The sequence below is a fragment of the Pygocentrus nattereri genome, chromosome 3, assembly GCF_015220715.1.
Source record: "Pygocentrus nattereri isolate fPygNat1 chromosome 3, fPygNat1.pri, whole genome shotgun sequence".
NCBI lineage: Eukaryota > Metazoa > Chordata > Actinopteri > Characiformes > Serrasalmidae > Pygocentrus > Pygocentrus nattereri.
This window is the reverse complement of record NC_051213.1, coordinates 41,279,348-41,485,563: the sequence shown is the minus strand read 5'-3', so window position 1 is coordinate 41,485,563 and position 206,216 is coordinate 41,279,348. Positions and strand designations below refer to the sequence as shown.

Sequence of the window (206,216 nt, the reverse complement as noted above, 5' to 3'; positions counted from 1 at the left end):
ACTTTGTAACAACAGAAGAACATGTTTTGGTGCTATGTAGAACCATTTTCAAAAGGGTTCTTTATAGTTCCACCAACAGCACTCTGCAATCCAAAGAATGTTTTCATAATGCAAAGAGCCCTTTAACCATAGAGAGCATGACACTAAAGAACCCTTGAAGAACCATCTTTTTAAAGAGTGTGGAACCATTTCTGTTTCGAACCATATACAGCTCAATGTCTATCGATCTGAAGAACCATGTTGCCATACAAAGAACCATTCAGGCATGAAATGGGTCCATATAGAACACACGATTCTAAGTAGAGCCATTCCCTTTACTGGAGAACCCTTGAAGAACCGTCTTTTTAAGAGTGTTTTAACAATAGAACAACCCTTTTTGGCACTACATAGAAATGTTTTCAAGGTGCTACATAGAACTATATACAACACATTCTCCATCAAAAAACATTTCACCATGCAGAGAACCATTTAAGCATGAAATGGTTCTATATAGGACTTGTGGTTCCAAACAGAGCTTTTGCATTCATTAAGGAACACTTGAGGAATCATCATTTTGAGCGTCGACTTTGCTGATCTTTAACCAACTCTTAAACTACCTAGATCTGTACTGCTGTTTTCCAATAAAAGTTAGGAATAGCTGTGTTCTCCTGAATGAATGCACCGCGTCTCAGTACAGGGCTGTTTCCCGGACGCACACATAGAACTAAATTGAGCCATTCATTGTAATTTCTCATTCAGAATTCCGCTTCTAGTCTACTTGGCTCAATCAGCGTCCTAGAAACCGGCTGCCTTTTACAGCTTCCATATTATCTCATGGCAATCATTCAGTCAGTGTGGGAACTGGAGGTTGGTTGCCTGGCTTCAAAGCCACAAGTAAATTTGCAGTGCATTACAGAGAACTGTGCTTCTCTGAAGCTGAATCAGGTGTGCTGGTGCACACCTTATCACCAGTAGGTGGTGCCATTTGCTTAAAGAATGTCCTTAACTTATGAAGCAATTGCTTTTTGTGATCAGTGCCCAAAACACTTTCACGACTAAAACCAGGATTAGAAAAAGAGGAACTACTTAAGTGAAAGTATGGGTATCATTTATTTATTACCCAGAATGACCAGTGAATCTAAATGTGCCCTCTGGGTTATTATAATGTGTACAATGGTAAAATAGTATAGTTCTTAGTGGACTGTTTTGCCTTACAATGCCCTGCATGTGGCACTCCAGTATTAATAGATTAAAACTAGCCAAGTCAAGTCAAAGTTTATGTATATAGCGCTTTTTACAACAGGTGTTGTCACAAAGCAGCTGTATAGAAAAATCCGGGTCCGAGCCCCAATGAGCGTCGCCAATTATAAAGTGGCATATAGTATAGTATATATAGTGGCAAGGAAAAGCTCCCTAAGAGCAAAAGAAACCTTGAGAGGAACCAAGACTCATAAAAGGGAACCCATCCTCCTCTGATCGACACCAGATAGCAAACAGCATTGGTATAAAATATTATACTACAAAACGGGGACAACAGTTTTCCTAAAACATTTTAGGCCAAACTCTCAAATCTCAAAACTGCTATTAAAATGTCTCAGGCATCAGACAGTGAGTTAATAATAATTTCATATAATAGCTTTCTGGGAAGTAGCGCATTAAGCGCTTCAGATGTCTGGTTCCTATCCCCACCACTGTGAAAAACTTGACTGTAAGTTTGGTATATTTCACATCAAACCACTCTCTTTGTTTACGTTTTTAACAGTTTAATTATGCAGACATTTTTGAAAAATCCTCTAAAAGTGGACTTGAGTGACGGTCAAAATGCGTCTATATTAAACATAGACATGGACATGTATAGTTCATTGTCTTCATTTACAGACTGCATGGCCACCTTATCTGCTTGTCTGCTGGTGTCTCGAGTTAAATGTACCACCATGGCTGTGGAAAACTTTATTTTGTTCCGCGTTTTTAGCAGCAACGAAAAATCATAACTTGGCTTGACTTGATAACACATGGTACCAGTGGTCCAAAGACCTATATTATTATTTTTTAAATGCCACTTTTCTCAAAAATTCTCTGATCTGACTAAAATGGATTGAATCATTTTCCTTCAAAATCTGATTTTTCATTAACATGTGTGTCCTGAAGAAGAATGCAGTAATAAAGTGCCAGAGTAAAACTGTATTTCCCAACAACATTACCAGTGCTTTTTAAGATTACATAAATAAAGTGACAGTATGCAGTCAACTGTATTTTCAAGCCGTAAGTATTATAGCCAGATTGTCAGAAATCCTGTTGAAAATGTATAAAATGTGGTGCCCGTGGTCCAAAGGCCTATTTTTTCAATAAAAAGGCCACTTTTCTCATAGATTAATGTGTCCAAAGTATGAATAGATTGATAAATCATTAGTGCAAAACTGTATTATCCCAGTTCCCTCTTATTCAAAGTCCAGTGGTTCTGTGCTTTGCACCACTCTAGCTGATACAAGGTATTGCCAAAGCATCTAATTCTTTGAACTTTGGGCGAACAGTTTTTGTGCTGCCATTGCTTCCAGAGGCAGGTTAGAACTCGACAGTAAGTGTTGCAACACAAAACAGACAATTTTACACGCTACGCATTTCAGCACTCAACAGTTCCGTTCTGTGACCTTGTGTGTCCTACTGATCCATGGCTGAGCTGTTATTCCTAGATGTTTCCAGTTTACAAAAACAACACTTACTATTGGCCAGGGTAGCTCTAGAATGTGATATACTGACAGGTTGCAACCTATTTTACTGCCTGTGAGTAGAAGGGGTGTCCACTTTTGACTATGACATATATTTTTTTCAAAATGCCACTTTTCTCAAAACCCTTTAGAACCCTTATTAAGATGTTACTAATAAAGTGCCAGTGCAATACTGTATAACCCAGCACCCTGGTTTGAGTATAGGTAATATTTGTGTTTTTTCTAATCTCCTACTTTAGTGTAATGTTGTCCCACTGCCATTGTGCCATTTTTCCCTCAAATTTTCTTCGGCAGAAACCTGTTTTAATTTAATTGTCTAATAAAACATACAGTGCCGGTAGTACACATATCTACACTGTAAAAAATGGCTCATGAGATCAACCTCAAAAATTACTTCATGTAGTAACAAGTAATTAAATTTAAAACTAGTTTTAATTTAACTCAAAAATAATCTTTCACTCAAAGTATTTTTTAGGTAAAAAAAAACTCGTACATTTATTTGTTACTACATGCTGCCTTGTACAAAATACATTGTAAAACAATGGCTCATCAGTTCAACCTGAAAATATTATGTAATGTATTTAAATAATTTAATCAACCTAAATAAGTGCTTTGAACCAGTGACTCTTTCAATAAAAGTCATTTTTAAGTTGAATAAAAGTAGTTCAGTTGCACTTTTTAGGTTGAACTGACGAGCCGTTTTTCACAGTGGTGCCAGTGATTCAAAGATGTTTTTCTTCAAAATACCACTTTTCTCAAAGATTTATGTCTTTATTAAGATTATGCGAATTCAGTGAAAGCACAAAACTGTACATCATCATTTACTCAAAGATGCATGTGTCGTGATAATAAAAATAATCAATAAGGTGGCAGTGCAAATGTGTCCAAGCAGCACTTCTTTGAGAACAGGCTCTACAGCAAACATATCACAAATTGGTTTTTAATCATCTTATACAACACACAGTGTCAAAATAACTGTTCTATAGTTTTGGCTCAGGGAAAGACACAGGGGAAGCCATGATTCCACCACAAAAATGGCTCTTTCCAGGGTCGGAAGGCACTAAATTCATGGGGAACGTACACACTAGCCATACACTTCACCTTCACCATGACCAAACCCCAATACACAGAACAGATCACCACAATAAACACATACACATAGCTTTACATTAACAGCAAAGAGCATGAACTAGAAGTCCTTTTTCAGGAAGGTGCACTCCTACCATGAGCCTTCGAGTGTGGCCATCTCCATAGCCTTGCCTCCAGAGCACCAATTAATAGTAAGAAGTTTTCATAGGTGTCCAATCTGATCCACAAAGGGCCGGTGTGGCTGCAGGTTTTCCCTTTAAAAAGCTGGAGCACACCTGATTCTACTTGTTTTATCGATTGGTTTCAGTCTTCAAACTGCTGAACAGGTGATCTCCTGCTTTATTGGAATGAAAACCTCCAGCTATAGCGGCCCTCTGTGGATAAGATTGGACACCCCTCATCTAAATCTGGATAAAGAGGGGTTTTAACATTTTTAAATTTTATTCTAAGTCTAGTAATGCAATATCAGGTACACAAAGTATAATGTGAAATAAATCTCTTATCAATTACACAGCCATTTCTAGTACTATGTATCTGAAAGATTTAAGTTTGATGGAACACTATTTACAAATATATTGTCAGTGTTTGCTTTGTTGTTTAGTTTACGTATTGTTGTTGACCGTCTTTATTTGATTCTTAGTATGGATGTCTGTGATTGTAATTGCATAATAATAATAATAAGATTGAGACCCTTATTAGTCCCACAATGGGGAAATTTCACCTCCGCATTTAACCAATCTGGGCAGTGAAACACCACATACATACTAGGGGGCAGCGAGCACACTTGCCTGAGCGGTGGGCAGCCCTATCCGCAGCACCCGGGGAGCAGTTGGGGGTTAGGTGTCTTGCTCAAGGACACCTCAGTCATGTGCTGTCGGCTCTGGGGATCGAACCGGCAACCTTCCGGTCACGAGGCTGGTTCCCTAACCTCCAGCCCACGACTGCCCTAATCGTAACCCTCAGTCAAGGTGTAATATTTTGTCCAGCATTGTTTTCCTTCCTTGGGTTTGTGATGTATGTTGGATTGTGTGGATTATGCTGCCAGGTTAGCTTCCGTATGGCATGTTTTTTGGTGATATTGTTGGTTGTGTTGATTTACAAGGATTCCTCCCTGCTCCCAGTTATGAGGTACTCGAGAAGCACAAGAAGCATAATTAAAGGATAATTAGCACAGCTGCACTTCAGATTCCTGATTTCAAGGTCTTTGCTAAAACCAGAGATCTGTGATTGTTTGTTGGAGCCGTTAGTCACATTATGTTAATCACATAATTTACATGCCTGTATCACAGAAGGGAGCCCTCAGGGCCTTCTAGTACTTGAGAGAAGGCCTAACGATTTATGGGAACCAAAATATGAGAAAAATGTTTTTCTCTGCGCTATCTAGCAAGCTCTCCTGTCGGTTAGGACTTCAAGAGCTGAAGAGAAGTATTAACACGTTAGATTAAGCATCAGCTTAGTTATGAAGAGACAAAGGCATCAACCAATCACCCTTTCATTTCCAAAGAGAGGGACCAATATTGCGAGACAAATGTCACTCAGAGCCTCCTGGAAGTCCTAAATACATTACTGACTGAATGTGAGTGGCGGTCTAATCAATGAGTTGATAGAAACTGAAAACTCACTAAAAGGTAAACTAGACGTTAATATGTTGGTCAAAAGCGTTAAGGAAAATATGTAATATCATTTAGAAGTTTCACATATCTGTGTTTAATCTGCAGATGTCTTTTGAAAATTTTCCTGTCCCTTCTTACATGGTGCAACATTTACATTCCGCTACCAGCTAATCTTCCACTTCACCTTAAACGTTGCAGCAGTTACACTCTGGTGCCAGAATGTCACTACTGTACTGTTTAAGGAGGAACTTTTCTAGCAATGCTAGAAAGTAGTTAGCATTATCATTGAGTTGCGATGCTAGCAAGTAGGTAGCATTATCATTGAGTTGGGATGCTAGCAAGTAGGTAGCATTATCATTGAGTTGGGATGCTAGCAAGTAGTTAGCATTATCATTGAGTTGGGATGCTAGAAAGTAGTTAGCATTATCATTGAGTTGCAATGCTAGCAAGTAGTTAGCATTATCACTGAGTTGCGATGCTAGAAAGTAGTTAGAATTATCATTGAGTTGGGATGCTAGCAAGTAGTTAGCATTATCATTGAGTTGGGATGCTAGAAAGTAGTTAGAATTATCATTGAGTTGGGATGCTAGCAAGTAGTTAGCATTATCATTGAGTTGGGATGCTAGCAAGTAGTTAGAATTATCATTGAGTTGGGATGCTAGAAAGTAGTTAGCATTATCATTGAGTTGCAATGCTAGCAAGTAGTTAGCATTATCACTGAGTTGCGATGCTAGCAAGTAGTTAGAATTATCATTGAGTTGGGATGCTAGCAAGTAGTTAGCATTATCATTGAGTTGGGATGCTAGCAAGTAGTTAGAATTATCATTGAGTTGGGATGCTAGCAAGTAGTTAGCATTATCATTGAGTTGCGATGCTAGAAAGTAGTTAGCATTATCATTGAGTTGGGATGCTAGCAAGTAGTTAGCATTATCATTGAGTTGGGATGCTAGCAAGTAGTTAGCACTATCACTGAGTTGCGATGCTAGAAAGTAGTTAGAATTATCATTGAGTTGGGATGCTAGCAAGTAGTTAGCATTATCATTGAGTTGGGATGCTAGCAAGTAGTTAGCATTATCATTGAGTTGGGATGCTAGCAAGTAGTTAGAATTATCATTGAGTTGGGATGCTAGCAAGTAGTTAGCATTATCATTGAGTTGCGATGCTAGAAAGTAGTTAGCATTATCATTGAGTTGGGATGCTAGCAAGTAGTTAGCATTATCATTGAGTTGGGATGCTAGCAAGTAGTTAGCACTATCACTGAGTTGTGATGCTAGAAAGTACTTAGCATTATCATTGAGTTGCGATGCTAGCAAGTAGTTAGCATTATCATTGAGTTGCGATGCTAGCAAGTAGTTAGAATTATCATTGAGTTGGGATGCTAACAAGTAGTTAGCATTATCATTGAGTTGCGATGCTAGAAAGTAGTTAGCATTATCAGTGAGTTGCGATGCTAGAAAGTAGTTAGCATTATCATTGAGTTGGGATGCTAGCAAGTAGTTAGCATTATCATTGAGTTGCGATGCTAGAAAGTAGTTAGCATTATCATTGAGTTGGGATGCTAGCAAGTAGTTAGCATTATCATTGAGTTGGGATGCTAGCAAGTAGTTAGCATTATCATTGAGTTGGGATGCTAGCAAGTAGTTAGCACTATCACTGAGTTGCGATGCTAGAAAGTACTTAGCATTATCATTGAGTTGCGATGCTAGCAAGTAGTTAGCATTATCATTGAGTTGCGATGCTAGCAAGTAGTTAGAATTATCATTGAGTTGGGATGCTAACAAGTAGTTAGCATTATCATTGAGTTGCGATGCTAGAAAGTAGTTAGCATTATCAGTGAGTTGCGATGCTAGAAAGTACTTAGCATTATCATTGAGTTGGGATGCTAGCAAGTAGTTAGCATTATCATTGAGTTGCGATGCTAGAAAGTAGTTAGCATTATCATTGAGTTGGGATGCTAGCAAGTAGTTAGCATTATCATTGAGTTGGGATGCTAACAAGTAGTTAGCATTATCATTGAGTTGCGATGCTAGAAAGTAGTTAGCATTATCATTGAGTTGCGATGCTAGAAAGTAGTTAGCATTATCATTGAGTTGCGATGCTAGAAAGTAGTTAGCATTATCACTGAGTTGCAATGCTAGAAAGTAGTTAGCATTATCACTGAGTTGCGATGCTAGAAAGTAGTTAGCATTATCATTGAGGTGGGTTTTTTCCTCATGTTGTGACATTCATGGCTCAGATTGAAGGCCTAGCATTAATAGTCACTGTTTGCCGCTGCCTAGCTATCATGGACTTTCTGGAAAACTTGCTGTAAGGTCATCCTAAATAGATTTGCCATTAAATAGGCAGGTTCATGTGCCATCCTGACATGAAGGCAGAAACAAATGTGCATTGCATGGCACTACATACACTTTAAGTGCTCTTATTGTAAAGTGGAAATGTATAAGAGCAACAGCAGCTCAAATGTGAAGCTGTAGGCCAGAGCTGAATGATGAAGTGCATAGTGTGTGAAATTGTTAGCTGGGAGCTTCCTGGATTGGGTTTGCAAGTCAAGGGTGCTAAAGTAGGAGAAACCTTGCAAGCACTGGTATGTGTAGCCCCCCCTTTCAGTGCTCAGTCACATGCAAAAGAGCTGACACGTCAAATCTTCTGATACAAGCATTATGATACATTTTAAATAGACTTATCATTACAAACTCTGGTGATGCAGCATCTAGCCGCTTTCACCTCTTTTTCTCCCTCCATTTTTCTAATGTTTTTGCACTGCGCATGAAGGATTGTGGGTGAATTAAGGTCTCAAACAATACCCCACCTGCGTTCTTCAAATCTTTAGAAATGAAAGGTGCATTTCTCAGCTTTACCTAAAGGATCCTACAAAATGAGACAGCCTTCAATGTTGCAACTGCAGAGAAAAGCCTTTAGATCTGGGCTCTGTTTAGGCCTGTGAAGTCCACACCAAACTCGGCAACCCATTTCTTTATGGACCATGCTTAGCTGCCGTGCTGAATAAAGAAAAGGTCTTCCTCACACTACTGCTGCAAAATTAGAAGCAAACACTTAGCTAGAGTGTTGTTGTGCACTTCACAATAACAGCACTTACAGTTGGCCAGGGCATCTCTTGCAGGGAAACTGCAGGAAAGGTAGTGTTTTCTGCTTTGAAAGCCACATATACTATTGCAAAAGTTTCCCCCTTGAGATTGCATGACTGTATGATATTTATGCATCTCTTTGCCTTGGCTGGGGCTGAAATATCCAAACACTTAGACAAAGTAGACATTACAAGCAACTTCCAGAAAGCAGAAACAATACAATTGCAAGTGTCATATAAGGAATAGGCCGCAATATGCAAATCTTCAACCTGCTTCAAAAACAGATAATTTTTTTCTTTAGATGTTGTAACAGAAGATAACTAAACCAGTGCAATCACTTCAGAATTGTACAGAAACACTGCTTTGCTTAGTTAAAAGAAAATTCCACCTAACTCGCTGAGCCATGATTTACTTTGCACTAAGACAATAACTTAAAACATACTGCTGAGGTAACCAAGGAGCTCTTTGTTAGGTGAAAAGTTTCACAGAGCTGGACTTGCCAAGACAAGCTCCTAATCGGTATTATATCAAGCAGCCATTTTACTTGCTGAAAAAGAAATCTGAACTTTTCTGCACAAAAAAATACCTGAAAATGGCTTGTGCAAAAGCTTGCAAACAGCAGAAGAGGAATTTGGGCAGATGGTGATGTTTTCAGTTCATTGGCATTCAATCTTATAACACTAGCTGTACTTTCTTCTTTTTACCATGTTTAATCCTTAAGCAAACCTGCTCCTTTTGGGACAAAAATCAACTTGTTTTACCTTCACAAGGCTTTTGTCTACCTTGTCTGTGCATGCAGCATTCTGTAAACGTCTGTAATTAATACTTAAAACATGTTCCTGAATAAAATATATTAATCTGCAATCTGTTGTATCCCATGATATATAGCACACTACACAATGCAGTACTACAAAAATCTAGCCTGGTCTAGTATAGTATAGATGGTTTATTCTACTGTAATGCCCTAAAGTTATTTGCATTAATGTCAATGTTTTTTATAGTTTATACCATAGGAATGCTGCAAGACTGTTGATGTGCCAAAAGGGAAGCTTATCTAGTGCAGACATTGAACAGTTTTTTTTTTTTTTTGTTTGTTTTTTTTTCACTTGGCTGGGCAATAGCTCACTCTGTGCAGTTGCTATGGAAACATTCAAACTTTGCCTGAGGGATATGAGTCAATTGTAGGTCCCCCAGTGCACATAAACCTGCCACACTTCAAAGAGGTAGGTGTAGGTAGAGGACGAGGTTTTTCATTTAGATTTGAATGAGCTCATCTGAAATGTGTTTGATGTAGTTGGTGTCAAAGGAACTTTACAGAAAAAAAGCTGACAAAGCCATAGAACCCTGTTTCTCTGAGGAGTCCCTTTCTAATGCTGATTCAGCCGTTTTTTTGGCCCACTGGACATTCAAGAAGCTGGCATGTCACAAAAGGAGGCTCAAGCAATGGCCGAAGAAGAACTGAATTCACCTGCCATGGAAAACAATACAGAAGGGGAAAGTTCTGAATTAGCCCCAGAGACGGGCACTGGGCCTGGACCTCAAGAAGCAGAGAATCCCCTGGATAGTAACCACAGCTCTAAGGAGATAGAAGACAGCATGGCGGTAACAAAAGAGATGGGTGGTCAGGATGGCACAAATCCAGATCAATCTTTCGATCAGAATCTGGAGGAAGTAAAGCCACCGCTCATCAACACACATCCAGGTATGTATATGTTATCATCTATAAAAACAGCAAGTATGATTCATTTACTGAAGAGTGCAGCAGGACTGTAGTGCCCATAAGCACTACATAAGTTCTAACAAGTTGTCTTGCCCATCGAGTAGTCTTACTGTGCACATGCATATCATTAGCATAATACACTATAGTATAGTAACTTTAACTAGTATAGTCATTTTTTCTTGTATTTTATTAGGCTTTAATGTTAACTTAGCCTTATGTCTTTATAACAAGCATATTCAGTATAATATTACTACTTATACTCTGATAAAGTTATCATTTAGCCTATCAAAATACCTTACCTATAGCTTTAATGATGGCAGCATTTTTTGGTATGCCCTATCCATGATAGCGCAGTAAAGTTTTTATACTGGACAATCGTTGGGTATTTCTCTTCTTGATTTCTCATGGAATAAATGTCATTTTACATGAACAACCAAATATATTTCAGAGAACATTGTTGAATTTTGCTGCACATAATGACTTTGGAAGAAATCACAAATGTTTTAGTGACTTTAGTGATTAAGGGACTGTCTAAAAAGTGCATATCATGGAAAAGTTTCTTTTTTTATGTATTTAAATGGAGGCAAAGTCACATCAAACCATTAGCAATAAAGAGAGTGGCTTCCCTTAACTATGATGTGTAGGAACTTTTGCCCTACGAAATGGGACCACCCCAAAAAAAAAAAAAACCCAAAACATTACTTCATTAACAGCTACTAGCGGTGCTCTGTAGGCGACCCGGCCTGACTTCAGTGATAGGAGACAAGGGTAAGACCTCACTGCTGGGCTTTAGTTACATTTAGGGTAACATATGCAAGAGGGGGTATAAGACAGTTATTCATTATCGCCTACTGCTGATTCATTGGTGATGCAAAGCTGAAGTCAGCTATTCTTGTTTGAATGTTCCCGTTCCACCTTAAATACTGTAGCAATTTCTACACTACAGCAGTTACATTCACTTCAGTGCTATTCAAAGTGGAACGGAAAAATTAGCTAGCTAGCTACTGAGACATTAGCTTACTTTCAGCAATTTTTTATGCTTGTTACAAAGAAAACGACCATAATACGTCGAAACGACATTAAACTAAGATAATACAATGGTTATTGTAATTTTTTAACGGAGATAAAATTACGATACAATATTTGTGGGTTTCTTTGGTCACTCGTGTAGCTCGTCATCTTGCCGGCTTTTCTTTTTATTCTCATAACATTCCGTTTGGAGTGAGCCTCCGAAAAACCTCAGTTTGGAGGGCTATATAGCCCAAACACTTCACCCTACCCCTCCATCTCAACAAAAATTGGGACACCCTAACCCTAGACGTGAACGCACAAAACAGAGGGCTGAGGGCTAAGTGGCAGGGGCAAGGGGTGAAAAGGGTTTGGGCCTTTGAGTTTACATGGCCTCCCCTTTTGTGGCTAAACTGTTGTTGCTACTAGACACCACTTCACAATAATAGCACTTACAGTTGACTGGGGCAGATATAGCATAGCTGAAATTTCACAAACTCATAATCTGACTTTAAGCACCCATGAGCATAACTGATTTTGCATAGTCTAACACAAAATTTGGTATAAGGACCACTTGCACAAAGTGTTTAATATGTTTAGAATTTGCATACATTTCTGTGCTTATATCTGAAATATTTGAGTAAAAGGCCCTAAAATGAATAACCTGAGGACACAGGCCTTGAACACAAGAGGACAGACTATCTTGGGGAGATTTTTATTATTGCCTACTCAGGCTGAACACCTAGCCCATAAGAATGCTTAGCATGTCAGCTTCAGTGCAAATACTCACCAAACACCCATCTGAGATACATACGGTCACTTTACATGGTTAGCAGTTCTCAGGACACTCCTTAAAAATCAAGGCATCGTGTTCTGCATCTCAACAAGATTGTACTGTTCAACTTTTGAGCGTTGGCTGTCCCAGGCAAACCACAGTCACACTGATCAGGCCTAACATTATGACCTCCTCATTGTTTCTGCGCTCATTGTGCATTTTATCAGCTCCACTTACTATATAGGTGCACAGACTGTAGTCCATCTGTTTCTCTGCATACTTTTTTAGCCCCACTTTACCCTGTTCTTCAGTGGTCAGGACTCCCATGGACCCTCACAGAGCAGGTACTATTTGGGTGGTGGATCATTCTCAAAACTGTAGTGTAATTGTAGAACTACAAAGGGCACCTATATAGTCAGTAATGATGTGCCTGATCAGTGTCCATCAATCTTCAATGTCCATGTAGCTCCTCCCTCTACTCAAACTCCTTATTTCCAGTGTTCTTTTCCTTTCTCCAAAATGAAGGCTTTCAAACACTCCTCTCTCAGATCTTCAGCAAACAGCAAACGTCTGGCCTACCTTTTCAAACAAATTAGACGCCACCTAGAAATCCATGCAAATTTCAGGAAAATCATGTAATTATAGTGGCACAAATGATCTATAAGTGTAAAGCTGTGCTTTTTATCCTGGCAATCACATTTGTTCTGCAACAACCAATAGGTGTGAGTGGACACAGAAGAATAGGGGCTCAAAAGGTTATGTACACCACTCAAACATCAGCATCAGCCATCTCTTCCCCACCGGCTACAACAGCAGTAAGTGTAAACTGCGCAGTTCCAGTGTTTATAATACCATCACATTCATAATTAATTTCTGAATTCAATATGGATTTAGTGATGTGAAGTAAATGCATAATAATATACAATACAGTGAATCTCTCACCCAGGTGGCTGGGAAACGCTCTGTGGTACTGTCTAATGAAGCAAGGAAGGAGATGGCAAAGCAAGCCAGAGCTCTGAAGGATGAGCGCAGAGCCTTACTAGACAGCAGACACAAGTACCTCATTGCCAAGATTGCCAATGGTGTCAGTTTGGGGGAGGTGGAGGTAGAAGAAGCTCTCATTTCAGATGATAAGGTGGGCCAAACATGGTGCATCTCTATAATACTGAGATTCATTTACATGAAATATATCACTTAAGACAAGTTTGACTCATTGTCCATTTGATATATGATTACATTAATTCATTCATTTATTAACATTATTAGTTTACTATTTAGTCATTTCTTTTTTTGCAGTATTTTCTTTAGTGCTTTATTGTAAAAATGTTTTGCATCTTTACAGTTCAGCATGATTGAAGATTTCTTCTCGGCCCATGGATCAAAGAGATTACTTTTCTACTATCAAGTTGTGCAGCTGGTAAATCACATTCCTTAAGCTGAACTGACAGTTCACAGGCTGAGTACACTACATGGCCAAAAGTATGTGGACAACGATTACATCTATTGAACATCTCATTCTAAAACTACGCTATATCTGCCTTAACACGCAAATGAACTTGAGTGACATCCCATTCTTAATCAATAGGGTTTAATATGATGTCGGCCCACCCTTTGCAGTTATAATAGCTTCAACTCTTCTGGGAAGGCTTTCCACAAGGTTTAGGAGTGTGTTTATGGGAATTTTTGACCATTCTTCCAGAAGCACGTTTGTGAGGTCAGACAATGATGTTGGACGAGAAGGCCTGGCTCGCAATCTCCACTCTAATTCATCCCGAAAGTGTTCTGTCAGGTTGAGGTCAGGACTGTGCAGGCCAGTCAAGTTCTTCCACACCAAACTTGCTCATTCGTGTCTTTATGGACCTTGCTTTGTGCACTGGTGCGCAGTCATGTTGGAACAGGAATAGGCCGTCCCCAAACTGTTCCCACAAAGTTGGGAGCATGAAATTATCCACAATCTCTTGGTCTGCTGAAGCATTAAGAGTTCCTTTCACTGGAACTAAGGGGCCGAGCCCAACTCCTGAAAAACAACCCCACACTATAATCCCCCCTCCACCAAACTTTACACTTGGCACAATCCAGTCAGACAAATACTTGAAAAATTCTCCTGGGAACACCAAAGCTAGACTCATCCATCAGATTGCTAGATGGAGATGTGTGATTCGTCACTCCAGAGTCTCCACTGCTCTAGAGTCCAGTGACGGCTGTTTACACAACTGCATTCAACGTTTTGCATGCAGCTCTCTATACTGTTGTTGAGCTAATCTGAAGGCCACATAAAGTTTGGAGGTCTGTAGTGACTGACTCTGCAGAAAGTTGGCGACCTCTGCGCACTATGCGCCTCAGCATCCGCTGTCCCCGCTCTGTCATTTTACGTGGCCTACCACTTCGTGGCTGAGTAGCTGTCGTTCCCAATCACTTCCACTTTGTTATAATACCACTTATAGTTGACTGTGGAATATTTAGTAGCATTTAGTAGTAGTAGTAGGAATTTTCATGACTGGACCTGCACAGGTGGCATCCTATCATGGTACCACGCTGGAATTCACTGAGCTCCTGAGAGCGATCCATTCTTTCATTAATGCTTGTAGAAGCAGTCTGCAGGCCTTGGTGCTTGGTTTTGTACATCTGTGGCCATAGTGATTGGAACACCTGAATTCAATGATTTGGATGAGTGACTGAATGCGTACGGCAATGTAGTTTATGAGAATTAATAAGAAGTTAGTCCTTCATTGGCTTCTTCAATCTTCTAGGAAGGATTTCGACTAGATTTCAGGGCTATCGAAGCAAAACCAAGAGTCAGCTGCTTGAATGTAGTTAAGCAGTTCAGCATTCTCAGAGGAGAATACTACCAATTCTGTTCGGTCAGCTAAGTGATGTTCACATTGGCTAATATCATACTAAGTGATTGGAGGGAAGGAGGGTCATCCTGCCCACCCAGAGAGGGTGAGACCAATTGTGCTCTCTAGGACTCTCAGTCATGGATGTCATACACCTGTAATTGGTGTGGCCAAAATAGCCAATCCCACTCATCGGAAGCGGAGTCCATAACATTTGGCCATGTAGTGTATTTTTATATTTTTGAACAGATAAGAAGGTAATGTTTTCCTCACTCCAAGCAGGCCCATGGAAACTTACCCTCCTGGTCAGAGTCTATCAGTGCAACCTGTGGGCAGAAGAAACTGTTCATCACAACGGGCACCACAGAGGTAGAAATACAGATTCTTCACACTTGCAGCACTTCATCATGTCACATCCCAAGCATAAGAATTCAGGCTTACTATTTTCAATTAGACAATAGCTATTGTGCCGCTGTTGAACTTGTATGTTGCTATGGGAAAAACGCACCACCCCTAATTATGAATTTAAATCTGCTGCAGAGCCTTAGCGGCTATTGTTTGTTTTTCCTGCGCAACACGGACAAGGCCATAACGACCAGTAATGTAGCACAGGTCAGTGGGGGCTCCTACTGTGGTTTAATTGATACCTTTGAAATTTCATATTGTTTCCCTGCCATTTAACATGTGGTTTGCTCTGCAGGAGGTGAATTTTGGAATGCTTGACTGCACAGATGCCAATATTTTGCAGAGTCTAGAGAAGCTTTTCACTGATGTCATGTATCCTGCGCTCCGGTCTCAGGAGGTATTAAATGCACAGATTTTGATGAAATGATTTAGTAGGCTTGGTACCCCTTTGGTTTCCTGAAATTAAATGTCATTAAATGACTGTAAAGATGTAAATGATTTTAACACAATGCTTTTAGGAAACAGAATCTTGGCCTACATGCTTGTAACTGGATTCACCCTCTTTTCCAGGACTGGGGGGTCATGAAGGAGGGCCAGAGGGACTCTCATGTTCAGGATTTTCTACTCTCAGTAGATAAGTTCATCTGCAGTCTCTCCTCAGCTAGGAAGAACATGGAGGACAAGTTTCAGCTTCATAACATGGTGCCTTCTCCAGACCTCAGCCACCTTCAGGAACCAGTGGACTACATCAATGCTGGTAAAAATCTGGTTAGAGACAAATTCATAGATGCATTTAGAAACTGACCTGAAGGTTAAATATTTTCTAAACATTGACATAATAAATCACAATTTTCAAATATGCAATAGACTACTGGACTGAAGTATTGTCTTAGGAGATGAACTACATAAGTTACCAAATCTATAGCGGAGCATCTTAGCTGCCATGCACCCATGATCAACTATGCAGGGAAGCCACTAGAAATATACAGTATTACTTGTAACATAGTAACATATCATAGGTGGCCTTATGTTGTTTGCTAACATGAAAGTAGAAAAACAGAAAGTTGAGATGCTTAAAATCTGTCACAATCAAAGCAATAATAAAAAACCTTACTTAATATCTGCTTATTACACTGTCGTTTGATGCTTGGCCAAAATCAAATGCGTTGCTTTGCTATTATTTTATTGCTTGTCTGGTGTTATTAGCAGCAGCTCATGCTGCTACATGAACTATATGAGATTATCTGTCAACAAGAGTGGTGGACAGAGTGGTAACTAAGTAAATGTATTTAGTTACTGTACTTAAATAGTTTTTTCATATTGGAAGTTTTTCCATTTTGGGTGACTTTTTACTTTCACTCCACTACATTTCAATGTCAAATATCTTACTTTTTACTCCACTACATTATGTAAAATCTGTTGTTCCTTTTGGTTTGTGTATAAAATTTAACATGTCAAAATGAAAGAAGCGCAAAGCCAGAACACCAATCAGGGCACAATGCATTTGTTTTGACCTGTTGGTCATACCAACCCAGTGCAGCACACGGTTCAATGTCAGCGCAGCAGCATAAAATTTTGGGAGAGTCTATTCAACATAAATGATGGAACTAACCTAACTTTGTGTAAATAGACCAGAATATAGAAATATGTACACATACACTCTCAGAAAAAAAGTTACGACACTGTCACTGGGGCAGTACCCCTCTTGTCACTGTGGTGGTACCCTCAGGGGTACATCCCAGTACCTTTAGTCAGGGAACATAACTGTACCAGAATCCCTTGAAATTATATTTTCTAAACTCTATTGACTGCACACACCCCGTCTCGTCTCCAGGCTTTTTATTTTATTGTTCTGATTTAAAACATTCGGTTATGAATGAAGGTACAAATGTCTACTTTTTCCACTAGGAAAAACTCATGTAAGTTACACCATTGGACCTTAAAACCTTTGAAGGTACACTTACATTGTTTATACCTTGATGAATGAATCATGTACCTGCATAGTACGTTTATTTCTAACAGTGTATGCAGTCTTGACTGACATGTCTTTTTTCTGAATTTATACAAACACTTTCATTTTATATTAAATTTGTTTCTGCTAGTTTATGTTTATGAACAGATCAATATAGTAAAGGAAAACTCATTTTTGAATCGGTGTTTAAAGCAAGTTTTTTTCTTAAACTTAACTTTGAAAAAAGTTGCAAATAAATCTTAAACCAAAACTTTGCTTGTTTGCAAAAAGTGATTTCAGAGCCACTCGGTTCTACCTCATATAAACTGTTTGCCTTCAGTGTTTTGTGCTTATGATCATTTTAATAGACATCAGCATCACTAATTAATGACATTCTATTAAAATATTGGTTTACCAAGAGTGACACTGGAGTATTTTCATGAGTTCATGAAGCGAGTCTTGTTACAAAAATGATAATACAGAGCCAAAGATTAGATGGTGGAAGCTGAAGGAGGAGGATGGTTGCAGGCAGTTCAGGGAAAAATTGCAACAGGCCCTTGGGGGCAGTGAGGAGCTACCTGAGGACTGGGAAACTACAGCTAAGTTGGTGAGAGAAACTGGCAAGAATGTGTTGGGTGTTTCGTCTGGTCAGAGGAAAGAAGACCAGGAAAGTTGGTGGTGGAATGAGGAAGTCCAGGAGAGTATTCAGAAGAAGAAAGCAGCTAAGAAAAAGTGGGATAACCAGAGAGAGGAAGGAAGTAGGCAGGAGTACTGTGAGGCTAGTCGCATAGCAAAAAGAATGGTGGCAAAGGCAAAGGCTCAGGCCTATGATGAGCTGTATGAGAGGCTGGACAGTAAAGAAGGAGTAAAGGACTTGTATCGTTTGGCTAAACAGAGAGACAGAGCTGGAAAGGATGTACAGCAGGTTAGGCTGATAAAGGATAGAGAGGGAAATGTACTAGTGAGTGAACAGAGAGTGTTGAGTAGATGGAAGGAGTACTTTGAAGAACTAATGAATGAGGAAAACGAGAGAGAAGAATGAAGAATGGAAAGGCAGTTGGTCCAGATGACATTCCTGTGGAGGTATGGAGATGTTTAGGAGAGAAGGCAGTGGACTTTCTAACCAGGTTGTTTAACAAAATCCTGGAGAGTGAGAGGATGCGGGATGAGTGGAGAAGCAGTGTACTGGTCCCCATTTTTACGAACAAGGGTGATGTGCAGATCTGCAGTAACTACAGAGGAATAAAGTTGATGAGCCACACCATGAAGGTATGGGAAAGAGTTGTTGAAGCAAGGCTAAGGTGAGAGGTTCAGATCAGTGAGCAGCAGTTTGGTTTCATGCCCAGAAAGAGTACCACAGATGCAATTTTTTGCGTTGAGAATGTTGGTAGAGAAGTACAGAGAAGGTCAGAAGGAGCTACATTGTGTCTTTGTGGATCTAGAGAAGGCATATGATAGGGTGCCAAGACAGGAACTGTAGTACTGTATGAGGAAGTCGGGTGTAGCTGAAAAGTATGTTTGGGTGGTGCAGGACATGTATGAGGATAGTGAGACAGTGGTGAGGTGTGCAGTTGGAGTGACAAATGGTTTCAAGGTGAAGGTGGGGTTACATCAGGGATCAGCTTTGAGCCCCTTCTTGTTTGCAATGGTGATGGACAGGTTGACAGATGAGGTCAGGCAGGAGGCTCCATGGACCATGATGTTTGCAGATGACATTGTAATCTGTGGTGAGAGTAGAGAGCAGGTGGAAGAGAATCTGGAGAGGTGGAGGTTTGCACTGGAGAGGAGAGGAATGAAGGTCAGTAGAGACAAGACGGAATACATGTGTGTGAATGAGAGGGAGGCAGGTGGAAAGGTGAAGATGCAAGGAGTAGAGGTCGTAAAGGTGGATGACTTCAAATATCTTGGATCAACCATCCAGAGCAATGGACAGTGTAGAAAAGAGGTGAAGAAGAGGGTGCAGGCAGGATGGAGTGGGTGGAGATGGGTGTCAGGGCTGATGTGTGACAGAAGGATAGCAGCAAGAGTGAAAGGGAAGGTTTACAAGACAGTACTGCGTCCTGCTATGATGTATGGTTTGGAGACTGTGGCTCTGTCTAAAAGACAGGAGGCTGAGCTGGAAGTGGCGGAGATGAAGATGCCGAGATTTGTGTTGGGAGTGACAAGGATGGACAAGATTAGAAATGAGCAGATCAGAGGGACAGTGAAGGTGGAGCAGTTTGGAGATAAAGCCAGAGAGGCCAGGTTGAGATGGTTTGCAGATGATCCGCTCCTAAAGGGAGCAGCTGAAAAAAGAAGAAGTCATAATTTATCTTTTAGTACTTTTACTTTTGATACTTAAGTACATTTGAAGGCAAATACTTTTGTACTTTTACTCAAGTGGAGGTCTAAAAGGAGGAATTTCTACTTTTGCTGGAGTAATATTATACATTGGGTATCTCTACTTTAACTGAAGTACATGATTTGTGTACTTTGTCCACCACTAGTCAACAGTCAAATGTTATTATAGGCAGATTATGGGAACAATACAACACTGATGTGCTTACTGAAGATGAGAAAATATGTAGGCCTGAAATGTATGAATAACCGTGTTTGTGAAACCTTAATGTCATCAAAAGAGGGTGGGCCTTTGATCATCCCCCACCTATTACCCAGTACATTTGGTAACATAGTGTCTGAAACAACTGTTCAGAAATATGAAGCTGTAAAGGCAAAGTGTTTTAAACAAAAATGGTAAACTAGTATTTAACACTTAGATCTCATGATTCTCTCATCCCTAGCAAATAACTCTGAGCTGGTGGAAAGTCTGGAGTTGGTGCTGTTGCAGTGGGCCAAGCAGATAGAGCAGGTCCTTGCTGAGAGTGAGCAGATGAGGAAAGAGGCAGATGACATTGGCCCCTCGGTAGAACTTGAGTACTGGAAAAGCCGAATGAGCACCTTCAACAGGTACAGTTTCCCTTTGTTTTGTGTCTGTGTTTGTTTGATTTTATACTTGTTATTCAAGGCCAGCGACACATTACACTGGGACAGATTTTAATGTTTAGCTGAGGGGTGTAACTGTGTTTGCGTGTGTGATTGTTGACAGCCTTTTGGACGAAATAAAGCAACCCCAGGTCAAGACAGTTATTGGAGTGCTACAAGTAGCGAAGTCTAAGACCCTGAGTAAATGGAAAGAACTGGTTAGTTTATCATCTATTTACATGATTATCACATTTTTATGTATTTGAAAAGTTACTTTAGTAAAATTATATTTTTTTCACAGGATGGAAACATCACAATTGTAGCCAACGAGGCCAAAGATAACGTCAAGTATCTGTACACATTAGAAAAGTTTTTCAAGGTACTCGGGAAATGCAACCCGGTAAGATTCCAAGTCGTGCATTCACATCAGCAATGTTGTGAGAATTGTATGTTTAAATTAGAGACATTTTAAACCCTTGGTGTTTGGAGTAATATGTCACCATTATGTTATATAAACTTATTTTAAAATATAATACAACGTGGTTTAGGCATCAAATTCAAAATGAGTGAATATTTGCAAAAAACAATCAAGTTTATCCGTTTGAACATTAAATATCATGTCTTTGTAGTGTATTCAATTGAATATTGGTTGAAAAGGATTTGCAAATCATTGTATTCTGTTTTTATTTATGCTTTACACAACGTCCCAATTTCATTGGAATTGGGGTTGTATATTAATATCGCTATACCTTTCATATAGGCATATAGATTGGTTGGTGTAGTGGGTAACCTCTTTTCTACACTGTAGACTGGGGTTCAATCCCCAGCCTGGGCAAGCACCCTACACTATACCAATAAGAAAAGTTGTTATAAATTATTAAAGTGTTTATTCTTTTACATAAATGATTGCAACTGTAATAACTGTAATTTCCCTCTGGGATCAATTAAGTATTTTGATTGTGATTCTGAAGAGTCCTTGGGCAAGACTCCTAACGCTACCATCGCCTACCTGTGTAAAAATGGTGAAACTGTAAGTTGCTCTGCTTAAGAGCATCTGCCAAATGCTATAAATGTAGATTGATAGTTACACATATGTCTTGACTTCCGATTTCCAGTAGAATATTTCATTCTTTATGTATGAGAAAGCTGTGGTATGTTGACTATAGCATATGTTTCTGCTGCTCTTCTGTAGACCAGTATGTTGGAGCATATCCCCAGCCTTCTGAACAGCATTCGACTGATTCAGAATGTGTCCCGATACTACAATTCTTCTGAGCACATGACTTCCCTCTTCGTGAAGGTTACTAATCAAATGGTCACTACCTGCAAGGTATACCTTTGCCAGGGAGTGAGCAAAATCTGGGACTTGGACAGGTGAGCTTTGTGTCAAATTGGAAAAGTACTTTTCTTGCCTTTTTACGTCCTGATCTCCTTCTACTTATCATTGTTACACAGAGCTCCACCTGCAGCTGACCTATAGCCCCTAAACATAACCTCAATATTGCTTATGCCTTGTCAGGTTACTTGCTTTTTCTGCTTCTACATACTACAGAAATAAATTTTCCTAGATGTTTTATGTTTGGATGTATGATTTTAGGAGGAGCTTTTAACCAGTATAGAACCTTTACTTTCAGTGACACTAAAGGTCCTCAAACTACTTCCTGAAATTTCATTTTACAAATTAAAGGCTTAAGTAAGTATTAAAGTAAAATTAGAATTTGCATGGTCTTAGTTTTGGATTTTTTGATTTTTCAAAGAAAATATGTTATATCACATTACATAAGTGGTGGTCGAAGTACACAAACCATGCACAACTATGAGAGAATCATGAGATCTAAGTGTTAAAGACTAGTTTACAAACTCTTTGGGTAAAACACTTTGCCTTTACAGCTTCATATTTCTAAACAGCTGTTTCAGACACTATGTTACCAAACGTACTGGGTAATAGGTGGGGGATGATCAAAGGCCCACCCTCTTTTGATGACATTAAGGTTTCACAAACACGGTTATTCATACATTTCAGGCCTACATATTTTCTCATCTTCAGTAAGCCCATCACTGTTGTACTGTTCCCATAATCTGCCTGTAATAACGTTTGACTGTTGACCAGTGGTGGACGAAATACACAAACCATGTACTTGACTTAAAGTAGAGATAAAGAGGTAAAATATTACTCCAGTAAAAGTAGAAGTAAAAGTAAAAGTTGAGTAAAAGTACAAAAGTATTTGCCTTCAAATGTACTTAAGTATCGAAAGTAAAAGTACTAAAAGATTAATTATGGCTCTAATGTTCTGTTACCATTTTGTAACAAGACTCTTGCTTCATGCACTCATTTTAGGTGAAAATACTCGAGCGTCTCTCTTGGTAAACCAATATTTTAATAGAATGTGATTAACTAGTCTGTCATTGAAGTGATGTCTATTGAAATGATCATAAGCACAAAACACTGAAGACAAACAATTTCCATCAGGTAGAACCGAGTGGCTCTGAAATAACTTTTTACAAATAAGCAAAGTTTCAGGTTAAGATTTATTTACAACTTAGGTACAAGTTGAAGTTTAATAAAAACTTACTTTAAACTCAGGATCACAAATGAGTTTTCCTTTACTATATTAAATCTGTAGGACTCTGTTCATAAACACAAACTAGCCAAAACTAATTAAATTAAAATGAACTATAAAAACAAGCAAAAAAAAAGTTTAAGAAAGGTCTTGTGGTCATGACATAGTTGACAACAGTGAGTTATTTCCTACTGTAGTAATAATCTGTGCTGTACTAAGCATTTAAAAAAAATATTTGTGCTGCTCCTTTGATTTATTTCAATGGTAGATCTATTCAGGAGTATAACATACATTTTGCCTGGTTTGTAGTTGTAAGAACAACAAAAATGATCACTCCTTCAAATGACCAGATCCTTCAAAGCTTTGTTTACTGTTTAGGAAGGAACTGTTGAAGAGGATCCAGGAATGCCTGCAGCTGAACCAGGAATACCAGCAGTGCTTCCAGAGAGTGTGGGATGAACTACAGCAAAGCCCCCTTGACCGCCAGTTTGAATTCAGGTACATGTAACAAGGGGAAAATAAGATAAGCAAGATTTTTTGGAAATATACAAGATGATCTGATTGTGCTTAAAGCATCTTTTGTTCTGAACTTGGCAGTGAGAATTACATCTTTGGAAAGTTTGATGCCTTCTGTAAACGTCTTGAGAACATCGCAGACATGGCTACAACTCTAGAAGCCCTCTCAGCCTTGCAGTTAATAAAAGTGGAGGGCATTGAGAAGATCATCGTACGCTGTCAAACCATTGTAACCAGCATAAAATCCAAGACTTACAATGTGCTGGACCACCGCAAAAAGGAGGTATACCTCAGATGTCATGGTCTCGATGTTATTTATATTTTTCCTAAAATGCCATGTTCCTTAACGTCGAGTCACACCAGCTTTTCTCTTTGAAGTTTACTGTTTAACGCTTGATTAATATGAGAAATTATTTGACCATGAAAGCTAAAGAGACTTGAAAGCTAAAGAAACTTTTTACTCCACTACATTATGCAAAATCTGTCGTTCCTTTTGGTTTATGTGTGTGTTAAAAGGTAAAATGTCAAAAACAAACGAAGCACAAAATAAGAACACCAATCAGGGCACACTGCGCACTTAGTTTTGAGCTTGTTTTGACTTGTTGGACATACTGACCCAGTGAGCACATGGATTAACGTCAGTGCAGCAGCGTAAAAGTCTATTCAACACAAATGATGAACTAACCTAACTTTGTGTAAAATAGACCACAATATAGAAATATGTCCACACATGCAGTCGTGACTGACGCGTCTTTTTCCTGAATTTATACAAACACTTTCATTTTATAGTAAATTAGTTTTTGCTAGAGCAATAGAGTAAAGGAAAACTCATTTGTGATCCTGAGTTTAAAGTAAGTTTTTAGTAAATTTAAACTTGTAACTAAGTTGCAAATAAATCTTAAACTGAAACTTTGCTTGTTCACAAAAAAGTGATTTCAGAGCCACTCGGTTCTCCCTGATGGAAACTGTTTACCTTCAGTGTTTTGTGCTTATGATCATGTTAATAGGCATCAGCGTCACTAATGACATTCTATTAAAAGATTGGTTTACCAAGAGAGACACTGGAGTATTTTCACCTAAAACTAGTTCATAAAGCAAAAGTCTTTTTACGAAAATGATAATAGGACATTAAAGTAATGATTCAACTTTTAGTACTTTTACTTTTGGTACTTAAGTACATTTGAAGGCAAATACTTTAGTACTTTTACTCAAGTGGAGGTCTAAAGGGAGGAAATTCTACTTTTACTGGAGTAATATTTTACCCTGGGTATCTCTACTTTAACTCAAGTACATAATTTGTGTCCATCACTGGAAATAGACCCAGGCACTTGACCAAGATGTAAGTGTTTCTGGGTTCAGATTTGTATCCGTACTGTGTTATTGAGTACTGTCTGATAGGAAAATGCCATTGGTGAACTGTGACATGCAAATTTCTATCCTTCTTTTATTAAAATTAGTGCTTTGGTGGTGTGGACTAAAGGGGCAGGCCTTTTTTACAGCAGCACTGAAGTAAAAATATGAGGGAAAGCTATTTTTAGCAGTTTTTATATATTAACTTTTAACACTTTTTTCACTTGCTACAAATAAACATAAAAGATAGGCTAAACAATTCATAGATGTTTGGAAGATTATTAGATAGTAGAACTATTTTCACCATTGGGTTAGTTTACTATTTATGGTAACTGAATTAGCCAGCTTGCTCACTTCTAGGTTAGCTGCTTGACTAAGCGCTGTTGCACTCAAGCCATGCCTCTGCTTGCAACTATGCTTTTGCTAACTGCACCAAAATCTTTTTTGCTACAAATCTCCTGTTCCAGCCGTGGTCGCATGTATTTCGCAAAGCAGTGTGAACTGTAAATTTCTAGCATGGCTCTGGCTTTAACGCATGCCATAGAATGTGATACGATACTTCTTTCTTAGTTTGACAGTGACTACACGGAGTTCAAAGGTCAAATACAGGCACTGTATCAGTCTCTTCAGATGCTACTGGACACCTTGTTTCAACAGCCAGTTTCTGTAAGGATTTATCTCTTTATCTCTTAAACTTTGGGTCATAATATTGATCTGTCAGTCCATTCTTTCCAATTTGTCAGTGATCTATATTTGACCAGCACAATGACCTTCAAATTCAGATTACTATTGAATGTATTTTAATAGTTGTCAATGTGGTAATAATTAGATTAAATAAACCCATAAACTGTAAGTAATTGTGGATAGTATGGGAGTATAATTAGCATAGCACAATGCTAGTGTTGATGGTTAAAACAGACCTATGAATTAAGAATAATTGTTTTTTTAATGTCTTCAGACTGAACAGCTGCTGGATCTGTTGTCAAAGTTTGAGAAAGGAGTGGGCAATCAAATGGACCTCAGTCAAAAATATGAAACTGTTCTTCAACATTTTGCTCATGACTTGGAACAGGTGCGCAAGCTCTACCAAAAGCACAAAGACCACCCTCCCATACCGCGCAACATGCCTCCTGTAAGTGTTCACAGATTAGTTGTATGCCTGAATTGTTTTGTTCGCAGTGCTAATATTTCTGTTTCTACAAATTCCTCAGAGGAACTTTGTTCACTTTTGTTTTCTAAAGGTTGCTGGAAGGATCATGTGGGCACGACAGCTGTTCAGAAAAATTGAATTACCAATGGAAATACTCAAGGATAAACTGGACATTTTATGGGTATTTAAACATTTTGAGAAATTATGTAATGTTTTAAGGCCTAAATACAAGATACATATACATCTAATGGACAAGCCTAATATTTTTCAACAAAAAAACATATTTCTGTGAATTTTTTTGTGAAAAACAAACATTATCTCATATTCTGTCAATAAGCATAGAATGTATTTCACAAAAGAGCTTTTAAATAAAAAGTTCTGAAAACTACTAGACTATTTTTTACAAAAAACAGCTGTCTAAACCAGCGGCAGGATATTTTGGCTACATTTACACAGCAGGTAAAAGTGGCCCAAATGTGATTTTCACACCAAATCCGATTTTATTGTTTAGCTGTTCACATTATATTTTAAATGTGATCTGTATGCGACATCAGTCTGAACAGATCACGCTCCTAAACCGACCCACGTGGGCAAAAGAACAATACTTCACGTGACTCATCCAGAGGTAAACAATCACGAAGACTAGCGAACACTAGTCGCTCCCGGTTTTGTCTTCACCAGCATCACAGGAGCAATTATGAAGTTCCAGTGGTTGACAGCTGAGCTTATCACCTATAATGTGTTCAAGTTTGCCATAAAAAGGCCCTGTGGCCAGGAGGTTGCCGGTTCAATCCCCAGAGCTGACAATACATGACTGAGGTGTCCTTGAGCAAGACACCTAACCCCCAACTGCCTCCCCGGCTGCTTATAGGATAGGGCTGCCCACTGCTCCGGGCAAGTGTGCTCACTGCCCCGTGGTGTGTGTTCACTAGTGTGTATGTGGTGTTTCAGTTCATGGATGGACTAAATGTGGAGGTTGAAATTCCCCTGTTGTGGGACTAATAAGGGTCACTTAACTAACTAACAGTAAAATGTCATTTCTGGGCGCTTAATTAAATTCAGAATTGAAAGTAGATTCCGAAAGTAGTGAAATTGCAGTTGTTACAGTTGCAAACATTTATTTCAAAGAATAAACACTTTAATAATTTAAGACAAAAAAGAAAAATTTGAAATATGTACAAGTTTAAATTCTTACAAATACAGTAAGTGGCAGTGGCTGGGATAATAACTATGAAACATACTGTATAAAACAGTTCAGATTATTGCACCTCTGAGTTATTGTACATTGAGGGAGGAGTTATAGAGTTTAATGGCTACAGGTAAGAATGACTTCCTGTGGCGCTCTGTGGTGCATTTCAGTAGAATGAGTCTTGCACTGACTGAGCTCCTGTGTCTCATCACCATGTCGTAGAGTGGTTGGGAGCCATTGTCCATAATGGCCTGCAGCTTAGACAGCTTAAAGCTTAATATATATATATATATATATATATATATATATATATATATATATATATATATATATGTATGTATATAATCATCTGTAACAAAAACTCCATACATTATATTGTATACCATACATGATATTTTTGACCAAGTGCAAAAAAAAAAAATACATCTCTTAGTGTTATTACATTATTATTGAATTATTACATTATTGGGTCAAGTGTGATTGAACCTTGTGTTGAAACATAGAACAAGACTGCTTGAAAATCCCTTCTCTGTCTTTTTGGTTAGGCCTCTGAGGTAAAGAAGATAATACGAATGTACAACAAAATGGCTGCGGTTCTAGTGGAGTATGAGGTGCTGTATCACAGAGGCTGGGTCAATGCGGCGGGACTGGGACAGCAAGGCCTCAATGCTTCACTTCTCATCAGACATCCAACGACAAAGGTTCATTTGCTTTTTACTTAAGTATATACTTATTTATTTTTCTGCATTTTACCTTCCAAAATGGCCATAAAATGAATATTTTATTTTTAGTTCTCTTATTCTTTTTTCTGCTGTGTGGGGTGGGAACATACTGCCTCTTTCTTGACACAGCCTCTGTGTCAAGTGTAACAATTTAATCACTGGCTTCAAGCAAAGAGGAACTCTGCACTCTGGCAAAGAGTGGAAATCACATCCCATTAACCCTACTTTCCATTGGGTACTCGGAGTTCTGCTCACCCTGCCTCAGCTGAGTGAAGTAACCTAAATGGGCTATGACATTATAGGAGATGGCTGATATGCTGGAGCTTGACCGTTAAGAACTTAGGGACTGTTTTTACTGATTGACTAGTGAGTTACACGTGTAGTTGACTAGTTGTCAATTATTATTATACAGAAAGAAGACAGCACTCCTGACATCAGTGATAAGCATTTTGTTAGCAGGTTGCTATGAGGAGCTAGCAGAATATGCTGTCTGAAGAAAACCTCGTATCTCCATTATCTACATTTTTGTTATTTTTCAGTTTTTTGACACTCAAAATAGGGGTGCAATGGTTGTTCGATTTAGTCGACTAAAATCGACGACCAAATTAGTTGGCAACAAATGTAATAGTCGATTGGTTGGTGACGTCATTGTGCGCTCACTGGAGAGTTAAAAACAGCGCGATTTCAGTCTCAAGAACAAAGTCCTTAAAAGTGTGTGACCATTTCAGGCTAAACTCCGAAAAAAGGTTGCCAGTCGTGCTGTTTGTAAAGCCGTCCTTGCTGGCATGGGAGCACATCCTTCATACTGTAGCGTCTGAAGAGGAAACACATCCGCTCACCAAATGAAGAGCATTCAGCCGCGTCCCAAATCGCATACTAGCAGACTAAGTAGGGTATAAAAAATACGGCATATACCCTAAGAGGTGCACTCATTACTGTAGTGTGTGAAGTACGGAAGTGTGTGGTTTGGGACGCGGCGATAGTTGTACTGGCGAACTAGTTTGCTAATGTTGATGTTAAAAGTCGTCCTATTTCATGTTGTGACCTGAACTGTAACAACTGTTGGTTCTCTGGAATCGTTAATGTAGTTGGAACAGAGAAGCGAGTAACTATTATTCATAGCGACCCTGTTCACTTCCCAGATAACGTTTAGTTTTAAACATAGCGTCGTCTTAGCGTCGAGGCTACCAGTGTGTTCAAATTCGTTTGGCTCCGCTCACAAACAGCTTCATAAGGTGGTTCTCAGCGGACGTACAAGGCACCTGGCCGAAGGGTTACTGCTGAAATGTATTGTTTACACAAAAAAGTCACTGAACTGTTCATAGAGAATCAGTTTGTCACAAACATTCGCCATTTTCCCCTCAGCTACTTCAGAGCGCGTCTGAGAGGAGAGCGAGACTCTCTCAGGAGCCCGGAGAGACGCTGACTTTCCTCCATATCAGTACCCGTGACTGTAAAATTTTGTTTCAGTAAAGGGTAGACAAACAGCAGAATGCACAAAGCACAGTTTGTATTTAAAGTATAAATTTAGATAGATTTTTAAAACTGATTTAGTTTTGTTCTGTTTTTTGCTGCTATTTTGCACATCCTTGGTTTTAAATTTTGACAGGAAAAATATAGCAGTTTTTTTTACCTTTTGTATTAGCAGGAAAGTTCATTAAAACAGTGAATTTTGGAATAGGTTATTCATCTTAAAGCAAAAAAGCTACATTTTTAAAAAGCTGACAGCTACGTAAGTGTTATTTGCAAATGAAGTGATTCATTATCCGAATAATCGATCATTCAGTAATCGATATTCGACTATCAGATTAGTCGTTTGTTGCAGCCCTGTTGTCCTTTATGTAATTTCATAATGAATGGACCAAAAGAAATGGCTCAAAATTACTTGGAAAACATTCTGGTTCCATTGTCTTACATTAAAAGTAAAGTAGGTTTCTTTTCTGGAGAAATACACTACTCAAAAAAATAAAGGGAACACTCAAATAACACATCCTAGATCTGAATGAATGAAATATTCTCATTGAATACTTTGTTCTGTACAAAGTCGAATGTGCTGACAACAAAATCACACAAAAATCATCAATGGAAATCAAATTTATTAACCAATGGAGGCCTGGATTTGGAGTCACACACAAAATTAAAGTGGAAAAACACACTACAGGCTGATCCAACTTTGATGTAATGTCCTTAAAACAAGTCAAAATGAGGCTCAGTATTGTGTGCGGCCTCCACGTGCCTGTATGACCTCCCTACAACGCCTGGGCATGCTCCTGATGAGGTGGCGGATGGTCTCCTGAGGGATCTCCTCCCAGACCTGGACTAAAGCATCCGCCAACTCCTGGACAGTCTGTAGTGCAACGTGACGTTGGTGGATGGAGCGAGACATGATGTCCCAGATGTGCTCAATCGGATTCAGGTCTGGGGAACGGGCGGGCCAGTCCATAGCTTCAATGCCTTCATCTTGCAGGAACTGCTGACACACTCCAGCCACATGAGGTCTAGCATTGTCCTGCATTAGGAGGAACCCAGGGCCAACCGCACCAGCATATGGTCTCACAAGGGGTCTGAGGATCTCATCTCGGTACCTAATGGCAGTCAGGCTACCTCTGGCGAGCACATGGAGGGCTGTGCGGCCCTCCAAAGAAATGCCACCCCACACCATTACTGACCCACTGCCAAACCAGTCATGCCGAAGGATGCTGCAGGCAGCAGATTGCTCTCCACGGCGTCTCCAGACTCTGTCACATCTGTCACATGTGCTCAGTGTGAACCTGCTTTCATCTGTGAAGAGCACAGGGTGCCAGTGGCGAATTTGCCAATCCTTGTGTTCTCTGGCAAATGCCAAGCGTCCTGCATGGTGTTGGGCGATGAGCACAACCCCCATCTGTGGACGTCAGGCCCTCATACCATCCTCATGGAGTCGGTTTCTAACTGTTTGTGCAGACACATGCACATTTGTGGCCTGCTGGAAGTCATTTTGCAGGGCTCTGGCAGTGCTCCTCCTGTTCCTCCTTGCACAAAGGCGGAGGTAGCGGTCCTGCTGGTGGATTGTTCCCCCCCTACGGCCTCCTCCACGTCTCCTGGTGTACTGGCTGTCTCCTGGTAGTGCCTCCAGCCTCTGGACACTACGCTGACAGACACAGCAAACTTTCTTGCCACAGCTCGCATTGATGTGCCATCCTGGATGAGCTGCACTACCTGAGCCACTTGTGTGGGTTGTAGAGTCCGTCTCATGGTACCACGAGTGTGAAAGCACCACCAACATTCAAAGTGACCAAAACATCAGCCAGAAAGCATAGGTACTGAGAAGTGGTCTGTGGTCCCTGCAGCCCCTTAGTTCCATTAAAAGGAACTCTTAATGCTTCAGCAGATGAAGATTTTGAATCATTTCATGCTCCCAACTTTGTGGGAACAGTTTGGGGACAATCCCTTCCTGTTCCAACATGATTGCGCACCAGTGCACAAAGCAAGGTCCATAAAGGCACTGATGAGTGAGTGTGGAGTGGAAGAACTTGACTGGCCTGCACAGAGTCCTGACCTCAACCCGACAGAATACCTTTGGGATGAATTAGAGTGGAGACTGCGAGCCAGGCCTTCTCGTCCAACATCAGTGTCTGACCTCACAAATGCGCTTCTGGAAGAATAGTCAAAAAACACACTCCTAACCCTTGTGGAAAGCCTTCCCAGAAGAGTTGAAGCTGATATAGCTGCAAAGGGTGGGCCGACATCATATTAAACCCTATGGATTAAGAAGTTGATGTCACTCAAGTTCATATGAGGGTGAAGGCAGATGAGCGAATACTTTTGAAAATATACACTCACTGGCCACTTTATTAGATACGCCTTTCCAGTAAAAGGTTGGACACCTTTTTGCCTTCAGAACTGCCTTAATTCTTCGTGGCATACTTTCAACAAGGTGTTGGAAACATTCCTCAGAGATCTTGGCTGGTTATTTGAGTTACTTTTGCCTTTCTATCATCTTGAACCAGTCTACCCATTCTCCTCTGACCACATCAACAAGGCATTTTCGTCCACACAACTGCCACTCACTGGATATTTTCTCTTTTTCTGACCGTTCTCTGTAAACTCTAGAGATGGTTGTGCGTGAAAATCCCAGTAGAGCAGCAGTTTCTGAAATACTCAGACCAGCCCGTCTGGCACCAACAACCATGCCACGTTCAAAGTCACTTAAATCACTTTTCTTCCCCATTCTGATGCTCGGTCTGCACTTCAGCAAGTTGTCTTGACCACCTCTACATGCCTAAATGCATTGAGTTGCGGCCATGTGATTGGCTGATTAATTATTTGTGTTAACAAGCAACTGAACAACTTCAAATATCTTGGGTCAACCATCCAGAGCAATGGACAGTGCAAAAAAGAGGTGAGGAAGAGGTGCAGGCAGGATGGAGTGGGTGGAGCCGGATGTCAGGGCTGATGTGTGACAGAAGGATAGCAGCAAGAGTGAAAGGGAAGGTTTACAAGACAGTAGTGCGTCCTGCTATGATGTATGGTTTGGAGACTGTGGCTCTGTCTAAAAGACAGGAGGCTGAGCTGGAGGTGGCGGAGATGAAGATACTGAGATTTTCGTTCGGAGTGACAAGGCTGGACAAGATTAGAAATGAGCAGATCAGAGGGACAGTGAAGGTGGAGCAGTTTGGAGATAAAGCCAGAGAGGCCAGGTTGAGATGGTTTGGACATGTGTTGAGGAGGAATAGTGGATATATTGGGCAAAGAATGTTGGAGATGGAGTTGCCGGGTAGAAGGAGAAGAGGTAGACCTCAGAGAAGGTTTATGGATGTAGTGAAGGTGTACATGGAGATGGTTGGTGTGAAAGTAGAGGAGGCAGTGGATAGGGCAAGATGGAGGCAGATGATCCGCTGTGGCGACCCCTAAAGGGAGCAGCCGAAAGAAGAAGAAGTTAACAAGCAACTGAACTGTACCTAATAAAGTGGTCAGTGATTGTAGTGTACATCAAAATTAAAAGGCACAAACAGCATAGTTGTGACTAGGTATGGGAATGCAGTATTAAGTAGTGTTCAAAATACCATCTGATTCAAGGTCAAAATGTGTTGTCAGGCTGTTATAAAATTGAAGTTTATGGTTTTAAAGTTAGTCTCAAATGTTTTTATAATAGTTTTTTATGGTGACTTGTGTTTTTTTTTTTATTTATTTAACCTCTTTAGGAGATCTATGTGAATTTAGACCCTATGGTCCTGGAGATACTGCAAGAAGCCAAGTACATGCACAAATTAGGGGCTCGTGTACCAAAGGTCATCTTAAATATGTATGCCAACAAAATGGAGTTGAACAACCATCACAATAAGTGAGTGTGTTTGTAGTTCCTCATATAATAACTTCATTTTGGCTTTCAGTAGAACTTTTTTCGCATTGACTTCTGCTGGGAATTTTTCTGTTTTTGCAGATTGGTGGAAATGCTGCAAGACTTCGAGACAGCTGTAAACAGGATCCGTCCTCTCCTCCAGCCCCTAATGAGGCCCTTTATCAATCGTGTGGAAACTGCACTTTCTCCTGGACTCACCAGTCTCTCATGGACTTCGCTCAACATCAGCACATGTGAGGCATTGTTATGAAGCATGAAATGCTCTCTGACCGAAAAGATGAGTTGCTTGTTAGGTATTCATATGCCTTGACTCCGCCCTCAAATGTTGCATCTACTTCTTCTGCCTTAGTCATTGACTCTGTATATGAGGCACTGCAAGAGTTAGAGGAGGTGGCGAAGGTGACCACAGACATACTGGAGTGTCGGATAGAGCGAGTTCTGGACTCCATGTCCTCCACTGCTCTTCTAGCTCTTCCTGAGGAGGATCCAGTACTTCCCCAGAGCTTCCTCGTTCATACTGAAAGCACAGTGAGATCAGCAGGATGTACGCTGATGATGTGAGTTGTATTTTTCCCAGACAGACAATAAATAAAACAAAATACAGACTCGCTTATTGTGACATTAATAAGAAGACAAAGAAGAAAAACAATTTGTACCACTTTTCATACAAAGGAATGTAGGTCAAAGAGTTTCATGCCAACACTTGCAATGACAATAAGCATAAAATAAAAGAACAACCAAAAGATAAAAAAGCCTAAGACTTTTGAAAATAATAATTTTATAAAACATATGTATAAATTATCAACATTTTTAAGGAGTGCTGTTGGAATTTGATTCAAAGTACAGGTACAGGACTTACACAAACATCTGTAAGACGTTTAACAAATGCAGAGCTTGACTTTTTAGTATATGGGTGCCAGCAAGAAACCCTTAATTGTCTACACGTTATGGAAATTCTATACTAACTAAATTCATAACATTGTAAATCAGCTACCAGCTATAATGCAATAAGTATTACTGTGTATTAGACTGAATGCACGTTTTTGAAATGTTAGCCTTAAAGTCGGCAACTTGAGTGAGTTGGCTTAAGAAACCCTTTGCTTTATGGTAAACTCAAACTTATTTTTAGCTTTTAGTGAAGGATGAGCAGGCAAAGCAGGAATCAAAAGCTTTTCGTTAAAGTCTGGGTCTGCACTGAAGATCAACGAACAAGTAAAGCACCGAGATATCCAAGTGTAGACAAACACTAGAAAGTGCATGACGTGCCAGGTAACAGAACACAAAGAGCAGACTGGCAGACTACATGAACGAGCAAAAAAACAAGAGACAACAATTCTGCACAAGCAGCGCAGGGAAAGAAAGGATTGTTCATACACACAGAGACAGATGGGAAACAGCTGGGATCGTAGACTATAAAGTGGGTTTGCAAACAACACACAGGTAACATAGATGACAAGAGAGGTGAAGCTAGGGTTACCAGACATGCCCAACACCGTCTGTTAAAGATAGTATACCACCATTAGAAGTGCCAGTTATAAACTTCTGGAAAGGTCCTTGGATACAAAATGTGGGTTTCCATGCATGGTCTGAGGTGCCTTTCTTTATAGTATTAGTATCTTTGGAGTGCATATAATTGGTACATTTTTAAGACACAAACTCAATGATTATTTACTGTGTTTCTTATATTATGGTCCATTATTTGTTACCCCTGTAACAAGTAATAAGTGCCTGGTACATGCCATGTGTTTACAGTTGTGGAAGGGTATTAATGAGAATGCTTTGTCTCTTTCACAGTCACAGTCAACAGGTTGAGCGTTCCATGTATGAGATCATTGAGGAGCTAAAAAGGGTAATGAAGCCCAGTGAGAGGGTGAACCTAGAGGTAAGGTAAAAAAAACGGTTGGGCAATGTCACAAATACATATAGAACAGGGCTGGTTTTAAGCATTAATGTGGGCATCATGTAGTCTTTGAGAAATGTGATAACTGCTGTGATTTTGTGTGATTGCCCGCTCTGTCTAGGACTCATTCCAGTGCCTTCACCCTGATGCTAAACAGAAGACTCGGTGCCAGCTTTGCCTGCCCTGTAGTTTCTACATGATGATGTCCCAGCTGTGTCAAAAGAACACTGAGGCATTGGTCAAAGGTTTGGGACTTTTAGGACACCTAATTATATCACCAGTTTTTTCTGCATCTATTCAGGCTTTTTGCACGTTTCTACATCTTGCTTTGTGTAAGAGTTTCCTCAAGTTTTCTTAAAGATGTCTCATCTTTTCGAAGCTACCAAGTGTTCTCTGGATTCTCTGAGGCGTCGTCTCCATGTTGTAAGCCAGAAGTATCATTCGTTGTCCTCATCAAACCATCCTGCACCTCATGCTCCTCTTTTTAGGGCCTCTATTGAGCTCGCCATCCCTAACATCGTCTTCAGACCCAGCCTAGAGGAGATGCAGGTATAAATATCATTTTTGTACATTTAATCCAACAGTAAAGGGTGAAGGTGTCAAGTTTTGTTTTGTTTAGGAGCTGATTGAATAACATAAAATATTGTTTGGTTTTTCCATTTGTCTGTGTTGTGCAGAGTATTCTGAACAAAGTTGTGGCTACAGTCCTGTCAATGGCAAAGGATATTCCACTCTGGAAATTCTCACATTTACATCACAAGCAACTGCAGGTGTTTAGTTTTATTATGTTGAGATGATGTACTGCACAATATCTTGCTGCATGAAAGAAGCTGTTTTTCATGCAACGACTGTCTGATGTAAAAAAAAAAAAAACATCATTAGACTTCACCAATCAGTTTCCTAGTGCTGTCATTATCAGTTGTTATATTAGATGTAATAAAGTTATCTATGAATTAGTTTTGAGTAAATTGATGTTTAATCAGTTAAAAAACAGGACCTAACTGAACGACCTTAGTGTGATTTACAACCTTGCTTACCTCAAATACTGCAGTTGGAGCAGCTAGCAGCACGAGAGCTGGGAGATGATGGCCCAGTGACCAAACAGCTCATACTGAAACCACTTGACAGGCAGCTTGCTGAGCATAAGGATGTTACTAAAGCTGTCACGCAGCTGAACTCCATCATATCCTCTCTTAAAGTAAATGCAGGGGACATTCTGGTGGACCTTGTTAATTTCTCTGCTCTGTGGGATCAGGTAAGTAATACTCGTACTATATACTTTATCCCTAAAGCTGTAAACAAGAGGCAGGCTTACTAAAAAAGTTTAAACAAGATTTAATTAAGCAGAAGTCAGATTGAACTTGAGAAAGTATGTACTTTTGATTGACCTTCCTTTCTCCTAAGGACCCAGCAGAAGAAGTGAAAGCATTTTTGGACACCAGTCCATCCCTCCCTGAGTTCAGTTCCAAGCTTTCCTGTTATTCTGTAAGTGTGATTTTGAAGTAATATGTTAGACAGTCAACTTAGTGAATGGATTTAGCAGATTTAAACAGTACCATTTGTATAGAAGGGTATATAAATAAACAAATTAACTTGCACAAGTGGTTGCTTCACAACATACACATGGGATGCTGTGCGAAGTGTACATAAAAACAAAATGTAATGATGTGCAAATCATGTAAACCCCATATTTAATTAACAGTGCAATGACAACATATTAAATGTTCAAACTGTTAAAAAATGTTGTTGTTTTTTGAAAAATATATTTGCTTTTTGAATTTGATGCCAGCAACACATGTAAAAAAAAGTTGGGATACGGGCAACAAAAGAATTGTGTAATGTTAAATTAAAAAAAGTTCCTGGGAACTTTGGGATTTTATCATCTATGGTACATAATATCATTAAATTGATCTTCAGGACCTCAGGCACCACTACATTAAAAACAGACACAATTCTGTAGTGGAATTCACTGCCAGGTGTCTTCTGAGAACCATTGCCTGTGAACACGGCTCATTGCTTAATCCACAAATGCAAGTCAAATCTCTAAAAGGCAAAGAAGAAACCATATATAAACAGGATCCAGAAACACTGCCACCTTCTCTGGGCACAAGCGCTTTTAAGATTAACTATGGTGAAGTGGAAAAGTGATTTGATGAATCAAAACTTTAAATTCTTTTTGGAAATGGCGCTGCATCCTCCAAGCTAAAGCACAGAGGGATCTTGGGTCTTGTTAGCAGTGTACAGTTCAAAAGCTAGTATTCATGGTGGTATAGGGGTGCATTAGTGCACATGGCATGGGTGACACATCAACATATGCACATCTGTGAAGGCACCATTAATGCTGGGCAATATGTGCAGGATTTGGAGCAACATATGCTGCCATCCAGCTGACGTCTTTTTCAGAGAAGGTCTTGCTTATTTCCAAATTGCTATCTTAAAATAACGAGTTACTCATCTTGTTATCTCAAGATAGCAATCCAGAAAGTTATAGCAACAGCTCATGGCCTCTCCAGACTTCTGTGTATTGTAAATTTGATACTTGCAACATAGTCCGAAGTGTTGGAACAGGGGCATGTTTAACACTGTGTTACATCACCATTACTTTTAGCAATGTTTAGTGATTGTTTGGGAACTGAAGACATCAAGTGTTGTAGTTACTAAGTTGGGAGTGGATTTTTTCTGAGACCAGCATTTTTGGACAGGCTGTAGCCCGTGTTTTTGGTATGCTTGCCAGTTTAAATAGAGCCTTCATATTTGTCAAAATTAAGGGTAAAAGAATATACTCCATCTATACCCCAGTTCAGTGAGAGACAAATAATAAGGTGAAGAGCGTGTTACTAACAGACTACTAATGTGTTTAAAAAGCTAAAAAAGTCACTAATATAATTAAATGAATTACCTTCTTCAGGCTCTAGAAGCTAAGATTGAGGAACTTCCTTCCCTCTGCACTTTTGGCCCCATCCTTTACGATATCCACTCCCTCAAGCTCTCCCTGACCCAGGAGTGTCGAGCATGGAAGCGGACATACGGGGCAGCCTTAAATCAACGTGCCTCTACAGACATGGGGGAGATAAGCTCTTTTGTGGAAGCGGTGAGCAGACAGCTTCAGAGGCCCATCTCTGATCTTGATGATGTGAGAGTAGCCATGGCTGCTCTAAAGGAGCTACGTGAGGCTGAGATACGGATTGATGCCACTGTTGGGCCAGTTGAGGAGTCTTTTGCCCTCTTGAACAGACATGAGCTGCAGTTCAGTGATGGAAATGCAGAGAGGATGGACAGTGTAACCTATGCCTGGAAAAACCTCAAAGTGTTGGTAAGTTTTTTTTAAAGAGATTAATGCAGTGTGTAATTTCTGATATGTAAATCTGTTCAGTTTTATTGTCGACTGTATAAACATGTTAAAGCCCCAGGGAACCTAAATCTATGTTTCCTTTCTAAGCGGGTTCATCTTGCTTTTGTGGGCACATTATATACATGTACACAGTATGTTCTGTCAGTCGCTTTCCAACACCCACTAAATGACTATAGAGTATACATAAGCATGTACAAGGGTGATTTGGTTTGTCCCACATCACTTATCTTTAACAAAACTGTGCTCCTTAACCATCTCCTTCACTTTGTTTGGTGAAACTTATTGTGCCAAAGCTTACACAAATGCTCTTTCATTCGGTCAACTGGCCGTGCAAGTATTCCTTGCGTACCTAGCTGTCCATGTGATGAGATTCATCAGAACAGACAAGCTTCTTCCATTGTGTCCATTGCACTTGTGTGGCCATTGTCTGCTTTTGACAGTGGACAGGGGTTAGCTTGGGCACTCCCACTGGTCTGTGCAAGGTACAGCACAGCAAGGTACAACGTACCGTGTTATGGCACATTCTCCTCACAATCAAGGGATTGTCCTTGTTGCCCTTGTGCATGCCCAACAACCTGTTGCAGGTTTGTGGTTTGTCCCTCCTTGGACCACCCTTGGTAGCTGCTCCCCGGGAGCACCTCACAAGCCTTGTGAAGGGACGTTACTCAGCATCCTGTCATCTATGTTCTGACAGACATACCAGAGTGAACGTTATCCTTATCAGAAATCTCTATACAGTTTAATTCCTATTTATTATTGACATCATAGAAAGAATTCCAACTGCTATTTTACCCACTGCTATTGTCCTCCCTAGAATTACTGGCATTCCAGATTTTACCATTTGCATTTTTACTGCTACTTGTCAATCCACACCTCTGATGTGTTGCTTCCTTTAGTTAAGTGGCACAGCTGCTTGCTTCAGTCAGTACTGAATCAGTCAGTAATTGAATCAGAAATTGTTTCTTGGTGCCGGTATTCTCTATTTCTAGCGCCCATACTGTATTTAAGCTGCAGTGTCGGTGCAGATACTAATACAGTTTTAGTGCAATATTAGGGCCATTCCCAGACAGTTTTCAGATCTTACAGAGTTCTCAAGTCTGATAAGCAATTTTAAACCTTGTTTTGCCTTTTTTTAAAGCTTTGATGGCTGTTTGATCTAACACTCAATCTTTGTATCATATAAACTTTTTTTAAAACTTGACACAATGTTCGCTTTGACTTTTTTAAATTTAAGGTGGTGCAAACACAGAATACTCTTGAGGCAATTCATCCTACCATGAAGGCGGAGCTTCTGTCTGAAGTTGAAACCTATCAGACTACAGTGCAGAAGTTCTACAGTGACTATGATCAGAGGTAAAGAAGATTCTGGTTACTTTCAGTAATTTTAGAGTGTGTGAGTAGTGGGGAGAATGATTTTGCCTAGAGTGCAGTGCAGCTTTTCAGAAAGTCAGAGTATCTGTGTTCTCTCTCAAGCTGAAATTGCTCCAGTATAGTTGCACCCTCCAAACTTTTATCTTGAGTGCTTCTGCAGGGCATGAGTGACATGACAGTGTGACAGCTATAGCTTGCACATGATGGCCATTCATTGCACTGCAGATCTGTTCAGCAGATGGGAAAAAATCAGACAGGAAAATCTCAAAGTTCCACTCCGTCAACCAAGAACAGAAAGCTGAGACTGCAGTGGGCACAGGCTCACCAAAACTGGACAGTTAAAAACAATTATTCTAAAAGATAATTCCTGATTTCTGCTGGTACACAAAGATTGTAAGGCTGATTTTTGTGCCGAAAGCATTAATCCATGGACCTAACCTGCTTTGTGTCAACAGTCCAGGCTGGTGGAGGTGGTGTAATGGTGTGGGGAATGATTCCAGCATGATTATGCACTGTGCCACAACGCAAGATTCATCTTTAATTGGTTTCATGAACATGACAATGAGTTCAGTGGCCTTTCCAGTCTGATTCCAATAGAACACATTTGAGATGTGGCAGAACAGGAGATTTACAGTATAAAATGGCACCTGAAATATCTGCAGGAATTGCATGGTGCAGTCATTTCAACATGAACCAGAATCTCAAAAGACTTTTTCAGACATCTTGTGGATTCCATGCCATGAAGAATTCAGACTGTTTTGTGAGCAAAGGGAGGCCCCACCCAGTATAAGGCCCAATCCTGTTACTTCTTTTTACCCCTACACCTTGTTTTTGAGTGTCACCTTCACACCTTGGAACTGAGTTACAAGGGGTACTGGTCGAAATCTTGCCCCACGAAATGAGAGCCTCAAATAAAAATTATAATAATAAAAAAAACCCAAAAAAAAACAAACAAAACAGCAACATTACTTTATTAACAGCTACTGCCGGTGCTCTATAGGCGACCTGGCCCATCTTCAGTGGTAGGAGACAAGGAAAAAGTGCAGTAACCTCACTGTTGGGCTTTAGTTACATTTATGGTATCATATGCTTTCAAAGAGAGAGGCAATTATTTATTATAACCCACCGCTAATTCTTTAGTGATATGAAGCTGAAGTCAGTTATTTGCCAAATTTCCCGTTCCACCTTAAATTGTGCAGCAGTTGAAGTTGTGATGTTGTGTAAAACACAAATAAAAACAGAATACGATGATTTGCAAATCCTTTTCAACATATAGTCAATTGTATTCACTACAAAGACAAGATATTTAATGTTCAAACAGATCAACTTTATTGTTTTTTGCAAATATTCACTCTTTTTGAATTTGATGCCTGCAACACATTCCAAAGAAGTTGGGACAGGGGCATGTTTACCACTGTGTTACATCACCTTTCCTTTTAATAACACTCAATAAGCGTTTGGGAACTGAGGACACTAATTGTTGAAGCTTTGTAGGTGGAATTCTTTCCCATTCTTGCTTGATGTACAACTTCAGTTGCTCAACAGTCCGGGGTCTCCGTTGTCGTATTTTGTGCTTCATAATGCGCCACACATTTTCAATGGGAGACAGGTCTGGACTGCATTCAGGCCAGTCTAGTACCCGCATTCTTTTACTATGAAGCCACGCTGATGTAACACATGCAGAATGTGGCTTGGCATCGTCTTGCTGAAAAAGATGTTGCTTGGATGGCAGCATATGTTGCTCCAAAACCTGTATGTACCTTTCAGCATTAATGGGGCCTTCACAGATGTGCAAGTTACCCCCACACCATCAGAGCTGTTGGCTTTTGAACTTTGAACTGATAACAATCCGAACAGTCATTTTCCTCTTTTGCCCGGAGGACACGACGTCCATGATTTCCAAAAACAATTTGAAATGTGGACTCGTCAGACCACAGGACACTTTTCCACTTCGCGTCAGTCCATCTCAGATGAGCTCGGGCCCAGAGAAGCCGGCGGCGTTTCTGGGTATTGTTGATATATGGCTTTCACTTTTTTTAACTTGTTTTAACTTGTTTTTTAACTTGTTTTTTAACTTGCACTTGTAGATGGAGCAACGAACTGTGTTCACTGACAATGGTTTTCTGAAGTGTTCCTGAACCCATGTGGTAATATCTGTTACAGAATGATGTCGGTTTTTAATGCAGTGCCGCCTGAGGGATCAAAGGTCACGGGCATTCAATGTTGGTTTTCTGTCTTGCCGCTTACTTGTAGAGATTTCTCCAGATTCTCTGAATCTTTTGATGATATTCTGGACTGTAGATGATGAAATCCCTAAATTCCTTGCAATTGCACATTGAGAAACGTTGTTCTTAAACTGTTGGACTATTTGCTCACGCAGCTGTTCACAAAGTGGTGAACCTCACCCCATCCTTGCTTGTGAATGACTGAGCCTTTCAGGGAAGCTCCCTTTATACCCAGTCATGACACTCACCTGTTTCCAATTAACCTGTTCACCAGTGGAATGTTCCAAACAGGTTTTTTGAGCATTCCTCAACTTTCCCAGTTTTTTCTTGCCCCTGTCCCAACTTCTTTGGAACGTGTTGCAGGCATCAAATTCAAAATGAGTGAATATTTGCAAAAAACAAAAGTTTGTAGTGTATTCAATTGAATATAGGTTGAAAAGGATTTGCAAATCATTGTATTCTGTTTTTATTTATGCTTTACACAACGTCCCAACTCCATTGGAATTGGGGTTGTACATTCTGGCACTTCAAGCATCAGAAATGCTGGACTATTTAAGGTCGAACAGAAATATTAGCTAGTTAGCTACAGAGACGTTAGCGTGCTGCTAGTGATTTTTTTGGAGAAAACAACCATAATGCATTGAAACAACATTAAACTAAGAAAATACAATAGTTATTGTGATTAAAATAAATACCAATCAACCATCTTATCGGTTTTTCTTTTTTTCCCATAACACTCTGTTTGGAGTGTGCCTCTGAAAAACCTTCACTTGGAGGACCCTGTAGCCAGCCACTTTGCCCAACCCCAATCTCAACAAAAATTGGGAAACCCTACCCCTAGACGTGAATATGCAGAACAGAGGGCTAAGGGCTAAGTGGTAGGGGCGAGGCGTGAAATGGGAGTGGGCCTAAGTTCCTAAAGTGCTTAGTGAGTATGTGTGTGTGTGTGTATATATATATATATATATATATATATATAGACACACACACACACACACACACACACACTCACCGGCCACTTTATTAGGTACTAATTGCACATTCAATTGCACATTAACACAAACAGCTAGTCAATGCATTTAGGCATGTAGAGGTGGTCAAGACAACTTGCTGAAGTGCAGACCGAGCATCAGAACGGGGAAGAAAGGTGATTTAAGTGACTTTGAACGTGGCGTGGTTGTTGGTGCCAGACGGGCTGATCTGAGTATTTCAGAAACTGCTGATCTACTGGGATTTTCACGCACAACCATCTCTAGGGTTTACAGAGAACGGTCTGAAAAAGAGGAAATATCCAGTGAGCAGTCAGTTGTGTGGATGAAAATGCCTTGTTGATGTGAGAGGTCAGAGGAGAATGGGCAGACTGGTTCGAGATGATAGAAAGGCAACAGGAACTCAAATAACCAACCAAAATCTCTGAGGAACGTTTCCAACACCTTGTTGAAAGTATGACACGAAGAATTAAGGCAGTTCTGAAGGCAAAAACAGGTCCAACCATTTACTAGCAAGGTGTACCTAACAAAGTGTATATATAATGAGTGTATATATATTGCAGATGATATAAGGTACCACTTCTTCTGACTAAACCTGACTAAAACATGCTGCTGGAACACATGATTGACTGACAGAAGTCAGCTTTCTCTGACTGACAAAAGACTACTGAGCCATTGACTGACTTACTAACTTTCTTCATATAGTGTCTGTCATGGCTGTAATGTAGTGCTGGAGTGGGTAATTGTGAAAGTCAGGAGAATTTCTGATAGTTTTGGTCCGGGAGCTAACATATAAACTTCTGCATATAAGCACAAGAATACTCAGACAGGCTGTAAATACATCTATGTGTATATCTGTAGTAATGTAGGGGTTAAACCAGTGGCCCACACCTCCTGGCTGAAGAAGCTGCCAAGACACACAACAATTTAATTCTACCACATGCTTTCACATGTTGTGAGAAAAGAGATATATTGCAACGAAATGCATATACATGTTTGTGTGTAATACGATCAGTCATAATTATTCTGTATATGAAGTTATCCATAAACATTCCTTTATACTGATTTTGTACTGAATATGCATTTTTATTGCAGTTTGAAATGATATATATATTTGAGGCCAAACACAGAGGACAGGCGATTAAGGGTGGGTAATTACTGCTGTGATGTCATGTTTGGCATCATCACCACTATAATCTACACTATGAGAGTGAACAGAAAACTACCAAAGGAAGTAGTTTGTCTACAATTATGTTGGTGCTTAGATGTTTAGTTGATAATAGACATCCATTTGCTCTTCCAGGTGGATTTTTTTTGTGGTAAAGTGCTATTAAATAACAAAAAGGCACAAAGAGTTAATTAAAGTTACAATATAATTTCCCATTGCCAAAGTCTTCCTGCCTATGGATAGAGATCTGCAAATATTTAATCCTTGCAAAAAAATAACTGAATTGCTGCTTGTTTGTTTGTCTTGTGCAACATTTTTTCTTCCCTTTATTGCATGTATCAATGTACCAGTGGTGGACAGCAACTAAGTAAATGTAATTTGTTAATTTACTTAAGTAGTTTTTTCATGCATCTGAACTTTACTGAAGTTTTTCCATTTTGGGCTACTTTTTATTTTCACTCCACTACATTTCAAAGTCAAATATCTTACTTCATCTTACTTCATAATGTCTTACTCCACTACATAATGCTGAAATCTGTTGTTCCTTTTGGTTTCTGTGTGTATAAAAACATAACATGTCAAAATGAAAGAAGCACAAAGCAAGAACACCAATCAGGACACAGCGGTCACTTTGTTTTGAGCTTGTTTTGACCTGTTGGTCATACCAACCCAGTGCAAACATACGGTTCAGCGTCAGTGCAGCAGCATATAAATTCAGCCTGCTCCTACATAAACGATGGAACTAACCTAACTTTCTGTAAATAGACCACAATATAGAAATATGTACACATATGCAGTCGTGACTGACGCGTCTTTTTTCTGAATTTATACAAACACTTTCATTTTATAGTAATTTAGTTTTGGCTAGTTTATGTTTATGAACAGAGACCTACAGATCAATATAGTTGTAACAGTGGGGAGCGAGGAGGCGGACACATATGCTGAGATAAGCGACTTAAGGGCAAATCCCAAATCCCAGATGGCCAATACGGAGAGCAGGAGGGACAGACATGACAAAATGAAAACACAGAACTCCAAACAGACCAGAAATAAACAAAACTCTTTAAACAATACATACACTTCGAACAGTACATCCAACAAACATCAAACACGATCAAACAAAGACCAGCACTAGACTAAGGAAAACGCAGGGCTTAAATACAAGAGGGCTAACGAGGGTTCACAAGACACAGGTGGAAACAATCAAGGGCGGAGACAAGAAGCAAGGGGCAGATCCGGGAGGAAACCAAACAAAGAAGCACATGGACGATAAAAAGTAAACAGAAAAGCACATGGAGGCGTGGGAGGAGCCAATCGTGACGATAGTAAAGGAAATTTGTGATCCTGAGTTTAAAGCAAGTTTTTTATAAAACTTATAAATAAGTTGCATTAAGTTATTTAATCTTTTAGTACTTTTACTTTCGCCTCCGAAGGGCGAGACACTAAATCAAAGTCCAGAGAACAGCCCACAAGGTCAGAACACGGAGATATACCAGATAATCCAAAGGGAAATAGCAAAAGAAGTAAACGGTAAACAGGCAAACGGGTCAGAAATGATCAGGCATAGATACAATGGAAACGCTCAGTATGTTGATACACGAAACAATACTTCGCACTGATCCTGTGCTAAGCCTGGGTTTATAAGCCAAAGCTAATTAGCAAAACACAGGTGAACTGCATTAGTATTCTGGAGAGTGAGACCGGTGATTGGAGTGTGCAGGCAGGTCAGAGGTAGCAGGAGACATGTGAATTCCCGGAGGAGTCCAAGTGGGTATCAGAGCCTGAGGGATGCGTGACAACATGATTTGTGTACTTCTGGTATTGATTGAAAAACAAAGCAGAGTTAAACCTACTGGTGTCTAGAGTGTCGTATGATCTTGGCATTCCTAGAAAAATCTAACTTTTCATTTTCAGAAAGGAGTTTAATGAATGCTGTTTACTGTTAATTAAATAAATAAAATCACAAATAATCAATAGGGTCATTCTCTGTTGTCTAAAAGAAGTCAAGAGACGATGCTGTATATCTGAATTATTATTATTTTTTCATATAGCTATAATGTGCTCCAGGCAACAGCGTCAGACTGGAAAACATACTGCAGTTATAACTCTTGCAAAACTATCTTGGCTTAGCAATTTGCAAAAATGTGTTCTTTTGCTGTGCTTTGCTTTAATGATGCTTGATAGTAAATTTGCTATAGGCGTCATGTACTGGCAGCTGATGTAATTACTGGTTTAATATTTTTGTTCTATCTGTAGTGGTCCAGGTGTGGTGGGGTTGAGCCCTCGTGAGGCCAGTGACAGGCTACAGGTTTACCAGGCCCGGTTTGATGAGCTTTGGAGGAAATATGTCACTTTCTCAAGTGGTGAGCAGCTCTTTGGGCTTACAGTTAAAGGTGAGTAGTATATGTAGTACTTGATGTTTGTTGTTCATGAAACTGAATTAATTGTCCCTGAATACAGTCTAGAAAATTAACTTTAACTTTCATTACTACCTGATTCCAAAATTTGTTCTTCAGTCAGTGTTACTGATGGTTTAGTGCAATAGTGTGATTTACAACATTACACCGTATTTTGTTAATAGTTCACAAAACTTCACAAATACTACTTTAAAAGGAAAATGATCCAAATTTGATCTGGGCTATTTTGGTTAATTTGGTAAAATTAACACAGATCCCACATGATATGATTATGCAATGTGAAGCGGCCAGTCAAATCATGCAGGCATTACATTCCCAGGCCTCCTCTGATAGAACTAATCCAGCTCGAATAGGGCTTAAGTTATATAGACTGTAATAGAAAAGTGTTTGTTTTCCCATTAACAAAGATGGATTTAGGGCTTACTTAGCAGTTAGCAACTCTCTTGCGGGCAAAATCAAATGTCCTCACGGACCACACTTTGTGTAACACTGCTTTAGAAAGTGGAAGTGTGTGAAGTGAGTTAAATGGAACTGAGGTTTACGCTTCACTCACAAATAAGTGGAAAAAAATAGACACAATGCATAAAAATGCAAAGGGTTGCAATTTCATAACTTCAACAGTAATTCTGACAACCACATTTTGTTGCAGTTTAGAAGAAGTGCTTGTTCTTTTGACCCATACAGTCTTAAATATAACAGCTTCTTTGTTGTTCTTTTCAGAGTATCCTGATCTTCACAGAATCAAAAGGGAGCTGAGCCTTTTGTCCAAGCTATACAGTCTGTATAACTCTGTCATTGACAGTGTTAGTGGGTACAGTGACATCCTTTGGGCTGACCTGAACATAGAAAAGATCAACAGTGAACTGCAAGATTTTCAGAACAGGCACAGTATATACATACATACACACATACATACATACATACAAACGTACATACATGTAGTGCATAATTATACACTCTGTGTCTCAAAGTCAGTAGATGTCTGCTCATACAGTGCTTCTGAAATCAAGAGTATGAAAATGGAAAAGTTTGTATGCCTTTTGGTGCAGTAGCAGCTTCTTCTCTTCTTTCTGCTATATCTTGAAATATTGCTGTGAGGATTTGATTGCATTTAGTCACAAAAGCACTAATGAGGACAAACACTTAAGAATGCAGCTCATCCCAAAGGTATTCAATGTTGTTGTATCACTCCAGAAGATTTCTCTAGCCATTGCTTGGCATCGTTCCATTTTGTTGCCGGTGCTTTTATTAAGACATTATGCAAACTGTGTGCAGTAATTGAGCACGCGTGTCAGAAACGGGTGCACCTTAAAGTGGCTAAATTCTCTAACTAGAAGGGGTGTTGGAATGATTTTGTATGTATAGTGTGTTTGTATGTGTTTAAGAAAACATACACATGCAATAGAGGTTTGAGAGCTTGTTTACGTTTTGTTATATTCATCTGTATTATTTCCGTAGACGTTTGTCATTATTACTTCTAGGATCCGGAAGCTTCCCAAGGCACTGAAGGAATGGCAAGCCTTTCATGATCTCAAGAAGAGCATCGATGACTTCAGTGAAACCTGTCCTCTGCTTTCCATGATGGCAAACAAAGTACATTTTCAGCAAATCAGTTCATGTTTAAGAGCAACTCCTTTCAAATAAGGATATAACAATTGTGTAATAAAAGCATGTGATGAGTAACTCAAGCTGACTTACGATTTTTCAGATAAAGATTTTTTTTTGTTTGACGTAAAGCACTTTTTCCTAGGCAATGATGTCCCGGCACTGGCAACGCATAGCTGACCTCACAGGCCACAGTTTCGAGGTGGAGTCTGGTCATTTTTGCTTGAAGAATGTCATGGAGGCTCCACTTTTGAAATACAAAGAAGATATTGAGGTAATTTATGAGTAATAGTTTAGTTGCTAGTGATATGAGTAAAAATGTTTGCATTTGTGACTTACTTTGAATTTACTGTTTTGTACAGGATGTGTGTATCAGTGCAGTGAAGGAGCGGGACATTGATGCAAAGCTAAAAGATGTGGTGGCCGAGTGGAGTAGCCACCAGTTCACTTTTGCAGCATTTAGGTAGAAGAATTTACTTCTTTGTTGCTATGTGGTCCATTCAGTACTGCTGTTACTGTGTTGTAGCTGTCACGATTGGCTCCTCCCAGCCATCCATGTGCTTGTGTTCACTCCCCAGTCGTCCATGTGCTTCCTTGTTTTGAGTTCTTTGTTCTGCCCCCTTGTTTTCTTGACTCCTGATTGGTTACACCCGTTTTCCATCTGTGTCGTGTTTTCTGTCATTATCCCTGTTTGTATTTAAGCCCTGTGTTTGCCCTTTGTGTTTGCTGGTCTTTGTTTGATTTGTTTGTACTGTTTGATGTGTTTGATGTTTTGAAGTGTATGTGTTGTTTTCTTTGTTTCTAGTCTGTTTTGTTTGTTTATCCTGGTGTTCATTTTTTGTTATGTCTGTCCCTCCTGCTCTCCGTGTTGGCTCTCTGACCCTGGCCCGTCTCGACCCTGATTTTGGATTTTGGATTTATCTCTGATATGCGTCCACATCCTCATCGCTCCGCACCGTTACAGTAGCTAAATAATCTACCAATATTTGAGCTGTAGGTTTTCCTAGGGGCAAATAAAACTAAGGACACTATTGCATTTAATACAAAATACAGTAGGCATAAAAATGTGACCTGAACTAAAAAGAAGTTTGGGGTGAAAGTTACTCTAAGTAGACGTTTAACTTTTTGAACTTAAACAGTTTGATGTACTATTAACCATACCTTTCATTCCCCAGTCCATACATTTCCCATGCAGCTTTCATTCACCACTCACAGTATATATAAACTAAGCTGCAAAAAACAGCCCCTGAATGTGTATTCATAGAATCTTAAAAATAGTATCTGTTTGTTTAGCTCTACCTCATTTGCATGGATCTTCCACTTCTTATAGGTTCAAGCACATTTCTTCTTTTTAAACCTACCCCTTGTTTTCGAGTGTCACCCTAAGCCTTTGGAGTTATTAAGGGTAGTGGTTGAAATCTTGCCCTATGAAATGGGACAAACCTTCAGACTAAAAAAAGAAAAGAAAAACCCACATTGCTTCATTAACAGGCTACTAGCAGTGCTCTGTAGGCGACCCGGCCCGTTTTCATTGATAGATTGCAGAGAAGGGAAAAGTTCAGCTCCTCGCTGCTGAGCTTCAGTTACATTTTATGCTTTCAAAGAGGGGGGACAATTATTTATCATCAACCACTGCTAATTCTTTAGTGATCCGAAGCTGAAGTCAGCTATTTTTGTTAGAATTTTCCCATTCCACCTTAAATGGTGCAGCAATTACATTCTTGCGCTTCAGGCATCAATACTGATGGACTATTTTGGTATTTTTAAATGGGACACCCTAACCCTAGACGTGAAAGCGCAAAACAGAGGGCTAAGAGCTAAGTGGTAGGGGCAAGCAGTGAAATGGGACTGGGCCTTAAAGCCAACCCTCCCATCCTTACTCAAAGTAAAGCATAGATGAAATACATTAATAAATTGCTTTGTGCTTTTTATTTGACTCATTTGTCATGACAATTGAGATTTTGTAACCAATTTTTCCCCCAATTCAGTCAAAGCCAATTCCTACTCACTAGCTAGGACACTCCCTATCACACATTGTTACCAAGCTGAGAGGGTAAAGACTATCATGTGATTCCTGTATGATACCAGCCATCACATCTTTTCTAGGTGTCTCTCATGTAGGGTTGTTGGACAGCTGATCACACTTTGGGGGAAAGCACTAACTGCCTATTTCTGTTATATGAGATAAACACTTGTGATTGGCTAGCATTACACTGAACAATAGAGGGAGATGAAAATGACTTCCAAAGAGAGCAGACCCAATTATGGATGGCTGTGGATTTGAGCTTAATGACAGTTGTTCAGTGATAACTCTTTTGAATGCTTGCTGACAGCTAGTTAGCTAGTGGCCATATTTTTCTAGCTATAACGTCATCTGTAAAATCTGTAGTTGTTGAAAAATATGTCACCCTCTAAATGTTATCAAAACGTTGAAATCTAAAATCACGTCTTGTTTTATGCCCTGTGCTTAGGAATCGTGGAGAACTGCTGCTGAAAGGCTCAGACACTATGGAGAAAGTGGTGCTGATGGAAGACAGCCTTATGGTTCTCAGCTCGCTCATGAGCAACAGGTACCAGATAGCACCTTTTTGTGCCATGTCTTTTCATTTTCACATGCTGCACATTTTCTACATGCTTCATGTTCTCTGTATATTTTTGGAAGACATTCTCTGTTTTTAAGTGTTTGTAGGCTGTGTGGTACAAAAAATGAGTTTTAAGACATGCATGCTTTATTGTCAATTATGTCCCAGGTTCTTTAACCTGTCACGATTGGCCCCTCCCAGTCCTGTCCATGTGCGTTTGTTTTTGTTTTCTAGTCCTGCCCCCTTGTTTCATGACTCCTCCCCTGATTGTCTCCACCTGTGTTTGCACCTGTCCCTTGTTACCCTTATGTATTTAAGCCCTGTGTTCTCCCTGGTCTGGTTACTGGTCTTTGTTTGAATCTCTGTCTGTGTTGTTGGTGTTATCTGCTGTGTTGGTTGTTCTGGTTACTGTGTGTTGGTTGAACCTACTTATTGTTTGTCTGTCATGTCTGCCCCCCCGTTCAATCCGTATTGGCTCTATGACCCTGGACCGTTCTGACCATGACCCTGGATTTGCCCTTAATAAATCTTTCTTATCTCTGCATATGCATCCACCTCCTTGCTCCCCATTACAAAAATGTGCTTTTAAAATTACTTAGGAATGCAAAAATTTTGGCTATTAAATTATTTATACTGAAAATAGCCGAAAATGAATCAACTGAAACTGCAGAAAACTTTGGCTGAAAGAAAGTTTCACTTTTTTAGGGCTGCACTGAACAGCATTGACTATGGAAAAATGTCCTATCCACACACAGTCATTTCAACAGAAACTACACTACAGGAAACATAGGGGCTGATAAAGCTTCTATGGTTTTGTCACATCATACAGTGATGCTGGGGCAAAGGGAGATGATCCTGAAGGAAGCATAATAGTTTAGCTTGTCTAATGATTGAATGGTAACATTTTTCTGTGAATGTCCCATTTGTAAGCATCTATAAACACATTTATAACATGTTATAATGCATACATAAGGCATTATAAACATGGTTCTAAATATGAATTACACTGAATTACACTTTATAGCCGTGTTTATTATACATTATGAATTGTTAATATAATGCATTATAAGTAACATTAATAACATATACTTTCAGTGCCAAAGAAGTCAGTCCCAGCTTGGAAAGCATGAAGACAATAAGAAAGTTTATTTACGCCCTGAGATTTCCAGTATTTTATTCGAGTGTAAAGTCACTGTGGAGTGAAGGCCTTGAGAGAGTTACTGGACCTAACGTTAAGGACTAGAACCCTTCACTCTGTAACATTACTACACTACAGTACAGTAATGCTGATTTCTACTAGCATTCTATTGGATAAGTTAGTGTTAAGTTAGTGCCAGGCTAACGGTGGTGCACATTGACTTTCCCACATTAGGTAAAACATTGTGTTTTTGTGTATGTTTTAGTGTCTCAGGAAATTTTTCAGTAAATACTTCAACTTGAAGCCTCACTCTTACTACTGGAGAAGGCTTTAGTACAGTAAGCTTCACTTTACTTAGATTGGACAAATACAACTTATGAGCTCTTACAATTTGTTATGAAGAGTACTTGCATTATGTTAACAATTCCTAATGCATAATAAGCATGGCTATAATGTGTAATGCATTTTTATAAATATTTATAGCCATGTTTATGATGCTTTGTGAATGCATTATAATATGTTATGAATGTGTTTATAGATGCTTACAAATGTGACATTCATAGAAAGTCTTACCGATTGAATAATGTTGATAGATTACGTAATCATAACTCATTGTAGGCAAAACCCTGCAACATGATCTATCAAAGGAGTGGCTTTTGAGCAACAAAACATTGTAGTTTTCCATTACATTATAAAGTTTCATTCGAAAGCATACAATGGTCTCCAAAAAACATTGGACTATATTTTGGTTTTTGGTCCAGGTTGTCCTGAGTTTTCAGTTTGGTACATCGCTTAAAAATCATTACATTCCTTTACTTGTTTTTAAAGTTAATTTTATGATCTTTCTAGTTTCTATAGAGTATACAATAATTCTTGTCACTGTTGCATGAAGCACAGCAGTAGCCCTATGGGAACCTTATCCTCATTCATTCCTAACTCAATCTCTGATTTCAGATACAATGCTCCTTTTAAGGCTTCTATTCAGCAGTGGGTGCAGAAGCTGTCAAACAGCTCTGAAGTAATTGAAAAATGGTTGACTGTCCAGAACTTGTGGCTGTATCTAGAGGCTGTGTTTGTTGGAGGAGACATTGCCAAGCAGCTTCCACAGGTCAGTTTAATTTATGTAAATGAAAAAGGTTTTTAGTGAAACTAATCACTTTGCTTTTTTATAGAGACAGCAACTGTTATTGTACTTTATACTGTTTCCAGAATTGATGTTTACGCTCCACAATGACATTTAAATGATCTTCACCAACTGTTGCCTTAATTTGAAAGTTTATATGAAACTGTTGCATAATAATCCCTTTCTCTTCCCTGACTTTTGTCAAACAGGAAGCTAAACGCTTCCAGAACATTGATAAAGCATGGCAAAGGATCATGCAGAGGGCACATGAGGTGCCAGGTGTAGTGCAGTGCTGCGTAGGAGATGAGACTTTGAGCCAGCTACTCCCTCACCTGTTGGAACAGCTGGAAGTATGCCAGAAATCACTCAGTGGATACCTGGAGAAAAAACGGCTCGTCTTTCCACGCTTCTTCTTCGTGTCTGACCCCGTTCTGCTTGAGATACTCGGCCAGGCCTCAGACTCACATACCATACAAGTATGAGACACCGTTCTGTTGTTTTGTGGCTGCCATGTTATAATAGATTAATTAAAAAACATAAATACAAATGTTCAGCTTCAGTTGTGGGCAGAGATTTTGACACACCAAAATTTCATTTTGTGATGATTTTTGAAGTGAAGAGAACTAAACATAAACTCTGCAAAAAATATTTTTCTTCAAACTTTAAGACAGAATAAAGGGTTCATATGATAATGAAAATCAGAGAATGTAGTCATGGAATATACAAATTTGGTTTTCCAGGCCTGGAAAGAAAGAAAATAATAAGTGCTGGAAAAGTCATGGAATTTCCTGGATTTTTTCCATGCCATTCATCATCTCATCACATTCAAAAGAGTCTAGACAGCAAGAAACACAGCAACACCTGAGACTAACATCTCATCACATTCCAAATAGTCTAGACTGCAAAAACACAGCAACACCTGAGACTAACATCTCATCACATTCAAAACAGTCTAGATTGCAGAAAACACAGCAAGACCTGAGACTAACATCTCATCACATTCCAAATAGTCTAGACTGCAAAAACACAGCAACACCTGAGACTAACATCTCATCACATTCAAAACAGTCTAGATTGCAGAAAACACAGCAACACCTGAGACTAACATCTCATCACATTCCAAATAGTCTAGACTGCAAAAACACAGCAACACCTGAGACTAACATCTCATCACATTCAAAACAGTCTAGATTGCAGAAAACACAGCAACACCTGAGACTAACATCTCATCACATTCAAAACAGTCTAGATTGCAGAAAACACAGCAACACCTGAGACTAACATCTCATCACATTCAAAACAGTCTAGACTGCAGAAGACGCAGCAACACCTGAGACTAACATCTCATCACATTCAAAACAGTCTAGACTGCAAAAACACAGCAACACCTGAGACTAACATCTCATCACACGAATAAACAAGCCATTCTGTTACATCAGAACGATACCTGCATGACTAAGTTAGGTTCTTTACTGTGAGTCACACACATTAATAAGTTTTAAATATTAAATAATGTTTCTTCGCAGAACAGCTGTCTATATGGTAAATTAGTGCTGGGTGGCAGTAGTAAAATTTAGGCCCAGTCCAATTTCTTCTTTTTACCCCATGTTTTTGAGTGTCACCCTTAAAATCTTGCCCCACGAAATGGGACAAATCTCAAATAAAAATAAAAATAAAAAAAAACAAGCATTGCTTCATCGACAGCTACTAGCGCTGCTCTGTAGGCGACCCAGTCCATCTTCAGTGATAGAGAAGGGTAAAGTTCAGCAGGCTCACTGCTGAGCTTTAGTTACATTTAGGGCATCATATGCTTTCAAAGAGGGGGTTTAAGATGATTATTTAGGTGGAAATGGAAAGTTAGGTAGCTGGCTAACGAGACATTAGCGATTGTTTATGCTTGTTATGAAGAAAATGACTGTAATACATTGAAACAACTTTAACTAAGATAATACAATGGTATTTTTTAATGACGGAAATACTTAGAAACATTTGTGGGTTTCTTTGGTCGCTCGCACAGCCATCTTACCGGTTTTTCTTTTTTTCTCCATTTGGAGTGTGCCTCTGAAAAACCTTACCCCTAGACATGAGGGCTAAGGGCTGAAGTGGTAGTGAAGTGGTAGGGGTGAGCAGTGAAATGGGATTGGGCCTTAATATCATGGTATTTTCAAATATATCACAGTATCACACTATTAGATGATAGTAAAGTTTAACATTAATAAAGTTGACAAACTCATGTTTACTGACTATCCTTATTTTTATATGACTTCATTAATTCATAATGACTTCATCTTACATTTAACTGTTAAGGCGGGCATACCACAAATAAACATAACAAAATTAAATGCTCCTTATCTGTTAAATGTGTTATGAAAAATAACCATAAAACAGAAAATAATGTAACATGCTATGGCATTTCAATATTACAGTATACTGGCATAGATCATATATAAGAATCATAGAAAAGGCACTAAGTGTATAAACACCCTTGCAGTTGTAAAATCTCATAACTTCCTTGACTCAGTAGGGTTTAATTGAATCAGTAGGCATGGTTAGGCATGTTTAGGCCTAACCCTATTAGGAACTATCAGTTGAAGACAGTTCCAGAACAAATGAAGTTCTCTCTTCAAACCTTGAGCTAAAGCTCAGTAACCATGGGCTCCTCTTAGCAGCTGGGTGAGAATCTGCAAATGAAACTAATGTCAAAACAGAGGAAGAGCACTTCCAGCAGTTTCCACCATCCAAAATGTCATCAAGAAATAGCCGTTAAAGGGAACAGTGGAACTCAAGGCAAGACCTGGAAGACCAAGACAACTCAGCAAGAACTGCTTTCATTTGCTAGTCTAAAAGGCATGCAAAACCCTTGAATGACAGCAAAGGACCTGCAAGAAGGATTGATGAATTAAAAATAGATCTCTTTGTAGTTACTAAGGGTACACATAGAGAAAAAAGGGAGCTGCATTTGATTAAAAAGGGACACTTTGCAAACTGTTAAGTATGGGGGGGTGGACATGTTATGCCTTTGGGGATGTGTTGTAGCCAGTGAAACATTGTATAGGTGGATGGCAGAATGGGTTCCATTAAATGTTCTGGAAGCAAATTCTGGAAGCAAGTGTGACACAGTTATTCAAGAAACTAGCTGAAAAGAAAAGGACAATGATCCTAAACATACTTCAAAATCCACCATGAACTGCTACAAGAAACACATTCTAAAGCCCTTTGAATGTCCCTCACAGTACCCTGACTTCAGTGCCATTAAAAATCCTCAGGTAGAACTTAAATATGCTATGCATGCAAGACAGCCCAGTGAATACTGCAGAACTAGAAGCATTATGGGTGACTGTTAGCAAGCTGTGATATTTGCTGGGTGTTACTGACTTAGTAGGGTTTACAAACTTTTTTTTTCTAGTTTCTGTTTCAAAGTAACTGTGCATCAAAATGTAAAATTTAGTTTAAGTTGATATAAGAAGCAATAATGAGTCAGGAGGAAAAAAATATATATGCTAAAATATATGCGCCCTGTAAAGCCCAAAAGATTGCTTCAGAAGTCAGAGCAGTCATGTCCTATTTGGCAGGAGGTTTTTTAGACCACATCATGTTTTTATGTACTAGCATCACTCACATAGGCTCAAAAAGGAAGTCCAGCTTGATGGGCTTGTTAAAAGGCCTAAAATGCAAATCTAGCATTATACTGAGAAGGATGACGGCAGTAGGTAATTGATTTACATCCAGGAAGGCATTTCATTCACAAAGTTTTGACCGAGTTCCCTTTGATTTGTTCCTTTTGTTTTCATTTTAATTCGTTTTATGCAATTACACATATCCACCTGAGAGGTCTCCAAATTCTCAGACGTATAGTGCAGCATATACAGAAAAAAAGATGTTAAATAATTTGCTGCAAAAGTTATGTTTACTTTTTTTTACATCAGAAATCAACAAAATATGTAATTTGCCCAGCAGTGCCCAAACATTTTGTATACAACTGTATGTGAACACTGTATTGTGTTGAGTACCCATTTAGTCCCTTAAATTACTATAGAATAATTTACAGTAATTACTGAATTACTGGCTGATAGGGTCATTTTACAGAAACGTCCATTTTTGTGTCCCTAGCGTTTATAAATATATTTCACTTGAAAAACACTTGAAATGTTAGGGTTATAATTTGTTTATATTTTAAAATAAAACAAGTCATTTTAACAATGACACCTTCTTGAGCCCCAATTTAGCAATATTGTTTTTTCAATCAATTAAATAGAATTCCAAGCCCCTCAGAAGTGCTCATCCTCACAGTGTTGTGTGAAGAGTCAGTGCCATAATTTGAGGTAAATGCAAATTTACCTGCAATTTAATTACAATAATCTATACATGACTGAAATATATGGAATAGATGATATAAAGAAAACAAATGAAACCAATAAATTGTATATATATATATAAAATTTTTGTATATTGTATATTGTATATATATATTGAATATATAATGAAAGTTGTCGCCAGGAGTCGTGTCACTGGTGTTACCACGTAACAAAAAAATCTCTTATTCGAAATAAAAATCACACAGATGACATTACTTGACTTCCTTTTACCTACTTTCTGAAGATATATGAAGAACAGCACTGTGTCTTTCAGTTCTCCGAAATTTTCTCATTTAGCTCCTGATTTCATATGAAGCTTTTAGTTGACGTCACTGGTGCGACCTACTTTGTTCTTGGATAACTGGGAAAAGAATAGAACACAAATGGATTAAAGTATATATTTTAGTGGATATTCCACGACTGACAACATGTGGTTTGACGCTCTGTCGTTGCCATTTTGCAAAATGCATTTTTTAATTAAAAAGGTTACTGTCTCTGGTGCTACCTTTCTTATGTGTAACTCCAATGAGGATCGGTAACATCAGTGACACCTATGGATCAATAAAAAAGTGGATGTTTCTGTAGAATGACCCTATAACTACATGGTAAACCTACAGATTAAGGGCTTAAGCTTAAGCTTTATGATTTTCATAGAACTTTGTTGTTCATGGCCATGATTATAAAGTAATTACTTATTGTCCATTGATGTGTTTTATCATATTGCATTTTTTGCAATAACATAACATTTACTGGTAGAAAGTTGAGGTGAAATGTATCCATGAAAGTAATGGAAAACATCTTTTTTGCACAAATTAGCGACATTGTGCTGTTAGGAAAATAGTGCAGCACTCTGTCGCTAGCATGCACCTGGCTCTTAAAGGGAATGAGAGGAATTGATTTGACTTGATTTCCCTGTGGTATGTCTAACCACTTCTGTTGATGATGTATTCAATATAACCACACCTGTTTACAACTGCTTTGCTCTAGGGCAGCACCTGGTCTCTTGGTTTTAAAACTTTTTTTGTGTGACAATCATGAAAAAATGTGATCTGTGCCTAATGCAAAAACTTTTCCCAAAATATTTATATGGCTTTACAGTCTCCACCACTTTACCATGAACAACCGCTCAGTCCTCTGAGACTTTCTCATGAAATCTCCTCTGTTTTACTTTGTTTATTTCAGGGTCATTTGCTGAATCTTTTCGATAATGTGAACAGAGTTGTGTTTCATGAGAAGAACTACGACCAGATCTTGAGCTTTCAGTCACAGGAGGGAGAGACTGTAGACCTGAGTGAACCCATCAATGCCCAAGTAAGGTCTATGTTTCATTTTGTACTTGAAAATAGGCATCTACATGCAATATGTACATTCAATACATTTTAAGATCATTTGCAACTATTTGAAATTAGCTGCAAATAATTTTGGCAATGTATGGAAGCACGGACAGTTTCACAAAACTGAGTTGTGTGGGTATTTACATAGTCCACTTAAAAAAAAAACACACATAGAGCTAAACACTATTTTTTACATGTAAAAAAAATAGTGCCAAAATGTAAAATTTAATTTTATTGACATGGCATCTGGCATAATTTTGAATTTAATATTCAACCATATACAAAGGCAATGTACCATGTAACTATGCAACTTGCACATATGTTGGAAATTAGAACTTCTATAAAAAAGTGTGTGTTTTGGTATCCTTTTGGAATGCTGGTGTGGAAGGGGCCAGAGTATAATTCCTAAATGACTTTAAATATATGGTATTCAAGAGCACAAAGATATAGACCAAGCAATATTTATTGTAAAAACTACTGAATTCACTCTGGTTGAAAGCTGCTTCAGTTTTTTTGCCTTTTTGTCAGCTGAATTTGTATTGTTGATGCTAGGATTCGTAATGTATGTGTATACATGTATATGTCAGCTGCACTGTTTTTGTGTAGTTGTGACTAAATGTCATTCAGTAAATTAATTTCCAGGTTAACTGTACATTAATTGCAGGTTTACAGTACTGCTGCCACCGTCAAGTGAAAGGAACAGTTGCAACATATTAGCCATATAAAACCAATCTGCGGGCTGATTTTGGCCTGGGAGTCAGACTTTGGACTCTGTATCAGAGGAACCCCTATAATGGCATTGCATTTGGTGCAGTCTATCGTGTGATACAAGGCTATATTGTGTTCTAACATGGCGTCTTGTCTTGGAATTATTTATAGAGATAATAGGGAGATGGCAAACCATCATCAGCTGTTAACATTGGGTCATGATAAGGTCATGAGGTTTATTGCACAGGCCAGTACTGTCTTTCTGAAGACTATAGGAATTTTGACGCTGTGTGACCCTGAGCTTGCAAGCAAATGATTGCTTGAAACAGCTAATACTGTGGTTAGTTACATGAGAGCACAGCTGGGATAGACTCCAGCACCCCCCGCGACCCTGAGGGAGAAGCGGCTTAGAAGATGTTTGTGTGTGTGTGTTACATGAGAGCATTAATATGCTACAAACCTCGAGTGCTTTTTTCTTGCCTTTCTGCCACTGCTCTCTATCTTCATACGATACCGGCTACATCAGAAAATGTTATGCTTTCTGTAGAACACTACATAACAGGAAAATGATCCCAATAATCAACTAAAGTGACACCTCTGTAGGAACGATGGCCCCAGACTTTTCTACCTTTTTTTGGTATTTTTAGTACCCTTAGTGCAGTCTGGCTGGAATTTCCAGATTTCCTCCACACAAAGAGTCTACTATTCCATCAGTTCAATGTTTAAAAAAAAAGTTTTTTCTCTGAAGCAAATGCCATTTTGTTAAATATGAAGTAACATAAAGGACTTTAAACATTCAAGAAATAATTAAACAATTAAAGTGTTCCATTGTTCGTATATACAAGAGTCTATACAGTAATGCAATGTAATCTGTGCAACCAATTAAAACAGCACATTGTTTCAGTCATTCAAGTTGCTTTTGAGAAGGGATACTGCCACCTTCACATTGATGTTCTTTTTTTTTTTCAGGGAAATGTGGAGGCTTGGCTCGGACTGCTATTGGATGGAGTGAGAAAGACCATCCATAGCATTATCAGGAAAGCCTACATGGCTGTGAGTGACCCAGGCTTGAAGATCATAGAGTTCCAGTCGGTGTTCCCTGCTCAGGTAGGCTTGCTGGGAATACAGCTCATCTGGACCAGAGATGCAGAGGAATCCCTCAGCCTCAGCAAGACAGACAAGAAGGTATGGATAACGCATAAGCTGAACTGCCGTTTACTTTGTTCAGACATTTTACTTGGTAGACAAACTACAAGCTACAGGGCTGGTTCCTTAACCTCCAGTCATGGAGACGGCCCTGTGACCGGAAGGTTGCCGGTTCGATCCCCAGAGCCAACAGTATGTGACTGAAGTGCCCTTGAGCAAGGCACCTAACCCCCAACTGCTCCCAAGCTGCAGATAGGGCAGCTCACCGCTCTGAGCAAGTGTGCTCACTGCTCACTTGTGTATGTGGTGTTTTGCTGCATGGATGGCTCAAATGAGGAGGTGGAATTTCCCCATTGTGGGACTAATATGGGTCTCTTAATCTTAAAACAGGTAAGTCAGAACTGGACCTTGGAACAATGCTTGGCTGGTTTGATTTTCTTTTTACTCTACGTGGACAGCCAGAAGTATGTGTGTCGTTTACCTGGGGAAGTGATGGCACCAGTGATGGCAATGTGGGAAGAAGAGATGCCAGTAGAGGCAGTGTGATCCTTTGGGAAACCCTGGGTCTGTGCATTCATTTGGGATGTCAATTTGACATGTGTCATCTACCTAAACATTGTGGTGGAATAGGTACATCCCTTTATGGCAGTGATATTTCTTGATGACAGCGGCATCTTTCTGCCCTGTCACACTGGATTAATTGGTCAGCAATGGTTTGAGGAATATGACGAAGAGTTCAAGGTGTTGCCCTGGCCTCCAAATTCCCCAGATGTCAATCCAATCGAGCATCTGTGGGATGTGCTGGATCAACAAGTCTTGTTCAAGGCGGTTCCACCTTACAGTGTACAAGACATAAAGGATCTGCTGCTAATGTGTTGGTGCCGCATACCACAGGGTACCTTCAGAGGTCTTGACTCGGCAGGTTGAAAGTGATTTGGCTGTATGTGGAGGACCAGCAGCATATAGGCAGGTGCTCATAATGTTTTTGGTCATCGGGGTGTGTAGTTACTGGCACCAACACTCAGATGGTAATGAACAGCACTTAATGGATGTGTGTCCTCATGCAGGAATATTGCTCTCATTTTAGAAGATTTTTAGCCATGCAGGGAGGCGTGAGACATGCTTTTGTTGCCATGCTCACGGTTCAAGCACTTAAACCGCTTTCTGTCAGCACCACAATGAAAATGTGAAACAGCCAGTAACATAACAAGATGGACATGTACCAATGGACCAAATCATACATACAAGGTTTGCTCGAAGTGATCTCCATTTTAGGAGGGCCCGGGATTGCTTTTCTGGACCATGCTTGGGCTCTGAAACAGCTTTCTTACTTGACCAAATGTACAAAACTTTTGAACCAATGGTTATGTTCAGTGAGATATACAGTATTTCCCAATTTTCCTGTTATGTAGTGTACATTTCATTGTTATTTTTGCAGATCATGCAGACAACAAACCAGAAATTTCTGGACATTTTAAATGAACTGATTGATATGACCACTCATGATCTGACCAAGATGGAGAGAACCAAGTATGAAACTCTGATAACAATACATGTGCACCAGAAGGATATATTTGATGATCTAGTAAGGATATCTTTTATTCATTCCTAATTATTTATTACACAGGCAAGCACTGTGTAAAGCAACATTTCTGAAGACTATAGGATCTTTGCATGACACATATATATGTACTTTGTTTACAGGTAAGAATGAACATCCGGTCCCCATTAGACTTCCAGTGGCAGAAGCAGTCACGTTTCTACTTTGTAGAAGATACAGACAGGTGCATCATACAGATAACTGATGTGGAGTTTGATTACTGTAATGAGTACCTCGGTTGCACTGACAGACTGGTCATAACACCTCTTACTGACAGGTGAGGAGCAAGACAGAGGGGTGATATGTTCAGGTTTTGCCTTAGGAATCAAAGTAATTAAAGCGTTTTCTGAATTTAAAAAAAATTTCTGGGGTGAGCTAAAGCTGATCATTAAAATATTTAGATGTAACAGTGACTGTTATATTTACAGACAGTTCTTACAAACTTTTTGTGCTTGTAGTTAAGACACCAGTTTTTACACCATGTTTTTTCTTAATCTAAATAAATTCACTTACTCAGTAAGCTTCGGTCAATTAAGGTGTTGCTTAATTAATGATTGTAAGTTTCAAAGAAGGACACACATGCAAAAGAAAGTAGATGAAATTCAAATACAAGGAGAAAGCACTGACACTTTAACTTGCATTAAAGTGAAAGCAGTACAAAGACAAGATATTGTGGTAACCCTTTCTATGAATGTCACATTTGTATGCATCTATAAACACATAGCATGTTAATATGTTATAATGCATTCATAAGGCATCATAAACATGGCTATAAATATTTATAAAAATAGATTACATGCTATAGCCATGCTTATTATGCATTATACATTGTTAACATAGTGCATTAATACTGTTCATAACAAGTTATAATAGCTCATAAGTTTTTGTCCGCTCTAAGTGAAGCATTCTGTGCTAAGGCCTCCTCCTGTGTTACGAATTAGGCTTCAAGTTGAAGTATTTACTGAGGAATTTACTGAAACACTAAAACATACGGAATAAAGCACATGAAAGGCTTCAGATTTTACAGTTTAAACTACTTCTGCCATCAATAGTGTTTCACCCGATATTGGAAAGGTAGTGTACACCACCATTAGCTTGGCTTAACACTGCATATCCAATAGAATGCAAGCAGAAATGTGCACTTCTGTGCTGTAGTGTAGTGTTACTGAGTCAAGGTTACAGAGTTGAAGGGCATAAAAAGACTTTGTATGTGTCTTTACTTCACTTTTGGCACTGACAGTATAACATGTTATTAAGCCAGAGAGGCCAGGTTGAGATGGTTTGGACATGTGTTGAGGAGGAATAGTGGATATATTGGGCAAAGAATGTTGGAGATGGAGCTGCCGGGTAGAAGGAGAAGAGGTAGACCTCAGAGAAGGTTTATGGATGTAGTGAAGGTGGACATGGAGATGGTTGGTGTAAAAGTAGAGGAGGCAGTGGATAGGGCAAGATGGAGGCAGATGATCCGCTGTGGCGACCCCTAAAGGGAGCAGCCGAAAGAAGAAGAAGAAGAGTATAACATGTTATTAACATAACTTATAATGCATTATAGTAATAAATCATAATGTGTAATAAACATAGCTGTAAAGTGTAATTCAGTGTAATTCATTTTTATAAATATTTATAACCATGTTTATAATGACTTATGAATGCTAATGTTTATAGATGCTTACAAATATGACATTCATAGAAAGTGTTATGAATATTGTTTTACCAAGATTATATTTCACCTTGTTACCTTCATTGTTTTTTGTAAATATACCCTCGTTCTAAAATTGCTAGCTGCAAAATATATCACAACAAATGAGACAATTTAAGATTTAAGACCTTTGTGAAATGTCTTAAAACATCTTAAATAAGCCAGGCAGTCATGCCTGGTCTGAAGCAGCATCCACAAAGGCCCTAGTCCTTTATGACAATGGATGGGTCAAGGCCACTTTGCGGAAAAAATGTGTCGGTGAATAATTCATCCCTTAAAGAACCGGAGTGCAATGCGTGAGGATTTTAGGTATTTAATCCTCTTACACTGCATAATATCATTAAAAGATTCAGAGAATGTGGAGAAATCTGTGCATAAAGGACAAGGAAACCACAACTGAATGCACATTACCTTTGTTCTCTCAGAGTCCACTGCATTGAAAACGGCATACCACTGTGATTTATTTCAACACATGGGCTTGAGAATACCTTGACAAATGGTCATCACTAAACACTCGTCACTGCATTCACAAATACTAGTTAAGACTGTCCTATTCACGGCAGACGCCATATGACAACAGTGTTCAGAAATGCCAATGACTTCTCTGACTTTGAACTTCCCTGAAATGGACTGATGCACAGTGGGCATATTGTGAGGAGATGGTTGTTTATGGAGATTGTTTATGGAAATAATGGACGTTCTTCAGGCCGAAGAAGAAAAAAAACAGATTGTTGCTAGCATAAAATTAAAAAGGCGCCATTGATGTTGAAAAATATATATTTTGATTATATAACAACATATGCTGCCTTCTAGACGACGTCTTTTTCAAGGGTGCCCTTGCATATTTCAACATGAGTACGGCAAGCCAAATTCTGCACGTGTTACAACAGCATGACTGTGACAGTCAGAGAGTGTGGATGCCAGACTGGGTAAATATGTAAAAAAAAAAATTGTTATGTTACAGATGTTACATCACCCTGTCCCAGGCCTTGGGCATGAGCATGGGTGGAGCACCTGCAGGTCCAGCAGGAACAGGAAAGACTGAGACAACTAAAGATATGGGCCGTTGTCTGGGCAAATATGTGGTGGTCTTCAATTGCTCCGACCAGATGGACTACCGAGGACTGGGGCGCATTTACAAAGGTGAGGTTATTTTTACATTTGAATAGACACTGGTCATTAATTGTTGTTTAAAATTAGAGTTAAGACCTTCTAAAACTTTTTAATGCTGCTAGGATCTAGATGCTAATTTAGGCAGAAATACAGACAAGGCCTAACATCAAGTTACTTTACCAATATCCTGTAACATAATGATATGACCTAAAAAGCATTTATTTGGTTTTCTCCTCTTTTAAAACTTAGTTTTTCAAATGTTCCCACAAACTTACAAACAGATGCATAGAGAACAAAAACAGAATAGGCTAACTACCTCCTGCATTTATATTCCTAATTTTAAGTTTGAGAAAGTCATAACAGTCTGTGAACATAGACTCATTATAATACATAAAGTGGAATAATCCACTTGTATAAATGCAAATTGGTTGTATATAAACAGGGCATTTCTTCATCCCTACTATCAGGATGTTGTTTCTATCCCTTCTGAGCACCTTTGTTTGGTGTTGGGTTCTGTGAGACCCATTTTCAGTGTTTACCAAAAGAAAAAATGATGTGATTGATTATTAATTCAGCCCCAGGTTGAACCCTACGCCGGCCACATGTGATATTTTAAACATCTGGCACTTCTGGTTATTTTTGTGTGTTCCAACTGATCAAACCTTTTCATTTTGTGAAACATATTGTGTACCGCAGAAATGTCTTGAAGTATCATGATCATTATATTTTAACCACCCCTAATAGCAGTTCATGATGCATTATCATCAAAATGTTTATTTGTCTGAAAGGACTGGCTCAATCTGGCGCCTGGGGCTGCTTTGATGAGTTTAACCGCATTGAGCTGCCTGTGCTCTCAGTGGCTGCTCAGCAGATCTACATCGTCCTGCAGTGTAAAAAGAACAAGAAGCCTCAGTTTGTCTTCACTGATGGAGATGTGGTGGATATGGACAAAGAGTTTGGCATCTTCCTGACTATGGTCAGTGCACGGTTTATAATTTGATTTAATATGTGTTTGACATTTTATAGTTACTTTAACAATGTGTTCCAGTACATAAAGTGTGAAGCGTAACATATCGCTGCTGTCGGAAGAAAACCTCATATCTCCAAAATGGTAACTTTAGAGGAGAAGGAAAAACCTACTCTACCATCAGTGTAATTCGATGGAACCAGACTTTTTTCCAACTCAGTTTGGCCCGTTTGTTTTGATCCATTCATCATGAAATTCACACACAATGTAAAGGGCAACGGGCATTTTCACATTATGTCAAAAACTGAAAAACAGCAGAAATGGAGATACAAGGTTCTCTTCTTCCGACAGCAACGACATCAGCTCTGATTATTTGGTTTGATTATTTAGATTTTTTGCAGATTATCTGTCTCATGTACTACTGTCAGGACAGAGTGGCAGTTTTAGCAACTTTGACAAATAGTTATTTTTATGAGGGTTACCTACTGCAGCTTTAAAGTGAGACCAGTTTTGGTTGGTCTACATATCGTGAACATATGCTGAATCTGATCATAAGCTTTCTTGACAGTAAGGTCACATCCCGTTGTCCTCTCATATTACAGAATCCAGGGTATGCTGGACGACAGGAGCTGCCTGAGAACCTGAAGATTCAGTTCCGCACGGTAGCCATGATGGTGCCCGATCGAGCCATCATTATGAGAGTCAAACTTGCTAGTGCTGGCTTCAGAGACAACCAAGTGCTCAGCCGCAAATTTTACACCCTTTACAAACTGTGTGAGGAGCAGCTCTCCAAACAGGTGCGCTACCTGCAGAAACAACTAAACTGCTTCGTGTCTTCTGCTGTTCTCTTCAAAAGTACTGAAATGCATTTTAATGCGTATCCTTGACTTCTTAGCGTGCCATTTGCAATAGCTCAACTGTTGAGATGTAAACAGAGTCATTTGGAGCAGGTTTGATATCGAAGTGGTTCACTGTAGAGAAGCTTACTCATTCTTTAGAGTGTTTTTTTTACAGTGGTGGTAAAAAAAGTTTTTATGTATATCGTTTATAATATCAGACTACTTGGGACAGTGGATAGTACCACCACTGTGAAACGCTACTGAACTGTGTGCTGTGTGTGCTATGCATGGTACCACATTTAACAGCAGCAGCTGCAGTTGAAAAGTCAGTAAGTGCAATAAACAGCAGTGGACGAAGTACACAAACCATGTACTTGAGTTAAAGTACAGATACCCAAGGTAAAAAATTACTCCAGTACAAGTAGAAGTTCCTCCCTTTAGACCTTCACTTGAACAAAAGTACAAAAGTATTTGCCTTCAAATGTACTAAAGTATCGAAAGTAAAAGTACTAAAAGATCAATTATGACTAATGTCCTATTATCATTTTTGTAACAAGACTCTTTCTGCTTTATTATGTAATTTTAGGTGAAAATACTACAGTGTCACTCTTGTAACACCAATATTTTAATAGAATGTTATTAACTAGTCGAAAATGGAAGAACTTCAGTAAAGTTTAGATACATGAAAAAACTCCTACAATACCGTACAATATTGTACAAGTACAATAACGAATTACATTTACTTCATTACTGTGCACCACTGGCGATAAGTATAGTCAGTAGACCATCCAAAATGTATATAGTATACGAACATTAGACACAGGACAATAAAAAGTAAACACAAATAAATCAAAAAGATGAAATGAACAATTTGATTTGTGTATATGTAACAGTAAGTGCACCCTGGTAACAGAGATGTCCTCATTAGGGTCAAGGTGAGGGTTAGGTTTTGGGTATGGTTGGGTAAGGTTAGGGTTAGGATTAGGGTCAAGGTGAGGGTTAGGTTTTGGGTATGGTTGGGTAAGGTTAGGGTTAGGATTAGGGTCAAGGTGAGGGTTAGGTTTTGGGTATGGTTGGGTAAGGTTAGGGTTAGGATTAGGGTCAAGGTGAGGGTTAGGTTTTGGGTGTGGTTGGGTAAGGTTAGGGTTAGGATTAGGGTCAAGGTGAGGGTTAGGTTTTGGGTATGGTTGGGTAAGGTTAGGGTTAGGATTAGGGTCAAGGTGAGGGTTAGGTTTTGGGTATGGTTGGGTAAGGTTAGGGTTAGGATTAGGGTCAAGGTGAGGGTTAGGTTTTGGGTATGGTTGGGTAAGGGTAGGGTTAGGATTAGGGTCAAGGTGAGGGTTAGGTTTTGGGTATGGTTGGGTAAGGTTAGAGTTAGGATTAGGGTCAAGGTGAGGGTTAGGTTTTGGGTATGGTTGGGTAAGGTTAGGGTTAGGATTAGGGTCAAGGTGAGGGTTAGGTTTTGGGTATGGTTGGGTAAGGTTAGGGTTAGGATTAGGGTCAAGGTGAGGGTTAGGTTTTGGGTATGGTTGGGTAAGGTTAGAGTTAGGATTAGGGTCAAGGTGAGGGTTAGGTTTTGGGTGTGGTTGGGTAAGGTTAGGGTTAGGATTAGGGTCAAGGTGAGGGTTAGGTTTTGGGTATGGTTGGGTAAGGTTAGGGTTAGGATTAGGGTCAAGGTGAGGGTTAGGTTTTGGGTATGGTTGGGTAAGGTTAGGGTTAGGATTAGGGTCAGGATGAGGGTTAGGTTTTGGGTATGGTTGGGTAAGGTTAGGGTTAGGATTAGGGTCAAGGTGAGGGTTAGGTTTTGGGTGTGGTTGGGTAAGGTTAGGGTTAGGATTAGGGTCAAGGTGAGGGTTAGGTTTTGGGTATGGTTGGGTAAGGTTAGGGTTAGGATTAGGGTCAAGGTGAGGGTTAGGTTTTGGGTATGGTTGGGTAAGGTTAGAGTTAGGATTAGGGTCAAGGTGAGGGTTAGGTTTTGGGTATGGTTGGGTAAGGGTAGGGTTAGGATTAGGGTCAAGGTGAGGGTTAGGTTTTGGGTATGGTTGGGTAAGGTTAGGGTTAGGATTAGGGTCAGGATGAGGGCTAGGTTTTGGGTATGGTTGGGTAAGGTTAGGGTTAGGATTAGGGTCAAGGTGAGGGTTAGGTTTTGGGTATGGTTGGGTAAGGTTAGGGTTAGGATTAGGGTCAGGATGAGGGTTAGGTTTTGGGTATGGTTGGGTAAGGTTAGGGTTAGGATTAGGGTCAAGGTGAGGGTTAGGTTTTGGGTGTGGTTGGGTAAGGTTAGGGTTAGGATTAGGGTCAAGGTGAGGGTTAGGTTTTGGGTATGGTTGGGTAAGGTTAGGGTTAGGATTAGGGTCAAGGTGAGGGTTAGGTTTTGGGTATGGTTGGGTAAGGTTAGAGTTAGGATTAGGGTCAAGGTGAGGGTTAGGTTTTGGGTATGGTTGGGTAAGGGTAGGGTTAGGATTAGGGTCAAGGTGAGGGTTAGGTTTTGGGTATGGTTGGGTAAGGTTAGGGTTAGGATTAGGGTCAGGATGAGGGCTAGGTTTTGGGTATGGTTGGGTAAGGTTAGGGTTAGGATTAGGGTCAGGATGAGGGTTAGGATTTGGTAAGATTGGTTTTAGTAAGGTAGGTAAGGCCAGGTTTGCATAACAGAAGTAACATTAACAATACATCTACTCAATGTAATTAATGTCATAACAGTACATCTACACAATGTTTACTTTAATGTATTTAGATGCTTCACCACTGCTACTTCACTCATATGTTGCTGATGTGTTACTGATAATCTGTTAGGAGTTTATTAATCATCTACAAAGAACCACAAAACAGTCAATGCTTTCTGATTGCTGTGCATTTAATAATGTGTACATAGGTTCATTATGACTTCGGCCTACGCAACATCCTATCCGTTTTGAGGACCCTGGGAGCAGTGAAGCGATCCAACCCATCAGAGTCAGAGACGACTGTTGTCATGAGGGTGTTGCGTGACATGAACATCTCCAAATTGGTATCAAAATGAATAATCCCTGATTTAATTCATCCAAACTGAGCTTTGTAGCCTGCATTATCCATGTTTACATCTGCCTTCTCACCAACTGACCAGCAACATTTACAGTACAACAAAATTTAATAGGAACCCATTCATATTCTTCTTGTTTCTGTCCCCTTTATTTAGGTGGATGAAGATGAGCCTCTCTTCATGAGTCTGATTAATGATTTATTTCCGGGAATCAGCCTGGATAAGGCTGGTTACCCTGATTTGGAGGCTGCTATATGCAAACAGGCTGAGGAAGCAGGTCTCATCGCCCACCAGCCATGGGTACTCAAACTAGTGCAGCTCTATGAGACACAACGAGTGAGACATGGTGAGTCATGACTGCTACTGTGCTTATTTAGAGCCAACATGAATTGAATTCATGTTACTCATGAAAGCTGACAGCAATATATTAAGGCCATGTCCAAGTGATATAGGCTGTAGTTTTCCGATATGGCAGATTTTTTCACAAATGCAAGTTGAAGCTTCATTTTCATGGTATTAGATGACATTGTTTGAGCAAAGACTTGGATACTGGCATCAATTTTCAGTTGTCAAAAGCATCTGTATGCATATGCCACTTCCCGCTAACTTACTCTTCCCAATTTTGCATTAAAGCATATAATTATGTAATGACAAGTGATCACCCTGAATCCCTACACCTTACCTCTGCCCATCTTAGATCACTCTGCACCTTATAACGTGCTACACTTTGCAGTTAACTCACATCTTCAAGAAGTATTAGACTATATATGATGCTGACTACTATTAGGCCTGTATTAATATTTACTAAATATACCTATTGGCCACAGTTTCTCACTGCCTTGGGAGATCATAGCACACCACTGCTTTTAACTTCAGTTATTAATAACTGACTTTGTCACAGTATTAGAACCATGTAGTTAGAGACACTCCTAACTTTTAGTTATCTAAATGTATTCAGTGTCAGAAACGGGCAAAATCTAGAAAAATGTATACTATGTAAAAAAAAAAATGTATCTATATAAACACTCACCAAACACTTAATTAGGAACACCCCTCCATTTTATTAGCTCCATTTATCATATAGATGCACTTTATAGTTCTACAATTACAAACTGTAGTCCATCTGTTTCTCTGCATACTATGTTAGCCCCTTTCACCCTGTTCCTTAGTGGTGAGGACCCCCACAAGACCACCACAGTGCAAGTATTATTTGGGTGGAGGATCATTCTCAGCACTGTATTGACACTGACATGGTGGAGGCATGTTAGTGTGTGTTGCACTGGTACGAGTGAATCAGACACAGCAGTGCTACTGGAGCTCTTGGAGCTGATGAAATGGACAATAAGTGTAGATTGTGGAGGTTTTACTTATAAATTGCATAGGGAGTGTATTTATACTGACTGGCCACTTCATTAAGTACACCTCCTTGTATCTACACTCATTGTGAATTGTATCTGCTCCACCAAATAGGTGCACATTGTAGTTCTACAAATAGAAACTGTAGTCAAATCTGTTTCTCTGTTTGGTTTGTTGGCCCCCTTAATAGGTGGGAATCTGATTATTTGAGCACAACAATTTTTAAATACTGGCGATTGATGCTCTGATGTCTTTCTCACATGGGGCAATATTTGTTTTGTATGTATAGTGTGCGAACCACAAAAGAATCAGTATACCTATGCTCATGCTTCATCCCCCATAGTCTGATCATATGACACCATAGCCTGATCAGATGACTTTAAGCTAGTAAGCTAAGTCAGAGCATGACAGAATTATTGGCCAGAATTTATGGTAGAGCTATATTATATATATTTGGGGCAGTCGTGGGCTGGAGGTTAGGGATCTGGCCCTGTGACCGGAAGGTTGCCGGTTCAATCCCCAGCGCCGACAGTCCATGACTGAGGTGTCCTTGAGCAGGACACCTAACCCCCAATTGCTCCCCGGGCGCCGTGGATAGGGCTGCCCACCGCTCCGGGCAAGTGTGCTCACTGCCCCCTAGTGTGTGTGTGGTGTTTCACTTGCATGGATGGGTTAAATGCGGAGATGGAATTTCCCCAGTTGTGGGATCAAAACAGTATCACTTATTAGACTAAATTTCCCAAATCCCAGCATAATATGGCTGTATACTTTCAAAACTGCAACAAAATCACATTTTATATTGGTAAATCATGATTGACACCTATATATTAATCTATTTTGGTGCAATTATTCTTAAAAGGCCAGTCTGGAACCTCAAAAGTCAACAATACAACAGACTGTTCAATACTTTTTGGTAGGTATGATGACCCTTGGCCCCAGTGGAACAGGGAAGACGACCTGCATTCATACCCTCCTAAAGGCTATGACAGACTGTGGCACTCCTCACAAAGAAATGAGAATGAACCCCAAGGCTATCACAGCTTCCCAGATGTTTGGCACTCTGGATGTGACCACAAATGACTGGACAGATGGAGTGTTCTCTACACTGTGGAGAAAGACTCTAAAAGCAAAGAAGGTAGGACGATTATTTGTGCTTGGCACAGCTATTGATACTTCATTTCATTAAGCATGAGAATACTTACATTATTTTGACTGAGACTAACAAATATCTCTTCAGGGGGAATACATATGGATTGTTCTAGATGGACCAGTAGATGCTGTATGGATTGAAAACCTCAACTCAGTCTTAGATGACAATAAGACCCTAACACTGGCTAATGGAGACCGAATCCCAATGGCTCCTAACTGTAAAGTGGTGTTTGAGCCTCACAATATAGATAATGCATCTCCAGCCACTGTGTCGCGTAATGGCATGGTCTTCATGAGCTCCTCTGTGCTGAACTGGAAGCCCATTTTGGAGGCCTGGCTAAAGAAAATTCTAACATCACAGGCGGAAGTGCTTCTGAGCTGTTTTAACTCTGTCTATCAGGTGAGTGTTAATACTGACGTCTCTAAAAATGAGGGTGCATGAGCTCATTACCACATTTATTATCTAAAATTTTGGTCATCTGAATTACAAATATACAAAAATGGTTTGATCAAATAAGTTGTGAGATAGTGGCAAGCTAGCTTTGCAGTCTTCAGTCAGAGGGCCGCGCTCCAGGCTAGGAATGCAGAGCTAAAGGTTAACAGGGCTACAGCATTAAAACTTCTAGGAGAGAAGGCACACAAGAGTAACACAGCCACTGGGATGCAAGGCCAGGACAGCACACCTTATTAGTGGCAAAGTCAGTGTAAAACAGCTGCTAGAATTCAAGGCCAGGACAGGAAAGCTGGGAAGGGCTTGGTCTGGATCTGCAAGTGGTGAGGCCAGTGTTTCACAGCAGGTGGAGGGTCTGTAAAAGTAAAACTTTAAAAGCAAGTTGAAAACAAAGAAATGTAATAAGCCCAGGTTAGCCCAGCTATTCCAGGTTTGAATTCAGCATCAGAGGCTTCTGGCGATTCATCAGTGGTGGAGGTTGTTGAGACTGAATCTCTGGCAAAGGCAACTACTGTAACCACTGGTGCCTACTGTAACCACTCGTGCTGGAATTTACGAATGAGAGCTGAATTATTGGCAAGGAGTTCTATTTGTGTTTTGTCTAACCCAAATACTTTGTTCTAAGACAGTTCTAATTTGTCAGAATGCTTCTGTGCAGATTTTAGATGTGCATGTCTGTGCTTCTTTTTAGGCAGATGGGTTTTACGTAGGGCGTAAGAACAGTGGTGATTGCACTGTAGTTCTTTGCATATTGTTCACTTTGTAACTGTTCAAGCTGCTTTCAGGCTGTGCTGCAAGTTTTTTTAATGACTCCTGGCTTCTTTATTACCGTTTTTTATTATTAGTCTGATGCAAATCTTATATGGAAACAATTATCTAACCAATTGTATGGACAGGTGTGTTTACGGTCTTTGCTATGGCTCTGTAGCTTTTTCCATGTGACCACAGGTGATGCAGATATCTGGGTTTGTAGAAAATAGAACCCATCTCTCACTTTTGCCAAATACAGCAAGTGTTGTTCTGCTGATTACTTATTTGTATGTTTCAACAGGACCTGATGAATTTTGTTTTCACTGCAGTTTCCCCCAAAATGCAGCTTCTAGAGTGCATGTATATCAAACAGACTATTGATCTTTTACAGGCAAGTCTGACACCACATTTGATCTTCTGTTCTAACTAATACAGTGATATGGTAAAGGATATGATAAAGGAATGAACTCATGCTCAGAGACTAGATGCCATAGTATTTTGCCATGGTGGTGATAGGAACCAGGGTGTGCCATGTCTACAGTGCAAATATATCTAAAACCATTAGTGAAGCTACATGTGTCTCTTTGAGTTTTTATATGTAATGTTGATGATGTAAAATAGTGGTAAATCTGGAAAAAAAAATATTTGGGACTATTTTGTCTTATAACACCCTGTATTTAAAAAATGTTTTAGGCCAAAATCTTACCTCAAACGTTTTGAAAACATATCTCAGGTGTAAGGCAGCATACTCTAAACATATCATAGAATAACTTTCTGTTCTGTGAGGGAGCTTTTAGAACATCATCTTCATTTATCTAGTTCCTGTCACCATCATTGTGAACCATTCTCAGTAAGTTTCTTACATGTTGCACTTACAAATAATTGCCAAATCAAATTAAGATATAGCTGTGGCCCTACAACAAAGCCTTGGGGTACGCCATACTGTTGTGTTCAGGGAGTACATTGACTGGATGTATAGACTGATCACTCAGGTGTGATGTAAACCAACAGATCGAGAATTGTTTGTGAGTTAAACATTTAGGCAATAGAAAAATGCATTCAGCTAATTTTGCATGGCTAGAAGGATTTTACATTAAGTATCTCAATAAATGTTACATGTTAGTGTTACCATAAATTGTCATACTACTATACAGTGCATCATATATTCTTAGTAAGGTGCTGAGCCACCACAAGCAGTTCTGACATAGGATATTCCAAGATCTGAAGAAGATCTGATTTTATTACTGACTAATATTTTTATTTTGGAATTTGTTTTTTTACAGGGCCTGTTGTCTGCAGGAGAGGAAAAACAATTGACAGCAGCTTATATTGGTCGTCTGTTTGTGTTTGCTGTGATGTGGTCTGTGGGCGCAGTGCTGGAACTAGAGGATCGATCTAAAATGGAGATGTTCCTCAGAAATCACCCAGCTGTGCTTGACCTGCCCAACACACAAGAAGATCAGACCATTTTTGAATTTGTGGTCAGTGAGACTGGCGAATGGAACCCATGGTCAATGAAGGTCATTTTTTTTAACACTTACTTACATGGAATAAATGTGGTATTCAGAATTGTTAGTTTAAAAGTTAAAGTTGTGATGTTTTGTATAGCTAAATAAACTATACAAACTAAGACAGCCAATTAAAATACAGCAAGATCAGCCATCATATCAGCCACTGTATAGCTGCACTAAATAATGCCAGCTTGCTGCGCTAGTCTTTCACTTAGTAAGGTAAGCCTAAAATCCTCTTTCCTGATGAGTATTGCTGTGTAATTCATTGATTTAACTTTTTCCAACTTTTTTTACACTAAACTTTGAATTGATGTTTTTTTTAGGTGCCAGATTATCACTATCCTAAAGACTCTGTCCCTGAATATGCTTCTATTCTTGTGCCAAATGTGGATAACACACGGACAGACTTTCTTCTGCAAACCATCATGAAACAAGGCAAAGCAGTGCTGCTGATTGGAGAACAGGGGACTGGCAAGACTGTCATGATCAAGGTACCTTCGCCTTGCTGTTTTTATAGTCTCAGCCTGCGACAAAATTAGTGAAACTGTAATGAAAACCTTCTCATAATTTTGAGAAACTAGGTCATAATTATTGGATGTTAAGTCATTAAGTTCCCCAAATGTCCCAGTCAGGTTTTTCCATACCAAACTCTGCAAACCATTTGTGGACTTCAGTTTGTGCACACTTGCAGTGTCATGCTGAAAGAGGAAGGGGCCTAATCCAAGAACAACAGCCCCCAGATCATTATTTCTCTTCTACCAAAGCTTATGCCTTCAGGCAGGCAGTGTTCCCCCCCGGTATCTGCCAAACCCAGATTTACCATTCAGACTGTCACATGCTGAGGCATGATTCATCACACCTGCAAACATGTTTTCACTGCCCTGAGTCTAAAGGTGGTGTGCTTTACATCGCTCCCATTGATGCTCGGCATTGTGTGTGGTGATCTTAGGCTTGTGTCTGGTTGCTTGAACATGAAAACCCAATTTGGGTGGTGGATCATTCTCAGCACTGCAGTGCACTGATGTATTGGTGGTGTTTTAGTGTCTGTTGCGCTAGTACGAGTGGATCAGACACAGTAGTGCTGCTGGAGATTAGCATGTTATTGTGTGCGTGTGTGTGTGTGTGTATATATATATATATATATATATATATATATACATATATATATATTTTTTTTTAATTCTTTTTATTTCTGTATTTAAGTCTTGGCCCTGCCTCAGCCTTAGTGTGGCCAGGTTTCTGTCTTGATTTGATATGTTGTAAGGCAGGGGGCTTAGTGGGTGTGGTATTCTGCCCCAGATCTTAGTTAATTATGTGCAAGCATGTTGACATATTGAAGTGTCACTGAGAACCTTGACAGCTGCCATTATTTGTCTGTGCAAATAACATTTTAAATCACAAATGACTGAGGCATGTATGCCTGTGCTGGAAACATAATTACCTGGTTCAGAAAACAGCGGCAGTGTCAGGCAGGAGATGTGAAAATAAGGTCACTGCTTCATTTACGTCAGACCCAGTCTTGGTGCGCAGAACCACTTTATATTGTAGCGTTGTGCCTCATCAAACACATTTGACCCGATGTAATTGTCAGCAAAGAGGGAAGTGCTAGTCTTTGACAGCCCTGCACTAGTTCATTAACGTAAGTGCTTGAGGTGAGATGAAAAATGTTGTCGTCATTTTTGGTCAGGAATAAACTGTGCTTCCCTTTCTGCAGGGCTATACCAGCAAGTATGACCCTGAGACACACCTGAGCAAAAGCCTGAACTTTTCCTCAGCCACCCTTCCAAGCATGTTTCAGCAAACCATTGAGAGCTACATAGACAAGCGCATGGGCACAACATATGGACCACCTGCAGGAAAAAAGATGACTGTTTTTATTGATGATATCAACATGCCAGTAATCAACGAGTGGGGAGACCAGGTAAGCTAGTCAGAAGTGAAACTGCATTTACTGGAAATAAAGAGTGAAGGTGCTGCCTCCACATTAAGGCTTCAACTCATGCAGTACACTGTAGTTACACACCCTCTCTGTAACATGCCAGTGTTTCACTTGATGACAGTATGTTCTTAAGGAGCCACGTGTAGCTTTAAGAGGGAGCCGATCTTTCCATACTATAGTACTAGCACACTTGAAATATGTGTTTTTTGGAGGACAAGGCTTGAATCTTTTCTCAAGCAGTTGTAATGTGAACACATTTGCTCTAACGCTACATTTTCAAGGGAAAAATCGAAATGATTTAATGAAATGAAAAATAAACAAAAAAATGTTTATATCTGCAGATGAACATTTTCACAAGATGTTTGACCAGCGAGCAAATGTTTGTATTTTTCACTTACTGTACTTCCAGGTTTAAATACTACTTTAACTACTGGGCAAAAGAATACATTATAAATGATGACTACAGGGTCAGTAAGGTTCTTCATTAATACTGTAAATGAAAGAGTAAATGAATGATGTCATGAATCAAATGAATATATTATATACATTTGTATGACCAAATTCTTGTAAACACATCTGTATTTGGGTCATTAAAGGTTTTAAGCATTAATAAAAAGTGACTTGAATTCCTATATTTAACAGAATGTCTTTCTAAATATAGGGCTGTACACAGATCTTTGCAGAAACGCACAAGCTCAGAATCCACAGAAATTTTCATGATATGCATTGAGTTCTTGGGTTTGTCTTGAACCTTCCTCAGATCACTAATGAAATAGTTCGTCAACTGATGGAGCAGGGAGGCTTTTACAGTTTGGAGCGTCCTGGCGAGTTCATCAGCATAGTGGACCTGCAGCTGGTAGCAGCTATGATCCACCCTGGAGGGGGCCGCAATGACATCCCACAGCGCCTCAAACGGCAGTTCTGTGTATTTAACTGCACTCTGCCTTCTAACTCATCTATAGATAAGATCTTCCAGACACTGGCATCTGGATATTTTTGTCCAGAAAGGGGCTTCACAGATGGTGTGTGCTCCTTGGCTAAAGCCCTTGTTCCCACCATCAGAAGAGTGTGGCAAACTGTTAAAACCAAGGTAATGCTTAAGTCATACAGACAATATTGTATCAATTGTGCAGACTTCTCATTATGTTTAGTTGGTGTGCCCAAGTGCATATTTTCTGAAATGGAAAATGGAAAAATGTATAAGTTACATGTTAGAAACTACCACTTATTACCGCAGTAATATATTCAACCATTCAGAGGATTTTTATTTGTTATCAATGCATTTAAAAAGTATAAGAGTTGAACATGTTATTAACATGTTATGAAATGTGTCTTCCTAGATGTTGCCCTCACCTGCAAAGTTCCACTATATATTTAACTTACGGGATTTGAGCAGGATATGGCAGGGGATTCTCACCGTAGGAGCGGAGGTGTGCACAGGGCAAGACCTGCTAACTTCTCTCTTCCGCCATGAATGTACGCGAGTCGTTGCAGACCGCTTCATTGATCAGAGTGACAGGGAGGTCTTTGATGGCATCTTGGAAAGGGTGGGTATACCAAATTAGTTAAACCCAATACTTGTAGGATCCTGACCTTTTCTCATTGAACTGATGACAAATAGCTCTTTGAGGTCTCCTTCAGTGGTATGGTATTGGTTTTCAATGGTATGTACACCAATCAGGCATATCATTATGACCACCTTCTTGTTTTTATGCTCATTGTCCATTTTATCAGCTCCACTTACTCTATAGTTCTGCACTTACAGACTGTAGTCCATCTGTTTCTCTGATACTTTGTTAGCCCTGTTCTTCAGTGCTCAGGACCCCAGTGGACCCTCACAGAGCAGGTACTATTTGGGTGGTGGATCATTCTCAGCGCTGCAGTAACACTGACGTGGTGATAGTGTGTTAGTGTGTGCTGTGCTGGTATGAGTGGACCAGACACAGCAGTGTTGCTGGAGTTTTTAAACACCTCAGTGTCACTGCTGGACTGAAAATAGTCCACCAACCAAAAATATCCAGCCAATGGCATCATGTGGGCAGCGTCCTTTGAGCACTGATGAAGGACTAGAGGACGACCAACACAAACAGTGCAGCAGCAGATGAGCTATCGTCTCTGACTTTACATCTACAAGGTGGACTGACAAGTTTGGAGTGTCTAATAGAGTGGACAGTGAGTGGACACAGTGTTTAAAAACTCCAGGAGCACTGCTGTGTCTGATCCACTTGTACCAGCGCAGCACACACTAACGCACCACCACCACATTAGTGTTACTGCAGTGCTGAGAATGATCCACCACCCAAATAGTACCTGCTCTGTGAGGGTCCATGGGAGTTCTGACCACTGAAGAACATGATAAAAGGGGGCTAACAAAGTCTGTACAGTCTGTAACTGTAGAACTACAAAGTGCGCCTATATGGTAAGTGGAGCTGATAAAACGGACAATGAGCATAGAAACAAGGAGGTGGTCATAATGTTATGCCTGATTGGTGTACGTCATGAATTGATCCTGAACTCTTTTTTCTTGAATGTTCTTTACTCTTCAGGTCACCGTAGAAGACCATGGGTCTGATCTAGTGAAGACTGCTACATGGGAGGAGTATTTTGTGGATTTCCTTAGAGATGCTCCTGAGATGACAGGAGATGAACCTGAAGACACTGAGGTTTTGGTTCCAAAGGTCTATGAGCCCATTCCCTCGTTTCCAGCCCTGTCAGAGCGCCTTGCTCTGTTTCTGCAACAGTATAATGAGTCAGTGAGGGGCACTGCCATGGATCTGGTCTTCTTTAAGGTCAGTTAGAACAAGAGGTTCTTCTGTTGAATGCGAGGCTTTTTTTCTCATTTTATCTGATCACTTCTGTTTGTTGTTCTGTAAGAGGCAACATTCACATTTGTAATTACTCTTTCTGTCTGAACAGGATGCAATGATTCACCTAGTGAAGATTTCACGCATAATCTGCACACCCCAAGGCAATGCTCTCTTAGTTGGAGTGGGAGGATCTGGGAAGCAGAGTCTCACACGATTGGCCTCGTTCATCGCTGGGTACCAGAGCTTCCAGATTGTTCTCACACGGTAAGAACTCGCAAGTGGGACTTTAACATTTTAAACCGTTGTCTTTTTTTGCTCAGTGTAATGCATTTTAGACTTTGTCAGACGCTTGTAGAATAGAAGTGTTAAGCTCAGAATGGAAGATAAATGCACTATTTTTTGATGTATTTACATTTAAATGAAACTCTTTTTTATAGTTTTCATATTGCTTATGCAACAAACATGCAAAATGATACTCACCCATCATTCGTTAAAGAACCTACAATGCCAGTAATCTCATGGAAGACCTGAAGACCCTTTACCGAATAGCAGGACTGCAGGGCAAGGGTGTCACCTTCATCTTTACTGACAATGACATTAAAGACGAGTCCTTTCTGGAGTACATGACCAACGTAGTGGCATCTGGTGAGGTCTCCAACCTGTTCACCCGAGATGAGGTAGCTGAAATCACCCAGGATCTGATCCCCGCCATGAAGCGTCAATATCCTCGCGTCCCTCCAACCATTGACAACTTGTACAACTACTTCTTATCTAGAGTGCGCAGTAACCTCCATGTGGTGCTCTGTTTCTCACCAGTGGGAGAGAAACTTCGTTCACGTGCTGTAAAGTTCCCAGGCCTAATCTCTGGCTGCACAATTGACTGGTTCCAGCGATGGCCCAAAGATGCTCTGGTGGCTGTGGCTCAGCACTTTCTGGCCAGCTATTCCTTCCAGTGCTCTGAGGAAGTGAAGCAAAGTGTGATTGGGACAATGGGGACGTTTCAGGATCTGGTGGCACAGATATGCACTGAGTACTTCCAGCGCTTTAGGCGACAGACGTATGTGACACCAAAATCATACTTATCTTTTATTAAAGGATACCAGACCATTTACTCTGAAAAGATCGCAAATGTGTGGATGCTGGCAGAACGTATGAACACAGGTATGATTCAGCCTAGTACTATGTTTGTGTTTATATGCATTAAATATTGAAATATGATGAAAAATGCTGGTATGTGCACAAATATATATTTATTTATATTTAGCATTATTATGAACACCTGTCGAGTATTTCATAGTTACAGCTTTTTATATGTGCGTAAATGCCTTCTACAGGACTTGACAGGCTAAAGGAAGCAGAGCAGGCTGTGAATGAACTCTCAAAGGCCTTGGCAGTGAAAGAGCAGGAGCTTGAGGTGGCTTCTCATAAAGCAGATGCAGTCCTTCAAGAGGTCACCATCAAAGCCCAGGCAGCTGAGAAGGTCAAGGCACAGGTCCAGAAAGTAAAGGACAAGGCCCAGGCCATTGTGGATGAAATAGAAGGGGATAAGAAGGCTGCAGAGTCCAAACTGGAAGCAGCAAAACCTGCGATGGAAGCTGCGGAGGCTGCATTGCAGGTGATTTTGCAGAATTCCCTTTTGATGCTGATTAGAAACCAGCCTTGGGTTTTCCCTGTAATACATTATTATGATTTTGGTCGGCATGTTAAAACGACTGTTGGCTGCGAACAAATTATGACCTACTAAACACATCAGTACATTATTAAATACTCCTGTCTACTTTTATCAGACAATAAAGCCAGCTGACATTGCCACAGTACGCAAGTTGGGAAAGCCTCCACATCTGATCATGCGCATCATGGACTGCGTGCTGCTGCTGTTCCAGCGCCGAATTGATACCGTCAGCATTGATCCTGAGAGGCCCTGCTTGAGACCCTCATGGAATGAAGCCCTTAAACTCATGAACAACTCAGGCTTTCTCAGCATGCTGCTCAACTTCAATAAGGTTAATCTGCTCAAGAAAATCTTTTCTATGCTGCTTATCCTTCTGGGTCAAGGGGGGAGCTGGGGAACACTCTGGACAGGTTGCCAGTCCATCACAGGGCAGAATTGTGTACAATTATTCCATATAAAATTAGTGCATAAGATGATAAATGATTACAACTGTCTTTTGAAGTTTTTTTTTTTTTGTGACAGTTTCTTATCCCTTCACAGGCCAGACCATTTCTACCTTATCTTAAGTCTCTCTTTGCCTCAACTTAATTTCCCACAATGTGAAAAACATTTTTGCTACATATACTTGATATCGTAATAATTTGTGTTCCACAAGCACATGTGCTTTTGTTTTGTCCTCCCACAATATTTGTGTCTATTGTTAGTTAATATTGTCATTTTACCATTGAACCTTCCATCCTTCTGTAGTCTGTTAAATAAAAGGTGGGCAATATGTTATCAAACAACAGAACATCCTCATTGTGCCGCTGGGCAGCTTATAAGAATGAAGCTGAATATCTTATTGCAGTCCTATAATGTTGCTTACAGTCTTTACATCATTGCATTGGATACCATGAAGTACTCAAGCACCTTGTTAGATGGGGAGTACCACAAGCTAAAAAGTCCAATTCAAGCTAGACACCTTCCTTCAGTTTAGCTTCTCCCGTTCCAGTGCCTCTATATATCACATGGTAGTGACATCTGCTGGTCAAATGCCTGAAAATGCATTGTGAAAGCCCATACTTGCATAAATTTCCATTTAAGAGTCTATAATGTCCTGAAATAAATACAATTGACATACAAATGCATTTGTCTCAAAACCATGGTCAAAGCAGTATTATATAACAAAGCCTTGTTTGCTGAATTCATGTGACTTGGCAACTTTGAGATCTTTGTTATGACACAGCAAAATCACGCTTTTGGATTATGTACATCACTACTGGTGGCACTGGTAAATAAGCATGCATTTTGCACTTGGTACAGGAGCCAAGTTATTGTCATCCATGTTGAAATACAGAGAATCCTAAGGTTGCTTTGTTCTCTCATATGAATATTCTCACTAAATGTTTTCAGGTGATAATCCAATAAATACCGTATCTGCTTCTTTCACTAAAAGGACACCATCACTGAGGAAGTAGTTGAGCTCCTTGTGCCTTATCTGAGCATGGATGATTATAATTTGGAAGCGGCCAAGCGGATTTGTGGCAATGTGGCTGGACTCTGCTCCTGGACTGAGGCTATGGTGGACTTCTTTGGCATCAATAAAGAAGTCTTGCCACTTAAGGTCCCAGTCTTTTATTGCCTTCATTTTGAAGCACTATTTCTGCAATTGCTTTTAGCTTTAAAATAAGTTTTAATAGCAGTAGGGATTTGAGTTTAGCCTGTTAAGCCTTCTTCATTTCTCTTGAACTGCGTATCTCAGGCTAACTTAAAGCTGCAGGAGGCCCGACTAGCTGTGGCTCAGGATGAACTGGCAAGAGCTCAAGAACAGCTGGATGCCAAACAGAAAGAGCTGGATGAGGTTCAGGTTCGTTAGACAGATTTGTTTTTTTATTTATAACAAAGTGATGTGTCTCTGACTAATTGTTCAAATATAGCAACGCTAAATGTTAGCCCTTTGAATTATTTGCGTTGAATTCTTGAATTTTTGCATAATTGTGGCCTAAAATGTGATCAACCATAAAAAGAGAACCCAATGCAGCAAATAACAGACAAAATAATATTTATTTATTTATTTATTTATTGAACGGGATGACTGAACATTACTTATCTTTTATAATATAAATAGAATTATAATGAATTCGCTGGAAAAATATGCAAACCTATGATTTCAGTAACTAGTATAATGTCCTTTAGGAGGAATTTTGTCCCTTTCTGCCAACTCTTTCAACTCAGTGTTGTTGATGGACTTTTCTTGCATAAAGTCTTCACTTCAGATCCACATTCATTTCATTCTTTTTATTAAAGGCTAAACGTTGATTCGGCTGTTCAGAAAGTGAAATTTAGTAGGATTCTTTTCTTGGTAAGGCCAGAACTCATAGTCTCAAAGATGGCAAGCTGTCCTGGTCCTATGGCAGTAAAATGCCCAGAAACTGTGATGCTTCCACCTCCATGTTTCACAGTTAGGATGAGATGATTATGCTGAAATGTAGTATTTGGTTTGCAACAAACATAACATTTCTCTTTTAAGCCATGTTTTGGCTAATATGTCAATAGAAGGTGATTGCCGTTATCGTCCAGGTACTCTTTAACAAACTTCAAAAGAGGTTGTTCTTTGAGTAGTGGTGAACTGGCTGACACAGCTGATATTAATCAGTGCAAAAAAGGCCTGGAGAACTTTAGACATTACCATCGGGTTCTTTGTGATGTCCTGTAGTACTCTACAACATGTTATTAGAGAGATTTTTGATGGACGACCTTGAAAATTGAAGGTATGTTAGGGTAACAGTGGCATTGAGTTTTCTTCACTGGTGCTATGTCTATCTAACATTGGATTGCTGAACCTCAAAGTCTTTGGAAATTGTTTTGTAAGCCTCACGAACAGTGACGCAACTCTGAGCCCTTAGATATTTCTCTTGAGTGAGACATTGCAGGTGCTCCCAAATCTGTGCACAAATACTTTGAACTTGGAGCAAGGCCACCAAAGAACATTGCAAATTTTGCTTTAATAATGTGTAAGACTGATTTTCTGTGCAATACAGGCACTTTATGATGGTGCAGTGAGTGAGAAGCAGTCACTGTTGGAAGATGCAGAAGGATGCCGCAAGAAAATGTCCAATGCTATGGCCCTCATTGATGGACTTGGTGGAGAAAAGGTTAGCCTGGCCATATCCAGTTTACAGCAGGGAGTAGTGGATGTGGAGGACAAATTGCTTTGAATAGTTCCAAATTTAATGCCTGCAACACATTCCAAAAAATGGGACAAGGGCTGTACAAACCTGATAAGTTTGGGGAATGATCAAAATACCATTCAAGAAAGGCTTAGTCACAACTTTGCAAAAACTGTAACCAAATAGTCCTACAGGTCAAGAACAGTGTTTCTCAATGCATGAAATTGCATGGAATTTAAGGATTTCACCATCTACAGTCAGTAACATCATTAAAAATTCAAATATTTCAGAGAAAGCTCTGTGTTTAAAGGATAAGTCCAATAACCAATACTGAATGCCAATGTTATTCAACCCCTCAGACATGACTGTATTAAAAACCAACATGCTTCTGCTCTGAATATAACCACATGGGCTCAGAGATACTTTGGAACCCTTGTTAGTAAAGACAGTTCATCACTGCATCTACAAATTCAAGTTAAGACAAAGTAGAAGCCATATATCAACAACATCCATATCAACAACATCCATAAAGACCACCAACTTCTCTGGGCTAAAGATGAGACAGACTAATACAAAGTGGAAACAAGTCCACCTTTCTAGTTGTTTTTGTAAATAATGAACATCATGTTCTCTGGCCCAAAGAAGAAAATGACCATTCTGATTCTTACCAATGCAAAGATCAAATGCCAGTGTCTTTCAAGGTGTGGGCATGTGTTAGTGCCAATGAAGTGGGTAACTTGGGTAATGCTAAGGGGTTTGTATGCACTTTAGAGTAACAAAAGCTGCCATCTAAGGTCATCCCTGCTTGTTTAAGCAAGATAATGCCTACTACATTTGGACATCACAACGGTGTGGCTTCATAGTAAGAGTCTGCTGTCCAGATGTGTCTCTCATGGAAAACATGTGGTGCATCCTAAGCTCAGTGTATGATAATAGAGACCTCTGACTACTGAGCAGCTGAAGTGTTAAACCAAGCAAAATGGGAAAGAACTACAACAATTACTGAGCCAAGTGATTAATGAACATTGTTATAAGAAAAGGTGATGTAACGAAGCAGAAAATATGAATCAGTCCCAGCTTTTTTGGAACATGTTACAGGCATCAAATTTAAAATAAGAGCATATATACAAAAACAATACAGTTCTGTTAAGGATTAGACATGTAAGATTACCGGTCTCTGTGTCTAGATTCGCTGGACAGAGAGCAGTTCTGAGTTTCAGAGGCAAATCAAGCATTTGCCAGGAGATGTGCTGCTGGCTACAGGCTTTCTGTCCTATGCTGGTCCTTTCAACCAGGAGTACCGTAATCATCTTCTACAGCAGTGGAAGAAAGAAATGAATGCTAATCATATTCCGTATAGTCATGTATGTCCTGATTATCTTTTAAAGGCAGTGTAATATTCAATGTTATTAAAGTGATTAATTCATTATTTGTAAAATTTAAAAAGAGAGATGAAAGTGATCCATCTGTTGCACCTGCATCAATAACATTTGAATAACATTTTACATTGCTGCTATTTTTCGTTTTAGAATTTCAATCTCATCAGCATGCTGGTGGACAATGCAACACTAGGTGAATGGAATCTTCAGGGCCTTCCCAATGATGACTTATCCATTCAGAATGGCATCATTGTCACTGAAGCGTCCCGCTATCCCCTTCTCATTGACCCCCAGGGCCAAGGAAAGACTTGGATAAAGAACCGTGAGACTAAAAATGAACTACAGGTATTGAAACCAATGCATGTATATGTATGTATATGACACTTATCCATTCTACTCTAGCCATAAAGTACATAATAGTACTGATTGCATTGATTTTGCTATCTACGTATGATATTTATTTGCTTATTTGTGTATTTTTGTTTCAAAGCTTTAGATTTTTTATTAAATGGAAGTTTGGGCTGTGAAGCCAGTGAGTCTCCATATACATTTAAATGCTGTTCTATTTTGCTAAATGTGTTTGATTCAAAGAAAGTGGAATATAAACTCTGCGAACAGGATTTTAACTTAGCAGAGAATGCAGAAGTGCACCTATGCAGTCACACATTACATATAGTCATATCCTACTTAAGAATATTATTTGTAAATAAACACCCAGCTCAACACAGAGCTAACAGATTAACTCACTCCTCCAGTAATATTAGTTAAGTAGGTAAATTTAGGTATTTAAAGATTCACTGAAAATGTAACGCGGGGGAGCAATGATGAGGCGGATGCATACGCTGAGAGATTTATTAGGGGCAAATCCATAATCAGGGGTTAAACAGTCCAGGGTCAAAGAGCCAACACGGGGAGATCGAGGGACAGACATTATGAAAAGGAACACAGACTAGACACAACAGAGGCCAGAAAAAACAACACCATACAAAGACCAACCACTAACAAAGGAAAACACAGGGCTTAAATACAAAAACAACAAGGATTTACAAGACACAGGTGAAAACAATCAAGGGCGCAGTCTAGAAACAAGGGGGCAGAACAGGGAAGAATCAAAATAAGGAAGCACATGGACAGGATCAGAGGAAAACAAAATCACATGCAGCACTGGGAGGGGCCAGTCATGACAGAAAACTTGAAGCATAGAAAGTAAAGAATGAGTCACAAGCATGTCTTAAAAGCTTTAACTTTCAGTGTTTAAGCTATAAGTAGTAGTAAATGAATGTCTGATATCTAGAAAAACTCATAGCCTGTATCTGCTAGTGGAAGTTGTCATGTGGTACTCAGGCTTCTTATAAAGTAAAGGTTTACAGTAAAGCAAACCTAATATTCTTCACTAAAGACTCAAGACTCACTCTCATACCACGTGGACACAAAATTCAACAGTTCTCCTCAAACACCGTAAATTTGAGGTTGCCATCACAAGTATGATAGAAGGCTTACATTTACTGTCACTACATTTCCATCACAACAACCAGCCTAATATTTATAGTTCAAAATATATGCCTTTATCCATCTACTGTAAGTAAATGCTATGAATGAATAGTTTTAAACAGTTAAGAACACAGTTTATCATTAAGGAAACAAAACTTCTTTACATGTAGATGTATGCGAGGAGTGTAATAAGTAATGGAAACACCACAAGAAATTGGTTGTTTTATCAGGTACAGTTACCAAATAAGTGCACTTTAGGGGTTTATGATTAATGAGGGTAGCCCAACTGTTGCAGTACAATGTAATTCCCCCATCCCTGTTTACTATATTGACATGGTAGTGGCATAATAGTGCATGTTATGCACTAGCTGTCCTTTGAAATGACAACATTGTCACATACAGCACTGTGAAAAAGCCAGAAAACAAGACTTATATTTGTTTCATTTCCAGTCAAAACAGGCATTAAGTACAAATGATCATCTTTTAGTGTCGGGGGAAAAAAGGAGAAAACAATGTATGTACATCTCAAAACTTGCACTGATCCTCCACTGTGTTTGACAAATGATTGTTCGTGTAGTTTGAAGAGTCAGATGTAGGTGTCAGATGTAGACTAATCAATACACAAAACCATACTCCACATCTCAGTTGTCCAGTTTCGGTGTTCTAGGGCAGATTCTCTTTTCTGTCTATTTACTTTTCTCAGGAACGTCTACACTTTATTTCAGACCCATAGTGTTGAGTTGTCTTTTCACAGTGGAAGAATAGACAAAATCTCCTGTGGACTTTTCCACATCTGAAGCAAAGAGTAAAGGTTCATTTTCTCCTGAAAGCTTCACAGTTTTGATGGTCTACAAGGTCTTGCTTAGTCCCATTTTCTCTATATCTTTCAATCATTTGTAATTATGTCTTTGCCTTATGACAATGGTGTTTCAAGGAATTTCAGATGTGTTTGGGTAGTTGCCTGTGTGAATATTAGTATCTGTGTGAATGGTAGCATTGTCAGTCACCTTATGGAACATCTTTTTGTGGGGGGGGGCACAGTTGCTGACATTAAGATGGGAACGATGGAAGAGTTTGGTCCAATCCCATTTCACTCCTTGCCCCTACCATTTGGCCCTTAGCCCTCTATTTTGCGTGTTCACGTCTAGGGTTAGGGTGTCCCAATTTTTGTTGAGATAGAGGGGTAGGGTGAAGTGTTAGAACTACATGGTCCTCCAAACAGAGGTTTTTCAGAGGATCATTCCAAACAGTGTTAGGAGTAAAAAAAGAAAGAAACCCACAAATGTAAGTATTTTCTCTGTTACAAAATTGTGATAACCACTGGATTATCTTAGTTTAATGTCGTTATAATGTATTATTTTCGTTTCCCTCAAAACAAGCATAAAAACCACTAATATCATGCTAATGTTTCGGTAGCTAGCTTCCCCGTTCGGCAGTTCTGACGTCTGAAGCAGCAGAATGTCAGTGGGCGTAGCGAATAGGCGGAGACACTGTCGGCCATTTCTTGCATCGGCCGGTCATATAACAGAGATGAACTGTCAATCAAAACTTGCATTGGCCAATCACAAGTGTCAATTACCATTATTCCATTTTGTACATCAGCCAGTGGTTAGAAGGAAAGTGCAAAAAGACATCGCATACTGTTCAGGCACGCGGACGTGGGGAGACAACCGGAAACATTGCTTGTTCACAAAAAGTTATTTCACAGCCACTGTGTTCCTAATGGAAACTGTTTACCTCCAGTGTTTTGTGCTCCTGATAATGTTACGTCTCCGGTCTGCAGCAATTCCCCTTCTCACAAAACTGGGTGTTAAACTAACCCAACAACATCTAGATTACACGCTAACGTTTGCTTCAGCTAAGTGATATCATCACTAAATCGATTTTTCGCCCATAACACAGCTAGAAGATTACATTTCCTGTACCTCCCTATTGACAAAAGTCATAGAACCCATTAAAAATGTCTGTTGGTTCCTTGTGGTTTTCTGTACTCGCTAATGGTTTTCTGTATTTTCCTAATGGGTTGATTTCACAGTGTAAAGGATTCAAATCATTTAATTCGGTGTTCTGGGATTAATTCCATATGTTGATCATTTCCTAATGGTCTTTAACTGCAACCATCAAGCCAGTTTCCAATAGGAAGCAAACTAACGGTTCTAATCGTCTTCAGCGAGGCTTTCTTGAGTTTAGGTAGCCTGTTTGTTTACTCTGTGAATAAACTTGCCATTGTCTTATCGTCATGGTTTTCTTTTGAAAGTTTAAATATTTAATTACCTTATTATCAGTATGACAATGTTAATATACATTCAGTGTAACTGAGCAGCACTGATGTCATTAACAGCAGAGCAGCACTGATGTCATTAACAGGCTGGTGGTGGAGGTCAGGCTGTGATTGCAGGGCTTAGATTGGCTAATGCAAAAAAAGACAGACAGCTATTTATTTGGTGGATGCAACAAATGATTGACAGACCCGCCTACAGCTCCCTCCCCTTTAGGTCTCTGGTCTGCAGCATTCCCCCTTCTTGAACTTTTCCCTTCTCTGCTGTCACTGAAGACACGCCAGGTCGCCTATAGAGCAGCACCAGTAGCCTGGTAATGAAGCAGCGTTTGTCTTGTTTTTGTTTTTTTTTTTGTTTTTTTTGAGGGTTGTCCCATTTCATAGGGCCAGATTTCAACTGCTACCCCTTGTAATTCAGTTCCAAGGGTTTAAGGTGACACTCAAAAACAAAGGGTAGGGGTAAAACGAAGAAATGGGATTGGGCCTTAAAGTGGCAGTACGGTATACAGAAGTAAACAGTGGACAAATTAAATACTGATAGATTTGACTTTATTCCTAGTGTTGGAAGGTTTTATGAAATTGTTTGTTAAAGGTTTCATTCTTTTTTGGGAGAAAAATGAGCAAGTAAAACTTTTTGGCTGAAACTGAAATAACTGACTTTTGCACAGTATTGTACATAATCACTCATTCATTTCTTTATTTTACTGTCCATATTTATTTATTTTCTCCTTTATATTGTGAATATTTTCAACACTTTCCTTGTCCCACTGAATCCCGAATAAAACATTTCTTTGTAAGACCAATATCTCTTTCCAAATCGCTTTCATGGTGGCTTTGACAGGACAGCATTTTGTTTAACCCTTTTTTTGATAAATGGGCTTATTGGGTATGCTGTAGCTAGTGCGTGGGAAAACGTATTAAAGTGGAGCAGTTAAAACGTCTTATTATATGCAGTTTGTTTAACATGCAAATTATTTTTTGACCTCCTTCTTAACAGGTGACAACTTTAAACCATAAATACTTCCGAAGTCACCTTGAAGACTGCTTATCTCTTGGGAAGCCGCTGCTCATTGAAGATGTTGGGGAAGAGTTGGATCCTGTTCTTGACAACATTTTAGAGAAGAACTTCATCAAATCTGGCTCAACATATAAAGTATAACATTTAACTGTATACTAACTTAGTGGCTACCAATTGAGATACCAATTGAAGGCCTAAACAACTCATCATTACAATGAGCTACACACATTGGCCCCAAGGGCAATCGATGTGTACTAAATTTGTTGTATAATCTAGTCGTGTTAAAGCAATATTATGTTTTTCGCTCAACGTAGGTTAAAGTAGGTGATAAAGAGGTGGATGTAATGAAGGAGTTCACTCTCTACATCACCACAAAACTGGCCAACCCTGCTTACAGTCCCGAGGTCAGCGCAAAGACTGCAATTGTGGACTTTACTGTCACGATGAAAGGTCTGGAGGATCAGCTGCTTGGCCGTGTCATCCTCACAGAAAAACAAGTGAGACTGACACAGAGTTTAACTGTCTTCCATGTTCTTATGAATGACAAATGCAGCTAGTACATACACAATGCTGAAGAACATCCGCCTCCAGATTTAAATTACATATACAATTTTTACTTCGTCCTCAGGAAATGGAATCGGAGAGGGTGAAGATGTTGGCAGAGGTCACATCCAACAAGAGGAAGATGCAGGAGCTGGAGGATAACCTACTGTATAGACTGACCAGCACACAGGGATCACTTGTGGAGGATGAGTCTCTAATAGAGGTGCTGAGAGTCACCAAGAGTACTGCAGAAGAGGTATGTTTATCTTGATCTACGCTCTTCTGCAAACATGGCATATTTTGTTGAATTGAACAGATTGTACAAGTAAAGCTTGTTTGCTAAATTCAACCTAAAATGGGTCAGGTACAGGTCAGCACTTAAAAAGACAATCACAGCTTCCAAACATTTTTCTATAGCCAGCTAACAGCCTTTCTTACTTCAAGTGTCCAGTTCAGAATTATTGGGGATTGTCCTGCACACACTGCATGTCTGGTATCTGTGCGAAGCATTTCAGTTATATATGATATACGCCAGTCAGGCATAACATTATGACCACCTGCTCACTGTCCATTTTATCAGCCCCACTTACTCTATAGGTGCACTTTGTAGTTCTACAGTTACAGACTGTAGTCCATCTGTTTCTCTGATACTTTGTTGCCCCCTTTTACCCTGTTCTTCAGTGGTCATGACTCCCATGGACCCTCACAGAGCAGGTACAATTTGGGTGGTGGATCATTCTCCGCACTGCAATAACGCTGACATGGTGGTGGTGTGTTAGTTTGTGCTGTGCTGGTATGAGTGGATCAGACACTGCAATGCTGCTGGAGTTTTTAAACACTGTGTCCACTCACTGTCCACTCTATTAGACACTCCTACCTTGTCAGTCCACCTTGTAGATGTAAAGTCAGAGACGATAGCTCATCTGCTGCTTCACAGTTTGTGTTGGTCATCCTCTAGCCCTTCATCAGTGGTCACAAGACGCTGCCCACAGGACGCTGTCGGCTGGATATTTTTAGTTGGTGGACTATTCTCAGTCCAGAAGTGACACTGAGGTGTTTAAAAACTGTCTGATCCTCTTGTACCAGCGCAACACACACTAACACACCACCAGCACATCAGTGTTACTGCAGAGGGTCCATAGGGGTCCTGACCACTGAACAACAGGGTAAAAGGAGCCTAACAAAGTATCAGAGAAACAGATGGACTACAGTCTGTACCTGTAGAACTACAAAGTGCACCTATAGAGTAAGTGGAGCTGATAAAAGACAATAAACATAGAAACAAAGAGGAGGTCATAATGTTAGGCCTGATCGGTGTAAATGTAGTGTATGTGAATGGCATTTTAATATTTTTCTTTTTTGAAGTAGGTTGGTCATTTTTGGGATAAGCTGAATGTTTTAAGATAAGATAAGATAGACTTTTATTATCCCACTGGGGGAAATTTGCATTGTTACAGCAGAATACACAGTAAGCAGATAAAGAGCAGTAAGTAGACAAAGATGTGCATCATACAAAATAGTAAATATAAGATATACTATAGAAATAAATGAATAAACACGGCATCTGTTAGCAGAAAAATACTATATATATATATATATATATATATATATATATATATATACATATATATATATATATATATATATATATATAAATTAAGAAACTATACAAATTTACAGTTTACACATGCAGTTGTATGGATATTGCACATGTCTGAGCAGGTAATGACTGGATATCGCACAGAAATTGTAGATATTGCACAGTAATAATTACAGATATTGCACAGAACTTGTGTATGTATTGCACTTGTACCAATCTATCAGCAGTAGATATTGCATATTAATTAGAGGTAGGATAAGATACAGGTTTATGTGGTGTGGACTATTTGGACTATTGTTATACTGCAGTTAGGCCTGGGCTGTATAATCGGACATCGGATAGACACGTAATCCAAAGGGCGATAATCACCATGTTGAGAAATGCAAGCAAGTTGTCTGTTAGTTCTCTCTGTTTCACACAGTGATGCTGGCTTTACCTACCGTAGTCACTTATTATCAATAAATTAGTCCCAGGCCTAGTCTTTTGGTGGTCCCTTTATCCCACAAATTACACATAATAAAATGACCAATGAATGTTGGTATAAAGTAGGTCTACCTAATGAACTGGCACCTTAGAGCAATTAGCAAAATACTAATTGGAAAAATATGTTTCATTTATAATCTGGAAAATGTTAATAGCTTTCAAGGGGTTTGGATACTTCCACAGGGGCTTGCAAAACACTGTATATTTGTTAGAGATCAGAATTAAAGCATGTTCACCTTAAGGTAACCTGGAAAAATTGGTCTTACATATTTGATCTCGCTGAATGGATATAATACTGAAATAAGACAGGAAACCTACTTAGATTTTAGACTTTCATTGTATGAAAATGACCTTCTCTACTGTCATCCATTCATCCAATCTTTAGTTTTAGAAGTCTGTTCTAAAAATATTGTCATGCTTTATATGAACAATTTTCTTCCTCTTATAAGGTGAGGGAGAAGTTGTTGGTGGCTGCAGACACTGAAATCAAGATCAATCATGCCCGTGAAGAGTACCGCCCCGTAGCCACGAGGGGGAGCATCCTGTACTTCCTAATTGTCGAAATGAGCTTGGTTAATGTCATGTACCAGACATCATTACGGCAGTTCCTTGGCATTTTTGACAGCTCTCTGGAAAAGTCACCAAAGTCTCAGATCACCACCAAAAGGCTAGGCTACATTATGGATTTTCTCACCTATGAAGTATTTCGCTACACAGCCCGAGGTCTATATGAAGATCACAAATTCCTCTTCACCCTTCTCCTGGCGCTCAAGATAGACCTTCAAGCTAAAAACATTTCTCACAGCGAGTTCCAAGCTCTCATCAAAGGTATAGTCATACATGTGTGGTAGGACATGCCCTTTAAACCCAGTCACACCTCTGAGTAATTGCATGCTTGCTAATTATTTCATTGATTTTTAAAGAACTATATCATATACAACTTTTGTGGTCATATTAAGAGATCATGTTTAAATCTTTCATCTTATTGCACTGACCAGGCTAACATAGTTTTTTTTTTTTTTAACAAATTCTCTTGAATTAAACTGTTGAACTACTGTCTTAGCATTACAGTGTGTTGGCCTTAACACAACATTGGTGATCAAGTGTTTCACTGTTCTTGGCAGGCGGAGCTTCACTCGACCTTAACTCAGTGGAGCCCAAACCAAAGCGTTGGATCCTGGACATGACCTGGCTGAACCTGGTACACTTGTCCAGCTTGCATCCCTTCACAAGACTTTTAGCACAGGTAGCACACAATGACCGGGCCTGGAGGAGCTGGTTTGATGAAGCAGCTCCAGAGGAGGCACCGCTTCCTGATGGCTATGACAGCCTTTTGGATGCTTTCCACAAACTACTGCTGATCCGGAGTTGGTGTCCTGATCGCACTATTGCACAGGTAGAGTAGACAACAGTACAGAGAGCACTTTAGTTTTGGTTTAATTCCTGTGATGTTCAGTCCAGTGTTTCTCAACTGCTGGGCTACGGACTACCAGTGGAACATGAAGCACCCTTCAGTGGTTCACAGGCCTGAACTCATGGTGAGAGAGAAGCTTGTAGTGCGCTGCAGCTCCAAAATCTAAATTACAGCCCACATCTACCTCATGCATTTCTTTGATTATTTTTTTCCCCACTTTTTTGTAATATCACTGCAAACGTATCATTTTTAGCATTTTATGTTTTTTTTTTTTAACGTAACTACTTTTTATTTAATTTTAGTTCCTGTTATTGAACTGAAATGAACAATCTGATGCTTTTCAGGCCCTTCCTCTGGTTTTCAGTGTCAGTACTTAAAAAAGGAAAAACAGCAAAAAAAATGCATTTAAAAAGTTGATTTTAAGTGGTTTTCCTGTGGGCTGCTATGGTTTTTAGTCATAAACAGGTGGGCCTTGGGGTGGAAAAGGTTGAGAACCCCTGCTCTAGACCGCTTTCAGCCTTATAGTGTCTGTTATGGCATCTGATTTACACTGTATACTCAACAGAGGGCTAGACTGAAACTATAGACAGTGACAGGATATACAGGGAGATCATTTTACCAAAGGCAATAAACTACTAAGCCCAGTCTACATATTTCATATCATATTTCTTAACTTTTTCAAATAAATCATATAATAATAGACATTAATCTATCATTATACGACATTTCATTAAAGCTGAAAAAAACTAACACAATAACCTTTGAGTGGGTTATTGACAGAACTTCCTGTGAAGTATAAACAGTCTATATTTGTCAAATGCTAATATCTCAAAATGATTGAAATGTGGGAATAAATAGAACCGGAAATAATCTTTATGATAATGATATATATGTATCTGTATTTTCTGTATATAACACCTTTATCTATATTTTATGTATATAACACCTTTCTCTATATTTTATATGTATAAAACACCTTTCATACATTATAAATGCAGCTCCAAGTGTTTCACAATACAAAGTAAAACCAACAAAGGTAGAAGGGACAAAAGACAATCACAAATCGAAATAAACAAATAATAAAAAATGCAACGGAAGAAAGCAATAGCAAAAAGGGGGGGTATATTAATATGAATTAGAATTAAAAAACAACATAAAAGTGAAATAAAAATCAAATTAACAAGAAAGAAAAAGGAATATTCCAGTAAAAACACAGGAAACAGTTAAAAAAGAGATTATTAGTTAAACCCTACACATTGACAGAAGGAGCCTGATGAATGTGTATTGGTAATGTGCTCCAGTGCTCCCTGAGAGGCTGATTGTGACAGATTATGTACTTGTGTATACAGTAGATGCAATCACTTGCACAGACTGATTCTAATAAACACAGGTGTGATGATTGCACTCATCACATTACAGGGCCATAATACTTGTCAACTGTCTGTAAATACCACGTGATGAAGGCGCCAAGCCAAGTCACGTTTGTCTGAGTTTTGAAAATAGTACAGTATATGCAGACGTATGTAGTAGTCCATATTAATGTAATGTAAAATATGAACACTTATTATGATATTCTTTTTTTATTCTCTATTAAAAGTACGATTGAAAGAAAAAAATCATCTTATCATGGAATAAATATTATATCTTTGCAAAGATAACAGCTCAGAATCTTCTCTTATAATGAGACTGGAGAACACATGGCAAGGGATCTGAAAACATTGCTCCACACAGAGCCTCTCCAGATCCAAGTCCACGCTTGTGAAGCTGAAGCGGTTCAGCTCATCCCACAGGTTTTCTATGGGGCTTAGGTCAGGGGGCTGGGAATGGCCATGGTAAAACCTTGATTCTACGGTCAGTGAACCATTGTTGAGGTGTGCTTTCTCTCATTGTCATGCTGGAAGATCCAACCTTGGCCCAGTTTAAGCTTTGTGGGAGAGGCAGTCGGGTTTCAGTTTGAACTTTGTAGGTGTTTGTAGTTTTTTTTCTTCAATCGTTGTACAAATAAAGTTTCCATTTTTGTTCATATTTTAAACGAAAGGTTAAAAGGGTAAGCAGTAAAGAATGTTCTTTCAAGCCCCTTTTGCTCATGTTTTACCATTGTTGGCAGTATTTGTGGAGGGCACTGTGTGTCTGTAACGTCTCTGGAGTTCTGAGCCGTGGACGGGGTACTGCATAACTACAGTTTGCCCTGACACACCTGTTCAGTCTCCATCATTCAGTCAGCATGCTATTTCTGTGGCAATGCTAAATTAAGTCAGTCTTGTTACACAGCGTAATCTGACAGACTCAAACTGCCCGGTCACATTTTGACAGATTTTTTTTGTTGTTGTTGAAATGTCACACAGACTGTTTACTCAGTTTTGTTAAAATTATAATTAGCTTAAGATATTGTTCTAGAAAATACTGTCACCAGAACTTTCATGATAACTACAGCTACTTTAGTGCAAAAGCCTTTGAATATTGTACTTTTAAAAGTTATTTATCTGATCAGTAACTGTTTTTTTTTGCTTATATATATAGATATATATATCCACTTACTCTATAGGTGCACTACAATTACAGACTGTAGTCCATCTATTTCTCTGATACTTTGTTGCCCCCTTTTACCCTGTTCTTCAGTGGTCAGGACCCTCATGGACCCTCACAGAGCAGGTACTATTTGAGTGGTGGATCATTCTCAGCCCTGCAGTAACACTGATGTGGTGGTGTGTTAGTGTGTGCTGGAGTTTTTTTGGACATTTTTAATTGGTGGACAAAGTGCACCTCAGTCCAGCAGTGACACTGAGGTGTTTAACAACTCCAGCAGCACTGCTGTGTCTGATCCACTCATACCAGCGCCATACACTAACACACCACCACCACATAAGTGTTACCGCAGTGCTGAGAATAATCCACCACCCAAATTGTACCTGCTGTGTGAGGGTCTGCGGGGTCCCGACCACTGAACAAGGTAATTGGAAGCTAACGAAGTATGCCGAGAAACAGATGGACTACAGTCTGCACCTATTTAGTAAGTGGACCTGATTAAATGGACAATGAGCGTAGAAACGAGGTGGTCATAATGTTAGGCCTGATTGGTGTATAAGAATAATACAATAAGTAATGATTTTATGTGTGTTAATGTGATCGATGAACAATATTCAGACCTCCTCATGTGGCAGTCCAATATTATTTGTAGGCCAATTAGTTTAACCATTCAGTCTTTCATTAAATACAATCAGCTGTGCAGATTTTTTTGAACAAATACAGCTCTTGAGCAAATCCATGTGATGACCGGGGGCACTGGGGGGAGGTCAGAAACCAAACCAGCTCAGATATTAACTCCTTTGTTTTTTTGAAAACTTAATGACTTAAATGTTTATTTGTATTTTTTCTAATATTATTTGATTTTTGTACTGGAACAAACACATTTCCTGCTGAGATGAATGTTTTGAAGTATCTGCTCAGGTGCTTAGACTTTCACAGAGCACAGAGCATATTTTCCTGAAGCTGTGCAGCTGATTCTTCGTTCACTGTGATCTTATGGTAGGCACGGAGGTACATCGCAGAGTCAATAGGGCAGCGATATGCAGAGGGCGTGATACTGGACATGGATGCCATGTGTACAGAGAATGACAAGAGGACACCAATGACCTGCTTTCTCTCTATGGGCTCAGACCCAACCGAGAATATAGAGAGGCTTGCAAAGACCAAGGTATGTCATCAGTTAGTCTAGAGAGATAAGTCAGTTAGACAAAGATGAGTTCCATCACAATGTGGCATAAACTGTACTGTACTGGACTACAAAACTGGTATCAGGCTGTGGAAGTACAGTCTCATAAATGAATGAGTTTGATATAAATGAGCCTCATTACTTTAAGCAGGGCTTTTTTAATAGTCACAATTCTATTAATTCAAAAATAATAATGGTGTGGATCAAATCAGAAACTTCACAATCTCTAACACAGCAGCTTCTTTAAGGCCCTGTTCAGACGGAATCCGTTGGACGTTTTCCATGAGGGTGTGGGGTAATTTAATTTTTACAGGTGTTTCTCAGTGATTTAAGCCCTGGTGTCAGTCATTTTTATTGACTGCATGCTCCCATGTCAAAACATTTTGGTGCATTTTATCTTCTTTAACACAGCAGTAAAACAGAACCCATGCAAATCAACATGTCAGTAAAAACATCAACATATTCTGAGGAAAATGATTTTGAGCATTTTTTTGGGTTTTTTTGTGGCTGAAATCATGCTGATATGTACTGTCCTGCTACAAGAGTCCAACCTAAACTCTGAACTTTAAATCGTCAAAATTAGGGAAAATTTCGATTTTAAGCTGTCATGTTGGCTGTAGATTGGCTGTACATTAGAAGCTAATGGTAATGCTAATGAAGCAAGCGTTTACTTAAGACAGTGAGGTTGATCTTTCATACTGAGATTCATTTTTTACTAAAAACTGCATGAAGAAGAAAGATTTAATATTTTTACTGTAACAGGATTATTGATTTTTGTAAATATAAGCTAATTCCATATTTGATGCTTGCAACATTCCTAAAATGCAGAGACTGGGCATTTTTGGAATGTGTTGCGAGATCAGAAACACCGTTTTTTTTAACTGTACACAGGTAAACAGGTGAAGAGGTCACAGGAGATGCGATCATAGTTGGGTATTAAAGGAGCATTCACTTTTCGGTGCTAAAGCAGAGTTGAACCAGAGGAGGTGCTGCAGAGGCTGAACTGACAGCAATAGTTACATTATTAAAATTTTAATTCAACATGATTTATGTCATTTTTTTATTACAAAGGAATATATTTCAGTTTTTAATGGACAAAAAAAATCTGTAAGCAATGGGTGTGGCTGACATAGCCAAACTCACTAATTAGAAAGGACATTTGGATATGTTGGATATTTATTTATTCATTTAAAGTTTTCTTATTTACAATGACGACCTTACATGCCACTGAGTCTGAGAGTTCTTTCAGAGCATTCCCTGCAGGCCCATTTCAATGGGACAAGGACAGGAGGTGCATGCAAGGAGGCTGCTAGCTCAGAGTATGTCAGATGGAGGATGGTTACTGCTGCAGAATTGCCATCTTGGCCTGGATTTCCTGGATGAACTTCTGGAGACTATCGATACTTCAGAGAACATCCATGAGAGTTTCAGAGTTTGGGTGACCACAGAGGTCCACCCCAAATTCCCCATCAACTTTCTACAGTCATCAATCAAGTTCACTAATGAGCCGCCACAAGGTGCACAGTTTTGTGTTGTTTTTGTTTGAATAATAGACACGTTTTGGTGGTTTGCTCTTATTTTTGAGCAACACAATTCAGGATAAATGAGGAGATAAAAAACAGGACCAAGCAATATGAGAACTCCTGAATCTTGGAGTTCTATCTTTTTTATAAATTAGTTAAAGCAGCTCTATGTAAGTTTTTTTTGTCGGATTTTGCAGGACCTTTTTGGACCACATTATATGTCTTAGTGTATTAGTATTAGTGTCGCACACAGAGGCTCACAGAAAGTTTTGACTTGTCTTTCGTTGCTCTTCCCATACACTCGCAAACATCAGATTCATCCGCTTGTGACAGTCAGAAGTACACACAACATTACAGTGTTCTTCTGCACATTGCATGCAATAACACATTTCCACCAGAGGGGTCTCCAAATCCTCAAATCTTACATCGTGCACCTTTAAATTACGAGTAATTATTTTTTGTCTCATTTTGTGTTATTCAGATTACAAGAGTAACAGTTACGGATCTCATAAATCAAGCGCTTGGTAATTGGTTTTGAAAGCCAATGTTTGACTGTGCTTCACTATTAATTTGAACTGTTACAGTTTAATTGTTTTATTCTTAGCTAGATTGGCCCTTCACTTCATTATTTGCTTTTAATACAAAGTTGATTGCTAATGTGGCTGCTGTAGTTTTAACAATTGTAAGTCTTGTTTTATCATAACTTCCTACATACAATATTATCACATTAAAACTCTACTTTCTTGCATTAATCAAACATTATATTGTTAAACCACTGACGGTTATTCTAAAAAAACTGATTTGAAATGGATCATGTTTTCAATTTTAGAAATAGATTCAGATCAGATTAAATAATTAATCAAGTTTGCCCGCTAATTAAGACCATGATTGCTTCCAATGTTGAAACAACTAAACATAGTGTAGATTAGAACAAATGAAAAAGTAATTTGCGTTTCTAATTCACTGTCTCTATATGTGCCATGGGTTGAAGGTGTGAAAGCTGGTTTGAGGAGGACCTACAACAGCATCACTCAGGAGCAGCTAGAGATTACCAACATGCCACAGTGGAGACCTTTGCTGTACGCTGTAGCTTTCCTGCACACCACTGTGCAGGTGAGGAGGTCCATTTCTCAACCTGGCTCTTGCATTTTTAAATGCCTACATTATCAGATACCCTTTGACTATACTGACGTAGCATGAAGTCACAACTTCACACAACACAACAGGCTATAGGAGAAAGGTCTGGCTGCAGCCTGTAGCTACACTAACCTGAGTGGCTGAGATTCTTTCAGTATTCCCTCACCTCCCACTGCATAGGCAGTTACAGTCTGAATTAACATTAGTCCAGATTGTTATTGATGGACTTATGTTATTAGAAAGACATATGGAAGAAACCATTAGTCTCTTCAGGTAGTGATAGACTTTAGCCTTTAAGTAAAGTTACCCTTTATTAGTCCCACAATGAAGAAATTCACCTCTGCATTTAACCCATCCATGCAGCGAAACACCCACATACATACTAGTGAATGCACACACACAAGGGGCAGTGAGCACCTTTGCCCAGAGCGGGATCCACAGTGCCCGGGGAGCAGTTGGGGCGCTTTCCTATCAGCTCAAGGAATCGAACTGGCAAACTCCTGGCCATAAGGTTGGTTCCCTAACCCCCACCAGTGCCCATGTTCAGTAGCCCTGCCTACAGGGTCAGTCAGCCAGCAGGGTCTCGCGGCCTTTTGCTTCAACAAAGTCAAGAAATCAGTGGTTGAACCGCTACTACTGAAAGCGTGAATGGTTAATATTTACTAATCTCTGAAAGAGTCTGATACATGAAGATGTAAACGCGAGTGAACTGGACGCACATATGAGACAAATGACTTGAGAAATTTGGATGTGAAACAACATTCAGCACTATTTTCCCAAGCCAGAGGAACAGCTGTGTGCTTACATGTGTAGACGGCAGATTTATCTAGATATTGTTCAGTTCATTTTTAATTATTGTACACTATAACTTCAGTTAGCGTATAATATAACAGGTTAAATATGGTTCTTATTAGTAATTATATAATAGTAAATACTAATTATATATAGTAAATAAACATTTATGTGTGTATATGTGTATATCGCTGTTGTAAGAACAAGACCTCATATCTCCATAATGCTAACTTTACAGGAGAAGGAAAAAAAAGCCCTTCTAATGTAAGTCAGAACCAGACTTTTTTCCAAGTCATTTTGGGCCATTTGCTTTGGTCCATTCATCATGAAATTTACAAATAATGTAAAGGGCAACAGGTGTTTTCAAATGATTTCAAAACGTTACAAGTGGAGATACAAGGTTTTGTTCTGAATAAATATAAGTACTTATCTGCCATTTAGCTTAAATAGCTCAAAGATCAGGTATCGCAGTGGAAGGGAACAAGTGGTATTGTTGACAGAGATTATTATTATTATGTTTATTGGCTAAGCTACCTTAGCTCTCCCTGAATGTTAGCTTACATGTTAGCTAAATTAGCTAACAAACACTCACAGCAGAATTTAGATTTAATGAAAAGTTGCAGTGCTTCTTATCCTAGAAAGACAGAAAGAACGGATAAAGAATAAGCCAATGAAAAAAAGGATAAAGAATAAGCCAATGAAAAACACCAGGAGATGTTCCTTTCCATACGAGCAGTAATGCCCATCCTCATGACACAGTCAGTCCATACTGGATTAAAGAGTGGTGAGGTTGTCATCACATCACTGGGTTTCAGTTAAAAGGATAAATGATGATATAATGTTTATAAATGTTAATGAATCCGGCACACATTTCACTTTGAACCGTTCATTATTAAATATCGGTCATGACCTCATTTATTCTTTTTTTTATGCTTTTTATTTTGTGTCAACAAGGAGAGGCGCAAATTTGGCCCACTAGGATGGAACATTCCCTATGAGTTCAACCAGGCAGATTTCACCTCCAGTGTGCAGTTTGTCCAGAACCACTTAGAAGAGGTGGACGTAAAGCATGGCGTGAACTGGGACTGTCTGCGCTACATGCTTGGAGAGGTAGGCGTCAAAAAGTGCATGTAGTACCATCCTGTACCATCCTAGAGCTGCATGCAGACGTTCAAATTAGATCACTAATTCATGGTCATGTATGTTATCAGTATGGCGGAGCGTAACGAGTGTTGTAGATATTTAGACTGTATTAAACTCCCTTAGGTGCAGTATGGAGGACGAGTCACAGACGACATGGACAAGCGGCTGCTTAACACCTTCACTCGTATCTGGTTCAGTGAGAACATGTTTGGGGACAAGTTTTGCTTCTATAAAGGATATACTATACCCAAGGCGAAAATGTTGCAGGAGTACCATACCCATATAGACACTCTGCCACTGGTGGACACACCTGAGGTAAGAGTGCTTAAGCAGTGTTTTAACATTGAGTTCTGGTTTTGTGGTTAGTATTTTACAGAAGTAAAAACAGACAAAATATATGAATGTGATTTTTTTTATATGAATGTAAATCCAGGTCAAATTGAAACCTTTTTTCGCTGGAATATATACATTTTTATATTATTGAAAACGGCGGCACGGTGGCGTGGTGGGTAGCGTTGTCGCCTCACAGCAAGGAGGGCCTGGGTTCGATTCCCTGGCTGGGTAACTGGGGTCCTCTCTGTGTGGAGTTTGCATGTTCTCCCCGTCTCTGCGTGGGTTTCCTCCGGGTTCTCCGGTTTCCTCCCACAGTCCAAAGACATGCAGTCAGGCCAATTGGACGTGCTAAATTGCCCCTAGGTGTGAGTGGCTGTTTGTGTCTGTCTGTCTGCCCTGCGATGGACTGGAGACCTGTCCAGGGTGTATCCTGCCTTTCGCCCGAAGACTGCTGGGATAGGCTCCAGCACCCCCCCGCGACCCTGACGGAGAAGCGGCTTAGAAAATGGATGGATGGATGGATGGATTATTGAAAATTTCATATAGAAAATTGCTTAGCAAAAAATTGAACATGTTAGGTTGTGCCCCACTCTTCGCCACATTACGCTTCTTTGTGTTGCATGGAAAAGTGAGTTGGCCTACTCTCAGTGTAAGAAGAGACCACCACTGGAGCTTGTTTATTTATAGAGACATTCTGCATCAACTGCCTTCATGTATCATCTCTGTCTTGCATATGAAGGTCAATAGTTACAGTATCCAAACAATGCAGTCACGTTTACTGTACCACAGGTTTGTTCTAGCTTGGGAAAGACTCCTCTCAGACAAGTGGTGGGGAGAAAGGGGATGCCATCCCATTGAGAATAAAAATAAAATGCCTTTCATCGATGTATTATTTACATCCATATTTGAGATTTACACCCCAGATTGCTTTGGATGTATCAGGAATTCATGTTGAACCAACAAGATAAGATTGGGGCAAAGCTGTGCGGTTTTGATTTTGATTATTTTACTTATTTACTTAATTTTCTTACTGTATTCTGCTTAATCTGTCTTCCTTCTTTTCTCACTTCACTTCTTTCTTGTAATATAATAGGTTTTTGGCCTTCATCCTAATGCTGACATCTCCTGTCAGACTAACATGGCCAGTGAGATTCTGAGCACCATTATCAACATCCAGCCCAAGGACAGCAGTAGTGGCGGAGATGAGACCCGGGAGTCCACAGTTCTGCGTCAAGCCAATGAGATGCTGGAGAAACTTCCTGCTGACTATGTTGCTCATGAGGTAGGACACTTACAGTGCCTGTGCAAGTGTGATGGTTAAGGGAGGAATATAGTTATTATAGAATATAGTTACTTTACAGTTGAGTAACTTAAGTGTCAAGTAAATTGCTCTTTATTGCCATTCCTCAATATACTTTGTATTCATTGGAACAAAATGATATACTTTAGGGCCCATGGTGCAACACATAACAGCAGCATATTACACAGGATATATAAAATGCAGATACACATCAACAAGTAGAGAATATGTGATACATCCACCGAACAATAAATGTTCAGAACAATAAATACACAAGGCAAAAAATGAACAGAACAACAAATATACATGACAAATATCTCGGACTGCAAAACAGTATACATAGATTGGGGTCCCATGGCAGGGGGGTCGTTTACAATGGCCTTGTCTACTGGCCTTGTGCATGCAACGCTTGACACCTCAGTGATTTTCTCAGCTGTCCTCATAATCTGCTGTAGGGCCCTGCAGTCGGAGGCTGTGCAGTTCCAGGTTTTTTGGCTAGTCGGTATTCTGAGGGTCCAAGTTAGGTCGTCTGTGATTTGTACACCAAGGAACGTGTAGCTTTTCACTCTCTCCACAGTTGAGTACTCGATGTGCAGTGAAGAGTGATCACCAGAAGCCCTCTTGAAGTCTACAATCATCTATTTCATCTTAACAGCACAGATCTACAAATTGTCAGTGATATGCATTTCTGAGGAAGCACATTCAGTATGTGTTTCTTGAAGTAATGATGCATTTTGAAATGTGTTTTGGATCATTGTCCTGTTGGAGAAGCCAGTTTCTTTTTAGCTTCCGTTTCTTGACTGACTGTGTCAAATTTGCTTCACATTTGCCACTGGATGGCGCACAGCTTTAAAGCATAATGTATTTGTGAATGTTTGAAAACTAGTCAAAGTCACACAGTGTGGCAGTGTACACGCAGCTTGTCATATGGTATGAGTATCTATCGGCATTTTGATTACCAGTAAACGAGTAGGGTATCGGCCCGATACTAGTATCAGTATCGATTGTGTGATGAGGTCACAGGTCAGGTTTTCTTCTGATGACTCTTCCATTCAGATCACGTTTGAGCAAGCAGTGGTGCATCACCACTCCAGTGTCAGCTAATCCTTCCTGCAAGTCCTTTGCTGTCACATGGGGGTTTTGATTTGTGTGTCTGGCCAGTATACATGCAGTTCTGTCTAAGAGTTTTCTTCATGTTCCAGATCTGGCCTTGAATTTCACAGTTGCTCTTACCAGCCATTTCTTATTCACACTTCAGACAGTGGATCTTCTGGAAGCTCTTTGATCATTTTTTATAGCCTGGTCTGGAATTGTCATCACCTGATGATTCCCAATAGCAATTAATGACATGCCATAAACAGTCCTAACAAGTGAACTAACAAGTCAATAAACCTTACAATTGGAAAGCTTTTGCACATACCACAATTTTATTTTTTCCTGTTTATAAGATTTGCCATTTTTAAGTTATTTATTTTAACTTCTAAAATGACCAAGATGTATAATTTGGCCAGGGGGGCCCAATCTCTTGCATACAATTTTGTATACCAGCGCCCTTGTTAATGATGAGCAAGGAAAATTTTGGAAAACTCCATTGTTTCATTATGTAATATACTTCCAATGCATATATCCACTAAGATTTACATAGATTCTGTCTTAGGTCACTTGAAGAGTTGCAGGGTGACCTGACAGCAGCAGGAGCAACATTTACAAAATTTACATGGAGAACAATCAGCAATTGCCTGCACCTTGATCAAATCCATTCGAACACCATTTGCAAAATTCCTCTGCTAATAAAGAGGCACAAAGATGCGCATCTAAACTTTCCACACAAGCATTTACACAAATCAGAACTCTTTTGCAGCAGGGTACTCTGTACAGATAAAATAAAAACATTGGCTTCATGTTTGAATAAAGAAGGGCTGTGGGTATAATGCTGAGAACACCATACAGTAAAGTACAGAGGTGGGAGCATCGTGATATGAGGCTAGTTCTCTGCAAATGGTACTGTGGCATTACTCATCATTGAAGGAAATGTGAATAGAGTGATGTACTGGAATATATTAGGGTGAAGGATGGATGTTTCAAAAAGCCGAAATAACTCAAGACTCCTCACAAGCTCACATGCATGGCCTAAGTAATAACCTGACTTTATAGAGGATTTTGAAAGTTCATCAAAGGGAACCTCATAACTTAGAGCAGTAAGTTATACTTCCTGAATACTTTTTTCCTGTTAATTGATTTTTTAAAACATTTCTTAATGGTTTGTGCTTATGAACACACACATCTTTGTTCACATGTGTACATATGGTCACAAAACATCATGCATGTACATTTGAAGGGGACCTATGCATTAGAAGTATATTAAGTAACAAAAACTAGTTTCTCCTCACTATTAGTAGCCAGTATGCATGTAAACATGAATGATCTTATGAATGACCCATCATACGCTGCTGTCATGTAGGTGAGGACCCATTTGCAGAAAATGGGACTCTTCCAGCCAATGACCATATTTTTGCGCCAGGAGATTGACCGAATGCAGAGAATCATAGGCTGTGTGCGCAGCACTCTCACAGATCTTAAACTGGCTATTGATGGTGAGTGTCAGTCACTTAATTATGCTCAGAAAACTCTTGGTATTATACATAGCTCTGTCATCTAGATCTGTGGTTTGGGGATTATTTGTTTGAAACAAGTTTTCCTGTTTATCAAAAGGGACTATAATCATGTCAGAGGATCTTCGAGATGCTTTGGACAGCATGTACGATGCTCGCGTTCCAAAACTATGGCAGAGAAGTTCATGGGAATCGGCCACTCTTGGTTTCTGGTTCACTGAGCTTCTAGAACGAAACCAGCAATTCCACAGCTGGACTTTTCATGGCCGACCCAATCAGTTTTGGCTGACGGGATTTTTCAATCCACAGGTAGGCATTCTTGGTGCTCTACTGGGGACACTGTTAGAAATAAATGCTCTGTGCAGGTTCATTTTAAATTCATCAATGTACAAACAGTGTAAATGTTCTCTCAGAGGTACAGCAGTGGTACGGTCCAGTTGTGCGCCTTAAATAAGTTTTTTTTCCCAGTGGAAGAGTACATTTTTCTACCTTTTCATAACTTAATGCTTTAAAACCGAACAATAAAATAGTCTGGAGATGAGACGGGCTGTGTGGAGTCACTACAACTTAGAAATGTCATTTATAATTTCATTTTAGTACAATTATGATCCCTGGCTAAAGTTAATGAGATGTACCTTGGAGGGTACCACCCTCATCACCCATGGTACAGTTCCATACTTTTATTTGTTAGAGTGTAGTACATTTTTGATGATATACAGACATGATAAATAATAAATAATACATTGTAATTTAGATTTACTAAATATTTACTCATATTTAATAGGAAGATGATTCACAATGACTGATCTAGTTGTCATACTTAAAGGGCTAGATGATTTCCACAAACCCTATTGCTTTCCCGTTTCAACCCCTTTTTAACCCACAATAACAAATGATATTCGTTATTCACAATTTTGAAGTTGTATCGCTGAGTAATTCCATATTTCCTGTAAGGGTTTCTTGACAGCTATGCGCCAGGAAACGACCCGCATGAATCTGGCCAAAGGTTGGACCCTGGACACTGTTATGCTTCTTAATGATGTCACACGAATGATGAAAGAGGATGTGACAGGACCACCATCAGGAGACGTAGGAGGGGTCTACATTTATGGACTCTTTTTAGACGGTGCTGGGTGGGACAAGCGAAACATCAAGCTGGTCGAATCTCCTCCTAAGGTACGACACAGTAATTTGCAACATCCACTGATGTTTTTAGGCTTTAGTGGAAGTTTTTTCTTGCATTTTTAACCTTCCTGTTTACATTGAATGGCAGGTTCTCTTTACCCCTCTGCCAGTGGTGCATGTGTATGCCGTGAGCAGTGCCAATACAACAGACACCAAACGACCTCAGGGTGTCAACCTGTACCCCTGTCCAGTGTACAGAAAGCCCAGGCGCACTGACCTCACCTTCATCTTCAGCCTCTTCCTTCGCACCGTCCAGAATCCTGACCACTGGACACTGAGGGGGCTGGCTTTACTTTGCGACTGTAAATAATATGCAGATGGCCAAGTGGTTTTTGTTTAGGTGCAAGGTATGCATATGTTTTGATGTCTTCTAAGGTAAAATGTTGCCGTAGTCTTTGGTGAATTGTCTGTTGCTAAATTAATCCAACTGTATAATTGATACTCATACTTAAGGTAACAGAAGTAAGAAAACGGCTCATGTTAATACACCAAACTTCAGTCTGTACTCAAATCATTTAGATGGGGATACCTGGATATCTTAATCAACCTTAGTTATTTTCCACTCTTAATCCTATTTTCCAGGAGACTAGATTCATCCTTTCGTCAACACTAAGCATATTTATGATTATGAATCAGTACAATTTCTTCTACTACTGTTATAACCTGTCTGTGAAGCGCTTTGAGCTGCCACTGGCATGAAAAGTGCTATACAAATAAAGATGATTCTTCTTATTATTACTATTATTATTTTTATTATTATTATTATTTTGGGGGATATTAAAAATTTTAATATAGTATGCAGTTGCTATAATATAAAACATCTGACCATATACACCTTGTATGTGCTTTTTGGAAAATCTTACTTATATAAAAAAAATGTCATTACAAAGTTACCAGGCAACCAGGACTGTTCTTTATTTAATGTTTTCCAGTATTGAAAATGCAAAGGATACATATAATGACTGATTTGTAAAATGACATAAGGGTTGACAGTTGACACTATATAAAATATACAACGTCCTTAGTGCACAGCCACCTAGGGTGAGTTGAACAATTAGCAGCACCATGTAAATATTTATAAATCTAAAGTCTCAAAGCATGCATTTAGTGAACATCTAGAATATAGCTAGTCTAAATGCTTAAATAGAATATAAAACATAAACATAAAATTTCATAAATTACATGCAGTACAGTGTGCAATCCTTGTGTTTCGTCTTTGCTGTCTATTGAACAGAGTTGGGGATAATAAAATCTTTCTTGTAAGTGTAATCACTCATGCAGTGAGGTGCTGTTGACCAGTACATTGCCAATTCTAACGTACTGGGCAACTTTAAATGCACACAAAAAACAAACAAAACAAAATAACCCCACAAACACTAAAACTTATATGCAGCTATTGGTTGTTTAAAAAGACTAGCCATTCCTTTTTCAAAAGACTTCTCAGAGACCAGCTGATTGAGTTTGTGTGTTGGTTTATTACGTGAGATTATCAGGGTCAGACAGCAAAGCTAACTGTTTGAAAACTGTACTGCAGTATCACAGAAAATACATACGTGATGTTACATGCGAAAAAAGATGACCATGAGTCAGCACTAGAATGTTAGCAATTATACAATTGTGAAAACGCCCACAGCGCAATTATTTCCTGTTATTCAACTTACGTTTTCCATCCAAGTTTCTGAGTCCATAATAATTGTAAAAAAAAAAAAAAAAAAAAAGGAAAAAAAAATTCTATTAAATTCTGTTGATGTGCTAGAGGACTTTCCGTATTCCATCTGTTACACGTAAAAACCATCCATCAAGTCTTTTTTGTGTGGGTGCTCTGTACTTCTTTTCATTGGATCTCTATCTGGCCCATTTCTTGAGCACTCCATATTCAGCTGTCTCACCAGGAGGTGAGGATTGCCCGATAAAGTGACCCAAACCCAAAAACATTCCTTCGCTTTGCCAGACTTTCTGCTTAGGAGAGCTGCTTCATATCAAACATGGGCACTTCCGTTTCCTCCGCTTTGCCCTCTCCTGCTCCTTCTTGCTTCAGTGTGGGCTCTGTGTAAGCCACATCTGGACTGGATTTACGGCCTTTAGGCGGTGGAATGGGCACTGCGCTCTCTGTGGTCCCTTCGGCTCCTTCCTGACCCTCAGCCACAGTCCTCTCCTTCTTCAGGTTGAGCTTTGCTGGAACATTCTTGGTGATGGTTTCTTTGAGACGTTCTCCAGACTGTTTCAAACGCTCGCCTGACTGACGGATCTTCTCACGCCGCTCGGCCGTCACTATGCGCTCACCGAGCTTGTTTACTTTGCTGCCGAGGTTCTCCTTGGTCTTGGTCATGTTCTCGCGAGAAAAGGTGTTCTTCAGACTCTCAATGCGCTTTAGGCCGGTCTTCTTCATCTTAGCAGCCGCGGAGTCACCCTCCTCAACAACCATGTATTCCTCATCAGAGTCAGGAAGCAGGGCATCCGGATCCATGGAAGCGCTGGCACCTGCTTCTTCTTTTGGGGAGCCCTTGGGAGCCACTACAGCTGGCAGCTCCTGCTCACCCTGTGAAGAGAGACAGGATTAATTGCATATTTGCTTACTGTGTACAGAGTCTGGAAGCGTGTTATGGCTCACATCTTAAATCATCAAGCAATCATTTTTCCACTAATATAAACAATGTGGGTACACTTTGAATTCATTCTGTAATTGTTGCTTTTTTAAGTGTCTCTAGTCGATGAAATGAGATCAGACTGGGCCAACAGACAATGGCAAACCCTGCATTACTGGTCAGAGAAGCACTGAGAAGAAGTTTCAAATATCTGGAATTATGATGGAATAGGACACAACGGTACTTTGTCCTCAAACTCAGTGAGTAGCAAATATTGGACAGGTGGGCACTTGTGTGTCTCCTGGAATTTTGGTTCTCCGAAACTACAAGTAGATGCCACCTCCATTATAGTAAACTATTTGTAAGGCTTTTCAGAAGTAAACCTTTAAAATGTACACACCTAGAGTGGAGCTGAGGCAGAGCCAGAGAACGTTCTAACAGAGACAGTATAACAGGAGAATAAGGATTGATTGAAATATGAATGGACTAACTTGTAATGCTCTACTTGACAAGCATATCATTCAAATACATTAGCTTGACTACCATTTTTCAGGTTTAGAGGTCTCTCCCCATTCAAAGGACTGTGTACAAAATTTCAGCTGAGACAGAAAACAGTGGCTGAGGAAGAGTTCTGTGCATGTTATATGGAACCCTATTGGCAAATATTGGCAAATTAGCTAAAAGAGGCTACTATAAATTTTCATGAGAATCAGTCCAAGAACCATATTGCATCTGTGCCCGTTTTGCAATTATGTTAAGCTGGGATTTGCACAACTTTCTGACCTACAGAGAAGCACTGAGCCTACAGGACTCAATTGTAAGATAATGTAAAAGATAATAGGACGACAAGCACCATTTTGACATCTAGTTCCCATTTTATAATACATAATATATAATTATAATAATACTGTTTTAACCTAAATCACCATATGAATTATGCTAATGTTGTGAACATACAGACAGGTAGCAAAGGGAAAGGAAAAAATAAATAAATGGAATGAAACATAAGTTCAAATTGATACATGATACAATGAAGCTATTTCCATTCGTGTTCTTTGGCTTGTATGAACAGGGCAAGATGATCTTGGTTTTGGATCAGGATGGCAAGTGGAAAAGATCTAAGTGTCTTTGAAACAAGGTTCATTATTGGAGCATGGATGGCACAAAACTGAACTACAAAGACTGGCCAACTGGGAGCGGTGAGCAGTGACTGAAGGCTCATCTGTAGAGCTGGCCAAATCAGCATTTTACAAGCTCCGAATTCTTGTTCGTGTGTCCGAACAAGTTCTCGTTTTCAAAACACTCCTTAAAAGCAAAATAATACAACCCCATTTACAGAAAAGTTGGGACGCTGTGCAAAATATAAATAAAAATAAAATGCAATGACATGCAAAACCCTATATTTCATTACAAATAGTACAAAGACAACATATCAAATGTTGGAACCGAGAAATGCTATTGGTTTTTGAAAAATATATGCCTATTTTGAATTTGATGCCAATAACAGCTTGTTACCAGTGCACAGTTCAAAAGCCAGTAATCATGACTATATAAGGGTGCATTAATGCACTGGGCATGGGTGACACGCACATCTGTGAAGGCACCCTTAATGCTAAACAATATATACATGTTTTGGCAGCATATGCTGCCATCCAGACAACGTCTTTTTCATGGAAGGCCTTGATTATTTCAGCAAGTCAATGTCAAACCATATTCAGCATGTATTACAGCAGCATTTCTTCATATTAAAAGAGTCTGGGTGCTAAATTGGCCTGCCTGCAGTCCAGACCTGTCACCGCTGATAACATTTGGGGCATTATGAAATGAAAAATACAACCAAGGAGACCCTGAAATGTTGAGTAGCTGAACTCCTATATCAAACAAGAACAACAAACATTTCACTTTCAAAGCTACAGCAACTGGTCTCAGTTCCAAAACTCTTACAGAGTGTTGCTAAAAGAAGAGGTGATGAAACACAGTGGTAAACATGCCTGTACCAACTTTTTTGGAACATGTTGGCATCAAATTCAAAATTTGTGCATGTTTTTCAAAAAACAATAGAATTTGTCAATTTCGACATCTGATATGTTGTCTTTGTAGTATTTCCTGTAATATGCTTTACATGATTTGCACATCATTGCGTTCTATTTTTATTTAAGTTCTGCACAGCATCCCAACTTTTTGGGAAATTATGTTGTATTTTCATTCCATAATTTATCATAATTTTAAGCCTTTTTTTTTTTAATCAATTTGTAGCCACACAATTATAGATCCCTTTTTTACAATGGCTGTCTCAAAAGTTCTGTGTAACAGAAGAGTCTGATGCGATTTTGCTTACTTAGCTAGCCACAGTTCTAAAGATGTAACAGACTTTTCAAATCTTTGTTTGGCGTTGCATTACTGCAGTCAGTTTAGCTGGTTTACAGAAAGCATAGACAAAATCATTTACCTCTGCTAGCATATTAGTCCACTTCCAGAAAGTTCACTTCCATCGAGAGTGAGATAATGTTGACAGACAAACAAATCAGTTTCAGGATTAAGGGTTTAAATCACTAAATTCATACAGATTTACAGCCATGCAGATTTACAGTCACAAGACGAAGCGCATGTGTCTTAAATAAGGACAGCAATACCAACCTAGTGAATGAATATTCAAGGATTTTAATGGACATGCCTTTAGACCTATGAGTATACATGCTTGAACATTGTGGTTGAAGCTATATATTCAGGGAGTGTGAGACTTGTGGATTAGTGCAAGATGTTAGGAAAAACAGAGGACCAACTGGTGGCTGAGAACATTAATGCAAGATGTAATCAGACTGTGTCAGCAAGTACAGACCATCAGCATCAACATATAGAGGGATAATACAGTACGGTCGCAGTACATAAACCCCTCCTTACAAGGATGAATGCACAATTGATAGTTCAGTGGTGCAAAACAGATATGAGGAAAAAGTGATATGGACAGACGAGTCATCTTTCACTATATTCTTGACCGGTGGACATACACCAATAGAATGGTTTGCTCAACCCCTACAGCCAGGGGGACCAGGGGCTCTTAGAGGGAATGGTCAATTCAAATGAATACCACGTTATTATGACCTGCCTCAGGAGCTGATGGTGCGGTTCTACACAGCCATCATAGAACCTGTCATCACCATGTCCATCACAGTGTGTGGCAGCTCTGCCACCAAAGCATGACCTCCACAGACTGCAGCGCATCATCAGATCTCCAGAGAGGACAACTGGGGTTAAGTTGCCTACACTGCTGGAACTGCATGCCTCCAGTACCAGGAAGCGTGCAGAGAAGATCTCCACAGACCCTTCTCACCCCAGACGCCACCTTCCCTCAGGCAGGTGCTTCAGCCAGATGAGGATCAGGACATCCAATCTACTTCCCACAAGCCATTACTCTCTTGAACAGTTAAAATATCACACAAAACAATTCCAGCTTCAAACTGAACTTCAACATATACTGGTATATAGTATCAAGTTCAGCTCCATCCTCTGGAACTGCCGTCTCAAGCCAGTGTTTGTTCTACCGTCTTACTCACCTGCCATATTACCCACCTATCTGACTGTTACCTCTCTGCCACTATACACCCTTTAACTGCTGCACACAGCGACTTTAGGCTCATATTTTGCACAATGTAAGGTTTACAGGTATGACTGTGTGTGTGAGTGAGTGATGGTAGGAATGCATGTTTTATTTTATTTTATCTTGTTATATTTTATGTGTATTTTATATTATTCTCTACATGTGAATATCTGTCTGATGCGTGGTGCACGGTGAGCTCCTGTAACCAAAACCAAATCCCTTGTACGCGTAGCAAACCTGGCCAATAAAGCTTGATTCTGATTCTGAAAACATCAGATATTATGTTATTAATAGTTGCTGGCGACCAGTCCAGTGTATTTCCTGCCTTCCACCCAATGACCGCTGGGATAGGCTCTAGCTCCCCCCACGAGCCCGAACAATAAGCATGTGTGTACGTATGTAATTCATATATATTCACTTCATATTCTGCTGTCGGCTGAAAACCTTGTATCTCTGTTTTTGTCATGTTTTTAGTTTGTAGTTTTACACTGAAAATGTCTGTTGTCCTTTATATTGTGTGTAAATTTCATGAACAATAGACCAAAAGAAGTGGCCCAAAATGACTTGGAACAAAGTCTGGTTCCATTGACGTACATTTAAAGTCAAGTGTGTTTTTTCCTTCTTCTGTAAAGTTACCAATTTGGAGATACAAGGTTTTTCCCCCCCCAACAACAGTGATAGACGGCACAGATCATTTAAGATTCAATATGCAATGTTAAATTGCACAGTGCGTAATTGTCTGTAATAACACTTAAGTTGTACCAAGTAAGTAACTATTTGCATTTACTTAGTTACATGTTCTCAGGCAAAATTGTGTTGGGTTTGTATGTTTTGGAGAAGTTTCTTCAATACCTTTCTAAAACTGAGTTCCTTTTCAGTCATTAAACTTTAGTTGCTTTTTAGTAGTTTTAGTAGTTTTTTAGTTCAATTTCATTGTTTTGTTGGTTCAGCCGTTCTGCTTTACAGTTGATCACACCTCTCACTTTCTCTAAGTAAAAACGAATGCCTTACTGTTGCATCACTACCACCTATTAAACATTCCTAAGCATTAACAAAAATCTGTTTAATTCATTTAATACACCTGATGTGAAGTGGGTTTAAGTGCATGTTCTCGATTTTTGCATATTTCCTTAAACTCGCCCTTGCATATAACATGATACCATAGACAGACACACAAATCCACCAATTCCAAACCACTGAGAGATAGATGACATGTATCCCAACTCCTTTTTGAAACAGCTTTTAAATAAAAATGGTCTGTCTCAGTGGAATTGATTATATGAACCAAATGGTTTGTTCAGCATGGCTTATGTTGTACTTGTTTGTACTTTTAAAAATAAGTACCTATGTGATGTATAGGGTCCTTTTTTTGTTATAATTTGCAGGTAGTTTGAGCAGAGGAGCCCCCCCCCCTTTATGAGCCTTGGTTCCTCCCAAGGTTTCTTCCTCAGCTCTGAGGTAGTTTTTCCTTGCAACTGTCGCCCCTGGCTTGCTCACTTGGGGGGTTTTTACATTTCATGTTAAAACTTTGTCTTTACTGGAATTCTATGAAGCTGCTTTGTGACATCAGTTGTAAAAAGTGCTATACAAATTTGATTTGATTTGATTTAGCGCCACTCCATGGCCAATTGGTATCAAATGTTCAGCAGAGTTTACCTATGTGGACCTATGATTCAATGCAATGTCTGCCAAATGCCTACTGAAATCTGGTGGATGGAATGAGGCCATATTGTTCCAGTTATTGAGTCAACAACTCCCAAATAACAAAGATGCAACATGAACATTTTCAGAAAAGCTGGACAAGTGGTAGCTAAAAATGGTGCAAACCAAACTGGTTGGTCAAATACAATCATCACGGAATTATCATTCCAAAAAAAAGAAAGTCAAAATAGACCACTGCAGTTGTGTCGTCTAGAAACTGCGGGTCTAAGCTTCATTTCTCTATGGCCAGAATGAATAGGGTTTTTGAAAAATCGCCTCTATATATAATATAATGTACAGAAATGGGGTCTCCTCACTTGCCTGTGTAGTTGAACAGTTTCTGCAAAGAAAAATGTAGCACTTCAAGCTTTCCAACATCTTTAGTGCTTGGACCCCTAACAAGGCCTATTCTAAGGGTTTTCCTTTCCTTTTCCCTTGTCCTTCCCAGGTTTCCCTCTATCCAGACCCTGTCAGTCAGAGATGCTGTAGTGTATTTTTTTCAATTTGAATTATGCTAAAGCTCAATCAACAATTAAGAACACCCTATTTCACCATGTCCAGCGTTAGTGTTTTGACTATGGTTCTTGCTGTGCTCTTATTGTGCTAACACCACATTAGCACAGAAACAGCTGTGCTTATCTCTAACAAGACAGAACTTAGTTTCTCATTTATGATCCAGCGCCTCAAACACACCCCATAAGAAATACATAAGGCCTGTTGTCACTTTTACTAAGTGCACAAGCAATGCAAGTGCATGAGTGACAAAGACAAGCTACTGAAAGTGCAATAGTGACATCAATTACTTGGCAGCAGCCTACATGGTGTATATGAATGGCTGGAGCAGGCTGGAAAAAGCAGTAGCTGTGAAACACCATGTTTTTCCACCAAACAGTGCAGTATAGTACAGTTCCAAATCCTTGATTATGCATTTCCACTACCAAGCCAACCGCACCATACATGAGTGTCCATGCTGAATTTGCCCTTCTCACTGGGGTACCAAGCCACCAAGCTACTCTCAGTTTGAAGTGATCTTGTAATCTTTAATAAAGCTCTGCTTCTGGCCTGCATGAAGTGCTCTGATTTATGGCTCTGCTTCACAACAGGACAAGATGTATATGACCTAACGCTATGATGAAGCTCAAAAATAACATCTGACTGGTCCGCACCGGCATTTAGAGTAGCAGGTCTTCCATGCTGGTGCCATTTAAACCGTGGAGCAAGACAAGGTTTCCAAAAGGAGCTGAGAGGATGAACATCCCTCTGCTGGGATCTAAGTGTAGGTATATATGGTCCCTTTCATTTTCTTGTACAGTCTGGTAAATAATAAATAAATACTATTTTGTACAGTTTATGATTTTCTTAATTCATTCCCTGAAGTTTATAGCAAATGGTAGGGGGACTTGTTCATTTCTCCTGTCTGCTGACACGGACAGCTGAACGTCTGACAGTAATCTATGTGGTGCTGGATGCTTGAGACGGGTCTGACTGAGATTCACTATAAAAGCATCTTGAAATTCCTGCTGCAGCTCAGTCTTGCTCAGTTATCACAAATGGTTTTAATGCAGCCTTCCAGAATGACTATGTCCTGTTCTTCTTGGGACTTTTTGTAACCCACACTGCGTCACACTCAATAGTACTATATTAGGACATGTGTCTTCACAGAGTAAGCGCTCAGAATAACTCTGTACAAGTATGTCAGCTGTTGCACGCAATAAGCAATGTCAAAGTGCGCAGCTAATATAGAAACAGCTGTGAATGTCATTAATAAGATAGCAAAATTAAGTTTCTCAATTATAAGCCAAACACTACCATTGTCATTCTGGTGAATGTAGCAAAATGGTCGTACAAGAATAGGAGTGACATGATAAACAAACCACACTTTCTTCCCAATAATCTGTTCATTTCTCCCTATAAGTGGTCTACAAATAAGTGGCCACCTAATTGATGGCCCTGCATTCGCAAGTTAATGTTAACGGCCTTGCTAAGCCAAAGGTGACCCAGCTATTTGTGGGGACCTGCAATTGACTCTTGTGCCACTGTTTTTGGCATCCTGCTCCTATACACTGGACAATTCTAATGCATGGCCAAAGTTAGGTTCTGAGTAATCAGGTGCTTGGACTGTGTTAATTGACATTAAAGGCTCCGTTACACATCTTTGAGAACTTATTTTCAGTATAATGCAATTACAATACCTTTGTAGTAAAGCACTCCTAGTTATTTAAGCAGTCCTCAGTAGCCAAACTAACCAAAGGAATGAAGAGATACAGCAGGCCTAAAGTTCACACTGGCATGTAGACAGCATGTATGGAACAGGGTTGCAATATACAGACAGCAATAGATACTTTGAAATGAGTAAAATCTAATATCTTTAAAATGAACCCGAAGTGTTTATTTCGGTGCAACCTTGATTAAGAAAGGCACATCAAGCAAGCAATCATTCTTTCCATGCATGATGTTGTGATAGTGTCTAGGCAGAAATGCACATCTCTCCATGCTTACCTGGTAGATCACCACACGGAACTTGTTCTTGACTAGCAGCTCGCCCTGCGTCTCTTCCACTTTTTTGACACGAAGATTTTGCTTTTCCACACGGACGCGCACGTCCTTGATGTGACAGCTGACTTTCCGTGTTTTCTCCAGCAGCTTGTCCACTATACTGCTGGTGGTGTTGTGCTCCTTGGTCAGCTTGACTACATCTGCCTGGATGCTCTTGACATTGTTCTCCAGCTCCAGCTGCCTCTCTTCCATGCGCTGCTGGCACGCCTGCACATTGTCAATGATCCCGGACACACGCTCCAGCAGAGAGAAGATGCTCAAGGCACTGGGCTCATCTGCAGCACCAACAGGTTGTCCCAGTTTGTCTGCCATCCCTGTCCTTGCTAAATTACACCAGTCAGGCCTGAGGTCCTACCTTGGCAAGTAGAGACCAGAATTAAATGACTTTAGGGTAGGTAGAAGAATAATGGTTTAAGGGTTAAGATGAGATACTGGTTCATCAGCTTTGCCACTTGGTTGTCCCTCCAACTGGAGATTCACCGGGCTACTGGACTGAAGATCATGAAACCCCCACCCTGCAGAGCGCTCAGGGGCTCAAAGGCCAGATAGCAACCCACTCTGAACTCCAAAGAGAGAGAGAGACAGCAACTGAGAAAGAGGGTGAGCGGAGAGAGGTGAGGGAGGTGCTCTAAACCAACACCACATGAATTCAGTTATAAATATCCCCGGTAAGATGACACTTTGACATTTTAAGATGTGCGCGTAGCTGATATCATGTAAATCCCTGCCAATCTCTACCACTACACTGGTGGTTTTTCCATTATAGTTCTTGTTTTTTGTTCATATGCATCCACAATGTACAATATCCATTCTGTCCATACTCATTCATAGTACCAACATGATTGGCATGAAGAGCTGAAAAGTGTGGTGCAGTGGGCGCAAGACATGAGTTCTTTGTTTCTTGTAACCAACACCAAACCATGACATCTGAACAAAGACAGACCTTTATAAGGACATGCCATATTTGCCAGTCTACTTTCAGTTGAAATGTCTCACTCTCTCACTGAAAGTTATATGTCCTGACACTCTACTCGAGTCTACTTGTAAAACTACACCACGTACATATATGAAGCCTGTAGAAGCTTCACAAATGTGAACTGTCAAATTTCTGCATAATTCAGTCGTTAAGACTTAACAAAGATTAAACAAACACAACCTGAGTGGTCTGTTGTGAAAGTCTCCATTCTAGATAAATTGATAGAGTCTAAAGCCTTTAAATGTCTCTAAAAGTGACCTCACCTAAATATTATTACATTGAAATGCATATGAATATTCTGCCTGATCCCTAAAAGGGTTTTGAGGAAAGGTTTTTATCTCACAGCGTTATAAGGCAAGATAAAATTCAAAGGAAACATTGTACACAAAAACTTATGACATATGTAAATTCACTGGTTGTTTTAGATAGCAAATAAATGCCTGTATTTTAATATAATATAAGAAATGGTTGTAGACATTGGGACCCTTGGTTCCCATCACCACCACTGTAAAGAAATCCAAGTCAGTAAGTTGCTCGACAATGGAACATTTCACATCAAAGCACTCGGAATGACTTTGTTTACATCTCTCCATTGAATTCTGTGAATTCCCTTTTAAGCCCAAAAGCTTTTTGCTCCTTATGTCTCTGGTTTGTCCAAAGTAGACCCTTTTCACTTCGGTTGACGCAAAAGAAGTTGTCATGGTAGGTAAAACATTACGGCACCTGTGACATTTAGGAACGTGTGTGTAAACAATGTCTCTTGCTTATTTCAACATCCTTTGTATTTTAGTAAGGAATGTACTTAATTCATTTTTAGAGAGGAACAAACTATGTGAACCTTCAGACTGACCTGCAAAGGTAAGTCACGGATCTCTTCGCAGGTTATCTAACAAGGTCTAATGTTTACTAGAACATAGTCAATGTTGTTCAGCTTAGGAGTAAAGTTAAGTTAACTTTTCCATTCTATTACATGACTTACCTTTTGAACATTTCTCTTATTAGGGTCAATGTTTTTAGTATCCAGTGTGGTAAATGTCCAGGTCATGTGCGACCTACTATATAAATTACAGTATAAATACATAAAAAGCAAATAATAAGAATGTAAAAATAAGTCCTCTGCATCAGAGACATTACAAAGGATAACTTGGTCTATGGTCTCATTTGCAAGCACTGCCACGGCTGTAATGTTTTCCCTGCTTTGATGACTTAAGCACTCCTGAATACTGAAGTGTGAAATACTGAAGTGTCTGTTACACATTTTTACAATTGTAAGTTTATTGCACAGTAAAAGTCAGAGGCACACACCAATTTTCAGATTTCAGGTCGTAGCTGTTCAACGCTGAAAAGCACCCAGTCTACAAAAGGCTAATGCAATTTAGCATCTGTACTTAAACCAAACGAAAATGTTTACCCTGGCTTTGAAGCTAAAAGTTGACAATTTATAAGCAGTTCTGAAATGTGGTTATTTTCATTCGTTCAGCGGCTAAGACTCCTATGGACATCAGGCTATAAAATATGTCCACATGCCACTGCTAAAGTGCAGAAACATTACACAATATTGCAATAGCTTTAAAAAAGCAACAAAGATATAAGAACAGATTCTACCGTCACTGTCAGTTTTAATCACTTAGCGACCAATGGAAGATGATCCTGCCTGAGGGCTTGTAATCTTGCCTCGAGCTGTAGGGGCTGTCCAAGCATCTAAAATTATGCTACCAGCTGCAGACTATTCTTAGCTCACAAGCCTGCATATAATTGCACATTGGTTCTGCAAGAGCCAAGTGAACCTTGGTTAATTCCCATGGATCCTTTATCCATTTGACGTCACTCATCACCACTTTTTTATAGTGGAAAGCTCAAAATATACCATCATGATTTATTTATTTATTTATTTATTCATTTATTTTGGGCGGTGTGCACCATGCTGCTGCTTGAATGGGAGTCATTTCAATGTATGCAAACTGCAAACATACACATTCTTGCTTTCATTTTCCATATGATGCCTGCTGAAAGATCTGAGAGATCTGTCTGTATTTATTCATCATATATCAAATTATTAATATACTGGAATGTTATAATTTTTTTCCATCCACAGTTCCACAAGACAATACTCAATGAATCAACACAATGTAGGGTAGACAAGACTGGCTGACATGTAACGGCTGGTTGCACACTAATATCTTGTGATATCCATGTTCTAAAGTTTGTCATTAACTCTTATATTTGTCAAGAAGGGGGATCATGTGTCTAATTATGATTTTCTCTTGTTTCTAAAAAGCTGCTGGGGATTTTTCTAATGTTAAATGTCCCGTTAGGCCAGCGGAGTGAAGATCATTTAGTTCTATCTTTCCAATTTAGAAGTATGATCTTTGGCTATTATTAGTGATGCTAGTACTAATATGGCCATAAGGGGGGAAAAGGGGACGGCTTTCAGGGGTCTAGCCACCATGGGTGCCCAAAAAAAACAAGTGACCCACTCAGAAAGCACAGAGTTTGTTAACATTCCACACAGAGCAAATATTACAGAAGATGAAGGCATATTTCAGTGGATGGAACCCAATGTTTGACATATATCAGAGTGTTTACCACTATGCATGTCAACAATGAAGCGACTTTACTGCAAGTTATTGATAGCCATAATTATCAGACTGAAATTGGATCCAAATTGGATTATAACTCAGTATTAAACCGGGAAGCCCCTTAGTACAGAAGCAAACCAAAATGCAACAGTAAATGAAAAGACATGATAAAAAAAACACAGAAAAGCAAAAAAACACAAAAGCAAATTCAGAAAATCCAACATCAGATTAAAAAACACAACAGCTAATAAAAATTGTGGACTACCCATTCCTGAGTTGACCCTCGGAAGGCTACTGTCCAAATACATACCTGGCAAGGTGCTCTGGGAATGTGCAGACCAGCTTGCAGTCTTAATCAACATTTTCACCATTTTTCTGAGCCAGGCAATTGTCCCAGAGTGCTTCAAAACAGCCACCATCATCCCTGTGCCAAAGAAAATATCTGTATCTTGCCTTGATGACTTCCAACAACAGCAAACCTAGAAACTTGGCTTTATTCTACTCTGTATGTCTGAATTCAGAAATGCTACAGCAAATCAGAAAATGAAACAGTCAGCATTACAAATAAACTATTTATTTATTATATAGCCACACATGAATCAATGCATTCCTTCATTTATTTATTTATTTATTTGTTTGTTTACACTTATTAGGCTATTAAATATGTTTGTTGTGACTGCCTAACACACTAAAAACCAATAGTGGGAGTGACAACAATCTTAATGTTGAAAACCTTTATTTACAGGATAGTAGTTCAGTGGATGGAGTAGTTTTTGAGCTGTGCACATGTGCAGTTTAATTAGCTGTTTAGCCTAATGGTTAAGTTACTCATCAATAAACAACATACCTGGCCGGGTGCTCAGGGGTTGTGCTGACCAGCTTGCGGATGTCAGAACTGAAATTTTTTTAACCAAGTCGATTTTCCCGGAGTTCTTCAAAACAAGTATGAACATCCCTGTGCCAAAGAAATTGTCTGTATGTTGCCCCAATGACTACCTATCCGCAGCACTTACTCTGATCATCTAGAAATGTTTTGAATGACTAGTAATGAAACACATAAAGAGCTGTCTTCCTTCCACCTGGACTTTTAAGTTCACATATAACTAGGCAACAGAATCTGGTCAATGGGTGTTTATTTCCATTCCTCATGTCTTGTATACATTGGAATGAAATTAATTTTTCAGACCCTTGGTGCAACATCAAAAGCAACATGTTGCACAGGACTACGCATCGTGTAGATACACAACAGATTACATCTTACCATTCATTGACCCACCTGTACAGAAAAGAGAATTATTTTAAAATGTTTGTAGACTTTATTTCAGCATTTAACACAATTATCTCACAACAACTTACTGGAAAACTGAGCATGAAAACTGAGCTTTCATCTATAACTTTACAGCTACAAGATTGATCAGCAAGGTAGAAGTGTCTAATCAAGTGGACAGTGAGTGGACACAGAGTTTAAAAAGTCCAGCAGCACTGCTAGGTCTGATCCACTCATACGAGTGCAACACAGACTAACACACCACCACCATGTCAGTGCCATTGCAGTGCTGAGAATGATCCACCACTGAAGAACATGGTGGAAGATTTGACCCCAAGATGATTATCCCTCCTCCACCAAACTTTACTGTTGTCACTATACATTCTGATAAGTAGTGTTCTCCTGCCATTCAACCCAAATAGTGAAACGTAAGTTATCACTACAGAGAACATGCTTGCACTGCTCCAGAGTCCATTGTCGGTGTGCTTTACACCTCACTTCACAAGTGAGCTTAGACTTCCAGAGGCAGTTTGGAACTCTGTAGTGAGTGGTGCAACCGCAGATAGGTGATTTTTATGTGTTATACACTTGCTACTGGTCTAGAGCGTTAAGAGTGTTAAGTGAACTTTGAAAGGGGATAAGAACGCTGTGTTCATTGAGCTATGAAGGTAATAAATGCTGTTGAGTGAGACACTAACACTGATAAAATAAAGTTTATGTAGACATTTTATCATAGTTATTATCTGTCTGAAAGAGGGTTAACTAAGCTAACTTGTCATGGCTATAACTAGCCTAGCCTACCACTACAAAATGAGTACAAGTTAAAATATCACATATATAATGTTGAGCTATGTTACCTTATAGGCCTAAACTGCATAACATGGTGTGAAGGTTGTATTTTGCTGTGTTTCTAGCTAAAAAAATACTACCATAGTGTTTGTGACAAAGATAGACTCAAATCTTTGTGTGCAGCTGGCCACTGCTGTGCTGACTGCAGCACATTAACGGTATAAAAGACCACGCTTATTAACCTGAGAATATATTGCAGGCACTGCTGCAGCGGTTCAGCACAGACAGGGCACAGTTTATGAAACTCCTCATGTCCTGTAAATAAAAACTTTCTAGGGGAAACTATTCTATGGATGTTACAGCAGCTGGAATGTTCTGTTTCGACTCATGTAATTCATGTGATCCCCAAGGTCAAAAAGTTTGTAACAGTTATAGAGCCAGTGACTCAGTCAACAATGTCCCTCTAGTGAACCAGTAGAAAGTGTTTTTGTTCATTAGGCCACCACAAATCAAGACTCTGCATACTTTGAGGCGTTATTGGCAAGAATAATTCCATTAAGCCCTTAGCAGAGACAGAGTATCAAGAGAATATACTTCGTATTATACTTTTCATGCCAAATAACAAATACTCCACATGAGTTTACCCTCAGGGCAGCCAGTGGTGTATGGGGGTTATTACCTCCCCAATAAAGGACTATGGGGTAATAAAAAAGTGTGAAAACAGCTGTGGGAATGAGCTACTAACCCTAAGCTTTCAACTAAAAGCCTTCTGTCCACTGGTTAATCACGAAAGCTGTAGATTGTTATGCAAATAGTTTCTTTTGCTTATCCTGCACTGCAGTTCTTTATTACATCTATACATTAAACTAAATTCGGCAGCCAATAATAGATCGGATGCAGCTGGCTCGCATATCAAGGGCCTATGACCTGAGCGTCTTTAAGTTTTACCACCACTTTCTTTCAAATGTTGTTGTAGGGGAGAGCAGGGCACAACCCAACACATTTTGGATGAAATAATGATATGAGCAATATAAATAATATATTTATATCAGCAACCTGTACATACAGCACACAGCTTTCCACATATGCAAAATGAGTACATGCTAGGGTTGCATTACACTGGTTATGTACAGGATTAACATTTTTGAAGACGTTTCATTTCTCCAGTGACAACAATGCACAGTTTTACACTGTGCAAGGTTATGCTTTGCACAAAATGGAGAAAAAAAAACTCCATGAGATAAGGAATGCAAAAATTGCTCTGATATGTTTTCGACACATTGATAAAGGCCGTCGTCTGAGGACTGAAACACCAGTTATCATTATTATGGATCTGGAACTGTATGTGGGTCCAGTGCTACTGACCCGTCATGATCCACTGACCGGCATTGTTGGATGATACCATTCAGCTGGAGGAGGAAACAAGGAGCACACCCTCCAAAACCTTAATCTTGCACTCATGCTCTCCATTTCTCTTCCCCCGTCTGTCCCCATATAGGGCGTACCAAAAGGACTAGGGTAAGGTAGGGCAGGTGTGTTACCACTATTTGGAACCAGAGCAGGCTTATGGAAGTAGAGTTACTGGTCCAAAACCCCCCTGAGGCACACACTTCTCCTGATCAAGCGGGATCGTACAGCATACCAGCAAGTATCCAAAATGGTACATATTTGAAAGGTACAGAGTATTCAAAAGGGAGGCTTTGGTTGGATTTAGGTATAACCAATCCACAAATACCTGGTTCAAAATGAGCTTATCGGGTAAGGGTGAGATGGTTCACAGGGACACTAGGAACTGGGACAAGCACCTGCAACCCCTGTTGCTTTCAGTATGAGAGAGCCGTTTGAATGACTGTACTACCCAAGCAGGAACAAACATGATCAGAGAGATTAATTGATTAAAACAAGCAGAATCAGGTGTGCTTCTTCAATGTCCTCCAAATCTTTCCCTACTTAATGTGTTTATTTTAGATAGACATGAATTGGGACTGGAGGTCACACTCTGGTCCCCTGTACTGACCAACTCTTCATCCCAGAGAGCAGAGGTGGCTCAGTTGCAAGTGGAGTTTTCAAATGTCTTTCTGTCTTGAACTGGTTATACAAACCTCACAAAATAGCGCACTGAGAACCTCCCTGGTGTGGTTGGAAGAAATGAAGGCAATGCTCGACACGCAGTCTGACGACTCCAAAAGCAATCAATTTGTAGGGGACACTACAGAGAGAGTAACTGGACTGTTGGGTACATTACCTGCTACCACTCACAGCGCTGTAAAAAATATTTGGTACTTAATCTGTTCTGGCTTATCACTCTTATCTGAACTAAACCTCACATCTCCAAACTGGCAACTTTACAGGAGAAGGAAGAAACCTACTTTACTTTTAATGGAAGTCAATGGAACCAGAAGTTTTTCCATCAAAAATGGAGATACGAGGTTTTGTTCTGACAACAGCGATATTTGTCACACTTGAGTGTTTCAGATCATCAGTTCATTTATTGAAGAAAAAATCCTGTTCAGCCCTGCCTGGCCCTGTGTGAAAAAAGGAATTGCCCCCTTAGCTACTAAATCAACCATTAGCTAATATTCAATAGGCTATTGGGTTCAATTTCACTGTCCACACCCAGCCATGATTACTGCCAGACCTGTTGAATCTAAACATCACAAATAGAACCTGTCTGGCAATGTGAAGCAGGCTAGAAGGCCTTAGTTCACTCATATCCATGCAATAATGGTGCTCATAGCTCTTTGAGCTGTGCCTTCACCTGTTTAAGGTTTGGCACGTATACAAAATACAGTACACATAATCATGGGACCGGTAAATGTGTGGTATGGTACAATATGATAGAATGAATAACGAAACACCACATAAAGTTACTTATTGACAAGTAATGGTGAAAAGAACATACACTGATCAGGCACAACATTATGGCCACCTCCTTGTTCCTACACTCATTGTCCATTTTATCAGCTCCACTTACTCTATAGGTGCACTTTGTAGTTCTACAGTTACAGACTGTAGTCCATCTGTTTCTCTGATACTTTGCTAGCCCTTGTTCACCCTATTCTTCAGTGCTCAGGACCCCCATGGACCTTCACAGGGCAGGTACTGATTGAGTGGTAAGCACTGCAATAACACTATGCTGGTGGTGGATAGTGTGTGTTGTGTTGATCTGAGTGGATCAGACACAGCAGCACTGCTGGAGTTTTTAAACACCTCAGTGTCACTGCTGGACTGAGAATAGTCCACCAACCAAAATATCCAGCCAACAGCGTCTGTGACCACTGATGAAGGACTAGAGAATGACCACCAAAAGCTATGCTGATACACATGAGCTGCTGTCTCCGACTTTACATCTACAAGGTGGACCAACAAAGTAGGAGTGTCTAATAGAATGGACAGTGAGTGGACACAGTGTTTAAAAACTCCAGCAGCACTGTTGTGTCCGATCCACTCAGACCAGGACAACACACACCAACATACCACAACATCAGTGTTACTGCAGTGCTCAGAATGATCCACCACCTAAATAGTACCTGCTCTGTGAGGGTCCGTAGGGGTCCTGACCACTGGAGAACAGGGTAAAAGGGGGCTAACAAAGTAGAGTCTGTAACTGTAGAACTACAAAGTGCAGCTATATTGTAAGTGGAGCTGATAAAATGGACAATGAGCGTAGAAACAGAGAGGTGGTCATAATGTTACCCCTGATTGGTGTATGCTTGTGATCATCCCAGAAGGAGTAATGGCATGCTGAGTGGAAGGTGCAAGGAAGAGCCTTGTGTAGTACTATGTAGTGGAAGCACAGTTATGATGTGAAGTCTGAGGGAAACACAGTCCAAAGAAGGTGCAACACTGCAGCTGCCTTCAGTCTCATATTCAATACCCCAACGTCAATGTCAAGTGTAGAACGACAAGAAAAGATAAAAAAAAGATTCATAAGAGGGAATTTAATTCTATTAAATCTACATCACTGGACACAGTTTCACAGGTCATGCGATATGCAGTGCCTAGAATTAAATTAATGACAATGATCATTTCAACAATAACAACACCAATAACATTTGAATGTAAAATCTACAAACATTTCCACATGACAGGATTAGCTAATCAACCACATTGCATTCCATTTTCCGGAATTTCCTTTTTTTTTTTTTTTTAAAAGAAACTCTAAACGCTGTCTTTTTTGTCGGCGCACATATCGTACATACCCAATTGCATTTGGTGTTCAGCTGCATTTGATTTGCTAAAGAAAAAAAAAAACATGAAGGGCAGGCAGAAGGCAGTTGAAAGAGAATATTTCTTGTAAGAAGCACATTCTAAAGAGAGGAGGACATCTGCTTCTGTGATACAGTCTGTGTGCCGAGTTACATTTAACATTTACCAAAAATGGGTACCAAAAAAATTCAACAAATTCAACGAGAAAAATGTACATAAAGAGCTGGCTTTTATCATTCAGTTGGCAGTGCTTTCCACTGACAAGTTCCTAAAATGTCCAAAAGAAACGAAACAATAAGGCACCATCCAAATAAAATTTAATAAAATAAAACAGAAGGATAACCTTATTGTCCAGATATAAGAAAAAAAAAGAAACAGGAAAAAGTACATAGAAATGTAATCCACCTGGTACAAAAAGTAGAAAAGGCCAAATAAAAACAAGCTACATCATCCTGGAGGAGGGGTCTGATGAAAAATGTCCCAAGTTTTGCTTTTGCCGACGTCCTCGGTTATTCTTAGGGCATTTCCTATAAAGAAAATGAATTGAGAGAGAACTGTTGACCACTGATGGTTTCTTTTGAGGGATCACATTTAATGATCTGAATGCTTAATTTAAGTGCATAGTTTAATCACTAACCTGGTGATGCACATGACGACAGCCACAATAATTGCTATCTGCACAGCTCCAATGATAGCAGCTATGAGTACATAGTGCAGTTTTTGACCACTGGGCACCACATACAGGATATTAAAGTCAGCCACCTCCTCACACTGTGGCCCTGTGTATCCAGAGTCACACCTGATGAAATACAGAACAGTTACTTCAGTCATGAGCACTATGTTGATATTGTCACTGCACACTGCAAATAAAGGTGCCAGCAAGGGTTCTTGCATGATGCCTTAGAGGAACCTCCACATAATTTAAAGGTTCAATTCAAAGATCTCTTAAATTATTAAATAAACTTTATATTATGTGAAGAACTTAAATGGTGGCACCTCTATTAAATATACTGTGGAGCAGTGCCTCATTTGCAAATTCCTGGACAATGCAATACCCCAGTCCTAAATTCCAGCGCTTACCGACAAGAGGCGATGCCATATTTGAATTCGCATTGGCCATGAACGCAAAAGTTGACATAATCATCTGTGCAGGGAACTGGCATCCAGCCATATCCTTTTCCTTCTCCTGGGTCAGCTGTGTCTATATTTATAAAACAAATTAAGTTTCATATCAACATATGTTCATACGTATTTATATGTAATAACTGATGTACTTCTGTTTTAGAAAGTATGTACAGTAATAGTGACTGGCAGTTAACACTGAAGGCAGTGTTACTCACTATTTTCCACAGGGCACATTAAACCTGACCTTACTGTTCTGGAATCAGTCTGACAAAACCTAACATGCACTCATTTGAAGTAATAATGTTTACCAAAAAAGTCAGGCTTGTAGGACAGTCCATCATCGGCCTTTTTTCCTTTTTCTTTGTCTGAAACAGGACATGCCATTGTTTAGTCAATGCTAAGAAATGCTCAGCAATATAAGCTCCAAATGAAAACATGCATCACAAAGGGATGTCTTGACATCATGAAGTTGATTTGTACTATGTTATATACCATTAAAAGAGCAAGCGTGTTGGCCATAATAACTGAAACCTTGACCTTACCCGGACACCTTCCTAGGTGTTTAACATCTATCTGCTCCTGTTTCAAACATGAAGCCTCCCGTACAAGGCATGGGTTGTTGTAGGAGTTTCCGTCTGTACCACACACTGGGTTCTCGTTATGCCCGCTACAATCAATTTTACATGAGCACCTGCCAAACAATAAAAAGGTGTCAGAGTCAAGTTATGGGTCATGCAAACTTGGGCCTAAAAAAGAGACTGGAACCATGTACAGAGAAACTCCGTACTAAAGTTTCCATCTAATACATGGTGTCCTCTAGTGGCTCTTCTTTATAATACACTCAAAAGTTTCTGTAAGAGCAAAACTGTTTCTAGAAGAGCAATGAAATGGCTTTGTGAAAACAGTCCATGATCAATCAAACTACCCAGAAAAAGGGCACAGCTGTGTCTATACAAGCCAATTCCATTAACTACACTATTAACTGATTGATAAATACTATTTTACTTTTGATTCCTGGATCCATTGTTGTGTTACTAAACTCTTTAACCTACTGCATCAGTCCAGAATGTAAAGTCGAACATCAACAGACTACATCAAAACTCGTTCTATTTGTGTAGTATGACCATAATTCAAAATATTCTTTAGCACCTAATCTATTGTTTGCAATGCATTAAAAAACAACAGCTTTTGTGATTTTTTGAATGAACAGCAATCGAATTTGATTTTATTCAACATCACAGAATCCTCATGTGATAGAGAAAAGAGCAAAGCTGCTTGAAAAACGTAAACTTTTTTAACATGTACTTCAGTGTCAGCCACTGTCTTTAGCTTGAAACATAGGGCAACAGTTTGTTCATAGCAACAATAAATCCAAGTGGAACAAATAACCGGTTAGGTTCAACATGTACATGTACAGAATTTGCTCTATAACAAGCATCACATCAAATATAAAACACAATCAGAAAATTCAGAGCTGGGTGGTATAAGAGTAACATGGTATAACAGTAACACGGTAAAAACAATGACAATATTTAAGATATTTAATGACAGTATTTCAAAATTATGCCAATTTTTTTTTCACATGAAAAACTTTAACCCACTAACAGAAAACTGGGGAAATCAGAGCCTGGAAAAACATCAGAAAAACTAGGCATGATAGCAGCTCAGCCATAGCAAAAAGCTACGTGTATTGTTCCATTTCAGCTTTCACTCCAACACCAGTCACTTGACCTTGCATTTTTCACTAAATGGGTCATTTTAGCCTCAGTTAACTACAATCGAGCTACATGTTTGGCCTGCTTTACTAATCTCTCTCCCAAATGCCACAGAACAGGTTTGATATTGGCTTACTGATGGCTACTGTTTGGGTCTGTAGCCTGCTTGCTAAGCTAACGTTAAGGTAGCCTATCAGGCTACAGACCTAAACACATTTCTGTCCCTTCACCGGTTGCTCAACTTCACTCTCTCAGGATCCAATCATTATTTTTAATCGTCGAAATTTGCGTCAGTGCTTTAGATAGCCAGAATCAAACATGTTCTGTGGTGGGCTAAGCTGGCGCAGCTAATGCTAACCTGCTAACCTGCTTAACATTTATTGCTAACCTTCTTAACATTTAGCATTTGCTCAAAACACATTCATTGAAAAATGGCTTGAAAATTGTGTACTGTGTTCACTTATTTGGTATAAAGTGAAGTACTTTATTTTTGATTTTGAAATGATGCTAGATGAGACGGCGAGAAGGGTCCCGGGTCACCCCTGTAATACCACACCACGGAAATTTTTGGAGATGGTTTGATAGTATTAAAAAAGAATACAAGCAGAATATTTCACAAACTAAAGTAGGAGGAAAGAAAGTTATGTGCCAATTAGACAAGGCCATCTAGGTAAACCGTAAGACTGCAAGGTAAGGACATTAATAAAATGATGAATTCAATCAATCAATAAAATGTACTTTTGAACTTTTCTCCCATTTACTTCTACAGTGTAAATAAATTTGCACTAATGCCCTGTCAAAATTGCTATTTTTCATCCCAACAGGGGAGAACAGAGAATTCCAGTTTTGGGGATGGGAATGTACAGTTTTGTAATATCATCTAATATCATGTGATTCAACTCATTAACTAATTAACAAGGTAAGAGGGGCATCACAAAAAAAATAAACGTGCAGAGCACAGGGTCCCCAGGACCGACTTTGGGAACCACTGGGTTAGAATCTCCGGAAGTCCATTGTTGTCTGTTGGATTGGCTTTGCGATCTGAGATAAACTAGGTGGGACACACATTATGAGGTGCACAGTGGGACAAATATTCAAGTGGCCTAGGAAATTGGAAAAATGAAACTGAAATACTCTCCAAAAAAGTGCAAATGGGAAAATTAAATACCTACCCTGACCATGACTTGGTATAATGAATAAATAAAACATGTCAGATACTCACGAGTCCTCGTCCTCTGCATCCTCATCACATTCAGCGCCATACTTGCAGTTACTGCATTTACTGAGTTTCTTTCCTGAATCTGTGCCTGATCCCTCATCATCTGTAAGGCATTGGTAACCAAAAATTTGGTTCTACAGAGCTATAACACATTGCATGAATATGAAGACTTGAACAATATATAAACAATACAGTATGTGTACAGTAATGTATGTTGTAATCAAGGAATTTTGTTAATGTGACTGTCTCTCTACTTCTAATTTTGCTCTTGTGTGTGTTAAATTGATCCTTGCTTTTGGAAGCAGATAATTACAATACGCAAACTGCAAGTGAGTGACCTGAACTGATTAAAAAGGGGCTTAGATTTACTGGAACATTAAGAGAGTCAATCCCTGTGGAAAAGGATTTCTTCATGATGTTACATGCTCGACTGAAAAAGCAGAGCAGTTATCTCACTTAAATGCCCGACTGACTACACAGACATTAGTAAATGTTTGGCAATTGACCTATATCACCTTTATCACTCATGTGAAAAGTAACTGCCACAAGTAGTCTTTCACATCACTTTAGAGGAGTTTGGCCCACTCTGCATTTCAGAATTGCTTTTATTTTAGCCACACTGGAGGGCTTTTGAGGATGAACTGCCTGTTGAAGGTCCTGCCCCAGCATCTCAATGGGGTTCAAAAAGTGAGAACTTTGACTAAGCTACTCCAAAACCTTAATTTTGTTTTTCAGAGGTACGTCAAATTGTTGCTGCATAGCCTTTGAGCATCAGATCATGGACTGATGATTGGACATTTCCCTGTGGGATTTTCACAGGCCCTAAAGCAGCAAAGCATCACTGCATTATCACACTACCACCACCATGATTCACTGTTGGTTCTTATTGTAATTAGGGGGAAATTACTTTCACACACGGCCAGTTGTTGTTGGAAAATGTTGTTATTTCCACCCACAAATATAAGAGTGAATCTATGTGAATTAAAAATGACTTTGTCTTATACTTATTCTTATTTGTGACAAATAGGCCAACATAGAGCGAATACTTTTCACAATAATAAGGAACATGGAATTCATTTGAGACACACTCATTATATATATATATATATATATATATATATATATATATATATATATATATATATATATATGTGTGTGTGTGTGTGTGTGTGTGTGTGTGTGTGTGTGTGTGTGTGTGTGTGTGTGTGTGTGTGTAAGCCCAAGAGTGGTAAAGCCCGCCTCAGAGAAAATTCAGTACCCTGTAATTTTCTCTAATGGCAGCTTTGGAAAGCGGCCTCAGAAGCTCCTTTATACGCAAACCAGCTACTGCACCTTGGCTCTACACTCTCTGTCCATTTCATTAAGTCCATTTACCATATAGATACATTTTGTAGTTTCCATCTGTTTCACTGCATATTTTGTTACCTGTACCCTGGTTTTCAAAGGGCAGGACTCCCACAGGACCACCACAGAGCAGGTAATATTTGGGTGGCGTCTCCTTCTCAGCACTGCAGTGACACTGACATGGTGGGTTTGTGTTATGCGTGGATCAGACACAACAGTGCTGCTGGAGTTTTTAAACACTGTGTCCACTAACTGTCCACTCTATTAGACACTCCTCCCTTGTCAGTTCACCTTGTAGATGTAGTCAGGGATGACAGCTCATCTGTTGCTGCACAGTTTGTGCTGGTCATCCTCTAGTTCTTCATCAGCGGTCACAGGCCGCTGCTGGCTGGTGGACTATTCTCAGTCCAGCAGTGACACTGAAGTGTTTAAAAACTCCAGCAGCACTGCTGTGTCTGATCCACTGAGACCAGCGCAACACACACTAACACACCACCACATCAGTGTCACTGCAGTGCTGAGAATGATCCACCACCCAAATAGTACCTGCTCTGTGATGGTCCTGTTGAGCTTGTTATTGTAGAACTACAAAGTGCTGTTTGGTAGGTGGAGCTGATGAATTAGACAAATAGTGTAGAACCAAGGAGTTATACTTAATAAAGTAGCCAGTTGGGGTATATCTTTAAAAAAAAGCACACACACACACACACACACACACACACACACACACACACACACACACACACACACACACACACACACACAGGAACAGGTTCGTAGCAGTCATACCACATGGAAATAAAAGAAAGGTTTCCTTTACCTTCATCCCCAGACCCTGAGCTGCTGTCTGCAAACAAAAGAGAAAAAAAAGATCATCAAAATTTTGGTTCAATTTGGTTCATAGAGATTATCAGAGTTTCTTAAAGACAGGGCTAAAATGATCAGAAGTCTAAGCTCCAATAGAGCTTAAATTTTGCTTATTTAGGTAGGGTTTCTCCTCTTATTAGGGGTCCTAGAATGCCAGACTGGAACCCGTCCTTCACTTTAATGAGGCACTATTAAACCCACTGCTCAGGCAAATAGTGTCCTGGGTTTAGACTATTAGCCAAATATCTCTAGTTTCACTGCATCTCTTTCTTTCCATCAAAGAAAAGCATTTTTATTATTAAAAACCAAAATGTTTGAAATGAAATACTTTCTTTTAAGTTTTAAAACGGTCAAGATCTCTACTTTGGTAAGTTCTGCCTTCTCAACACAGCTCTGGTTCAACTCTGACACAGAACTCACTATGCAGAACGCTATGTTACACCACAAATGCAGATCAGCTCATCAGATTTTAGCGCCCTGCCGAAGCTAGTAATGCAATCATTTCCTAATAATGCAATAAAAGCCAGAAATGTTATACTTAACAAAATGTGATAAACCCCGAAGTGTAATAACTTGCCGCATCATGTGACGTAATATTTATATATTTTTACTGATCACATTACACCAAATGGATGATGTAATGCTTTGTCTTATAATGTAACAGTACGTTCACTTTTAGTCCATGTGAAGTTTAGCACACATAGTGGTCAGATAATCAGTATTCAGACATCAGATTTATTGATAGATTCAAGCGTTGCTCAGGCAGATAAGCACTGTCAACGCCTGCTTGAGTGTTTCAGTTTACCACCATTCATTCCTTCTGTTGCTTTTCTCTAGGATGATATCTTTCCTTACCTGAAATTCACGTCTTTTGGTGATGAAAAATATAAACAAAAAACTATGTAATGCTATTTGATACCCGTATAAAACATATAAACATAAATACACATATAGACATGAATAATCATATAAAAGATTTCAATTTGTCCAAATGAATAAATCATTTGTGAACGACATTATTATTATTAACTTATTTCATCAATTATAGCTGGACTTAACAGTTCCGTTCAATTCAGAGCTGTTTTAATCACAGCAGCAAAAACACTGTTGTCAGTAAATGTTCAAAATCTTTTTCTTTCAAAAACATTTCCCTCTTTTTTTTTCAAAAACAAAAGCCAATAACATTTTTAAAATGTTAATTAGATTATAAAATGCGTTCAAAATAACACAGTTTACCAAAATATGTTTGATGTGTCTCATGTTATTGTATTATTTGCCTGGACCTATTTAAGCATTAGTTAGTTTGAAAGACAGAAATCTGATGTAATGAGAAACGTGATTAAAACAGACTTTTATCTTCTGTATTTCATTCATTTCTAAAAAATAAATGCTATAAAGCTTACTTGGTATTAACACAGTTTCGTTTATTTATAAGCTACGTCACAACAAAAAATATGTTTATTTAGATTTAAATGAGCTTGTTCTGGTTTCCCCCTTTTTATTTACCTGAAATCTACAATACATTTTAATAAAAAAGTTCAATGTTAAAATGAAGTGTTATGAAATTACATGGTTATAGCGTTCTCTCATTGTTTACTGCGGACAGCTTAGCTGTAGCACCGTGTTAAAACTAATACCACATTAAAACTTACCCCACGTAATGAAAGCTGCAGTTTACCTTGATTACACTCTAAAACCCAGATGGTTCAAGGGTTCTTTAGTAAAGTAAAAGGTTCTATAATGTAGGATGAACAGTTAAAGAACCTTTTGCATGGTTAAAGGGTTCTTTGCATTATAAAAGGGCTCAAAGGGTTCAAGCTTGATGAACAATACAACCCTTTTGTGTGCTATAATGAACCCTTTTCAAAAAGGTTCTATATAGAACACATTCTGAAGAACCTCTTCAAGATACAAAGAACCCTTTAATCATGCAAATGATTATTTGAGTGTTGATGGTCCATTGTTGTTCAATTGTTGGTATACTAGCAGAGTATATAAGTATACTAGACTCAAGTGGTGTGGACTCACCAGGATAACAGGATCCAGTAGAGGCTAGAGAGATGGAACGCTGCTGTGTGCAGGCCGCTTGCCTCAGGTAGCACTCGTTCTGGTAAGTGTCCCCATTAGATCCACACACAGGTATGTAACTCTTATGGCACTGTGAGAAAGGACAGATGTACCAACGAAAGATTTTCTCATCAACAAAAGTTTTACTCAGTCAGTGTCTCAGTAAGTAACTAGAAACTAAGAACGTTCTAAGATTAAGAATAATTATCAGTGCAGCGGTTTAACAGGAACCATTCTTATGGGCAAGCACCAAAAGCTAGATATGGTATGAAGTCTAAATTTACCTGAAACTGGCATACACACTTAGGATCCGCCCCAGTGTCCCGGCAGACTCCTCCATAGCGACATGTGGAGGGGTCGCATACCCGCAGATCGCTCTTCTTCTCAGACATATCTGAAATGCAAAGAGGAGAGAACAACAAATAAGCAAACAACTTCACAGATATTTACTACCAAGCAACAAAGACACTTTGAAGAGATCTCCTACTGTGACTCCATGGCGCTATTCTTGATTGTTTCCACATGCAGAGTTATGCCTGAGCCTAACACATTAAAATGATTGATGCATCTCAATCTAGCCATTGGCTGGGCTTAATGTGGGCCTTGTTAATATGGCATGTCTATGAGACAAATCATCAGGGAATACATAAAAATCAAGATATTGAAATCTTTCTTCGTTGATGTTTAAATTGCTCCAGTGGGGCCACACATGGAGCCTAGTGCCCACATCCAATCCCTCTAAAGACCAAGACCCTGGAAGTAGTTGACTCATCTTCCTCCAAATGATCCATGCCATTTTCCCTCGCTGCACACGCAGCTTGACTGAATTTGGTTTTAAAATGAATAAAATAAGTCTGTTTTCAAACTGAGTGGAGGATGTTTGTGGTCAGTGAAATTCACTACACTGCAAAAATGTCCAAAAAAAATATATGTCCAAAAGTGTCTAGTCACTCCTAACTATTGATTGAACTCACAGATTGCTTACACAGGCAACCAACTGCACAAGCATAGCTTGTATAATCCTCACTGCAATGCGATGTTACATCATGTTCTCATTCCACTGGCAGATACTTCAGATAATACAAATTATTCATTTAAAATGACGTATATCGCTGCCGTCAGAACAAAACCTCGTATCTCCAGAACGATAACTTTACAGCAGAAGCAAAAAATGTGCTCCACTTTTAATGTAAGTCAATGGAACCAGACATTTTTTCCAACTAATTTTGGGATATTTCTGTTGGTCCACTCATCATGAAACTCACAGACAATGTAAAGGCCAACAGGCATTTTCAAATGATGTCAAAAACTGAGAAATGTCAAAAATGGACTTTTTTGTTCTGACAGAAGCGATATGCTCTCGCTGCAAGGACAGAGTGGTTGCAAAAAGCCTACATATACACATATAGTCTCTGATTGTATGCATGCATTACAATGATAATATGCATGAACATGATAATAAATAAAAAAATAATAATTTATGTGAAAATCTGACTCAACCACTCATTAGACTTTCCTTTCTTTTCAGTTGATGTTAGCTCACTTCAACATTATAACCTCCATTTACATAAATCTACACAATTCATGTCATAATAAAAACTTCAAATGTTGGCACTACATTAGCATGTAGGCTGAATGAAGTCACCCTATTTTTTAGAATGTATTTGTAATCTGATTACAGTCCATTTTCCTGTATTTATAACAGAACACATATACAGCCTTTTTGTATCCTTATGATGTAACGCTGTTACCTGTATTCCCAACCCAACCCAACCCTGCTGCATGAGCAGCGGAAAATGCAAACAACTTCTTAGACTGAACTTTGTAGATGTAGAAAATATCCCTGCAGATTTCTTTCAAAAACTGAAAGCAGGTCTCCTGACAAGAAAGAAGGTTATAATAAAGCTGGACAGGGGGCCTAAATACTGACACAGTGAATACTGAAAACTAGGGGTGGGAATCTCTAGGCACCTCACGATTCGACTTGATTACGATGCGTTTATAAAACGATTATCGATGCATTGTGTTTGTGATGATCCATAATGAATTTACATCCGATATGTTTGCTGCTCTTGTTTGGAGCACATTAGATGCTGCTGCCACTCATCTGCGATAAAATAAGATCCAGTGGCAATGGATGTCCACACATCACGTTACAGCTAGCCTAAAATGGGTCAGTCGTGAGCTAGAGGTTAGGGAACTAGCCTCGTGACCAGAAGGTCACCGGTTCGATCCACAGAGCCGACAGCACATGACTGAGGTGTCCTTGAGCAAGACACCCAACCCCCAACTGCTCCCCGGGCGCTGCGGATTGGGCTGCCCACCGCTCCGGGCAAGTGTGCTCACTGCCCCCTAGTGTGTGTGTGTGCTCACTAGAGTGTATGTGGTGTTTCACTTCACGGATGGGTTAAATGCGGAGGTGAAATTTCCCCATTGTGGGACTAATAAGGGTCTATTAAGTTAATCTTGTCCTGTACAATTTTCCTCTCCTCACTTATCACATTTGCAGTTCAAAGTGCAGAATAATGAATATCATGATACATCAAACATTAAGTTGGCAGTTCAACAGACGCCCTTTTTCTTATGCAAAAAGCTCCAGTCCAGTTGCTGCCCAATATCTTCAGTCAGGTCTGATATAAAATCATAAGTAAAGTCATTTATTACAGATTAAACTGAGAGCAATGTTTCAGAAAAAACACACACACACACACACACACACACACACTTAACTTAAGTCACTTGTATAACAGCAACACATTTTAAAGTAAGTCACCATTCAAAGTCTGACAAGGCATTTGATAGAATATTTGCCCACTGTCTCTGTTCTAACACACAGACATCAAAACCATTTTCACTACAAACAGGTGACTGATAAGGATGCTCATTATCTCCATTACTGTTTGCTCTTTTTCACTGAACCCCTGGTTGCTTCCATTAGACAGTGCAATAAAATCTCAGGTATCCACTCAAAGTCATACCACCATAAAATCTTATAGTACATTACCGGCCCTTTATTGTCCCTACTATCAGTCCATAATCTGATCACTAACTACAGCCACGTGTCTGGCTTAGGCATGTGCAGTTTATGATAATTATCACTATAATACATAAAGATAACAAAACTATGATAACTGATATTATAAAAACGTGTTAATGACATAGACACGTTTTTAAATGTTCTAATAGCACTAAATAGAAAATGCCTGAGTGACTGACGTCTCTGTAAAAAGATGCAAATCTACTGCACTGTAAAACAATAATCATTTCAACTTATAAATGTATGTAAACTGGCTGCTTTAAAATCTCATGTCCACTGAACATGTAATAGTAATCTAACAATGTTTTAAGTCAGAATCTTAGGAATAATAATAAAAATATAAAAAATTAGGACAGCCAGTTTACACACCTTATTAACTTAAAACTCCAAAATGTATTTTACAATGTACACAAAAAATCACTTATTTGTAAACAAGCCCAGGCTGAGCCTGGTGTTGTGTATGAATAAAAGTTTACCTGATATTTTGTCAGGCCCGTTGGATCGCACACCTTCTAGATAGAAAGCTTTGTTTTTAGCATTATCACTTTTATATAAAATAATGTTTCTTGTTTGGTTTTAAGCAAGATGAGTTTTACTGAATAATTACTTAGCTTTTAAAAGATAAAAAACTACAGACAAATTGTTTGAATTGTTTGTGTGTTAGCAGGACATTAGAGAGATGTGTAGAACAGCTTGAAGATGTGGAGAGAGAAAATCTACAATGTTTTCTTGTTCTTTTTTAAAAATGATTTTGAAGTCTTATTAAATATAAAAATGGCAGCTACACGTTTCATTTGGTGACTGCAACTGTAACTGCACATATTGTGACTTTCGTTCAGTTATAGAAAGAGATTAAATGAGGAAAAACGTAGCCTTATATTCTCATTCTACCTTAAATGTTGTAGCAGCTTCATCCTGACACCTATATAGGTACTAGCCAGTGACTGCTTTATTTTTTAAGGTGGAAGGGAAATTCAGGATTAGCTTATAAAATTCAGCTCGATGACCTGGTACTGGCTAACAGGAAGCGCTTTACTGAGTTCTTTTTTTTTGCGTGATGTGAGGATGGACAGCTGTGACAAGAATTGCAAAAAAAAACCTTTTAAAAAAGGATGAAGGCATATCCGAGCAGGTAGGCAGTGAAACATGTTGACAGGACCTTTGTTTACTTAGCTTGCATTCATTTGCAGCATATGTTCTGCCATAGTTTTGTCACCCTTAAGTCAAAAGCCTTTGCAAGTTTTCATTTTATTTGTTTTCATTTACTAGCCACCCACATTGTTTATGTCAGTGTACATATAAATAATAAATGAGAGATAAGAGTAAGATATGAAGAAGATAAAAAAGTTATCTGGTACAAAAGCAGTGCTGTGCATATGCATAGCAGGAGATAATACAGTTTAAGGTGGGTTAGTCTGCACCATGTAACTCCTGGTCTGAAAACAAGTCCCACTCCAGCCCTGCTTAGGGATGATATCCCAAGACAATTCTACAATGAACTGAGCTGATCCCCAGATCTTTACATGCCCAGCCCAAGCCCCTGCATGTGACTGGGCATTTTCCCCTTCTCCATGCTGAATGAGATGTGAGTAAATCTTGATGATCTGACTTTTATCACCTTTTTTAAGGAGAGAAAGTTCTCTGTCTGCTCCTCCTTCTGCCGCGCTGCAGCTGTGTTCTTTGTGATTGTTTACAAGCTTCCCTCAGAGGGAACCACAACACGTGATCAGACCATGACAGTGAAGTGAGGCTGTGAAAGCAGAGCTGCTCTGTGTCTCTATGGCTAAACAGTTGTGACAGTATTTCAAAGTGTCCATAATAACATTACTGCCCATGTTTAATATTGTGGTACACCAAATTACTGAATACCAGCATGTCTTAGTCCAGCTGCTCACATTACAGCTTCTGCCTCTGAAACGTTTTAAGCATGTCTATTGAATATTATTAGTATTCATATCTTTCCAAAGCCAGATTATCTACACAAACTCAACTATGTCCCTTTACAACAAGACATAAAAGACAACATCGAATGGAATGGATTACCCTTATGTTTAATTGTCCAAATATCTAAAATTAAAATCAACATCCTTCTTAAAATCAATGTTCTGTCCCCCACATTCTGGATGATTCTTCTCTCTTGACAAAGTACAGTATCTCGCAAAAGTGAGTACACCTCTCATTTATCATATATTTTCATGAGACAACACTATAGAAATGAAACTTGGATATAACTCAATGTAGTCATCGTACAGCTTGTATAGCAGTATAGATTTACTGTCCTCTGAAAATAACTCAACACACAGCCATTAATCTCTAAATAGCTGGCAACACAAGTGAGTACAACTCACAATCAACATGTCCAAGTTGTGCTCAAACTGTCAATATTTTGTGTGACCACCATTATTATCTAGCACTGCCTTAACCCTCTTGGGCATGGAATTCACCAGAGCTGCACAGGTTGCTACTGGAATCCTCTTCCACTCCTCCATGATGACATCACAGAGCTAGTGGACCTTAGACATCTTGCGCTCCTCCGCCTTCTGCTTGAGGATGCCCCACAGGTGCTCAATTGGGTTTAGGTCTGGAGACATACTTGGCCAGTCCATCACCTTTACCTTCAGCAAGGCAGTTGTCATCTTTGAGGTGTGTTTGGGGTTGTTATCTTGGTCTCGTCAGACATTCCAGTAATCCCTGTTCTTGGACTGCTTGTCTTCAGCAAACTGTTTGCAGACTTTCTTGTACGTCAACTTCAGAAGAGGCTCCCTTCTGGGACGACAGCCATGCAGACTGATTTGATGCATTGTGCGGCATATAATTTGAGTACTGACAGGCTGACCTCCCACTTCTTCAACCTCTGCAGCAATGCTGGCAGCACTCATGCATCTATTTTTTGAAGCCAACCTCTGGATATGACGCTGAACATGTGGACTCAACTTCTTTGGTCGACCCTGGCAAGGCGTGTTCGGAGTGGAACCTGTCCTGGAAAACTGCTGTATGACCTTGGCCACTGTGCTACAGCTCAGTTTCAGGGTGTTAGCAATCTATAGCCTTGGCCATCTTTGTGGAGAGCAAAAATTCTATTTCTCACATCCTGAGGTGCCATTTTAAGTATCAGCGAAGTATAATTATCAGCCAGTATAAGCGAATTGTACACAAAACACCAAATTTAACAGCCCTGCTCCCCATTCACACCTGGAACCTTGTAACTCTAACGAGTCACATGACACCAGGGAGGGACAACGACACAGTTGGGCACAATTTGGACATGTTCACTGTGAGGTGTACTCACTTGTGATTCCAGCTATTTAGACATTAATGGCTGTGTGTTGAGGACAGTAAATCTATACTGCTATACAAGCTGTACACTGACTAAGTTATATCCAAGTTTCATTTCTATAGTTTTGTCCCAAGATATAAGATATAATAAAATATTTGTTACACTTTTGTGAGATACTGTAGATATAAAATTTTCCTGGAAAAACAAATAGAATCAAATTATCCCAAACATCTTGGAGGACGTGGGGCTCCAAATTTTTACTATTACTTTTTATCACACCAAATACTTTCAAAATTCAATTTTGGATAAGCAGCACAGACCAGCTATGCTTAGACATTAAGGACAGCTTAATTCAAAATATGAAAATTGACACCATCTCCTACACAGACAAAAACATGAAACTATGAAAACACAAAATTGCTATAAATACAACATAATAAGTACCAGCCTAACATTTTTTCCTCCTTCCATTCACACTCCATTATGGAAACCTATGTTTTGAATCAACAATAAACACTCATATTATCAGCATGGTGGCACGATCCCCAAAAAGATCATAAAGCACTCTTTACTGTTCACCCCAACCTGAAAAAAACTCAGCAAATCTAAAAATTAACAATCATCTGAGAACACCTGGTCACACTTTTTACAGTACACCGAAAGCTAATCCCTCTTTGTCTTCCAATGTTATAAAATACATATACTCACTCATATACTGCTTTATTCTTGCACTGTTGTGAATGTATTACAAATTGAATAAAAAATTAAAACATTGCCCCTTAAATGGGGTGGTGGTGGTGGTGTGGTGGCCAAAGAGTATTGGCCCAGGTCAAAAGAAAGAAACAAACTAACAAACAAACAAACAAACAAACAAACAAACAAACAAAAACATCAACTACAGGCTGTATCACCATTAATATGGATTCACGCTGTCAAAAGTGGTCCTATGGGGGCTCTTTTCCATTGATGAATGGTGATGGGTAGACAAAAGCGCGCCTGATAACAGTCAACAAGCACAACTACAAGGTAAATTAGCTACATATTTTATCAATAAAGTAACTAAAATTAGTTGTGTTAAAGTACATTTCATGATATATCACATTGTGTTGGAAAAATTATTTTAAGACCTAAAGAAACTTGACTCTCTATGAGCCAAATGTCACTCCAGAAGACAAAAGAGAGGACAATTCACTTCATGACCAGTTTTGGGCCCAATCTCAGACGCTTTTTACCCTAAGTAAACATGTTCACATTGCTATTATATGCTGTCTGAGACTGTCTTTACTGAAAAATGCTGGACTCATTTGTATGTTGTGAGTGTGAAATGAACGAACAAAGGTCTTTTTGTATGGGCACATGACAAGCACAACCTGCTGAGTCTCAGAAAAGTAAAGAATGGCGGGGTCTCAGACTGCCATTAATAATTGAGAGAGAATTTCATTCTTGGCATGTGCCTCGCATACCGTGATTGTATCTTAGTAGTCCTGGTATGATGTGAGCAACGCTAGAGCAAATGATTAATTCACAAACAGCAACATTCCTTATCATTACCAACTCAAGTACCAGCACACCCTGTTTTAGCACATTAAGCCTACATACAGCCCATGTTAAAGGAACTGAATTAACCATTTTTTTCATCTTGTTCTAGCTAGTTTAGGAATGTTATATTGCCGTTGGAACACAAGAATGTAATGTAATTAGGTCTGTTCGGCCTGAAATGTTTCATCATAGAAGATGGTGCAAAGTATTTCATAAACTACTGCACAACTTATTTTAGTATGGGAACGTTTTTAACAATTAATCTGATCCAAATTTATGTTTGAATTTGAATGTTATTCAGTATGTGGAAACACAAAGCCTCATTCACCTCATTCTTTCCAAGTTTTTTCTTAAATTTGTTCCTGGGAAAGGTTCCAAGATTTAGTCTATGTCAAATTCATGTTCTTAAACCACAGAACTGTTCACAGCTTTGTGCTCTTGAGTGTGTGTAGATTCTGTCCTTACTTAAGAACAAATCTCAAATAAGAAACCACTGGTGAATGTCAGAATCTTAGTGAAAACTGCATAGCCGTTCTGGGGAATGAGGCCCAGTGCTCTTTTCTTTTATAGAGCCCACATCCTGGACTAACATACAATCATGTATAATGATCATGTAAAAAAACAATCATGACCGTTTTAGTCAATAAATCCACACAAATGTCACAGAACCTCTGGAAAAAAAAATGCAAGGTAAATGAAAGATATAAGCTTTTTTATAGCGAGTGCTGAAAAGTGAAATATTAATTTAATCCTAGTAGAATCTAATCACTTTCGCCAAAACAAATCATTTGTTATGGTGTAATCTTGCATTGAAATTAGACTGAGTGAAAGTTGATACCAATGCACTAGACTGATCTAGCTAGATTTGCTGTAAGCAGGAGGGTGACGTGTATGTGATCAGAAATACTGCACTGTTTGCCACATCAGCGTACGTGACTTACCTAATAGTTATTGCAGTTATTATCTTTGTCAAACCCTATGACCACAGAACAATTAAGATATTTAATATATCGAATATACACTCACTGGCCACCCACTGTTCAGTTGCTTGTTAACACAAATAGCTAATCAGCCAATCACATGGCCGCAACTCAATGCATTTAGGCATGTAGAGGTGGTCGAGACAACTTGCTGAAGTGCAGACCGAACATCAGAACGGGGAAGAAAGGGGATTTAAGTGACTTTGAATATTTGGCATGGTTGTTGGTGCCAGACGAGCTGGTCTGAGTATTTCAAAAACTGCTGATCTACAGGGATTTTCACGCACAACCATCTCTAGGGTTCACAGAGAACGGTCCGAAAAAGAGAATGCCTTGTTGATGCGAGAGGTCAGAGGAGAACGGGCAGACTGGTTCGAGAGGATAGAAAGGCAACAGTAACTCAAACAACCAACCAAAATCTATGAGGAACATTTCCAACACCTTGTTGAAATTATGGCACGAGGAATTAAGGCAGTTATGAAGGCAAAAGGGGGTCCAACCTTTTACTAGTAAGGTGTACCTAACAAAGTGGCCGGTGAGTGTATTTACTTCATGTTAACTGTGTGAAAAAAAAACTACTTTTTGTCATTTAAAAATGTGTAAGATGAAACGTCACGTTTTGACTGATTGGAAAAAAAAACGTATTCACACTTATTATTATGAAAACAATCCAAATTACTCAAGATGGTCCATGGTATTTCAGCAGAAGGGAAAAATGGCTCATATGTGGGACGGAAAAAAAAACAACTCCAAATTGAATCTTCACTGATGTCAGAAACCCCTCGACAAAATATAATGAACAAGAAAAGGTCAAATAAATATAACAAGGTGACTCAATAGAATTAGTGCCACATGTGCTGGAGGAGACATTTTGAAAAACCTACTTGGGACCATTTCTAAAATGCTAAGTCTGACAATCCAGTTTAGTCTAGAGTAAGCAAAGTTAACTGCTGAGTTAAGAAAAACTTTGCTAGGTAATGTTCTAAACATGTTTAACTTCATTTAGAGCACAGACAATAGTTTTGGCACTGAGCTGTGACTTGTGCACATCCAGTTTACAAATGGTCTGGGTCTTCAGAAATGCTTAAATCCTTACAGTCTCAGTGGGGGTTAAATATACTGGTATATTAAGCCGAAATGTGCCCAAACTGGGCGACATAACACTTAGCTTAGGAACTACATCTGTGGCCATGATCAACCAGTTAGCACTGACTGTATGGGCAAAACCACATTAGAGAATTATGCTCTTTATAAGCGTCTACAATTAAATCCTAAATCTACCGTTATGTTATGTTTCTGTCTCTATGACTGTGTATTATATTCCATTTAACACATCTGTATATCACAAGTACTCAAGCCTAGAAATAACTAATAATAGTCAGACACACATAAAAAAGAAATCCCCCATATGTTCAGTGGCCTGTCCCTCCCCCTATGAACTCTAACTGTAACTGTAAAATTGTGGTTATGACTATAATGAGCTCCATCCCGCGGTATGCATCACATGATGGTGGTATTGTGGTAATCGTCACTGCCCTACTCTCACCACACCGCCATGAGATTATATTCACAGGCCAACTTTCCCAACACTGCCCCACTCTCGTAACACTGCCCTGCAATGAGACTTGCCATGAAACATCAAACCCTGGCTTCAAAATTTGTCACACTTGCTTGCAAAAAATTCAACCTGATAGCAGGTAAATTATTAAACCTCATGGCATCAGTGGCTCTGGCCTTTGCAAAGTGAGACAGTAAGCTATCATTAAAGTGGTCACCAGAGAAAAGGTGTCCTGTCTGCCCTGTATGAACCAGTAAGCTTGAGGTAAAAAACTCATCAGCGCAGCTTCTGATCAGCTGGTAGAGTACGACCATGCTGCAGTCAGTACAGCTCACTGCGATGAACAAACAGGTTGAGAATGCTGGTTAAAACATTAACGCTGGTCTTTGCTTCATGAGACAGAAAACACTGGTTTAATATATCAGCAAAGCATAGCTGACATCTACACTTATACAGTATTTTTGTTTTGTTGTGGAAATTGAGATGCATAAGACCAGGCTGTGTTTTTCCGGTCTTCGACGGCCCAGTTCTAGTGAGCCTGTGCCCACTGCAGCCTTAGTTTTCTGTTCCTTCCTGACAGAAGTGGAAGCCAATGTGGTCTTCTGCTGTTGTAGCCCATCCACATCAAGGTTTTATGTGCATTCTGAGATGATTTTCTGCTCACCCCAATTTTATAGAGTGGTTATCGGAGTTATTGGAGCCTTTCTGTCAGCTTGGACCAGTCTGGCCATTCTCCTCTCATCAACCAGATGTTTCACTGGATATCGTTACTTTATTGCACCATTCTGAGTAAACTGTAGAGACTCTTGGGCATGAAAACCCAGGAGATCAGCAGTTAGAGAACTTCTCAAACCAGCCAGTCTAGCACCAACAATCATGCCATGGTCAAAATGACAGAGATGAGATCACATTTTTTCTCCATTCTGATGGTCCATGAGAATGTTACCTAAAACCTGCATAATTTTATGCACAGCACTGCTGCCACACAATTGGCTGATTAGATGCAAGAATGAGTGTCCATGTGTTCCTATTAAAGTGTTTGGTGAGTGTAATAAGTACTGCTCAACAGTAAAAAATAAAACACGAAATGAAACAACAAATGGAAAAGAGTCCTAAGAAAAACAGGTAAAAAAAACTTTCTTCTTCGCCAGAGTAAAACTACATTTAACATGTCATTAACTGGACAATGACCAGTGTCCGGCATTTGGTAAATGCTGGTACAATGAATTATGACTGCATTGATCATTTGGCCAGTACTCTCATTTCCACTGCACACTGTGTCTCTTCAGTGGTGCTACGGTACAAATAAGCAAAACTAATACATATGGTAATGATCCAAAATTGCTCAGTGAAAATAATGTCATGTTAACTAATTCCTTTTTACAGCTGAGTGCATGTGTGTTCAGGTGAATCCAGCGTGGAACACCTTTGGACTAAACCTGGGTAAGCATGTCTCCTTGCCAGAGACATGTTCACGCATACGTGCTGCTTTATCACTACATTCATGAGTGACCTGTAGCGAGGGCAGCCTAACTTCTTAATGAATGTTATGCACTGCAAGGAAGTGGTACATTTCATTTACTTGATTCAAATGTTTAAATTTTAAAATGTGTTAAAATAAAATCTATTTTTTTAATCAATTCAAGACAAAAATATATAGATCTAACAATTTATTGTGGTAAGCCCTTCAATCAGAAGTCTCTCAGAAGCACTGCTGGAAGAACGCTGAGGGCAGCCTTGATGCCCCAGGGAAACCATTGTCCCCCTGATTTTTATTAACCCTTTAAAATACCAGGTTTGTCACACACTAAGGCTTATTATGCAGTAACTATAGGGCTTCAGTGCAAAGGTTGAGCTATTTATAGGTTATAAAAGTATGTAATAAAGCACTGGGGTCCTTTAAACCCTGGCCATTTAGGGGGTTAAACACTCTCCCTACATTTCCCAAACCAAATGCAATTAAATCAGCTGTTTCTTTGTGCCCAGTGCTTTATATTTGACAACAATGTCTCCTGTAACTGCTTTCTTTCCATGGTCTACGAACAGAATAAAGGAACCTTTTCTGTACACTGAAGAAGACAGACACCTTTAATTAAAACAAAATATGATTTAAAAGATGTGAAGCCTGTTATAGGGTTGTTAGGCAGCCAGTATGCTTTATTGTGATAACCCTAAAAACTTTCTTTCTTGGAAAAACACCACATAACATTGGAATAAATACACATAAACTGTAAATGTCATTATTTTTTCAGTAAGATAGCTTAAATGGTACCGAAATACAGTCAGAAGACATATATCTTCAAGGTGTTAATCGAGTATAACTTATGTTTTTCAGCATGTTTCATTAGTTTGACCTTTTACGAGACTGTAGGTGTGGTGGTCAGATGTAGCTTCTGCTCTCAGTCATAAAGCACTCCAGTTCAATGTTATTCCCTTGACAGACTATATAAACTGGCTGGTTGGTTGGAGTGTGACCTAGCAGAGCAAAAAGGCTCCAAAATGTATCACAGTCGTCACACTCACTGTACTAACAAAGATCTCAGATAAAACTGAGCCAGGCAGAAGGTCAGACAATCCCTTTTTTTTAGAGTGCATGGCTTCACAGGGGAAAAAAATACATCAGTCACGCTCAAAGAAAAGCAGTGATGCACTAAAGCAACGGTCACCAACCCTGGTCCTGGAGATCTGCCTTCTTGTAGAGTCTAGCTCCAACTACAGCCTTACATACCGGACTTCTAAAGGAGTCCTTTGCTGTGTTCAAACCCGCACACTACAATACATGATTATCAAAAATGGAACACCACCATTAGAAGTACATTCATTCGAATAATATGTACAGTATTGTTGTATGCAGTTCCTTGACTGGGATTAGATGCATTATGTATTGTTGGCCCAGTCAAGTCAAGTTTATTTACATAGCGCTTTTTACAACAGCCATTGTCACAAAGCAGCTTTACAGATAATCCGGGTCCAAGCCCCAGTGAACAAGCCAAGGGTGACAGTGGCACAGAAAAACTCCCTAAAAGCAAGAGGAAGAAACCTTGAGAGGAACCAAGACCCAAAAGAATAACCCGTCATCCTCTGGTTGACACAATAACACAAGAGCAATATGACTAGACAGTCAGATTGTACGATTAATATACAACAGCATTTCCAAAAAAGTTGGGCGCTGTGCAGAATGTAAATAAATATAGAATGCAATGTTGTGCAAATTATGTGAACCATTCTTTTAAAGGAAATACTACAAAGACAACATATCAAATGTTGAAACTGAGAAATTTTATTGTTTTTGAAAAACATGTGCCCGTTTTGAATTTGATGCAGACGACATGTTTCAAAAAAGTTGGGACGGGGGCCTGTTTAACACTGTTTCATCACCTCTTCTTTTAACAACACTCTGTAAGCGTTTGAGAACTGAGGAGACAAGGCAGGTCAGTTTAGCACCAGGACTCTTAATATGGATTTAATACATGTAATACATGCAGAATGTGGTTTGACACTGTCTTGCTGACATAGGCAAGGCCTTCCCTGAAAAAGACGTCATCTGGATGGCAGTGTTGCCAAAACATGTATTTATTATTTAGCATTAATGGTGCCCTCACAGATGTGCATGTCACTCATGCCATGTGCACTAATGCAACCCCTATGCAATCACGAATACTGGCACCAGAACTGTGCACTGATAACAAGCTGAGTGGTCTTTAGCCGGGGGGATGCAGTGTCCATGACTTCCAAAAAGAATTTCAAATGGTGATTCATCAGACTACATGACACTTTTCCACTTCCCCTCAGTCCATTTTAAATGAGTTCAGGCCCAGAGAAGGTGGCAGCATTTTAGATCCTGTTTATATTTGCTTTCTTCTTTGCGTTTTCAAGTTTTAACTTGCATTTGTGCATTTGATTTCTCCAGATTCTCTGAATGGTGTGAGTGGTGAATCCCTTCTCATCTTTACTTCTGAAAGACTTAGTTTCTTTGACATGCTTTTTCATACCCAATCGTGTTACTGACCTGTGCCAATCAACCATTCTAAGCAATACACAACTTTGCCAGCATTTCATTGGCCCTGTCCCAACTTTTTTGGAATCAAATTCTAAAAGGGCATGAATTTTTCAAAAAATAATAAAACTACCCAGTTTGAACATTTGATATGTTTTCTTTGTACTATTTTCAACACACAATAACACATCACTGCCAGGTTAGTCTCACTGCAGTGCTGAGAATGATCCACCACCCAAATAATACCTGCTCTGTGGTGGTCCTGTGGGGGTCCTGACCATTGAAAAACAGAATAAAAGGGGGCTCACAAAGTATGCAGAGAAACAGATAAATTACATTCAGTAACTGTAGAACTACAAAGTCTACCTCTATGCTAAGTGGAGCTGAAGAATGGAAAATGAGTGTTTTTTTATTGTAATAATATGGTGTTTTTCACACTCACCGCTGTGATAAATGGTTTATAACAATTTGCTTAGACTTTTGCACAGCACTGCATATACCAACAAATCTCTCACCATCAGATAACAGTACTCAAATCATTCATCTTTGAGAGAGAAGAGAGACAACTCAACAGTACTGGTCTGAAAGGATGTGTACACTCTCAAGAAGAAGAGAAAAGCAAAAAGACAAAGAAGAAGAAAACTGGCAAATCAAACAAAGACACTACTGGTATACTCAGGACAACAGACTGGACACCAGACCTCAACATTACTGAACAGAATAGCTTGGAATGAGAAGCAGAAAATGCAACCAACTTCTAAGACTGAACTCTGGAGGTGTGGAAAAATATCCCTGCAGGTTTTGTAAAAACTGAAAGCAAGTTTCCAGAAAAGAATGGAAACCCTAATAAAGCCAAAGGGTGGACACACTGAAAAAAGGCTTTTGTGTAATTTCCCTGTTAAATATACAATAACAACTACCGTTTAAGCTACTTTCTACTTTTCACTGTCGTTGCTGTCACCAGAGAGAGATGGCTAAAACAGATACACATCACCATACAGGTTCATTCTGCCTCAATGAGACCGCAAGTTTAGAGCATAAAGACTGAAAACTGAGTGAGTAAAACTGAGTGACTCACGCTGGAGTGAGAGAAAGACAGAATATTCCTGATTCTTTTGTTTTGCTACACACTGAAGATATTTGGGCTTGAGATCAAAATTACAATAGAAGATGACACCTCAGGATTTCAGCTTCTACTAACTGATATCTACATCTAACATTTTTCAAGTGATCAAAAATATTGGAACACAGGACTGTCTACTCTGACTTTCGCTTGTGAAGACTGCATGAAGACAAGACAGGTGGCTATAGGAGAAAAATAAGCCATTTTGAAGCTGAGAAAAGACAAAAAATTGATCAGAGCCACTGCACAGGCATTGCACATAGCCAATACAACAATTCGCAGTGTCCTGATAAAGAAAGAAACCACTGGTATACCAACAACCAGACATCGAACGGGTCAGTCAAGGAACACAATAGCAGTTGATGACAGAAAATTGTGAGAGCTGTGAAGAAAAATGCAAAAAACAACAGTGAGTGACATCAACAACTTCCACAGGGCAAAGGAAAAAGTATTACAATCCACTGTTCAAAGAAGACGTTGAGAGCAGAAATATAGAGGCCACACCACAAGATGCAAACCAGAGAATCAGAGGTGACAGAAAGGCCAAAGTCTAGAGAAAGAAAGGATCTGATATGAGCCAAAACATATGAGCTCACTAGTGAAGCATGGTGGAGGTAGTGTCATGGCTTGATTCTGGAATGGGCTGGGCTCACTAATCTTTATGAATTATGTAGCAGCAGAATGAATTCAAAAGGCTACACAAACATTCTGTCTGCTAATATAGGAGGAACTTTATCATGCAGCAAGACAGTGGCCCAAACCACACGGTCAACAAAAAGGACACCATCAGGGGGAAAAAGTAGAAAGTTTTAGACTGGCCAGGTCAATCACCAGACTTTAACCCAACAGAACATGCATTTCACCTCATGAAGAAGAGACTGAATAGAGAAACCCCTGAAAACAAAGTGAGAGAAGCTACAGCAAAAGCCTTGAATTGCATCACAAAAGAAGAATGCAACAGCTGGGCATGTTAGAGGGTCACTGGCTTGAAGCAGTTATTGCAAACAAGGGACATACTACCAAATATTAAATGTCCAACGTTTATATTTACTTTACGTCTTTCTGCTTTTGCTCACCTAACAATTGTGTCAAGGCACCGTTCTAAGTCTCGCTCAACACATCTAGATGCATATATCAGGAAATAAAAGCTGAACTTTTGATCTAGTGTCTTATATTCATCTTTTGATCTCAAACCCTTCAATGTGTAACAAAAACAAATGAACTGTCCTTGCCGTTCCAGTGTTTTCAGAGGAGACTCTAGGTGTGATGGACAGGTTTTGGCATCAGTTTGGCTTCTTTATATGGACACTTTTGTCTTTTTGGACCTCAGCCCACCAAACACTGCACTTAGCCCTCCCCCCAGGACATAAAGCCTGGGCACCCTTAGTATATGCTCTTATTGAAATACACAGGCACAGTTGCTCTCACTGGACCATGGGGAAACTGCATTCACTGTATGGAAACCACACGAGTGTAGAACGTGCAGGTTCGTCTGAGCCCTGCGTTCACATGATGGGAATAATGCTTAAGTAACTGAAAGAAAATGTATTCTGATTAAGCTTATTTTGTACATCCAAAATGTGATTATTAAACAGAAAATACATTTAGGAACAAATTTGAGGAAATGAGATAAATAATCAAAATAGCGCGATTAGGTGGGTGATAAAGCAAAACGATATTACAATATTTCAAGACATTTTTAAGATATGACGCAACAGTTTTTTGTTTCTGAGATTTAATAGGTCGGATCAAGCAAAATAGAACCTGTAGTGCCACATATAAAAATACTATAATGATGATAATAATAATAATAATAATAACAATGATAATAATAATGCTAATAAAACCTTAATTCAGTGTTTTAAACTACATGGCACTCAGTCTAATTAAACAGGCCTTATGCCTAATTATGCTCACTTTGTAATGACACACATGTATGTATGGCATGTAGATAGATAGATAGATAGATAGATAGATAGATAGATAGATAGACATCTTGATAAATTCTCTAACTGCCTTTCATCAGCTTGACGCTGTTTAGGACCACAGGACACTGAAAACTGAAGGCCCACCTTTAGGTGGGGAGGTGGTGTGTGTGTGTGTGTGTGTGTGTGTGTGGGGGGGGGGGTTATAATCTAATGTTGACCTGTCAGATAACAGAATAATCTAGAATACATACACACACGCGCGCGCGCGCACACACACACACTCTTCCCACATCCTTGGTGCATGCACTAGCTAGCGAAGCATGATGATGAGGGTGGTGTTGAAGGGTGCGGTTCGAGCCTGTCTTATAAACTGTGGCTCACCTGATCCAAAACAAAGAAGGCCAAATGAAACGATTCTACGACGACGTCGATCATTTCTCCATTGATAGAAACCCCGTGCGGATGTGCTACTGAGGTACATGTTTCGGGAGCGCTTGTTTACGTCAATTCATCTCGAAAAAGCTGTCTGGAGCTATATGCGCGTGCCCCCAGGCCCCAACGACCACCTTTACAGCCGTAGTACTTTACAAAGCCAGACTATGGAACCGATAAGGAGCTTAGGTGATGTTACAGTATTGTAGTGGGGTTATGAGACACACCTGGGCAGCCTTTTCCTTTGCCGGACACGCAGTCGCTGTTCTGAGGATACGACGCCTGAACGCCGAGCACCGTGGCGATGGTCAAGATGCAGAAAACAGTGCAGTGGAGACGGTGGTGGCATTGCGGTGCTCCGAGCCCTCTGAGCCGATAACCCAACATCATGACTGGGGTGGCGCTCGACGTGCAGATTATTTCCCCTTTTTTTGTTCAGAATTCAAACACGCTGTGGAACAAAAACACAACGCTACGGCTAATTCATACAAAGACGACGGCTTCTCCGTTCAAACTGCGGTTGGGCTCTTGATATGGAGTATTCCTGGGAAAAGCAGGCGCAATAAGAACTCTCAGTAGGCTCTCAGCCCGGTTCAGAAAGAGCCTGTGTCTATTTTTGGACGCGTTTCATTCTGTAGCTGTAGCTAGCTCTCTACTCATCCTTGGATCCAGTTGGCTCCCTCTTGCTCCGTCTTTGTGTGCATGTCGGCCGTGTATCCTCGCCCGTACGAGTCCAAAGCCGAACGGCCAGAAGGGAGACTCGCCTGCTTTCCCTACTGATACGGAGTACAGGGCTATTACAAAAACGATGCCTGTACGCTTTAAAGAGGAACAGAGCAAGAAAGCTCAGTCGCGAGTACCTTGCCGAAAAGCCAACAACAAAGGGTCCGCAAAGATGGTTTAAAGTCACGTGACGTAAGACCACCTCCCCCAATTCCCATCGGAGTGTAGGAGCTATAGAGAAAGGCTGTTACCTCTCGGTTGCGTTGTTGAATGAGAATGCCCTTAATCTGAGAGGATAGCCAGGGCTCATTTCAGTGAGGTCCATTGTGCAGAAAAGTGGCCTGATTTATTAGTAAATAAACGAATAAATGTCTGTATTACACCAACTGTCAATTTCTCCTTTAGGTCTTTTCACCATTTACCATCTTCACCATTTCATTGACCTCACGACCCCCCACCCCCCGCCCCCTTTCTCTATCTCTCCCTTCCTGCTTGGTCCTCACTGACCAGGGCTGGGAAAAAACACTTTAAAAAATGTCCACTACTCAGATGATCAGTTTAATCATTCCTCCAAAGCATTCCTCCAGAGCTCAGTAACACTGAGATTAATAACCGATCACATTGATTTATCAGTCTACTCAGGCTTTAGCAGAGCTCAGTAACACTGAGATTAATAACTGATCACATTGATTTATCAGTCTACTCAGGCTTTAGCAGAGCTCAGTAACACTGAGATTAATAACTGATCATCACATTGATTTATCAGTCTACTCAGGCTTTAGCAGAGCTCAGTAACACTGAGATTAATAACTGATCATCACATTGATTTATCAGTCTACTCAGGCTTTAGTAGAAGCTTCAGTGTTTCTACAGAGGCTGTTAACTGAGGTCCTCTTTTGAATTTATCTGTCAAGCATGTTTGCTACATGTTGTGCGCTGACTCTACAACCCCTGGCAAAAAGTATGGAATCACCAGTCTGGGATGAGCACTCATTCAGACATTTTATTCTGTAGAACAAACTCAGATCAAAAACATGGTGCAATAATAAGGTCATTCCAAAGTGCAACTTGTTGGCTTTCAGAAACACTAAAAGAAAAGAAAAAACATTGTGGAAACAAAGTAAACATTACTTTTATTGAGCAAGCACGGGGAAAAAATATGGAATCACTCAATTCTGAGGAAAAAAATATGGAATCAATCAAATTGGAGATAGAAAATAAGGACACACCCAGTCAATTTCCTTTCCCTAAATGGACACCTGCCTCAGATTAGATCTGCTCGTCTGCAGTCATGATACCTTGGAGGGCTGCTGGACGAAGTGGAGTGGCAAGAACCATGGCTCCAACAAGAGAAATGTCTCTTGAAACAAAAGACAGGATTGTGAAACTTCTTGAAGAAGGTAACTGTTCACGCATGGTTGCTAAAGATGTGGGCTGTTCACAGTCAGCTGTATCCAAGATATGGACCAAATACAAACAGCATGGAATGGTTGTTAAAGCCAAGCGTACTGGTAGACCAAGAAAGACCTCAAAGCGTCAAGACAAAGAACTTAAGGCCATTTGTCTTGAAAACCGAAAAAGTACAACTAAACAGATGAAGCATAAATGGGAGGAAGCTGGAGCCAATGTATGTGACCGAACCGTAAGAAATGGTATTTCAATACAGGAAAGCTAAAAGAAAACCATCATTGACACCTAAACAGAAAAGAACAAGACTGCAATGGGCTAAGGAGAGGCAATCATGGACTGTGGATGACTGGATGAAAGTTATCTTCAGTGATGAGTCAAGAATCTGCATTGGACAAGGTGATGACGCTGGAACTTTTGTTTGGTGCCGTTCCAGTGTGATTTATGAAGAGGACCGCCTGAAGAAAACAACCAAATTTCCACAGTCCTTGATGATATGGGGCTGCATGTCAGGCAAAGGCACTGGGGAGATGACTGTGGTTAATTCTTCTATCAATGCACAAGTTTACATTGACATTTTGGACAGTTTTCTCATCCCTTCAATTGAACAGATGTGTGGAGATGATGAAATAATATTCCAAGATGACAATGCATCGTGCCATAGGGCAAAAACAGTAAAGGCATTCCTTGGAAAACGACACATTCAATCGATGTCATGGCCTGCAAATAGTCCAGATCTCAACCCAATTGAAAACCTGTGGTGGAAATTGAAAAAAATGGTCCACAAGAAGGCTCCGACCTGCAAAGCTGATCTGGCAACTGCTATCAAAGAGAGTTGGCACCAAATTGATGAAGAATACTGTTTGTCACTCATCAAGTCCATGCCTCAGAGACCGCAAGCCGTTATAAAAGCCAAAGGTGGTGCAACTAAACACTAGTGATGTATTTTGAATGTTCTTTTGTTTATCTGTTTTTCATGATTCCATATTTTGTTCCTCAGAATTGAGTGATTCCATATTTTTTCCTCAGAATTGAGTGACTCCATATTTTTTTCCCCGTGCTTGCTCAATAAAAGAAACGTTTACTTTGTTTCCACAATGTATTTTTTTTATTTCTTTTAGTGTTTCTGAAAGCCAACAAGTTGCACTTTGGAATGACCTTATTATTGCACCATGTTTTTGATCTGAGTTTGTTCTACAGAATAAAATGTCTGAATGAGTGCTCATCCCAGACTGGTGATTCCATACTTTTTGCCAGGGGTTGTAATACAGTTCATAAATTAACACTGATGATTATTTTGAATATTGTTTTTGTATTTAGTGTATAAGTATTCTACAAGTGTTCTCCTAACAATGCCAACTGTATTATACTGTATTATACAACTGTATTGTGTATAACCTGGACTGAATAAACACTTTATTTTACTTTTAAAAGTTTTCATAATACTTGTATTCTGTTACACGCCAACCCTGTTCACTGATTACTGAAAAAGCATATCATCCCTGTCCAAAAAGTGCCTCCATTTTTTGCGACTTTTATTTTTCTAAATCATTTGAGCTCAGCAGCTGTCCTTTACATTGTATGAATATTTCCTTATTAATAGACCAACAGAAATATTTCAAAATTGCTGAGAATAACGTCTCTTAACATGAAATTGCATTTAACTTAAAGAACATCCACGCTTCTCCTGTAAAGTTACCATTTTGGAGGTACTTTCTTTGGACAGTGATGACATAGCAACATTTTTCCAATTAAAGTTAATAGAAAAGTAAAATGTGAAATGTTTAAATGACAAATGTTTTAACATAGTGTTATAATTTTTCTTGAATTACAAATAAGAATAGAACACAAGCAGTGCGTCTCAATCAGTTTATTCATCCTCCTCTAAAACTATCATCATTATATTACCATCAGATATGGAGGAGTATATACACACATGTACACTCACTGAGCTCTTTATTAGGAGCACATGTACACCTACTCATTCATGCAATTATCTAATCAGACAATCATGTGGCAGCAGTGCAAAGCATAAAATCATGTAAATACAGGCCAGCAACTGTAGGTAATGTTCGCATCAACCATCAGAAAAATGTGGGAAAAAATGTGATGTCATTGATTTTGACCGTGGCCTGATTCTTAATGCCTAATGGGCTGGTTTGAGCATTTCTATAACTGCTGATATCCTGGGATTTTCACTCCCAACAATTTCTAGAGTACATTCAGAATGGCAATACTGAAAAAAACATACAGTGAGCAGCAGTTATGAAGATGGAAATGCTTAGTTGATTACTGATCAAGGTCAGTGGAGAATGGCCAGACTGGTTTGAGCTGTCAGAGAGGCTATGGTAACTCAGACTCTGCTCAACTGTGATGAGCAGAATGCACAACATGTCGAACCTTGATGTGGATGGGCTACAGCAATGAGCTCCTGTCAGCCAAGAATAGAAAACTGAAGCTGCAATTGGCACAGGCTCAGCAAAACTGGACAGTTGAAGAATGGAAAAACATAATCTGGTCTGATGAATCTTAATTTCTGCTAAGGGACACACCCTACAGATGGTAGGGTCAGAATTTGGTGCCAACAGCATGACTCCATGAACCCAACCTGTATGGAATCACCAGTCTGGGATGAGCACTCATTCAGACATTTTATTCTGTAGAACAAACTCAGATCAAAAACATGGTGCAATAATAAGGTCATTCCAAAGTGCAACTTGTTGGCTTTCAGAAACACTAAAAGAAATAAAAAAAAAACATTGTGGAAACAAAGTAAACATTACTTTTATTGAGCAAGCACGGAGAAAAAATATGGAATCACTCAATTCTGAGGAAAAAATATGGAATCAATCAAATTGGAGATAGAAAATAAGGACACACCCAGTCAATTTCCTTTCCCTAAATGGACACCTGCCTCAGATTAGATCTGCTCGTCTGCAGTCATGACACCTTGGAGGGCTGCTGGACGAAGTCGAGTAGCAAGAACCATGGCTCCAACAAGAGAAATGTCTCTTGAAACAAAAGACAGGATTGTGAAACTTCTTGAAGAAGGTAACTCTTCACGCATGGTTGCTAAAGATGTGGGCTGTTCACAGTCAGCTGTATTCAAGATATGGACCAAATACAAACAGCATGGAATGGTTGTTAAAGCCAAGCGTACTGGTAGACCAAGAAAGAACTCAAAGCGTCAAGACAAAGAACTTAAGGCCATTTGTCATGGACTGTGAATGACTGGATGAAAGTTATCTTCAGTGATGAGTCAAGAATCTGCATTGGACAAGGTGATGATGCTGGAACTTTTGTTTGGTGCCGTTCCAGTGAGATTTATGAAGAGGACTGCCTGAAGAAAACAACCAAATTTCCACAGTCCTTGATGATATGGGGCTGCATGTCAGGCAAAGGCACTGGGGAGATGACTGTGGTTAATTCTTCTATCAATGCACAAGTTTACATTGACATTTTGGACAGTTTTCTCATCCCTTCAATTGAACAGATGTGTGGAGATGATGAAATAATTTTCCAAGATGACAATGCATCGTGCCATAGGGCAAAAACAGTAAAGGCATTCCTTGGAGAACGACACATTCAGTCGATGTCATGGCCTGCAAATAGTCCAGATCTCAACCCAATTGAAAACCTGTGGTGGAAATTGAAAAAAATGGTCCACAAGAAGGCTCCGACCTGCAAAGCTGATCTGGCAACTGCTATCAAAGAGAGTTGGCACCAAATTGATGAAGAATACTGTTTGTCACTCATCAAGTCCATGCCTCAGAGACCGCAAGCCGTTATAAAAGCCAAAGGTGGTGCAACTAAACACTAGTGATGTATTTTGAATGTTCTTTTGTTTATCTGTTTTTCATGATTCCATATTTTTTTCCTCAGAATTGAGTGATTCCATATTTTTTCCTCAGAATTGAGTGACTCCATATTTTTTTCCCCGTGCTTGCTCAATAAAAGAAACGTTTACTTTGTTTCCACAATGTTTTTTTTATTTCTTTTAGTGTTTCTGAAAGCCAACAAGTTGCACTTTGGAATGACCTTATTATTGCACCATGTTTTTGATCTGAGTTTGTTCTACAGAATAAAATGTCTGAATGAGTGCTCATCCCAGACTGGTGATTCCATACTTTTTGCCAGGGGTTGTAATACAGTTCATAAATTAACACTGATGATTATTTTGAATATTGTTTTTGTATTTAGTGTATAAGTATTCTACAAGTGTTCTCCTAACAATGCCAACTGTATTATACTGTATTATACAACTGTATTGTGTATAACCTGGACTGAATAAACACTTTTTATACTTTTAAAAGTTTTCATAATACTTGTATTCTGTTACACGCCAACCCTGTTCACTGATTACTGAAAAAGCATATCATCCCTGTCCAAAAAGTGCCTCCATTTTTTGCGACTTTTATTTTTCTAAATCATTTGAGCTCAGCAGCTGTCCTTTACATTGTATGAATATTTCCTTATTAATAGACCAACAGAAATATTTCAAAATTGCTGAGAATAACGTCTCTTAACATGAAATTGCATTTAACTTAAAGAACATCCACGCTTCTCCTGTAAAGTTACCATTTTGGAGGTACTTTCTTTGGACAGTGATGACATAGCAACATTTTTCCAATTAAAGTTAATAGAAAAGTAAAATGTGAAATGTTTAAATGACAAATGTTTTAACATAGTGTTATAATTTTTCTTGAATTACAAATAAGAATAGAACACAAGCAGTGCGTCTCAATCAGTCTATTCATCCTCCTCTAAAACTATCATCATTATATTACCATCAGATATGGAGGAGTATATACACACATGTACACTCACTGAGCTCTTTATTAGGAGCACATGTACACCTACTCATTCATGCAATGATCTAATCAGACAATCATGTGGCAGCAGTGCAAAGCATAAAATCATGTAAATACAGGCCAGCAACTGTAGGTAATGTTCGCATCAACCATCAGAAAAATGTGGGAAAAAATGTGATGTCATTGATTTTGACCGTGGCCTGATTCTTAATGCCTAATGGGCTGGTTTGAGCATTTCTATAACTGCTGATATCCTGGGATTTTCACTCCCAACAATTTCTAGAGTACATTCAGAATGGCAATACTGAAAAAACATACAGTGAGCAGCAGTTATGAAGATGGAAATGCTTAGTTGATTACTGATCAAGGTCAGTGGAGAATGGCCAGACTGGTTTGAGCTGTCAGAGAGGCTATGGTAACTCAGACTCTGCTCAACTGTGATGAGCAGAATGCACAACATGTCGAACCTTGATGTGGATGGGCTACAGCAATGAGCTCCTGTCAGCCAAGAATAGAAAACTGAAGCTACAATTGGCACAGGCTCAGCAAAACTGGACAGTTGAAGAATGGAAAAACATAATCTGGTCTGATGAATCTTAATTTCTGCTAAGGGACACACCCTACAGATGGTAGGGTCAGAATTTGGTGCCAACAGCGTGACTCCATGAACCCAACCTGTATGGAATCACCAGTCTGGGATGAGCACTCATTCAGACATTTTATTCTGTAGAACAAACTCAGATCAAAAACACGGTGCTATAATAAAGTCATTCCAAAGTGCAACTTGTTGGCTTTCAGAAACACTAAAAGAAAAGAAAAAACATTGTGGAAACAAAGTAAACGTTTCTTTTATTGAGCAAGCACGGAGAAAAAATATGGAATCACTCAATTCTGAGGAAAAAATATGGAATCACTCAATTCTGAGGAAAAAATATGGAATCAATCAAATTGGAGATAGAAAATAAGGACACACCCAGTCAATTTCCTTTCCCTAAATGGACACCTGCCTCAGATTAGATCTGCTCGTCTGCAGTCATGACACCTTGGAGGGCTGCTGGACGAAGTCGAGTAGCAAGAACCATGGCTCCAACAAGAGAAATGTCTCTTGAAACAAAAGACAGGATTGTGAAACTTCTTGAAGAAGGTAACTGTTCACGCATGGTTGCTAAAGATGTGGGCTGTTCACAGTCAGCTGTATCCAAGATATGGACCAAATACAAACAGCATGGAATGGTTGTTAAAGCCAAGCGTACTGGTAGACCAAGAAAGACCTCAAAGCGTCAAGACAAAGAACTTAAGGCCATTTGTCTTGAAAACCGAAAGTCGTCAGAAAACTTCTGAAGGTGCCAAGTCTCTGTGCAGTAGCTGATGTCCGTGGTGTAGAGGGTGAAGAGGAAGGCAGAGAGGACAGTTCCTTGTGGAACTCCAGTGTTGCTGACCACTCTGTCCGACACACAGTGCCTCAGGTGTACATACTGTGGTCTGCCAATCAGGTAGTCAACAATACAGGACACAAGGGGGCATCCTCTTGCATCACTGTCCAGTGACTGAAGTGCCCTTGAGCAAGGCACCTAACCCCAAATTGCTCCCTGGGTGCTGTGGATAGGCCTGCCCACCGCTCTGGGCAAGTGTGCTTACTGCCCCCTAGTGTGTGTTCACTAGTGTGCATGTATGTGGGTGCTTCACTGCGCGGATGGGTTAAATGCAGTGTGCAAACGCAGTTGGCTGATAATCCTGAATTCAATTCAATTCACTCTGTCCCAGGAAGACAATCCTGATTTGATCATTGGTCTTAGCGTAGTCAGAAGGCTACTTCTTCATAACACTTTTGATAAGATGCCACACTTTTATGGGGGAATAAATAATGGGTTGCCTTTAACCTCTTATTCTCCAGGGTATGGTTTGGTTTGTCCATCTGAATTTACATGACAAAATCATAAGGCAAATTATTCAGTAGCTGCATGAAAAAAATGTACATTTTTAATGAATGCTTTATTTTTTGTAAACACTCCCCTCAAATGAACAGAAATGTGTTTTATGATCTACACATATTGTTATATGCTTACAATTTACTGCTGAAAGACATAAATCTTAGACTCTCTTTGTATTATTTTATAAATGTAATTTTTATAGAGCAGATCACTGAAGAGACAGCGTCTGTTTATAGTTTATAGCCCAGATTTGTGGAAAAATGGGTCGACTTACAGTAGAACAAAAAAATTGCTTCCTTTATTATAAGGGTTTAAAATGACATACCATCTATTTGACTGGAAAGAAGACATTTACAGCCAACACCCACCTTTTGAATGTATCTTATGAAATATGAAAGTTATGAAGAATATGGCGAAGTGCATTTTTGGAACCACTGGTGGTTCCAAGGAGTTTAAGAGGCTTTGTTCTGATTGTACCATCTTGCCATCACAGCAGCTAAGTTTACTTGATAAGAAATATAAGTGAAACAAACTACTCATCTATGAGTTGCTCTAACCTTGAGACTAACCTTGAGTCTGTCCTCGTTTTTATTTATTTAGTTGCAGGATAAGATTGGATCAGTTAACCTTTATACACCTTGCATTAACATGTGTTTTGAGTCTGGATCATATCTGGATAAATTCCATTGACACTTTTTGCTAAAACGTGTCCTCAGTGTGACCAGAGGAGATCTGATTTTACCTTCTCATGCAAAAATCACATCAACACATGCATATTTTCCATTTTACTTTTGTTTACTCTTTTTCCTGTTATGACATGAGTTGACAGTAAGTGATCTGATCACCAAAATTGCACGTTGATGGAATTTATAAACAGGCCCATTGATCTGTCCCATTTCACCCCTTGCCCCTACAACATAGCCCTCAGCCCTCTAGGGTTCACATCCAGGGTTAAGGTGTCCCAATTTTTGTTGAGATGGAGGGGTAGGGAGAAGCATTAGGGCTACTTGGCCCTCCAAACAGAGGCTTTTCAGAGGCACACTCCAAACAGAGTGTTATGAGGAAAAAAGCAAAACCAGTAAGATGGCTGCGTGAGCGACCCATAAATAAAGTAAATAAATTACAAAAAAAAAATACGATAACCATTTAGTTTAATGGTGTTTCAATGTATTTTGGTCATTTTCCTTGTAGCAACTATAAAAATTGCTAATAGCATGCTAATGTCCCGGTAGCTAGCTAACTTTCCCATTCCACCTTACAGAGTCCAGTAGTTCTGACATCTGATTCACCAGAATGTAACTGCTGCACCATTTAAGGTGGAATGGGAAAATTCGAACAAGAACGTGGTGAATAGTTGACTTCAGCCACGTATCACCAAAGAATTAGGGGTGGGCCATAACTTAAGCCCAGCAATGAGGTTACTGAACTCTACCCTCTTTTGCTGTCACTGGGTCGCCTACAGAGCAGTGCTAGTAGCCTGTTACTGTTTTTTTAGTTTGAGGGTGGTCCCATTTTGACCAGGGCAAGATTTTGACCACTACACTTTGTAACTCAGTTCAAAGGGGTTAGACACACGGAAACAAGGGGTAGGGGTAAAAAAAGAAACGGAATTGGGCTTTAGTCTTCAAAGCTCATGAAGGCTTTTAACTTGAAAGACATTTCCAGCACCACATGCCTCAAATGCCCAAGTTAACTTCTGTTTCCCACATGCTTCTCCAAAATTGATGGAGCTGGGTTGAGATGTAAGAGCTGACGCACCAGATAAGCTAAAAGTAATAGATACCAATCATCTCTACTTGAATTAAAAGTGTAGTAATAAGCCTTATATTGGACTGTGCATGACATGCTGTTGCTACTGACAGTGATACTTTAAGAGTATGAAAATCATGTAACACTTTCTTAACCCCTTAAATGGCCAGGGCCCAAAGCTTCATCACACATTACCTAGTATGTAATAAATCTGGGATTTTAAGAGGTTACACACCAGTCAGTGTATTTCATGTGGTCATATTTGAGATGATTTCCATGTGACCATTCCATTTTTCAAGAGAATCATGCCAAATATGGGAGCTACACAGATCTGAATGTCAACAAAACTCCAGAAATCCAACTAGTTCAGGTCATGTTGGGTTTTTTTTTTTTAAATGTGTTTTCATCACCAAGTAAGAACAGCATAGTTACTTACTGTATTTCCTTTGTGTAGAGTATTGAAGTTGTTAACGGTTAATGAATGAAGAGCAAACGTTTTGAGTCTCAGCTTCCTAAAAGGTGAGTAGAATTATTCTATACAGTGTTTTTACATTCACTTAAGTTGTCATTTACTCCGGTTATCCCATCCTCTAATGACAGAAGAAGAAAACAGTACTACCCTTTCCCTCACTCAATTTTTTGTCTGGTAGTGTTGTCCCCCACAGTATAACCCTGTTACAACTGCCCCACAGCTGTTAAGAAGAAGCCTTACACAGAAAAGAACCATGTAATCATTTTCAGTGGCGTCTCTACATTAAGGGCCAGTGGGGCTTGGCCCCACAATATGTCACTCTTGAGCAGTGCATGACATGATCTGTGCTAAGTACATACACCCCGATCAGGCATAACATTATAACCATTTCCTTGTTTCGATGCTGATTGTCCATTTTATCAGCTCCACTTACTGTAGAGCTGCACTTTGTAGTTCTACAATTACAGACTGTAGTCCATCTGTTTCTCTGCATACTTTGTTAGCCCGCTTTTACCCTGTTCTTCAGTGGTCAGGGCCACCATGGACCCTTACAGAGCAGGTACTATTTGGGTGGTGGATCATTCTCAGCACCGATGTGGTGGTGGAGTGTTAGTGTGTGTTGTACTGGTCCGAGTGGATCAGAGACAGCAGTGCTGCTGGAGTTTTTAGTGTCACTGCTGGACTGAGAATCGTTCACCAACCAAAAAATCCAGCCGACAGCGTCCTGTGGGCAGCATCCTGTGACCACTGAGGGCTAGAGGACGACGAACACAAACTGTGCAGCAGCAGATAAGCTATCGTCTCTACAAGGTGGACTAACAAGGTAGGAGTGGACAGTGAATGGACACAGTGTTTAAAAACTCCAGCAGCACTACCATGTCCGATCCACATGGGTCCTGACCACTGAAGAACAGGGTTAAAGGGGGCTAACAAAGTATCAGAGAAACAGATGGACTACAGTCTGTAACTGTAGAACTACAAAGTGCACCCATATAGTAAGTGGAGCTGATAAAATGAACAATGACCGTGGAAACAAGGAGGTGGTCACAATGTTAGGCCTGATCTGTGTTTATAGGATATGACGATGGCAGGGCTGTCCGATACATTCCAAATATCTTCCTGTACCTGTTGTGTAAATTCCAGTAGGATACCTATTTCTCCTAGCAGTTTTCATTTGGTGAGTGTGGGACTGGCTCTTCAGTGTTCGTCTGACCAAGTGAGCAGTTAAAAAACACTCCGCACATGTTCAATGTGCTTTCAATAACCAGCTGTGGGGCATGATCACGTTGGCCCCATGCTGAGAGTAGCCAATAAATTTACACATGTCCAGATGTATAGTAAATGTAGTTTACTGTGTGGCCATAGCAGCTAGCAGCTAGCCACTGTTCGTTCTCAGATGTGGTAGCCACTCATGCAATAAGCCACACAGGGCAATATAATGAGAAGTTGGAAATGTTATAAAAGTTACATTTGGGACCAGCCATTAGAGCAGAAATGAGAGATTTAACACCGGCCAGAGGATTTCAACATCATTCTGTCTGGAAAGGACAAAAACTGCTCCTTCAGTACCAGGCCCGTAGCCAGGGGGGATCGAAGGGTTCGTTCGATCCCCCCCTCGCCCCCTCCAAGAATAAGAATCAGGGGATTAAGTTACTTGAGAAAATGGGTAAAAAAGAAGACAAGGAGCGAAAATGGAAGAAATCAGCGGCAACATTGTCCCAAAACATTGGTGACTTGTTCAAAAAAAGGCCAAAAATCGGTAAACTGCTGCTGCTAAGTGCAGGGCTTCTATTTCTTTACAACTCCCCTGCGTTAACAGTGTCGGACAGACCATGGTGGGTCATTTCATGTGAAATCAGTACACATTCAACCTTGATTATGTCAATTTAAATTACAAACAGATGGTTTTGATGCTGTTTGAAAGCTCTTTTCTGGCTCTACAGAGAACACAAACAACATTGAACTCAACAGTTAGCCGAGTATAAATTATGAGATATTAAAATACTAAAATCTGAATATAAAAAAAAACTATTTTAAAATGGTCAGTATCTTTTCCACACATAGCCTGCAATGTCATGAACAACCTCTGAAATATTAGTGGCAGATTCATGCAAATGCAGTTTTGGAGTTCTGCCGTGCCACTAAAAAGGGCCTAACTGTTGAGTTCAATGTTGTTTGTGTTCTCTGTAGAGCCAGAAAAGAGCTCATCTGTTTGTAATTTAAATGGACATAATCAAGGTTGAATGTGTAGTGCCCCACCCTCTTACTTAAAACATTCTTAGTCCATTTCTCCCTTTATATTAGTGGCAGATTCATGCAAATGCAGTTCTGGGGTTCTACATTGCCACTAAAAAGGCACACAAAGTTTGATGAAAATCTGTGTCGGTTGAGTTCCAAAGTGTCCGATTTCCCGTAAAATGACCCTAAAGGAGAGGAAAAACAGACAGACAGTGAAGGTAAGACCCAATTAAAAAATAAAGAAAAAGAAGGCGAGATACAAAAGATGGAGAGGAAAAATAGACAGACAATGAAGAAAAGCAACAGAGACAGACAGCAACAGAGATACAGAGGAGGGAGAGCAACAACAGACCTAGGTGAGCAACAGAGAGAGACAATGAAGTCCCAGCACAGTTGTAGGAAGTTTGAGTAACACTTACATTTCTATCAAATTCATGTTAACAGTGGGGAGCAACAGACGAACAGATAAGGACAGCAACAACAGGCTCACAACAAACTTATAATGAATAAAATATGTCTAAATTAAAAGGTTTGAAGTGTGCTCGAGTATTGGAGTAGAGAGCCAAATGAAGTCCACTTTTGGGGGAAAAAGATCCCCCCCATCACAATGCTGGCTACGGGCCTGAGTACAGAGTGGTTCAAGAGGAAAACATGGCTAACTGTGAGCATAGCTAAAAACACTCTTGCTTTCCTTTGCTGCCCCTGCTATGGTATCACTTGAATTCATTCATGGATTGGTGGAGAAATATTTTTGACAAGTTTGCCCAGATGAAAGATCGTCACGCATCTTTTCTTTTCGAGCAGCACTGGTGAGTCATTCTGCATTATTACAAGATGTGTTATTCCTGATGCCTGGGAAGCAGTGTTTCTCCCCTGCTCTAATATGTTGCTGTGGATATATAGTTGCAGATCACAGTGATCATACCCTGCTAGATAACTTTGGATTTGTTATGCGATGTTGTATAACCAGGTTTTGTGAGATCTAATGTCATTATCATATGTTAATATCACTCCACTCCCACTAACTCCTGCACCACGTTACATTCATTTGTGATTTCATTGATGGAGTGAGTTTGTGTTTGGATCTTGTAGCTTCGTGGACGATGAAGTTTATTGTGCCCCACCAGGCCTTCAGTGGAAGAGATGCCATGGATCATTTTCACCTTTCAAGTAAAATGGTTCAGAACTTGTAGCTGTTAAAGATGACAAACCTTGGTCTATTACGTTGAATGCCGTTGTAAAAAGTGTAATCTATCATGCATGCATTCATTTTGTTCTTTTTAAAGGATGGCACAATGCCAAAACACACCAACAGTCCGATTCTAAAAGCTTCCGCCCAGTCTCTGCTGCCTTACTTGGGTATGGATAGACAACCATGAACAAGACGTCCAAATCCTGAAGATGTCTGAAGATGCTTGCAGGATATGTCCGTGTTATTTCACTTGTATTGAATTTAGCTCACTGGAAAAACACATACATATTTAATCATTATTGTTTTTGTTGTTATTGGCACTATTGATATTATTATGCATTAAGGTTCCAGGCCCGTAGCCAGCATTGTGATGGGGGGGGGGGATCATTTGGCTCTCTACTCCAATGCCCCCTAAATACACGAGCACACTTCAAACCTTTTAATTTAGACATATTTTATTCATTATAAGTTTGTTGTGAGTCTGTTGTTGCTGTCCTTATTTGTTCGTCTGTTGCTCCCCACTGTTAACATAAATTTGATATAAATGTAAGTGTTACTCAAACTTCCTACATCTGTGATGTGACTTCATTGTCTGTCTCTGTTGCTCACCTCAGTTGTCTGTTGCTTTGTTCCATTGTCTCTGTTGCTGCCCTCCATTGTCTGTCTCTGATGTTGCTGTCCTTTATTGCCTGTCTCTCTACTGTTGACATAAATAGATAAGAATTACTTCATGAGGTACACTATCGGTATGGTCATTAAAACTTAAACAGGAATTAATAATGATATAAATTGAAGTGTTCCGTCTTATTCAAATCTTCCTACAACTGTGCTGGGACTTCATTGTCTCTCTCTGTTGCTCACCTAGGTCTGTTGTTGCTCTCCCTCCTCTGTATCTCTGTTGCTGTCTGTCTCTGTTGCTTTTCTTCATTGTCTGTCTATTTTTCCTCTCCATCTTTTGTATCTCGCCTTCTTTATTTTTTAATTGGGTCTTGCCTTCACTGTCTGTCTGTTTTTCCTCTCTTTTAGGGTCATTTTACAGGAAATCAGACACTTTGGAACTCAACCGACACAGATTTTCATCAAACTTTGTGTGCCTTTTTAGTGGCAATGTAGAACCCCAGAACTGCATTTGCATGAATCTGCCACTAATATAAAGGCAGAAATGGACTAAGAATGTTTTAAGTAAGAGGGTGGGGCACTACACATTCAACCTTGATTATGTCCATTTAAATTACAAACAGATGAGCTCTTTTCTGGCTCTACAGAGAACACAAACAACATTGAACTCAACAGTTAGGCCCTTTTTAGTGGCACGGTAGAAATCCAAAACTGCATTTGCTTGAATCTGCCACTAATATTTCAGAAGTTGTTCATGACATTGCAGGCTATGTGTGGAAAAGATACTGACCATTTTAAAATAGTTTTTTTTATATTCAGATTTTAGTATTTTAATATCTCATAATTTATACTCGGCTAACTGTTTCACTGCTACTAGCTGTTGATAGCTCACCCTCCAAATGCTGACCCACTGAATAAATACAGCAAAATAATACATTTTAAAACATTTCCATATTTAACCCCTTTTTTACACCTCTATACTGTATTTTATTTACTATGGCCTTAGGAGCAACAGGCATGTTGAGAGTAAAATACACCCTAGCTTGATCATCAGCATTGCAAAGTGAGTGACTGAATGTTATTGTCACTTAACCTACATTTCTTAAAAATCAACTAAAATCCAGACTTTGGAGTTATCTGAATAATAACACTAATAATCCGGTGTTACATGTACAATATACTATTGGGCCAAGCCGAGCCCGGCACTGTTAACGCAGGGGAGTTGTAAAGAAATAGAAGCCCTGCACTCAGCAGCAGCAGTTTACCGATTTTGGGCCTTTTTTTGAACAAGTCACTGTGGTTTATTTAGTAGCGATGCTGTGAAGGTGTAGGAACAAACTCTTCGGTGACACTCGTCTCTTGCATATAAAGATGTTTATTAGAATTGAGAGGTCGAAGTCACAGACAAGCCTTCGCGAAACAGCTTGGAGAGAACCGCCAAATGTCTCTTCCATACATCCCAGCTCCTGGTTTTTATACCTGTTAAGATAGCCTCAGTTTCGATGTATGGCCCCTCTCAAGCCATATTTGGTATTTAACATACATTTTTTCCCAGAATGACCTTGGTCACCTAATCCCATATCTAGGCATTGTTTACATTCAGGGGGCCTCTTTCAAGCCAGATGACTCTTTTCCCAGGTCCACTGATACCCTATGGTCCTACTACTACTTCAGTCAGAGGCCCACAGAATCAACTTCAGCCAGGATCTACACAGTTATAATAACCAATATGATAGAAATTAATGTTACGACTATAGAATTAATAAGATCAAATTCACCACATCACCAATGTCGAACAAACCTTCGATCCCCCCTGGCTACGGGCCTGCAGTTCACAAGACATTAATAGTCAACTCTTTTATGTATTTTACCTGGCAGAATAGTGGGGTTTTTAACATGTTTTTTAGTGTGGGCCAAAGGCACATAATTCTAGCTCCATTTATATAGGTTTTAAGGGAATATAGTATATTTCTGCACTACAGATCAGTGCTAAATTTTATTCAAATTGAGGCAGCTGACACTCGTTTCTCATAGTGCTCTTCAGTGAGCTACTGAGCCCACTTGGAGGCCAAATTCGTCCAAACCAGTGACGTAACAGAACACAGGAAACCAGCTGGCTGCAGTTCCAGCAGAAAGTGAGAAAACGCACTGCTCATAATGTTGAGATGATGCATTAACAGCTTTTATTAATCTATCATCTCCATTAGCCCATGTAGGAAGAAGACTGCAGGCCACTGTTGGCCTAATGAGGTCAAACTGTCCAATTGCAAAACCCAGTTTAGTCATTTACCTTCTTTATGTATCCCTTAGTTCATTTGTTTTGTTTATTCATCTTTTTAAAAATTTTATCTAAAATCTATTTTCTAAAATTTTCTAGGTAGGTGTACTTTTTAAATGTTGAAACTAATTCAAATGTAAGAATAAAGTATAGGGTTGACATCGGCTTCACACAGGCCCCATCCCATTTCACCCCTCACCCCTACCACGTAGCCCTTAGCCCTCTGTTCTATGCGTTCACATCTAGGGTTAGAGTGTCCCAATTTTTGTTGAGATAGAGGGGTAGAGCGAAGATAGAGGGGTAGGGCGAAGAGGGCCATATAGTGTTATATGGCCCTCTGAATGGAGGCACTCTCCAAACAGTGTTATAAGGGAAAAAAAGCAAAACCAGCAAGACGGCTGCATGAGCGACCAAAGAAACCCACAACTGTAAGCATTTGTTTGTTAAAAAAATATGATATCCACTGTATGATCGTAGTTTAATGTCATTTCAACATATCATGGTCGTTTTCATCATAACAAGCAAAAAATCACTAACAGCATGCTAATGTCTCAGGAGCTAGCTAGGTAACTTTCCCGTTCCACCTTAAATAGTCCAGCAGTTCTGACATCTGAATCGCTAGAATGTAACTACTGCACCATTTAAGGTGGAACTGGAAAATTTGAACTAGAACCTGGTGATTAGCCGACTTCAGCTTTGTATCACCAAAGAATTAGCGGTGGGCGATAATAAATAATTGTCTTATACCCCCTCTTTGAAAGCATATGATGCCCTAAATGTAACTAAAGCCCAGCAGTGAGGTTGCTGAACTTATCCCTTGTCTCCTATCGCTGAAGACAGGCCGGGTCGCCTACAGAGCACCGCCAGTAGCTGTTAATGAAGTAATGTTGTTTCTTTTTTTTATTTATTGAAGGGCTGTCCTATTTTGTAGGTGATTTCAACCCCTACCAATTGTAACTCAGTTCCAAAGGGTTAGGGTGACACTGGGTGAAAACAAGGGTAGGGGTAAAAAGAAGAAATGGGATTGGGCCACAATGTTTTGGTTAGTTAGATCAGGAAAGCATTTCATTTAGATGCTGGGCATGTGTAAAGTATATGCTTTTTACCCAGCTGATTTAAGCTACACATGTGCCTCTTACACTTCTAAATAAACTTGTATGATTTCAGTGAGGGTAAAGGTATCTAGGGTGTGATGTACTATTACACAGTTGCTTCTCTGCTTCTCTTGGCAGCCCTTTTGGTGCTACTTTACAAATAAATTCTTCTTTTCAAATGATGCCTCGGTTGTGAAGATGCTGCAATAAGTCAGTATGGAAATAAGGAATAAGTTTCTAGGAAAGACACAGTGATTTTTGTATTGCTGTTATTTGCATTGCACTCAAAGGTAATAACATATTATTAGCTGAGCACACAAACAAGGTCTGCAGCTACTCAGCTGATTAATCCTTCAGAAATAATAAAACCCCAATTCCAATGAAGTTGGGATGTTGTGTAAAACATAAATATCAAATCAAAATGAGTGAATATTTGCAAAAAACAATAAAGTTTATCCGTTTGAACATTAAATATCTCGTCTTTGTAGTGTATTCAGTTGAATATAGGTTGAAAAGGATTTGCAAATCGTCGTATTCTGTTTTTATTTATGTTTTACACAACGTCCCAACTTCATTGGAATTGGGGTTTAATAAATAGACAAAAACAGCCCAAAAGCTACAACTATTACAGCAGAGTTGAGAGAATGTATTGCTCATCTTGAGCCATGTTTCATCAAACCTAGTGGTCATTATGTTTCTGCATAGCCTTATTGTAACTACATAATGTGACATCCATTATCCTTACCACAGACATTTGGCCATCTGGTGTGAGTCCTGTGAGTATTCTCCATTTAATAATGATTAAGAAGATCTTATTAATAAAGACCCAAAAAGATAATAAAGATCTAAAGAGATCATTAGCAAATGGTACAAGAGGGCAACTTGTACACTTGGTGAATGATGTACAACAACATTTCTCATCATTTCTAAGGCATCTACAGTCATTTCTATGTCAAAAACAGTTTTCACACCAAGTTTTCATCTATACTTTATTCACAAATGGCATCTAGTGAAGGGCATTCAGTAATCAATACAAAAAAATAGGTTTAGTCATCAAAGCTCTACGCCAGGGGTCTTTAATTAAAATTCAATAAGGTCCAGTTAGAGAAAACGTCCTCAAGCGAAGGTCCACAACATCATGTCTAACTTGCCATATACTGTTCACTGAAGTACCCTAGTACTTCTACAGTCTACCTAACTGAATATCAAATCAAATAAAGTACAATTCAGTCAGATTTCAAGAATATTTATTGTCAGTTTTCTCTTTTTAGAGCACGACATGTGAAATAACTCCCCTCTGGTTCACTTTCTTCTCTGACTGCTGTTTCTCGCCTCGCCCCCCTCTGTGTGTCACTCACTCGAGTCTCAGTGCTCCTCATAATGCACAGATCTGATTGACTGAGTAGCATCGTGTGTGATATTTACAATGAATGTGATTGGTCTGTGAGGTTCCTGGGCCACTAAAACTACCTTAAAGGCTAGAAAAGTTACACTGATTGAAATAGGACCACCCCATCGAAATGAAATAATTCTCCATAATTTAACAGTCATAGGTCTAGGACTGCATAGGTCTAGCTCCCAGACTCAGACCGCAGTCCACCTATTAGTGACCTCTGCTCTACGCTGTGATGCCTTCAGCTACAGTGGATCATTGTGATCTGTTCAACGGTCATTGTTAAAGGGATATTCCACAGATTTTTTCTAATATCCCTAAAATTCTGTAATTCAGATGTAAACAAATTCTTTCAGAATGGTTTAATGTCTATTTGTGCACTGTAAAGATTCACTTAGAACTTAGAATCAGATTTCTTTACAGTAATGGTGATCAGAACCAGGTGGAGCATGGTCTACGACACAAATGTTCACAACAAAGTATTACTTACTGTCCAAAATGACAAGTGAAGCTACATGTGCCTTCTGATTTAGTATGTAGTGTTGTTAATAATTAATGTAATAATTAAGAGACCCTTATTAGTCCCACAATGGGGAAATTTCACCTCCGCATTTAACCCATCTGTGAAGTGAAACACCACATACACTCTAGTGAGCACACACACACACACACACACACACACACACACACTAGGGGGCAGTGAGCACACTTGCCCAGAGCGTTGGGCAGCCCAATCCACAGCGCCCGGGGAGCAGTTGGGGGTTAGGTGTCTTGCTCAAGGACACCTCAGTCATGTGCTGTCAGCTCTGGGGATCAAACCGGCAACCTTCCGGTCACAAGGCTGGATCCCTAACCTCCAGCCCATGACTGCCCCTAATTTACACCTCCACCATGAACAGATTTAAAAAACAAACATATTTTGGACCAAAAACGTCTTAAACCTGCTGTAAAACAGTCTTTCAGACATAAGACAGCACATTCTTAATGCTTCATCTAATAGTAATAACTTTCTGTAAGGGAGCTTTTAGAGGTGGATGCCTGGTTCCTATCACCACCCCTGTGAACAATTCTGATTAGTAAGCTTCTCTAGAACACACCAAATCACTCTGAATGACTTTGTTTTTGACTTAATCATTGAATTATAATTGCCTTTCAAGGTGATGAGCAGTTCATTTTCGCATTACTGCTCCAGACACAGCAGCAAATGTCTCTGTAACAAAGGATATTAGCAGTAAGTAACACTGGTGATAAATTTGATTGCATTTAACTGGCAACTTTTTCCCCTTTCGATTTAGATCTAGATCTTTAGGATCTAGATCACCCTCTCTTCCTAAAATCTCAATGGAAAGATTTAAATGCCCCAAGTGCAGGAACAAAAGTGTGAAGCAGTCATTTTTATAGTTGCAGTGGAGAAGAGGCATCACGTGTTAATCCTCGCTGACCTTCAAGCCCTGACCTTCCCAACTGCTAGATTCCACAGCTAAGGTTTTGGGGATGACTGTGACCACATTTTGCAATCAAAAACATCAGAAAGATGCATTTTCTCTCACCATCAGCTCTTCTGACAGCTATTAGGACAGTATGAAATGGGTAAAATGTAAGAGGTTGTGAAGCTCACATGTATTTAGTGTTTGTTTCCTTATAGCACAGTTTTTATAATAAATAGTTGCTGAAGTTCATGTATAACTGTTAATTCACCCTGAGGATTGGTGCACAGACACCATAGCAGCACAGACAACAATCTCGTCTGGCTACTAACTAACAAAAAGCCAAAGAGATTTAGGACGAACATCAATAATTTGGAAATAAATGAGCTTATTTGCATTTATAAGCACTCCAGTTGGTTTCCTGATACATTTAATCTGCAACGTGAAACTGTCCAAATTAAAAAGTTGCGAATCTGAAGTTGCTTCTCATTCACCACCTTCTTATTTGAATTTTCTCATTCCACCTTAAACGGTGCCTGAAGCACTAGAATGTATCTGCTGCAGCCAACTTCAGCCGAATATTGAGAGATCTTTGACAAGAAACTATTCTACTTTTGAGGGAAAGTTTCCTGCTGGAGATGCAAGAAAAGTGACTATAGCTGAGCTAAAGCTTAAAGCAGAGCAAAGTAAGTTTGTGCCTTATTTTATTTTTTATTTATATTTTTAGCCTATACTAGTGCATTAGCACATACTGAGACATATTTATAGCCAAGATGGTAAAATGGACAAAAAATATTGTGGTTTGATTTTTGTTGAAAGGACAAAATGGCTCTTCTTCACATTTGGTTGCTGCCCTATAGCATCGGCAGTCCTGAGACTACACACTTTAAAAACACTGTTTTGCTAGGCAACATGTCCTCTGCTCAATAACATAAGACATTAAGCTTGGGAAACATATTCAGTGTCCAGTATACTAGACATCTGGACTTGAAATAGGAACTGTGTGCATGTCGCATACAGTCGCATGAAAAAGTCGCATGAAAAAGCTTCTAACTGGTTAGAACTACTCAGATTTCTTTACAACCATCTCCTAAAACATTAAATACTTTTCATACAATAACAACAAAATACTGATTTACACTGATTTACATTGCTATATCTAAAATGAATCAATGGTGGCTTTTCGAGGGATCTTTAGTAAAGGCAATGGTTCTATTTAGAACCATGAGTCCTGTATAGAATCATTTGCATGTTTAAATGTTTCTTTGCATGGTAAAATGGTCCATCAGATTGATGGAGAATGTGTTGGTTTCTTTATAGAAGCTTTCTGAAAAATGTAGCATCAAAAGAGGTTCTTCTATTGTCACAAGCTGTACAATATAACAACATCTACAAATATTTCTTTTTATATGCATACAACATTTCTGGGTACCACTTCAGAATAAGATGACAATTATAAAGGGTTCAGGAGTGGTTTAAACTGTGTTTATGAGTGGTTATTACTTAGATTTGAAAAACTTGAATAATTTATAAGCAGTTATAACACTGATAAAAAGGTGAATTCATACACCTGATGAATATGAATGCGTGATGATGCCAGCGGTTTAATGCTGACTGATGGATTGAGATCAGTGAGCAGCATCAAAATCTGAACTTTGACAGTATGAATGAATCACTATGGTTCACTATTAGGCAACGAATAGCCCTTTTAATGTAAGTGTTACAACTGCTTGTTGACGATTATAAGGTGCTTATGACATAATTAACAACCATTCATAAACTAATTTAAACCAGTCTGAAGGGCAACAGTGATCTGATGTTCAGTCTAATAGTGAACTCACATTCATTTATTCTGCTAAACCTCAGGTTTTGATCTTGAACTGATTTTCCTTTGTCATCTCCATCAGTCAGTCACATATTCATACTCATCAGATATAAACAGCTCACCTTTTTGTTCATGTGTTACGACTGTTTATTAATGATTTTGAACCTTTATGGTTTATGACCTAAATAATAACTGCTAACTGATATTTAAAGCATTCATAAACCCTCTATAAAGGTATTCTTATTCTAAAGTGGTATCCATTTCTGAAATAAATACAGAATAATGCTCAAACAGTGTTTCATTCGATCTTGGAGGTGGTGAGCTTCGATCTCGCCAGCTGCCATATTTGTGTTTGTTTATGACAAGATAAAGAAAGAAATGATTCTATTGGCCAACCAATACAAAGACTGAGCTCTGTAGAAACACACAAAAGCTTCTATAGAGCTAGATCACCTGAGGAAAAGAGCTCCAGTATGCTGGACATTTGAAACAAGGAGAGTCCCCAAGTGGCCTATTTAAATTCATCCAAGAAGTGGTTTACAGCGGAATACACTTCAGCAGCTCAGGCACTTCGCATTATTTTAATATGTGTCAGAAGCCATGAAAGGAAATATATTCTGTCACACTTTCTATGAATGTTCGTAAGCATCTGGAAACACATTCATAACATGCTATAATGCATTCATAAGGCATCAAAAACATGGATATAAATATTTAGAAAAGAGCTCAGCAGTTGTATTTGTCCACTCTAAGTAAAGTGAAGCTTACTGTACTAAAGCCTCCTCCAGTGGTGAAACAATGTACCCAATAAAGCACATTGCAGGCTTCAAATGTCAGATTTTAAACTAGTGCTGCCATCAGTAGTGTTTTTGTACTTGGTTTGCTGTGATGTAACATTTAAAGTGAGAGCGCTGGTTAAGAAAAGCGCAGTGTAGCAATGATTCTGGTGCAGCCTGATTTGGAGCATCTGAATATTCAGGACTGAAGCCCAAAAAGCCATAACAGCAACAATGGTGAGATATATATTACTGTAAATCCCAGGGCAAAAATAAACTTTGTATTTGTCTTTATAAAGATTTATATTTACACTCTCCAAGCTGGGACTGGCACTGACAGTATAACATGTTATTAACATTACTTATAATGCATTATATTAGCAATTCATAAATTCATAATGTATATTAAACATGGCTATAAAGTGTATTGCAGTGCAATTCATATTTATAAACATTTATAACCATGTTTATAATGCCTTATGAATGCATTATAACATGCTGTAAATGTGTTTATACAGGCTTACAAATGTGACATTTATAAAAAGTTTTACCAAGCATTCTTTTATGGCTTAAATACAGACTTTTATGGCTTATGAATAGGCAATTCTTTAACAGCCTGTATTGGTATTTCTAGAAGTATTCGCTCACCTGCCTTCACACGCATATGAACTTGAGTGACATCCCATTCTTAATCCATAGGGTTTAATATGATGTTGGCCCACCCTTTGCAGCTATAACAGCTTCAACTCTTCTGGGAAGGCTTTCTACAAGGGTTAGGAGTGTGTTTATGGGAATTTGTCCAAAAGCGCATTTATGACATCAGACACTGATGTTGGACGAGAAGGCCTGACTCACACTCTCCGCTCTAATTCATCCCAAAGGTGTTCTGTCGGGTTGAGGGTGTTCTGTCGGGGTGCAGGCCAGTCAAGTTCTTCCACACCAAACTCACTCATCCATGTCTTTATGGACCTTGCTCTGTGCTTTGTGCAATGTATTTGTGCGCTTTACTCTACTGCATTCAACATTTTGCATTGCGCTCGGTGATGTAAGACTTGGATGCAGCTGCTCGGGCATGGAAACCCATAGTGATTGACTCTGCACTATGCGCCTCAGCATCCGCTGTCCCTGTTCTGTCATTTTACATGGCCGACCACTTCATAGCTGAGTTACTGTTGTTCCCAATTACTGCCACTTTGTTATAACACCACTGACAGTTGACTGTGGAATATTTACTAGTGAGGAAATTTCATGACTGGACTTTTTAAGCAGGTGGCGTCCGATCACGGTACCACACTGGAATTCACTGAGCTCCTGAGAGCGACCCATTCTTTCACAAATGCGTGAAGAAGCAGTCTGCAGGCCTAGGTGCTTGGTTTTTTACACCTGTGGCCATGAAAGTGATTGGAACACCTGAATTCAATGATTTGGATGGGTGACTGAATACTTTTGGCAATATAGTGTATTCTTGTACCAACAATGGAAGCATCTGTGCCACAATTGCCCCCTTCTAAAGAGGCAAACTGTTTCAGTTGTAAACCTGGTTATGCATGTTTCAAGCCATTATAAAATACTCAATATACACACATACAGATTAGATATATTCAGTTATGAATGTGCCAGATTTTGAATATGTTATGCAGTGGTAGAAGATGTGTGCTAGTGATTGCACCCTGCTTGGCCTCATGAGAAAACTGTGTTTACATGTAGCCTCTCATGGTGCCCATTTGCTTTCATCCAGATTAAGGATATCGTCCCCTTTATCTGCTTTGTGGCTTCAGTGTAGAGAAAGAGGAGGCCATGATTCCCATCACAAGAAATGACCAAACCCCAACACAAAACCCCCAATACCCCTGACACAGAATAATACAATAAACACATACACATACCTCATACTAACAGATCAACAGCATTAACAACATAACAAGCCCTTGCTCCTACCACTTAGCTCTTAGCCCTCTTATTGTGATAACCATTTATTATCTTTTGTCATTTCAATGTATTATTTTCATTTTGTTCATAACAAGCATAAAAATCACCAATAGCATGCTAATATTTCAGAAGAGTGCTCGCATGGCCACGCCTCCTGAGCTTCTCAGAGGCAGTGCCAGCCAGTAGCAGGTTGCACAGTATTTTATATTGTATTATTATCGTGTCATTTTCCATACGTTTATGTTTTACAGTAACTACTCACCATTTTAAAAACAATGCTCGAGAAACAAACATGGAATAAGACCGATGAGGCCTTACGTATGAGCCTCTGGACATGTCATACAGAAGACAGCTGAATTTTTCAGAAAGGCCTCCCACATAAAATGTCCACTAACTTCACACATGTTCATTCATTTTCCTAGAGAAGGACTCCAATCAAAGATCTTAGTCTTCCAATGCTTTTATGATGAGCCACAAGCCGCCCAAAGTAGCATTGCTATTATTTTAAATTATGAATGTATTCAGCAATAAGGAATCAAGCACTGTTTGTACAGCTTGTTCCCTCCTTTCAATTATAGTGATTTCTGAGTGATAGAATTGAGAATTGAGCACAGTCCCTCAGTTTATCCTTATCTACATACGTCTCAAATTCCATTATAATTTGTGAGTCACTGATGGATTTATGGTCCAATAGGTCCGAAAAAGCTGGGTTGCACCAATTTGTTCCAGTCTTGCAGCCACTCTGCGCTTGAAAGTCTCCACAGACTAATTTTAAGACAATTTGATGGAAATCCACAGACTAGTTTGAAAAGCTTATTTTTTACATGAACAATTGCAGAAAAAAACTTTTAAAGAACTTTAGAAACTAAGAAGCTAAGCTGGGCTTAGCCTGGTCAAGCCCTGGATGAGAGACCAATTTAGGTTGCCAGGTCAAACATTTAGTTACATTATGAATCAGTCCAGCGTTCATAAAAATCGGTATTTATTTGGGTAGATTGGTGGAATACTACAACAAAGGGTTATTTTATCAACCTGCTTTCACCAGTAGCTCTAAGGCACCCTCTAGTGGTGTTGGGAAGAGTTGCGGTTGCAGTGTGGAGTGAAAGGTCTTTATTCATCAAATCTTTTCTGTTGTTTTGACAGGATTTGTTCGCTCTATCCTGCCCCCAACTGTTATTCTGTCGGGGGGTGTTTTTTTTTTAGTTCAATATGCTGAGTAAAGTTACCTTGGAATGATCTCAGGACAATGTGGAATGGAATCTACTCTTCTAAGATGGACAGGTACCAGAGTACCAGAGCACCTTGATCACAGATGACATGAGATTCCTGTGTGTGAAATTCCCCAAGGAGCTGACATCTCTTCCTTAAGGAATCTGCTTTGTACTTAAGATGGTCCTCAGTTCTTCTGTATGATGTACAACAAGTGACAGTGTGTCAACTCTGTATGTTACCCGAGCACGATGAGCTGTCTCCTGACAGCTACATCAGGCAATGCACTGCTGTGAGGTGCCCACATTGCAGCGAGGCATTGAACCAGCACACCTCAAGAGGAAGCCGCCACAGAACAGAGAGCACTGGAGAAGGAAGGAGAGTCCTCGATCCAGGTTGTTGGAGAACAGATGGAGGCTGGCTGAATTGAGGAAGAAAAAATTTTAACTTAAACACAGATTTAAGTTAATGCGCATCACTATTTCATTGCAGTTGCACTGAATAACAAAGGATGGCAGAAGATTGTAAAAATAAAAAGAGCCATTTCATGTCAATCACGCCAGCTGAAGTAATTTAGGGGCAGTTGTGGGTTGGAGGTTAGGGAACTGGCCTGGTGACCAGAAGGTTGCTGGTTTGATCCCCAGAGCTACCAAAAAGAAAGGCCAAAGTAAATGTTTGAAATTCCTGTCTTTTCCTGTCGTAGTCGTGGAACCAGCCTTGTGATCGGAAGGTCGTCCGTTCAATCCCCTTGGCCAACAGTACATGACTGAAGTGCCCTTGAGCAAGGCACCTAATCCCCAACTGCTCCCCAGGCACCATGGATAGGGCTTCCCACCGCTCTGGGCAAATGTGCTCACTGCCCCCTAGTGTGTGTTCACTAGGGTGTATGTGGTGTTTTACTGCATGGATGGGTTAAATGTGGAGATCTAATTCCTCTGTGTGCAAACACAGTAGGCTAAAGGTTCTGAATTCTACAACATTCCTCTAATGCCAAGTAGTGTAGTGTGCATGTGCCAAGGTGAAAGTTAGAGTGTTACCACTGCAGAGTAGTATCATCTCTGTACTTAAAGAGGACTTCCACTTCTCCTGAGCCTTCAACTGCTATTCCCTTGACCTATGCACCCTCTTCATTGCCAGTCCCAGTGGTTCTGCTGACAGTGTGTATGATAGTGGAGAAGGGAGACGTCCCTGACATACTGATCTTTAAAGTTTAAATGTTGTGGAAAGCCTTCCCGGAAAAGTTGAAGCTGTTATAGATGCAAAGGGTGGGCTGACATCGTATTAAACCCTGTGGATTAAGAATGGGATTTCACTCAAGTTCATATGCATGTGAAGGCACATGAGCAAATACTTTTGGCAATGTAGTGTAGATTTGAGCTTGTTTTGACCAGTCAGACATACCGACCCAATGTATGCTTCAATGTCAGTGCAGCAGTACAATTTTGGGAGTCTATGTCTGTTCAACATAAATGATGGAACTAAGCTAACTTTGTGTAAACAGACCACAATATAGAGATATAGAGAGTCGTGATTGACGTGTCTTTTTTCTGAATTTATACAAACACATTCATTTTATAGTAAATTAGTTTGGGCTGGTTTATGTTTATGAACAGAGGCCTACAGATCAATACGGTAAAGGAAACTCATTTGTGATCCTGAGTTTAAAGCCAGTTTTTATTAAACTTAAACTTGGAACTAAGTTGCAAATAAATCTTAAACTGAAACTTTGCTTGTTTGTAAAAGTGATTTCAGAGCCACTCGGTTCTCCCTGATGGAAACTGTTTACCTTCAGTGTTTTGTGCTTATGATCATTTTAATAGACGTCAGCGTCACTAATTAATGACGTTCTATTAAAAGACTGGTTTACCAAGAGAGACGCTGGAGGACTTTCACCTAAATTGAGTTAATGAAGCAAGTCTTACAAAAATGGTAACAGAACATTAGAGCCATAATTAATCTTTCAGTACTTTTGAAGGCAAATACTTTTGTACTTTTAGGTGAGTGGAGGTCTATATATATATATATATATATATATATATATATATATATATATATATATATATATATATATAGAGAGAGAGAGAGAGAGAGAGAGAGAGAGAGAGAGAGAGAGAGAAAGTGAGTGGTGGAACACTTTAAAGACTGTTTTGTCGGCCAGCTTTTGCCAGTGACCAAAGAGCTCCAAGTAGCCTCAGTCTTGCTAGGCCTCAGATGCTAAGTGAGGCTTAGTCTGGCTGGGTGTGAATGGGTACTCAAGCTGGGTAGTTGGGCTGCCTCAATCTACAAGCATTCCAGTCCTAATTTGTGGTTTTATTAAGAGATCAGGGAGATCTGCATCTACTAGGTTATAGAGATGTGAAACCCTTTTACAGGCTGTTTTGTTGAGCAGGCTTGCACTGCAGTAACACTGACATGCTGGTGGCGTGTTAGTGTGTGTTGCTCTGGTACGAGAGGATCAGACACAGCAGTGCTGCTGGAGCTGCTGAGAATAGTCCACCAACCAAAATATCCAGCCGACAGTGTCCTGTGGGCAGCGTCCTGTGACCACTGATGAAGGACTAGAGGATGACCCACACAAACTGGGCAGCAGCAATCTCCAAGGTGGACTGACATAGGAGTGTCTAATAGAGTGCACAGTGAGTGGACACAGTGTTTAAAACCTCCAGCAGCACTGCTGTGTCTGATCCACTCGTACCACATACACACCACCGCAATGTCAGTGTTACCGCAGTGCTGGGAATGATCCACCACTCAAACAGTACCTGCTCTGTGAGGGTCCATGGGGGTCATGACCACTGAAGAACAGGAGGCTAATAAAGTATCAGAGAAACAGTCTGTAACTGTAGAACTACAACGTGCACCTATATAGTCAGAGGAACTGATCTGTATATATATACACACACATAAGGATACCCCAAACCTTTCCTGAGCACCAGATCCTCACCTGCCCAGTCAATGGCCCCAATTGACACGAAAAACTAATTATGAGTTCCCACCACGAGGTGGCAGCAGAGCGCTGCGCTTTCTCCTCATACTGACTTTGTGCTCTCCACTCGCTTTACTCGTCACAAAACCGTTACGTCGTGATTTACAACTTCACTCCGCATCCGTGCAGCAAGGAACTCGTTGTTAGGCCAATAGGAGAGCCTTATGAAGTGTGCGTGCAGCACTGACATCCATCCAGAGCGAGTGTGTGTGTGTGTGTGTGTGTGAGAGAGAGAGAGAGAGAGAGAGAGAGAGAGAGAGAGAGAGAGAGGATCGATTGCGCTTGCTCGCTCTCCTGTGTGTGTGTGTGTGTGATCATATGGCCAAACCCTACAGCGTTCCTATATAAACCCTGTGCGTGGTGCCGGGCTGCTTCTCACACACACACACACACACACACGCGCGCACACACACACACACGCGCGCACGCTTCTTTCCAGCGCACTGCAGCTGCAGCCACACTGTTACGATGTCAGGCGGATGGGGATACGCAGCGGACAACGGTGAGCCCGGTCTAGCGATCCGCTCCACTCAGCACTCGCTCGAATATCTTGGCTTGAATGAATGACTGGAACCCCGCCGGGCTTCACAACGTCCTCGCGCTCGCAGGCGCGCGCGCTTTGCGCCCTGACAGGGCTCGCGTGTTCCACGTTCTCTCACCGCGGAACCCCTTTGTCTTCTCTTTGCAGGACCTGACAAATGGGTCGAGAGCTTCCCGGTGGCCGATGGACCCCGACAGTCCCCCATAGACATCGTGTCCGGGAAGGCGGAGCATGACCCCGCGCTGGCGCCCCTCGCGCCCCGCTACGACCCCTCCACCTCGCTGGACATCCTCAACAACGGCCACTCCGTGCAAGTGACCTTCGCCGACGACACGGACAGCTCGAGTGAGTGCGCGCTGTGCGCGTGCTGCCGGTGCTCGGGCACCAGTGCTAAATGAACATCTGCAGGGTTGATGTAACTCGCACTGCTGCACGACCACCTTCGGTATTAAAGGGGATTTTCACAGTGTCTGACGTAAACAGTCATTCGGATTAATGTGCTGTTTGATTTGGATGATTTGATGACACAGATTTCTTTACAGTGGTGGTGATGGGAACCAGGGGTCATGCTGACCATTTTATTTACTGGACAAAACTGCCAGTGAGCCTACACGTATGCACACACACACACACACACACACACACACACACACACACACACCCCCACACACATATACGTATATATGTGATAAAACAATGTTTCTTTAGGGACTATTTTGCCTTATAACGCCCTGTATCTCTACGCCTATGAATGTATATACATCCCAAAACTATCCTAAACTGCATAAAAACTTGAGGTCCTTTTAGAGGTATTATAAGCTTTGGATGTCTGGTTCCTATCACCACCACTGTGAACCATTCTGACTAGCTGAGTTTCTCTTTAACAGAGCATTCCACATCAACCCAGTCTGAATCACATTGTTTCTATCCTAACCATTTAATTACGGAGACAATTTGAGAAAAAAATGGCTGGAATTCCCCTTTAAACCACCTAAAAGGCTGACAGTCTTTTTTGGGTTTACTGTTAGTCTTACGACTAACGTCTGGTGTGATCATTAGGTAGGTGTTCTGTCATCACTGTAGGTTTTCATACTGTAAGTGTTTATTCAATACTGCAGATGTTCATTCAACCCTGTGCAGTCGGTGATCAAGCGATAAGACGATTGTTACCCTGTTATGTTTTCCCTGATGGTAATATAATTACCATCTGGTATCACCTGGGCTTCCTAATATGACTTCATAATATTAAAACATTTATTATAATACTGTTATAGCACTGTTAACATTGAGTGGTTCTGAGGACCAAAACATTGACCCATCTGCACAAGCTTGTCCATTTTACTCTCTTGCGAATTAGCTATCTGGCTTCTTTCTGCAGTAGCCAGCCAGCCTGCTGACACAAATCTACCAATAGCAGTCATTTCATCCCACCTTCACGTTACACCACCGAAAAGAAGTTTTGCTCATCTTTAACCTGTAAAATCTCACTCTAGAGAGGTTGTCATGATGTAGGGGTTAGTTCAACACTGTTGGTGCTTTATTCAAATCAGTTTGCGTTCATACCTTTATAAGCTGTCGCACCTGTAAATGTTCTCTCACCACTTTAGCTGCTGAGTCAGTGCTATAGGTATTGATTTGTTGTTGTAGGTATTTGTTAAACATGATATTTGTTCATTCCACACTGATTCAATGCTGAGAATTTTACCCAAAGATGGGTACAGTGATGCAGGAGATGCAAGCAATGGCTTAGATTCGTGCTTTTGCTTTTGCTGTTATGTGGCTGTGTTGGTGTTTTATTAATGCCCCAGAATATGCATGCATGACGAATGTATGTGCACAGTTCAGGTGTTGTGGAACACCAGGTAACATGTGCCGGTACATTTATGCGGTCATTTGTCAGAGGGCCTGTGTTTCGTTTGCTGTTTTCAGTTTTAGAAGAGAATTCCACCGGTTTTTCGGCATTTTTACATCCTTTATTCATTGAAATGTGAACAAAGGCAGTCAGAGTGGTCTGATGTGAAATGGTTCGTTGTGTAGAGACTTAATGACTCAGAGTTCTGTGCAATGCTAGTGGAACCAGGGGTTGTGATGTCTAAAGACAAATTTGTAGACGGTTTATTTATTTATTTGTTCGTGAAAATGGAGAGAACACATATTTTCACATATTTTCATATGTGATTTTGATAATAATCCCATAGTGGCAAATCTGATTTCTTTTGGCTTAAAATGCCCAGTGCCCATACCTCTGGTTCCTATCACCACCATTCTTGTTTGGAAAGTTTCTCTAGAATTTTCTATAGCATTTCACATCAAACCAATGTAAAACTTTGCATCTTAATGACTTAAATGTGCATAAACTGTGTTGAAATTCACACTTCAACAAGCCTCTGCAATACTTCCTTTACAGTCATTTTTAAGTTAGGCAGAACAGGATAGTCAGTATTAACCGAGACTGGAAAACAGTACTGACCCATATGACATGTCCTGCTATACCCTATGGCAAAAGGCCTGGAAACAAACAGGACAGTGCAGGAATGAGCAACTCTGCCTGGATACCTATCCACTGGCTTCAGTCACCTTTTCCCACACTGACCAATAGAGCAGCATTAAAAGATCCCTTGCAGTGTACTTTTGACTCGTATCTTGGTTAAACATTAAACTCTGCAATGCACGTGAATGTGCTAATCTCCAAATACTGCAGTGGAAATAACTTTCTAAACCCAAGCAGTCTGAGGATTCACACACACACATCAGGGTGTGAAGTAAAACAACACTTTTTTTGCACTCTAATGCACCGTCATATGCTTGCAATATGAGTGCAAATACCCCCCCCCCACCCCCACATTCTGCACAGACTGATCTAATCTACTCAGTGGCTGAGTTGACCTGTTTTGTCACAAACCTAATTTTAATCAAGTGGCAATGGGAATAGCATAATGAAGGATTAGTCTCCAAGTTCCTAATTAAAGCTCTTATGTAATGTTTAGTAAGAATTGTTAGCACTGCACTGGTAACAGGATTGGGCAGTCTATTGTCTGCCTGCACTGTTTGCATGTGAGTGTTGGATTCAGGGTTACTGGTTGTGGCTTCAAGATTTCTCCATTCTCTGGAAGCTGAGGTGGTCTTTAATTGTAACTGTTTGTCACATTGCCAGGTACAGCATTGGTTAAAACCTCAAATTCCTTGGAATCCTTGACCACCTCAGTTCAGATGCCAAAACTGTGTGGTTTAGAGACATTTCTCTTAGACATAGCTAATCATTTTTTCTGGTGTTCCCATTTCCCATTATCAGGCCTGACAGGAGGCCCCATTTCTGGCACCTACAGGCTGAAGCAGTTCCATTTCCACTGGGGATCCAGTGATGACAAAGGATCGGAGCACACCGTTGATGGAAAAACGTACCCTGCTGAGGTGTGGATTCTCAGTGTCTTACTCTGCAATTGCTTTACAGTCAAGTAAAGCATGTTTTGTTTTGCCTTCTATTGATTTTTGCTTCTAGTTGTTCCCATTGAGGATTGTGTGTAGGCCCAGCATCAGTAAGTGACTTAGTGGGGCAAAACCCCACCAAGCAATCAGCATACCCCTCTAAACCCACTATTTTCTGCATGCCTCTGGCAAAAAAATCAAGGTGAAACAAAACTTTGTGCAACTAAAAGGCTACATTGATTAAGGAAGGTTAACTTTACACTTACTTTACGCTGGCTGAATTTTAGGCATGTGCTGTACATTGTGGGGCAATAAATTGCCAGATATTCTGTGGTTCCTTCAGATTTATCTACTGTAGATTTCTCACTCCGTATTTTCCTGTTTTTTTTTTTTTCCCTGCTGTGTGGGCGAAGTTTTCAGATGTAGCCACTGATGATTTAGTTTTGGCACTGGGCCTAATTGTCAGAAGGAAGCAGGCAAAACAAGTTAACAATGCTGAGAACTTCGGAAGTTAATGCAAAGAGAATCCCTTTTCGCTTGTTGCCTTCTAGATTGTTGAAATTTTTCTTCAAGTGGAGAAAGTAAGTAATTGCAATTAGCTGACAAATGAAACTATTCAATGAGTATGAACATTCAAAAGATGTTGGTTGAAAATGTAAGTCCCTAAAAACAACATAATGTACAATAATTTAATCAGAGTGTAAAACTAGCCTACAATGCAAGCACCTTTACTCAGGACAGCTAAACCTGCTAGCATTTTAGCTAAATGCTCCCAACCAGCCAGCTAGCATGAGAAGCTATTCACTTAGTACAGGGTGAGAGGAAGGTAATTAGCAGCTTTAGAAGCATACATTTGACAAATGACCAGCTCATTCAGCTGAAAAATACAACTATCAATAGCTAAGTTAGTTAGTCTGTTGTATGCACTTACTCAGCTGGCATATTGCTAACATAGCATCTCAATAAGCCAATACGAAATAGTAACATTTGGTCTGCTGAGACGTATTAGCTGTCTAGCTAGAATAGTATGTTTTAAGTGCTCTGGGTTTCATCTTACACATCATAGATGTAACCAATTCAGTTGCTGTATCTCTTTGTCTGAAGACCCGTCGTGATTTTTTAGATAATGTACATACAGTTTTTGCTTATCATAGTTACTGACTGACCCTACACATGTGTCAGGCTCCAGTCCTCGTGGGCCAAAACACTGCAGACTTTAGCACACTACCTCATTACACCGGATGCAGCTCATCAGCTAAATAGCAAGGCCTGCCAGGACTGAATTCAGAGCATTAGATGAATGTAAATGCTAATCTATGCAGCACTTTGGCCTAGAAGGTCACCAGTTTCACATGCCTTTCCTACACTGTGTGTCTCATGTATTAAGCTAAATGGAGAGATCAGTACTGTGGTAAAACGGACTTTAAGAGTTTTTGGTGCACAAAAAGGATTTAAACCTCTTCCTCCTTCCAGCTCCATCTGGTACACTGGAATACTGCATATCCCAGCTTTGGAGAAGCTGTCGACAAGTCTGATGGTCTTGCTGTCATTGGAGTCTTTCTGGAGGTCAGTGTGTCCTAATTAACTCTCCAAATTAAACTTTTCTTTCAGCTGTGATAGATTGACCATACTACCTTGTGCATATCTATAAAAACATACCATCTGTTTTATATTCATCAGATTGGTGATGAAAATGCTGATCTCCAGAAGGTTCTTGATGCACTGGAAGGCATTAAGACTAAGGCAAGTTCTTTTGAACATCGTAGAGTCTTTTATTTTGTCAGGGTGGAGATTCATTTGCTAATTGCCCATTATTGGCCACTTCCACAGAGCACACAGACCTCATTTGCGGACTTTGACCCCACCACGCTGCTGCCCAGCTCTCTGGACTACTGGACATATGATGGCTCCTTGACCACACCCCCGCTTCTGGAGAGTGTCACATGGATCGTGTGCAAGCAGTCCATTAGCGTCAGCTCTGCCCAGGTCCTGTCCATTTTATTAATATATTTCTAATAGCTATTTAACCATTTCATTAGCATATTGCCTGCATAGCACTAACCTCATGACACATGCATGGAATAGTGCTGACGAAGGTCACAGTACATGAATATGCTCACACAGTATTTATGTTAAAGACATCAAGGCAGGAAGAAATGCTCTGAAAGAGTCAGAGCTATTATTACAGTGCTAGAATAGTATTTCAGTTTCAGAACCTTTCCATGTTCTGAAACAGTCGGAGAAAATGTGGTTAGGTAAATATAGCCAGGATAAGTTTAGTCACTGGAGAGATTGTGCGTCATATAATTATGCTCAGTGGGTTCTCATCCAACATTTGAGCCTGTTTGCTGGCTAAATTTTTAGTTTGCAGCTTCAGTGAGTTCCCAGAAAATAACTGGTTAGTAGAACAGTTAGAGGTGTAGGTGCCTACTTACAAAACGTGCACACATTTTCTTATCATCTGCTAGTCCTCCAGGCCTAGCGTCCATCTCACACACAAGTGAAAATTAACAGTAACCAGAGAAATGTTACGATGACGTAGACTGACCTTCTCAGCTGTTTACTGTGACCACTACATCAATTCTGGCGTCTAAGGCTCACTTCACTTAGAGTTGCTGTTTAATGGAATTCTGAAATGCGATCGTTCAACCACTTAAACTCTGAGGCTTATTGCATATTAAGGCTTAATATTCAGTAACTGCAGGTGCTTCAATGCAAACTGGCTGAGCTATTCTTAGGTTTATAGAAGTGTGTAATAAAACATTGGGCCTTTACTATTGATGGGGTCAAACTCTAAGCTTTTTATTCATGAATTAATTTTAAGGCATTAAATCTTACATTACATACCAATTTTTGATGACCTGTTTATTGTACTTTGACTGAGCAGTGTGTCTAGATATTTTCATTTCATTCATTTTATTGCATTTGCAGCCTTATAGAAAGAAATGTAACATATTTCCGTAAAGCTAATCCAATTTTCATATCTCTTGAAATTATAATGCAAGATATGTAGTAGGGTAGGCAGTGGAACACCAGACTAGAGGACAGGGCCTTAGGGCTTAAAAGATAAAACACACATTCTGGCCTTAAACTTTGTGCTTTCATTCATCAGTGTATTTTCACTACACTACCCAGCATGCATTGCACAAATACATCATTCATCCAATGAGAATCCCTGTGCTGTCAACCAATACTGACTGCTAGCCTAGCCACTGATCTATAAGTGAATAAATACAAGCCAGCATTAGTGTAACTCTTACCGTAACTGTTGAGCAAAGTAGGTTTTTTCTTCATCCAAAACACAGATCAACTGTAGAATGCCTATGGAACCTTCAAGATACGTCCTCAGAAAAAATGTAATAACACAGTCTTAACACAAATTTACTTTGTGCTGCTTTCAGCTTTAGCTCATCTATGGCCGCTTTTCTCACATCTCCGGCAGGAATCTTTTCCGCAAAAGTAGAATAGTTTAAAATAGAATAGTTGTAATATGTCTCTCAACTTTTGACTTTTTATGAGGCTGAAGTCAGCTTCTCATTTATCAGCTTCCTATTTGAATTTTATTTTTCCACCTTAAATGGTGCCTGTGATGCCAGAATATAACTGCTTCACCATTTAAGGTGGATCAGGAAAAGTCGTGTGGGTGAACGAGAAGCTGAATTCAGCCTTGTGACTTTTTAGTGTTTGACAGTTTCTTGTTGCAGATTAAACATATTAGGAAACCAGCTGAAGTGCTTCTAAATGCAAAAAAGTCTGTTTGCATCCAAATTACCGATCTTAAATCTTTCTCTTTGCCGTTTTGTTAGCTACTAGCTAAGCGAGACTTGTCTGTTTTATGTGACCACAAAATCAGCAGAGCTTTATTTTACTGCAAAAATTGATTATTTCATTTTTACCTATATCTAATTCTGCTGTGGAGCCGCAATAGGGCAGTAAAAGAGCTGCATGCATTGCTGACCCCTGGAACTACACAGTGAAGTACAGTGACAGTTATGAACTGCAGCGTCTTGTGAATGTTACCATTCAGTGCAGAGAAGTGAATGGAAGTGCTGTTCAATATCAATCTTATTAAAAGTTTAGAGAGTGTAATCCAAATTTAAGCTAAGCCATAAGCACCCTGTGGAGACTGCAATCTTAGACGCTTAAGTGGCAAAGTGCTGAAGTGTCTCGCTCTCTCTCTCTCTCTCTCTCTCTCTCTCTCTCTCTGTCTTTTGGAACAGATGGAGAAATTCCGTAGCTTGCTCTTCTCTGCTGAGGGGGAACCAGAATGCTGTATGATGGATAACTACCGCCCCCCTCAGCCTCTGAAGGACCGCAAGGTCCGCGCCTCTTTCAAGTGAGCGCTGGATTTCTTCACCCTGACCCTGCCCCTTCACCCCATCATAGTGAACCGGGAGGTGTGCCTCCACACCTGTCCATTTTATAGCACCATGTCAAACCCCATCTTCGTGGCCACCTGCCCAGCAGGAGCCCATGTGGGTGCTGAGATGTCCTTGCTTCTTATAGCGACATGCCTGATCCTTTATTCGTCCACTGTATGTCCAATAGTATCCAGACACATGCTTATCCAACATTTCTTACAAAATCAATGGTATTTATAGTCATTATAATCCTTTATTCTTCTGGGCAGGCTTTCCACCTAATGTTACTGCTAAGATTTAAGGTCAGGTCCTGACGTTGGCTGGTCTGGTTAACAAATGTTGGCCCTAGTCTGTGCATTTGATAGTGCTTCCTCACTGAATAGAACATGATTTCCATGACTTCCAAATCCGTTGTTGGGCAGCTTTACACTCCCCTAGGCATATGCCATGGGTACTACTGGTAATTCCTTTCTAAAGAAATTATAGCTGTTACGTGTGCATTTTAACACCTACAGTCTGGTCAAATGACATGCTTTATTGATTCTTTAAAGTGAACGTTAACTATAGTACGTATAGTACGCATAAATACCCATGACTTTTTACAAATTCTACAGCGCAATTTCTGTTTATTTGCTGAATTTAACATATAATTTAAAAAAAAAAAAAATAATACATGCTACAATTTATGTTGGATGTTTTGCCCAATATGTTCAATTTAGCAAAAATGTTCATGTGTCCTCTACATGACATTTGACCAGGGTGCCCAAACATACAGTTGTGTTCTTCACAAAAGCCTGGTAGATATTCACATGCTTATCTAAGCTAAACAATGACAAATGGTAAATGAATGCTACCTAATCAAAGCTAAACTAGCAAAGCAATGGAGCTAACTGGCTAACTAGTCAGCTAACTAGCTAGCTAACTGTTAACTCATTTCTTATTGCATAATAAGTTGTTTAGTTCACACAGCTGATGTGTACAGCCACAGTGTGCCAAAAGGCCAGCCACCTTTTGTTAGCATGTTATGTTGTTGTTGGATTCTTAATGTCGAGGTTGAAGGCGCCTTAAACTAGCTGAATCCGCTAACTTGAAGGGCTGTTTGGATGCTTTTGGACATACAGTGTATGTAGTCCACGCAGGGCAGCCTTATAAAGGCACAGATACTGTGATTTTGCATATGGTGCCAATGTTGCCCGAACCACCCTGATGCTAATTCCCATAGGTTGTACACAAAAACAAACAACCAAACACATGAGCAAAGAGAAAAATGCTGGGATGTGTTTATAGGAAATGTCTTCAGTGCATTGGGGAATAGACAGGTAGCCCTGCCTACATGCACCAGTGATGCTGGCACGAGCTAAACGTCTGGCCATCTGTGATGGGTACTGTCGATCCAGCTAGGCCGTAATCTCTCTCTCTCTCTCTCTCTCTCTCTCTCTCTCTCTGCCTGCTTCAGGATCACTGCAGCTTAATGAAGCCCAGTGCGTGCTGCCTTTCCAGCAGAGTGAACCCAAAAATCCCCTCTGGCACACATACACACACATGCCCACATGGCACAGTACGTTCGGGCTTACTGAGAAGCACATGCACACATTCGCTATACGCACAACGGATTCTGTCAAAGGAGATTTGCAGTAGTCCCAATTTTATCGCTTGTGCCTCCAACCCTTGAAATAATTGTTTTAGGTTTGCGTTTTGGTCTCATCCACAGTGACGTAAATGAATTGCAGTCTTTCTGTGGAGGCTCAGGCAGTCTTATGTTCTTTTTTGTAATGATTCCCAGAAAATCGTTTATGAACCAATGGACATTGCTGTGTTGTCCTTAATCTTTTTTGACAAAAGGAGTTAGTCTTGCAAAAATCATGCATACTATTTTAGCTGTAGAGCACGCAGGTGTCGGTAGAAACCAACCAGCTAACAACAACACCTGAATGTGTTCCCCCCAACCCCCAAGCTTGTCATGTAAAATCATGGGACTAGAAAATTGTCTTATATGCTTTTGTGAAAATTAGTCATTTCAGATGAAACTGTAAGTGTCAGATGTGTTGATTGTGTTAGATTATGAATACTGTTTAGGATGACATTGTGCAATCTGCTATTTTGGAAGAATATATTTTAATTAAAGATGTTATATGACTATTACATTTTAGTGTCATTTTTGTGTTCTCAATAATAAACACTATGAACTCAATGTAATTTAAATCATACATACCAATGCAAAAATGGCCCATAAAGGTAACTGGGTAGGCTTCTCTGGCATTGTTATAGAATGGTTTAAATCTTGTGGAGTCGGGCAGGGTTCAATTTTAGGGCCTTTGTTTTTTCCACTCTTTGTCGATGTAACTAGCCAATGCCATCAGGAAACATAACATCAATTTTCATAGCAATGCAGATGCTGCTACTATATACCTAGCAAGTTATAAGGCTAACTAACAAACAGACTTATTTCTGATGACTACTTTTACTTAGCTCACACAGCTGATACATTTTGTCAAGAAACTAACCAAATTTTGCCAAAAGGCTAGCCACAGTAGCATTAGTTGTGTTGTCATTGGTTTCTTGATGTCAAAGTTGAAGCTGCCTTAAAATAGCTGAACCTGCTAATTTTATGAGCTAGTGGTTGTTGTCACTAGACATGTATTGCTGAAGTTTGGGGAGCTAGCCCTGTCCACCTCATATTAACATTGCTGCGTTTGTGGTATTGCCATGCTTGCTCTGACGTAGCAGGGAGTGCTCTTAGCTCATACTTGGCATCGGATAGCAATTAGTCCTTATTAATGTACTTAGCCACATGATGATTAGGTATAATCTCCAGCCCACACCTCCCCAATGCGGTTTATACCACAGATAATCACAAAACAAACTGAGCAGTCACTCTACATTCCTGCAACCACAGCAGGAAGACCATGCTGATGCAGGCATTGACTGCTCCTCTTCAGTGAGAAAGGCAGTACCAAGTATATCAGCCTCAGGCTGTTCTCACCTTAGTATGAGACTATAGAAGATGCCAGGAATGTCTTTCTTCTTTGCCCAAATAGAACTAAGATGGAACCTTTGCTTGTCTATTGGGACACGACCCTGCCCAGCATACACCACACAGGCAGACAGACAGGAAGAACACCTCTAAGCAACTCTAGTCCTCAAGTGATAAACATTTTTGTGCTGAAACACAACTCCTGAGTTAATCATCAGGTCTACTAGATGTGTTAGTGCAAGAAAATCACTGATCTAAGGGGTCAAATCTAATCTTCTCCTACTGGACAGGCTTATTTTTTGGCCTAAGTGATCAGGTTAACAAAGAAATCCACCTCTGCTTTATCATACAATTTCCGAGTGACATGGGACTGACTAGGGTTCACCCCGCTGGACCTGCAACTGACTAAACAGCTTAATGTGGAATTTCTCCAGAAACTGCATTAAGTCTTTGTTTCTAACACATTAATTCTAAACTACCATTCGGACAAGATTAGTTTTCCATGGGGAGCTGGGTACTTAATACTGTTTTACCACAGAACGTTGGTAATGTTCATGGCTGATTCTCATTTGACAGAGGTGTGGACTCGAGTCATATGACTTCATCACAAATTTATGACTAGAGACTCAAATCGACAAGACTTGTGGCTCGACTTTGACTTGAACACCAATGACTTGGACTTGAGCCCCATGACTCGCAAAGACTTTAGGCCTAAAGTGGATAAGACGTGGACTCTCACATCTAGGGGCAATTTAGCATGTCCAATTGGCCTGACTGCATGTCTTCGGACTGTGGGAGTAAACCTGTGCAGACAGCGGGAAAACATGGCAACTCAACACAGAAATGACCCTGGTCGCCCGGCCGGGGAACTGAACCCAGGTCCTTCTTGCTGTGAGGCGATAGTGCTACTAAATTAAGTTGCAGAGATGGGCATTGCTAATGGCTACTTTTAATTGTTATTGCGTTTCCCCAAACGATCTGCTTTGCTGTCTTTCATGAATTAGCATTTAGATATTTTACATCCAGTGTTTAACATCACTGCATAAGATCAAACATATTTTTATCATTTGAAATGTTTTAAAGTTCAGTGTCACATGCTTGAGGTAAGACAGCACATGTTAGCTTTGATTTTGTGCTTTATGAGTGTCTACATACTTAAAAACAAGTCCTATTTTTTCACATATCTGTAAAATGTCAAAATAAAGGAAACCAGAAGCCAGTAATACAGTGTAACATATAGGAAAATGCTTTAAAAATTGAAATAAAGTGAAAGATAAGTATCTTGATGGTTTCTTGGCAAGTTAAATTATCTTAAATCTTGTCAGTATATCTAATATGTCTTGTGTTCAGATTGTTGTAGATTACCTAAGGACATTTGAACTTGATTTAAATCATTTTATCAAGTAAAATGATCTTATTCTACTGATTAGCTGTTCATTTGAGATTATTGTATTCGATAAAAATGGCTTAAAATAAGTTAACATGTGCAACATAACATAAATAAGTGAAATAATCTCATAAGAAGCTTACAACAATCTCAATATGAGAGGTATTACAAAGATACAGATACACTCACCAGCCACTTTATTAGGTACATCTTAGCTAGTAAATGGGGGTCCACCTTGCTAGTTGGACCCCTTTTTGCCTTAGGAACTGCCTTAATTCTTCGTGTCATACTTTCAACAAGGTGTTGGAAACGTTCCTCAGAGATTTTGTTTGGTTATTGTTACTGTTGCCTTTCTATCATCTCGAACCAGTCTGTCCATTCTCCTCTGACCTCTCACATCAACAAGGCATTTTCGTCCACACAACTGCCACTGACTGCATATTTTCTCTTTTTCAGACCGTTCTCTGTAAACCTTAGAGATGGTTGTGCGTGAAAATCCCAGTAGATCAGCAGTTTCTGAAATACTCAGACCAGCCCATCTGGCACCAGCAACCATGTCACATTCAGAGTCACGTAAATCCCCTTTCTTCCCCATTCTGATGCTCGGTCTGCACTTGAACAAGTTGTCTTGACCACCTATACATGCCTAAATGCATTAATTTGCAGCCACGTGATTGGCTGATTAGCTATTTGTGTTAACAAGCAATTGAACCTAACAAAGTGGCCGGTGAGTGTATATTATATTTAAAAAAAAACATTACAATAAAACATTTCAAACAATTTCACTTGTGTCGATATCATCTTTTCAGTGTGTGTACAAATACAAATTTAATAGACACTGTAACGTTGCTTATAAGCACAAACGTGAAAAAACAGATTTAGCAATATCAATAAACAATCAAAAACAAGCAATTAACCTTTAAATATCCAGCATAAAAGTCTTACAAACACCACTCTTCAGAATAAAAGCACTTATGATGCATTTATTAAAGAATTTATGCTTTTTTGCTCTCAGTTGCTGTGATGTTCTATAATGCTGTGCAGCACAGTTCATTTCAACCTCACAGCAATTTGTTGTGTTATTACAGAAAATATCTTAGGATAAAATGATTTGACAATAAAATGATGAATGTAGTTTTGTACTATGAAAAAATTGTGTTGAACATTGTGAAAGCCTGGCAAAAATGAACAGTGCACAGCATAAGATTATGAGTATGAATATAAACTTGGGTTTTTTCTGCAGTTGATTTTATAGAGGGTAAAAGGCGCTGGGATCTTTCCTGACGTAGAAGCATGCAGTCCATAAAAAAATGACTTACGTAGCACATTCAGACAGCACTAACATCAGAGAAACAGCAGTTAAAACTACATTATATTGCATTATTCACCTCCCTATGTAATACTAATCCTATCCAAATAGTACTTTAGTACTTTAAACTTCATGCTCAAGGATTTATGCATGTTCAATGGCATCATTTTCTTGCTAGCCTTGATTTCTAGGTGATTATGTTAGTGGGGCAAAAGGCAGCAGTGAATCCCTGAAGCCATTTGACTATAAGACATTCCAATATATCCAAGACAATCAAATAGCTGCATTAAACTGCCATCTCCCACATATGTGGCATACACCCACTTCCATAGCAAAAGCACATTGAATCCAGAAGCCAGTGCAGAATAAGAACATCTGGGGTCACTCTGTGTTACAACAGCTGTTCACGACCCAAGACAGCTTCAAACAGAGTTCCTAGCGAATGTCTCTTACTTCACACGCCACAATGTCCAGGTCACTCGCACTAGTGTGACACAACCTCTAACGATATAACTGAACCGTTACAAACACAAACAGCCCCATGTGCTGCGAGCTTGGGGATACTGCCCAGGCGCAGTCCAGCTGAAATTACAAACCGACCTCAGAGGTCAGCCAGAGCAAAATGCACAGAAAAGCTGATGGAGCTGATTAATGACATCCGTCTGACACATAGTGCCTGAGGGGTTGGGGAGGAGGGAGCGGGTTCCCACACCATCATGCTGCAGAAGGTTGCATAAGGATAATGTGTGGTGTTTCATGTACACGCAGTGTCAGGCCACAGAAGAGTGATTCCGTAAATGTGCTAGATGTGTGTATCGTTTCAATATGGACAAATCTTCTGTTACCACCCATGTATCTTTCTGTTCACTCAATTATGACCAGAACTGTGTTGATGTAACAAACAGTACTGTGCCAGTCTCCCTAAGACTCACCCTTTATTTATTTCATTACTTAACAAAATAACATAATTATTTTCCACACCTCCAATGTTCAGTCTTACAATTCGGTTGCATTTTCTCAAAGGCCTTTTCGACTGTACTTTCGCACAGTACTGTATTTTACTCATGTTGAAATGATACTGGCAACATGTTATTTTTAAGCGTAACCAAAAACCAGGGGTTGCAAACCAAATGTTAAGAAGAGCCATTTTGTCTTTTCAATAAAACCAAACCATCTTTGGATCCTCAACATTTTATGTCAATTTGTATTTATGTTAATATGTAAATATGTGCTAATGAGCTAGCATAGGCTAAAAAATAATCTAAATGAAACCACAGACTTACTTTGCTGTGAGCTTAAAGCTCAGCTATAGCCACTTTTCTCTCATCTCTGGCAGGAAACCTTTCTCAATAGTAGAACAGTTTCTTGTAAAATGTCACTCAAAGTCAGCTTCTCATTTGCCAGCCATATTGTAACTGCTGCACCATTTAAGGTGGAACGGGAAGATTCGAACAAGAAGCTAATGAGGACTTCAGCTCCGTGACTTTTTAGTGTTAATAGCTGGAGAGCTTATGAATGCAAATAACTCCATTCGTCTCCAAATTATCGATGTTCGCCTTAGCTTCTAGGTATGCGAGATTGTTGACTTTGTTACTTTGTTGAGACTGTTACTTTGTGCCCAGCAGTCTGCACACCAACCTTCAAGGTTAAAGGGTGAATTACAGTTAGACCATTGCACATCTCTGCCGTTTAAGCCAGTTTATTGCATGTACTGTGTTAGACCAATGAGCAGTGCTTTATTTTATTGCAAAGCAGGATTATTTCATTTTTACCTAACAATCAAATTCTTCTGTGGAGCCACAACAGGGCAGTAAAAAAGCGATTACCCTAAATCAAATTTTGTAGATCCTTAATGCAAAGTTTGCCAGTTTGCCTAAGTTTGTCTGTTATTTTCCAGATATTCTGGGCAATTCTGTAATGAAAATGTCCAAAAATAAAAAAACATCTGGACATGTGTGCCATACTGCCTAATATTAATAATAAGAAAAAATAATATATTTATAAATAGTATAAACAATATATATCAATTAATGAAAATTAAGAGTGAACAGTATAAGACAGCATACATAAATAAAATAGATACAAAGAGCATTTGGACCTGTATACCATACTGCATAATATTTACCTGCATAATGCCAGTTCATTGTGTTAGGAAAGAAAATGTCAAATCAAATGTTATTTCCTAGACTGTAATTTTCTTTTTAGCAGAGCAGTTTCTTTGCAGGCTTCTGCAGGTTTGCATCTACAATACCTTTGTACACTTCTGAGCACATGATCCCATCAATGAACACAAGCTGAACTATACCACTATCAGAAAAACTGCCCCATACTTTGTTGTTTACACCTCTGTGCTTCACAGTACCTTTACTGCAGTCTGGTTGGATCTGTTCTCCAGGCTTTCTCTACTCAAAGGCTCTACCATCAGTTTGATGTTGTGCTGAAAGTGTTTCTCTCTGAAACAAGTACATTTTGTACAATGTTTTCCGAAATAACCTAAAAAACTTCATTAACATTTACCAGTGGTTAAATGGTTAAAGTGCTCAAATACTTCTGGGGCGGCCATGTCTCTCTCTTCTCTTTCCCTCTCTAAAGACACACACATTCAGTCTGGCATGACTAATTAATATAGATCTGCTGCAGAGAGGTCAATAAACAAAGCCAAGCTTTTTTTCATTATTAACCAGGGGTTAATAAAACACTCAAGGACAGATACTGACATGTCCACAGGCCGCTGTGCCGTCACTGCTGTGTCTGTAGCCGCCGTTCAGTTTCAGTGCTTGAAATGTTGTAGCATATCCAAATTGACATGTTTCATAGGCCTGCATGTCACTGTCTCTTTGTTTTTCACAGAACAAACAAGCTCTGAACTGTGTGACTAGACAGCTTGTGCTGCCGCACATTGCCAGATAAACCTAGCATGTATCTTTGGGAATTCGCAGTGCATATTATGAGTCACTAGGCTTGGTAGAGGTCAGTTTGAAGGTTGCAGTGACAGCTATAGTGCAGTGAGAATGCAGGCACCAGGATTTACTACTGTATATGCCTCAGGGAGAGTGCTAATGCTGGTATCTACCAGCAGCTATTAGCGTCCTTGAGCATGTCATACACACTAAAATACAAATATAGGCTACACTATGTGAGGATTTACTTGATTCTACTGGATGGCTCTATAAATAGATTCAGTTGGTAGTTTGTTAGGTACATAGGCTTACTGATTGTAGTTCATTGTCAGTGCTAGTTTGAGATCCACCTAACTGTATATCTAGACCAGGGGTGTCATCAAACTCAACTGATCTCAACAAACCTGTGGGCCAGACAATGCCTATGTTTTAATATATGCACACTATATGGACAAAAGTACTGGGACATGTCTCTTAATCAGTGAATTCAGGTGTTTCGTTTAGTCTTATTGCATATAAAATTGTGTATAAAATCAAGAACCTATGCAGTCTGTCTGTACAAACTTTTGCAAAAGAATTGGTCATTTTAAAGAGCTCACCAAATACAAATGTGGTGTTGTAATAGGATGCCACCATTGCAACAAGCAAGTTTGCGAAATTTCTACCCAGAGCTTCATGGCATGGGTTTCTCTGGCTGAGCAGCAGCATGCAAGCCTTACATCCCCAAGCTCAATGCCAGTGTCAGATGAAGTGGTGTTAGGCATGCCACAACTTGGCTCTGAATGAGTGGAAAACTCTGTGGAGCGATGAATCTTACTATTCTATTGGGCAGTCTGATGAAAGAGGCTGGGTTTGGTTAATGCCAGGATTGCTAAATTTCCTTCGGGATCAATAAAGTATCTATCTATCTATCTATCTATCTATCTATCTATCTATCTATCTATCTATCTATCTATCTATCTATCTAGAAGAACATTGCCTGCTTGACTGCAGGCAAGTTTGGTGGAGGAGGGATAATGCTTTTTCTTTTTTCAGGGGTTGGCCTAGGCCCCTTAGTTTCAGTGAAGTGAAATCTTAAACGCTTCAGCAGACCACAATATTTTGAACAATTCTATGCTTCCAAATTTGTGGGAACAGTTTGTGGGCTGGATATGATTCCAAATAATCCAAATAATCCCAAATACAGATATAGTGATGTTGCAGTCTGAACCAGTCCATGGCCAGCCAGTAACTGCCTCCTGACAGCTACACATCCTTGCACACCCATAATGTTGAGTTGGCTTCTCATACTAGAAGGGTGGACAGAAACTGGACTGGACATTAAACCAATGAAGGGTGGTCTCTGACTTTGGCACAATCCTGTATTTGGCAGATTACCTAAAAAATGACCAGTGAGTATAGACACAAGAAATTTAGTAAACTGGCATGGGTGACGTTCGTGAATGCCACAGAGGAAAATTTCTCAGTAAATGTTATGCAAGTTTCATTACAACTTCCCACGTTATGCATGAGAAGGCCATTATCTGGCTACACTGTCTCATTCTCAATAACTGCCATTTCCCAAAAAGTAATACTAACCTCAGCTTCCTCATCTGATGTCAACTCTACCTCTACCAGCTACCACAAAGGAGCTTGTCAAGTGTCATTGAGCTAACATTATTCTGACCTTAGATTTCAAGGTACAGCGTCTTTCCTTTTGTTTTGTCTTATCACAGAAAGATAAGGTATTACGTCAATGTACTTGCCTTTATTCATTCAATGTCAGGGTCAGAAGTTTCACGCCAAACTCTTTTCATTTTCAGAACATCTGCAGAGATATGAATGTACACTCACTGGCCACTTTATTGTCCACACTTTGCAGCACCATCTACTGTGAAGTAAAGAGAGGTCAATTGTTTGTGAATAATTTGTGGTTTTTACCATGAGGCACTGAATATCTGAAAATGGGGTAAAAACAGTGGGCCTTCTCAGGCCTATGGTGCTCATACATTGAAACCTTTATTCCTATGTCCATATCACCAATTTGACAACTATCCACTGGTGCAAATTTCTGGTAGGTGGTGGGGGTATGTCCCTCCCAATTTTTGGGGTCACTGGATTGTTGTGGAAAAAAGTACACAGCTGAGTTACACAGGATCTATCAGATATCATTATTGTACTGTCAATGTTACAATTCTAATTCTAAAATTTTAAACAATCTAACAGTTAATAATTAAACCAGCCAGGGGTGTACTTTGTGTACTTCTGGTACCGGTCCCAAACCCGGATAAATGATGAGGATTGCATCAGGAAGGGCATCCGGCGTAAAACTTGTGCCAAAACTATCATGCGGATCACAAATATGATTTCCATACCCGGGTTAACAACGACCGCCTCCGGTGCTGTTGACCAGCAGGGTGCCGGTGGAAATTGAACTACTGTAGGTCGAAGACCATCAAAGAGGACAGGAGGAAGGCGGGTTAGAAGGCAGCAAGAGAGAAGGAAAGGCAGGAGTGTGGAGGTTAGAGTAGGGACTCTGAACATAGGGACAATGACTGGTAAAGGCAGAGAGCTTGCAGACATGATGGAGAGAAGGAAGGTAGATATTCTGTGTGTCCAGGAGACCAGATGGAAAGGAAGCAAGGCGAGGAACATTGGAGGTGGATTCAAACTGTTCTATCATGGTGTAGAGAGGAAGAGAAATGGAGTAGGGATAATCCTAAAGGAACAGCTTGTGAAAAGTGTTCTGGATGTAAAGAAAGTGTCAGACAGGATCATGAGCCTGAAGTTGGAGGTTGATGGTGTAATTTTGAATGTGGTCAGTTCATATGCACCACAGGTTGGTTGTGAGGTAGAGGAGAAAGAGGAATTTTGGAGTAAGATGGATGAAGAGGAAGAGAGTGAAGACAGAGCCAAAGATTAGATGGTGGAAGCTGAAGGAGGAGGATGGTTGCAGGCTTTCCAGGAAAAAAATGCAACAAGCCCTTGGGGGCAGTGAGGAGCTACCTGAGGACTGGGAAACTACAGCTAAGGTGGTGAGAGAAACTGGCAAGAATGTGTTGGGTGTTTCGTGTGATCAGAGGAAAGAAGACAAGGAAAGCTGGTGGTGGAATGAGGAAGTCCAGGAGAGTATTCAGAAGAAGAAGGCAGCTAAGAAAAAGTGGGATAACCAGAGAGATGAAGGAAGTAGGCAGGAGTACTGTGAGGCTACTTGCATAGCGAAAAGAATGGTGGCAAAGGCAAAGGCTCAGGCCTATGATGAGCTGTATGAGAGTTTGGACAGTAAAGAAGGAGTAAAGGACATGTATTGTTTGGCTAAACAGAGAGATAGAGCAGGAAAGGATGTACAGCAGGTTAGGCTGATAAAGGATAGAGAGGGAAATGTACTAGTGAGTGAACAGAGAGTGTTGAGTAAATGGAAGGATTACTTTGAAGACCTAATGAATGAGGAAAACGAGAGAGAGAGAGGAGGACAAGAGATAGTGGATCAGGAAGTGCAGAGAATTAGTAAGGTGGAAGTGAGAGAAGCTTTAAAAAGGATGAAGAATGGAAAGGCAGTTGGTCCAGATGACATACCTGTGGAGATATGGAGATGTTTAGGAGAGAAGGCAGTGGACTTTTTAACCAGGTTGTTTAACAAAATCCTGGAGAGTGAGAGGATGCCTGATAAGTGGAGAAGTAGTGTACTGGTCCCCATTTTTAAGAACAAGGGTGATGTGCAGAGCTGCAGTAACTACAGAGGTATGAAGTTGATGAGCCACACCATGAAGGTATGGGAAAGAGTTGTTGAAGCAAGGCTAAGGCAAGAGGTTCCGATCAGTGAGCAGCAGTTTGGTTTCATGCCCAGAAAGAGTACCACAGATGCAATTTTTGCATTGAGAGTGTTGGTAGAGAAGTACAGAGAAGGTCAGAAGGAGCTACATTGTGTCTTTGTGGATCTAGAGAAGGCATATGATAGGGTGCCAAGAGAGGAACTGTGGTACTGTATGAGGAAGTCAGGTGTAGCTGAAAAGTATGTTAGGGTGGTGCAGGACATGTATGAGGATAGTGAGACAGTGGTGAGGTGTGCAGTTGGAGTGACAAATGGTTTCAAGGTGAAGGTAGGATTACATCAGGGATCAGCTTTGAGCCCCTTCTTGTTTGCAATGGTGATGGAAAGGTTGACAGATGAGGTCAGGCAGGAGGCTCCATGGACCATGATGTTTGCAGATGACATTGTAATCTGTGGTGAGAGTAGAGAGCAGGTGGAAGAGAATGGAGAGGTGGAGATTTGCACTGGAGAGGAGAGGAATGATGGTCTGTAGAGACAAGACGGAATACATGTGTGTGAATGAGAGGGAGGCAGGTGGAAAGGTGAAGATGCAAGGAGTAGAGGTTGTAAAGGTGGATGACTTCAAAAATCTTGGGTCAACCATCCAGAGCAATGGACAGTGTAGAAAAGAGGTGAAGAAGAGGGT

At 39.6% G+C, this 206,216-nt stretch overlaps 4 protein-coding genes across 6 annotated transcripts; 2 read left to right on the top strand and 2 right to left on the bottom strand.

Annotated features, from left to right (window-relative positions):
- Window positions 1–9,711: 9,711 nt before the first annotated feature.
- dnah5l (dynein, axonemal, heavy chain 5 like) lies at window positions 9,712–109,097 on the top strand. Of its 3 annotated transcripts, none has more exons than XM_037537169.1 (79): window positions 9,712–10,195; window positions 12,717–12,811; window positions 12,943–13,131; window positions 13,339–13,413; window positions 15,113–15,202; window positions 15,374–15,445; window positions 15,534–15,635; window positions 15,809–15,995; window positions 19,970–20,135; window positions 20,275–20,368; window positions 20,452–20,550; window positions 21,343–21,524; window positions 23,090–23,209; window positions 23,309–23,510; window positions 25,148–25,243; window positions 25,536–25,709; window positions 25,819–25,908; window positions 27,462–27,617; window positions 32,822–32,961; window positions 33,061–33,212; window positions 33,329–33,536; window positions 34,774–34,861; window positions 35,001–35,124; window positions 35,259–35,428; window positions 35,557–35,649; window positions 35,931–36,134; window positions 36,284–36,364; window positions 37,788–38,192; window positions 39,466–39,584; window positions 46,241–46,377; window positions 47,122–47,284; window positions 47,883–47,994; window positions 48,152–48,280; window positions 48,369–48,469; window positions 50,478–50,576; window positions 52,681–52,834; window positions 53,059–53,325; window positions 58,387–58,515; window positions 60,216–60,431; window positions 61,831–61,977; window positions 62,097–62,269; window positions 64,656–64,834; window positions 65,593–65,780; window positions 66,374–66,568; window positions 69,483–69,617; window positions 69,786–69,975; window positions 71,903–72,120; window positions 72,223–72,534; window positions 73,637–73,726; window positions 74,619–74,855; window positions 75,170–75,337; window positions 76,561–76,767; window positions 77,546–77,875; window positions 78,126–78,332; window positions 79,332–79,574; window positions 79,702–79,856; window positions 80,089–80,753; window positions 80,927–81,207; window positions 81,380–81,595; window positions 82,700–82,867; window positions 83,006–83,110; window positions 84,285–84,398; window positions 85,601–85,777; window positions 85,943–86,137; window positions 90,559–90,714; window positions 90,894–91,076; window positions 91,208–91,378; window positions 93,655–94,033; window positions 94,330–94,601; window positions 98,149–98,313; window positions 99,581–99,848; window positions 100,846–100,967; window positions 102,738–102,893; window positions 103,050–103,241; window positions 104,353–104,541; window positions 107,021–107,153; window positions 107,272–107,480; window positions 108,126–108,347; window positions 108,445–109,097. In XM_037537169.1, exons 1-79 carry the CDS (start codon window positions 9,913–9,915, stop codon window positions 108,664–108,666), a joined length of 14,097 nt encoding a protein of 4,698 aa, XP_037393066.1. In that variant the 5' UTR covers window positions 9,712–9,912; the 3' UTR covers window positions 108,667–109,097. The 3 variants fall into 3 exon arrangements, with proteins under 3 accessions (XP_037393066.1, XP_037393067.1, XP_037393068.1); XM_037537170.1 differs by having other exon boundaries at window positions 15,116–15,202; window positions 108,445–108,666; XM_037537171.1 differs by having other exon boundaries at window positions 10,168–10,195; window positions 12,927–13,131; window positions 108,445–108,666.
- A 149-nt stretch (window positions 109,098–109,246) lies between these two features.
- Window positions 109,247–119,365, bottom strand: cavin4b (caveolae associated protein 4b). The gene is made up of 2 exons (XM_017684377.2): window positions 118,740–119,365; window positions 109,247–110,895 (listed from the first exon to the last, which is right to left on the bottom strand). Exons 1-2 carry the CDS (start codon window positions 119,106–119,108, stop codon window positions 110,317–110,319), a joined length of 948 nt encoding a protein of 315 aa, XP_017539866.1. The 5' UTR covers window positions 119,109–119,365; the 3' UTR covers window positions 109,247–110,316.
- An 8,968-nt stretch (window positions 119,366–128,333) lies between these two features.
- tmeff1b (transmembrane protein with EGF-like and two follistatin-like domains 1b) lies at window positions 128,334–155,861 on the bottom strand. The gene is made up of 10 exons (XM_017684376.2): window positions 155,052–155,861; window positions 137,238–137,347; window positions 136,915–137,044; window positions 134,840–134,866; window positions 132,679–132,778; window positions 130,284–130,432; window positions 130,050–130,106; window positions 129,697–129,817; window positions 129,254–129,415; window positions 128,334–129,143 (listed from the first exon to the last, which is right to left on the bottom strand). The coding sequence occupies exons 1-10, from the start codon at window positions 155,212–155,214 to the stop codon at window positions 129,059–129,061; spliced, it is 1,104 nt and encodes a 367-aa protein (XP_017539865.1). The 5' UTR covers window positions 155,215–155,861; the 3' UTR covers window positions 128,334–129,058.
- A 29,280-nt stretch (window positions 155,862–185,141) lies between these two features.
- On the top strand, window positions 185,142–195,352 carry ca2 (carbonic anhydrase II). Its single transcript, XM_017715999.2, has 8 exons — window positions 185,142–185,384; window positions 185,571–185,768; window positions 188,716–188,834; window positions 190,323–190,415; window positions 190,530–190,592; window positions 190,680–190,835; window positions 193,070–193,185; window positions 194,667–195,352. The coding sequence occupies exons 1-8, from the start codon at window positions 185,351–185,353 to the stop codon at window positions 194,680–194,682; spliced, it is 795 nt and encodes a 264-aa protein (XP_017571488.1). The 5' UTR covers window positions 185,142–185,350; the 3' UTR covers window positions 194,683–195,352.
- The last annotated feature ends 10,864 nt before the right edge of the window (window positions 195,353–206,216 follow it).

Bases quoted from the DNA above. Each gene is read 5' to 3' on its own strand.
- dnah5l (XM_037537169.1), top strand. From the start codon at position 9,913: ATGTCACAAAAGGAGGCTCAAGCAATGGCCGAAGAAGAACTGAATTCA. The intron at 12,812-12,942 runs GTAAGTGTAAAC...TCTCTCACCCAG, and splicing joins CCCCACCGGCTACAACAGCA to GTGGCTGGGAAACGCTCTGT. The intron at 62,270-64,655 runs GTGAGGAGCAAG...GTTATGTTACAG, and splicing joins ATAACACCTCTTACTGACAG to ATGTTACATCACCCTGTCCC.
- cavin4b (XM_017684377.2), bottom strand. From the start codon at position 119,108: ATGGCAGACAAACTGGGACAACCTGTTGGTGCTGCAGATGAGCCCAGT. The intron at 110,896-118,739 runs GTAAGCATGGAG...CTCTCTTCACAG, and splicing joins TCCGTGTGGTGATCTACCAG to GGTGAGCAGGAGCTGCCAGC.
- tmeff1b (XM_017684376.2), bottom strand. From the start codon at position 155,214: ATGATGTTGGGTTATCGGCTCAGAGGGCTCGGAGCACCGCAATGCCAC. The intron at 130,433-132,678 runs GTGAGTATCTGA...ATTGTTTGGCAG, and splicing joins GATGCAGAGGACGAGGACTC to GTGCTCATGTAAAATTGATT. The intron at 129,818-130,049 runs GTAAACATTATT...TTATAAATATAG, and splicing joins CTACAAGCCTGACTTTTTTG to ACACAGCTGACCCAGGAGAA.
- ca2 (XM_017715999.2), top strand. From the start codon at position 185,351: ATGTCAGGCGGATGGGGATACGCAGCGGACAACG. The intron at 188,835-190,322 runs GTGTGGATTCTC...TCCTCCTTCCAG, and splicing joins GAAAAACGTACCCTGCTGAG to CTCCATCTGGTACACTGGAA. The intron at 190,836-193,069 runs GTCCTGTCCATT...CTTTTGGAACAG, and splicing joins TTAGCGTCAGCTCTGCCCAG to ATGGAGAAATTCCGTAGCTT.